Below are 267,476 nucleotides of genomic sequence, written 5' to 3'. Positions count from 1 at the left end.
CAGACTGAATTCCTGTTCACTTTCATCTGTTAGATACAGCTCGGATTTTTAAAATGTGGAAAAGGCAAAAACTGAAAATAATTTAGGTAATAACTTAATTACATACTGATTATGGTAAATAGTTTTAAATGGCTACATAGATGTGATGTCTATCTGGGTATGTTATATGGCAGCAAAACCTGTAATTAACTGCTGGCCTGATGTCTGAGAGGAGAAATAGTAAGTAGCTGCCTGCAGCAGGGCTTTCAGCATTTAATAAATTATTAACAGAATTTAGTATTATGGTCAAGAAAGATTTTATTCCACTGTAAAAGTAAAATACAACTGCTGTTTATTATACACATAGGCTATATCAAAGCCACTCGATCTAGCCGTAGAGTGAACAGATACCAACAAACCACATGAGGCAAAGTGTATGTTTGCATGGGACAAGGCAGGATGGGGTAGAATCAAATTTTGATATATAACTTAAGAGATTAAGACAAGGAAACTATGCAGGTCATAAGTTTGGGATTTGGAAAATACAGGGATATTCTGTTATATTTATTTAAATTAAATGGTTCAGACTTTTATTGATGGGCTTTCTGCCATCCTGTATTTGGCTTTTGTATTGCAACATCTGTTTAAACAGTTTACAGTTATTTCATCTGCTGTTCTCTCTGTTAATCATCTTTGGGTTTCACGGACCATCCATAGATTTGCAAATCTCTTTTTTAGACACATTTTTGTTTTTACTGAAATCATTTGTTCTGCAGTCCCACTAAAGAAGAATACCTTATGAACCTATAGAAAACACATGCCAGTAAGACAAATTTAAAAAACAAAAACAAAAAGCATGACTGCATAAGAAATATTCAGGAAGAAATAGGCAATATAGATTGTGGAGTCAAAGGCTATAGGAGTTGGATGCATACTATAGCTGAGATCCTAAAAAGGAGAGACTTTTTTTTACTGTGTGTGCAAGCCATAAAATCATCCCAAAGCTGTCTGATACTACAATGATATTTTTGGGACTGCTATAGAGAGGTTGGGGGGTATCTGCCCTCCTGCTGACATCAGGGCTGTCATAAACCCAGTGGAGAGCCTAGCTCTGTTTCAGTATTCCAATCACGCGAGGTCCAGTTTTATCTGTTGAATATGGAGAGCGTCTGTTTTGACACAAGTGATAGAAGCACTGACGGAAGCAACTTAGCAAGATGCCTCTCATCCTGACAAGGCTGAGATGCTCCGAGCAGGGGGGTGCAGAGACTCTGCCGACTCCCTGTCTCATCTGGAAGAGACCCATCTCTACCTTCCACCCCGCCTGGGTCAAACACATCCATCCATCACAGCAACTCCCTTGTTTTCTCCCAGGGCATGGAGCAGTATTTTGCTGCCATTTTTCTCCCCCCACTCGTGGCCGTCAGTCAGGGATGGCTTTGCCGTAATATAACTGACACTGGCTGGCGTTCCGGGAGTAATGAATAGCCTGACTGGGTCTATCAAGAGGAGCAACAGACGCTCCTTCATGCTTCTGCTTTTCTTTATTTCTATCTCTCTCTCCTGTAAGTTATGCTCCCACATTTCAAACTAAACTAACAAGTGAGACACATTCACCTTTTCTTGCTGCTCTCCCTCACCTCATCTCTTTGTATAAGAAGAGGGAGCCACAGGAAGTGTGCTCCTCTTATGCTTTATACGCATTCATGATTTGCATTTGTGACTTTATAAACATAGTAAATATGAAAATCAGATGTTTTTTGTCATTAAAAAGCATATACACATGCATCTCTACAATTTAACTTTAAATATTTATGTCATGTCAAATTTACCTTTAGAAATTTTGTGCTGCATTTACACTACTAAAAGTTGTGACTAATAGCTGGTAAGGACAACAGCCATTCATCATCACCTTAAGCTATGTTGATGTGTCTAACTTGTTACTGGGGAAGTAAATTTATTGTTCAGTATTAGTTCAGTACAAAACAAAATCACAACCACTAATCAGCAACAGCTGTCACATAATAAATGTTTCTGCTGATGAGTGTTTAATGAGCGAGTAACCTATGAATGAGAAGACTTTTGAAGCTATTTTCTGTCCTCACCAGCTAGTTGACAGTAGCAAATAAAAGGATTGTTAGAGCATAGCATCAGCTAAAGATAACTAACTAACTACAATAGGCCTAGGCTGCTGACACGGGGTGTTTCTTCTTCACTCACCTCTTTTTCATTCTCTGTGTGCACACTACTCGGCATATTCATCTCTGACTGTCTTGCACTCTTCTGTCCTGTTTCCATCCCCTCACCCCCGAACTGGCCACTGCAGATGGCTGCCCGTCCCCAAACCTTGTTCTGCTGGAGGTTTCTTCCTATTAAAAGGGAGTTTTTCCTTCCCACTGTCACCATGTGCTTGCTCATAGGTGGTCGTTTGATTGTTGGGGTTTTCTCACTATTATAATGAGTTATTTACCTTAAAATAGGGGAGGCAGGGAGCCACAGGAAGTGTGCTCCTCTTATGCATCACACGCATACATGATTTGCATTTGTGACTTTATAAATATAGTGAATATAAAAATCAGTTGTTTTTTGTCATTAAAAAGCATATACACATGCTGTCACAGGTATTTACCTTAAAATATAAGTGCCTTGAGGTGACAGTTGTTGTGATTTGGTTCTTCATAAATAAAAATGAATTGAACTTAATAAAATAAAATAGTAAAGTTGTAGGAAACCTGCAAGAAAACTATAATAATAAGGTTAAAGACACACAGCTCAGTCAAGCTTAGTGATCCAGCAGAGTTTGGCGATCATCCTCAGTGTGTTTGTCGCTACATTAAGCAAGTCTTTGACAGTGTAATGGATTTCTTAAATCAGTGATGTGTAAGGTACCAACTCTGATTTAAACAATATGGAAATCAGTGTAGCTGTAGTGAAGCTGTAGCAGAGCTGAAGGGGATATAAAATAATTGGCATCCGCGCCCCATTTCTGTCTTCGCTTGCTCCCCCAATCTATTCCACTCGACCTCCTACCCAATCATTGAAAGGTGACTTTGGGGGTGGCGAGGTGGAGTGCTTATGTCACTGACCCCTACAGTGTGATTGAAGCCTCCCAGTGGGTACCCTGCAGAAGCCAAGGCAGTTGTTGATTAGCTCCTGAGTAAGCAACAACTTCACTGAAGACAATGGCATTTTGATTTAGGCTTAAACAAGCACAACTCACTGCTAATAAAGACTGAATGAACAATTCAGAATACAAGATTTCTACTCATCACTAACTATGTACAAAATTCTTTACACACTCTTTAGATCATCATCTGTCATCTTTACTCACCACAGCAGTAGCGACTTCATTCAGTTATTTTTTGCTAATCTCTCTTGTAACAAAGTATTTGCATTTGTTTGAATGAGTCCTTGAGATAAGATTGTTACCTTTACTCAGTATTTATACTGGTCTCCCCCTTATTTTCTTCATTGTTTCCTGCATTTGTTTCCCTCTTGACATTTTACCTTTGCAGACTGGCAGCACCATTAATAGGGTTGGCATTTTAACATAGAGCTTTGACATTTTAATGTATTAATGTGGGAACTGAACCTCTCAGATTGTTCTTTTCACCACAGACCCCGAGAGCGCAGGTTCTCTAATAAATGACCAAAGCGTGAACACCTGAGAGATGACAGAATATGTCATTATATCCTGAGCTGCTGTTAATAACTCTGGCTCTTTATGTAACAGGTTAATAGTCAAATCAGTGTGTCAGAATTCCCAGATGAGGCAATTTGTCAGTGGCTGTATTTCATTATTCAAGTAGAGATGAGAGATAGGTAGTCTTTTTGTGTAGTCTTTTAGTTTCTAATTAAATTTAAACTGTTTATATATGGTGCCACGTTGCAACAACAGTTGCCTCAAGATGTTTCGTAGGTACACTGAGAATGTACAATAATGAAAAGACAACTCCAGCAGTTAGGCAAGCACTTGGCAGCAGTGGAGAGAAGAAACTTCCTTTTCACAGGAAGGAAACACCGGCATAATCAGGTTCAGGGAGCAGTAGTCATCTGCCGTGACTTAAAATGCCGATATTAAGGAAGGGTAATGATAACCATTTTTGCCATCTTAGTTTAGCATACTGAATGTTCATCATCATAAATGGCTCAGTAGAGCTCAAGGTGTTGTAAATCACATCAGTTCTGTGCACCTATAATGATAAATCAAGGCACCAGACAAAGACAGCATTATGAAACATCTGGAGCTTTGGAGACCTAAACCTCGATATCAAACCATGCATCAGTAGTTACAACGCAAATAATAATCCATGTCAATGCTACTGGGCTGCACAGTGGCACGGAGGTTAGGACTGTTGCTGCACAGCAAGAAGGTCCTGAGTTCAATTCCACCATAAGGCCGGGGTCTTTCTGTGTGAAGTTTGCATGTTCTCCCCGTGTTTGCGTGGGTTCTCTCCGGGTACTCCGGCTTCCTCCCACAGTCCAAAAACATGCAGTTAGTGGGGATAGGTTAATTGGTCAATCTAAATTGCCCATAGGTGTGAATCTGTGAATGAATGTGAGTGCGAATGGTTGTCTGTGTCTCTGCGTGTTAGCCCTGCGAAAGACTGGCCACCTGTCCAGGGTGTACCTGGACAGCTGGGATAGGCTCCAGCGCCCCCCGCAACCCTGGAAAGGATAAGTGGAAGTGAATGGATGGATGGATGTAGATCATATGTAAACCATAACACCAGTGCATAAATATATAGTTCACTAGTGATTTAAGTCTGGACTCATCAAGAGATTGTGAGTCATGTAGGAAGCATGAAAATAAGCATCATGAAAGGTATATTGTGACTGTTAAATGGCCCCCATCACCTAACCCCATGTAGCTTTGCAACAGGAGGTGTTCTAGGCAGGTTGCTAAAAAATGCCAAACAATTTTAAGTTAAAAGAATGACTGTTTAAATGTGATAAGATAACAAAAATTGGTGGTGGATCTTCTCATTGATTCTGTGTTTCCAGGTGTGGTGTAACAGAAGAGGTGGCGGCCCTCTATCCCGGTGATGCTAGTATATTATTGATGTTGCATACAGGCAGCAAGGCCTCTGATCTGATGAATCCAAATGCATGGGTGACCTTTGATCTCATCAGGATTTTGCTCTCTGGTTAACCCGACTTTTTGAGGCAGATGCCCCTGGGTCCAGAACACCAGTTACCACAGGACAGGGTCAACTGCTTCTGGAAACACTTTAAAATTTTGGGAGAAAACAAGTCTTGGACTTCGCTTTGTGTACAATAGCACACAGTGAGGTATCGAGCAATAAGGAAGAAAGAGTGGTAAGTGTAGCAATTTTCTCTTCCGTACCTAAAGGCTGTCAGTGTCTTGTATATAAATAGTTTGGTGGCTCAGCAGGAGAACAGCACTTCATCAAGGACCACGGGCACAACCTGCATCCGTCTGCACTTACGCTTGATGCACTTGATTACAACCGTCTTCCACTCTCCCCCTCTTCCTCCTCCTTTGTCCCCACTCCCTGCCTGCCTCTTCCACATGCTTACACCACATTTTGAACATCCTGCACAGATACTGCAGATTCACTGAATTGCTTCCTCCAAAGAAAACTGAAACCAAACAGTCATCTTAAAAATAAAGGTGAAATTAAGGATCAATGCACTTTTGTATTCATATTCATACTGGACCTGATGATTTTGGGGAAACTGCCACAAGAGCTGTAAGGGTCAGTTAACATATAATTTTTCCATAACACATATACTGGTTATGAGAAGATTAAGTCTGCACCCAGTAGCACATTTTCACATCGGACATTTTCTGAAGTCTGTGCACTCAAACAGCCAGCTGTAATGCAAATCATTTCAAGACCATCAGTGAAAATGCAATTTTTCACTGTCATTTTGTTATACATGACCCTGTTGCTTAGTCACCACAGAAGCTAATGTACACATTCATTCAGCCTAGTGAGGCAGCCCTGAAATGTCAGGTCTGTTTAATACATGAGCCAAACAACAACCCAAACTCATACATGCAGATACAAAAAACGCACACACGCGCACACAGCAGGCCAGTGTTGATTTCATTAGCGGCTGTGGAGATAAAGCGCTGTAGCTGAAGGCTCAGAGAGTGATGAGGCATCTGGATTCACCAGTGACAGCTGTTTGCTAAGTGTGACTGAAATACTGCCTCGCTCTGCGTCCCTCTTACGCTTCTTCTCTCGCCACCTTTTTCTCTCTCTTCTGCTTCTTGTCATTCATCATCAGTCTGGTGGAGCTGTGACCTGTAACCATTGGCCTGTAGCTGTACGCATGAACATATTTTCCAGTGTGTGTGTGTGTGTGTGTATATATATATATGTGTGTACTAAAGAGATCTCTTAGCCTTCACATATTTCATCTACATGGTTCAATTTCAATCAGAGCTAATGGAAGTGCTGGCCAACCCTCAGCTCAGCCCTGCTCCTTTGCACACACACAAGTACAGGAATGTGTGTGTCAAATTTAGTGAAGTTCAGCATTAAGCATTTCCAGTAAAAGATAAAAAAAACTCCTTACATAAATAAAAAGCTTCTCAGCAGTGATACAGTGTCTTATATATAAAAGCATTGTTTAGGCCTTTTTAAGCAAACTGATTTTTTTTAGACTAACTGGGGCAAATAAAAGTTAATGATACAGGACAATGGTAGTCGTTCAAAATCATTAAGCCTGACCAAGATTCATGTATGCTAATTTTTCACCATAAATCAAAGAAAATGTCAGTGCAGTAAAACATGGCAGAGTTCTGACTTTATTTTCCAAACTGATGAGCAAAGTGCCAAAAAGAGTTCCATGTATGAAACCATGTAAGGCCCTGCTGTTTTTGCATTGTCCATGCTTGAGTTGGATTTCCTCCAGGAGTGCTTGCTATTGAAAAACATGCTAGTTTAATGTGCCTATTTGAACCCAGGAAAATCTCTTAGTGTGGATTCTTAATCCCAAGAGGTTCACTTAATAATTAACCATAAAATCACATATATTTAAAATATGCCGAGGCTGCACTGCATGACCTTACCTCTTGTCCTATGACAGGTGGGGTTGGCTCTAGCCTCACAATAGGTTAAGATAGTGGCTGGGGCACTGATTTAACTCCCTGAGGCGAGCAGGTGTCCCAGGTGGTGTAAGCCTAACACAAAGACCCAAGGCCAATTACTGTATGTTATCCAACTGATCTTTCACCCAGGTTCACTGGGTCTTTTCTCCAATGTCCTATTGAATAAAGACTAAAAAGTCCCAAATACATATTTTAAAAATATAAAATGGATGTCACATATTTCTTTGTTGACAGTTGCCACAGGAGCCGAAGCTGAGGATGGTGTTTTGTGTGCATCACATCAGTAAATAGATAGTAACGTAACATAGTGCTGTTTCTGTTACTAACATGTCACTAACGTTTTTCTGCAAGCCACCAACACTGTGTTCATAGACCTTATCTGTTTTACTCTCATGCAAATGCACTAATAGGAGTCCAATATTCAGTCTCTTTTAAGTCTCGTCTAAAGGAAAAACCTGGCTTGTCTACCTGCTTAATGCTCCATACTGTTTATATTAACTGTCGCAAAATTAGCATTTAGCATTCAATTATTTTAGTGACTGTATTCACAATACATATGAATACATTCTCTTTTTCCTTTTTTGTTTTTGCTGTGCTGTTATAACTCAGCTGTAGAGCTCTGCAAAATGATGGCTTTTGATTTTGTTCATGAGAAACAGAAACGCCTGGTTCAGCATTAGTGAGTAGACTTATCATTTCATACTGTTCCCTTGTGAGACCGGCGGTGCTTGAGTGTAACATGTCTTGGCTTTCATGATGAGACTGCCTTCCCTCTCTGTAGCTACCGTTATGCTTAAGCAATAGCTGGGGAACTGCTCTCTTTCCCCCCCAGCAATTAAGCAGCATCAGTCACTGTCAGAAAACTGGCCCTGAATGGTAAGCACTCCATTAGTGGAATTACAGCAGCTTCAGAGTGCTGCAGATAGAGGTGACTAATGAAGTCCAATTAGTAATCCATCAGCTATGATAGAAAAAGACCATTGACAATAACTTAAACTTGTAAATTATGTATTGCTAACATGTTCAGGTGGATGTGGGTAGAAACAATTAGTATTTGATCCCATTTGATTTGTGCTGATTAGAAGATTTAGTCTGAGGTTTTTGTGAATGAAAAAGCCGTAGAAAAGCTCAACAAGTTCAGAGCTTTAAATAGGAATAGATAGAAAGTCATTATTACCTGGAAGGAAAATTAGCCTGTAGTTAGCTCAATGTTTTCACTGTCCTGGCTCAGTTAATAGTTAGAGCTGATTTTTTGATTGTTTAGACCTTTACAGGCTTTGCTTCATTAAATCACATTGATTTTCGGTTATAAAATGTAATGTTCCTACAAAACCATTTAAAATCTTGTTTCAAGTGACAAGTAGCATGGTGATGTACTCACAATAAGAAGAATTTTTGGTTTGAACCTCTTGGTCACCTGGGGCCTTTCTGTGCAGAGGTTTCATGTTCCTCTGTATATGGTCTCAAGGATGTGAGCATTTGAATGCTATTGACTGGCTTCATAAATCTCCAGAGTCTTTAAGTGACCACATATAACACTTACTGGTCATGCCAATTAGTGTCTGCTAGTGTCTGTGGAGTACAACCAATTACTGTGTAAATTCAAAAACGTTAACAGTAAAAAGGTAGTTCAAATCCAGGACACGTTCTGTGTGGAGTTTGTATGTTCTCCCCGTGTCATCACAGATTTTCCCCAGGTGCTCTGGCTTCCTTTCACAATCCAAAGACATGCATGGGGCTTGATTAAATTGGCTGAAGGTGTAAATGGTTTACTTTTGTCCTTGGAGAAGCAAAAGAAAATGGATGGAGGGAGAAAAAATAAGGTGGTAAACAAATACACTAGTGAGTGTTAACTTCTGCAATCCCTCCTTTTCTGTTCTCTTTTTCAGAATCATAATAGATTCTGATGAAGCAGCACAAACATGATCAGTTAAAGTGAACTGTGAGCTGACATGATTCACAACCACAGCAACAGATATATGACCAGGTGTCATCAGGTATATGCAGTTAAAGATAACACACACAAACAGGATGTCACACTCACATCATAAACTAACACAAGTGTAAGCTAGTTCCTTTATCTGATTCATGACATCACATATTGATGTCACTCCAGCTGATTTTATCTCCGTTTAGCACTGTGTAAATGGTACTCCAGTTTGAAATCAAGTGAAATTTGACTAAGAAAAATAAATAAGTCCCGCTCAGAAAACATGTTTGTATGTTTTAACAAGTAAACTGTTGTTGCATCTTTGAAACAGACTTTGCTGTGAATATTTTCCTGTGAAAAAACACGGGGAAGGTCTATTTAATCTCCAAAAGCACAAATTTACTGTTTACTGAGAAAATAATCATTTATTAACTGGGTGTATTTTTGCTGCCGTCTCCAGGGATGGTGTCAGTTGGAACGTCTGACTTCTTTCATTCAAGTAAATACTGCGGATGATAGATCGTATTTAATCACCTTTAGTGATGATGGTAATTAGCAAACAGATGCAAGTTTAATCAAAATTTGGCTGGTGTGGTCCAAGCAGACTCTGATTAATAAGAAAAGGGTTGCAGTATCTCCATAATACGAGCTCTCCTCTTTATGTTACCATCAGAACTCCACCTATGCCCGGTCCCTGGGACCCTGCTCTCGACTCGTACCAGGGTGGCCGGCCTCTAGAGGGGTCGACTGCCCGGCTTCTGGGGGCATCGCTGCAGCTTCCCATCCTCATTATCAAGTGCATTTGTGACAAAGAGACAGGCATTCTCACACTCACTCATACACTCTCTATCTCACACTCACTATAGAAAGATTGTTGATTTATGTATGTGTGTGTGTGTGTGTGTGTGTTTTAGGTGCTGTAGGTTTATTCAGTTTAGGTTTTTTTTGTCTCTTACAGGTGCAGCAGTAAGAGATTACTCCTTCCTCACACAAAGATCTCTCTTTTTTTGTCACTTGCCTGTCTTGCCTTGGACATCGTCATACTATTGTAATGTCTGAAGTAACACAAAAAGAAGTGAATAAACAAACAGATAAAAGAGTCACATGAACAGGGGGAGCCTATATAGATTGTATGTAGATTTGCAAAAGCAAAGTGTGTTCTGCACCACCACGCATTTGGATCACAATTCTGATTGTAAACCTGCCAGAGGGACAGGAAAAAAAAACCAGTGGTTTTGTAAGTTTTTTACCTAAGCTGCAATACATGTAAGTTATAAGTTAGCGCAGGTAACAAATGACAGTTAGAATAACTTTATGTTTATTGTATCCTACATTTAATATATGTTGGCGATATCAATAAAGTATCAATAAAGTGATTGTAAATCACTTCATTTAAACCAGCTCTGATGGTTTAAAGCTGACTTTGAATTTTAACCTTCCTGAGATTAAATGTACCCTCTGTAGTGCAATAATTATTACACTGCTATTATAAAATCAACTGTTAAGGAAGGAGCCTAAAAAACTCTACTTACAGGCTACACAACTCTAGAGCAGCTTTAAAGTAAGAAGCCTGGTACAGTGCTTTTCAGATGTTGACAATTTTTTAAAAATATATTGATCCATGCACCCATGTGTGACAGGGTGCTCTGTGATGGGGGCAGGTTGTGTGTATTTCTTCTTCACAGCCACTCACCCTTCTCCTGAGCTGCTAGAAGGATCTTGGTGAGCTTGGAGAGATTGTTAGCGAGAAGGAAGTGGAGAGGTTGATTACTGCATGGCACAATGGCAACAGCAATGTTTCCCATTTTCATTTCCTTTATTGTGCAATTTACTGATGTAAATGAAAGAGTAAATAAAGGAGAAATCGTTTGTGAAGCGTGAACAAAATGAAACATTCGAAAAAAGAACATAGCAGATACCTTTCTGTATGAACTAGGCTAACTCTTTCTGCATATGTTTCTCCTTCGGCTGTTTCTGTAGGAAAAACTCAAATCCTGTAATGCTGCCATTGTCCTGCGGATCCTCCTTTTCAGCCTAATGACATAAAAAAAACGTGAACATGCATTGAATAAACTAACTCTTACCAACATACACGAGAAAATTACACCTCAGCAAAGTCACTAAGTAAAATAAACAACCGGCTGCTCCCTCAAAGAGATGACATCAGGTGAAATGAAAAGCAATCAGGTGGTCTTACTGAAAACTGTAGTGCCCTTTTGATTATCACTATTCTCCCTCAAGCCTGTTCTCATTATTTATTCTTTCTGTGACAAGTCTTAGCTTTAAAAGACATGTTAGCCTCTTTCTGCCCACTTATTCATGGGTCAGTCACCCTGGAGTAAAAGATGTAAAATGAGTGGTTTGTGACTGGATTCAGATTTTTACACTCGGCAACCAGTTGCAAATAGTTGCAGTGACCAACAAATCAACAAAGAGACACCAACAACAATGTGAATATAATGCGAATTTATGTGTATGTAGATGGCAACAGATTTGTGTGTGTGGGTCAGTCACGTATGTTAAGCTTAATACCAGAGACCTTATTTGTATTGGTGAAATAGACTAATAAAACAACATCTTACCAGAATATGCAGTGTGGAAAAGGCAGGTATAATAAGCTTAAGTTTCCAGCTAAACTATATGGGAACATATTTTGTGTTATTTCCATTTTAATTCATGTCTTATTGCTATTCATTCAGTTTGATTTCCTTTTTTTTTTGTTTTTTTGTGAAAAACGGTAAAAAAAAAATGGTTTGAGCTACATGCCATCCTCTCTTTCTCTCTTCCCTTCTTCCTATTGGCTCTGTACTGCCTTTATAAATGCAAATATTAAATGCTAAAAAATACACATTATTATTTATGTGTGATATGTATGTACTTAGAAACCTGGTTAAGAAGGTCAAACGTAAAATGACTGAATCATCGGGACCGCAGCCTATGGCTTTTTATCAAGACCATCACTGGACAAATGGAGCCAAAGTTTGTGATGGCCTTTTTCCAGTCACATTGTGTAACCTTCTTCATTGCTCAGCCTGGCAGTTTCTTTAACACATATTATCTTTCTGTTATTTGGACCTGTATGAGCATCATACACACATTTCCAGGGGAATTCGTTGGAGCTTCTCCCCCTTGGCCTGCAGATCAAGATGAACTGTTGTGTGCAGCCCAAATTTAATCCAGCAAGACCCTGGCATCAATGATATATTAGTGTAGCAGTTAGCAGCCTAAAGATATCAGTATTGATCTCCTATTTAGATTCAGCTTGTTCGGACCAGGAGACAAATAGCCCTTCTGACTCTCTCGAAGAATCCATTTCATTTTACAGAAAGAGTTACTGTACAGTGGTGCATGCCATCTACTGCTGATGACATTCACAGCATCTACTCTGTAGCAACACCATTACCATTGTTTGAAAATGGGTTGAGTAAAAGGTATTATCCATCAGCCCTGAATGAAACAAGTATAACACTGGATGTGTGCATATTTAGACTTGTTTAAAGGTGGACAAATGTCACAAAGGGAACTTTGCATCTGACCGATGGAAAGTACTTTCTTCAGAGCTCAGGGCTTCCTCACTATTTTAAGAATGGGTCAATCAATACCACCTCTCTCCTGCCCTGTTTTCTCTTTTACTTTCTTTTTGTCAAGCAAATCAATGCAGAGGGAGTATTTTAATAGACTGAAAGGGACAAAAAACTTAAACCCTTCCTGATCAAAGCTGCATGCTAATGGTGGCATTCATTATGTATTCCTTGTTTTGTGCATTTTACCTTTTTGGATCAGCATGTTTTTGTCTATTTTCTTATTGTGAAAAAATATCAACCAATAAGACAGCAACTGTTGCAGTGCTGCATTTTTTTGGGGGGGGGTGGACCCCCCAAAAAAAGCTTCCCAGGGTGGACCCACCTGTATATGTATTTATTTATGCCAAATTAAAACTACCGGGTGCCTTAATCTGCCCCATTTATGCGCCAAATTATTCTGGGTAAGACACCAAAGAGTTTTCATCCCAGGACATCAAATACTGCTACTCGGTCCGATGCCCCTAGCAGGATATGCAAAAGTTTTCCTTTGCTGAATCAACACTGAGATATACAGTTCTGTTTTAACGTGTGATAAAGTCCACAGGTGGGGCTTCTGTTCCATTTCTTACTTTTATGTTTTACACTTTGTTTTGCTTAAGTTTGACACTCACTGTGCATGCTGGAAAATTATGCCAAACCAGTGCATACATAAGTGTGATGGCAAGAGGTAATTTAAAGCTTCCATATTTGATCAGCTGGGAGTGACCTTTGTCAGAACTGTCATAAACCCAGTGCCAAAAGGATACCTTCTGCCCAAAGGTGTTAGAACAGGCTGCCACACCCCAGTTAGCTCCTGATACATGGTAACTTTGACCACCAGTGTGTGTGTTATTGTGTGAACAAAGAACACATTTGTTCACACACTGGTGTAGCTCAGGAGGCAGAGCAGGGTCATTCAATAACTGGAAGGTTTGTGGTTTGATCTCTGGCTGCTTCAGTCTGTTTGTCTGTTTGCCAAACTATCCTTGGGCAAGATACTGAACCCCAAGTTGCTCTCCAATGGGTTCATCGGAGTATAAATGTGTGTGAATGTTGGATAGAAGCACTTAGGTGTAGAAAAAAGTGCTGTGTGAATGAGGCAAGTTGTATAAAACGCTTCAATTGGTGGATTAGAGGAGAAAAGTGCTAAATCTAAATACAGTGGAACCCCGACTTACGAATACCCCATTTAACGAAAAATTCAAGTTACGAATATTTCTGTCCGTGTTACGGCAAAATGCCCGGGTAACAAAATCCGCTGGCTCTGATTGGCTGATCCCAGAATGCTCACAATGCCTTCCGAATCATGTGACAACCCCCTTGGCTTTCATACTTGCGCTTCGCTGTTCCACTTGAACGACGTATTGTTGTTGCGGTTAGCAATTAGCCTATAGCCTATCGTTCACTCAAAAGGCGTGATGGGTGCTTCGACTTCGAATTTTCGACTTACGAAAGACCCTCGGGAACAAATTAATTTCGTAAGTTGGGGTTCCACTGTATTTGTCTACTGAAACCATTTGACATTAAAGTTTGATAGAAAAAAAAAATCTAATGAGAAAATGTGTATTTTATTCACTGGGCAGTAGATATCCATGAATATTTTCCCTTCAGGCTAAAATGCAGATGGAACTCTTTAGCTAGTCATAAAGGTGGTGTTTTGATCCTGACGTCTGTCCTTTCTAAGTGTCCTTTAGAAAGGCCGTGAACTCTAAATTGCTCCCAGTCTGTAGAGGAAATAAAGAAAATAATGTTTGCCAAAAGTATTTGCCAAATGATGGTAATATAATGCTTTCAGAGGAATAATCCAGTCTACATCTTTAGGCTAAGTACATTTCTATGCGTTCAGTTCATTTTTTGTCATAAAACATTAAAATCTGAAGCACATGAAAGGGTGTATACAGTCTTATACAACAATATATACTACTCAACTGTATCCTTCTCAGTTAGTGACGGACATAAAATGTGTGCGACGCGACATCAGCACTAATTCTGGGTCAGCTTTTGTATCTAGAGCAGACAGTCCTTTTGAAATTCTGAAACATTGGTTTTCCCAGCTTCATCACAGTCTTAAGGGCTTTATCCATTTAGCTTTGCACTCTCACAGCCTGAAACCAAAACCTACTTCTATTGTGACGCAGATGATGCACTTTACTTCCTCAAAAAAATTCCAAGATACAGAAACATGCAGACAGTGTTTATTTTTAGAAGAAAGCAGACATCTGCAACATTCACATATTTACCATGACCCTAATGCAATAAATAAAGATTCACACAAACCAAATATGTGCTAAAAATGTTTAATTTTATCCAAACAAAACGCATAGATGTAAACACAAAACCTATAACAAAAGCAAGGATGTGAACTGTGCTGTGTGGGAGCTACATTTTATTGATCTGAATTTAAGGGTCATTCCTCTGCATTCAGGGAGGGTGTCCCAATCCCTAACAGGGGCAATAAATTTGTAAATGGGTTAGCTCATGTTTGATTTAATTATCTTTCCTTATTCAGAACCGGTAATCTAATTATCCTCTGCTGCTTCCTGTACAGAGTAGAAAGAGACAGAAATACAGGGGAGTACTGAAAGTACTGGAGTTGTTTGTGAAATGCCTCCCTGCTTCCAAGAATTTGCCTTTTATTTATTTGTTTATTTATTTACTTACTTTTGCTCACTTGGTGTTCCAGAACAATATCAAATAATAACCCCACAGTAAACACTCAAGTTTCCACGTGACAATAATCTATAATTAGTGGAGCTGCACACTATTTTAAATGTGACACCTTAGTGTTAGATGTTTGGAGCAATTATATTAGGCAAGCCCTTTTTTAAGCAACACGTAAATATTTCCAGATTGGCTGCATGGTTTATGGCTGAGATAGCACTGAATCAATAGGCAATTTAATAAGCAGAGAGCCACAAAGAGAGTCTCCATGGTTGAGCCTAGGCCATTAATTTAAAAATGTTTCACCTTCCTTTATTGTCTTGTAGTTGAAAACAAAGTATACCTTAAAAGATGTTCAACTACTTCAAACTCCAAATGTAAAAAGGACCAGACCATAAAAGTTTACTTAAAATCCTAAAAGTATTACAGGTACTTTTAGGCTCCTGTTCCAGGGGAACCTTCTGAGATAGAAAAATGAAGATCTGTGTTACAAGCTAATGGTGAAGATGGAAAATACTGGTATCTGTATACTCAAGATATACACTGCTTGTCTTAAACCATATTGTAATATATAATCATGTCTCTCTAGTGAGTTGCATATTGTGAAGCTGCTGTAAATCATTAGTATTTTAAGCTCAGCCAGCTGATGCTTCTTCTATCAGTTGCTTCTAACAGGCAAGAATTAATAAATAAATACTGACAATCACGTTCATTTTCTTCTTCTCAGCCTCCTAGAAGATACAACTGTAGTATCAATTTCAAAATCCTTGCTGACTTCCCTCCTGAGTTATTCATAATAAGTTGTTCATAAGATTTTCAAAAAACATGACCTCCAACCCCTGACTTTGAGGTCGAGGTCACTGAGATTTAAACTAGTGTGAGATTAATTAGATACAACTACGGTTTCAATTTGAAAGTCCTACGTCGCTTTGTTCTCACGTTATCACATTCACAAACTTGGATGTCCATGTTACCCACGCGCCTGGCAGGGTGATTACAAAACCCCTTCACAGTTTATGGATCTGAAGATCATGCAAAAGTGCCTTAATTGGTCACCCTACACCTGGCTTCAAAATTAATTATGATTGTGTAGAAGAAACTTTACTTCTCACTTGATTTATGACCTCATTAAACACTTTTCTAAGCGTTTAGGGTCTCAACCTCTAGTTTCAGGTGTTCTTTATGAAAGCAGGATGCCGTTTTTGTAAGATATGTGTAGATATGTATAGAGTACACTAAACAATAACATGGGCCCCGGTTTAGCCCTTGGCTACTCGGAGATTACAGTATTGTAATATTTTGGCTGTTTATATTTTTTAGTAAGTAATTTTTGGTTTAAGCCTGATTTTCAATCATCAAAACAATCATGTCAATTAATTTGACACTGAGCAAAGAATGCACTGTGCTAACCTAGCTGGTTAGCAACATGCTAGACCTAGCCCCTTGTTAAACTAGGATACCATTCAGTTAAAAAAAAAAAAATGTTACTGCCAAAACAAGAAACTAAAGACTTCCAAAGTAACACATTACTTGAATCACATTGTATTTTTCAGTGCTGTATGCATGTTAATGAGTTACTGTACTTGTGTTACAAAGGTTCTTTATTTATCTGCACTTCAAAAGTGATTTTTTTCCCCTGCTCACTCACACTACAGTCAGATGATTTCAATTTCTGTCCAGGGAGGAGGACAATGGTGAAGCCTACACCTTTTGAAGATTGAAGATATTAATATGACGCTTTTTTATTGCATGAAAGGACAAAAACGTGATGTTAAAGTGTAAACTGTATCAAAGACGGCGATAACTGCAATTTGTTGCTAACACAACATCAATATTTTGCATACATCTGCACAGACAGCACGCTAACACAGAGCTAGCCAAGAATCCAGAGTGACGTTAAAGCGAGTGAGTGTTCGGGGACCCCATACCAGCAGAAAGAGCCCGAACTTCATCACTTACAGTGATGAACACGTAGGGCTTTAGCATTGCTGCCTCCATTTGTACATGAACATGTTTCTATAGTAGAGTCAATGTGACAATCACTTTGAAGTTGCTTTGGTAAGCTTTTCTTCACATTGTATTGCAGTCTTTGTGTTCAGACTTAAACATTAAAGGAAAGTCTTTAATGCACTGTGACAGTGATTGGTCAGATCTGTTTATTCACATGCAAAATTTTGAAATTGATTTAAGAAAAATAAATGCCACAAATTCATCCTGTGAAATCACTCGGTTGATGTGAATGGCTGCATTAAGTATAGGTGAATATAGTATATATTTTTAATGCACAAAACATTTGTACAAATGTGTTCACCGTATTAAGATCTTAATGCAAACGTAATGCAACAAAGTGTGACTTAATATTGTCTGAAGGGAAAAATTAAATAACATATGCATTACTTTTAAGAAAAGTAACAAGTAATACATTACTTTCTTTTGAGTAACAAACCCAAGACTGGCTAAAGTTGTCATTTATATACTTTCTATGGACCCATGATGTTAAGGCAACTGAGCACTGAGACACTTGCTTTAGTCAGTTAATAAATGGTTATTTATATGTAAGAGTCATTCCCTGCAGGCTGAGTTATGGTATAAGAATACATTAATGTAGCAGTACAGTAACCACAACCTCAAGCTACACTCAAAACAAGAGAAAAAATGCTTTTAAGTCAAAGCTTTTCAAGTCTATCTATCTATGACAGTGTGCTTTCCCTGTGCTGAGTACTATAAATAGGTTCCATTGTGCCACTGGACTCAGATTTTCTTGTTAATTAATCAATTATTAATTGATTAGTTAATAAGTAATGTGTCTCCTCAGTTAATGATTACCTATGGAGCCGTGATAATCGCCCTGGCTTGACACACTGTGTATTGTGTTTGAGTTTTAGCCATGTGCTAGTTTGTGTCTCAGGCACATCTAAAGCACAAACATGCAAGCACAAGCGTCAGCATAAACACACATAACAGAATAAACAGCCAATACCCAGAGTCACACACAACCATTGCTCCTGATTCATGGAAGACGTAAAACTGGAAATAAAAACCAAATAAATAACTGAGACTATACTGGCCAACAAACACACACATACACACACACCACAGAGCAGCCGCTTATTAATCTCTGCCTCTCTTTCCGTCCCGGGTTGCCTCCTCAGCAGCTGTGTGTGTGTGTTTGTGTGACGATGGGGGATGTTGGCGAGCTGAATCCCGCTTGTATCATATGTCATTTTTAAATGACAGTGTCGTAAAGCATTACGGAGAGCAGAGTGGAGGAGAGAAGCCCTGTCAGGGCTCTGTTAGCCAGATAAATGTATCTCCCTGTTAGCCTGTTAGCCAGCAGCTGGTATCACTTCTAATCAGGAACACATCCTGCCTGCTGCAACAGGTGCACATGAGCCAGGGGAGGATGAAAAAGCAATTTTGAAAATGACCCAGAATTTATCCACTAGCCCTGCTTGGTCTTTAACTATCTCTCTGGGTCTTCTTGCTGCAAGATCTCACCTTGTGCCATGTTGGGTGACTTGTCATGCTTTTTCATTACTGAACCTGTCCCATGATATCTCAGTACCTGAGAGTAGATTACACTTGCTGCATGGCTTTTTACAGAGTCCAAATCCTCCAAGTTGCCAGTATGGGATTGGTGGCTCATATTGTAGTAGCTTGAGACTAAGTTGGACTTATGCTCAGCTCATTTTTGGGCATTTTTACTCTAAAGCGACACTAAAGGTAAGCAGAGTCCCATACCCATGAAAGCTGACACTGCTCAGGCAGGAAGGGAGTTCATTCACTTTTTAATGTGTGAACTGATTGTTCTCTCCAGCTTCTCAACTGTACCAGCTTTACCATTGCTGAAGACATTTCATCAATGTAGATTCTCTGGTGTCAAAGATAAACTCTGGTAACAGTCAGTTAATGAATGGGATGATTGAGGTCAGGGTGGTCATCCATGTAGACATGAATAGGAGCCATGTACTGTCCAGCCTGTAGACGCTGTCCTTCTAAAACCCAGCTGGAAGCTCAGATGATCACTTTCATTGCCATGAAGTTGTGACGCAAAATTGCAAATTCTGGAAGTGGTTTCTGTCCATTGTTATTTTTGGGGACCCCAAAAAAGCTGAAAGCTGTCCGGATGAAATGGATCTAAAAAGCATTGGCTAGGTCTAGAAATGCAAGATGTAGCTCTGGTCTTTGCTTTTATACAGAACGGATTTGATGCCATGTGATGCTAGTGTGATCTAAACATCTAGAGAAGCCTGGTATAACAGCATTTTGTACTGATGGGTCAATGACGCTGTTCGGTTTCAGGTAGGTTGTGTGCTGTAGTCCCTTGAGTTTCAGGACTTTTTTTGATTCACCGTTCACTGATCAGTAAGAACTGGTTGATGTTTGATTCATCCTCTACCTTAAGGATCATCACTCACCCAAGATTTTGCTCAATCTCCATCGGTGTCTGTTGATTTTTCCTAGTTACTGGATTTTGGTGATTTCCCTTGATCTCTGTAGTCAGTCGTGCCTGATTAAGGTCCAAGTTATCACAATTGGGTTTCTTTCAGATTTCATTCAGTTTTATGTATAATGGATTTGTTATCACTGAATATTGATGATTTTTTTATAGCAGAGTTTGTTTCCATTCCTCCTGCAAAGAGTGACTAAAACTGGTTGATGTGGGGGAAATAGGGGCTTAATTATCTTTTCTTCAAAGATGGCACAACCAAATTTTTTTTAATATAAACCTTCTGAATTATAATTTCAAATGGGATAAATTATTTACTTCACTGTTCAGCTGTCCAAAACAGAATGACGCTTGAATAACTGATCTTTTCATTTTTTGCCAAGTGATCGTGTTATTAAAGGAAAACTGACAGCCTCGTTTTGGAAAAAAAACAACTTTGTTTTTTCCAAATTAATGTATGTGCATCTTTTCACCCGTCAGCTTTCATCATTGTTCTTATCCAACTGTTGGATGTTTTTGTTTTTCTTTGCTTTGTCTCAAACTGAGCACGAATCCTAACTTGTTTGGTACCTGCTTGAGGAAACCAGATGTGCAGCAGCAGTGAAGCAGAAACCACATTTACATGTGGACACATAAATACACGCTCACAGAGGAAGCCCTAACTCTAACACACATATGCACAGCCTTGTCTGCAGCTACTGCATGTGTCTAATATGCAAGTCAAGGCTGCAGTGCCTTCCCCCACTCAACATTCATGGAGAGTCCAGGCATTAACAAAATCACTGTAAAGCCCCACCCTCCAAAACGACACTGTAATATAATTTGTGCATCGAAGGTTGTGTGGGTTCAGCTGATTACGTTAGCATTGCTGTGACAAGAGTCAGCGCCTGTCAGCTCTTCAGGAAGGAGGAGGAGCGAGCTGGATGGTGTAAATTGAAAAAACAACAACAACAAAAACGAGGAAGTAGGCTTTCCTCTGTGACTAACATTACATATAAATTGTAGGACAAATACTCTATTGTCCCTTATGGGGTTACTGTGTATTGATGCTCAGTTATTGTGAGTGGAAAAATAGACTTTTCTTGAGCTTGTTTACAGAAATATAGGTAATTATTCTTTCTTACAGGTAACCCTTTGCTTCACATTTCGTGCACTTCATCTTCTCCTTTTCTCCCATGCCGATTAAGGCCTAATTGGAGCCAAGCGACTTACCACTGATGGGATCAATGGGAGGACCGGCAGCGGATACACACCATTTTCATTACTTACCGCAGTTCAATACACAGGCAGCCACCGCAGCAATCAGTTAGTGCTGCGGTAATAAGAAAGGCTACAGAATCTGTCAAAAGGCAGAGGCACTTGTGCGAAATGGCAATTTAGTGTAGCTAAATTATACCCTGTAACGTGGATGGGTCATATGAATTCCATGAGTGAACGAAAAACACTCGAACAAGGTAAAATCACATTCAACTTGATGTGTATTGAAGTGCATTAAAAGCATGATAAAGAAAGAGAGCAAGTGAGTATGAGGTTTTCATTTGTGAAATGTATACCATGTAGGACACACACACACACAAACACACGCACACACACAAATACACGCACACACACAAATACACGCACGCACACACAGAGAGGCTGCTGAAGAACATCATCTCCTCCTCCATCCCAGACACCACAGATCCGCTGCAGTTCGCCTACAGATCCAACAGATCCACAGAGGACGCCATCGCCCACGTCCTGCACACCACCCTCAGCCACGTGGACAAGAAACAAGGTAACTATGTGCGAATGCTGTTTGTTGATTACAGTTCAGCGTTTAACACCATAGTGCCCTGCAGACTGTTCACAAAGCTGAGGGATCTGGGACTTAACAGCCGTCTGTGTGCATGGGTGTTGGACTTCCTCACCGGCAGAACTCAGGTGGTGAGGGTGGGTAGATGCGTCTCTAACAGCATCACCATCAACACAGGAGCACCTCAGGGATGCGTCCTCTCGCCACTGCTCTACTCCCTCTACACTTCAGACTGTGTGGCCACCCATGGCTCCAACACCATTGTGAAGTTTGCTGACTACACAGTGGTGTTGGGTGCCATCTCCAACAATGAGGCGGCCTACATGGATGAAGTGAAGAATCTGGCATGATGGTGCCAGGACAACCACCTCCAGCTGAACGTCGGCAAGACCAAGGAGCTGGTGGTGGACTTCAGAAGGAATCAGCACAGAGACTACAAGCCCATTATCATCAATGGAGCTCCAGTGGAGAGGGTGCAGTCCTTCAAGTATCTTGGTGTCCACATCTCCTCAGACCTGACATGGGCTGCCCACATTCAGGTCCAGACCAAAAAGGCTAGGCAGCGCCTGTATCACCTACGACAACTGAGGAAGTTCAGGGTCTCTCCAAAGATCCTCAGGATTTTCTATACAGGCGCTGTGGAGAGCATCCTCACACAGAACATGACATCGTGGTTTGGGAACAGCTGTGTGAGGGACCAAAAAGCTCTCCAGAGAGTGATCCGTACAGCAGAACGCTGCTGCAGGATTGCTCTCCCCCCGCTTCAGGACACCTACACCAGGAGATGCCGGACTAGAGCAGCGCAGATACTGAAGGACCCGTCCCATCCTGGCAACAAACTGTTCCAACTTCTGCAATCTGGTAGAAGGTTCCGCATCATCCGGGCAAGGACAGAGAGACTCAAGAGGAGCTTCTATCCCCAAGCCATCCGGGCCCTAAACACACACACCCGCCCTCTCACATCATCTATAATTGACTGAGACAGGACTCTCTTCCAGACACTAAACCAAGGCACAATGTACATTCCAAATTCCTTTAATTTTAAATATGTCTATATCGACTATTCTGTAAAATAGTCAGATGTCTATTCATATTAATTTACAGAATTCACCTGCTTGCTGCTACTACTGCACATTCACCCAATGTATATACTATATATATATAATAATGCTCTTCCTCTGTAAAAAATCACGACTGTTTCACAAACTGCTATGAAACTAATGTCTGTGGAAAATAGTCCATAAAACCTGTCCTCCATGACCTCAGTACACACTTAACTAATGGGTTTATGGCCCCAGTTGCTAGTTTCCATGACCAGAATGATTTAGGATAAGATATAAGCAATGCCTCCCCACCCCACAACAAACAAACAAAAAACAAAAAAAACAAAAAACAAAACAAGAAACCATTAACTATACTTTTTTGTAATGTGCTACTATTTAAAGCTATCAAGAAAAACGTTTTGTCAGTGAGTTAAAGAAGAAGAGGGGGAAGAGAAAAGGGTGTGGCAACTAAAAGCTTAATCTTTACCAAAATGGGAAAAGATCAAAAGCATGTGTAGTGCCTCCCCCCCCCGCCCAAAATATGCCATGATGGTAGCAAGTATTAAATTATATTTTGCTGCAGCTGTTTGCTATTTGTGACCAAACTGATTCTGTATCTCAAACAAATCAAAGGGGACTATAATAGATTACACTGAACCTTAACACTGTTACTGTAGACATGATATTCACCATGGCTTATTATCCATCCTGATACTGTACCTATCCAAAGGTATTGTCCAGAGTATATCCAGACCACACATATAATTTCATTGCACTCATTAAAAGCCTGCTTTGGGCAGAGGTATATTAGACATTATCAGCTACGATATTGAATGACCGTGCTTACATGAGTGACTCAGATACAGTACTTTATTATTTAAAAACAACTGACAGTTTGTGAGGAAAAAGCTTTATTTTTATAAAGTAAATATATTTCCTTTTAATATCAACAGCTACATCAATGTCCAAAATCTGTTTAAGTGGAAAGTGTTTATATTTCTAAAGAAAAACCTCTGAGAAATTCAATTAATTTCAATGAAATGTCACTAAAGTATAGATTGTATGTTATTATTGCAGCTACAGGATCAAAAAGTAGCACAGAAGATATCCTACATATTGCACCTTTAATTTTAATTTGTTACTTTGTTCCCAGAAAGCTGATTCCGATTTTTCTTTTGGTTCAGGCTCATGCTGGTGGTGTAATGGTTTGGGAAACATGTTCTTGGGACTGACCATGTTGCGTTATGACCACAGTGGTTCCATCTTCTGATGGCTACTTCCAGCAGGATAACACATAAAGTCACAAAGCTCTGATTATCTCAAACTGGTTTCTTGGACATGGCCTCCATACTCACCAGATCTCAATCAAATAGAGCACCTTGGGAATGTGGTGAAACAGGAGATTTACTTCATTAATGAGCATCCAAAAACTCTGCAGCAGCTGTGTGATGCTATTATGTTAAAATGGACAGAAATCCCCGAGAAGAGTTCCCAGCACCTTATTGAAAGCAGTTCTGAAGGCAAAAAGGGGTCAAACTTCATAAGAGCAAGGTGTACCTAATAAATTATCCAGTTTAATTAGCAATGGTGTCAGTGCCACACAGGAATGAGAACATTACATAATCAGTGATATTCTAGGATTCACAGGATTGCTCTGAAAATATAAAGAACCAACAAATTTGAGTGTTTGTAAGGTTTTCGCAAACGTTCTGCATTTTCTCTTGTTAGTGTGAATAAAGACATTTCTCCTTTATTCCGAAATGTGGTTCATTTCATTTTAAACTAGTAAGGAGATATCAAAATAAATAAATAAATAAAACCCTCTGGTTTTATCCACTTTTTCCCCATAAGATCTGCTCTTAAGTGGTGAAGGACAGAAGCAAGGACATAACTGGTAGGCGGAGACTCTCAGTCCAGGCAATCTCTCATATGAGCTAAGGGTGCCACAGTAAATGTCTGGCCTTCCCATTTATTTCGCTCTCCTTCTTTTCCTCTCCCCTGTCCAGAGAAGTGGAGCACTTAGTCTAATGTGAATAATGACGATGACTGTTTTCCAGACTGGCCCTCATCCACTGCCCTTATTGAGAAAGCATTAAATGGGCCAAGATTTACTTCTATAAACGACATCATCTCTCTTGCTCTCTTTTTTCTTCATCCAGCTCACATCTTTCTTTAGCATTCTAGTTTTTTCTTTTATGCCTTCATGTCTGTTATTGCATTTTATCTGCTACTGTTTTCATTTTTCCGTTTGCTTCCTAACTTAGGCTGATTGCTTAACTGTTTGCTTAACTGATTTAACTGATTGCTCATGATCATTTTGCACAGTGTCTTTTATTCATTAAGGATAACTTAGCTTGTAGCCAGAATCAAAGTAAGTCCTTTTTCTTCCACACCTTTCACTCTGTTTCCAGTAGGGTACTTGGCTCTGAGCTGTTCATGCATTTTACCACTTATTCCTATTAACCTATTAGTTCAAAATGTATGCGGCTATCTAGTCTTGGCTCACACTGTCTCATAAAGAATTATGGATAGCTTTTTTTTGCCTGGGATGCAGATTAAAAGTAAAACCTCCTCCACCATTCAGAAACAGACCATTCAGCAGTCCGTTCAGAAACAGACAGCCTTTAGATCAGATGCCATGCAGAGCTTGTCTTGTTTGACAAGTCCAGCTCAATATTGTAAAAGTGCTACTTTTTGGCTACTCTCTTATTAATAAGGGGTCACCACAGCAGGTAGCTCCACATATTTTTGATTTGACAGATTTTTACACCCAACATCATTAATGATGCAAACCCCAAGGGATAAGTGTCTCCTATTGGGAGCTTTTGTTTGCTAGAGGCTGCAAAAGGATGACAGAAAAGAGCCAGACAGGCCTTCTCTGACTTCTAATTGAGGACTCCATGTTTCATGGTTGAGTTAAGAACCCGGAAACACTAAATTTGAGAAGTCCCAAGAGGGAGCTTGTATTAGAAATCTTATTTAGCCCCATTAAGAGGAGGAGGATTGGCTATGGGAGGCTTGTGATTCGCTGGCAACCTCTTTAAGTCATACCAGGGCCTTTCCTGGACACGTGGGTATAAAGTAATGGCATGGCAGGATTGTTATTCATTTAATTAAGCAGCAGATACTTTTTACAAAATATAATTTCTAAAGGAAGAGCTACTTCATAGGCCAAGTATGGCCCGCAGCCTAATTACATTTGGCCCGCGAAGCCATACCAAATTACTATTAGAGCTGGCCTACTGGTATTATACAGCTAATATATATATTGTTTAGTATTAAGCTTTGCTTGTTCCATATTCAGTTTTTTAGCAAAACATGTTTGAGTCCATAAGAAAAGATTCATTCTTATATCTGGAGGAATAAATATATTTCAATAAATATTAACGTTAGCCCGCGACTTTGTTCCAGTTTTGAATTTTGGCCCACTGTGCATTTGAGTTTGACACCCCTGAGCTACTTGAAGTTCTGTCAGTGTGTCTGGAAGCACAAAAACAGCTGCACTTAAGCACTGAGCCAATCACTTATTAAACTCTCAGTCTCAAAAGCATTTAAAATGTAAAATAATCAATAAATAAAAGATATGAGTCCAAGTCTATAATTTGTTGTTTCTTCATCAGCATTTTCAGCTGGCTTTCCTGACTTTTTGTCATTTTAGAGAGAATAAGTCATGAGTTGTGCTGCAGGGCTGAAATATGTGTGTGAAGTGCGTGCTAGTTCAGGGAATGTTCAGGGAATTCTTTGTTGTGTTAAACACAGAGAAAGCTTTAGTGAGGACAAAGTTTGCATTATGATGCCTGAGGCTAGCCTGCAGGGTTAAAAGGGAGTACATATATGGATGCATGGAGACACAAAGACATCAGCTGGGAGTTCAGTCAGAGGTTTATGATGATAAACACACGATGAACATCACAGGGTTGCACGTGGAAGACAAAGGGCTCTGCTAAGGAAGAAAACATCTACATTACTTGTTACACTTTCCAGCTTTTCATCTACCCTCTCCTTCTTCTATACATCCATGAATCCTCTCTGAGGTCTTCGTCATTTCCACCATTTTTTCACTATCTACAGTATTCCAGCATACTAAAGCCATGCCTAGTGGCCATAATCTACAGGGTGGGCCATTTATATGGATACACTGTAATAAAATGGGAATGGTTGGTGATATTAAAGTCCTGTTTGTGGCACATTAGTATACGTGAGGGGGCAAACTCCTCAAGATGGGTGGTGACCATGGTGACCATTTAGAAGTCGGCCATCTTGGATACAACTTTTGTTTTTTCAATAGGAAGAGGGCCATGTGACACATCAAACTTATTGGTAATGTCACAAGAAAAACAATGGTGTGCTTGGTTTCAACGTAACTTTATTCTTTCATGAGTTTCTCTTTGTTCACAGCCATTGACATGTCGAAGAGGTTTTTCTTGGTGGAAAAACTCAGGGAACGTGCCAGCTTCAGTGCATAAAGAGGGAAACACATCATCATGTAGCAATTTCAAATATCCAGTGGCCATGAGGTTTCCATTGATGAAGAATGGACCCACTATCGTTGTACCCCATATATCACACCAAACCATCACTTTTGTTGTTCCAACAGTCTTGGAGGGATCCATCCAATGTGGGTTAGCGTCAGACCAATAGCGGTGGTTTTGTTTGTTAACTTCACCATTCACATAAAAGTTTGCCTCATCACTGAACAAAATCTTCTGCGTGAACTGAGGGTCCTGCTCCAATTTTTGTTTTTGCCCATTTAGCAAATTCTGTGCGCCGATCTGGGTCATCCTCGTTGAGATGCTGCAGTAGCTGGAGTTTGTAAGGGTGCCATTTGTGAGTAGCTAATATCCGCCGAAGGGATGTTCGACTAATGCCACTCTCCAGTGACATGCGGCGAGTGCTACACTGTGGGTTCTTGCTGAATGAAGCTAGGACAGCCACTGATGTTTCTTCATTAGTGACAGTTGTCATGCATCCACATTTTGGCAAATCCAACACTGAACCAGTTTCACGAAACTTAGCAAGCAGTTTGCTAACTGTAGCATGGGAGACGGGTGGTCTCGTAGGGTGTCTTGCATTGAAATCTGCTGCAATGACCCGGTTACTGCGTTCACCAGATATCAACACAATTTCGATCCGCTCCTCACGTGTTAACCTCTTCGACATGTCAATGGCTGTGAACAAAGAGAAACTTGTAAATAACTCAGTTTGGTAAAGTAAATCCGTTGGGCATCTTTCTTTGCCTTTAGACAACAATTCTGATGGCAAAAGAGCCAAACGGGACAGGCCAAAAAAAAAAAAAAAAAAAAAAAAAAAGTAAATAGCTCATGAAACAATAAAGTTACGTTGAAACCAAGCACACCATTGTTTTTCTTGTGACATTACCAATAAGTTTGATGTTTCACATGGCCCTCTTCCTATTGAAAAAACAAAAGTTGTGTCCAAGATGGCCAACTTCTAAATGGCCACCATGGTCACCACCCATCTTGAGGAGTTTGCCCCCTCACATATACTAATGTGCCACAAACAGGACTTTAATATCACCACCCATTCCCATGTTATTTCGGTGTATCCATATAAATGGCCCACCCTGTATAACAAATCTGGTGCAATATTGGACATGACTCACCTTTTACTGAACGTAATACTGTGAGGAGGAAACAATGCAATTTGAAGATGTCTTCCACCAGCCAGGGGTCATGCTGGGGTCCAGACTGTTTATTTGTGTGTGTGTGTGTGTGTGTGTGTGTGTGTGTGTGTGTGTGTGTGTGTGTGTGTGTGTGTGTGCGCGCGCGTGTGCGTTAGACTGATTGACAGCCTTGACAGTTTTGGCAGTTATAAGATTCGGAGGTGAGCATTTTGATTGATGATTCCATGTGGGTGGCAGCCTGTAGATTAAAACCTCTAGTAGACAACACACACACACACACACACACACACACACACACACGCACACACAGTCGACTCACATTTATTATTTGGAGGCATACTGTAAGCCATAACTATCATTCACTGTCTTACCGTAATGCCGTTCTGCCGTTACTGTCTCATCTCTACATTTAATACACTATCGAACAAACGTGTGGGTACGTATAGATGAAAGAAGACCAACTCAGTACTTTGCTAAATGAATATAATTTATTCAAGTGACCTCACAATTACAACTATACTTTTATAGACACTGCATGAATAAATAAATAAATAGCTGTAATTTCACTGTCAACAAACATCATTTTCAGTGCTGCATTTAAAGGTAAACTAATTTGTTCCTATGCTTTTTTCTTTTTTTTCCTGGTATATACATTTATCACACAAAAATACAGCGTCATTGTTATTTACGACATAGAGCCAAAAACGTGTCAGTCCACCAGCTGACGTTGATTCTTTTCTGCGTGTGCGTTCCGGTTTGTGGATGAACCCTGGAAACTACACACTCATCTGTTGAGGAGAACATTTACATTCACATTTAAGTCCAATGAGATTGCCTGACACTTTGCATAGCATCAGACCAGACCGCCCTGTTTGAAGCTGAAGCTGATTTATCATCGATCCCAAAACTGGTTCAGGTCAGATCAGGATCTAGTAGGTCCTACTATACCTCAGCTGATATGGCTGCACAAGGGGATCAAGTCCCCTTTGCTCTCTGTAGACTAACTTCAAGGCCATTCTGACATCTTAAAGGATGAAGGCTGGTGTTATTCTAGATCTTTTACATTGCGACCTAATTGCCTAAAAAGGCAAAAATCATAAATAATATGATTGTAACAAGTTTTGCCACTGAAGACGAAACCTTAGCTTTCCTACCCCCAAAACAAAACACCATACTTCTGGGATCAATAAGGATTATGTAAAAGGTTGAAAAAATTTGGGAAACAGCCAGTTAAAATCCTTAAACTTTCCAGATTAAAACGCCTGTTCAAGATCACCTACTGGTGCAAGTCCAGACAGCTTCCAGCACATCTGCTATTTTTTGTCACTCAGTAGCAGTCACATTCACTTGTACCTCTGCCAGTTATGCTTGATCTCCTCCGGTTTGCCAACACAGTAAAGCTTCAACTCCATTTATATTTTTGGCAAGTGCTCACATCGTTTGAGGTCATGTTTTTTCAGATGCCAGTAGAGCAGTAGGACTCCACAATGGTAGTCTCACCCTTCTTGTCGTACTCATGAGCTGATGTTGCTCCTTCATGGTTTGAACCTACAAACCTCGATCAGTTTGAAGCAGATGTTGAGGTTTGTGCACAATTTTGAGGTCTGTGATAAAATCTCACAGAGCAAGTGGTCATAGCAGGACTATCAGAAAGCAATGCAAAAATAGCAGCAGCACAAGAAGCTATCTGAGAAGGTGATCTTGAGGGAAAAATGTAAACCAGGTATAGCTCGCTGAACTTTTTGAGGTCAGAGAGGACCAAAAGACCGACTAACACATTGTTGATTTCGGCCTCACTTGGTAATAATTGTTGACAAAAACATCTAGAATTTTACCAGCCTTATCCTTCAATGGAAAAATATTTCACACATGTCACCTTTTCAACATGTTCCTAAATCACTCATTTTTTACCACTGACGTTTGAATTAAGGCAAGTCCATAAGATTCAAAAAGACACCAACGAACCACAACGATGCTAAGAGGAGATAAACACAGTGAAGTCAACTGGACAACAGTAACACATAACAATGCCAAAAATCTTCTTAACTTGACAGATTTTTTTGTTTCTTTTGTTCTTTTTTCCACACAGGGCAGCAGTGTGTCTGGTAGTTTAAAACTGCCAGGCCCGTGACAATGTAAGGACTTAAACTGAACAATGTATGAGGGTGCTCAATCAAGTAACACTTCAACGTTCATCACTGCTAATATCGCACTGTAACACACTCCTTACAAACCATAATTTTTGAACCTCTGTGCAGCATTAATCAAATGTCCTGAGGGCTGATCGACTTGGGGCCGGATCGATGATGACTGGTGCTACTAACACCATCCTGGAGGAACAATCATTTCCTGTCCCCACTAACCTGCTGTGGCTGGCCAGTCAATACAGCTTTAGGATGAGAAAACAAACTATCATAGGCGCGCACACACACACACACACACACACACACACACACACACACACACACACACACACACACATATTTCAAAATGGCTTCTGTGAGTTCATGTTAAAAATAAAAATCACTGAAGTGTTCTTGATTACTTTCAAAGTTCACTGTCGCGTCTTGCATTGAGATTTATTTCCAGGCTGCTATTAGGTTCCAGTCATTTATAAAATCTGTTTGCAAAATGAACATCATGTGCTTTTACTGGTGTCAGTGTTACCATTCCAGCTGTAAATGAATGGTAGTTTAAAGATGTATTCCCATTGTATGTTTGACAAAAACAACAATAGCAAATTGATTTTCATAATGCATTGAAATGAAGGGAAGACAATGGCTGCCTGGAAAGTACAAAGGGAAAGAAAGGTCACGGGGTGGCGTGTAATAAAGTCAGAGCTCCTGTCTAATTACTCTGATTCATGATGATTCAGCAGCACACAATTTAGGTTCAGTGCAGAACTTTAGTGTCAGTAGCAGGAAGCTTATGATCATTCTTTATGTCTCCCTGTGACCATCAAACTTTATTTTAGAATAAATACTGGATCAAATGACTACATCACCGAGCTCAGAACCACTCTTTTGTGCTCCAGACTATTGTTGTCGTTTTACTCACTGTTTTAGTTTTCTGATTTCACTATCACCATCTCATCAGCTCACATTAAAGAGATTGGGTTAAATTACAATAAAGTTGTAACTTTAGGGACTCGTCAGTACTGACAAGAATAGCAAAGATCAAAACAGAGCTGAGCAGAAGCTTCATTAATCTCATGGATAGGTACTTTCGGTGGCTCCCTTAGTTCCACCACAGAGGATGTATCCGCATATTTTATTTGGCATGGATTTTTACAGTGGACACCCTTCCTGACGACACCCTGCCATTTATCCGGGTAGGGACTTGGGTCAAAATAGTGGGAGTACACTAGCTTGTGACCTCCTGAGGCTGGCTTTGTGTCTCCTCCCAGTTATGAACTGGTGATCTTTCGGGTGTAAGGCGAGCGTGTTAACCACAACACCACTGAGCCACCCATTGCATTCAAATGAATGATAATTTTGCCCTGTATCTATAAAACACCCCCACAATGAATTCTTCTTATGCTGTCACTCATTGATCTCTTTTGTTTAGTGTAATCTTGTCAATACAACAAAGATGGTAGTTAGCTTGCTAAGTGTTGGCAGTGAATGAAAAAAATGTTTTTATGGAACGCTGTTTGGGATTTTGCTGATTTAGTCAGTATCTTCTATTTGGTAAAGTCAGGGTTTGGTTATATAATTATGGACTTCAGCAAGAAGATTAAATCGAGCTGAAAACAGAACATAAAACTTGCAAACATCTACTGGTCTTCAGGTTTAAACAAGACATGGTAAAAATGAAATTTAGTAAAATGTATCTAGCTGTACAACGTGGGTCCTAAAAATATTATTGCTCTATCAATAACGTTGTTCTACATGAAACTCAAAGTATGATAAAAGCTTAGTTGTCAGGTGCATGTAAACGAACTTACGTATATTATGCTTTAAATAATGACTTGTAGATGTGGACACAGTTTCTTGGTTAGATATTGCACTATTTTCATGATCCACAACAAATCCTTGTAGACTTGCTTATATAGGCCTGCTGTACATCCATCCAAAGTTCCTCCGATCACTATAGCAGCACTTAAATGAAAATGGTTGAAGTTTCACAGAGTCGTGATAAGAAAACACAAGAATGAGTGTGGCATGATTCGCACAGATGATTGAGTCCGTTTGCTGTTTCTAGGCAAGGAATCTCAAAAAGAAGGAGGCACCATATTGCCGTCAGAAACTTTTGGAGTCACTTGAAAGCCACAGCAGATGCTTTGTTGATTTGGCTCCCAGTGTGGCAGTAGTAATTTTCCTGAAGAATATTGATGCCTCTTTTGACTGTTCCTTCTTCTTTACATTCCTTGGTTCTAGTTTACTTTGTGCCTTAAATGTCTAATCTTCATTGTGAAAAGCCTCTGGACTAGATGCCCCATCATCACTGAGGACCTCCGTGTTGGTAAAGGTCCCAGCAAGTGAGGCACCCAAGACCTGCCTGACAGGAGCCATCTCTGAAAGAATTATGTTATCATGGTTGCTTACCAGTGTTGCCTTGTCCATTATCTCCTTGCTGTGCTTGGAAACAACAGCATCCAGGAAGTCGTACTTATGTGACAGCATACCACTTTCAAATAGATACTTTGTCAGGTAAGAAAAAAACACATTGGCCAAGAAGGATGCCGCCATGGACACAGACTTGAAGGGGAACCTCTGCTGGACAAAGTGCTCTACATCTCCAGTGAGGTGATGGACCTTCTCCTGGGTCACCCAGCCGGGGTAATAGATGAATGGAGGTAGTTTGAGGTAGGGCTCCCCTCCACCAATGCGCAGCAGAAGACCAAAGATATAACCAGCCACAGAACCATAGGTGTTGGTGCCCTTAACGAACAGTACACTGAGAAGTTGGGGGAATATGATGACATAGACCAGATCAGAGCTCAGGTACCACAGGCCGTATACTGATCCTGTTAACAATGCCATGGCAGTGGCCAGAGCTCCGAACACAAAGATGGTGAGGCGCATCACCCAAACAATCTCCCGATCTGAGGCCTGTAAGGGAGATGAAAGGGATAAAAGAGTAAAGACAGAAACATAACAACTGGAGGGGAATAGGGTGTTAACTTAAATGAAAGTCAGTTCAGATAAAAGATTAGAGCCTACAGCTAAAGTAGTGTCTGTGTGAGGTTGCACTTAGATACGAAAGCGCTTGGAGATGTAGGTTCTGTTTGAAATTATTCACTCGTTTTCTTCTCCATACTCTTATTATTAAGGGAAACTGGATGTTGAGAAAAGGTGAGCTCAGTGGTACAACAGAACAACACTGTAGGGCACTATTTGGTCTTAAAAAAAAACAGGTCTTATCGAGTGATTAATCCAATTGTATTCATTTTTTTCCCTCCAATCATAATTAATATGTTCAAAGGAACATATTAATTATGGAAACCAGAAGAGAGGTATAAATATGTGTCTGCAGCCACTTTTACAACACAACCGAGGTTAGGGTTTGCATTTCAACCAGTGGTGTGGGGGATCTTGGAAAAAAAGCAAGCATATGATTTGCAATTGTTTCATTTTTCATTTTTTAGAATGACAATGCTCCCAAATACACAGTTAGTGCAATAAAAGGATGCCTAAATATATTTTTTCCTACCAGAATATAAAGAAAAGCAGGTTGACTTAAGACTTTTGCACAGTATTAGCATGCACAGTAATTTTCACAATTCTGAAAATTAATGTCTGTTACAAATGTGATGGGAATGAATAGCAGGAAATCTCAGTGGGACCAATTTAGCAGATTGTCTAACCATCTAACATTATCTAACAAATAATTATAACACAAACAACTTACAAAGATTTCCATCTCGAGGTTTCGGGTATTAAGCAAATTCGATAAAGTGCACATTTAATTTCTGCTGTAGGCTCTTGTTTGGTTGTATTTTTCGTATGAAAATAAAGTTGATTTATTGATAGGCTGACTGATGTTTGGAACCACTTGCTGAAATTGTGCAGACGTACGTGTATGCTAGGAATATTGCTCTTACCGACTGCCGAAACGCCAGCTGATAAATGTTCCTGGCAAACATGGAGCTGGCTGAGAGTATGGATGAGTCTGCTGATGACATGACCGCAGCTGACACAGCCCCCAGACCAAAGAAGGAGATGTACGGTGGGCAGAGGTGCTGAAGCACTATAGGAAGGATCATGTCAGACTCATCCTTATCCTTTGGAGGGAGGGAACCATATGAAGTTTGGTTCCAGTCTGAATCAGGACATGAGAAACAGATAAAAACTGATAATTGTAAACAATGCAAATTTCACAGCTTATTATTACGGCTCTTATGAAACATTTAGCCAACCAGTCAATCTTTGCACTCAACTGTCAAGATTATCTATGTGTTAAATTAGAAAAACAGTCATTAGCATTTGTCTTAATTATTGGTTAGAACAAAAAACAGAAAGAAAGTGCCTTGCATGAGGTAGTAACACAACGTAACTAAAGCTGAACAAACTGTACCTGGCCCACATTCGCATTTTAAGATTAGTAGCATTACTTTTCCAGCCACCCTGCAGAAAATTAAGTGTACGGATTTCTTTATTACAATTTTTGATCCCTTAGCTTTTCAGACAAAAAAAGTTAATGCTCTCAGTGGATACACATGCTTTAAAGCTGAGAAACAAAAGGCCTTAATGTGCCCAGGTGCCTTAATAGCAGCACAGATTCAATCTGCTGTTGGTCAAAACACAATAAACCAAGCCACAGTAATAATAGTACGAATTAAACTGGATACTGACTGAAAACTAGACCCCAGTTCAACATAGATGAGGGTAATATACTGGTTTGTTAATGATCCGTGGAAGCATATGAGTCAGTATTAAATAATTATGGACATTATGTAGATTAACTGCATTTAACTGTTGTCGATTAATCATTGATAATGGTTAACATCATAAGGGAGCCAATAGTTCTGACAGGCTATGTTGAACTTATTAGATACAAAAGTATGCATGGACGCTGGCTGTACTGATACCCTCATCTTTGTTAAGCCAACATTCAGACGACTATGGTTTATATATATATGTCTTTCTCTACCCATCCCCAGATATTCATAGGCAGTGGTTGATTAGTGCCAGTTCTACAAGTAACGGCTTCAGATGGACCAGATTAATTAGCTCCTCTTCAGATGTAATATTCACTAAATTGCCATGGTCTGATGGCTCTCTCTCCTCTGCACGTCGTGACAGCATCCGTCTGCTGTTTACCCTCCAGACACTGTATACATCTGCATTTACACATCTGAAAAAAGAAAAGGGCTGCTGGGGTGTAAACAACCCCATGAAGCCAGGGTGCTCTCTTTGATCACACTTTCCCGTTTGAATAAAGGATGTGGTTCTTGGATGTTTCGATTGTCTTGTGATGTTTCATTTACTGCTTAATCACTGTGCATGTCTGTGCGTGTGCACATCCGTCTTGGATTAGTCTCTGATTAGCGTGTGTTTGCCTAAAAAGTCTGATTTAACAGCTGCAATCCAGACATAACAGCGTGTGTGCATATAAAGCACCAGTGGCACTGTATAGTGATTCATACTTCTACCTGTCTTTGTTGTCCTTGTAAATCTGGATGCAAATGACAGCTAGCTCCATTACTGCTTAAAGAAAGGATTATATATACTACGCTTGGGTACACTGTTTAAAAAGAACTGTTTCTGCACACTCATATAATTCAGTTTATTAAAATATTATGGGACCCCATTTTAGCTTTAAGAATAATAATGTCTGATGCACCTGTGGGTGCATATTTGTGTTTGTGTCTCTGTGTGTATTATTACCAGTGGAAGCCCCTATAGCTCCTATGAGGACAGAGGGGACAGCCATGACCAAGCAACCGAAGGCAGCAAGGAATGAAAGGACCTGGGCGTAGGTAGCTGAAGAAGCAGAAAGAACCCGTTGAAAATAGACCTGCCAGGGAATCCCCCCCAACATCTAGAAACAGAAACACCAAACCAATGCATTACAATCAGCAGTCTGAAAAGAATACTGTGAATCTCTTTGTTTCTAGTAAAGATATCCATTTCAGTACTAAGAAACCGTTAAATGCTATGTGCCACAAATGGGTCTATTAAACATGATGCTTTCATTTTGACTTCAGTGAAAGTGTGTCTGCAATTGACTTTAGAGTTGTATACTGTCTCTCGGTGAAACTTCAGATAAAAGTTATGGCTTACAAGCAAAAAGAAGTTGTCCGCCCAGAGCCAATTGTCTTCAGGCTCAATCTTCCCGAGCCAAGGAGATTGATAGATTGTTTTCTTGGCTGTAACACCGATGTCTGACACGGCAGGATTGGACAGAGCAAAAGGCACACTGATCCACTGAAAGGAGAAGAAAATCATAATGCAACATTGATACAATAAAACGTAAATATGGAATTATTGTATTTTTATACCATTTCAAAATCTGGCTGTTGAAATCAAGTTCTACTCTACCCTGTGTTGTTGATACAAAAGATGTTTTTATCAATTTCATGTTTTGATATGATTCTGTGTGTATAAATTTAGATCTTTTTTTAAAGTTATGTTACTTAAAAAGTTACTTAAAAATCTTCTAGAACTGATAGAAGATTTGGTTTAAATATTGGCTAAAATCGTTAGAGCTGCTGGTTGAGTAGCTCCCAAACTCACCAAACCCAGAAAGATACAGAAGAGCTGGACCACATCTGTGTATGCAACAGAGTAAAGTCCTCCAACAAGTGTGTAGAAGATGGCTATCAGTGCTGAGATCACCACAGACATGTTGATATTTATATCCACTATCACACTGAGAGTCGCACCTGCATGGAAATATAACCAGTGTGAAGAAGAAAAAAAATATTCACTAAAATCTGGGTAACCTGATGTTTCACTCACAATGAGTTTGGGCATACAATGCAGTATACTGTAAAGCATAGATTAGATTTAAAGTGGTGAGATTCATGATCTCATCCATTGGGATGCCTACCCAAAGCGGACAAAATGGCTGCAGACCAGAAGATTTCTCCCATGAGTGCAGGGATGAACAGCAGACCACCCATCCTTTTTCCATATAGCTGCTGGAAGGGATCTAGCATGGTCACATATCCACGTGATCGCATGGGTTTGGCAAAGAAAAGCCCCCCTGAGTGATGTCAGATGTTGAGGTAATGCAGACAAAAAGCACGAGAGAAGCATTTTAGAAAGTTGTAGAGTACTACTAACTTAACGTAAAGTGTGCTGATGCTGTATAATAACCTTAATGAATAGACCAAATTCTATATGCTTCAGCAACACAGCTTAAATTTACATTTACTTTAATATCAATCTAATAGCACAAAGATCAGTCTTCCTACACCTAAATATCATATCAATATGAATTTAATGTAAAGGAATTTCTGTCTTAAAAGTAGGAAAGCATATTAATTTATAGGCAAAAAGTACATTACTACATTAAAACTACATTACATTACCTACATTAGGTGATGCAACTCTTTCCCTTTTTAATCTCGCTATAAGCAGATATATTTATCCAAGTTTTTCTAGGTTTCCTACCTAGTACAAGGCTGAGAGCATAACCAAAGGGTGCCTGTGCCCAGGCCAGGCCGAAGCCTGGGAGGTAGACATATTCTGCTGTTCCATTAATGTAGCCCCCTCCCACCCAAGTGGCTGAAAAAGAAGAAGAAAACTTATTTGTAAATTAACAAATCAAAAGAAAATATACATTTCAAGTTTTCCGAACTGCATGAGTATAATGGTGTAAACTGTGATGGGAATTTCTACTTCTGCCCGCTGCGCAATCTGTGCGTAAAAGACGGAGCGGAAGACCCTAGTCAATGGAAAGTTTATTTATTTTTTTGTCCTTTTGGACCTTACATGGTATGAAAATTGGACAAAATGCGCACGTGGCTGCCGTCGAACAGACACCAAGAAATACAGATTTAAAGACTCACCGGTCATCGTAAATCCACCAACGAACAAGCCGATGTCCCTTCCCCCAACCATGATATTCTCGCTCCGATCTAAGCCATCGCCAACTCCAGAGTTCTTATTCTTCCACGCAGCCCAGATCCCCACAAACAGAATCAGGACATAGAAGAGCACGATAGCCACGAGACCCTCGACGTGAATGGTCATCTTCCTTTTCTCCGCTTCCCCGCCGAGATCAAGTGCTGCTGCGCGCGGACTGGATACTCATGGAGAAAACTTGGAAGAAACAAAGGAAAAAACCCTTTAATGATACATTTGTGGTTTGTCAGAAATAATAAAAACACACAATCCCAACCCGCAGAAACACATTTTAAGGAGTGCAGACAAACTGTAACTGCAACTACATGGAACTTCATTTCAAAAGCTATCAATTTAATCAACCTGAAAACAATAATGTGTGACAAATACATTTCTTAAAAGAAACGAAACAGAAGCATTTTATCATCAGTGTGTCGGATGTAATACTGGCTAAGTCCAAGTGATGCCAGGCGCTTCCAACGCCGTTAGAAATTACAAAGTATTTCAAATTTCTTTTTCAGGTTTTCTGCGCACATGCACGCTTACTGCAAATATTCAGCTGTTACAGTTTTAATGCTCCTTGTTAACCGAAGTTATATTGGCCTGAACAACTAATTATTTTCCCCAATAATAATAATAATAATAATAATATATATATATATATATATATATATATATATATATATATATATATATATATATATATATATATATATATATATATATATATTAGGGAAGATAATTAGTTTTTTTTTTTTTTTTTTTTTTTTTTTTACCAAATGTCAAAGTTAAAATTAGTAAACGTGAAAGTGTAACAAGTAATACATTTATATATACTCGCCAATTATAGTTTAAACTCCTCGGGTTAAACTATATTTTAGATAAAATGACCGATTTGCAAATTCCTGCTCGGAAATACTGCGACCATGAATCTTACCGTATCCAGCAGGGACTTCAGCTTGTTTCACTAAATCAACAGATCGGAATTAGAAACGACGCAAACTCGATCCAGTGGTATCAGTCCAAGAGTGCGCACATTATTAGTGTTACTTTAGTTAGTTCTTTACAACAGCTGAACGTGTTTTAAACGCGTTATCCGCCCTCATTTACAGATATTCCTTTCGGTCACTTGACTTAAGTAAGTAGAAAAAACAACGTATTTACAACTTTACGCTTTCAAAGATTTGCACCCACATTTGCATGTTTCTGGTAACTCTATTGTGCGCAAAAGTCGGGCACTCCTTTGTAATGGCGATGCATTGGGAAAAAAATCCGGTCCGTTTTCCAACAGATTCATAAAAACAGCTGCATTGATGAGGTTCGTGCTCAAACTCAAACCTGAGGTTCCCCGTTGCGCTGACACCATGGCGCCAAGAGGCCGGTGTTGAATTATTGAGCTCTCTTTAAATCGATTGTCAATGCAGTAAAATGCAATTACATTCGGCAACCACATATCATTTTAGTAAAGTCATTACAAAATATAATTTTCTTACCTTTGCTTTGGAAAAACGGGTCTAAATAGATCACAACAGCTGGGACTCCAAAAGTAGATTCAAAAAGTGTAAGAGACAAATTATATTTGTGATATATTGCGCTGCCAGTCTGTAATCCTCCTGGACGACCAAACACCATTCAACTATGTTGTTTTTTAAATCACAAATGCTGGTCGGCAGCAGAGAGGGAGACGGACCGAGCGAGGGAGGGAGAGAGGCTGGAGGTGGGTGGAGGGGTGGAGATGAATGGGAGTGGTGGGTTTATTGGGTGCTGTCAGGGTGGGTAGATGGTGGATAAATGTCTTCCAGGGCAGGACGAAAATAGCACCTAATAGAGAATGGCATGACGCACAACCTCTGCGGAAAAGCTTTCCAATATCATAATATCATATTGGCAATAGATGAAACCTTTACTTTGCCAGGTTACATTTCAGGCCTGATTTATGATCTTGCGCAGGTCCTCGCTCGCTGATGATTAAGGCAAGGCGCCTTTACTGCAAAGGCTTGCTGTATGGCGGTGATGTTGAGAATGTGAGCCACGCACACAGGATTAATTTCCACTTTATAAGTCCGCATTACACATTCAACTCTGACGCCTTTTCGTCCAAAAACATCAATCTACTCGCAAGTTCGTGCGTTTGATCACTATGATGTTGAAGTAAACTTTTAGACATTTGGAAGCAGCACAGTTACAGTATTTTATTATATCGCCTTCCTGCACTACTATCTATTACTGTTAAAGATCTATGAAGGAACCCAGTTCCGCTGTCCATGGTGCTGAACTAACATTTCGTATTTCTAGGTGGTTTAAATCATATTTAAACCGCCCCCTTTAAAAAAAGTATTTGCTTTGGTGAGTACTTCTCTGAGATGTTTAATTTCAAAAAATGATGTTGTTGAAGCTGAGCTCAACATGTGCACGTGAAAGCAGCAGTACAGCAGGGAAAGCCTGTATTGCACATCCATCAAGAAAGGCTTTCACTGATGCAAGAAGTGCTTTAAATTTGTAATTTTTTAACGAGGGAGGAAATAAAGTTACCTGTTTAACAAAATAAAATAAGTTTGATCTGATATAAATTCAAAACAGAGTTTTTATATATCTTGCACATGCCCAGGATCCTAATATTACCATACAGTTTAGCTCATTGAAATCTTTGGCAACAAATCTTTGGCCCAACTCAATGTACAGTTCATGTTTTAACCTGTGATTTCAAAGCAAATAATTCCTATAGATATACGATTTATCCCTTCTTCTGGAGCAGTTCAACAAGGTTTAATGTAAATAATCTTATAGTTTTATGGCATTAAATAGATTTTTTCCGTTAACTCATAATGTAATTTATCTAATTGATGTAAATGATGACAACGACTTGCTGAAATAAGATAAGTCACTTCCTTGAATCGTGACATGTCCTCTCATTTAGTGCCTGTGTGGCTCTTTTATACAGTCATTGGTCTGACAGCCTGCCAGAAAGAGGGCAGCTCTAATTGGAGGGTTTTCCAACTAATAAGCCTCAGAAAGATGTCCACAGTGTTACATGTCAGTAGGCAGACAGCCAGAAAAGCTCCGCAAGGTGGTAATAATTCCACATATATGGCTAATGACTCACAATATGTCAGAGCCATTCAAACAAAAAAAAAAGGTGCTCAGATGTAGCGATGCAACTGGTGTCCTATGCAGTACACCAAACAAGGCAGACTAAATAAATACAAGCAGCTCTTCAAAAATGGTTTGGGATGCCTTTTCAAAAGACCTTTGTCGCCATCCAGTGGCTTCGTCAAGATTTACGCAAATCTGAGAATAAGTTGGCAAAAAAACATTGAAATTATATTTTAATGGAGCTTCACAGACATTAACACATACAAAAAAGTTTTTCTGGGTGTTAAACGTCTAACAATCTATTATTTTACAAACATGGTTTTAAGGTATAAATGTCACTTGTGATCATAAATTTGCAACGGCCTTTTCCAGCCCCTTTCATCAGAGGATGCTTACACTAGTAATAATACTTATAGTGTCAGGTTTTATTTTCAGTGTCATGAAAATCATTTAAAACACTGAGTACTGACATAAAATCTTTTTCTTTAAAGGGAACTGCCTTTCAGAAAGAGTTAAATCCCATCTAGGCAGAAGGCCAGATAAATGATCCAATAACATGAGAGTCACAGCAAAGAACATGGAATATCATTTATATCGTCTTTTCTGTGATGATTTCCTATAAAACACTGCCACCTTCTGGTCCTTCATAGGAAAAGCCTTACAGGGTTAAAGCTTCATACGACTAGCCAAGGCTCTTGGTTGTTTATGTTAGAGGAAAGACAGAGGCAAATATCTGTTCAAATCTGACTTTGGTGTTTTGCATTATGGGGGCCTTCTCTTTTCCAGCTGATATCCTCTTATGGGTATGCAGGACAAAAAAGGATCCATGTCGTCTCACAGTTATTGTTTCAGTATTCCTCTTAGTCTTAGACATAGTTATTGAGCCTATAGCCACTGCTGGAAGCAGAGCAAAGCGAGGGAGCATGGTTGCCTTTCAGGGCCTCGGGGGGCCTGTAGGGTGGAGCAGGCGGATGTAAGTTGTTGAAGACAGGGGGAAGATGTGATGACTGACCCCTCTGCATATGGGGGGGACTCTGCCGTGACCTGTCGCCACTGCTGCTCCAACAAAGCACCATTCCCCCGGCCAGACTGAGACAGGCCGAGGCGTATCCGAGATACACAGCCAGTCCGATCTCATACTTCATTCCACTGTGAATTAATGGGTTGTAGAAATTCTCGATGACCTCGTTGGTGGTCCAGGACACGGTGACCAGGCAAAGAAGCCCAGCACAAAGAAAACAAATCCCACCGCTCAGGACCAGGGGAGATTTAATCAACGAACCCCGGGCAAAGCGGGTACATTTCATCCCAGTTACAGAGACCAGAGATGCCAGGACTGAGGTGAGACAGGAGATTACCATGAGCGCCCGGGCAGCCTGATGTGGAGAGGGAAACAGTAGACGACTATTAAACTTTGGACTATAAACGAACTCTTACTTTAACAGGTCTGGGCAATGAACCTGTCAATTAATATACTGCTTTTTAATAAGTGCAAACACTCATATTCTAGCCTATATTAAGAGTTATTGTCCGTCCCTATTAATAAATATCCAACACGTTACACTAAATTGAGACTATGTATGTTTTTCTGAATAGTGAGTCTGTTGAGTTTAATAATAACAGCAGGATGACTAAAAACTCACATAAGAAAATATATTCATAGATATTAATATATAATAATATTAGATATCTATAGATAGATAGATAGATAGATAGATAGATAGATAGATAGATAGATAGATAGATAGATAGATAGATAGATAGATAGTATAATCTATTTATTATATTAATAAAATCCAGGAGTGTAAAGTGATTAAAGCAACATAAATTTAATATTCAAGAGTCCTTAAAAGAACAGGCTTCTTGACCTTCCACCTACCTGCCCATCTTAAAACTTTATTCTAAAAGTGAATATGTACCAATGAGTTGGGCTATAAGTATTATTTTCATTAGTATTTAATCTGATAATTAATGAAAACTGAAAACTTCATATTTAAATTGTTCATTGTGCACATAAACGCCTAACTGGGTGTAAAGGTGGAAAATAACCATATAGCTATAAAGTTTCTGTGCAGCATGCTAATTGAAACTGTGTATTGGAGTTACAGAGTTATGTTAACATGCACGGTTGCTATCAAATGAATTTAAGTTAATAATTTTATATTATTATATGACAGGTTAGTAACTGGTTTTGTTTATGAGATGTCAGAATTGCAAAAAGGATTTTTAAAAAGATGCTTACTTCATAATGATCGACTAAACTAATAAGGTTTTCAGCAGGTTTTCAGATAACTTATTATGAAAAAATAAATAAATAAATAAAATAACCACCCTATATGTGTTTTGAGATTTCTGCTCTTCTCATTTCTCTACATGTTGGTGTTCGTGTAGTACCTGCAGGTCGGGTGGCAACGCCAGCAGAGACCTGTACAGCTCGCACTGGTAAATACCAGTGCTGCGCCAGACACACTCCATCCACAGGCCCTTCATGTACCCGGTGGCTGTGATAATATTACCATCCACATGAGCTCTGCTGCGCCAGTGAGGGAGCAGGGTTGCAACTATAGTTCCTGTAAACCCCAGCAATCCTAAGAAGAAGCCAAGGAGCTGAAGCGCCATGCTGGCCATGATCGGCTCCTTTCAGAGAGATCCTGAAACGGCAAAGTATGAAATTACCGTCAGTAAAAATATATAAACTCTAGTAAAAGGCAGTTAGCAGCATTTCAATGTCCCTTAAAACACGATGACGACTACATTGGATTCAGATGTTTCATAAAAATCAGCAAACATAAACCAATTTAAATACATGCCACTTAAAAAGAAAACTTTCAGAACAAAACTACTGACTGTCCCGCAGGCTGAAATGTGGCTGGATTACTCCTCTTATCGCAACGGTTCCCAGCAGTACAGTAATTCCACTGAGCTCACATCCAGTCACAGAGTCTGAGTCATTCCTCAAGTGTCTCTCCCGAGTGTGGGCACAAATAGCTGTGGAAACTTTCAGTATTCTGGCATCCGTCTCTGGTGAGTGGCAGGTGACTGCATGTGTAACTAATGAGTGCGGTGTTCAGCTTCACCTGTTTAACGCTCTCCTCTGGAGGGCAAACCACAGAAGTCTATTTGTTAAGCTCTTCGCCGCCCCTCAAGAAGGCAGAGAGAGAGGAAATTAAACATTTACAGAAACCACCCAACCTGAGAAGCACCGCTATAAGCCACTAACTTTGAAATTTTTCACAGCTCTGCAGGGTATTTGAAAGCGAAGGACTGAACGACTTGCTGACAGAGCCTCCAGCCGCTGGGCCCCAAACTGTGACAAGAGAGGATAGCAGTGACTGCTGTTGTACTAATTGGCCAAATTATGTTATTTTTCAATGAAAATTTCTGACCTGACATCCTTTGGCATTTAGTTTTACATTTGCAAATGCATGCTGAGCCCTAAAAACACCATAACATTCAGCTGTAGGCTACAACTACAGATCCCCTACGTGAAAAGTGTGAAAAGGTAAAAAACATCCATGCTTAATCATTTACTTTTGTTCCCTAGACTTTATGTCTCTGAATAATACAATGTGGTAAATAAACGGACCAACAATACTATTAATTAAGGGTGCCTTTTTGCTCCCGCATGAATAAAACTGACTTTAAGTTTCACACCAAAGACCAAACTGTGCTTATACAGACCCATTGTTTTGAATTCCTCAGAGAACAGAAGCTGTTTATGAAGCCTGATTATTGTGCAGTGTTAGACCTGGCACTGCCAGAGCCTCTTAAAATATCACATACACACAAGCTTCCTTGTCCTTATTTAATGATTGACTATGCTGAAGGCATAACAATTAAGCAATATGAACAAAGGCAAAGCTGTGACAAGTGTCTTGTTTAAAATTTGCTTGCCCTGAAATTAGTCCAGTTTAGTCTTTGACTACTCTGCAAACCACACTGCAATACTTACAATATAAAACTCAATGACTGCTGCGTAGCCTTACCTGTACTTCTAACATTTACTTAACAGACTCCACATTTAAATACTCACCAATAAGAGGACTACAGGACCATCATCACAGGTGTCCAGATGGTATACTCGTCCTGAGATGCAGAGATGTACTTCCAGATAAACAGGGCCTTTGACTCCACATTGACCAGCTCCTTCTGTTTCTGCTCTTGTCTGGACAAACAATCTGTGGATGTGTGTTTGTGCGCTGCAGGACTGTCAGCTGCGTGACTGGCCTGTTTTAGATATCATCATCTTCATCATCATCATCATCGGCATTATCCCTGTCAGTGTCGGCAGCATCATGTCAGAGATGACATGAGAGACAGTCCCGCTGCTGGCTTCTTGCTCCTAACAGATAAACAGGGCCAATGTCAAATGTGGACCTGGAGGCAGGGCAGCGCTGCTAAGCTGAGGCAGACAAAACAGACATTGTCTTCGCTGGCTGTGCTGTTTTTGTCTCAGTAAATCAGTTCTGCACCTACAGATCTGTTGATAATAATAATAAAAACAAGAATAAATGAACACAGAATTAAATCCAACAACAAACTTGTGGAGGAATGGTTAATGTTTATTAACTGCTATTATAAGCAATTTAAAGAGACAAAACAAAGCTGCAGTCAATTAAGACTGTTTTTAACTACGTGACTTGCACATTAGGTAATTTTAGTTAACTAAAATTAAAACGATGTGTAGATGTAATTTAGCTACCTTAAATAAACAAAAAAATACAGCAAATGTATTTAGATTTAGTCAACACTACCAGCATGAGAAGGCTTTGACTTATATAAATCTGTGTATTGCAGCCTATATAAAACTAATAATAGAAAGTAATGAAGATTTAACTTTGTCTGAAACAAACAAAGAAAAAAAACTCACCTGAAAACAAAACATGAATAATAATGAAACTAGTGGACAATAACTCCACTTGTACATACTGTAGGGCAATCCAGGAAATGCTGGTGAATTCATTGAAGTTTGAGCTTCTCTCTCCGTGCTTTTCCTCATTCTGTGTCCCAAGTTTAACCTGGCGTGACATCCTCTTGGTATACAAGAGCATTTTCCCAGTCTGTCCCCTGGGCCCTTCATACAACTCTCTGTGACAGCTCTATAGTGAAGAGATGATCCTCTCCAAGGTCTGCCTGTGGGAGACGCCATTTGAATGTGGAACACTTAATAATCTTAGTTAAGCAGAATAATCCTGTGATTAGCAGCTGAGCACGGGTGGTTTGTTGGACAAAGTGCTAGAGGGTAATGTGTGTAGTACAGGGCATTCTTTTTAAACTGGTCTTGCCTGTGCCACACATATTTTGTCAACACACTTTATGTGGATTAACGACGAAACAGCCTACAAAGTCACATATCTAAAAGCCCCTGCTTACGCACAAAACACACACATAGACACAGGTGTTTTGGCCATTTGGCTGATTAGACCTCTGATATGGGGGTTGAGGTTGGTTGGACCAATAATGGGAGTTAAGTGAGGTCAATAAATTCTATCAGCAAACCATAATGGGAAAAAAGCACTGGTGTGGATGTCATACAGGGTCTTTCAGGTCACAAATCTGTATTTACTGCACACATTGTGGCTTCTCAAAGCATTACAATTAGTTATCACGAAAATGATAACTCCATTTAGCACTGGGCCACACCTAAACTAACATAAAACCACTTTGCTTTCCTGACATGTCAAAATGTCTGTTGTGAATATGGTCTATATCAGGGATATTAACCTATTTTACATTGTGGCCCACATACCTCCCACTTTGATCTTAAGTGTGATGGACCAGTGAAACTCACCCTTCTGTCAGTGCAAAGAGGTTTATCTACATATGTAATCCTTGAGATATCTTAATATGAGAAAAAAATTAATTTGTCACCATGACTTGTTGGGCTTAAATTTTTAGAAATGTGTAAAATTGCAGAAACAGTACTGGTATCCCAAACTGTTTCTGTTAATTAACAGAAAATGCAAATCAGCATTTTTTTATTTTCATTTTTACCTTGGACGCATTTTGAAAAACTCACTAGTATATAGTGAGATAATGTATTTATTATATATATGTATATATTTAGTCTTCGAAAGTCAATTTACTAATACAAGTAAACATACTACCCCCCCACCACCACCAAAAAAACAAAGACAAAAAGCAAAACAAAACAAAACACATAGAGACATCACAAATTACTTTTTGCCACAATACTTTGCCAATTCCAGTCCCCAGGCCTTATATTTGACACCCAGGGTCTATTGGCTTGATAATCGGGTAATGGAACAATGCCACACAACATACATAAAATCTGGAACTGAATGTAGGCTATTTAAAGGCTATATAAAAGAACTGACTGTATCATTTAACAACTATCTTACTATTATGTATTAAACATTAATAATACCTTATTTCATTATTTAATAATACCATAGAGGAAAAGTCTCTATGGCTTTCTGGGATAACAGCTAACAGCTAACCCAGCTATTAGCTACAACTAGCTATCTGCTACTGTTTTTCAATGAGCAATTTTATTATTTTTTTCTTTTTTCGTTTGATTTACTTACAGTCTGTGCTGACATTTGCTTTCTTTTTAGCCTTAATTTAGTAACATATATATAAAGGTGTTGTAACTTAAGGATATAAATATTTTCCCATCCCTACCGCACAGATGAAAGGAAAGAGAGAGAGGGGGAAGTTTCGCGCCGTTGTCTGCTAATGTGTCATTAAAGAAAGCAGCTAGGTTAGCTCCCAATACCTTTACTTCCAGGATTTGCTATTCACGGTTTTATTTGCACAGGTAAGATTTTGTAATGCCAGCTTGTAGCCCTGTTAACTCTGTGTCTGAATTTGTGACTCTTGTGAGGCTCAAAGTTGATGAAAATGTAGTTTTATGAGTTACTTTTACCTAACTATGTTAGCTGACTTTGTGTTAGCCGAGTGTTTCCCAGTCATATTTGCTTATCTTTTTGACAGTCACTTAGCCAGCGATGACAATGGTCAGAGGGAAGCCATTGAGAAATGGTGGTAAGTATTCACAGACACATAAGCCTTACAAGAAGAACCGTAATGGGCCCACACCTTCTAGGACCATTATGACCCGCAGCCAGTGCTCCACTAGCTGCACCAGCTTCTTCAGCAGGATCCCTGCAGAGGTGTTTGACATGATCCTAGACAAACTGTCTGGTGAGTTTCACCTATTATTTTGTACCTGTAACACTGTTCCCCAATTCATATATAATAGGAGCTCTGTTATTTTGTAAGGGGCTTTTGGGTACAGCTCAGACCTTTTGTTTGTATAACTTATATGAGGTGCAAAAGCTATTACCAACATACATGTGTAACTATGTGTAATTTTAAGCACTACTTTTACAACACTTTCTGCAATAATAGCTCCATTCTGGAATGTCCTGATGTAATTGCATTTTTGATGGATGAAAATGTGTTTGTGTTTTTTACAGTGCTGGAGATCAGTGTGTTCAGCATGGTATCAAAGGAAATTACTAGATATATTGCAGACTACATCTCCACAGTGGCCTGGAAGAATAAAATGATCCTCCAAAGCTTTCACCACTCCAGCTGCATTGAACAGAAATCCACCATTGGACACTACAGAGACCTCGGTATTTCAGTGTTTTGTTTAGTATAGCTCTTCTTGCTGCTTTTTAAGGTACCACATGTATTTCTGACAGCCTCAGCTACTATTTTAACATACCATCGAATGGTAATGTGACCTCGTGTTTGATGTCTTAGGTGTGTTGTTCAAGAGGTGTACCCTGTTGCTACCCACAAAGGACAGGTTAAAGTTTATCTTTAGCAAGATTTCACAGGTAAGAAAGGGGCAGGTGAGATGTCAGGCTAGAACAGAATACTGTAACTTTTTAAATGAGTTACATTTATTTTTAATTTTCATGAGTGAAGGCAACAATACATCTGGTTTTTGTAATGTGTTGCAAAAGTTTTAAAAAAATTAAACTTTGATTGCATTGCTGTTTTATGCAGCACAATATGGTGGCATTTTAACAGGTTTATTAATAATAATTATATGTATGATGTCAGGCAATTAAATATTACATATAATTTAGCATGATGGTCCTAATTTGTCTACATGTATTAAACATATATGAAATGTTGCTATTGCAAGAACTGAATATTTGCAATCCCACTTTATATCGTTGGAAAAAAGGCCTCTCTTATTGTTGTCTTGATATGTTTCAGATTCCCTGCTTCCTGTTGGAGAAATGTGTAGCACCAGACTGCTTTGCTTTCACCAGCTTTGGAGTCTTCCTCCAGGTGAAGACCCTCATGTAACGACTCTCATGTTTATGAAACCTGAATCTAATAAAAGGAAATAACCAACCAGAGCCCCAAAATGTGATAACATGCAAAAGATAAACTTTTTAGCAACAAAGACTATAGATATGTTACAGAGATCTCACCCTAAAGTTACTGTACAATAGACGGTCTTGCTCAGGTAGTAATAATAGCATAAACAGTAAGAGAAAAACACAGTACTTTACGTAAGGAAATCTTTAGCTTGGTGTGATTAATTTTTGTCTTTAGTTTTTCAGCTTGGTGTTAAAAAAAATATCTGTAAAAAAGAAATAGAAATATTGAGGGGTGTTTTATTAATTCTTTTACAGACTCTGATTGCAGGGTGGGATGAGCTGGAGTGCCATAGAGTATTCAACTTCCTCTGTGATCTAACAAACCTGCAGCAAAAAACTGAAGGAGTCATCACTGCAAAACCAGGTGTGTGTGTTCCAGAGTTATCCAGAGAACAAAGCAGAAATATGATGCTGAGAACAATCCATGGCTAAAGCTTCAGTTACAGCCTCTTGCTGAGCCTGTGTCTTTTGTGATGGTCTTCGGGAGTTATGGATAAATTTGTATGTCCATTACCAGGTGTGAAGTGGTATCAGGAGCTGCAGCTGCGGCTATTTTGCCGTCAGGTTCTTTTGGACCCGTGGCCGAACCAGCCGGAGTGTCATTTCTGGCTGATGCAACTCCTGAAGCCTTGGCCCTTGGTCAGCCAGGCCCACTTACTGTTCATCCTCTATGGTCCTCTGCTGCCTGAGGGTGAGATAACGTATTACTGAAATATTAATGCAGATGGATAGTATCGACATTATGGAAACATATTAAAGTCATAACTACATCCTGTTATTTTCAGTGCAGCTTTGTAAATTCTAGCATGTTTTAACCTGAAAAAGGGCTTATTGCTCCAGAGAAAGTGTCAGCAATGATTTTTTTAAACAAAGCATAAAAATTAGAGAACCAGAAAACCACTTTCAGTGTTGTGAGGTGGCACAGGAGACCTGAGTAGGTTATGCTGGTGTAGTACAATTTTTGACATTTAACATAATCATTTTTGTTTGTTAAAGTAGTAGTGGTGCAACGGATCAAAAATCTCACGGTTCAGATCGGATCACAGTTTTAAGTCACGGATTGGATCAATTTTCGGATCAGCAAAAAAAGAAAAAAGACAAAAAATTAACATTTACTCAAGGCGCTTTATATTGGAAGGTAGACCCTACAATAATACCGCTCATTATATCGCACTCCGCTGTGATATAATGAGCTGTCACGGTCACGTAGCTTTCCGTTGCCCTGGAGGTCCACCCATTTGTAGTAGTTAGGGCAACAGAAGATGCCTGGGACAGTTCAGCCATAACTTTAAACTTTTCCTGCTCATACATGCTTGGAACGATCTTGCCACTAAAGTGGACGTGCAACGGGATATCATAGCGTGGCTCAAGCACGTTCATCATAGTTTAAACCCCTTGTTTTGCACAACAGAATACCCATCTGCAGCTAAACACTGCAATAGCTTTTGTAATAGCTTTAGCCCGGTCGGACTGGGCAGCAAAGGGCTGCTTAAATACCGCAATTTCCTCTGCTCCTCCACTTGGACCGTTAGCGCTGGCCATAACTATCGCTTGACAGACCCACCACGTGCACCATACACATACTTTTTTTTCTTCTTTTTCGAATCTTCGGATCACGTGCGTGCCGAACCGTGGAGTGGGATCGGTTCGGATTACGGATCAACCGTTACCCGTTGCACCACTATAAAGTAGTGTGCAGCATTTAATGATAAATAACTGAGGTGTACTTCTTCATGCAGGTACACTCGGCTGGCAAGATCTGGTGGAGAGGGGGCTTCCTCACACCGCTCTGTGGCACTTAGCCAAGGCCATCCTCTTGCTCTTTGGCAACCTACAAGTCAAAGGCTGGAGCACTGACTCGATGATCACAATCATGGAGGAGCTCATTGGTACGTTTGATGAATAAGAGAGAGATGCACACCGTGAGTTACAGATTCCCAAGCAATAAGATGAATAAAGGATCTGTTTCAAATCTATGTAAAACATTTCAGTTTAATGATTGTAAGTAGAAAAATCTCATATAGACTCCCTCAAGTGATTGTAGATGCTGGCTATTTGTTTCCTTGCTGTCTCCAGTCATTCCTCATCCGTGGCATGTGGAGAATGTAGCTCGTCTTTTGGTGCTTTGTGGCAGCAATCTCTGCTACACTGTTCTGGCCAGCAAGGCTCTCAATGGACGACTCCTTGAGATCTCAAGAATCATCGTCTACATCATACTGGTGAGAGAAATAATTTCCTGCTTTTATCCTAAGGTATTTATACTTCGTTTATAGTTAAGTTTGGTATATTAGAAAACTATTGCCTTGTAACTGAGAATGAGCAGTTGCTTGAGCCAGAACCAGCATGTGTAAGACTAAAGGTATAGTGAGTTTTGGACGAGCTTGCCATTTTTGCAAAAGCCACATTAGAAGGAAATCTGTGTGTAAAAATAACAAGAGCCGAGGTTCAAATGTAAGACCTTTCTGCTTTGGGGTGGTGAGTTAGTGATCTCCACTCCCTGATCATTTTCCCTCCATGTAATTTAATTAAAAATTGTCTCCAAGTTCACCCAAAATGTAAAAACAGAAAATATATAAAGACAATATTCTTATGTATTATTTTCTTTTCTTTCTTGAAAAAAAAACAAAAAACAGCAAAAGGAATCACTTGCTCTGTCCATGGTCCTAATATTGATTGGCTATTTTGTATCTTCCCCGTAGGGGAATAGTAGCAACTTTAATATATATGTGTTTGAGCTCATTAGTGTTGTCCCTATTAACAGTGTCCCAATTGAATTTTATGTTTTATTCCCAGCACTGAAAATATCTTACCTTTGCTTATTTTGACTTATCATTACAGGAAGAGCAGAAACATTATATCATTCAAGACTGGCTCAATGTGTTCTTCTTGTGCCTTCACATTAGGTGTGTGAAAAGGACGGCTATCACATGAGTTGGGCGGTGAAGCTGGTGCAGGAGATCTGCAAGGTCTTCAATACGCCCCCGGAAAAGTTCTACTTCATCCAGCAACTGGAAAACACATTTTCAGAAGTCACCCGGGAATTCTTTGAGTTTTCTGTAGCAGGTGAGGTTGCGTAGCTTAGCTTTCTGACCACCACGGCGGACAGCATCGCTCCAGCTGTCGCCCTGATCCTTTTGTAATTTTGCATGCAAACTATTTTTTGTTTCTATAGCCCGTTGCAATACAGTTTCTTAATGTTGGAGGTGTTCTGGGTAAACTCCACTAGGAAGAGGCCCAAGGGTTGACTCTGAATTTGTTGGAGACATTATATATGCCTTTATATGTCTCTGGCTCTCCAGCAAGAATCACTAAACATTGCAGAGGAAAAGGATGTCCGCTTAGGATGACCACATTTCTGTTAAGCAGAAGAAATGGATGGATTGAAGGAAACCTTAATGGGTAGACAAAAACCATAGATCCCACAGTGAAGGCTTGTGGTCATGCGAGGTTCCATTTCTATTTATTTTATTTATTTAGTGGCAGTTCACAACTATAGTGAACTAAAGACTTTATATTCTCCAAGTTAAAAAAACCCCACGGGTTTGTTCCAAGGATAAAACTCCCAAACACGCTCCACAGACATAGGCTTCCCACCTCAACCGGACAAAGGACTCAGCAGTACACCTGCACTTAAAGGACAAAGGAGACTTTCGAAGATGCTAATGTTTACATTTTGAACATCAGAAGACAGATGGTTTTGGAAAGGAGTAAAGGAGACCATGCCCACTGTGAATGACTGTAATTGAACAGAGGTGGTGGTTTAGGACACCAGCTATAAGCCAGCAACAATGCAGCCTTAAGATCCATTTTCAGGCGTCTCAACCCCCATTCACACCTTGCCTCAGGTTACCTCAGTAGATCACATGATGGGGTCGGGCAAAGTCTGACAATGGCTTCCCAGTGATGGTAATAATTCACACATTTCTTCCACACCTCGGCTCATTTGACGACTCACACGATCAATAGTGGGTCAACAACCCTCAGGACCACCTGAAAAGGGGAAAATCCTCACTTTAAATACTTTGTGGGGCTCTTCACCATTTGATTTTAGTACAGAAGAAGCCTTTTGGATGAGAGGTGACCTAAAGTTCAGTTGCCTTATTATTTTAATCTCTCAAGAAAAAATTAAAAACATTTCCATGATGTTATGTGGTCATTTTAACCTTATCGAATGAAGGAACAGCAGAAAACTGCAGCACTGGGAAAACTACGGTAACAAGCATCCATGAACCCTGTACCACCCATGCTGTGTTCAAATAGACTGGGAAGTTAATGTGCTCATTTAAAAATGTTCAGATGTACAACAAGAAAGTTAATATATTCACATAAAAAGAGGAAACACATTTGCAGTAAGGGTGTGTGTAAGCATGGTTAAGGTGTAGATGAGAAAATGATTTTGTCTGCAGGTGGAGCAGCTTGTTTTGAAAGTGTGTGTGTGTGACTGTGTACTTGTGACAGCTCAGACAGATGGCATTTACAGGGAACTTATTATTTTCCTTATTTTAGTGAAAACATTGGGATGGATGTGTTTCCACCTTCTTTTTTCCCCTCCTACAGCAAATCCTTGTGTGAACCTTTAAATTCTGCTCCACCAGTGTTAATGGCTTCTAATACATCTGGAGGAACCCGCTTGTTACTCTACGAAAGTGTGGATTAATCCCTGCTATGAAATGAATGGACTGGACTGAAAAGATCGGGCAGTAGCTTTAAATAAAGGCCGTAGAGTGACATTTCTAGACTCAGCAGCATACTGAACGTGTATTTAATATAATTGTATCCCTTACACCAGTAGTTCCCTTCCCACATTATTTATTTTTAACGCAGCCACTTTACGACCCCACAGAGGAACCTCTGAAGCATATTTAGACTGATATAGAAAGTCAGTAATGCTTTTATCTCTTTCCAGGGAACCACTTTGATGACAGAGAGACTTTCCAGACCCTGTGTATCCTTCTGGACTCCTGTGCTCACTTCCACACTAAATTTCTTCACATGTTCCTCAGATAGGAATCATGCATATTAAAAGTGACAAGATGCAGAGGAGCGAGGGAAGAAATGGGAAGAGATAAATGTCAATAATGAAAGGGCTTAATGAATGAACTGAATGATAGAGAGTGACGGGATTTTGTAAAATCAGTTCAGATTTAGACAGACTTGAACAAAAGGATGTTGCCATGGCGCTCAGAAAGCTGGGGGTCGATTTGAACCTTCACCTGTAGATTGAACACACATCTGTTTGAATAGCTGTTCAAATCGTATCACTATTTATACAAATATTTGTATCAAAGTTTTATAATCTTGTTCTTAAGACAGCTTTGAAGTTGACTTTTATTATACTATTTAATATTTATTCATTACAGTAGGGTTATTTAACTTTAACTATTTAGACTATTTATTTGACAGTTTATTTATTCGCACAACATGTAAGTGTGGTACTCACTAAGTGGTTCGTTGTGCTTCTAATTTATTAAAGTGAAATTTTTACTTTGATTTTGTCTCAGTTTCTCCGGCATGTATCACGTCTGCTACAAACACAGCATACACTCAGCAAATAAGCTTTTATTAGACAGTGCAATATTCAGCATTGACAACGTTTTCAAAAAAGGATGTAATTAAGAAAGCATTGTGTCAATAAAAAAAGCAGCTTCAATAAATAAAAAATGTACTGTATACAGAAACAGTATAAATGATTATTTTTAGTTTACAGAGTGTACTCATAATGGTATATAACAAGGAAATCTATCAGGGAGTGCTTTAAATAATCAGAATATATTTGATATTTTTCTTTTTTTCCCCAAAGGTAAGTAGATCTTAGAGTTATTGCGTGCTCAGGAATTTGTAGGTTATTTAACATGTAAGTTTAAGGCCTACAACATCAAGTGTAATGAATACTCCAGATGATGAATGAGATCCAGTTACCATGTCCCCTTTGTCCGTAGTCACGGCCATTTCAGTCATTCATGTGTTCATTGTTTTCAAGTGATCTGACAAAAGGAAAACAGAATTGTGATTGGGCTTTTTTGTCTAGGGGTGTGGAAACAAAAAGTAACTTTTATTAAACAGAAAATCAGCTAATTGTGGTATTTACAGAGGACTATGGATGGAAACAGGACATAGAATACAACACATAGTCGAGGAAAGGTCTGATTTAGGCAGGATTTACTTCCCAGAGAGTGTTTTAAATACATTAGAAATACATTCTACAATCACAATCACAGTTTTATAACACCGTCACAACAATAAAGCATAATTATACTTACTGTGCAATTTGATCTAAGGGTATGAACAAAACAACAGCACTTAATACAAGATGCAGAAAGTATTGACATTTAAATTTTCCGACCCTCTTTCTCTTTCAGCCCAGTATGACATCATTAAGTTTACCTTGTAGCCAGTCCAGCCCTTCCTGAAGGCCCTCCCCTTTGATAGCATTGCTGGCACTGAAAAATAAGATGTCCAGGAGTTAATCTGCTTGTGACACACATTCACTTTCTCATGACTTTTCTTGGATCCTGGACATTTAAAGCTGTCAAGCTTTTAATCCATCACTCTACCATCTGTCTAATGAGTAACCAGGTGGAACACACACATACGCACTGATGGCATGTTGCCGTGCCCCATGAACCATAGACAAATCAAATAAACAGGAAGTGGCCGGGGAGCAAACGGTACACGTTATCTTTATTTAAGATTTCAAGCTGTAAACTTGGGGAGAATACAATGGAGTAGATAGGGGTGTGACGAGACTTGGCTCTGTTCAGTAAGGGCACTTCCTCGAAGACTACAAACACCTGAATGACTTTGGTAACAAATTACTCAACAGTGTCTCTGGAGGTGTTTTTATTGTGTGCTACTTCTCAGCATGGTGAACTCAGGGTGGCAGATAAATTACCAGATGTGCCAGGGCTTGTCTTTGATGTTCTCCAAACACAACATCTGTGAGACCTTGACAGAAGACATTGCATCCTGCAGATCTATCTTGTTAGCAAAAAATAATACTGGTATCCTTTTGCTGCGGATATCTGCATAGAAGAAAAAATGTCAAGACCAGTTTATCGTGATCTAAGAGCCAGAGGGAAAAAAAGCTTTTAGGAGGGATTTTTTGGTTTTTATTACACTACAGATAGTGTTAGATGTTGGACAGGATATCTTCAAATATGATCACTCTACTTGATGCTACCTAGATTAAAGCCACTAAAATGTATCAGTTCAAGCTTATAATGAATGGTGCAAATATTACTTAACTAGGGTTTAGATAACTGGCCTCATAATTCAGGCATTTTAAACAAGTTATACACACAATCTGCATCAGTTATATACTGTTTCTTTTGGTTTTTATACCCAGACAAACTAAATTGTGTAGAAAATGTGTCTAAAAACAAAGATTGTGTACCTTCATGGTTGAGAAGAGTGTCTAGCTCCTCTTTAGCAACAACCATTCTCAGCTTGTCACTGCTGTCAATGACAAATATGATGGCATGGCTCTCTCTACAGAAGTTAGGAGAAGGAGATGTACAGTGTCAGTTTTGAAAGTTTGAATATCTGACCAGCAAAAGGCTTGTTGTTCATGTTTGTTTGCCCTACTTGTAATAATGCTCCCACAGGTTCCTGTATCTGCTCTGCCCAGACATATCAAAGACTGTGAAGGACAGGCTGCGTGCAGAAAGGAGGAGAGAGGAAGGAGGAAAAAGACAGCTTAACATCATAAAAAACTGCTGGATTAGTCATTTTAAATATACTGTAAAATTGCGGAATTACATTCTACCTTGAACTCTTGAACTTTTCGATGTTGAAACCAATTGTTGGGACGATTTCTTGTGCCTGTGTCTGCATTCATCCCCGAGCACAAACACACAAAAACAGACAAGTAACGGCAAAAGTATGTCAACAACAAAATAGCATAATTAAAGTGTAATACGGGCTTTACCTGACTAACATGTTTCCACTCTTCTGACAATGGGCCTAAATGATTCGAATGCTGAAAACAAGCAACCAGTGAAGGACTGCAGCGAAATATAGATTGTGACAGGCCTTCGTACAGCGTGTTTACCAAATTAGCAGGTGTTTAGAAAAGATTTACACGTCTTAAAAGCCTCTCTACCTACAGGACCATAAACACAAATGCCTCTCAGTTCCACTTTAAAAAAAGATATCAAAATACCTCACTCTTGAAGCTCAGTTATGAACTTACATTAGGTGGTTTGAGCTGGTTGATGATGGTAGTTTTGCCGCTGTTGTCCAGTCCAAGACACAAAACGTTGACCTCTTTCTTCTTCAGGCCGAGCCAACCCGTCAGTTTATCCAACAACCCCATTACACTCAGCTGATGCTATGCCAATTAATTTTTCAACACATCATCCCATAGATGGTCTGATTACTGGGTATTAAATGTGTTCAGACTAGCAAAAAATAATGATAAACATAGCCGTGAATGTTCCTAGTACATGCCATGAATAGAGCCGCAAGCTGAGATGCTCCCTGGGCATCCCAGCTTGTGCAAGGTAATCCTATTAGGACGAATTAAGCTCGGTGAACCACCCGGCGACCTGATCATGAGGAGTATGGAGCTTCCCAGGCCCCCCGGCCTGATGCATTTGATTTATTACTCAAACACTCTGGAGGCCCCCACCCGCCTCAGATCTGGGCCCCCCTTGAAGGTGCAAAAACACATGCAAACAACAGCAGTTTATCATCAGCATCCTCTGCTCACTTAATGACGGCAGCCAAACTCTGTCATGCTTTACAATCTAATTAAATCCATCTGTTAGAGAATACTGTAGTTGAAAAAAATACAGAAAATAGGATATCTAAAATTTCACATTTGGCCACATTAATCTCATATAGAAGCATATTCTAAGACCTGAAATGTAAATTTTAATTAATTTAACATTCAATGGAACAATTCAGAAATGAGCACTCCTCTCAGCAGAAAGTATATAGCGTATCCAATCTGAAAATTATGCACGTAGTCTTTATTTTTTATTATTATCTAAGTAGTTAATATTTTAATCTTCTCATATAACAGTTTTGAAGCTGCTGAGTGGTCCAACAGCTCCATCTTTTGGTTATCAGTACCTTGTAAAATGTCAGGATAATTGCCTAGTTTAAAGAGAAAAGTCACATACATTTGACAATAACTTAAATGCAGATTAGAGAGATGGAGCTTAGTCCTTGAGCTTTGTTAAATCACGTTATCTTCACTGAGAGGACAGCCTGTCCTGTCTGACCGAAGAGACATTTTCCTTTCCTCGAGCCGCTCTGCGTCTCATTCAAGTGATAGTGAATGAAAACGAACCAAATGAAATGAGCAGTCAACCACCAGAACTGTTCATGTTTATTTGCAAATAAATATTCGCTGTAACTGCCTCTTACAGTGTGCAAGATCTACAACATCTCTTTGGAAATCATAGAAAAATAAAATACAAGAATTATAAGTATACTTGTACTTTGTACAAAAGAACGTTCTAACATTGCTCAGCAGTAGAACATGCTAAACAAACAGCATCTGATATTCCCCATATTCTGTAGAGCGGCGGTGACTGCAAGCGTGTGTGTGTGTGTGTGTGCGCGTTTGAATGTGTGCTGTGCGTGCACCTTTCCTGCTCCTGAAGGCCTGGATGCATGACTGCGCCGTGACCGAAAGGCACAGATCTTTGTATCCAGTTTGCCCTTGACATTAATCATTGAGCTCCAATTCTTATTAAAACCCACAGCTGTAGATGGGAGGTTATTCTCATACAATTCAGACTAATGGCTAGGTCCTGTGACTGCACTGAAACTTATAAACGGCTTGCATGGTCCGCAGACTGTAAGGCATTCTGTGTCTGTTTGTGTGTTTTTGAGCATTTGTGTTTGTTACTGTCGATGTTACAATGACACATGATGAGTTATGATGCTGCTGTTTATGTTGGTTCTCCCTCTCTGGCGAACACATCTGTCCTAACCTCACGTAACTAAGACTACAGACGTTTTTCACACCGATTTCCATTAACCAGCTTTTAGCTACTTCTGCTGCCTCCAGCTCTAAGTACTTTTATTCTTCACCACTGCATATTCTCAGCTGACTTAAGAGTATGAAGAAAATGTTCATCTCAATGGCAAACATCCAACAACATGACATCTACTGCCAGTTTGAAATTAGGCTATGTTTATGTACACAGTTTTCCCATATCACAATCTTTACACCATCACAATTACTCCATCTGGTGATCTTGCGCCCCAGATGAGCTATTCTCTGACATCATGGATCAGCTTTGTCTCTGAAGTGCAAACCTCTGTCAGTACTGTCTGTGTGAGTGTGTGCAAGAAAAAAAACCAATAACAGCATGGAAGAATTTCATCATATAAGTCCCTGTTAAGTTTCCAACCAAACGTCTCTCCTCTATAGCTAAGCTCTGTGAACATTCATATATTAAGACAGTGGAGATTCGTGTACTTTCAGGCAATGTATGACATTCACAATCCAAGTAAATAAATAAAGAATCCAAAACAAAACAGGCTGATCGCACTGGTTCATCTAAAAGCAACAGATCCAGTTTTGCAAGCTTTGGGTATGACACTAAAACTGACGGATGGTGTTATGTGAGCCTCATGTTTGTATGTCAACAAGAGTTCTCTCATTGCACAATTCTTCATCTTTCTCTGAGATACTGAGGTGACTGCATAATACTGTATTGCTGTTTTTGATTAAAAAACAAACAAACAAACCAATTTTCTGTAAAATCAAATATCTAAATAAGATCCAGATTTACTAGGGCTTTCACATACAGGACTGCACATATATTCATATTAGGTTATAATAATTATTATTACTTGTCTATACACTTTTAAACATTCATAAACTTCCCGCTTCTTTCTTCAAGTATTAGTGTACCAGATTCTCTGGAGAGAGGGTAACTAAAGCAATCCAAATAAACCTTTATGATAAAATATCAAACTCCAAAATAAAAAATATTGAGGATATATATATATTTTTTTTCAAAGGACAAAATGTTTCCATTGCACACCCGATAGCAGCTACATGAGCACATAACTCAGAGCAGAAAGAAAAAAAAAGAACATACAAAGAAAAAGAATCAGTAGATTACATTTGCAAATCTACACCTCTAGATATTGTTGCGCCACACACAAAGTACTGTTGTTGCAACAAGGCATTACATTCCCCTAAGTGAAGGCCTGGGAGAGCCTGAACAGTCTATCAGGCTGAAATAGTCTGGAAGAACCAGGCATACTGTGTAAGGGGTGTATAGTAAAAAAAGTTTGTTACTGTAGAACGTGAATGAGACCAGGGGAGAGTCTGCTGGAGTAGTCTGTCCAATGACCTCCTGTATGAGGGGTTAAGACCCAGGCACAGGCTGTAGACTGTCTGTCACATGGTCTAGACCTCACTTCCATCTGGTCCATCTATCTGTCCATCCCAGGTTATAATAAAGGGCGTCCTTATACATGGAAACCCTTCTCGTGTTCGTGCAGTAGCTGAAGGTGAAGGGTCTGTATGCTGCTGATGATTCGCCTCTGGTGGCCGATCAGCTCCACACCAATACGCCTCACATCTCTAGGCCGAGAGGGGAAAAACAAGCACACAAGGACACATGCAGAAAACACTTTAACTGTGTTAGGACTTCTCATTGAAGGTAATTATTTGATCACGTGTCACCAATTAGATGTGCTTTAATCTTAAATTATACAACTAGACAAAAGAACGACCAACATTTGCAGTCACTGAGATGAATATATTTCCTGATAATTAAAAAAATTAATTGATTATAAGTTTGAATATGTGACCCCACTCTAAGTCATACTAATGATTTAGGGGTCTCAAAAACTCACAAAACTTAGCAAAATGAACCTGAAGTATAAAAGTATTCATGATACAACAAAATGGGTGCTGTCAGTGTATGTTACTGTGCTAGATTAATATCAGATTGACTTGATATTAATAGCACATTAATATGCAAGCAGCATGTGTCTGCATATGTGTCTGTTCTTTTCTCCATGAGTGTTCATCCAATCTACTTTAAAACTTGGAGAGTGCATGGCTGAGCATCGAAGTAAGTGCAGTGTGGAGTTGTTTGGATGAGTGGTTCTTATGTCATGGCTAAAATCCATTTTCAGTTACGCAACCAGCTGCCTGCAAGACCTTCAAGGAAAATGAGTAAATTGTAGTCATGCTGAGTAAGACCACCACAGTCTGTAGAGAAACACTGCAGTGAAATTTGGATACAGCTTCAATTTTTGGGCAAAACTACCATGATACAGAGACATTAAACTACAGAAATTGCTCAGACATGGAAACTGATGCCATATAGCTTCCGGTGCACAGATTTTATTCTGATGTTAAGGAGGAGGAAGCCAGAGTACCCGGAGGGAACCCACGCAAACACAGGGAGAACATGCAAACTCCACACAGAAAGACCCTGGCCTGATGGTGGAATTGAACTCAGGACCTACTTGCTGTGCGGCAACCGTGCTAACCACCGCGCTGCCCTATATTTTATACAGACGAATAAAAAAAGGCAATATTTGTCTAGAATATAGTGAAATAAATGTGAAAAGTAGCGTAACATTAAAACATTACATTACTATAGAATTATCTTACTTTACATCATTGCCTATCCTTGTGATTTCTACCTATCTATACAAAGTTTTCTCTGGGAGCTATAGAACAGCTTCACAGACTGAACTGCACTTCTTGTAACATGCAAACTTGACATGCTTTCGTGACATTTAAAAAAACGGTTATATTTGAGCTGTTCTACTCACTCAATACTCATCCTCGCCACTGAATCCAATGTGTTGTAGCCTGCTGCCATGAAATTGCTCTTGTACTGACTCATCTTGATGGAGTCCAGCCAGTCGCCGACAGAGATGAACATTGGGTAGTCCATTTCCTCCCCCGGAGATTCTGGTAGACTAATGCAAAAAGAAAAAAGAAAAGAAATAAAGGTTAATGTCATAGTATGTCCATATTCAGTCATCTCAAAATTGAAAAACTAGTGAAAGCATCAAAAAGTTCTTAGTGTGTCACTTATTTTAGGTGTAGGAGTGAAAACGTTTGTCAGTGTTCAAGGAAAATAACTCATACTCTGTCCTGGAGTAAGAATACTCCCACAGAAAAACACATTCACTGGTTCACTGGTCATTTTTAGCCAGAGTGCATTTCCTTTAATTCATTTCATGGCACAAAAAGTTTTTCAGTACTGTACCTCTGAATGTCCTCTACCAGCGGCAGCAGGCTGCTTGGGTTACGGATTAGTTTATCCAAGAAAGAAACTATATCTGTAAACTTTGGTCGATGATTCCTCTCCTTCTGCCAACAGTGCAGCATTAGCTGGTGCAGGGCTACTGGGCAGCCCATTGGTGCAGGGAGCCGATAGCCCTCTTCGATGGACAGAATCACCTGGAGAAAGAGTTGGACGTGGTAAATGGTCTAAATCTGGCTGAAGACTGCCATTAAACCAGTCTGGTTAAAAGTTAGAGATTTCTTTGTGATTTATATCAGTTATACACATGACAACGTTCCAAGATAGCAGACCAGTTTTGGCCTCTTGGCTACTTACAGCAGCTCAATTAGAACACTGGCAAATGCTGTGTGCGCCAGATGTTGCACAAAAGTCATTAGCTTGGCTTGACATGGATTACGCCAAGTGTTTTGTGGCTAGAGGTGGCACAAATGCCAGAACACACCTGACATCTGGCTCATAAAAGGTGGCGCTGTGGCAGAATAGAGGCAGCCAGACTCATTCTCCTTCAACACCATCAGTCAAAGCCAAATGCGGCACATAAAACAAAAAAAAAAATGCAGATTTGGGCCACATTTAGGCTAAACCTTCAGTGTGATCTCTGTTTTGTTTCCTTTCACATACTGGTTTAGAGTTTTGTTATGTTATTATTGTATTTATGCCACATTATCAGTCACTTTTCACTTGTTCTTCAAATTATCATGAGTTCAGCTGACAGTGTGTCTTAACATCCATACGTTATCTCCTCAGATCCCCTCAAGGAAAGTGGCGTATCTACAAGTATCTTTGTAGCGAGCAGTGGTAAGTGGCTGACCAGGATGAGACAGTCTTTGGCAGATTTTTGTGGCTTGGCTGGCCTTTTGACTTAGAAAGCACTTCTAAGCAATTCCCAAACAGCACAAATCCTCCCCAAACCTGGGGACCTTAGTGAATGTGTGTGCCGGGTCGTCTGTGTATGTATGTGTGTGAGTCTGTCTGTAAAGGGTTGAGGGGATTACAGTCGAGCTTTCACACTCAGCGGAGAGAGGGATGGATATGCTTCCACCAAGGTCCTTCCAATCCCTGACCACAGCCCAGGGATCAGCGGGTTGCTCAGCTGCACTGAATCCACAGCTATAAACTCTCCCTTGATTGGCCCGCAGTCCTCTGAACCTCTCACCTTTACTGCTCTTTCCATTCCCTCTTACTCATCTTTTTTATCCTTTGGGTGGATATCACCAGTATCTTTGTTCCTAACCTCGATTCTCTCAGAGGTAGGTTTTTGATGTGAGCAAATAGTCATAGAGCAGGTGAAAGGGCATCGACTTTAAGAGATATAATGGAAAACAAACTTAAAATTTACACAGTGAAGCAGGAACGGAGGATCTGAAAAGTCAATATTATTGTGGATTGAGGTTAAAGGAGAGGTTTGTGAGAGAAAAACGTCTCATCAATATAACTCTGAGCAGAACACATGAAGGAAACAGTGATTCAAAAGCAAATAGTACAGAGCAATCACACTCTACAGGTGTTTTATATGCTTGACATACTGCATTGATGAGAACATTTAAAAATGAAAGCAATTACCTAGAAGTTTTTTCAATAAAACAGGTGGTATTGCATGTTAACACTGGTTGCCACCAGCCATAAAGACGAAAATAGCAGCAAAGTATCCTCTAGTTGCTACCACAGTGTGTTGCTACTATTGCTGTGCAAAATCATGTTGGAGACAAAACAAGACCAACTTTTGGCTTCTTGCCACTCACAACAAATGATGAAACCTGTTAGGTCAGGTTAGCCATTCAGTCAGTAGCTGTTGGTCCCACATGGACACATTTTAATGGTGCATCCAACTTATGAGCTATGTCAACAAATTACTACTGTATGTAGCAACAATTAAAATCAATAAATCAAGCAGTATTTCCAAATTTTATTTTTAATTTAACTGAAAAGTATAAAAAAGATTATTTTATATGAATCCTGATGGTGTACACAGTGACATCTGCTCCAAAAGCAAACAACAGCGATCTCGAAAACACTGATTAAATACAGAAACAAACATTACAAAACGAAACAACCCCCAAAATAACAGTTTTGGCCTGACCACTTACTTAAAAACTGTCTGGCCTCTCCACTCCTCACAAAATATAATTTTTAAGAGTAGAGATATCTTTATTCTGCAAGTAGCCTCCAGCTACAATTCCAGTTCAGGTAACCATGACCTGTAATACCACATGCTGGAATAGGTGTTACACGTTCTCTTGGTATACCTCGTGTAAAATATGCTTATCTTTTACACATGTAAAGTTAATTTTACAGGATAAAGAGTGAAATTAAAATAAAATAATGAAATGCCGAAGTAATAAACTGAATGTGCAATTTATTTGCTTCACAGCATCAAAATCCAATTTCAGAAAATCTTACATCATGTATCTTGAAGTACATTATATTAAAAAGACAAGCTCTATATTTTTATCATGAAGTCCTGCTAGTTTTAATAGTTTTTCTCCTCATATGACAGGAATACTCACATCCTGATTGGACATCTCCCAGTATGGTCGTTCTCCATAAGACATCACTTCCCACATGACAATGCCGTAGCTCCATGCATCACTGGCCGAGGAGAATTTTCTGTATGAGATGGCCTCAGGAGCTGTCCATCGAATTGGGATCTTACCACCCTGCTCATGAAAAATAAAAGGTAAAACAAAGCCACACATAAATAATGCAAGCACACATATGAGCAAAATGCCAGCATATAGTAAATGCATCCCTCAAGTTTATTAAAGTCCCCAAAGTTACATCCACTGTTGAAACCATTTAGTTCAGACTAAAAATACTTGGAAAGTCACTAAACTTCAGTTATAATGTGTAAAACAGGCTGTACCTTCCACTGAGGTTTTTCTACTGCGTTTGATGCAACTTGGACTCCTTGTACAAATATAAAGTAAGATGTACTTTATTGTAGCATCCAGTACATCTGTCCTCTCTGTTTCACACCCTTTTTGTGAGATATGCTGTGTTCCTTTCATCTCGAAAGTCTGATGTCAGAGTAAAAGAGCAACGTCACATTTGAGCAGTAGTAATCACAGAAACGGGCAGCGTGGAGACGTTCAGCCGATAATATAAAGGTTTAAGGTTGGTAACATCTGAGGTACAATGCCATACCTCTTTTATGTGCTTAAACGCCACAGCAGGACGTTCACAGATATAGCCTGGTCGGTGCTTTGTGTATGGCATATGTAGTAATTCACAAATGCACAGCGGTGACAGTACAGATTACAAATTCTACAGTTTTACTGCTGTTTACATGTGCTGCTGCCTTTTGGATTGCAGAATCAGGGTCGGTGTGGGTGCTCTGACTTTCCAAGGTGGAGTTTATTTAAATTTAATAAGTGAATAATTATCAATTGCACCGCCTAATTAATAAATTAGGGAGTGCAGGGCATATGGTACCTAAGTGCCAAGTCCTCTTGTATTATTTGCAGTAAAGGTTTCAGTGCTTCTAGCTTTTGTTTTGGGTGTTTTTTTTCTTAGTGTTCATTGTTATTCTTCCATTTATGACCTTTTGCAGTTTTGGGATCTTGTCTTTTGTCTGCTTGTTCTTTTTGCCCTCACTGACTGCCTCCAAGTGTACGACCATTTCCTGTTTTCAGATTAAAGATCTGGATTTTTTAGCTCTGCACATTTTTGCATTCGAGTCATAATTTCAAACTGAATGTGCTTAATGTGCAATTGTCCAAATAGGTAGGGTAAATATGCCTGGACTCTCTCATCCTGTATGATATAACAACAGAAAGTAGTCTTCAATAATGCTGCTGTCACTGTGCTAAATATTCTGGTTTTTTTGCCTCTTTTCTCCCCTTTCTCCTTTCAGCTCACCTCACCTTTCACTTCCCTTTTTTGGATTTCAACCACAGTGTTGTGAGGCAGAAAGTTCAACTTGGAGCCGTAAACACAGCATTTCCCTCACACAAAAACCTCAATACAAACCAGGAAATGGAGGTCACTGTGGGCTCAGACAGATTTAGCACATGAGCACTGAAAGTTTCACTTTTGCAATTTAAGGCTAGTCCATCTTTTGCTTGCCTCGGCCGGTAAAGCAGGAAAATCTAAATTAAATCAGCCTAATCTAGTTGGAGCAATGCATCGGGTTTCTTATACAGATAGCATCAGCATACACGGTAAATAGAACCGTTTAATTGAAAATTCAAAACTTTTAGTGTCATATTTCATTTTTGATTTTCATTTTACTTTTCCACACTGACATCTGGGGATTTGTTTGAGTGAAACAATGATAAGAAGCAACAGGTGCTGAAAGAAAAAAGATCCACAAGACTCTCGTCTCCTCGCTTCAGTATTGATGTGTTTTTGAATACTAGGTTTCTGGAGATGCAAAGTTTTCAGAGTACGTGTAGAAGCTACTTTGGAAATCCGTTTTTCTTTTTTGATACTGCCATACTAGTCCAACCTAACAGCTAGGGAACAGCTGCTAGGTTGGACTTCCGTGCCTTTTGCGGTTTAAAACTTTCAGTCTCTGCTTCTAATGAGATTCGCTACCAAAGCCAGATTTACACCAGCTGGCTGTGAATAAGACTGGAGTGAGGGTAAACTTTTATCATGGATATTACTGTGCTGCTGTAGCTATTGTCGAGGCTCAGATCTCCTCACTAACTTCTCATTACCTTTCCTCACTATCCCCTGTGTTTCCTTTGTCTCTCCTTGTGTTTTCAGTGTCTCTGTTTTATTTTGGTAATCACTTTCTATGTGCCTCTTTGGTTTTGTTTCCTTTGTTTTCCTGCCTCTATGATTGTCTGCTTTGCACTTATTGTCCACCCGTGCCTGATCCCTATTCGCTCCTCATGTGTATATATTGTTCAGCGTCTCCCTTGTTAGTCGTCAGTCTGTCTGTTCTGCAATCGATTACACTTCCTGCTTACTTTCTTTGCCTGCTCATCTCTTCATGTTTCAGTGATATCCCCTCTGAATTTGCTCCTTGTTTTTCATCTTTTGTTTAGATTTCTCTTGGCTTTACCTGTCAATATTTCACATCTAGCAATTTTTGAGGCGATAAAATGCAACGATGGAGAAACAACTTAAAAAAACAGAAGCTTTTTATGCATTACAGCCTTAGTTTCCTAAAATGGTTCAACATTAAAATCCCAGGAAAATAATGGATCGATGCAACCTCAGTGCAGGTCCTAACAGTAACATTTTTCCCAGTTGTGACATAGAACAAAATGATTTCAGCTTTGTGAAAAGCTGTAATAAATTAGCAGCAGCTGCTTGGTTTATGAGGGCTGAGTTATTGGAGGGTGTCAGGTGTACCGTTGTGGTGTAAGCTGCCTCCGGGTCGTCCTCCAAGACTCGGGACAAGCCGAAGTCTGACACTTTACACACCAGATTGCTGTTGACCAGAATGTTTCGAGCTGCCAGGTCTCGGTGAACGTAGCCCATATCTGACAGATACTTCATGCCCGAAGCGATGCCACGCAGCATGCCAACCAACTGGATGACGGTGAAGTGACCATCATGTTGCTAACAGGAAGAATAGGATATTGAGGAAAGTATGGGGTCAGAGAAAGAGAAGGCAGAAAAAGGAGGGTAAGGATGGATAAAGAGAGCAAGACAAAGAAAATTTACTGACAAAAAAGAAGAAGAAACTAGTTTGTTCAGAATTAAGCTGAGCAGCAAACTGAGAGGAGAGTCTGCTACAGTAAATACATTACATAATTCATATAAGTGATGAGTCACAAATGTTACTAGAAGTGATCTCGCAAAGCCTTAAGTGCAAAGGCATGCAGAGGCAGTAAAAATATGTACAGCAGAGATTTTGAGACTATCTGAGGAAATAATCATGCCTGAGTTCTGCGACACTCCAACACTTACTCTCAAAAATGAGTCCAGTGATCCATTTTCCATGTACTCCACCACGATCATAACAGGCCTGCCTGCAAAAACACACAAAGACAGCACATACACCGTGTTTATTTCAGAATATTTCTGTGGCATTGTGGCCCGTTTACAGTGTAGGGTGGAGGATAAGATCGAAGGAGCTTGGCAGAAATGGAGTGAGACTCACAATGTCTGTGGTCCAAAGCACATGCTGTTTATAAAGGCTGGATCTAGCCACCCAAATGTCACCAGTTGGCCTCTTAAGTCGAAGAAGTGAAGTGAAGGAGTCCTGCCTGAGAAACTGAGTATGCTGCTTGCTCCTACCATAGCTACTTGCTATTCATAAGGTAAACATGGCCTTCTTTGCAGTAAATACTAATTGTATATTCAGTCTGTAGTATTAGTTCAGTTTGCATGTTTTTGAAATAAAATTTGATTATGTTTGGTTCTGAAACAACCATCTAAACTCGGCCAGACTGTAAAGCAGACTTCAAAGTGAAGCGTGCATTAAACATACAATGAGAATGATCTTTTATTTATGGAGAAGACAGCTAGTAGTCTAAAGCAGTTAAAGAATTAGATTAAACAGATTAATTATGAATTTTCTGATAAAAGAAGAATATTGCATGCTATCTCTCATGCCATCCTACATGATCCACTGATCATCTAAAACATTATAATTGAATTAATGTAGAAAACGCATTATGCTTATAAAGAGCGGCTGACAAAATTACAAAGTATTTCAATTATTTTAAATTTAGTTACTATTTCAGGAAATCCAGGAGGGAAAACAACTTGAAAAAAACAACCTCACAGAACATGAGCAGTTTATTGATGCATCAAGTCAAGCTGCTCAATTGATAAAATCTGTCCGTTTCAAAATACCCAGCCGGTCAGTTGGGACCGTATTCAGTATTCAGTCCATGTATGACACGAAATATTAGTTAGAAAAAATGTAAGCCCAGTTTCTCTTTCCAAATGTTTTTGTTTCCCCACCGAGGATCCCTACAGAGTTACTGATTGACTGGTTTACAGCTAGAAACCAACTGTCTAAGGCCTGTTTTCTGGTGAGCTGTAAACCCTCCTGAACTGCTGGAAGAGAAAGACAAGTATTTGATTGGTGAAGAGACACCATGTTATTACACTTTCAGTTCATGTAATTTTTAAAACTCACACAGGAATATGAAAATGACATGACGGAAGATGGAATATTTTACAGACATTTATATAATGGGGTCTCTCAACACAGTTTCAGGTGAGTATTTGCCGTTTCATAATTCAACAGACGACTGCCGTCTTACTTTTAATGTCTATCCAATATTCCTAGTTTTCCACATTTTTTTTCTGTTTCAAGGATATTTATAGATCTTTTTTTACGAGAAGGGAGACAGCAATATATGAACAAACCACAAGGTTTGGACACTTCTGATATATGCATATAATACTTGAAATGCTTACAAAATGATGCACATTGTTATGTATTTTTTCATCTGAACTGATGAATAATAGTGCGTAACAAGCTGAAGGACAAACCTAAAACTTCAGTTTTGGGGTCAGTGTTTTAGCTCAGTAGAGACAGTAATAGTTTGATTAGGTTGACACAATAATGTGACTTAAACCTATTTAAATGTCAAATCTAATTTGAATTTAAATGACTTCTCATTTACAAGTTGGACTATAATTTGGACAATATAGCAGTGTGTTTACAGGCACTAACATAATTGAGTTTTTGTGCATCTGGATAGTGCAACTGTGCTGGATTTTGACAGAAAAAAGCTAAATTGTTAAAAAAAAAAGACAGGCAGCATAAGGAAGTCTGCCAGCTTTGGGCTATAATCTCAATGACAATATTTGTTATTGTTTGAGTGACTACAACATATTATTAGTAAGGCATACTGAGCCAAGACACGTTTCTTGTATTGTATCATGTGCAGCTGCTGAAAGTGAAAAGTTTAGAGGAGTAATTAGACCATCATTCCTTCAAATGAAAAAATCATTCAGTCAAAACAGAAAGTTTTCACAGGACTCTGCAGTCCTTTGAAAAAACTACTCCGCATGATTCAATAGCTTGTAATAATTCCTTTATTGCATTAACAATCCCTCACATCACTGCGGAGGAATTTTGGCCTGGCCCACTCTTTTTTTTTTTTTTTTTTTTTACAAAACTAATTCAGTTTACTGCGGTTGGCAAACATGAATTCATGGATAGCTCTTTTAAGGTTTCCCCTTAGCACCTCAGTTAAGTTGAGTCCTGGACTTTGACTTTGCAACAACTTGATTCTTTTCTTTTTCAGCCATTATGGTGTAGATTTTCTAATATACTTGGGATCATTGTCCTGTTGCATGACCCAGCTTCAGTCAATCTTTAGCAGTCGGGCCGATGGTACATATGAGTCTCAGTTGCTTTGGTTGAACAGTTCATGATGGACTCATTGACTGCAAGAGGCCAAGGTCATATGACTGCAGAACCAGTCCAAACCATCACTCCTCCACTACTGTGCTTGGTAGTTCATGCTGATGTGCTCTGTTTGACTTTGGCCAAACTTGATGTTGTGCATTATGGCCAAACATCTCCACTTTGGTCTAGTCGAGCTAAAAGACACTGTTCCAGCAGTGGTTTGCTCAGATGCAGCTTTGTAAATTTGAACTATGGATGTTTTTTTTGTGAGCTTCCCAACTTTTAATATTTTTCTTATTGCACAATCATGAGCAATCATGAACATTTAAAATGGTAACTGAGGCCCGCAGATTCTGAGATGTGGCTCTTGAGTTTTTTAAAGTTTGTCTGAGCATTGCATGATCCGACCTTGGGGTAATCTCTCAAGGACTGGGAAGATGCCGTTGTATTAATACTCACCTGAATGCTCCAGACCAGCAAACTGCCCAAACATCTGCTTTTATAGATCTAGTTGAATTTGATGGTGGTCAATATTTGATTAGCAGTATATGGCTACTACTTATCTACTTATCCTCCTAATTCCCACGGGAGCTGTAAGGGTGTACTTAGTTTTCCACAGGACGTGACTGTAAACGTAAATTGCTTTTGCACTTTTTACAAAAGAAAAGATTAAAGATGCTAAATGACAGGTTGATTTGGTGAATGAATGCTGGGTTAACTTTTATAACGGCTTTGAACAGCAACTTTTCCAAAAGAAGTATGCAAAACTGTCTGAAGTATGAGATAATTATAAAAATAACAGATGGTGCGAGTTATGGTCACTTGAGCACCAGCATTTCATTGTTCCTATGGATTGCTAATGAAGCATCTTCCACTTTGGTTTAAACAGAAATTGCAAACGCTGCAGGCTTAGAACATTTCTGTTAAACAGAATGTGCTTGGAGCATTTCCACTGGAAGACCGAGCACCTGTTGTCAATGGTGTTGTGTGATGAAATAATCTCTGAAAGTCTACTGTGGTATTCAAATCGGCAAGCCAAACAACTTAAAATAAACACACATTCAGGAATAATATGTGTTGAGCTTCATAATGTATAATCCAGTCACAAAAATGGAAGACATGGAGTATATATATATATATACACAGGCATATGGCTAGATAAGTAAAGCCTTGTTTTTGCTGAACTCTATCACCTGAGACCAAATGAGCACATGTTTTTGTTTAAATCTGCAAAAGCCTATCACTTTTAAATATCATCCCTCCTTACACAAATCCAGCAGGGATAGACAAGAAATTATTTGATCAAGCTTGGCTTTCCCGAGCTAATTAGCAAGGTCTGGAAACAATATATAGTTATGCAGTGCAGCGCCTGAACAAAAACAAACGCACCTGCTTGCCAGAATCTAATGTGTCACCTGTTATTTCAGAGCAGGTATAGCAGTCAGTCACAGCACAATACTCTCCATAATTAGTCTCCGAAGAACAACAACAGATGGAAGGAGTGAAAGATGGAGAGAGTGAGAGAAAAGACAAAGACAGACAGGTGAACACAGATAGGATACATACAGCCTCTACATACAGTCTGATGCCCCACTGCAAACACAAATGACTTTTAATGTATAGGGTGCTGTATGCATATGTTCACTTTTGAATTCGCAGTCATGGAAACAGGTTTATTCAGATATAAGATATATACTTATATATCAAATTTAAAAGTTGAGATTATTTAAAACCTTAAGAAAATATGAAACGTACAAATGGACCAGATGCAATATTATGACTAGAGAGTGATCTCAATGGCTTTGAAAGAGGTGCTATTGATAAAAGATGTCTATTCAGCGCAGGCAGACACAGTTGTTGACCTCTGATGTGATGAAAGGTTTCTCAGTCACAGTCACTGAAAATGTTTTTAGAGTCTTACCGCACAAGTCAGCTCTGTGCTGTTGGGAGGACTTTTTTCCACTCACTCTCTTCAGAGATGTTAGTGCATGAAAACGCTTAAATACGTGGCTGCAAAAACCAGCCATCATTGCCTTAAATGTAATAATGACAGTATTGGCTCAGAAACAAACAAACAAAAAACCCTTATCGCCTGGGTTTTTATCACTTGGGGGTCAGAGCTGAGGAGTGTCCTCTATTTGCATTCACAGAGGGATTGAAAGTCTTCAGGGGACACATTTATATTCACAGCGATGTCTCAGTTTATACAACCCCTGTAAAAACAACCATATGTTGCACAGGGTGAGCCCAGTAAAACAGAGCTCGTTAACAAGTCCACACTCAAACACTCACGCACACGAGTTTTGTAGGTAAAATGTGTTTCTTCACAAAAACAGGAGACTTACACAGCCATGCAGCCCCGGCCACTTGCAAACAAAATGCACACATATACACAAATTTACACAATAAGTAAGCAGAAATAGTGACATTGAGCCACGTATAAACAGAGCAAAGTCATTTCACATGGTGACTAATTACTCAGTATGAAAAAGTCTGTTCCAGCCCTAAAGATTGTTTTTAGAGCAACCATACAAAAAAACAAACAAAGAAAAAAACAACCAAAAACCCAAAGGTGGAACTTTATTGCTTTATAAGCAAAATGCTTAATGTTAATTCAGGATTTTGCGCAGACTACAACAGACAGCCAAACTGTTGGGGGGGAGGGGTCTTCTTTCTTTTTGATAAAAATATAGCAGCAGAGTTTCAAATGTTTATATGATGCAATGTTCTTTTCTTTAATTCTACATGGAAAAACGCCAAACTCATTAGGCTCGAATGTGCAGAAGAAGCAGTAGACTGGGTTTGAGTTTGTGTGTTGGCAGTGAATACAGCAAAGCAGCAGCAGTATGGGGGAGCGACGCGAGTTATGAAGAAAAGATTTATCTCATAGCTTAAAAATACAGTTTTTCATCAGCGGCATCAGTTGTGTACAGGCTCCTCCATAAATCACTGCCAACTATGTTTCAGACTATATTAGAAGAACGTACTGAAGAGGTGACACTGCATGTACATTGGAGCGATTTGAATTTGCCTCAAGTAAGCAACCTCTCTCACAATCCTCCTTACTTTTTGTGACCACGCCCTCCAGCCTGATGATGTTAGGGTGGTCAAACTGGCCCATGATAGATGCCTCACGCAGGAAGTCCCACCTCTGACGCTCAACATAGCCTCCCTTTAGTGTCTTTATCGCCACGGCAATCTCCTTCTTCCCTGGTGTTCTCAGACGGCCGCTGCACACTTCTCCAAATTCACCTGGAGAACACACACACACACACACACACACACACACACACACGGAGCTCAATAAACTCACTTGCATCTTCACTTCCTGACTACTTGCCTAAACCTAACTTTAAATGAAGTCTATCCAGATTTAATGATTTATGCAATGCAGACTTACTTTTTTAATGCCATATGAGTATATAAATACGCATAGACGCACACATAAACACGATACGATGTATATCAGAAAGTGTCGCGGCATCAGCAGGTAATGCAGCATACCACCTGGGGGCAGTGTTGGAGTTCCCATTTAAACTTCAGCCTTATTAGCTTTGCTCTGATTAGGTTAACTTCATAACATTCTCTCTTTCACCTTCTAAAAAAAGCCTCAAGTCTATTCTTACATTTCCTTTTGTTCTCTAAACCTGTTAAAGTTTTAATATTCCAACAGCGTGTGTCAAGAAAATGACAGGGAGAAGCTGGCAGATGAAAAAGGCATCCTCTTTAGTATATACAAAGGAGAAAGAGAGAGGCGTTTAGAGTGGTAAAAACTGATAATCTTATATACACATTTAAAACTATTGTTATCCAAAACAACATGAAATGATACTCTTGTGATCACAGGAGAACATTGTGTCAGTGAGCAAGTGTATAAGAGTGTGTGCACGTCTGCGTGAGCATACCGGCTCCGATCACCCTCTCAATGCGGATCCTGGAGGGGTCGATCTCCTTGGTGAATTCGTGGACAGCCTGCGTGGGATCTTCGTATGTATCAGGATCCACGTAAGTCTTTATTCCTGGGAAAGGGACTGTGGACAAACACAGCGAGTAATCAATACAGTGAAGTGGCGTACATGCAGTTTGTTTTTTGTGGAGTTTACTGATGGTACGGCTGCAACTTCATTATGCATGCTTCAAATACTACACAATCAGTGGTACTTGTACCCCACGAGGTAGTTTTACATTCACTGAGGGAATGTGGAAAGGATGAAAATAAACACACTCATGGGATTACTGATCTTTAGTTAAGTGTGGCAAAAACCAACCGCTATAATAAGCTGACTGCACAGGACCCAACATCCTTGTGTTATCGCTGAAAGCATGGAAAACAGTTTGCAAACACACAGATACGCTAAAGAGAAAATGAAAGAAATGATTGAAATATCCAGCTGCCGACAAAAACATAGTAAAAAAGCAGACAAACCCACATTCACACAGTCTACCTATCTTAGATAAATCGATAGGAGAAAGCTCTAAATTGTTTTTATTTTTTATATTTATTCCATCAGCACTGGATCATAGGATGTTATATAAACAAATTCAACTCTCTCGAGACAAATGGCTTCAAACACATCCTCCCACTTCCATTTATTACGAGCTATGAGACAACGAGCACAAATCTTTGGCTAAATCCCCGCAGGGCAGCACACTGAGCACCGAACCCTCCTTTAACCGTGGCAGGCTTTTAGCCATTATTTAAAGCGACCCTTCACCCTGCCGAAGTGTCCTTGAGCAAGTCAGCGAGTCTTTAACAAGCTGCTGCTGGTCTGGCGCTGACCCTCGCCTCCCAGCGGAGAGCTCCCAGACAGAAGCTGTGCTTCTCCTTCAGGGATCGATAGAGTATCACAAAACAAAAAAACAACAACGAGTTGTCTCAGAGGCACGAATCGACACAAGCAAAATGCCAAGGACCCGGTTCCCCTTTCACAGCTTCTGCTCAGCATCTCACACTGTGCTGCTGAAACAGGACACAGGAGATATGCACTGTATTTCACAGCCGATTGTAGCTCTGTGTCCTCGATCCAACCGTCCTCTTTGAACAGTCCTCATTTCTCTTTGTCTTCTCTTCTCTTTCTGTACCTTTCAACCCTCATCTTCATTTGAGTCTCCCTTTTTTGTTTATCCTCTAGCAAATTTCCCTCACCTTGTCACCATCGTCTTCATTTTACTGCTCAACTCCCTTTCAAATCTCTCTTTCTCTCTCTCTCTCCAGTTTTCACTTCACAGCTCTCAATTCAATTTGTGATTTTCATGTCAGGAATGAAAAGTTGGGCATAAAAGATATAAAGCAACAGAAAAGTACTGGAGTGCAAAAGCTGACAGCTCAGAGATGCAGTTGTCATGTGTAACCAGATTAAGAAAAAAATAATATGAAATAATAAAAAAGCTCATAAAGCTCATGCTCATATTAATTGAAACTTAAGTGGACATAAGAAGGAAGACAACAGATGAAGGAAAGAAGAAGAAACAGACAGATGAAAGAGCATGCTAGTGGCTCTATTAAATAAATACACGTGACAAAAGCGGGTAGGCATTTTTGTATTCTGTAAAAGCTCATGGTGAAGTCGGTGCAAAATTCAATATGCAAAGGAACAAGAACAAATGGGAAATGATCCATACAGAAGTACGTGGTGCATGTTGAATGCAAAGTGAAGAGAGGTGGCTCTTAGCTCCCTACTATGGCTCTCAGACTCACTTCAGATTTATTCCCTGTTTACTGGCACCACGTTAAATTAAACATGTCACTTTCTAGACAAATATTTGGTCATTCAGACACAAGTAGTGTTAAAACCAGCTTCAAAAAGAGTTTGTTCCTTACTTAGAACTTATTTAGCAGATATTGCAAAGTCAGGCAATAGGCATAGAAAACAAAGGAAAAGGAGAGAGGCAGCTTGATTGATTTACCGTGCCCATTCTGATAATTCGCCCTTCTTTTATCCTCCGAGGTCATCTTGGCCTTGAAGTACCACTGACACCTGGAAAACACAGAGAATGACTGATTGAGTAAAAACTTTATCAGATGAGCAATAATGTGACTTTTATTGGGATAGTGGGGGGTATTGGGACTAAATACAGAGACATTTGAGGCATGTCATTAAATAAATCCTGAATTGATCCCTATGGGTGAATTCCACAAAAATAAAGATGAAGGCAGATGTCTAGCCTTCAGGGTAAAAAGGTTTTATTTGTACATGCAGTCTTCATGTTCTGGTGATCATTGAAATGAAAGTAAAAAATAAAAAAAAGAAGCCTGGATAAATACCCAGAATGCATTTCAAGATGGCTGCAGAGTGCTTTGTAAATACACTAGTCAGTGGAACTACTGGCGGCCATCTCTCTCTCCCATGTTATCACATACCGATGGCATCTTTACACTGTAACGCTTGAGTACCTCTTTGCCTTAATTTTCCCTCAAAGCCTGACAAAGCGCTCTGCTGGTGTCATCACAATTGGTTGACCCTGATAACCAATGACCCGTAACCGTGGTAACCACGGAGAGAAATTTGCATTTTAAACGTGCCTTACGTACTGAAAGCTTGTATGTGAACCTAAACCGTGATTTTGGGCTTAACGCTTTAACCAATCGTTTGATTTAAAGAATATTAAGAAGTAAACAGCAACAGAAGAGATGGCATCAAAAAAAATAAAGTAAAAATAAACGAAAATAAAAGGAAACAACAAGATGAGTTGCTCCCTTTTGTTTGTAGGCCTTTTATATCTTCATGTTGGGAATCCAAGTTATAAGGCTATCATTGTGTGGGGAAAATAAAGCCAAAGAGGTATCCCTTGCATTACATTACATCTAATCAGATGGGGTTCCTGACAAATCATGACTGGACAACAAGTAGAAAACCAAAAAGTGTGGATTTGTTGTTTGCGTTACTTTTTTGATAAAACCATTAAAATGCTTCTCCGAGGATGATAAAGGATCATGCTACTCTAACACAATTACTTTTCATTTGTTTAAGTAAGGGATGCTTGCTTCTTTCAGCTGTTACATAATCTTGCTCTAACCAATTCTCATGTCTTTAGGCTACTCCCAAAATAGATTGTGGTATTGTTATCATTTTATAGTGCTCTCTGGATCATGCTGAATTACACATCCCTATCTACTTGTCACAATCACCATAAAGTTATGTGCTGCACAGTCTGACCCTTATACACAGTTAAGCGTCTGCAAAAACAGCTTGATATAAACAACACAAGTCACGGAGCTCCGTGCGTAATGTTGGTGTTTTGAGTTCTTATGTGCAACTTTTTCAAGCAGCGAAAAACAACAAAAAATTCCCAAACAATTACTGACAACTTAAAATGATCGTTCCTGTCTCTCTACATACTCAAACATATGCGGAGATTGAAAGATGATCAGTTTTAGACTCTCTCCTCAACATTTCTGTTTAAAAACACTGCAGTGAGCGGGGTCAAACACCAGCACAATGAGGCAAAATTCTAGCTTATACAGCTGCCAACTAAAATAACCCCACAGCACCAGATTGCTTCATCATTGCAGCTTATCATTTGAAATAAATGTTCAGCGACATACGTAGTCTGGCTCTGAGTTAGGTTAGATTGTCTGCTGATAAAATAAAGATGGAGGTGGTTTCATCTCATTCAGGGGACTGGCTCTGCAGCTAAAAAATATAATGCAAGAGACACACATGCAATTCACAATTTGTGAGAAAATGCAAAGAAAAGTGACATCTGTTCAGTGAGAACTACACGCAATGACCCTTAACCAAAAGGAACAAAGAAAATTTAAAGTTTTCTCTACATTCGACTGTTGGAAATAAAAAACTACGTAAAATCTCTCTCGTCCTCCTGTGTGTGTGAGTGTGTTTGTGGGAGAGTTTATCTGGGCACTGACAGACTGAGAGACAGCCAACAACAGATAAAGAGCTGCTGCCAAGAAAGTCTGAAAAGCTGAGAGATTAGATGACAGCATCTGCAAAAGACCACAGATGACTTTATCCAAATAGATACTTGGATGTTACTCTGAAATCAAAAATCCAAAAAAACCACAAAGGAACTTTTTCCGAGTTATATTTATGGCAAAGTGCTGCATATGGACAGGTTTGAAAAAACTGCATGGTATTGAGGCACTGAGAGTGAAATGATGAATTGGTAACAAAGAAGGTTTGCTATAAAGCTATGCTTGAGAGAAAATAGTTTTGTGGTGCACTGAAAGATGGCTGCTGAGGGAGTTATGTCTTTGGCTTGCCAGTAAAACAATGTAATGCATGAAAATGTCATTAAGGGGTTAGAGTTAGTTCTGTAAGACTTTGCACAATGACATGATTTTTAATATTTTTCGCCTCTTTAAACCACCAAAGCAGATTCGAAATCATACAATCAAGAGATGATTGCAGGGCAGAATTTCAATGTGGGGTAATAAAACAACTGCATTAACTTTTTAGGAAATAATTTTAATACACAGCCCTCAGTTAGTAGCTCAGTTTGATGGCCAGATGAGGCCCATTTACTTACATTTCATGGCAGATAAAAGATCTGAAGTTAGTGCTGAACCATCAGAAACGTTCTCAGAAAGAATGCACTGAAAACCAAAGGCCCTGAAAGACCACATAAGATGACTAGTCCGCAGTCAAGCGGTACCTTCATGAATGGAAATACAGAGGGTTTAGAACAAGATACAAAGAGCTGGTTACAGTCAAGATTAGATTAAAACATCAATGCTATGCCATGGGCATGTCCATGGCTACCAATGTAACCAGGTTCCTAGTGGTTACTGATAATTTGAGTGCTTATAGAAATAGCAGGATGAAATCTGAAGGGTACATGGCTATACTCTCTGCTCAGATTCAACTAACGGCAGATTCAACTGGTTGGACAGGATTTCACAGTGGAGGCATGGCATGGAGGAGAACACGTTCAACGGGCAAGTCAGTCACTTCATCCCAGTAAAACAGTGAATCCTTTTTAATCACTCGAGACAAAACTGAAGGGAGAGAGACCTACAAACAAGCAGCAACTGAAGTTGGCTGCAGTAAAGCATCAGAACAGCCATTAAAACAGCATCCAAACTGTCGAAGTACTGACTTTTTAACATTTAAATAGTTACATAAAACTATCTGTAAAGTTATAATTCAAAAATATCCAAGGGAGAATATAATAATTTGGGTAAAATCATCCCTTTTCTGAAGCATCTTATGCCGAAGCACCGTCGGCCATTAAAACGGCTCACTGTTATTTAAAAACGGAGTAATGGATTCATTTAAACATGGCACTGCTACCTGTGAAGCACGTGGTTGCGTGAGAGGTGGCACAGTGTGAGGGGAGCAGTGAGGTAAAAAATAGTTATATAAAAAATTAAAAGGTGCTTGGAGTTCTCTCAGAGGATGTATCACTGATGAATTTTAAAACACCTCTTGCAGTAGAGGGCTTAATTAATAGCCATGTGCATGAGGGGCTCTTGGTCCCGCTGGTGTATCCCCTAATAAATTTTCTCATATTTCATCATTTATTAGAATATAGAACTCTATTGCCTGTTTCTTACAGTCACGCAGCATGCAAGAAGAGTAAAAGTGACAAAACTAGAGTCTCATGCTTATTAAAAGGTTGGTGTTTATTCAGATGTTATATTTATTAGCAAAGAGCATGTTTGAAAAGCTGAATTTGTTTATTTTTTATATTTCCCCGTATATTTTTGAAATGAAGAAAATGATGAATGAGCTTCATCAGGCTTTTGTTACAAAGACATTTGCTAGTTAGATCAGTTCATTGTTGGGTTTGGTCTTTTCAAAGGATTTGCTAGCAATAAGAAAAATCTACAAATCTAAAAGGCTACTGTGAAAGCTCATCTTCCTTATTTTTCTGCCTTTTTCTTTGCTTCTTTTTAATACTAATTCAAATCACCATCAAAATGCAACTTTCATCCTTTTTTTCTTCCAGTAAATTTATCCTGGTAGCTTTTGCAAAAGCTCGCTGAAAAGCAAACAAAGCGACAAACAGTGCTGCAAAAATACCTCTGCGGAGCGAGGCAGAAAATTCACCATAGTTATCCTTTAAATGAGAAGCAGCAAAGTAGAAGAGCAGAGCCCAGAGACTTGACCCAAACCCCCAACAGAGACAGAACAGAAGCAGGAACAGAGAGCTCTCACAGTCACACTGTCACTTCGGAGGAGAGTCCTTGCTTCACTGTCACTGCTGTAGACTTGTCTGCCTCTCTCAGCCCTGCTCCTCCACACCACTGTGGTCCACGAGGGATGAAGTTGGTGGTGGTGAGTGACAGAGGTCTGCAGCTTGTCCTGATTCCAGCGGGACGTGATGGAACTGCATGTTTTTGGTTTTTTTCCACTGCTCTGGGACTTGTTCGAGCTTAAATATATACAACACAACTAAAATCACACGCTACTATTAACATAACAAGAATAAACAGATTCATAAGCTGGTTTTCCTTCAAGTTTGTGTACTATTCTTATTATTATGCAGTATAGTCATCACTTCCCCATTATGCCCAAGACAACAAAAGGCGGCAAAAGTCTTAATATACCAAAGAGTTTGATAAATAAGTCATAGAAAGACAGTAATTACAAACAGCTGCAGCCATTTAGTTCCACACAGACATCAAGGGAGAGATGGAAGGAGTACTGGGTAATTTTGCCTGAGTAAAAATGGACCAAAATAAAAGCAAAGAATTTAAAACATAGGCCTATGTTGAGTAAAGGCTACTATATTTAATGTATCTTTGTATATTTTAGCCTTCCAAGGTGAGCCACATTGGATATTCATGCCCCAATCCTCAACAGTATACTATATTTCTTGTCTAAATTGACTAGTGATAAATTACAAATATACAATACTTCTTGATTACTTAAATTCATCAGGAATGAGAACAAAGTAAATCCTGCTTTTAGGAATTTTAAGTGACACAGATCAATTAAACAAACGCTTATATAGAATAATGAATAATAAAAATAATTGCCAAAAATACCGAGGTAAAACTCAGGGGAAAAAAAAATTAGTTATCGCTAGAAATTTGCGAAAGTCTATTAAGGCTGTAAAAAACGACTAACATTTAAACCTGCAACATTAAATCAGATGAACTTCTTTAAAAGATCACCTCTAAGGAATTTCTTTATTGTCTCTACAGCTTTAATCCTCTTTTGGCTCATTTGTTTGACTTTATATATACTATCCTTGTTGTCCTGATAAATCTTTAAGAATAACATTCATACTGAATGCAAAAATCACGTGCTATAGAATCAAACTACCAATACATTTTTGCAGGGGCCAGTAAAAGCTACAAAATAAATTAATAACTAAATAAATAAAAATAATATCTGATATCTTTCAGTTGACCAGAAACATTTTGGTATATACAGTATATGGTAGCTGTCTTTGATGTTTTCACAAGATTTTATGCTACAAAAAAATAAAAAAAATAAGTACACTCCATGATTCAATGGTTTGTAGAACCAACCACCTTTAGCAGGAATAACGTATGTAAGGGTTTTGTGTATGATTTTATCAGTCTCACACATCATTGCGATGGAATTTTGACCCACTCTTATTTAGTTGCATCACTTCATTAAGGTTTGTGGGCCCATTTGTGGATGCACAGCTCCACCACAGCATTTCAACTTTGCAACACTGTAAATGATTTTTTCCTCAGCCACGCTGTTGTAGATTTGCTTTAACTGTTGAAGAGATTATGTCATATTTGGCTCTAGAATATTTGGTACAGAGTGAAAGTTCATGGTTGACTGCAAGGTGCTCATATACTGTGGCTGCAAAACAAGCCCAAACCATCACCTCTCCAACACCGTGCTTAATAACTGGTATGAAACGTTTGTCCTTACATGATGTGTTTCCACCAGTTGTGGCACTGGATGGCAGACATTTCCACTTTGGTCTCATCTGTACTCCCATACGGAAAAGAAATAGTAAAAACTTATATGTGATTACTCATGAAAGTGGCCACTTTCATGAGTAAATCATATAAGGCTTACATGATTTACTCATGAAAGTGGCCACTTTCGCATTACTTTCATACATTGTTTTAGTAAGTATCCAGAACATACAAGTTTCATTATATAATTTTTCAAGGGATCTTATATCTGTTTTCTCACTTATATGCTTTTCATACAAGTTTCACACAAGACAGATACAAACTTTATAAGATTTATATATATATCTTTTCCATATGGGCTTGTTCAGATGCAACTTTTTAAACCTAAGCTGCAGTGCCACCACGCTCAATTTAAAGAAAGCTTTCTCCTAGCGACGCTTCCAACCACGTCAAACTTATTCAGTCTTTTTCTAATTGTACTGTCAAATATTTCTGCAATCTGACAGATGTAGCTCTTAGCTTTTTTGCAGTTACTTTGAGCATTACACGGTCTGATCTGACCTTGGGTTGAATGTGCTGAGATGTCAACTCTTGGGAAGACTGGGGCATTGTGTTACTACACACCTGAATGCTCCAGACCTGCAAACTGTCAAATCGACTGCTTTAACAGAGGTGGTCACACTTATCCTATACTTGCTCCTATCCAGTATTACTGTATGTATATACAGCCATATGAAATACAAATCAAGTTCACACTGCTACGTATTGAACTGAGGAAACATCAAGAACAAAAAAAACTTTATTTGGCTAGCAGACAGGAGCTGCAGTCAGATATTCTGTAGGCCTATGTTGATTCCACGTGACACCAATTTGTAGCAGACAGACATGATAAATTGTTTGAATAACATTATTGATTATTGCAGTTTTAAGAAACAGGAGAAGTTGATGTCTTCCTCATGGCTGGCTTTTTTTTTTCTCCACAGCTTCAGCTGGATCAGCAGCCACATGAATTATGCAGGAGACTTCTTCTTCTTCTTCTTTTTTTAATAATACATTTTTTCTGTATGAAATGTGATGTGAGGTAGAGGTGCTGCCTCAGTAACTATTCTAATCAACAAAAACAACCTCCCCAGAATGACAGAGAGGCCAGGCTAACTGAAAGGATAATGCAGGCTGTGACTGAATAAGTTTGGGGTGAAAACGCAGACAGTGCAGTAGAGGAGAAAGTGTTGGCGCTTGCTTCCGCAAGTGTGTGTGGGTTCATGTGATCACATATGAGCCTTCTTCTCTTTGAAGACTTAACATAATCCGGGTTGCCAGATTAGAGCAGGTGTCAGAGGGCTGTGAGCCACCGGTTGCCAGACTGGGTTTCGGCTAAGTGAAGTCTGTGGGATCCTGGACACTGATAGACAGAGCAGATAACTGTAACAGTGGCAGAGAGGACAAGAAGGGGATTTGGAAAGCTACTGTTGACCTCTGCTGATGAGGTCAAGCTGTTCATTAAAGAAATCGTGGCATGTGCCTTTATCAGTCTTTTCCAGTCCTGTCCTCTGATCCCCTTTATCCGCCTATCCTTCTGTCTCACCGGCTTTCATGTTGTAAGGAGGCCACACACACACACACAATACCGGCTATCACACACAAAGACCTTGGCTTCTTCCACTGTTCTCTGCCCTGTCGAACATTGTTAGAGTACATATTCACACACGCATATTCAAAAGCACTTTACCCACCCACACACCTCAGTAAAACAACCTTGCTTAGAGCCCTAATCAAAGCATCAGTGTAATTCAAACCACTCCTCTCTTACCCTAACATCCCTCACAGTCACCTCACTGCAGTGCACCGCTCTGCTGAAGAGGCTACAAAGGGCACAAAAGGAAGGATGGATTAAAGAAAATATGAAGAAAATGATTAAAAAACATTGCAGCAGTGTAGTGCAAAACTCTTCAACTAGGCTACATCTGTGTAATCATGACACCTTCATTCTCATAGAAGCTCCCACTCTTCAAATCTAGCATAAGCAGAAAGCAAACATAGATGTAAATTTAGTAAGCTTTTAGGCCAGCCAGGTGTTAAACAGTCATCATACAGCAAGTCCTCTACAACCTTACATCTATGAGAGGCGTATGACTGAAAGCTCCCATCTTTTCCAGGCAGCTGAAGTACGTTTGGAGCTTTTTTGAAACTGAAAGAGAGTGAAAGTTCCTCCTACACAGGGCAGCGGGACTGCAGATATGATAGCTTGTGATGGAGTCAAAAAACACTCCAACTGCTGTTGTGACTGCTATTAGACAAATTCAGGTAAAAAAAGTCTTCTTGTACTACAATTCAAAAACTCTTGCACCTAGTTTGTGCGTGCCATCTTAAACAAAGTACCCTCCTACAAACATAGATCACATAGAACTACCAAAATCCAAAATATGCTTTAAATGTCAGCTGTTAAACTTGGACTTTGCGGACTTTTGCATTTAAATGAAACCAACAATTTTTTTATCTAACATAAAAAAAAGAAAATATAAAATAATATCTGTGAAGTTCATGGTTGCAGTCCTCTGGCAACCGGGATGAAGAGTTCAAGTACAAGTTGCAGTTTCTAAAAGTTCCAATAATTTTTCCCAGTCAAAATGAATTTGAAGCACAGCGGAAACACGTCCATGTCTTTGATCTGAATTAAAGCTTTCTGATGAAACTATGAGTGTAAGAGATTGAGAAATGCATTAGAAAATATCAGGTCAAAGGTCAGGTTTAGATAATAAAAACGTCCTGGGTCCACACATTCCATCCAGAGGCTTTAAAGGCATTTAAAGCATGTGCTTCTAAAGCTGGGTAGAAGCTAAGGACAATAATGTTAAGGAAACTAAAAACACCACCTGCATGTTAAATCCGCTCACATTGACTTCTGAGTCAGTGCTGAGTGAATTAAGCAATTATGGTGTGTGTTTTGTTTTGTCTTTGCACTTTGTTAAATCTTCATAAACTATTGGGTCACATACTATTGGGTCCTGAGGGGTTACTTAATCTCAAACATAAAGACCCTGCACACCACCGCTATACCCACACGTGTCATTTATTTTTCAAAAATAAATAAATCACTTGGATATCCGGAGACCAATAACGCCAGGTATCTAATTCATTGTCAGCCCCATTAAAAGGAATTGCAGGAAATCTTTGATGAAAATCATTAACTTGGAGTATTTTGATTGAGCTCGCGTCCAAAGACATCAAACACTTTATATGGAACAGACATTTTTGTCCACTGAACCCAAATCCTTCCTAATGTCAAATGCCTTCTTGGTGGGACACTAGTCAGTTGCAGTAATGTGAGAGGTATATTGTAGTATACATTTACACTACATATGCTCAGGGTGTTATGGCTCACACCCTCCGCACACCAGATCTCTGCTGATCTAGAAAGCTAAGTATAGGTGTGGCTCATGTTATATTACTTGAATGGAAAAGTGCCCATTAATACCAGTCCCTGTAGGCTTGGGGTGCTTTGGCTCAGGAGTGTCTGAGTTGTGAACCACAGCCCACCAAGCCGGTTGGTTGTCTACAAATGGAAATGTTGGTGGTTCGATCCTCGGGTTTTCTAGTTTATGTAATGAAGGATCATTGGCCAAGATATTGCATCCACTTTGTGCCTGTCATAGTAGGGAAGTGCTTAAGGCATTGAATACAGCACTTGTGAATGAGACTTTTAGTTAGAAGTACTTTGTTTATTTAGCTAGAGTAGAAAGGTGTTATATAAAAAGTATCAGTCTACTTAAGAGAAACAGTCAAATGCATCTTTACATATTAAAAACTGTGTAATTGTGTGAAAGATAATCAGTTTATCAGGCAATTGGTGACAAATGCATAAAAAAACAAGGTGCAAAAGATGAGATTTGCAGCCTTAGAAACATTGTACTTCTCTTTATACCTGTATTTTTGCATTTGTTATTTCTGTGATTTTTCACACAGATAACCCACTGGAACAGTATCAATGTCTCTCTGCAGAGATATTCTGACGATGTGTGTTGTTCGGCATATTTTAAATGATATCTCATCTTCCTCCCTCTATGACAGTCCGCCTTTTACTTCAATTCAGTCTGACTGTGAACACTTTTGATTTCCAATCTGATCGGACAGCGTGTCTTAATAATTCAATCTGGGAGCCTATATCACTGCTACCAGCAAATGTGACTGAGAAAATCTTCACCATCTTTAAAACTAAAATACAAAAATACATTTTTTAAACAGTTATTTTGCTGTCAAGGTGTCAGAATCTTAATAATGCACTCTTGCTTAGCTTGCTTCATTTCCACCTCCTATTTTGGACAAAACAGGTCATCAATGTTGTAGATGTTTTAAATCCAAATTCAAATTTTGGTATTTGTCTTTAGAACTCTGTGGGTGTTGTAAATTATCCAGACTCTGTGTGTTACCAAAGATTATTTCTTAGAAAAATAATAGCTGTCTTGATCTGTTCTTTATTTGATTTAATTAATTTGTATCAATGGAGATCAATCCATTGTTTTACTACCAGGAGCTATTATATTGTTGTCATTTGCATGTGAATGGAACCACAGGTTCGTATTGTTGGATTACTATAAATATTATCAAAAGACGCAAAACTCCTTTTTAAAAATGGTTTCCATAAATGTTTGCGAAATCAACATCAATATTAAATATATTGCAAACAGAAGATTAATTTGTGATGTTGAATATTTCACTTTTTGTGAGCAATTCTACTTATTTTTTTTGATCAGTATCTTCATAGTGAAACTGAAAATTATTTAGCTTCCAAATCTAGCTTCTGAAATAGAGTCTTGAAAGTGTTGTTGCTTTTCTTTTCTGTCTTGCAGAGTTACACACCTGTGCATCTGCCCACATAGTATACTTGAATGTGCATCTTTAACGTTAGGGCAGACTAATGATTTACCTTTTTTCCTTCTTCCTTTGCATGTGTGTCTGTCTGTGTTTCTTTTTCCTCAAATATATTTGGTGCTTTGATTGAATTATTAGGTTACCTAATGTAATGTGATAAATTGGCAAAACTGATTAGAAATTTAGTTTGTTCAAAAACTCCTCATTATCAATTTAATACATAATTGAAACTAAAAATTGCTTAATTATTTAAATCACTATAAAGGCAAAACCTTCTACACAAATTCACATTTTGTTCTTAAAATAAGTGCGCACAAACGATATATAACCCTATAATTCGTTGATATGTCCTTCCCTTCCCTGGGTTTTAGTGGTATTCTGTGTCCAAAGGTAATTGCTGAAGCAAATGTAGTGAAAGGCTGTGCCAATGCCCTGTGGAAATACTGAGCACATACATTACTGTAAGGAATTTTGAAGCTTACAGTTATACTTAAATGGATCATTACAGTCATACTTAAATGAATCATTACAGTCATACTTAAATGGATCAGAGCCGTCCCTAACAGTATTAGCTGCACTTGTACTTTTCCTGTCATGACAAGCCAAATTGTCTGCTGTTAAAGACGCCTGGTTACCTTTCGACATACTTCACTAACGATAACAAGTGAAATATTCCTCCTCCTTAACTATTTGTAGGCTGAATCCTGTAGCCTGAAGCCTGAGATGACATTTTGTAAATGTTCAGATCACTTAGGGCTCTGCGCATCAACATATAAAAATATCAAAGATGTGAAAATGTTTTTGCACCTAAATGTTTCAAATCATTAAACAAATTTGAATATTAGACAAACAGAATTGGTCCTAGCACAGAACCCTGTGGAACTCCATAATTAACCTTAGTGTGTAAAGAGGACTCTCTATTTACATGAACAAATTGTAGTCTATTAAATATATATGACGGATAAATAGGGCACAAACCATGACTTTGGTCAGCGCACTTATCAAAACTCCCCACTTGCCACCGTGGACATTGTTGCTGCAAAACTTTACACGAACGTCTTTTGGGGCTTCTACACTGCACTGATATCTGCACAATGAAACCAAATAATCTAACCAATAGGAAGAATGAATTATGTGATTACCATATCTACCTTTGAAGCACAGACAACACCACCCAACTAAAGTGATATTTCCACTTAATGCACAGACAAGAGTGGATGTCAGTTGAAACTAACCATGCAGTGAAATATTCACTCTGAGTAAAACCAGGATAAGTATATCCATCTTACCTTCCAGTGATGAGGAGGAAGAGAGTGAGGATGACAAGAAGAGTAAAACCACCAACCGCTGCTGTGACGATCACTAACACCTGGCCTTGATCAGAAGCCATGTTGGAGGCTGAAGGTAAAAGAAATAGTAGGAAAGAAAATGAGATGAGAAGGAAAATATGTAGCTGGGCAGAGACATTATGTGGGGAAGAGTAAAATAACATCATCATGTTAGAAACATGGAAAGCGGAGTAAGAGCACTTAAAAAAGATAAAAATAAACATGGACAAATCAGAGGGAAGTGAGAGGATTTCAGCAAAACAATCATTCAACATCATCTTCATTATGTCTTATCATCAGTGTAGTATGCATAGACCATGTAAGCTCTCTTGATAGGTAGATATTAGGAGACATGTTTGATCTGCTCTTCATAATGCAAGAAAACCCTCAGTTAACTTTCACACGGGAATGATTCATTTGCCTGCTGCTGTTTAATTAATATTATTCATTCATGAAATTGTGATTTAGTCCATGAACATTTGGTTAAATTGGACCCATTTGATATTCATGATTTTCCCTTTTCTGTGTCTTGTCACAAGGCTAACGAATCCCAGATAATTGAAAGATGATTGCTATTACCAAACTTATTTCTATAATATTTCATGCTTAATGAATATGAATTTGAGATCTGGGTGCGTGGTCGCTAGCCCAAAGAGCGAGCCTCATGTGGGTTAATACATTAAGTGCGTGTGTGTGAATAGAGCCAAGAGCACATATGTGAACGGAGGTTGTCGAGAATATGTGTGTTTTGGTTGATAAAAATAATTACAGTCTATTTAGGGGATGGTAGAGTGAAAGTGGTCACATGACACAAGGCAATTTTCCTAGTCCTAAGCTTCACATCACTAACTAAACAGATGTGTTGGACTGATGCTGCTGTAATGAGGTGTGCACAGGGAGAGAGGGGTGGCAGAGGAGGGGATGAAAAATGCAAGGTGAGGAAAGGGATGACAGAAGTGACAGACAGATACACAGACGGATGGAAAACCTATTGCGGTGACAGTAACTGACAGGCAGACAGACAGACTGACACAGAAGGAGAAAGCGACAGGGGCCAAAACTGCTTTTTTTTTTTCTTTCAGATAAAAGGCCAGGCAGTACAAAGGCTTGGCCAAGCACTCTCTGATCCACAGATAAAGCAAAGCTCTGCAGCTTTGGAAGGGAGAGGGCCACTATGAAGCCAAATCACCCCTCAACAATACCTGACCCAACATAAAAGGGCATCTGGACCTTTGTATTTTATGAGTAGACTTGCAATAAAGCACCTACTCACACATACACACTGGGAGAAAACATTGATTCAGAGTACACCAAACATCAAGGCTGTTTTGTCAGACTCCCCTGTTGATTGTATTCAGTTTTTCGATCGCCGTTGCAAGTGACATTCTGACCTTTTAGGCATTCAGGGGTTGTGGTTTCAACCTATATGAAATTCACACTGCAGAGATGCCAAATGTTCACATTGTAGTTAAATCCATGTCTACTCCATCGTGTGTTTTCTATCCAGGTGTAGTGGCCCTGTGTTTGGGATCACTGTCATTTTGAAAAATGAAGCCACTGCCAATCAGATGGTTTCCAGATGGTATTCCACGGTGGATCAAAATTTGATTCACTTTATTTTTCTGTGCTTATTATTTCATCAATTTGAACAATTTAACAAAATCACGACAGAGCCTTCTCTGTGTTTTATAGATGGCTGTAGACATTCACTGTTATCTCTCTGATGACCTCCTCTGTGCATAATGATGATGATTTTCAGTCCCCTTCTTGTGTAAGTTAGCATACCTTAGCTAGTCTCCTCAGTTTCTTTTTCTTAAGACTGGCTTCTTGAGAGCCAGCCTTTTACTGAGACCATTTTTGATGAGGCTTTAGTGATCAATAGATGGATCAAGGAGATGTTGCACAGCATGCTGAGATATGCCAAGTTTTTAGCTAGTAGCTCTTAGGGAAACACCTCTCAAGACTCAAGACTTTTGCACCGCACTGTATATACATAGGAAATAAGAAGGCATTTAAAGATCGAGTATTGTAAAGAGATTTTGCTGCTGTTATTCCACGTTTAAACACAAAAATCAAACTTGACCTGGAACTATAATAACTGTAACTACAGGCTGATTGGAGGGGAAAAGAATATAATATATTTATAAAGCAACAACAAAAAATGCTCATGTTGTTGTACTGAACTGACAAATAAAAACTGTACTTCTGACACCAACATTTCCGATAGATATAACTGTGCCTAATTGGGAACCAGGCGACTTCTAATTAGTAGCTGTGAGATATGAAAGTGGTGGTGTTATGTGTGGAAACTTGAAGGTGGTCTCACATCCAGGTTTATTATTTGCTGTGGCGCCTCTGATGTAGGCTGCCTTAGGTGCTGCTTGAGGCTACATGAACTACACTTGAACCTGAGCTGCTGGTTGCAACTAGCATCTTGAATCGCCGACTTACCGTCTTGAAGATGAGCAAAAACAACACATTATTTAGAGTTGAAAATATATTTTTCAATATTAAACCTGATTTTCTCAGACTGAATGACAAATTATTATTGTCATGAAAAAACCCTATTTTTTGGCCTTACTGCAGTACAACAAATAAGTACTGTAGATTGTCTGAGGTACTTACAGTCTCCTGTAGTTTCGTATTCATATTTAGGAGAGTAGGAGCTGTATCCGGCAGCTGTTCGGGTGCGCACGCTGAAGACGTACCAAGTTGCTGGTTTTAAACCCGAGACAATCACACTGGGGGCTTTGGTGCGTGTCGATGAGTAGCTCAGCAGCTCGTGTTCCTGTGGGGCAGAACAGAGGGATGATCAAAAGTCTCAGCATTGCGGAGAATATTTTGACCAAGTTTTAAAAGATACATTTGTCATTGATATTTTTTCAAGCAGTGACAAATACTACCTTCCAGCCACATTGTAGTGATGGAGAGCTTGTAAGCTCTTTTGATCACTTTTAGGAACAAATATTACAGGCAGTAAATCATTCGTATGACACATTTGTACTGCTGAGATGTTCTACAAAGTTGCCTTTTCTTGTTAAATTAATGTTGTGAGCTTAATAATTCACCGGAAACATGACATATTCCTCTTGAGAAGTGATATATCTGCCCTTTGAATCATATGCTGAGTATTTTAGTACCTTCTCATAATATTTGACCTCGTAATCAATGATCGGGAGTGCTGTCTGTTCAGGTTGCTGCCAGGAGAGTGCAATGCTGTTTGGAGAAGCCCAGTCCTTCTTTAAAGCCCCGACCAGAGACGGACCTGGTTTGCAAACACACAGACAGGTATCATTTTCAGTATGTTTACCCTCTTGGCATTGTTGAGAAACTGCTGCTGAAGACACTACATGCTATTGTACACAAAGTGCACAAAGAGTGTGTAACTATGAAGTGCAATGTGCCAAGACTCAGCAGCAGAAAATAATTTAATTAGTAAGCTTACTCTTTCACATGAATCACCATTCCCCTCCAATAAGTCTGTATTTCTAACAGTCCAATCTAGAATTTTGTTTTCTGTGCGGTCTCTTTGTGTGGTATATTTGAGAGCTATTTAGCCAGAATTACATACGATTTTATAGACTGTATTATCTATAGCCATAAAATCACATTAAAGAATTAAAGAATCAGCTAAACAAACAATAGAATTAAGCAGACCATTGAGGTATTCTTGATGTCTTTACTGTGTTTTTGTTCTCACCTGGATTGTTTATTCATACACCGAACTAATGACTGAAATCATAATGGACTACACCAGAAATAAGTAAGTAATGCACAGAGTAAGTACACAAAAGTTTTGTTTTTCGGGAGCCCATACTTTTAAAAGTACTGATTCACATCAGCAACAGCTGTAGTTTATTCCAGTAAACAAGAATCTCGCTGAAACATCAAAGAACTGTCACATTCCCTAGAAAATCTTGGGGAACTGGGGAAGTAACAGTGAACACATCCGGAGTGAAAAAGTAAACAAGGCAAAAACTGAAAAAGAGCTTAATTTCTTTAATTAATAATTAAGTGTATAAGGCACTTTAGCTGCCTTAAAGGAAGAAATACTACAAAAACCTAGAAGTTAGTCAAAAGAATAATAGGTCAAAAATGTTAAATGATCAAAACACTCTCTGCTCCACTGAGCAGTAAACAATCACAAGCACACAGCTCAGACAGTAAAGAGAGTAACACTCTGATACTCAGGTGCTCCCATCCTGACCTTAACTACTCCTAGGCCTAATTACTGAATGGAGTCAGCTGAACAGGGCAGTACCTAAGGCAAGGACGAGAACAAAACACAGGCTGTATCCCCTTTACGTCACAGCGGCGCTATATAAAACAACCTAATTTATAATTACATATACCCAGTGTTGGGGAGTAACGGAATACATGTACCGCCGTTACGTATTTAAAATACAAAATATGAGTAACTGTACAGGGAGTGCAGAATTATTAGGCAAGTTGTATTTTTGAGGAACAACAACCATGTTCTCAATGAACCCAAAAAACTCATTAATATCAAAGCTGAATGTTTGTGGAAGTAGTTTTTAGTTTGTTTTTAGTTTTAGCTATTTTAGGGGGATATCTGTGTGTGCAGGTGACTATTACTGTGCATAATTATTAGGCAACTTAACAAAAAACAAATATATACCCATTTCAATTATTTATTTTTACCAGTGAAACCAATATAACATCTCCACATTCACAAATATACATTTCTGACATTCAAAAACAAAACAAAAACAAATCAGCGACCAATATAGCCACCTTTCTTTGCAAGGACACTCAAAAGCCTGCCATCCATGGATTCTGTCAGTGTTTTGATCTGTTCACCATCAACATTGCGTGCAGCAGCAACCACAGCCTCCCAGACACTGTTCAGAGAGGTGTACTGTTTTCCCTCCTTGTAAATCTCACATTTGATGATGGACCACAGGTTCTCAATGGGGTTCAGATCAGGTGAACAAGGTGGCCATGTCATTAGTTTTTCTTCTTTTATACCCTTTCTTGCCAGCCGCGCTGTGGAGTACTTGGACGCGTGTGATGGAGCATTGTCCTGCATGAAAATCATGTTTTTCTTGAAGGATGCAGACTTCTTCCTGTACCACTGCTTGAAGAAGGTGTCTTCCAGAAACTGGCAGTAGGACTGGGAGTTGAGCTTGACTCTATCCTCAACCCGAAAAGGCCCCACAAGCTCATCTTTGATGATACCAGCCCAAACCAGTACTCCACCTCCACCTTGCTGGCGTCTGAGTCGGACTGGAGCTCTCTGCCCTTTACCAATCCAGCCACGGGCCCATCCATCTGGCCCATCAAGACTCACTCTCATTTCATCAGTCCATAGAACCTTAGAAAAACCAGTCTTGAGATATTTCTTGGCCCAGTCTTGACGTTTCAGCTTGTGTGTCTTGTTCAGTGGTGGTCGTCTTTCAGCCTTTCTTACCTTGGCCATGTCTCTGAGTATTGCACACCTTGTGCTTTTGGGCACTCCAGTGATGTTGCAGCTCTGAAATATGGCCAAACTGGTGGCAAGTGGCATCTTGGCAGCTGCACGCTTGACTTTTGTCAATTCATGGGCAGTTATTTTGCGCCTTGGTTTTTCCACACGCTTCTTGCAACACTGTTGACTATTTTGAATGAAACGCTTGATTGTTCGATGATCACGCTTCAGGAGCTTTGCAATTTTGAGACTGCTGCATCCCTCTGCAAGATATCTCACTATTTTTGACTTTTCTGAGCCTGTCAAGTCCTTCTTTTGACCCATTTTGCCAAAGGAAAGGAAGTTGCCTAATAATTATGCACACCTGATATAGGGTGTTGATGTCATTAGACCACACCCCTTCTCATTACAGAGATGCACATCACCTAATATGCTTAATTGGTAGTAGGCTTTCGAGCCTATACAGCTTGGAGTAAGACAACATGCATGAAGAGGATGATGTGGACAAAATACTCATTTGCCTAATAATTCTGCACTCCCTGTATTCCGTTACAGTTACCGTTTAAAAAGGTGGTATTTAGAATACAGTTACTTTGTTGAAATAAATGGATTACACGGCTGTACTTTCCTGTTTCATATTGTAGCGGGTCAGGACTGTTTGGGTTTTGTTTGACAGCTATGTTCTGTTGTTCCTGGTGGCAGCGTTACGGTTGCCATGGTTACAGGGTGACTCTCTCTCTCTGCGTGTTTCCTGGGTGAGAGAGCGCCTTTTTGTTGTTGTTGTGCTAAGCTAATAGGCAGAATGCTACAGGCATAGCTCTAAAGAATGTAGCCTGATGGGAAGTGTAGTCCGTGTTGCAGGGAGAATGGACTGCCATACCCATTATGTGTCTGTGAGCGCCAGGAGGGAGAAAAAGGCGAGTGGAAAAGTATGAGTTATCATCGAGCAGAAACGGGAGCTGGAAGTATGTAAATATAATAATAACCACTGCAGGCAAGAAGAGTGCCTGAGGAACCCAGTTGTAAGTAAGCTATTAAGACTGGACTGTACGCTGTGTTCGTGTTTTCCTCCGAAACAATAAGTTCCGTTGGAGCAGCCTTTCAACGCCTCTCTCTGTCTCTCGCAAGCAAAGTTGACCCACACAACAAAGTAAAGCTATTTTTCGGCTATGGGCCCACACGGAACCCGACATATTAGCCAAAGGTCCCTTTACTATGGTTCGGAGCCGCGGACCTTCAGTAATAGTAATAAATCATAGCAATAGTACATTCACGTAGTTGTAAAAAGCATGATAATATATTAAGTAATCCAAAGTATTCAGAATACCTTACTCTCATTGAGTAACGTAACGGAATACGTTACAGAATACATTTTGGGGCATGTATTCTGTAATCTGTAATGGAATACATTTTAAAAGTAACCTTCCCAACACTGCATATACCTAACTAATAGGGTTGACAACTCCCAGCAAAAAAAGAAAAGAAATTTCATGGCATGCATTTTTAATCTCTCTTTGATATTTGGGCATATTGGGACCTGATGAATGTAAACACAAAGAATTACCAGATTTTTTTTCCCCACCTCATTTTTGTTTCTAAGAAAAATGAGAGCCAGATATGAGGATATTCATATAAAATTTCAATACAAAAAAATAGCAGTATAATGTCCTCGTAAGTGGATATCAGGCCCTTATAGAGCAAAATTGAGTATTTTGGTCTAAATAACCCAAAATGCCATGTACACATATGTGGACCAGGTCCTAGGAGGTAAAATCCCTGTAGAACCGGTCACCGGAACCATGTAAGTTAGCATAATTTGTATTTTGGAGGAGGAGTTGAACTTACATTTTATGCCATCAGCTTGTCCTAGGTCACGGTTTCCTTCCACATATAGCTTTGCAAAAATTGCATAAAAAGCACTTGCAGCAACAAAAACATAATAATCCAGAAACAAGCTTTGCAGCTGTTCATAACACTTCCTACATTGACGTCAGCGCGAACTATCGCATGACTGCCATTACTTGCCCAAAACCGGAGGTGACGTCATTTCGCGGAAACTGTAGGTTTTTACTTTTGGGGCTTTATAAACCTATCCTGGTGTTTTTAAAAGTCATGTTTGACTTCATGCTTTTCTGAATAGTTTCTGGGATGCTTAGAACTCAAATTGCACTGCTTTAGAAAGTTTATTTTGATGCAAATGCTGTTTTCTTTGCAAATTTGTATTATAGGATTTATTTTGGTTTTTTCTGCAGTATATAAAAATTGGTGTATCTCAAAAATAAAACTAGACACTCAAGATAAACTTCCTGTTCTTGTAAAATACTTTTGCAACTTTTTTGTATTTAAAGTTTTGAGGGATAAACCTCTTAAATTTCTCTAAGTAGAAATATATGTAAAAAAACAAAAACGATTTTCAATTTTTTTGTAGTTTATTGCACTTTTTTGCAATTTATGTAGTTACTATGGACTTAATGCATACATTACATATTATTAAAATTTGGGCTATATCAGTTGTATTGATGTATAGCAACTTGAAATGCTCCCACAAATGGCATGTAAAAATATAAAGTAAAGTTTACAGTTTTTGGGGTGGCTGTAGCTCAGGTGGCAGAGCAGGTCAGCCACTAATCAGAAGGTCGGTGGTTTGATCCCAGGCTGCCTCCTGGCTGCATGCCAAATATCCTTGGGCAAGATACTAACCCCATATTTGCCTACTGGTGGTGGTCATAGGGCCCGGTGGCGCCAGTGTTCGGCAGCCTCGCCTCTGTCAGTGCGCCCCGGGGCAGCTGTGGCTACAATGTAGCTTGCCATTGCCAGTGTGTGAATGTGTGTGTGAATGGGTGAATGAAAGAATGTAGTGTAAAGTGCTTTGGGGTCCTTAGGGACTGAGTAAAGCGCTATACAAATGCAGGCCATTTACCAGGCCATTTAAAGTAAGCTCTGGCGGACTTGGTTCTATGGTAGGTCTTAAAGGGTTAATTGACAAAACCGATTTTAATTTAATGCATGTATAAAACAAATGCACAGAAATCTATGATTTTTCTCCAGTAATTAAATAGATTCAACATCTTTCTTCAACAGAATTGCAGACTGCACAGATGGTACCTTCCCAAAGGAAAGAATACTATAACTTACTAGGGTATACACTAGACTTAATATTTACTGAATACAATAATGGATTTCTATACATTTTACATCAGATGAAAACTTTGGTTGTAAGATTCAGATAATTATTTATTAAGTCAGAAATTTCAAATGAGAATAAAAAAGAAAAGTATTTCTTTGTGTCCCCCTTTCCCTGTTAATGCCCTACCTGCTCCCCTGGCAAAAGTTTGCTAGACCCAGCTGTCAGCTACGTAAAAAAAAGGATCAGCTGATCAAGCTTAAATGTGCTGTTGCTCCATCAGTTTCCTCTTTCTGGCGCAGAGAGAAAAGCCGATCAGCTGATCACTGATCAGTTTCATGATTGAATAAGCAACTTTCTAGCTGAAGTCGTACGGGACAAATCACGTTCCTTTTTTCACCTCAACTTTAGAGTTTCACCTCCTCGGCTGTAATTGGTCCAGTCCAGAGTCGATCATGACCAACTGGCCAATTCACCACTATTCATTTATAGCTTTAAAAAAAAAAGTAAAGAAATGAAACCCCATCGGCCCATAAAAATGAAGAATCATGAGCAGCCCACCGGGCAAATGCCCAGTATGCCCGATGGCCAGTCCAGCCCTGGTGACAACCCCTACTGGTGTAAAAGATTCTATAACTATCCCTTTATATTGTAGTAAGGCTTAATGTTATTCATGAAAGATGCATGGTTAAGTGATTCCTGGTTCCTGCAGTCCTCTCAGATAACATCAGCTAAATCAAATAAAATGAATTCAGACATTTGAGTTTGTTTTTGGTTTTGCAGCTTTCCTGAATTTTGAAATCACGTTATCTGACAATAATAATATATTACTGTGTGATTAATTATACAAAATGACCATCCGACAAGTCTGTACTGCGGGGCCGCGTTGCAGGGGCACTGAAGCCCAGGCCTCCCTCTCCCCACCTCCTCCAGCTTAACAGGCCAGTGCAGCTCCAGACCACCACCCTGTTCTGCCAGTCCAGAGGAATGCCCCTCTGATCTCCGTGCAACATTGTAGAGGCGTATCAATCAGGACAGCCCTACAACATCCAGAGCCTTCAGGAACCTCACCCACCCCAGGGGCTCTGCCACCAAGGACTGCCTCAGTGACCTCCCCCACATTTGTCTGTACTCAATTTTTTAAAATAAGTCAAATAAGTGAAATGTTATTCTAACATCTGTGTGTGTGCGCAATGTGCCCATAAAATCATAAAGCTGTCCAAATGTGACCGTGCTTGTTTGAAGAAAAACAAACCTCACAATCTTGAAGCTTTTAAATAGTCATTTTTAAAAGTAATCATCTTTTTTTATATATATACAATCTGTGGAGAGACTGCTAAGCTAAGAGGAGTCTTTGGGGATCTTAGCAACTACTACTCTATATATTACTACAGGCACTTCACTGGCTGACAGTGACCACACCTGCCCATCTTGTCGCTTGTACTGTAATTGCCACACTCACACATTCAGTGGTTACTTTTCAAAACACGTCCTAGTTCTTTCAAGTTGTTAAAAAAAAACAAATCCACATAGCTGTTTCTCCTTCCCACAAGTTTTAATTGGAAATAAGTGAATAAGCTACATCTTCCTTTCTCAGACTGAATTACATTAACTTTGGTCTATGAATTTCTGCTGTGTAAATAATTGTGCTGAGCTCCCAAGAGAGGTCAGCAGATGTAACTGCCCTGAGATTCATTATTATACATTATCATCTAATGTTACAGAGCTGACTCATTATATGATTATAAAATGTAGGCCTGCTTTTCTAATGTGGGTTCAAAGTGAAATGATGCCACCAATATGTTTTTTTGTTTTTAAATCAATTATTCTACAAAACTATGCCTGGGGAAGGTGTTTGCAGTTCTCACATTGACAGAAGCGCGGTATTAGCGGATGGAAGCACTGGGTTAAGGGAACAGACGAGAGATCCTGAAGGCGGATGTTGGGGTTAGGGGTTGGCTGTTAGATAAGATGAAAGTTTTGGGCTGTAGGGGTTTGAGCTTGTTAGCCAGGAGCTGGGAAACCATACTGTCATTGTTTTATTAGAAGAAAATGAAAGCGAACACCTCTGTTGTTGTCACCACTACTCTTTGCCCACCAATTCTACCTTTTATGATCTTTAAATTTCCTTCTTTATTCAACATGGGAAGGAACTGGTTACTAGTATATTAGAGAGCAGGAACCCACAGATGAGAATTTTCTAAAGTTATTTGAAAGGGAATAGGAAACAGATTGCTTTAGTGTTTTCAAACATGAAAGAAGTACTTTTATATTTACAAAGTCGTGTAATCCTACAGAAAAAAATAGAATAAGTAAAAGTCTGTTTTATATGTATTGTACTCCATCTTATGCTGCAATGCAAAATTATTAGTATTAAGGATCAATGAATAAAAGAAACAGTGTGGTATGAGAGAAATGCAACATTGTGACTTTCTTGAGTTATTATCGCCATATTGTGATGTGTGTTTATGTAGGTGTGTGCATATGTGTAACTTAAACAATGACTAATTTAGTGTAACTCTTTAGGTGCAGCTCACAGTCCTACCTCGACTGTTTTTGGATCTTATCCAAAGCTGTCTGACAGCACATGCCCTCTATTATTGCTTCTCTTTATTGCGGTTCAGATGGTATTGTATGGTAAATCATGAGGTTACATTTCTGCCTTCATAATTTTAATCAATTTTGACAAGCCACTGACTGAAATGCAACCTCAAACCATGACCGCGTTTTACAGATGGCTTTGGACACTCACTGCTTTCACTCTGCTGACCTCCTGTACATGAATTTGAACCAGAAATTTCAAATCTTGATTCGTAAGTACCCAAGTCCCAGTTTCTTTGAGGAATAACATGCTGAGTTATGCCTATTTTTCAGCCAAGTCAAGAGTCACCAATCTGTGTTTTTTCCAGATTTTTTATAGAGGCATATGAAGAATTAGGAATAAGTTATTTGTTTTTGTCAATGCTAGCAACAAAGTCCATCTCACCATCTGTCCATTCATCCGTCCATCACTTGCAGCGACCTGTTCAGGGTACACCTTGCCTTTCGCCCTGTAGCAGCTGGGATAAGCTCCATGTTCTTTCCTAAATTGTTATGTGTAGACGCAACACTTGTCGGGTCTTTTGTTAGTTATATGCCTTTTTCTATGGTTGACTCATCAAGTATTTTAAAAAACAACAAGACCATTCTTCTGAAAATGCTCAGATACAAGGACTGCACTAAAAATGAGTAAAGATGGTAGGCAATGTCTAAAGAAAAACTGAAAGAGTTTCAGAAAGCCTGGAGAACTATTGCTCAATGCTGCTTTACAAAAAAAATACCTGAATCCTTAATTAGAAAACAAAGAAATAAGAGGTGGTTCTAGACTTTTTGCACATCACCATATGAGTGCTTATAGAAGGACTTCTCATAAAGTGTTATGGCTCTTGTTGGAAATGATATCTAACTCATTACAGGTGGCATTGTGATTGTACTGCATATTGAAATACAAGCAATTCTTGCATTTGTTTGTAAATGGTAAATAAAATGCAAACAGCCTCACAAAACAAAAAAAGTAGCTGATGTTGACTTGACATGATGCCATACGAATGATTAAAACACAAAATAGCTAAACACTCCTATCAATAATTTTAACAGAATCAAAACTGATGAAATAAGGGGTGATGTATACTGAACAACATTTAATGCCGTGCAACAGCCACTTTTACATTAAATGCTTTTTAATGCTTGGCTTCTTCTTAATAACCGGAGATTTAATAGGCATGTAAAATTTGGTAGGTAGTTTGAAATGGTAGTCAAACCAGAACAACCTAATGTCATGCATGACTGAAAACAGCCAATAATATTAGCATAATCAAGAAAGCTCAAAGGGCAGGGGTGTATATGCATAAATATGTGTGTAAGTACGTCTATGCACATTTTGTCTTAAAAAGAAAGCATGAAGGAGCCGGAGTAGAAAATAAACCCTTGCTTTTCAATAAGCTGAAGCTGCTGACATCTTATTAGGTGTTATCATTATATTACCTCTCATATGACCATTTTACTCAGAGCGTGCTCATATCCTTTTCCGTGTCTGTCCTTGGTGGCAGAGAAAATTCATCTCAGGAGGACTTTATCTGATCTAACTCTGTGTAATGAACCACTCTGTTGAGGCTGTGATGTTGCAGGGTTTCTTCTGCTTCTCATGCCAGCCGGGTACAACAGTAGTGGCAGGCCAATGTGGTTTGCAGCCACAGCTATGTTGTAGACGCATTAAACTCAGACACGAGATTGTGGGAATCTGACGTTAACATTTTGGCCGCTGATAGGGAACAATAAACACAGGGTAAATACAATCCCCTCTGACTCATGGAAGCTCATGAACATGAAGTGCTCAGAAGAGCTGAACAATATGTTTAGCACAGAAGCAAGGGCATTGTCCATCTGGCTTAAAATAATTGCCAGTATAAATATGACATGTCTGCTTGCATCAGATTTTCCCTTTCGCTATGCTTGGATTTGTACAACAAGGGCCCTGAGCATTATTTCATCTATCTATCTATCTATCTATCTATCTATCTATCTATCTATCTATAGACAAACAAATATATATTCACACACAGATTTTTGGTAGTACTTTCTATTACAGCTTGGTAATAAAGGAGTAATAGTAAGGTAATAAGCCAAAAACAAGAATGTAATAATGTGGTCATTTTTAAGTTATTACCAGCAATTACCAAAGTAACAACCACTCAATATGCAAGTAAATCATGGAAGCAACAGTGGTTACAGTTGAGTAATATTATGCTGAAATTTATGTAATTGGAAAATACAGGAAATACAGCTCCGTAATAAAATGGTAATAGTAGGGTAACAAGAAAGAAACAGAACATAATAATATGGTAATTATTACCCCTCAATTACCTGTGGTAGTTTCTGTCTAATGAGCAGGAAACAGAGCTGCAAAATGCAAAACTGCCTGTTTCTATTTAATAATAGATTAATTACCTATTTAATCAAACTGAAAAAGTGTGTGATTAGTGAATAAAGAAAAGACACACACAGACGCACATGCACACACACAACCTGTCAGCTACCCTGAAGTGGAAAAAATGGCTAAGAGAATGAAAAGTTAAAGCTATGATGTGCTTTATCAGGAAAACAAAACTATGTTTTGTGGCAAGCTACTATTAGAATTTGGCAAAAAATGTTCTTGCAATCTGGAAAGTGAATAATACAAATAGCACCCATGTTCATTAAATACTAGAAAGCCACAGTGAGTGAAAAAGACAGGGACAGAGAGAGACCCCTTGTCACGGTCCGTGGAGATAGACCGTGTGGGAATGTGTGTGTTGGACCCAGACGCGAACACAAGCGAAGATGCAGGAGTGGATTAAACAAAAGCGAGCCTTTTATTATGGCTGATAACAGAACAAACCAGAGCGAGGGCAGTATAAGGGTAATAGTTCAAACAGAAAACCTAAACTGGACATAAACTAAGAAAAAGCTATGGCTGGAGATACGGAACACAGGGGGTGGTAACACAGACGACGCGACACAGACTGCATGAAACACAGAGACTAAATACACATGAGGGATGATCAGGGTAAGTGGATGCACACGGGGAACACAGGTGCCACTGATAATCATAACAAGACACGGCAGGAGTGAACGCAACACTGATGGGAGATGGGCAAAGTAAAACAGGAAGTACACAGAGGTTCAAACAGGAGGAGAGAGAGCACGGGGAGAACGCAGACATAACGGGCTGGGGAAAACATAGAATAAAACACAAAGAGAGACGAGGGCTCATAAATACACAGAGGGGCACACAGGGGGTAAGAGTCACGAAGGGAAAACACTTAGGGAACAACACAACAGGGCAACTCAGGAAACATGGTTGTGGAAACATATTGTTTAAACAAGTTCCACAACTTACAGATCTTTCAGAAAAAAAGTTGAATAAAAAAAGAGGAATTTCATGATAAAGTTTTGTGAGTTTTTGAGGTAGTTGTTGAGTTCTGATGAAATGCCATTATGTAGTCCTTTTATTAACCACAAAATTAGCAGATCAAAAGGGGAGCCTTAGGAAGGTAACTGACTGCCCTGAAAACATCAATCTAGTACTATGTTAACCTTTTTAGTGTTTTACATTGAGCATGCATGGAGCACCAGCTCTCAAAGGCAGTGGTAACTGATTAAACAAGCATTAGCTATCTAGCTTGTTAACAGTATAATATTGCATTTTTATGCTGAGGTTCAAACCACGAACTAAAATGGGGAAGAAAGGTGATTTAAGTGACTTTGGTCATAGGTGCAAGACAGGCTGGTCTTTAGAAACTGCTGATCTACTGGGATTGATCTGAAAAAGAGAAAATATTGAATGACCAGGAGTTTTCTGGGAGAAAATGCCTTGTTGATACCAGATTTCTGAGGACAATGGCCAAACTGCTTCAAGCTGAAAGGAAGGCAGAAATAAATTACTTTTGCTTAGCTGTAACAAATACAAGAAAGATTTACAGAAGAGCACAAAGTGTCAAACCTTGAATTAGATGAGCTACAGAGGCAGAAGATCACATCAGCTTCCACTCCTGTCAGCTAAGAGTAGGAAAATGAGGCTACAGTTCACACAGGCTAACCAAACAACAGACAGTAGGAAAAACATTGCCTGGTCTGATGAGCTTTGATTTCTGCTACAAGGTTTAAATAGTAGGGTCAATATCTGGCAGAAAGAACACTCGAAAGAACGAACCCATCCTGCCTTGCAACCAAATCGGGATTGTTGAAGTGCTGCAGCCTACTTGAGTGTTGTTGCTGACCATGTCCATACCTCTATGACAACAGTGTACCCATTGTTTATGTTGCAAGGTTCAAATAATCTGAAACTGGTTTTCTTCAATATTACACTGAGTTCGCTGTACTAAATTTGGCCTCCACAGCCACCAGATTTCACTTGCACATTATATTTGCTTTTCTGTAAACAGCAGATGCGTTACTCTAAAGGCCTGCTGCCTTTGAAACACAACAATGTCTCCCGGTGCTGACAAGATACTTTGAGGACACAGGGCACACATCAATTGTCTTTAATGATTTTGTATGTGGATTATTACACCGGCGGCATGAAATGTGCCAGAGGAACTCACTATCCTTTTTTGAGATGAAGAAGCACTGGAAAGCCATTAGAAACACCAGTCAATTACGACGCCCGATGGATGGATTTTGCAGTCAAGCGTGGTTAAGTTCAACATAAACTAATGGGGAGTCTTTAAATGAGCTTGACCTGCATATGATTTTAATTAGCTTTCCTGCCCTAAAGGCTTCCATTAACTGTTTAAAAAAAATCAATAGTGCCAGTATTGATGCTGAGCGAGAGCTTAAACGATGTCCTAACACTTCACTGATTCAATCCTGATAGAGAGATAGACTGCACGAGAGAAACACATATGGGTGCTGTTGTTTACAGCCGTTATTTTGATACATCGCTTTTCTAGGCGTCTGAATGTGTTTGTCTCATGCTGCATCCAAATTGGTTTTTCACTGCACATCTTCATGGGAAAATAGAGGGAAAAGATTTACACGACCACATTCATGTGTACACATACTTTAGAAAAACAAATATTCAATATGCCTGAATTCCACTTGAATTTAAATTTGCTCAATTCAATACCATCTAGCTTAATTCCCAACACTGGCTGCCAATGTCAAATGTTTTGAGTGCCTCCGAAGCACCCCACAGACGTTTTCCAGAACTCAGGGATTGAATGAATGAAAGAATTGAAGCTGTCTCCTGTTACTTTGAGTAATCAAAAGAGGGAGTGTCACATTTGGGGAATGTCTAAGTTCTGTGGTTTTATATGTGCTGCTTTTACAAACGACGAGAAAATACTAAAGTAGCGTTTTGTTTTGTGTCATTATTATGCTGCTTTAATGCTGAGGGTCCTTGTCAATGCACTGTAGGTCATCTGTACAGTGTTCTGAACTCCAAGCATAAACACAGAAATCACACAGATATGACAACACCCACATAAACTGGCTTAAACCTAATTATTGAGAGTTGCTATAAAATCCAACTCAAATAAGTGACAGCCTAGGCAAGCGTGATATGTCAAAATTGCTGCCTAATTGGCAATGAACTCCATCTGAGAGTCCAATCTCCCAGCAATTTGTCAGTATGTGGTATATGTTTAAGTTTACCTTTTCAACTTTCTTACTGAAACGAGATAAGAAGCTTATCTCCTATGTCTTATGTATGAGGATAAATACAGGAGGTAATTAGTGTTTTGAGGGTCTACCTTGGATGTATTTAGAAGAACTGTATACAAGAAACAACATTAACTTTACTCAAAGCTATCCAACATCACTTAAACCAGTGTTCGCACATGTGCAAAAGTGGAGGTATGTGCCAAAGTCTCAGGATGCTACATTCATGCTTGCTTGAAAACTTCGACATCATTGTCAACTCCAAAACTGAGTAAGAAGAAGCATGTACATAATTAATCCCTACTCCATGCTCAACACTCTATTGATTCACCATATTCATCATTACCTCCACTTTCCCTAAGCACTTGTATACATATGTACCTCCAAAAAAGGAGAGGAAAACGAAAGGAAAAATATATAACTAGAAAATCTTGTTCATCAAATATTCAAGTCAAACTAGAGTCGCTTTAAGGCACTGTTATTAGAAAAAACCCCAACTTTAGCAGATGGCACTATCCCTCAGCAAGATAAAGTTGTTGTAGTTTCCTGGATAACATAAGCAGTTGTTGCATTAAGTGTGAAAAACAACTTTTCTGAGTAATTTCCTTGGTTGGGTGTAGGGTTTCTATCCATTTCACCAAGCAACTTTTTTCTAGCTGCATTTCTTCAGATATTTGAGTACTTGTGTTTAAGATGATGTTGAACATTACATAGGCCCTGTCTATGAATACATAATGCCTCATTTGAATCCACTGAAACTTCACATTTCTTCTTCCATCTCCTGCATTTCAGTCTCAATAGAAAGTCCTGCAATTTCCTAGCCAATCGCCTAAAACAGTCTCTCTTCCTACTGTGACGATATCAGCTTCCTTTTCTAGAGGCATACTGTCACTTCCTGTAGTCTTGGGAAGGAAAAATGGAAGTGACCCTTACGACACTAAATAGCTGTCAACCGAATCTAAACTGGGCCAGTTTCTTGTTCTCCCTCGGCACACCTGCAATCCCCCCCTCCCGCTGTGGTGGCTGTCTTTAGTATGACAGCATAGAAAAGCTCCTTAGACTCCTTTGCCCCATCCAGATGGTGGCTATAACGGCCACCCGGACAATTTATCATGTGTATCTGCTGAGTACAGGGAGTTAACAGGTAATTAAAATCATCAGTCACGCAACAAAAGAATGGACTAAAAAGATGGCAATGAAAAAAGGAAAAAGGAAAGGGACGTTTCTGTAAGTTTTGTGCCATTTTTATGTTCTTGCAGTGATTTGGAGGTATAGTAAGAGAAAGGGAAGAAAGGAAAAGGAAAAAGGAAAACAAAGAAATAAATCAACAAAATCTCGAGTGATAAGCTTTGACATTGGATGGCGTCTAACTTGCAAACAACGAACAACATTTAAACCTTTGTTCTCTTATTGACAATCTGCGCTAAAGTAGTGAAAGGGGGATGAAAAGACAGACAGATACAAAGTGAAAAGGAGCGTTGCACACTGTCACATAGAGAAGGTTTGTGTGCTAGCTAGCCTGTCTAACACTCTGAGGTCCCGTCTTTAATAAGGTCCCAGCTCGCCACTGATCCCTCTTGTTCCCACTTAATGGGGATGTGGAGAAGCAATGACGTGTGGGAAAGGCCAGTGAAACCAGCCCTATACTGGCCCACCACAATCAATACTCATTTGGCCTCCACCTCTCTTTCCCCAAAAGTAATTAATGAGAAGAACGGAAGTATCTGGCCGCTGACAGTTGATTTCCCTGCCGGTCCCTGTCCTTAACACCCTGTCCATTCCTCATGCTTCTACTTAAAAGCTTCATTATGGTTGAAACCAAGCATTCAGCATTGGAAAGTGACACAGATATAGGCCGACACAAACGTCAATGTGCATCATGTTCAAACATGTGAGAAAGTAAAAAGGTAACTGGAGAGGTGCTATACACATATCTTTTGGGTAGTTAGATCAAATGGACATGTATTCACCTGCTCACATCTTGAATTTTAAATCATTGAGTTAATATAGTTAATATAATTTGTATAAATAAAGTAGTTAAAGTGGTGTGGTGGAGACCTTGGGTTTGAGTCCCACTGGCTGGCTTTTGGGCTTTTATGCTGTTGAGTCTTCCGAATAGTGGAGTTTGTTACTGCTCTTAAGACCCACCTAATCCTGCTTGGTTTATTCTGATTTTATTGTTTTACTCATATTTATTTATGTCTTGTATTTTTAGTCATGCTTTTACTCTGTGTTGTACATTGTGTGTTTACTACATTCTAGTCATTTTTATTCTGAACCAGAAGAAAATGGATGGATGGATATCTTGCTCTTATATTTCAACATTTTCTCATGTAATATGAACAGACTTATCTAATTGCTCAGAAAAAAACAAAATAAACAAACACAAAAAAACTATCTGCTTCATCTAGACTTCATTTCGTTAGCCTAACCCGTCGCCAGCGACAGGTTATTGTTTAAAGCAGGCGTGGGCAACTCCAGGCCTCAAGGGCTGGTGTCCTGCAGGTTTTAGATATCACCCTGGGTCAACACACCTGAATCAAATGATTAGTTCATTACCAGGCCTCCGGAGAACTTTAAGACATGTTGAGGATGTAATATAGCCAATGTAAATCAGCTGTGTTGGATCAAGGATACATCTAAACCCTGCAGGACCCCGGCCCTTGGGGCCTGGAGTTGCCCACCCCTGGTTTAAAGGGTAAATTAGGTTAGGGTTTAAAGGGCTAGATTGTTCAACCATACTGCTCGCCTAAGCCTCCATCTTACTTGCGTTTAACAGGACATTTCACTAAGATTTTATGATGATAATAATGGCAGTAACAGTGATAGTTTTGATGACTGTGATTATGGCTTTCTAAAGGGAAATCAATATGTAATTTCAGTGCTGTCTGTGGCTTCCAATTTAGAGAAGAATCAAAATCATGGTGGAAAAAGTATCGTGGCTCGTTACATAAATACAAACATCAGTGAAAATCAAACAGAATCTAAACTTTTTGTTGCTTCAAAATCCCCTCTCATCCTCTCGCTGAACAGAAGTACACAGGGAGAGCAGTGAAGTGCCACTGCAGAGGAGGTACAGTATAAATAGCAGTCGACCCTGCTGTAGCACCCACAGTAGACTCACTGCAGCAGCACAGTTTCCTATAGAGCAAATTTCCAGCAGAGCCATCTATACACAAGCCTGCTGTCAAAGTCAGCTATCCTGGAGTTAAAATAGAGCACACAGTTGATACAGTGTTGCATGAATGGGCCATGAAGAATTGTTTGAATCTAGAAGCATGCACTTTGATAGCACTCGTAATGTGCAAGGTGATGGTAAATGTGGTAAAGAATAATGCAATCCCTGTCTGGGCCGATCACACAGTGCTTCAAATAAATGTGCAAAAGGTCACAGTTTGATGTTTTCTGTGGAACAAAGAAAATGCCATTTTGGAGGGAATGTTTCCACTTTCTGTTAATCAACTTCTTCTGCAATTGTGCTGCTTTACTCTGACCGAACACACGCCAACTTTTACTGGTAAATACTTCCAAATATCTGGGACAAAGGTAGTTCAAACTGTTTCTATTAGTTAATCCACTGATTTTCTGTTTAGGTATTAAAGTAGGTGGCGGTTCAAAGGGATAATACAGTGCGTACGTCTTGTGTATGACAATAGAAGGCTTGTCATTGTATTTGATGTCTCACTGTGAATACAATTGAATACAGTGTGAAAGTGTAGTACAAACTTTAAGACCTCAAGCTGAATACGTCTCCAGTGGTTGTTAAAATGTATAAAGGTCTGTGGAGATTTAAGTTAGAACTGCTGTCATTATGAATGGTTTGATGGAGTGAGGTTACTATAATTTCATTTAAATGAACTGAACCGACAAAAGGCATTGACAACTGATTTATCCAACTTTCAGAAGACAATGGCGCTGCATTCTTTGGAGGAAATTCAGCCCGAAGATTGAAGAGGGGATTGAGGTGGGAGTTCAGAGAGAGAAAACTTCAGAGAACATCCATCAGGATTGCAGAACAATGAATCCAATCACTCTGTATTAATGAGCCAATGCTTAAAATAGTTCCCGTTGTGAGGTGAAGTCAGGGGAAATGATCTTTGCAGGAGGGGAAAAGCTTCCTGATAAAAGTCTGGGCATAAATCATTTTGTGCAAGAGAAATAGCAAATCTCTTTTCCTTCAAATTCTCCACCTGCTCTTAGCACCGCTGAATAGCGATCCTTGGGAATAGCTATTCTTAACAGTGGCTGCGAATAGGTGACTTACAGCTCTTCTGGACTGCCCACAGGAGCTGACTGGGGGTATTCTATATGGCCACACACAACACTGCAGAGCATGTGGTCAGCTCAGTGATGGTCTGAACAACTTAAAGCAAAACTGGCATTAAGGTATTTTCCAGGCAGATCCTGAAGATTATCTAGTAGATTTGTGTGTTCATGAGGAAACTTCAGAAAAGCATAAATTGCTTCAGTAATTTTTATAATGTTGTCAAAAAATTTTCAAGACACGTTGCTCGAATATTTTTCATGCTTCCAATCCTCTTCTGCTTATACAAATCTTCAAACAATACAATATTTTCTTGCACCAGTTGGCACATACACCAAGCCCCAACAGATGTTTTAGAAAAACAGCGCACTGCGACTGCACCACAAGCTTATATGTCAATATAGTCACTTTAACTAGCTATAGCACAAAAAAATATTTTTATGACACAAAAATGTTCCTAGTATATTAATTATATATATGTGATTTAAAAAAAACAACAACAACAACAATTAAGCATACATGTTCAGCCAGCTGCAATGGATGGACTCAGTTGACATTTAAAACAGAGCAGGTAATAAACTGTGACTCTGTGCATGACAGCTGCAGTAAGTAAAGGATAAGACTCATAATTACCAATAAGAGTAATAATTATAATTAATGAAGTGACTGATGTTGCTTCATATTTCTTTGGTTTACATGCGCTCATTGAAGCAGCAGCTGCTCAAAAAAGATGAAGGGAACACTTGATCATCACTGTATTACACAAAGTGAGTTAAACATCAGGGATATCAGTCTGTCCAGTTAGAAATTATAAATCAATTTTACCTGCTTTTGGTGTGAATTAAAGTGACAGCAGGTGCACTAGAGAGGCAAAAACTCACCAACTACCGAAAAAGTGTTTTACAGGTGGTGGCTGCAGGCCATTGTTCTCCCCTCATCCCACCAGTTTTGCTTTTTACTAGTGTTCTTGTTACTGCTAGTAGCATGGGAGAATATCTGTAGCCTAGTAAGGTTGCAAATAGTTCTGCTCCTCCAAGACAGCCTATACTATGTGTCACCACAGGACAGTTTGTCTGAAGCAGGTGGAGAAAATAACAGTAGGAAAGCTGGATAGGGCCTTAAAATCGAGTCAACACAGCAGCAGGACCAGTATCTGCTCCTTTTTGTGACAAGGAACAGGAAGCGCTGCAAAATGACCTCAACTTGTGCATGTTTCTTGGAAAACCACTCCACAAAGCATGAGGATGACTGATGTCCTTAAGTTGGACCTGAGCCCAGAACTATGGAGCAAGACTGGCATTTTGTAGAGAACACCAGAAAGATTGTGTATGCAGTTCCTGATGATGTAGGCCTCGATGCCAACCACTAACCCTCAGGTTTGCCAGACCTGAATCCAATTGAAAATGTCTGGAACATTATGTATTATGTATTGGTGTATCCAATGCTGCCAAATGGCACTACAGACTGCCTAAAAGGTCACTGATGCCCTGATCCAGATCTGGGAGGAGATCCCCCAGGACACCATCCAGGATGTTGCTGACACTTCAATCTGTTGCAATTCAACCTAGACACAAGTAGTGATTATGGAGTGTGTGCACCTCAGTCATCTAAATGTGTATGTACTATGAAGTTTGCAGTCCTTTATAAAAGAAATAAAAACTGTTAAAGTTTTTCATTAAACAGTTTTTAATGTTCAAGAAAAACAAACAGTTTTTGTAGCAAGTCCCTCAAACAAATCCTTTTTTCACTGGTTCATTTTTGTTTTCGCTGTGGAAGAACCACTATGTCAAAAGATGAGCAGTGGGGTTATTTTAAAATGCACAAAAGGAAATTAATTAATTTTAAATCATACTGGTCTCCCAAATATTCACGTTCATTTCCTTATATATGCATCTAAAGTTTGACTTCACTCTATGACTTTGTCTCTAGCCCAACTATCTGTTGTTACCCATATTAAGCAGGTGAGTATTTGTATGCTGTAACCTGAATATCAATAAACATATACAAGGCCATTCTATTGGTGCAGATCTCCCTACTGAGCCCAGGTGTGATAATTTGGCCTTTCTCACCTGCTCTTTGCATTTTCTAGCCTTTGTCTTCCTGCTCAAAAGTATAACAAAATCAAATGAAGATAGATGTATTAATTCTCGAATAAAATATCACTATCTCCTGCTCTCTTTTCCCCCAAACTGCACAATTAGGATAGGGCAAAGATCAGACATTTATTGTTTATGGTATGGGTAAAACATGACAATCACCTCTAGCATTCTCATTGTTTAGCTCAACATCTGTTGTTTTTCTCCACAGCTCCAACTAAACTAGTCAAGGTTTTTTTTTCCGTGTGTGTGCGCGTGCGTGTGGTAGCAGCAGGTCATGGGCATTGACATAAGAGGGTGCTGAAGGGCAGAAAATGGGCAGGGGGCAACAGATGCCCCAGGTCACATGAAGCCCTGTGGGAATCAGGCTAAATAAATATGCCGACAAACTCACTGGGTGAACACCTGCTAACACTGTATCACAGATGCACAAAGTTATTCATTACACACACACACACACACACACACACACACACACACACACACACACTGGAGCCTATTCCAGCTATCAGGGCAAGAGGCGGGGTACACCCTGGACAGGCTGCCAGTCTGTCGCAGGGCTAACACAGAGAGACAGACAACCATTCACCTATGGGCCTTTGGGCAACTTAGAATTATGAGTTAACCAAACCCCACTAACTACCATGGAAGGAAGCAGGAGAACCCAGGGAAAACCCACGCAAACATGGGGAGAACATGCAAACTTCACACAGTCCAACTCAGGACCTTCTTACTGCGAGGCAACACTGCACCACCGTGCTGCTCCATTTAGCCAATTTAATAAAACATTTTCTAGATTAGTCCAAGGTTACGGTTAAAAGCAAAGCACAGTGTTGTGGATATTATGGACGTGCTGGAGGTCTGATGTTTGTTGAACGCCAATAAATGCAAAAAGCAGAAAACCAAAGAAAAGCCCTCCATTTCTTTATATTTTGCTAGGAAAATGTAAAGAGCTACAGTGACTTATTAAAATGTACAACATACATTGAAATGCAATACATAAAGCAAAAGTTTGTACAACAACCTTTGGCCACCTTTATTCTTCAACACATCTCTCATAGACCATTGTCGTTTCTTTAAGCAGTCCTCAGGAATAGTTCTCCCAGCTTCTTCAAGGACATTCAAAACTCTTCTTTAGATGCAGGCTGGCTTTTGTTCTCCTCTCTATCAAAGTGATCCCACACTGCTTCAAAAGTGTTGAGGTCTGGCATCTGGGGAGGCTGATCCATGCTTTTTCTGCATTGGCAGTGTGTTTGAGATCATTGTCATGCTAAGAAATCAAGCTGCTTTCAATCAGATGCTTTTTGCATGGTGTGACTGCTAGCACAGTCAGTGGTGATGGACACGATCTCCATCACCACTGGCTGAAACACAGACCCGAACCATGACAGAGCCTCCACCGTGTTTTGCAGATTGTTAACACTCTTGAACCTCTCTCTTGACCCCGTGAGCTAAAAATCACCATCGCCACATAGGATAAAACATGCTTTAGTTCACTTCATATTGTAGGTTAGCCTCTTTCTCTCTGGAGGTTGAAATTACAATGCTATAGTGTCACAGCTTAATAATATAGCAAGTTTTTGATACATGAAGCCATCCGTGTCGGTACGTTATGCTCTCTTTCCTGGAACACTATGAGGTCATCCCTTCCTAATTTACTTCCACTGTGGGAGGGCACATCCCAGCATGAATCAGGAAAAGCAGGAAAATAAACCAAAACAGTCTACAGTCCATTTCAGGATTGACACAGATACAAATAAAGATGCACCTGCATGGCCAAATTTGCACTAGGGGGGCTTCTTTCACCTGATCTGTTAATTTTTGGGCTACTGCAAACTAGGCCCCCTGAAGAGAGCTACACAAACACAGAAAGAGCAGAAGGGGTGAGGGCTGAGATTAAATCCTAATACCTTGTTGCTGAGAGGCAGAATCCCAAAGCACTGAACTAATATATCATCTCTTCATTCAAATCAGCTTTAAACAGGAAAACAGATATGAATAAAAAGAATCACTTTGTCAGTTAAACCTTAATTTTCCTATAATGACCATGGCAATTTTATTCATGTAGCACATTTCATTACAAGCAAACTGTGCTTAACACAGAAGAACATAAAAACCTGTGTAGGTTTACGATGCCAAAAGCTAAATATAATGAAACAAAGAAAAACTAAAAAGTAAAATAATTCCAAAAGTAAGTCTTTTCATGAAATCACTAGATATCCCTGCCTCCTGAAGTTATGCCTCAGTACAACCAAATCATTTTCTCAGCCATGTTTAGGTGGCGACAAATGAATAACGTGCCACATTTATCATCTGCTCTTTCTTGATTATATTCAATAATAGGCTGTTGTGCTAACACCATGCCAAGTCATCTGGCGCCTTCTCTCTGTGGGCCCTCTCATTCTCACCAGTGAATGCATATGACAGAGGTATCATGAGTGAATAATAATGAGCATGTGCTTCCCAGACTTACTGATTAACATGGTTAAAGTAAACCAGCCATCTTTGCATTCCTTTACATTAAAACAGCTGCAGAATGGGGGCGGGACCAAGTGTTTGGAGAAGATGGTTGTATTAAATGCAGAACTGTCATCAACAAATAGTATATGAAATTATCTGTTTCCTTCCCTCTGTGAAACACAGCTATTTGGATTGCACTCAGAACACGTCTTTGTTGATCTGTTGGCTTGATAAGCAAACCACTAGCTGGTTAGTGTGATTGATACAATTCCCTGGATGTCCACTGCCAGTTTGTCAAAGCACTTCATCACAGAAGAATCAGTGTTTTAGGTCTTTAATCATTAAGACATGTTACCCAGTTCAGTTAAGGAACAGGAGCCATGATAGCTGTCATGCAGCAGCTGGTGATGTGGCTTGTTGCAAAAGATGGGATGAATGTGTCTCTAAAAGAGCTGCCATACTCCCTAAGGCTTTGTCTGTGGTTCTCTGCTGAGAAATTTGACTCAACTATAGACTCCGGCCAGTTTGACTGGCAGTGTGTCACTGCGTCTTCCCCCCCACTTCTTTTTTTCTCAGATGAGTTGCAGACATATCGCATGCATCTGTCTTTTGTATTGATGTAGTAGCTCTTCATTTTTTTTTAACCCATGCTGCTTGTGCCATTGAAATGTTTTTGGCTTGTTTTTATGTTTACAATTCAATTCAGTTTAAAATAAAATAACTTTATGCATCAGTGCAGTATTGACGTGATGGCTCATGCATGTGGCATGTGTTGTCACAGGTTTCAGTAATCTACAAAAAATGTTTAGTTGCTTAAACGATCCAATATTTAAGATACCAGACTGGTCAAGTAGCATCGAGCAAAGAAATCAAAACACCAACTACAGATTATTTTGTGTTTAAAAAATGAAGTTCTATGAATTCCCACTTGAGTTAGTCTAAATTGAAGTGCCAACAGTTGTGACTATGAATTTTCTTTTTTTTCTAGATCTCCCACTGAAGATTCGTTATGGCTTAAATGTTGTCGGTATGGATGCTTTGGTTGACACCTGGATGCTGACACAGACAGCTGTACCTGGTCACTGGCTGCAAGGCTTCACTTGTAGTAGTTTGAATTCCTGAACTGGAACTCTTGGCTGTGTTTTTAGCGATAGTGCCTTTGGGAGCATTTTTATATAATTATCTGACAAGTATAATGACATGCTGTTTTACATTTTATTTCCATGTTATTTAGTGCTTAAAGGGTGTCTATATCGCACGCTGCATGCATACAATCACGACTCATCGGATGGTGTTGCTGCGGCTACATCTTTTCTTTATGACCAGTGTATGCTTCCTATGTTTTTCGAAAAGATTATGTTGTCATTTAGGATAACTTCCTTGTTCTATTGACATTTAATAGTTGTGCCCATTTTGAAATGACTTCTGTAAATTTGTTGTATACAAATGTCTACATTCATAAAAGAGAATATGTTGTAGAAACTATGCACAGAGGTGGGTTAGGTGGGAGAGTAAACTACTAGAGTACACAATTTTTCTAGCTGAAAAGAGCAGGGGGGCTGGAAGTGGTCTGAATGGGTTAGATGATGGGTAACCAATTCAGGGAACACTTAGGACAAATTTTTGTGATAGTGGCCGTAAGTACGTGAAGAGCCTAAGCTGTTGGGAAACTCTGAAGATCTTGATCTTACGTTCTCTAGATCTCATCTTCTGTTTCTCTTCCACCCACTACCACCCTCTCTGTAACGGCTCTCTTTTCTCATCTCTTTCTTTCCCGGCGTCTCGTTCTTCTCTTCTCTCATTCTTTCTCTTTGCAGAGCTAATGGCGGCACCTCGGTTGCGATCCAATCACAGGCTGGCTGCAGCAATCACCGTCTGCTGATTGGTTTTATAATCCTCACTGAGGATCTCAGAAGGGAGAGAATCAGCTGGCTTAGAAGTGCTGCTCTAAGGGCCGTCATACTCTGTAACTGTTATCCTATTTTCCTGAATTCACATCATTGCTTTTATTCTGAGCACAAAAGTTTTCTAGGAATGTGAGAGCATTATTACATATGTGTGTTTGTGTGGTAAGATTGCAATGATTAAACAACAAAGAGGAAAGGAGGGCATTTGCTCCCTTCAAGCTGTCTATATAAAATAAAGTGTCATTCATCTTGCATGCACCTCTGAATTCTTTTGGCTATATATGTGCATACATATACGATAATAACACCTGCATCAATATATTTTAGGATATGATGCAAGGCTGCATCATAGCCCTGCAACACCTTACTAGAGATAATCTGAAAGTACAAGTGAATGCAAGCAGTAAAGCCATAAACACTCCAGCCCAAACTCCCAGATCAATAAGCTCAGCTTTAATTCTCATATTTATACATCCACAGAAGAAAAGCTAATCTTCAAGGCACAATATCATAGCTAAATCCCCATATACTCACAGGTAACAGTGGAGGTTGGATTTGCCTTCTAGCATGGATAACAATATGAGAATAGAAAATGTAATTACTCAACACACCCAGCCAGGTGCTGTTCATAAAAAATACAATAACTCATACATAAACACACGTACACGAGCTACACAAAAGACAGAACCCAAATCTGTGTGTACATTTTGTACGTTCTCTATTCTCACAACTGGCCATCTATATTTATAATGATTATTTAAGTACAGTCTGCATAGGCCACTCGCATTTTAAATCCCAATTTCAAAATCCTGCTTCTGATGCTTTGGGTTTGCTTTCTGCATTGTTCAGCATGTTGCATCAGACTCTAACCCACTGTATGTCCTATTTCCTGTGTCCTTGTCCTATATATGTGAAGTTGTATATGGATAAATATTACTTCTACTAGTTTGTGCTTTCCTTGGTGTCTATCAAAATGAACTGTACAAGTATTGCTTTGATGTATGCATAACAGAAGCAGTCTAAAAATGCATTAAAACCAGGGCAATGCAAACATGTACACCATGTGAGGTCTCAGTTTCCTTTTAAATATTTCCAGTGTTATCCAGCACCCATGAAACCATTTTGAATGAAGGTATAATTTCCCACTTTTGTTATTCAGCTACTATCGATGCATCTGTTTTACATAAGATATTTGCTGGTTAAAGTTCAGTGCTTCTCAACTTGTGAGCCATAAAGTCAATGAAGGGGTGGGGGGTGGGGGTGGTGGATAAGGGGAAGTTATGGAGTGAAACTAAATTGAATTGATGTAATATTTGCCGCAATACACAAAACAAGTCTCTTTTTTTCTGATTCTATCATACTGACCTTTATGACAACGAAATGAAGATGGAAGTTTTTTGTTGATAACTGATACAAATTGAGATTTGGGGCATTAGGTTTTTGATGGCAACTGAAAGACAGCATAATGTGCAAGCATAGTGCTGCACAGTGCTGTGATGTGATGTTTATGCGCTAAGCATGTATAGCAAGTGATGTAGAGTCTGCAGCCCGGATCAGATATATTATATCGAATGTAATTAATATTTTTGACTCATGGTTAATTAAAAAGAGTCAGGAATAGTGCAAATGAATCCCAAGGAAATAAAGATTATTAGCTGTTTGTAAAAGACATCTGGGAAAATTCTACATAGCAATCTGGCCTGGACAAAGATTTTGCATTGAAATAGTTCTTATTTTTAGGCCAAAATGACTTTAATGTTGTGCTTTTAATATTGATAAAGAGAAATCAGATTTACAAGGTCTTAGTTCAAGTGCAAGAGCTGTTCTAAAAACATGTCTGGGATCAGACCAGAGACCAAAGTTCTCTGATGTGATCATCTGAAGCCTCCTGCTGCAGTTACAGATGTCTTCAATGCATCTAAAAGGGAAATGGAGAGAATTTGAAAACTCTTCACAAAGACTGGGGATGTTCATGACAAACACAGGTCAGGTAGGCCACATAAGACAAATGCTTGAGAGGACAACTGGATGAGTCAACACGTTAAGGCCAGGTATTGGTCAAATGATGGCTAGCCTGAGGAAAACGGAATGCCAGCAAAATCTAATTTAAAGAAGAACTGTTTTCTGGTCCCTACTACAATATTGCTGTCAAGAAACCAGTACAAAAGAAAGATGGCTCTCACAGGAGAAAACTGGAGATTATTTTTCCAGGAAAATCATCAATTAAGCTCTGTCTATGCTCCCAAGTCTTGACTCTTGGCTTACTTAGAGAACCATCACATTTTTGGGTCATATATGTGGTTAAACCCAGTAAGGGGGTGCCAAGGGGATCTGTAAGGAGAATGGAAACATTGCAAGTGCAGAGTACATTCACGACTGTGAGCATGTTGAAATTCATGATGGAGATCCTAACCACACATTAGGTTCCACTATAAAGTTTCTAAAAGTGAAGAAGATTGAAGTCCTCCAGGCCTGGCAAGCATAGTCTCCCGATATAAATATTATCAAGCATATCTGGGGATAAATGAAGGAGGAAGAGGAAACCAAAGAGCCCCAGGCCTCCCAGCAGCTGCATGGGATACCTGCAAGGCAGCTATCTATTCCATACCAAATAACTTCATAAACAACCTATATTACTCTTTTCCAAACTGCATGGCGATTCTTCTGCAGGCTAAAGGAAGCCATGTAATTTTCATGTTTAGGCTATGATGACAAAACATTTGTCCACCAAGAAATTGACATGTTCATAATCAGCAAGTAATAACAATTCATGAAATTAGTCAATTTTATTTTGGCAGCTTTTTAAATAAACTGGAGACCCTCTTCATGAACATTAGATAATGCTGACTCCAGTAGAAACATTAGAAATATATTATCTCTAATAATATGATGTATGCATGTGAAAAGACCTTTGACTGGATTGCATACACACACCAACTACAACACAGATGTCGCAGTTTGAAGGAGACTAAGACGATGGACTGCTCATGCTGTTCATCTCCACTTTTGTCAGAACCACAGTGTCTTTAAAAAAAGGAACCTTTTATATATCATCTGGTTTCTCAGTAGATAACAAAGAGTGATGCTCTGAATGATGATTTTGCCCTGTGAGCCATGAGTAGCAAAATTCAAAAACCATGTAGAGATATAAAATAAGCACAGCTATGGTATTCTGGTAGATGCCTCATGCTACAGGTTTCGATGAATGATTAAAATGACAAAAACAGCAAATGCTCCACGATGCTTAAGAACCTCGTTCTTCACTTTGAAACAGAATAAAGAGGTAAAAAAAGTCTTCTGGGTTTTAGTAATATATTGCCTATGCCAAAAGACAGATTCAATGTTTTCTGGGAAAGTGACAAGAGAGCAAAAGCTAGTATTTAAAATCACACAGTGGTAAAAATATATGCACACAAAGAGCTTTAAGTGGGTGTGCTTTTCCTCTTTGATAGATAGCTTCTGCCCACTTCCTTGTATAATGGCACGGGGGACGAGCAAGAGCAACAAGGATTACTAAATGATGGTCAATTTAGCAGTCATTTTAAGTACTATGATTTTCTGGTCAAAATATGACTATTACTTGGCTATACTTTGAAATTTCGTGTTAAAAAGCAAAACTGCATTGCTGTTCCCCCCCCCAGTGAATCCATGAGCTGCATTACTGACTTTGATGGGTCTTTATTAACATAAACTCCCTTGTGCCCACTACTCAATGCATCTGTACCATATTCTGAACACCTACATTGCTCCACATCTATTCAATTCCAGCTCACAAGAATTGATTGTTGCTGGCAACCACATTACCACCTTTCTGCTGAGGTTTTTGTTTTTGGTCTGGCACAGCCCAAGTTTTTCACTCTGGTCCTTCTTCTGCCGTGTCCTGTTCTCACATTGGAAGGCATGCTTGTTAAGTAGAAGAACACTTTTATATATCCAACTCTTTACATGATTATTTCCCTTTGTAATGCTTAGATGAGTTGAAGAATTTCTTTTCACTCACGCTGGTGTTAATAATACCAATAATAATAGTTTTGTCATTTTATTAAACATTTTGCCCAGTTTTGTGACGGGTTTAATCTGGTAATATTCGTTTTTTTCTTTTTTTAATTTAAACTAATATGAGCACTCAAACAAAACCATTTCTTTTCTTTGCTCCCTTAAGAAATGAGAAGCTCGAGGAAAGCATCATGTACTGTATGTAGCTGTAAACTGAAACTATCCCAAAGCTTTGCCTGTAGTGTGTGTGCTCACTGGGGTGAAACCAAACTACTGGGAGAGCCAGTTCTTTCTGGCCAAGAGGGAGAAACACAGGGAGACTACAAAACCACAGTCTATCCAACTCTCTAACACATATGCATGGACACAGGCATACGCACACTGCCTGCGCTCCATGAGGTCAGAGAGATAAAGGGTGGCAGGAGGAAGGCATGTACCCTTCACTTCCTGTCAGTGACAACATGGGTTTGCACCCAGCTTTGCACGACTGGATCCAAATCACTATCTCTATCCTTTGCCCTCTCTCGTGCCCCCCAAACTATATTCCTAACATCCCCCAAAATCTTAATGTTGTAGCATAAAACTTTATTTAATTCCTTGTGAAAACTGAGTTGTTAAAAAGTCATGTCTGCAATCACAAATATAGCAAGCAAGCACTTTATTCTTGTTGTCACCCTAGCTCTGTGTCCATGTTGGTTTAATTTCCTGGACTAATGCTTTGATTTTGTTTAACAGCAGATGTCATCATTACTTTTCTTATTACTCTGTACGTTGTGTGATCTTCAAAATTATCATTAGTTTAAGATTTAAGCTTCATTATTTTAGCAATATAATATGAGAACTGTGGCTGATAGCAATAGAATAATAGAGAATACACTGGAATAAAGATTAAAGACAATTTCTTCTACAAGGTCTGTATGCACTTAAAACAACACCGAAGAAAGGACACGAGCACCTTAAAAAGTAGCTAGAAGGCCAGTTTTGTTCTCTGTAGTCAACGATTCTCCTTTGTCTCAAATCCATTTCTCTCTGGGCTCTAATTACACAAGAGGCAGTCATTCTCACTGTGTCCTTTACTCACTTCTGTCTCTCAAATGTCAGCTTTTTTTTTCCCATGCCACCCCCATCAACACATTTCTCTGTCTGGTTGGTTTTGGTAAAAAAAAGTGTCCTGAGTGTTTCTGAAAACTGTTGAGCCAAGATTTGGCACATCAAAGTCTCCATCCATGGATATTAAAAAATTATTATTTTGTGTGACGATGGTAAGTGATGACAAAAAAGATACACTATTAATACACTATCAATAAAAAGGCTGAGCATTGCAGGCAATAAACAACCATTAATATTTCTGTGAGTGATGTGATGACTAATTAGACTTGCAGTCTGTTTGGTTTAATGGAGAATAACCAGCTCAAACACGGAGAAAATTGCTGTCCGTCCCATTGAAACTTGATGAGGATCTTTCTGTCTGCTTCTTCGAGAGAAGAACATTCACACAATATTTTATTCATCTTGCAGAGGTTTTTATTTGACTTATGATGAGTGACCAGGCAGGGCTTGACTGTCTTACTCAAGGACACTTTGACAGGAAAACCTTCTGTTAACAGGACTGTGTGGTCTGTGGGGATTTACTGCCAGCGAAGAATGTGTGCGTGAGTTATGTGTGTTATCCATCTGTGGTACGAACACACCAACATACAAACAGACACACACACACACACAATGGTGAATAAGCAATAAGACGGGCATTTCATGTCCACACACACGTACAAGAACTAATAGATGTGACTTTTTTGTGACACTTAGAGAAATATATTCAGACAACCAGCCATCAGCAGACTCAATCAATAATGCATAAGGTGACACGGACACACAGGGGAAAAATCTGTGCAGCCCCACACATGTCTACAGGTCACTTAACAATAACAATTAACTAAGATGGACAACCAAAGATTGACTTTTATTTGTAGAATTTATCTTTTTCTATTTTTTTGTTAAAAGCATTACCAGAACCATATTGGGGTTTAACTAAATCTATATAACAATTATGTTGTTATACTTTAAACATTATATTTGAGAAACTGAGATATTCAAATTGTATTTGGCATTTTTTGTAGGACATGCAAGACCTTTCCCAAAGGCCTCTTTGAAGCAATTATGCTACATATATCGCAGAAAGGAGGGATGCTCTTAAATGACCAACTATATCAAGTAGCTTTATTGCTATTTACTGAAGTTTAAATGAAGACAAGAACAAAACAAAAAGCAACTTGTGTTTTTTTTTAATCAATTAAACTATTTTATGTCCCATAAACCATAAACTTCATATATAAATCTGAAAGTGATTATAGATCCAACATGCTGTAATGCTGCTCCAATAATTTTCTTTTACTTATTTTTTTCATTCTAACCTTTTCTACTTAAGTTTTCAAAGTCCTTCAGCACTGGCCTCCATTGCATCCGACTGCTGACTGAACAGTTTTACAATGTTACTATCAATGTTACAGCTAAAACCTATAATGGAATTTCTTATTAAAATAATACACTTTTATTCTGAAGGTCAGATTGTCTTACACTGGGAGTTGTGTTGTAGCTCATTTTTGTCTAGAACACATTTTTAACAGTTTTATTTACAGGATGCAGGGTATGAAGAGGCCATCAGGAGAAACAGACACACAAATTATTAACTTGTATAGGTCATACTTATAGATAATATGCTATGGAATTAAGCTAAAATCGAGTGTAGAACTCCTCCTTTGCATTATTCCTTGCATACTAGGCTGGATATTTTCTACAGGGTTTTGTAATAGCACTGTTTCCTTACAGTAATTGTAGAAAAAACCGAAATCCCTTGTAGAGTCATCCAAGGCTCATTATTATGCTCATGCCAATATTTTTTTAATATATAAGGCAGTATGGCACAATTAACTTTATTCCCAAATACCAAATCATCTGTCTGGACCAAGATGTGCAAAATTAAATGCCTTTAGAAAGCCTATAATCGAGATAGAGAGGGCGATAGAGAGGTCAACTCAACCGATACAGATCTGAGAGATATACTAATTTGTGTACACAGTATGCAGACGTGTCTAATAATGATAGATAATCAGAATTTGTCTCAGACAATGTGCTAGGGTGAATTTGTTTCCCTGTCGTGTGTTTATAGGCGCCATAGATCACAGGGCTTTCTGTGGTAATCACCAATGATGCTGCAATCCCAACGCATTTAGGTCATGACTCTACAGCAACACCAGTTAAATGGCGCTATAGTCATTATGTCTTTGTGTTTGCGTGTGTGTGTGTGAAAGTGTGTAACATATATATGTGTGTGCGCCTGCGTGTGTGTGTGTGTGTCTGTCTTACTCAGCATTATCTCTCCATTACAGGTGCAGGATTTTTTTCACACACCCTGCGTTCTGTTGCGCGGTTGTAATGCACATGTCTGCACGTGTGTGTTTGTGTGTACAACGCTATTTGCACAATTGCAAACACAGCACTCCCCTCTTCGACTACATACGAAGGTCTTTACTGACAAGTGCACTCAATCATGCAAATTTTTTACAAATACAGCATTATTCAACCATTGCAGACAAAACTGGGAGTTTACCTCAATAAGCTTTTGTGAAAGGACAAGATGTTACCAGAGCATTTCTAACTTTCAAGTTGATAACTTGAGAACAACAATATGCAACAATGTAACCAGTCTAGCCTTGTTTGTAGCGTGCCCAGATTTCTAATATGCTTTTTCCTTTCCCACTAAATTCTAATCACAGTTATGCCACAGTTGTACATCTTTTACATCTAATTTCTATATTACCTCAAATAATTTAATAAACTAACAGCACTCTGTAGCTAAAACATTATTAAGGAAATAAAAAGTACAAATACAGACTCCTACAGAGACAGCTGTAGAATGTGAGACTCACAAAAGGTGAGAGGTGCTGTTGTCACAAAGCAGACACTGTAATAATATATATTCACGGCAATGCATTAAAACTTTAAAGAAAAAGAGATCAGAAAAAAATTAAAGAGGCTATGAAAGATTTAAATGGCAAGTTGGATTAAAATGTGTGGTTATAAGGTCAAGCGCCGCTGTCGCCATTTACTGTTTCACCTTTTGGCTTGCTTGTCTGTCTTCAGCTTTTTAAAATCCTGATTTATTATTAAAACTTTGGGGGGAAACACAACAGCACATTGATGCCTCAGACCATATTTTTTAAAAACTTTAAATTCAAAATTAAATAAAAACTCAGTGCGGTTTTAAACTGAGTAGAATAGTTCATGGACAGACCCTTTTTTTTTTAAATGTAAAGATTAATAATGCCACTTGAAGAGAAGTGAAGAAAGCGAATCCATTTTGTATGTGTGTGTGTGTGTGTGTGTGTGTGTGTGTGTGTGTGTGTGTGTGTGTGTGTGTGTGTGTGGACTTGCTTTCCTTGAGGATTGCACTCTATTAAAAGTCAGGAGTGTCAGAAGAGAACAAACAGCATTATGCACACACTCAAAGAACTTTCTGTCACACACACATACACACACACAAGAACCCCCTGTTACCCCAAAGCACTCAAAGTGATAGGTGAACTTGAAAGTTGGTCTGCTTTATAAACTGTGTAAAAGAAAACATATATTTACCGCTGAGACCATCTCATCTGCTCAATAAAGATGAGAGGAGCTTCACAGCACAGAATGACTATAAAGAGATTGAAATTATACTAGAATTCAGTCTTCCTGTGGAGACCAAGCACTTGAATGCAACAGCAGACAGCAGCTTTGGCAATACATTTGGTGTATTATGTGCAGGGTGAAACGTTCTCCAAAGTTAACAGTGCTATTGTTGCTATGGCCACATACTGCAGCAGAAAATAATTAGCAAACAATGGGCAATGACGTCAAAAGCATGAAAAGAATGTAATATGGGATTTTATATATCAACTATCTAGCTGGGAATCGGGTGTGAACACATTCAAAGGATTCTTTTTTTCAAGAAAAGAAAAGCATGAAACTCCTTTGGGTTGCTGGCAGGTAGTAAGTGACAATGAGTCACGTCTGTGTTTCTGTTCCAGTTTATGGAGGTTTAGTCTATGGCTCGTAATTCAAGCAGCATTATTAGGTAAAGCTAAACATATGCTGTACATTCAGCTGGTCCATTTACACCCAAGTGCAGAAAATCTACAAAGAAATGAAAATGATTTTAGTCATGACACTGTCATGCAAGGATAAGCAACATGGAAACCTATTTTACCCTAGATTTGAATTTCTTGATATTTGACCTTTTGTCCTACAGCTGCTATATTTAATGCTTTATTAAATATATTCCTATTTTCTCTGTCTTTAAACATGACAAGTGGGTACAATATGTGGCTTGGCTGTCACATGTATGAGTCTGGTTTCTAATAACATATAAATCAAGAAGCACTGAAAGTTATCCAGGAAAAGTCAACTGTGCAACAGTATGATGGATACTGTATGTAAATTCATAGCGGCATCCCGTGTGCATGCACTATATGCAGTACATGTCATGAGAATGATGAATTTAAACATGAATAATAAATACATTTTGGAGATAGGGATGTTTTGAGGTGAATGGATGATGTGATTACCTACTGTGTGTGTAAAGACATCTAGGCTACTTGTGCAGATATTTGTGCAGAGATGAATCCGTTTAGTACTTAGTGCCATTTAGGTTAGTTTAAGTGTGGGAAGCCTTTGGTGAAGATGTGATTTTGGGCTGATATTCTGTAGGAAATGGAAGAGGGGGGTTAGCAAAGTCTTTCCTGCAGCCTGTTGGACAAAAGGAGATACTTAGGTTTACTTTTCAGGAAGAAGTAACTAAATTGAATGGGCAGGCAGAAGGAGCACTCAAGTAGTGCTACATGGCTCAGCGTGAATGAAGATACATAATGATCAATCTACATGTCCAAATGAATCATTTTACATGCAGTCATAAAACAGTTCGTGAAATAGTCACAACGTTAATTATTTATTTTTACTTGCTTTAATACTTCGTCTTTACCTTGTTTAGTTTGGCTGGCTTTTGGCAACACCAATTGAGTATCTGCACGTTAGCATATGCTACTTCCGGTGCGGAAACTCCTGTTGGGAGCTTTGTTTCCGGTATCCTATTCGCGATTTACATTTCTATAGATGTGTTGGGCATTTACCCAATATATCTGTAAATGATGTTCATCGACTTGTCGATATTTTTTCCCCACGCCTCAGGGCAACAGAGAAAATGGATTCAAATGTTATATTTCTCAGCGGTCCCTCATTTATCGCGGGTGTTATGTTCTAAAAACAACCAGCGATAGGTGAAATCAAGTAGCCAATTTTATTTTTTGACGGTACAAAACGTTTCGTGGACATCGTGGACATACAGTACTGCACTTCAGTCAGTAGCGATCGATGCAGCGATTCTGTACTGTACAGGAGAGACGGCACGGAGGAGATCGTCTGCAGCAATCAGGACGCAGGACACAGGGTGACGTAAAAAAAGCATGCAAACTTGCACTAAAAAATCTGCGAAACAGCGAGGTGAAAGGTGAATCAGAATCAGAATCAGAATCAGAATACTTTATTGATCCCTGGGGGAAATTATTTTTTGTTACAGTGCTCCATTTTAAACCAACATTAAGACAAGACAGACAATACGCTAACTAAGAATAGTACAATATATACATATATATATACATACATACATACATAAGTCACTTATAAATAAATATTTGGAAAAGAAACATGTGTAGTTGTAGCAGCAAACAGTGTGTTAAGTGGATGCGTTGTACAGGGAGATGGCCACAGGCAGGAATGATTTCCTGTGTCGTTCAGTGGTGCTTTTCGGTAATCTCAGTCTCTCACTGAACGAGCTCCTGTGACTGACCAACATGTCATGGAGTGGGTGGGAGGTGTTATCCAACATTGTCTTTATCTTGGACAGCATCCGCCTCTCCGACACCACCTTGAGGGAGTCCAGCTCCATCCCCACAACATTGCTGGCCTTACGGATCAGTTTATTAAGTCTGTTGGCATCTGCGACCCTCAGCCTGCTCCCTCAGCATGCAACAGCATAGAGGATCGCACTGGCCACCACAGACTCATAGAAAATCCTCAGCATTTTCTGGCAGATGTTGAAGGACCTCAGTCGCCTCAAAAAATAGAGACGACTCTGGCCCTTCCTGTAAAGTGCTGTGGTGTTTTTAGCCCAGTCCAGTTTATTGTCAATGTGCACTCCAAGGTATTTATAGTCCTCCACAATGTCAACACTGACCCCCTGGATTGAAACAGGGGTCAAGTGTTTCCTGGTCTTCCTGAAGTCCACGATCAGTTCCTTGGTCTTTGCCACGTTGAGCTGCAGATGATTCTGCTCACACCACGTGACAAAGGAGTCGACCACAGCCCGGTACTCTGTCTCATCATCCCTGCTGATGCATCCAACCACCGCAGAGTCATCAGAAAACTTCTGAAGATGGCAGGTCTCTGTGCAGTGGCTGAAGTCTGTGGTGTAGAGGGTGAAGAGGAAGGGGGAGAGGACAGTCCCCTGTGGTGCCCCTGTGTTGCTAATCACCTTGTCAGACACACACTGTGGGAGACGTACATATTGTGGTCTTCCTGTCAGGTAATCAACAATCCAGGACACCAGAGAAGCATCCACCTGCATCGCTGCTAACTTATCACCCAGGAGGGTCGGCCTGATGGTGTTGAAAGCACTGGAAAAGTCAAAAAACATGACCCTCACAGTGCTCGCCGGCTGGTCCAGATGGGTGTAGACACGATTGAGCAGGTAGATGATGGCGTCCTCTGTTCCGAGACGAGGCTGATAAGCGAACTGAAGGGGATCCAGATGTGGTCTTACTATGGGTCGCAGCTGGTCCAGGATGAGCCTTTCCAGGGTCTTCATGATGTGGGAGGTCAGTGCCACGGGCCTGTAATCCTGGGGGCCACTGGGACGAGGCGTCTTTGGTACAGGGACGAGGCATGATGTCTTCCACATCACCGGGACCCTCTGCAGACTCAGACTCAGCATAAACAGTTTATGAAAGACTCCACACAGCTGGGGGGCACAGGCCTTGAGGACAAGGGGACTCACTCCGTCTGGTCCAGCAGACTTGCCTGAGTGAAGTCTCCTCATTTGCATCTCAACCTGGTATTGAGTGAAGGTGATGGGTGGGGGAGGGGTGTCAGGAATCTCACAGGAGGCAACATGTGAAGAGAGAGGCTGGCACAGTGGTGTGGCTCTGGATTCCAGGCTGACTGCAGGTGAGGTTGTGGGGGTAGGAGCAGACACTGTGGTGTCGAATCTATTGAAAAACAGATTCAACTCGTCGGCTCTATTCTCACCTCCCTCAGCTCCCCTGCTGTTGGTTGGCCTGAATCCAGTGATGGTCTTCATGCCCCTCCACACCTCTCTCATGCTGTTCTGCTGGAGTTTCCACTCCAGCTTCCTCCTGTAATTGTCCTTAGCCTCTCTGATTTTGTCCTTTAGTAACACCGCGTTATAGCGAGGGACCGCTGTAATTTTTAAGGTAAGTCACAACATACCCTTCGTACATACTAACGTATGGAAACCGTTACTAGCAATCATTCATTTTTTGTGTGGCTTTTTTCACGGTTTGTTAACATGCTGTGTAGGTGTGTACTTGACTAGCTGATCTGACATAATGGGGAAAACATCTGGTTTGACTTTTCTTCACCTGTAGTTTGAATGCTGAACATTTGCCTGTTTAAATCATAAGACCAGTCACTATACAGAGATGTGCTTCTGAATGTGGACGATGTGTCTTCTGCATGGAGTAATGCAGTTCTGCTTGTGTTGAGTGATGTAAACAACTGATCGATCTAAACTCTTTAAATTTCAAAATTGATCATTAGATTTTTTATGACACAACAGCGGTGAGTGTTCCCACCTTCTGGTCTTTGTAACTTAACGCGATCTTTCCGTTTTCGAGTTTTGGACATGATTTTCGAGTATATCTTCGCAGTAGCGATTGACCGCAAAGTAAAGCTACCGGAAATGTACAACCCCACATCCGGTCTCAAACCAGGAAGTTAGCATTTTCTCGTGCACAGGGTCAATCGATTGGGTTTAAGAAAATAATATGACCTGAGTAAAAATACTAAGAAAATGTAACACATTTTCTTCAGTTGGCATGAAACCAGGCTCATACATTACTATGACAAGACAAATTCATACCCGGCAACAAGGTCAGACTTGTGTGCACAATATTGAAAATGCTAATGACCAGATTTTAATTATCGCTTTTTGTGAGCCTTACAATAGATGGGTGACCTGTCCAGGGTGTACCTTCCCTTTACCTTATGAAAAGGAAAAGAACCCCCCCCCCCTCTCAAAAACAAACAAACCCCAAAACAAAACAAAAACCCCCCCAAATCAGTTTAAGTGCAGCTCATGTCATTTACATAGGGACCAACTACAGCTTTTCTATATATTAATTTCAGTGTGTTTTATACCTATCTCCTTTACATTCAAGGTCAAGAATGAAATGTAGGGATTAAAATGCCAACATGCTCCAGAAGTTAAAAGAACAACTGAAATAGCAAAAACAAGTGAGCAGTCAGTCCACTGATTAACACCCTGTGATTTCACATAAAAGTCTCACAAAAGATACTTAGTGAACTGTGAGATGGGATTATTTTGTCAAACTTTAATTTCCAAGGTCAAGTTCAGTCTTGACCTTGGAAATGAAAGGAAATTAAAGCTTGACAAGCTCATCTCTTCTTGTTTGTATTAAAAGGGGTAACTTTAAAGCTTTCATGTCACATGTAAGCAGCTGTATAACTAACAACGTATATCTCTAGCATTGTTTGTGCTACAAGAAGCACACAGCATATGCACAAAGCTTAAATGCATAAACAATCACCAAGCTGCTCATGTATACCGTTATAACAAAAGAGTCACATCATTCCAACATCAAACACAGCTCATGCTTCTTGTGTTATTAGTCTTTTAATCATTGCTTCAAAAAGAAGACCAATCAACAGCACACAGATTATACACAAACAAGGTCAGCAACAGTGAAATAAATCCTCCCTGTTCCTCCTATTTGTCTCAAGATGAGAACAAAGCAAACAACAGAAAAATTCTCATAATTTGCAGTAATGAAACTACTGCCTGCTCTGTTTGGTGTTCAATACTGGGGCTAGACATAGACAGAGAGAGAAAAAGAAGTCTGGATAGAAAGCTGAAGACTGTGAGGATGCCAGTTGTAAGGAACTGCTGGTGGGTGTCTGATGGGATCAGTCACCCCTGGGTGTTGAGGTCATTCAAACGCAGCCGAAAAGGGCTAGAAAAGACCATAGAGATATCATAAAATATCATATCATATATTATAAATTGTAGACTATACTGAACGGTTATGTCTTGCACAGAACATATAAAGTTCTTTCAGCTTGTTGTGTTCATCTATGACCAAAATAATGCAAAGACTTATTAAGTTTGGACACTAAACTGGTTTCTGAATATTAGCTAATGGCCAGCTACTTTACTGTGGTCATACTTGTATAGTTCTATCAATTCACAATAACATTCAGCATATAGAAAGCAACGGAGTCTTAGAAACAGGCATGAACACCCTGATATTTCCTCCAAATATAGATTACTAGCACCTTTCTAAGATATATTAACAAAACGTGTTAATGCAATAAAAAATGCCAACATAAAATATAGTGAATAATTATATTAATATGAATATTTCATATCTCTTTGCTATGGGGCCCAGATTCCCACCCTCTATGGAAAGAGAGAGTGGATAAAGTTACAGACAAACAATTGAATCTGAGCTTGCACAAAGTCAAGGTTTTATACTGAAGAGTTGAAATGGTTGTTTCTCTGTCAGAATAATAATTGTCCTTACTGTAAAGTTTAACTAAGCTGTAGTGCCTCTTCACCTCACTGTACAATACCTTGTGCAATACTTTTTGTAAATAGTCAACAGTGCAATAGACTCAATACTTGAAATGTGCAATTCACTTGTATTTTTATTTTTTATTCCTATTTATTCTATTTATCCCCTTTGTATATTTTATTTATATTTGTCTCTGTATTTATATATATGTGTGTGTGTGTGTGTGTGTGTGTGTGTGTGTGTGTGTGTGTGTGTGTGTGTGTGTGTGTGTGTGTATATATATATATATATATATATATATATATATATATATATATAACAATTCTGTAACTGTAACTTCGGTCGTTGCTGTGCTTTTTTTGGAAGTCGAATTTCCCAGAGGAACCCACCCGAGGGATTAATAAAGTTCTATCTTATCTTAATTAAGCCAATTAAAATGAGCTGTATTGAAATGAATTCAAATAAATGTCAATGATTATTTTTTCATTTTCATACATTTTTAAATAAAGATGGTGTTGGCAGAATGAGCGTGAACAGAGCTTGACTGAGTGGGAGGTGAGGAGCTCCTGGTTGGAAGGGCAGGTTTCAGTATGATAATTATGTCTCCGAGGAGCAACACGAACACAGAGGTGTAATCTCACCAACTATACAGCCCCTTTCGAAAATACAATCCTCTGCATGAATTACAATTATCCCATTACAGACATGACTCTCCAACCTTAACATGCTGGCTGATACTTTTTAATCCTCTTTTTAAATAAGTTTGTCACTTTTGTATGTTATAGACAAAATAACAGCCTTTCACGTTTTAGTGTTAACCAGCCTCACAGAAGCTTGATGAATTTCATGAGAACAAAAGCTTCAAGTAACACCCATCTGGTGTTACATGGAAATAAACTGCCATGGTTCTTCACCATGTTAAGTGTTGATATACACATTTTCCCATGAGAAACACTTTCATGGCTAAAGTGAATTCTCTGATTCTCTGAGCACTATACCGCAGAGCAGAGTGTATGCTAATACATCAGTAAGTGTAACACGATGATGCACTGCAATCTGATCAACTGTAGTTCTTCTTGAAATACAGTCAGGTCCATAAATATTGGGACATCGACACAATTCTAACATTTTTGGCTCTATACACCACCACAATGGATTCCAAATGAAACGAACAAGATATGCTTTAACTGCAGACTGTCAGCTTTTATTTGAGGGTATTTACATCCAAACCAGGTGAACAGTGTAGGAATTACAATAGTTTGTATATGTGCCTCCCACTTCTTAAGGGACCAAAAGTAATGAGACAATTGGCTTCTCAGCTGTTCCATGGCCAGTTGTGTGTTATTCCCTCATTACCCCAATTACAATGAACAAATAAAAGGTCCAGAGTTCATTTCAAGTGTGCTTTTTGCATTTGGAACCTGTTGATGTCAACTGCCAGGAAGCAAACCATCATTAGGCTGAAAAAACAAAACAAACCCATCAGAGAGAAAGCAAAAACATCAGGTGTGGCCAAAACAACTGTTTGGAACATTCTCAAAAAGAAGGAACGCACCGGTGAGCTCAGCAACACCAAAAGATCCGGGAGACCACGGAAAACAAGTGTGGTGGATGACCGAAGAATCCTTTCCCTGGTGAAGAAAAAACCCTTCACAACAGTTGGCCAGATCAAGAACACTCTCCAGGAGGTAGGTGTATGTGTGTCAAAGTCAACAATCAAGAGAAGACTCCACCAGTGTGAATACAGAGGGTTCACCACAAGATGTTAACCTTTGGTGAGCCCCAAAAACAGGAAGGCCAGATTAGAGTTTGCCAAACGACATCTGAAAAAGCCGTCACAGTTCTGGAACAACATCCTATGGACAGACGAGACCAAGATCAACTTGTAGCAGAGTGATGGGAAGAGAAGAGTATGGAAAAGGAAAGGAACTGCTCATGATCCTAAGCATACCACCTCATCAATGAAGCATTGTGGTGGAAGTGTCATGGCGTGGGCACGTATGGCTGCCAGTGGAGCTGGTTCTCTTGTATTTATTGATGATGTGACTGCTGGCAAAAGCAGCACGATGAATTCTGAAGTGTTAGGGGCAATATTATCTGCTCATATTCAGACAAATGCTTCAAAACTTCAAAACCGATGGACAACGACACAAAGCATACTGCAAAAGCAACCAAAGAGGTTTTGAAGAGAAGAAGTGGACTGTTTTGCAATAAATCACCTGACCTGAATCCAGTTGAGCATGCATTTCACTTGCTGAAGACAAAACTGAAGGGAAAATGCCCCAAGAACAAGCAGGAACTGAAAACTGTTGCAGTAGAGGCCTGGCAGAGCATCACCAGGGATGAAACCGGCTTCTGGTGATGCCTTAGTGTTCCAGACTTCAGGCTGTGATTGACTGCAAAGGATTTGCAACCAAGTATTAAAAAATGAATGTTTGATTTATGGTTCTTATTCTGTCCCATTACTTTTGGTCCCTTGGGGAAGTGGGAGGCACATTTGCAAACTGTTGTAATTCCTATACCGTTCACCTGATTTGGATGTAAATACCCTCAAATAAAAGCTGACAGTCTGCAGTTAAAGCACGTCTTATTTGTTTCATTTGGGATCCATTGTGGTGGTGTATAGAGCCAAAAATGTTAGAATTGTGTCGATGTCCCAATATTTATGGACCTGACTGTACATGCATCTGATCCATTTATTATCCAAACGTTCTGCTGATGCTGAGCTGCACTATAAGGACTAAAGAGTAGTGAAAGAACCAGTTAGTTACATGAACAGCTATAGAAAAAAAATGCAGAAATGCATTTTTGCAAGGATCTTTTCTGCATTTTAACCAATATTTTTGTGATATTTAAAGTACACAGACTACACCCTAAAAGAACATGCAAAGTGCTTTCTACTACAAGACTCACACATTAAATCAGGCACCTTTTTCTATACCTAAGTGCCCCCTATAACATTTGCATGCACACTCATATGGAAGTATCGGGGGCAACTCAGGGTTCAACATCTTGCCCAAGGATACTTCATCAAGCAGAGCCGATGAGCTGGAGAGCAACACATTGCCCTTCTGATTAGCAGACAACCCGCTCTACCTCCTGAGCCACAGGAGCCCATCATGGAAACTGTATGGATACTGTAATGATGACTGGATGATGAACACTCCCCAAACTTATAGGAAAAAAAAGAGAAAACCAGACAAGGAAATAAAAATAAAATCGAATTCGATCAGCGCGACATTTGTCTGACAGGTTTGTAGAGGAAACATATCTCTGAGAGGAAACAAAAGAGACAAACTTTATGACTAAATGAAAAGGACAATAAACTTCAGCATTCATGCATTAAATCAGTGCCATACAGCTGCCTTATAGTAGCATGTGATGTCAGTATTTATTGTGATGAACACACAAGTTAAATATACACAAGTGATACTATGGGAGGGTGAGAAAGATGTGGGGGAGCGCAAAAGAAGAGCAAAAAGAGAATGATAACGGTACATCAGCAGAGTAAATACTCTGATAAATCACAGAGGAGACAGAGCTGTCGAATAAATTTATCCCAGCCCATTATTCCCTCTTGTATCTCCCACCACAGGAGGCATAAAGACTGTGTGTGAATGTGTGAGTGCCTCCACAAGAAAGAGTGATGATGAAGATGACCCTGGCACTGACGTATATAGCAACACAGGGGCACACGCACACGCACGACATCCGTGACACGACGCCACTAAACATTCCCTTGAAACACCATCACATACACACGACATCAGGTAATTGGGGCCCTTGGGCTCGGGTGCCAAGGGTGCGCATTTCTTGCAGAGAGGCAGATAAATCAACTGTTAATAAGCCGGCAAGTGCAGAGTTTCTATTTACGACTGCTCTTTCTCCACAAGGCCAGTGTCACTAGCCCAAATGTGGTCTCTCATGCTGACAAACACCCCTATTCACATATGCACACACACCTACACACATACTCAGACGGTCCTCAGGCAGAGGACCCCAGCATACCCCTGCCCCCTGGATGTCAAGGGAGAATATAAAGCTTCTCCTGTAATGCAATATATTCAGCATTTTTCATCAGGTCATGCTTTTTCCTATTAAATCATAATGGAGAAAGGATCTCAGCTAAATCTACCTCTCTGACACGCACACATACAGAGTCGATGTCAGCGATGTCAGGCTAGAGTGGTAGCTAGACCTCAGTATGGCAGCACAGTAGAGGACAGTATTGATTCATCCAGCGAAAAGTCACCTTCTTCCTCACCCCACCCCAGCAGCCGCCTCGAGGGCCCCGGTCATTCCACTCAGCCAATTTGTATGGCTGTTGTTATTATTAGTGTTTCTCTGGTATAGCGCTTTGGTCTAGGGGCACGGACACACCGCTTTATGATGCCGCGCCTAATAAACATCATTGTGATTTTCCCAGGCTAGTAATTAAGTGTGCGGCTAATTTGTCATAGTTAGTTAGTGTGGCGCGATGCCAGAAGAGGGCTGCCTGGGAGGGGTACGGTGGCTGAGAAGGCCAGGAGCTTAACACAGACTTTTGAGCCAAAGCTGCATAACGACATTGACGCTGGACTGGGCATGACAGAGGGCATGCAGGCCCTGACGTGGACATTTCTGTGTACATGATTACAATAGATTTTTATGATTATGGGGGTATTTGAGAGCAAAAGCTTAGAATTTCAATGTGATTCAGTGTTTTCTGTTTTGTTTGACTTTTTTCTTTTAAGCACATCTTAAAATGTGTCTGTGTGTAGACACGGTTGTGTATATATCTGTACAAAACTGTCTCAAGGCTAAAGGGAACAAGAAAAGTGGAAAACAATTGGCAAGGCAAATCAGAATGGAGAATGTATTTAGATTAGGCTATACATGCAGCTGAATCACTGTTTACAGACATTATAGTAAAAAACACATTAAGCCCAAAGAGAGAGGGTGAAAAAAGAAATGCTGCTCATATAACCGAGTTAATCATTTTGCCTCAGAGGTATTGTATATCTGCAAAAAGATCTCATTTGAATGTGTTTATAGTCCCACTGCTTATAAAAGAAATCATGACAAATTAATAGGGACGGTAATAAAGGTTCTGTAGTGCAGGGATTCAGGTACTGCCCCATGACTGCGAACTATTCATCCCCCCCCCCCCCCCAAAAAAAAAAAAAAGGATTAGCAGTGGACAGTTTTCAAAATAACAGAAATCACATTATTGGCATACAAGCTATGACTCTATCAAAAGTTAGTATGTGTAACAGTTTTTGTACTGCTCTCTAATGGAGTCCATGTAATTGCAGGAAACAAATGTAAGGGGAAACAAACCTGAAACTCATTAGAGCAAATGTTATCCATCATACTCTCACTCTCTACTGCATTCAGAATTTATCTTAAAATTATTTTGTACATTTAATGGCCCTCTGAGGTTTTGGCCCATTATAGAAAGATTTGGTTTAGGGCCAGCCTTTTACATTTTAAATGGAGTACATTAAGCTCCTTTCCAGTGTTTATATTTTTATTCCAGGGCTGTACTAGATTTGCATTATTCACATTTTTAACTAATCCTTACTTATTAATTATAAGGCCTTGGTTCAGCCCCTCTGTCTGAAACTAGCCATTTTAGCTCCTCTCACTTAAAAGCCGCCCGCCCTTTAAACCAACTTTCTTCAGACTGGCTGCCCCGTGCAAACCGAAGGGTCAAACAGCAGGGGAGTGAAACTGCTGTGCTCAAAGCTGGAATCGTGTACCTAAGACCATATTAAAGATATTGCCTCCATATGACATCATGAAAGCCCACGAGTTGAAAAAGTCTTTCTAAAAGGAGGGTTGAGCCTTTCTCCATCTCCAAGCATCCACCATCGGAGCAGTCCAATTAATTTAAGCTCTAACACAGTCAAAATCTGACAGACCAGCTTCTTTAGAGTTTAGTTTAGTTTAGTCCTGTGGAATTAAGTTGTACTTTTTAAAAAAAGTTGCATCTGTTTTCATAGTTCCTGTATTTAATGGTAATGTATTGCATGCCTAAAGCAAAGAGGCTTACTGTAATTCAGTTTTACCATCCACACACTCACCGACTCATTGAGAATCTGCAGCAGCTAGAATGCAAATTGTGTCTGATTCAAATAACTTATGAGAGATAGATCATGGAATCGTAATTCTATTAACATTTAACGGCCACAGTCAATTCTGCACACCATTCAATGAAGCCTATGTGTAAGTTAAATAAGGAAGATCTGTAATCAGTCATCTGTCTGCTTTCCTGGATGTTATTTTGCTTTTCTGTTCTCTACATTCCTACTGTTTTCCCAGGCTGTCAGTTTCAATACTGTCATCAGTATTTTAGTCTAATCATCTTCTTGCCTGCTTTCTTTGGGCCAATCAGCCTCACCGTGCGCAATTTAAATCTGTGCTCTCTGTCATTCTCTCTTACGGACTCTCATTGGTGCAAAACACCTCATCCCCATCTCCACCTCACAGACACCTCAGTCGTAACGACATCCAAGCCTCAGTCTCCATCTTCACCACCAGTGTCTAGACTTCGGGTCCTGCCTAAACCCCGTCACCAGTGGGATTCTGTTCTTCCATGTTGAGTCATCGGAGTCTAATCGCCAAATACATTAATTTCTCTATCTCAATAAATCATGTTCAGTTCTTTCAAATGATCTCTCAATCTTGAATTCATATATGTGTATGATGTAGTACAGTTGTATGTTAACCATATCGTAATATAAATTCAGGCCCATGTTGTACACAGTGTTGGCATAAGCATGTGATTAACTAGGCCTATAGAAATTGAGCTAGAGATCCAAGTGATGGACAACCCAGGATTCGTTCAGTTCTGAAATGATAATCACATCAAATAAAATAGAACATTAATCTTGACGTCATGGACAATTTAGGATCTCTACACCGTCAGACACACCATTGTGTCAACTTTGTTTTCACAGATGCACAGTATGTCGATGATGTGGACACACTCAGTCAGTACCAAGTCAATGAACAGCTCTCCTCTTCCAAGCTCTTCTGTTATCGCATATCACCATGCAGATCTGAAATTGTTAGCTGTGCCCACCAGCTTTTCATCTACAAAAGATTGCCTGATTAGACTCTATCAAGTTGCTGTAAGAAAGCTCTGATGCGTCACCGCAACTGAGAATCTGATCTGTCTCTGATTGCTTTCGGTGACATACACAATTACGCAGCTGCTTCCTGTGATTAAACAAACTCTCCTGTTTCTAGGCCATTTCCTTCTTGTCCTCTTCTTCATCCTTTGCTTTTGTTTGCATTCATCCACCTGTCCACTCCCTCTCACTTCCGTGGTTTAAATCACAAAAATCAGCTATGAATTCTGTAATCCCTCATCTATTTACCGTGCAGACAAAAGCACAATAGTTTACAAATACACCTATGATATTTGCAAAGCCACATTTCCACAGAAACAGGAATTAAACAATGTTGAACACCTCAACTGCTCATAATTAATGGAATCTTTATTCACATTTGTAATAAATATAACTAAACTTGCAAGGTAACTTGCTAAGTGATATTGAAGCTCACAGAACTGAGCTTCCAATTTTTAATAAAACTCTCTGAGCAGTGCTGCTTTTTAGCAGTCACGTTCAGACCAGGTTCAGTGCTCACCCTGAGTGGTTGAAGTGACCTTCACACTGTTTACATTGGTCTTTATTTTAATTTTTGTTGTTATGTATGGTAGTAACTTCCAGTATCACTAAAATACGTGTGTTAGATACGTATCCAGCATGGAATTGTCTCCCCTGCTTGGGGATGGGAGGAGTTACTGTTCCAGCTTGAGGACTTCAAGTATCAGCTAATGCTAATATATTGCTAATGAGTGGAGTGAGTGTAGTGGATGAACTAGCAAACAGATTGGTCCAGCATCTTTAGTGATAAAGCCACTGTACTGACCTGCTGTAATGAAGAGAGGCGTGGGTGTGAAGGCAAAGATTTATAATTACTGGTCAATCTTCATTCCTACCCTACTAGTGACTACAAGAATAAGATCAAGGATTGAGTGGTGGCAATTAGCTTCCTCTGAAGGGTGTCTGAGCTTAGCCTTAGAGCTGGGAAAAGAACTCAGTCACCAAGAAAGTGCTAAGAGTAACACACAGGTGTCTTGCATCAAAAGGAATGAGTTGAGGTGGCTCAAGGTACTCCACCTCGCTGAGGTATTTCATTCATTTTATACTGGGAGGAGAACCCGGAGCCTGACCCAGGACACACTGGATATATTATGTGTCTCGGGTAGCTTGGGAATAAGAGAGAGCTCTGTGCTTCTCTGCTTAGACTGCTGCCCCCTGACCCAGACCCAGATAAGTGGTAGAAAATGGATGAGTTGATGGTGCATCTGCAAAAGCAGAATCCACTCCATAATGGAATATATAAACCCCCATGAAATTAGCAGAATCTTGTAACTGTAACTGATTTTATGAGTGTTTAAGTTGAGAGAAATCATAGACAGAGGAAGAGCATAATACACTGTAATGCTACCAATAGGTCCAAGTTGGTATGCTTGTGAATGTAACTCATGAACCACATGACTGAATGTCAGAAATCAGCTACAGTTGGATTCCTTCAATAAAACCATCTTCAACATGTCCCATAACACCTATTTCTGCCACATTAGGTTTTATGGCAAATTCGATTTTATGTCCAAGTTAAAACAGAAATTCTCAGTATTCAGTAAATCTACACAAATGAGCTTCAGACCAAGCCGTATAGAAGTTACCACATTCCTTATTGAAAGCATTTGTCACAAAAATAACTTGTCAAATAAATTGCAATGGTTGCCACGGCCACTGAAGTGTTTTTTCTTTTCTTTTCTTTTTTATAGGTTTTAAAAAAACACATCTAGAAACACAAGTGCACTTAGAGTGTGTCTGTGTCTCAGTCTCTTCCTTGCACTTTCTTTATCCTCTGGCCACATTTCTCGTCAGCTAATTTACCCTCTTCTTCATTTTGCCACCCCCTTTTTTGCTCTTTCGATCCTCTCCTCACTCAATCATCTTCTCACACCCTGCTTTTCATTTTCATCTTCTTTCATCCTCTTCCTATTATGTGTCACTTCATTTGTCTTCAAACCACTCTTTTCCTGCTTTCCACATTCATAACACCTTTTCCCCTCTCTCAGACTTACCTCACAGACTTAGCGCCTGATTTCACTACTCTCACTTAACCTCTACATCCTCCCCCAGCTTTACATGTCCTCTACCTTCTTGCTCTTTTCACCTTTCCTTTTGACCCAGTCACCCACTTTGTGAGGTCTTTATGTGGGAGTTGACCAAGTTTACTGATGGATACTTTTGGATGTGATTTTTTTTCTGTAATTATGCTGACTATAAACCATTAAGGCACTGAGGTCACAGGAGTAATATTGTCCTCATGTGGACATAAAGAACCATAAATGTTCCTATAATTTCTTCAGACTTCAGATTGTTATTTTCCAGACAGGCCTTGTCCTTCTCCTGCTCTTAATCCTTATGTGCTTTACCTCTCCCTAAAAATGGAAGGAAAAGGAAAGTATTACAACATGTCAAATGTAGAGAGCATGTCAAATGTTTGTAGTCTGATTTGTAGTCTGTTTGTATTTTAATATACTTAATTTGAACTTTGCACTCACTTTAAGAGGCACATTTACCAATTTGCTGCACAGTGTTGGGAACTATGCAGTTTTAAGGCAGTTTTTTTCTTTTCAGCTGCTCAAACTCCTTTGTCTTATTTTTTTTGATAATTAGACAGACACAGACTTTAGCACCATGACTTTTTAAACGTTTTGTCACTGTAACACAGACAGAATGTTGTTTTGGTCTTGCTGACCAAAGACTTTCTCTCGATGGCAGAACACTTAAAGACTGATATATATTGTTCAATACTTATGATGCATGTATTTCTATTTTTAAAATGTGTTTGGCCTTCCCCTACTTTTTCTAGCCTAACAAATGCAGCATTCATGATTTCAATTTTTAATTTATCAGACCACTTGACAGTCTTTTTCATCTTGCCTCAGTTCATCTTTAACAAGCTCATGCTTTATCATGCTTTAAAGAAGCACAGAGAAGGCAGTGATTATTTGCTTCTGTGTGTGTCTGTGTTTGTGTGACTCAAAGACTTTTAACTTGTACTGAGCTGTGAGTACTGACAATGGCCCATACAGTAGTATGCACTGCAAAAACTATTTTGGGGACTGCTGGCTGAGATTATAGCAATTTAATATCAGTTTGTGTGTGAATCATTTAAATTCATTATGTACTATAATATATATAATATAATAAATGTACTATACATGATGAAATTTCCAAATTCTAATCCTTCTCATTTTATATTGAGAAACATTATCTGTGAATGGTTAGGCTCCTTGTTCAAGCAGTCTTTTACAGAATTCCTGCCTCATATTTACTAGTGAAAAACTTTTGGGACGGAAAACCTTCCTTCCAGTCTTTTTCAAAATTGTTGTTCCAAATTTAAAAGAAGTGTTCATTAAAAACAAATCCATATTTTTTTGTTATTTTTCATAACATTTTCAATGAAAAATAACCTTTAAATTATCTTTTTGTATTTAAACGAAAAGCTTTACATTATTTGTAAATCATTGTGTTCTTCTTTTATTTAAATTTGATACATTTCTCTGAGTTTTTTTTGAAAGGTAGTTGTAATTTTCCAAGATTCTCCAGTGCCTGTGTGTGAGTTACAAAGACTTATGGGAGTGCATATATCAGATTAGCTTCACTAAATCATTTACTAAATATTGAAAAGGCTAAGCCTGACAGGAAATTATCATAGGCCTATATAGTTTCTCCATTTCCCTCCCACATGTGTACAGTATTTAAATGTATTTATGCCATTGTGCATGTGTATGTGTGAGTCTGTGTGCGCGTTTTCGCAAAGCAGCTCCTCATAAGCACAACAAATCATACACTAACTTCACTGGCACAAGGCATTTACCAAAACGGCCATCAGCATTTTAATGACAAAGTCTAATCTATTTATGGCCAGAGTAAATTATTACAGCGGACTCTTGATATTCCCCACAACACACAGAAATTTACATGGCTCACTCAATTCTGCTGATGGCAACTCTATGCTAATGGTGTTGGAATTTTCTGTGCACCTTTCCAAACAAGCCCATCACACTGAGGTTTAGGTGGATGAGTCAGGGGAAGCATATGTGCAAAAGCATGTATGCATATCACTGCCGCTTGCAACTTTTCATATTCTTAAGAAGGTATGGTTATCTTTCAACTTGAATGCATACGCTGACCGTGTGCACTCTTTCAACTTTGTCAAAAGCCTCTGCAGTTTTTCCATTGCTGACTTTGAGATAATTGCCAGTCTTAATCAACGTGCCTTGCAGATTAACCCAATTTCTCTTCAGGTGTCCTATTGTAGGTCTTCTCTGTGTATGGCATACGGTAAACACTGGACACATGTTCTTTGGTTCAAAAAAAGCAGCATAACTTATGTGCAGAAGAAATCAAATACTAAGGGCCCTTCTATTTAAAGGCTCCACAAATGTAACACTTGGTTTCACAGTGCATCACCTTAGTTGAGGAATTTCTTGTAATTACTGAGTATTCTTGTACTACAAGTGCAGAGATATCAGTTTTACATGATTTAGATGATAGATTTTGAAAGGAATCTTCATGTAAACATGACAAAAAGACCAAGTATTACTGTCCTTTTCACTAAATTGAAGCAATAGTGTGGAAGTATAAGAATAGATACATTACCTAGTCCCTTCTCAATATTCTAACCACCAACTATTCCACCACCATCACATTATCTTTAAGGAAATTGTATTTTAAATGTAAGAAATCCCCTTACTTTGCTTCAGCGAGTATCTACAAATGCACATTTTTTTGGATTCAGTTTGAGAAACTAAATTGAGGATTAGGCCAAATCATTTTAGATAACTTTTCCAGGGCATTTATTTAGCAATTGGAACCAATGATATATCTAAATATTTGGTCAAACATATTGTTTGCATGAGTGGTTTCAATTTTCTAAGATATTTTTAAAAAACAAAACAAAAACAAACAAAAAATGTATTTAACATCCATAACCCTTTAAAACCGGTCGGGACGGGCACGCTCCGTTTTGCATAGCTATTTTTAAATCGCTGTAGAACCAGAACCAGGTAAGCTAGCACAATGATTTTTTTTTGGCACATGAAACTGGAGGAGTTGTACTTACATCTTATGCCATCAGCTTGTCCTGGGTCACGGTTTCCTTCCACATATGGCTTTGCAAAAACAGCATAAAAAGCACATGTTGGAATAGACATCAGTGCGAGCTATCGTGTGTCCACCATTACCTGGCCGAAACCGGACGTGACGTCATTTTCGCGGAAAATGTATTTTTTTTTTTTTTTTTTTACCTTTGGGGCCTTATAAGCCTGTACTGGTGTTTTTAAAAAGTCATGTTTGACTTCATGCCTTTCTGAATAGTTTCTGGGATGCTTAGAACTCAAATTGCACTGCTGGAAATAGTTTATTTTGATGCACATGCTGTCTTTTTTGCAAATTTGCATTATAATATTTATTTTCGTTTTTCCTTCAGGACATAAAAATTGGTGTATCTCAAAAATAAAACTATGAAGACACTCAAAATAAATTTCCTGTTGTTAGAAACTATTTTGTGCAACTTTTTTGTATTTACAGTTTTGACGGACAAACCCCTTAAATTTCTCTAACTAGACATATATGTAAAAAAACAAAAACGATTTTCAATTTTTTTTTAGTTTATTGCACTTTGTTGCAATTTATGTAATTAGACTTGATGCATACATATTATTAAAATTTGGGCTATAACAGTTATATTGATGTATAGCAACTTAAAATGCTCCCAAAAATGACACTACAGCATGTAAAAATATAAAGATAACTCTGGCGGACTTGGTTCTATGGTAGGTCTTAAAGGGTTAAACCTATTCAGCATTACAGTAAAATATAGATTTCAAACTTTCTTTTTAAAAATATTAAAAAACGATGCAAGAATAATCTAAGAATAATCTTAGGCAGTGTGTGGGCTATTGCTTTGTGCAATTGTGCTCATGAATCATCTTGCATCACTTCTATTCTTGCTGAGGTGTGAAAAGAAGATATTACACCTTCTGGTATGCAAGTATGAAAATGATGAAAATGTCTACTCTCCTTTTACTCACAGTTCTAGATACTTAAAAGTCATACAAACAGTATAAAGATCATAAAATTAAAACCTTTAAAGCAATCTTTAATAATTAGAAAAAAAAACAAACCCAAGCAAAACAAAACAGCAATCATTTTGGCTAAACTTAACCAGGAATCAGACAATCAAACACTGTATGTGACACTAATACAAGAACAAACCTGTTGAATCCCAGAGCAGTCTGTTGTATTCTTTGGCATCTGGGGAAACAGTTTATGTACATACGATGTTGAGTACACGTTTTTCCAGTGGGTCTAAACAGGCTTGTCCAACAGTGGCAAGCACAGAGGGAGAACCAACATTATGAAAACACTACTCCATTCCCCAGCATTGGTCATATGCCTCAAGTAAACCTGAGGTTTATTACTTTCATCCGGTAGTACTGATCTGCTTATATGAGCTTATGAGCTTATATCCGAAAAACAAAGTTGGAAAGATTTGTCCATTCATTACTTGGTGTTACTGATAACATGACACCTGCTGCATCCGTGGGTTGGATGGGACACTGTGGTATTAAAACTACAACTACCAATGTAATCAATAACCATGTTTACCATTAAAATAAATGACACAGACTATTGACTCTCTGACCAAACTCTAGTTTCTGTCAAGGAGATAGTGGTAAAATACATCATCACTCTGCTTATCAGTGGCCGAGGGCCATAAATCTACCTTTTCCCTTGAGCATTTTAAATAGCTGCAGCTGTGTACGTTAGTGTTGAAATAGGTCTTGTGCACAGCCCAGGGACCTGCCACAACTATGTGCTAAACTGGGCATCTTAATGAAATAAAAAGGCTGCGTGTAACATTGAGGTGCCGGTAAAGGATAGAGTTGTCCCCAGTGACACAGAATAATGCATTTAATGTGTTTTGGCTCTATGAGAAAATGTATTTCTCCCAGCCTCCCTTAGCAGCGGCAGAAAGGAGGGAAGGAGAGAAAGAAAGAGGAGAGAACAAAGAAGCAAAAAACAAGCATGCTTGAATATAGGAAACCGGAGGGAGAGAAGGAAACAACCATCAAGACAAAACAGGGTGAGGAAAATAGTCAAGGGAGGAGGCAGAAAACAGAAAACACAGTGTTTGCAAATCAAAAATTAAAAGCATAAGCATGCTATACACCAGAGGATGTCCCAAAGATATAATGGGCCTTTCAGCCCCTTTATTTGGGGAAAACAGGTAAATACAATAACAACTTGGACCTCTGCCATCATTTACAGCAGTGTTTGAGGGTGCAAACCTACAAATATTAGAAGGACAATTACCTTACTGTCATAACGCCAGGCCTGTCTCACCTTACTAACTGCATCAAAAAGCAACAAATGATCAAAGTATTGAATATTAACTTTCACAAGGCCATTCTCACAAATCTCTAACAAGGCCCCAGTAACACAATAAACTAATGACTGTTGTAAAGCTGTGTACTCAGAACAAACTTTCTTGATCACAGCTCCACAGTACATAATCATTCTGATTGGCATATTGGAATATATAATTTTTCAGATTTTGTTCTGTGGCAAAATCTCAAAGCTCAAAGATGGAGTGAGAAACTCTGTGAGGAACAGTCGTAACCAATGATTTTGCCCCATGTTAAATTATTTTACCTTCTATTAATGAAATGCCATCAAACTGTGAGCGGAGGTTTCTCTGAAATACGACTCACGTTCAATCACATACAGTATTCAGTATTGAAGATTTGCAAATTATAATAGGAATAACCTTAAACTAATGAAAATCCTTTCCTGGAAAAAACACTGTCGGTGACATTTGCATTAGGGTTGAAAAAAAAAGAGCCATGACGAGTAGACAAACAAAAAGCTGTTTATATTACAACGTAAACAGATTTCCAGAGCTAATTTTGTTCTTTCCTGCCTTTGCTGGCATATCGGTACATGTTTGGTACATTACTTCTACCGTTAAGTAGGATAAGATGGCAAGAAGCCATTGGCAGCCACTAGCACAGAGTCATGTGGATTTATCAACAGCAAACCAGTCATACAAGTATTGCGCTATAATGCTGGTAGAGGTCACGGAGTACCTTTAAAAACAGGGGATGATCTCCTCACAGTTCCATAAATACCTTTTAAATGAACAAATCCTCTGGGCGTCAAAAGTTATGAAAACAAACATGAAATATTCTTGTCTTACGGCGATTATACTTCTGCCAAAAACTAATGAGTTTTTCACTTACTCATAGTTTAACTACTGAAAATTTTCACAAAAATCAGGTTAATCTTTGAGTTATTGAGTTAACACATGTAGCATGATACTGGGGAGAACCAATACATTTCTAACCACATAAAGCCGCACAGAGGAGGTGATTAATTTGTTGCTAATTAGATTATCACTGCAGATTTCATTTATAATCTTACGCATACACAGAGTCGTGCACAATGTATTTGGGAACAACTTGAGGTGTAAGGTAGTGTGAAAATACCAAGAAGTTTTCATGTTATCATAAACTTTTTCTGCTGATATGATTAGGTATATTAGGAAAGATTAAATTTATCTTAGTTATCTTTATGTATTTTTTAACCAGCAAAGCAGAATCCTACATTTTATAGGACTTGTGCTTAAGTAACACACTCAATGAAAATAATAGTACTCACCACCCTGATCAGTGCTGACGGTGATGATGGCCACCTGTCGAGGGAACGAGCTCATGTCTGACACACCATTAAGCGACTCAATCTCAAAGGTGTAGTTGGCGTGTGCGGAAAAATCCACGACAGTGACAGTGGCGTTGGTCAGGCCTAACGGTCCTGGCAAGAAGCGAAGCTCGTCTTCACACAGCTGGCAGTGGTCGGGCTCTGGGCCGCAACGTTTACACTGGACGTTGTAGGTTAGGTCCCTGCGACCTCCTGTGTCGCTAGGGGGCGACCACTCCAGCAGCAGGCAGGTGTCGTTCAGGTTAAACATCAGATTTCGTGGACGGGATGGAGGGCCTACAAAAGAGCAAAAACTGATAAACTGATAAAAGAATTTAAAATTATATTTCAAATGAAACATGGGTAGCACTTTCTGTTACAGCTCAGTAATAGTGTTGTAAGAGTAGCATAATAATGTGGAAACAAGCAGGAATTTAACCACAGTTGTTTCCTGGTGATCCTCACATAACTTAAAGTTTGGAATTAGAGTTAGAGGGGATTTTGCACCTTGCAGGCCTGATTCCTGGTTATTACAAAGAAAGTTATCTGTGTAGGTTCCTACTCATCCAGGTCATGGAAAGAAACGTGACTGGACTTCTTAAAGAAGACAACTTAAAGAAGTCTAGTCAATTTCTTTCCAAACTTCTTAGACTACAATAAAGTTCTTCAGGTTTTTACAGTTAATAATCCACAGCATCAAAATAGGATTTAAATTGTTACCGTTTAACAGAGAGGAATGCTGAAGGCATAGGGTTGGATTAATTATAGCATTATATTATAGCATTAAAGCATCAGCTAAGATTACCTTATTGTCAAGTGGATACTACCATAAGTCAGTATATAAAAATGTAAATACATAAATATTACTATCATATTACTAGGTGTTTATAACAATATATATATACACACACACACACACACACACACACACACACACACACACACACACACACACACACACACATTATATAAACTTTATATAAAATATTACATATTTACATTGATTCTGTTGTAAAATACAACTTTGATCCAGTTTGTTTGACTTCTAATACTATATTATAATATTATGAATTGGTACTGCCTCATAGGCATATGTTTTTTGTTCCTCATTATTATACCTATATCATATATATGTAAGATAATACTTTGTTATTACTTTGATATTAAGCTGGTAATAACTTGCTATTTCCATATTAATGACATGTTTCCACCATTAGTACATGACTGTTACCACATTTTTCCATATTATTATTAGTAGAAAGCACAACCAAGATATGTTTAGCTGATGTTTGCTGTGTTTAATTATAAAATCTCACAGTTTACTATATCAAGATTAAATTAAATAACAAAATTCATTGTTAGTCTACAGCAGAATAATCAGGTTTATTAAATAAAGGGCTTACGTGCCCAGCAGTTAGTTTATGTCCCTAAATACACAATTCTAATATCACTGTTTCTGCCAAATAATTTTTGAGCGTGCTTTCTTTTAATTATATCTTTTAGACAAACTGTTGCTAATATATCTGCAATTCTTTCATTTTGTGTTTCAGACCCATAGTCACACAATTTCACACCACCCAACCAAGTTATACAGGCAAACAGAGTTTCCATCAGCTGCAGTCTAGACACTAGAGACTGCATTCTATCACCAGTCCTGATATGGTGCTATGTTTAACAATGATGCTGCAGGTGCAATCACCTAAATCTTATTATGTGTCTGAATTTGGAAATAGTTAATTCAATCATGCAGTCCTTCCAAGTAGCCAAGCTGTGCATTGTACTATTTCGATAGTAAGAACCAAATGTAAGTTGTGCACACCAGAGTTAGAATGTCTTCCTATACCTGTATAAGAAACATCACCCAAAACTGCCATCTGAGGTCAAAAGCAGGTGAAAGAATGCTCTGAATGTCATAGTCCTCTCATGCTTTTAGTACTGGCTTTCTATTGCCTTGTGTTTCCCTCACTCCCTTTCCTTTTTTTCTGTCCCTCTGTTTGTGTATGTCTTGTCTCCCTGTGAATCCCTGGAGGCGTGACTCTCCACCGAGACAGATGATACACGTGTGTCATTATTCAATCAACCACCTACAGTATATATATATTTGTCATCCACCCCTTGCCAGACTGTCAAATAAATTACTGCAGTAGATGGCATTCAGGCTCCTTGTTGAAACTCTAGTTAACTAATTACACGTTGTCTTTGTTCTCCCAACCTCCAGTTTGTGCCAACCAGCAACCAGTTAACCCCGATCTTTTACAATCTATCCTCGGCTTTGACTCTGCCCGCCACTCTCCATCTGAAACTCCAGCATCAGCTACCAACCACCTCCAGCTACACACCCTGCCTGCCACTATCCACCGTCTCCTCCAGCGTCAGCCTCCTGTAGTCAATCCACTCTACTGATCTAGGATCCACCTCTGCAGATAAAACAAACCTGAGTATTAAACTGAGTATTTTGCATTTGCGTCAACTAGTGTTTCGTCTAAAACCTTAACACTAAATGTTTTTCTATTTCATAAATGTTTCACACACATATCTTAAAGTCCTGCTGTACTGACTCTTATAATGCAATCCTCACCTGTGCAGTAAACAGCCTAACTACCTCCCTCACATTTCACTTTGCTAAGGTCTTGTGCTCCCTGGATGCGCGTGTTTGTGTGTCAGGGTAAGCATTGTGCAATAGCAGGCAGCCAGCTGTCAACAGGGTGGAGTTAAAAGGCCTGGGGGATTTGAACACTCCCGTCCTGCCAAGCTCACTGTCTGCCAGGACAATGGGATGTTTCCCTCTCTTCCACCATCCCTCTCTCCCCACCGTTGCTAAAATCTCAGCAGACAGGAAAGCTCCTCCTACTGCTCCTCCACTTCTGTCAGCGTGTGTCCATTCTCTCCCTTTATCTCTCTCTGCCTCTATCGGCCATTATCTCACCTTCTCTATTCTCTGCATCGAGGAGAATCCACCCACCTCCCCTCCTGCAGAGCAACCCCACTGCCATCAATCAACTCCTATTCTAAGGGGAGATTGGTATCACCACCTCCTTCCTTTCTCTCTTCACTGTCTACTCCATCCAGCCTTTACACTTTTCCCTCTCCTTTATCTTCCCCTCCTGTTCTATCTTCTCTTTCTTCCTCTCTAACGTTGTCTTCCTCTAAGGCCCTCGGTCTTTAATCTCTATTGTCTTCAACGTCAAGCAAACAGTTTATGTTTTGGCCTACACGCCCCTGATTAAAATGCATTATGTGAGTAAACACAGCTCACAGATTGTAAAAGTAGATGTGGTACACCAGCCTACTCCTCTTAGGTTGCAAGTTTGTCACTCCCACACAAGGCCCTTTTACGCTGTGTTTGTACTTGGAGTGGAAATACTGTTAAAAACAAATTAACAACAGTTGACAAACCATTGAACAAGGCACTAAATTACAACGTTGTATACTGAGGAAGGTGTCTAGTTGTCTTTAGTAAGTGTAGTAGTAAAGATTTAACAATATGCTTTTTTGTTTTCGAGCAAATCAAACTTACCTTGTCAATGTAGTCAATAAATGCTGTAAATACAAATATGCCACCGGAGTCATTTGTTCAGATCTTGGAGTTTAAGAAGCTAGAGCTCATCACTTGTTTGATTAGCTCATGCTTTTAGGACTTGGAAAGTGTCGGTAACTGCAGGTAAGATAAGTTTTCAAGTAGTTGTCAGACAAATAAAAGACCCCAGACTGAAATGCTTTCAGGTTTAAATGTATATATTGAATCATCTGGGCCTAAAATTTGACAAAAAAACATCAAAGGAAGAGCTGAAGCCTTTTTGAGGATTTCCCCTGCAAATATTGCATCCTGCAGGACAATCTAAACTAACAGCATCTCCACAATGACTTGGCTTTGTCTTTCTGTAAAAGACAAATACACTCTTCCACCCTGGAGAGCTCTCAGACATGGCCCCCGTCTATCTCAGTGACAGCTAAATGGCTTTTTAATTAAAGGAGAATTAGTCCGGTTAAACTGTAATTTAATGCAAATATGAAGTCGTAATGACAGTCAGTGAATCATCAATGAAGACGAGGCAGCTGAACAAAAGCCATGTAATTCATCCAGAGACTCTCTAATGTTCCGTTTCACACCAGATAAGTCCTAAAGACGAGACTGGATTTACGGCCACAGCAAATTCTCTGAGAACACTGGAGTAATCCACCAGCTCTATAGACAAAGTAATAACTTACCAGACTGTCTGGCATAGACAAGTATAGAAATATTTAATGTGAATGTACAATGAATTGATTCAAGTTTAACCAGACAAAATGATAACATGACTATTTCTCTCTCTCTATTTATGGTGATGGTGATTACAGCTGTCAGTTCTCCCATAAGTCTGATCACATCAAAAAGGTTGACTAACATCACTGCAGTTATACATGCGGCTATTATGTCTAATGACTCATGTCCAAGGTAGGAGGTAATGCCTTTAGCCAGCTTGCTTTTGCACATCTTCAGCATGTTTTCAGCAGCTCACAATTGTGAAAAGTTTAATTTTTTAGTCATCTTATTATACTATATGAAATGAATCCATGCTATAGTGTTAACACAATTCCAGCAACATGCAAAAGATCCTGGGTTTGATTCTGGACAAGCTACAAACCCAGTAGTGTTAGCCACAAGTCTGGGAGGGTTGTATCAGAAAGGGCATCAATGCCAAATCAAACACAATACCTTAAAATACCTCTTTCTTCTTCTTCTTTTTTTTTTTAAATTTACCATACAAAAGCTCTGTCTGTGTGTTTATTTCTTTATCCAAGAACTCCCACTACACCGTCAGAACTTGAGCAACTAAACATGGCACACAGGTACAGCCAAAGGTTCTTATCTGTAACAGAAATTATGATGTCAGCATGTTTCCTAGCACCCACCTGACAATGGACTAAAATGAACCTTTATGAACTTACAGCATAACATAAATCATTATGTTATTTTTATTTCACAAAATTAATATCTCATTTATATTCAGAAAGGATTAATTATATAAAACTTGGATTATGCATAATATATTATGATGCCATCATACTGCCTGGTAATCACCTAGCAACAAGCTCAAATTACCTGTACCTTTCTACCGAGAGTTTATGCCCCTACCACACAATATGAAAGCAACCAATCATTTTAATTTTATAACAATAACAACTAATTTATGCCCAAAAAAGCTGAACCACACGTGCCTGGCAACCTCCTAGCAATGGGAGGAAATTACTCTTTTTACCAGTTTTTCAAATTAAGTATACTGTATGAACGTCAAACACTGCTGTAGCATTATGTATATACTAGTCATTGTAACATTACCCTGCCATTATCAGATTGTCTATAAACCAGGCTGCCCTTCAGTCACATGATGTAGTTTGTGCACCTGCACACATCCAAATTTCTCTGGTCACATCTTTTAGATAGTGGATTGATTTTCATCACATCCACCTTTCTAGATGAATGACTAAAATGTGTTGTGCAGTAAAGTGAGCTCAAGTCTTTAACGTTATCATTGTTCTGTTAATAAATTCACTGGAATGCATTTTATATTTTCATTTCTAACTCATAAACATTTGTGCCATCTGCCTGTGAAGTTAAAGACGGAAGGTGTTAATCTGATTGTCAAAGCACACGGTGTGACGATCGTGCTTAAAACCCTTTTTTTTCTGGTGTACTCACGTGTACAAGCCATAGTTGGAGGATCTTTCTCAGCCCTGAAGAAGCCTTTCTCACAGCGGCAGATAGCAGATGCTTCTCCATAGCTGAAACTATGCGGAGGGCACTTTGAACATTTAATGTTTCCAGCATATGCCTTGTAGAAGCCTGGACGACATGCTGAGGATGACAGACACACAATGTGGCAGTCTGTAAGTGCACAGCCAGACCTTCATATAGACGTACAGGTAGAAATATTTCATGCAAACATCACATAGCTCGATAATATTATGCAAAGAAAGAGGCCCTGAAGGGAGACAGTTTATGCTGCAATCCATCAGAAATTCAGACTTTAAATAGATTCATGAAACTCATGTTTTCTATTTAAACAGTGAAACAGGGAGACCATCTGCTTTGGGTTTAGGATTATTTACTCAAAGTATTAAAAAGTATGATTTTTTATTTTCCACAAAAACAAAGATAGAAAGAAACATTGAAATCATCTCTAACTCTGACAACACTTGTAACACAAAAATTCCCACGTTTTTGTTTCCTTTTCGGAATAACAAAAATGGATTAAAACCAAGGGTATTGATTATCAAAACATAATACCAACGTTAGTTTTATTGCCCGCATTTAATTCCCAATAAATAGTTCAAGCTTAGGGAAAGGTGATGAAACAAAAGAAAGAAAGAAAATAGAAAGAAAAAAAGAAAAAAAAAAGAAAATAGTCAGTTGTATCACCTGTCACACAACTAGTTTTGAATTTCCAATGGCTTCAATCAAAACACAGAAATGTCTTCAAGTTAGAAAGGAACCACAGTTGTACTAAAACCAATAAATGTGTGATAGCTGCGCAAAAACTTTTCTGAATATTTAGCCGCCAAAAACACATGGAAACAACAGAATACAACAACTGTTAATATGTTTTGTTAAGCACTGGCTTAATTTGTGAAGACAGAACACAAGGGAGCAGTTTATCTCTGCAGTTTTAACATCTGGTGTCTTTGGTGAATTAGGGTCTTGCAAAATTGTCCTATTTTATTTCAAACCACAATCTCTTCTTAAACGTAAGTGCATCTGTTAAAACATGAATAAATGTACACACACACAAGTGAAAATGAACAAACTACATCTATTGACAGGTCAGCTCTGTCTTCTGGTTTCACGTGGCTCAAGAAGCTCAGTCCACTAGGTCAAAGTCCAGCGCCTGAGTCACATCCATCACAGCCTTCTCCCTATATGGGCTTTGTTGGTCTTTATTCTAACTCATCTGACTTTCTAAGGCTTTTCTGAAAGACATAAGGATTTTTTTTCCATTTCCAAATAAATACTGTTCCTTATATCACAGCAGACTAAGCAGTACAAACTACAAAGCAGCATATCTACTGATAAATCTTTTACTCCATTTAACGTTGCCTTGAACAATTTTCAAAAAATTATGACGATTATAAGAAATCATGTCCAATAGGTCTTTTTGACAGAAGGCATTTTGACATGCCACTGTTACAGGGTTTAAATAGTGTGATTACTGAATACCTGAATTCCATTTAGCTGTTTCCTTTTGACTTATTGTTAATGCTGACTCACTTTGACATTGTCAGGGCTTACTCAGAACTTTCAATAGAAAAGAGCCATAACTAAGTCGGCAGTGAAATTAGTGTTTTTTCCTACCATGACAGTTCAAAATGTCTGATGCAGTGAAAAAGAAATATTTAGAATATCATAAACAGCAACTGAGCAGATGAAATGTGTGTTAATATTTTATAAGCCATTTATTTACACCAACAAGTAAAAACTTTTTAAAATGCAACACAGAACTGCACACTAGAGATATGTAAAAAAACAAAAAAAACAAACAAACTTTCCTCCCAAAGCTAAGCTTTATTGTGAGCCAAGGAGTCATTCACAGGAGGTCAGTGAGTGTGCCAAACATTCCAGGTATGAGGGAGGTAAAAAATACAACAAACAGGCAAGAAGTGACACATGAGGAAACTAATGAAAAAACATCCAAACAAGAGGTACAGGAATGACTTGAAAGCTTAACTGCTGTGAGTAAAAAGCCAATCTGTTAAGGAACAAAGAGAAGCAGGGGGGGTGTACATACTCACAGTGATGATTGATTGGATGATTGAACTCAGGTGAGAATAATCGGAGCGGAGCACGTAATCACAGGGGTGGGAAATGAACCAAAGTCTGTCAGGAAAACTCAACGGAGTGAAACGAACAGAGGTCTTTTCAAAATAAAATTACATTGTTTTGCATTATATTAAGCTATTCTGGAAGCACTTAGAGTTAATTAAGCTACTTGCTGAAATTTTGTAGATATGCTTGTAAAATTCAGGGAAAGACTTGAAGGATATAAATAAAATACGGCTTGCATTTAGGGGCGGAGTAGTTTGGTATGTATGTATGGATTAATAAAAAAAGGAACATATCTGTTAGATCAGACATGTGCTGTGCAGACATGGCTTAAAGCAGCGATTTGCTAAACCAACTATACAGTTGTTGTTGTAAAACGAGTCTGCTCTAGTTATAATCCAGCACCAACTGCTGGACTTATTCCAGAAGCTCAAGAAAATTCTCATTTTCATGCTACAGGAGCGAGAAAACGGAATCTTTCATTTTCAAAAAACATTTTCTAAAATAAATTGAAGGATTTGAAACCACCAGCACAGGTTAGATTGATAGCAAAGACCTTAAGTCTAAATAAATGTAGTAGTAAAAATTAAACAATACAGTTACTTCCCTTCTTTAATATTTAAAATCACAGGCAACTAGCTGAAATAGAAAGGCTTATGAGAGTCTTAGCCCTAAGGGATTCACTAAAGCTTTCTTTTAATAGTAGTATTTCCAATCTTCAAAGCACTTCCATGTCAAAGAAACACACAAACTCTTGTCTGGAGAGACTTCCATTGCTGCTAGTTTTCACATTGATTTAACAAGGTAACATAACGTGAGCCATTTGAAAGGATTCACCTTGAAGCACTGAGAGCCTCTGTGTCTCTCCATTGCTGCTTGTGATAAATGGAGCTGTAGGGAGGGCAAGGAAATGCCTGAAACCACAACTGTGCTGATCAAATGGGGACAATTAGGACAGGGACAAAGAGGTTAACACGCACACAGGGAACACAGCGCACACTGCCAGGGCTAATAGTAATGTTTTTAGCGTAGTCTCATTTTTGTTCAATGAAGGAGTATTTTTTTAAATCGAATTTATCCTTCCTTACATTTGAAACATTTTCTTTTTTTATTCATCATCATTCCTCTTAGAGAATAAGAACAAAAGGTTTACATTTAGTTTGAAGCTGTTTTAGTCGAGCTATTCAAACTGTTATTCGTCTTCAAAACTCTATTTAATGTTGACACACACACACACACACACACACACACACACACACACACACACACACACACACACACACGTATGCAGCAAATAAACACACAGAAGCTATCTGTATGAATATGATAAGTGGCATCCCCTATGGCATACCAAGGCTGCCTTTATCATTAACCTCTGATACTGACATGTCCTTGAGTCAAAAACCGTCAGTCAACTCCCCCACCCTGCAAGACCCCGCTTTAGACTCTGTCAACCTAATGACGCCTCTCTATGACCTTCGCTGAACTGAGGGGATGTTCCTTTTCGAACCCCGCAGTTTCCTGCTGCAGTATGAGCAGCCAGGCTCTTTGCCAAGGCCACAGTGGCACTGTACAGGGGTTGACCATGTGTCGCTCGAGGATGGACATGCCCGGTGGCCAGGACGTAAGCATTCATGTGTTGGGATGAACACACATAAACACATGCAACAGCTGAAGTGGCAGGAGCAGCATGTCGAAGTCAACTGGACAGCTGGTCAAATGTGAAAAACATGTGAACATTTTGGCCGGAGAAAGAAAAGCTGCATTATGTCCAGTGCCACTGCTGATCCATCCGTCAAGGACGCCCATTTTCACTTTATATAAAAGCATGAAAGTGTATATGTGATAGCACCAGTGCAGTAAACAGTAAACCTCTCATACTGCCCTCATGACATGCAACACACAGATTTAAAAAAAAAAAAGGCTTTTGACATAGTCAGTACTTTAGACTGCTGAATTTCTGGTAACTAGGTAGGAGAACTAAGACAAAATAGCAGCAGGGGAAGTAGACAGCCGAGCAAGACTGAGTGTGCATGAGTGTAATGTTTCTGTGTGCGTTACTACAATGAATCCCTTTTACAAATGTTTCATAGGTTGTATAAATTCCACTATTTCACACTGAAAAAAAGAATAAAAGTCTGGGTATTACTTTCAGGGAAGCACAACTAACTGTACTAACAAATGCACGTGCACATCTGTGGATAACAGGCGCATATTACACAGTAAGAATGCAATTATATGTTTTGATAATGATACAGGTGATTTATAGCAATATAGTTGTCGCTATCATTTCAAATATTAAAAGTACAGTTAAAAATCAGTACAAAATAAATTAACATAGATTTTCAAAACTCATTTCTAAAGAATAAAGTTACGTTTAGACTATCAATGCGTCTCCTATAATCGTAATAACCCGACCTCCTGTCTAAAGTGTCTCAGGAGAGAACATAATGAAAATTTACATCTGCTCATTACATTGCGGTAAAATAGGGGTTTCATATAAGTTATTGATATTTGCTAAAACAGTGTCCAATACTTGTGTATGTATGGATCTGAATGTTGTGTATTGCAAATACTGTGATATAAGCCCATGTTAAATACATAAACTATATATTTGAAATCTCAGAGAAAGCACATTCAGATCTAGCAAACGAGAAACTTAGCAGACATTACACAAGTTTACTATTTTCCTACCTTAACACACATGCTTGTTGAGCTGACTTTGTTTTCTGTCATAAAAATGTAAGTCCATGTCCTACCCATCTCAATACATGTCCATCTTTCAGACCCAGTGGAGTGGATTTCCCAATCTTGTAAAATATGTAATTATACGTGTCATGCCTTATATCTATGAATTATGTTTTACTTTTAATGTCTTATTAAGCTGATGCTTAAGCAGGAAATCTTCACCCAAAATACTTCAGAAGAAAAAAAACAAACGTGTTAAGATTTTCTTCCATTTGACCAAACAGTACACTTCATAAGCAAGTAAATATAGCTTAGCGGGGGGGGGGGGGGGGGGGGGGGGGGGTTGCGAGAATAGGATGCTGCTGACCGACTGCCCTTTGGGTCTCCAAACTAATTCTAGACCTTCAGCCCAAGGTTAATCAGATCTGGAAGCCATCCACAACATCTTCATGCCCAAGGCTCAGAGCTCCAAATCTGGGCCCTGAGACACAGAGGCAGTAGATTGTTCGGTAAGTTCACTGGACCTCAGCAACACCAGAGCAACTGGCAGGCAGATCATATTTGAAGAGGAGGCCTGTCTGTCTGCATCTGCCTGGCTGTCTCTCTTTATTGCTGGGATGTCTGCTCAGCATGCTTCTTTCATTAGTTAGAAAACACATTTTCTAAGTAGTTTGTATTTTTTAAAGTAGTTGGAAATGTATTTATTGTTTATTGAGATACCTAAAATACTCCTGAACAAGACACGTTCTGATAGATGGCTTATTTAACATGAGAACAGCCCTGTACAGTACTCCTGAATTACATCAGTGAGCATGGGCATGTAAAACATATAGGGCCGTCCCAAGGCCAAGCTTTGGACCATTTACTCTTACCCAAGTGTTTTTATTGTGTGATCCTAAACATACCTTTCACATAATTCACCTGCTATAGGCACAAACGTTTCTTGTCCTTATAGCACATTTCATAGCTTAAGATGTTGTAGAAAGAGTTTCAGAAAAGAAATGATTTTTAGAAAAAAATGGCAGTGAATTACAAACAAATAAATGAAAAGTAAATAAAACCATGTATTTCATCAGACCTTGAAATTCAGAGTATAGATTTGTACACTGCTACTTGTTTAATACTTGTGTCCACAACCGTTCTCCTTTAATTAAACATCAATATGAACCCTATAGCTGTCTGGACAAATGGAACACTGCCTGCATAGTCACTTGTCTTCATTTCATTTAAAAAAGGAAACAATGCAGTAGTTGTTCAATGAGCAGTAAGATCTGAATTCTGTAAAAAAAGAAGACCTTACTTTTGGAGCTGTTACACATTCAGTCATTTGGACATTTCGATTATTTGGAAAGGAAACAACTCTTATGCCAAATCATTAAAGTCATTCATTAAATTAGGATTTCTGTAGTCGAACCTTGTAGTGAAACCTGTACTCAGCGGATCTAGTTCCTCATGTGTTTCTTAAATGAATAAAAGCAACAAATAAAAAGTAATCAAGTAAGTTTTTGGACATGGAGTGACTTTGTAATAACAAGGATCTCAAAATTTGCTGTACTTATTTAATTATTATCAATAATTGTAGTTAAAATTTATTGTATACGTGTAAAAGTGGGCTATAGTTAAATGGAAAGAGTCTGCCTTTGCCTAGCTCATATGAAGGCCGGCATCTAACTACACCCAACTGCCACACTAAAGAAAAATGCTATTTATGCAAGTTTTCATGTACATTTTATCTATTTGTTAATAGAAATAGGCTATGCAATATTGTTTTAGCAGGCTATATGTAGCGTTCACTCAGTTATGCTGAATTCATCAAATTTCATTTTATTTTAGGTGAAAATAATATTTATACTTAAAGTCTGCATGTGGTAATATTTAGTTGAAGATCTTAGGACAATTTGAGTGCTGCAACACTAAAGTCAGGTTTAGAGGAACTCAGTGAGTCTTTGCAGTGTACAGCCGATGGTGGTGGGTTCCTCTCCCGATGATCAGCGAAGAAGAACAATTCCAAGAGGAGCACAATTCTGCAGCATTTACTTGCAGAACCACATCAACAAATGTTGCAGAATAGTTCAGCTCTTGAAATCAAAGGCAGTGTGGTGAGGAGGCGATGCAAAGGATGAAAGATCATTGCAGAGATGATGGCGTTAAGTGAGATGCAGCTCATAACTTATTGCATATGAGGGCAAAAAAAATGGAAGGAGAGCTCTATTTTCAGTTTCATCCCATAAAAAAATATTACTCCCCTCAGTGTTTCTTCTGCCAAAACTATGGAACAATAATAATAATATAAAAAAAAAGCCGTATTGCTTATTCTCTGCGCTGACAGAGTATGCATTTTGTCCACACATATCTACACTAGTGGAACAGTAGTGCCTGCTTCCCATTTTCCTTCTTCATACCAAATCATATTCCACTCCATCGGGAGAAAATTACAGTCATGCAATATGATAGTCATGCTCACTTCCAAACAAAACAAAAATGCCTGCCAGTAATACTGAGTTATATAGAGATGATACAGTACCATGATACAAGACTTCATGTCTGTGGGTGAGCATACTCCAGCTTGTGTTCTCACAGTACTTCTAGTTTTAACACAATATGTATTGCCTACTAAACACTGCAGATGACGAAAAGTCACACCTCCTAAAAAAGCAGCAGCAGTGGCACTCTGAAACCCACGTCTAATTGTTTCACATGTAATCAAGAACAACACTCTCAAACACTATAATATGAAAAGCCCTCTTCTCAGTTTCAGTCTGTCTCTCTTATTCATCAGACTTACTCACTCTCTTCATTAGCTGAAGCAGAGAGTGTCATGATTTGTAGTTGAGGACTAGCAGGCCTCTCAAACACACCTTCGTTTAAATGCTGAGAAAACAGCACTTGATTATACTCTGTTTCGGACACAGACAGCTGGAGACACCATGGCGCAGTAATAATACGTTAAACTTCTCTGAAATCTGATGACTGGGGTGTTGATGTGTTTTAATGTAAAGTCTCCATGGCAGACATTAGGCGTCTGTGTGGACTGTCTGATGACTAAGGCCTTAATAAAGGAACAAAGAAAGCCTCTTAATCTAAAGGTATTTTGCATACATAAAATTTGAAAGTCCTTTCTTCGATAATCATGATCATTAGTTATTATTGTCATCAATAGGTTGGCAGCTGCAACACTCAGACCAGGTACTAAAAATATGTGTCAGGATATAGTATGCATTTGTCAAGTACACGTGATCTGAGTTTATATTTCTATCTATTTATGTGACATTTCAACATAGTGCTCAAATTATGATGACCTGTTTGCAAAATGCCATTTCAGCCAATTCTCGTTTTTAGGCCAGCTGCTGTCACTGCTTCTTCTTTTTTTTTTTGTTGCAATGAGGCAAAGGCCGGTTGTCAGTCATTCTCCACCCACCCACACAAAAAGCATCATTCAGTATTCTTTCATGTATTCTCTATAACGAGTGAATGTCACATTTTGCACATATATGGGCTTTAATTCATTACAAAATATAGAGATAGTTTCCTTTTTAAATATCAGGTAATAAAGGCAACAAGACAGAAAAATACAGTTAGCAGGAATAATTGCACCTAGTTATCCCTTTCTCTGACAGCACACAGGTAGATACAAATATACTGGCAGATATTAGAAACTATATCAACGATTTGAATCAGCAAGACTTATTTCATACAAGGTTCTCACTTTTATAAAACTCTTTACCCCACACTTCACTGCAAGTGCTTCTAATGCATCCAAGCTACCAAAAGGCAAGATGCAGGTACACTGAGAAACAGGCAGTCATTCAGATTCACAACTGTGGGCAATTTAGAATCACCAATTAATCGAAGCCCACTAATTGCATGTTTTTGGACTGTGGGAGGAAGCTTAAACCACCATGCCACCGTGCTGCTAAACTCTTATTAAGTCATAATGTACCCTTTATCAACATCCAGCTGAGTAAAATGCATTGCTGAAGTGCATTTCTAAGATAGATAAAGAAACACTTAGAGATGGAGAAAAGCTAATTATCAACCCCACAATGAGTTGAAGCAAACACAAAAAGGCAAGGGAGTAACAGCCAGACGGTGCTGGATGGACTCATTCTGGGCTTCCTATTCCTTATATATCTGTGATGTTATCAGTGACACTGATCTTTTTATGAACTTTACAGAGGTCAGCCTCACTGATCCCTTTATAGCAATGTTTATAGCAGCACAGACAGCACAGAGTGTTGCGCCAAATGAACTAACAGAGTAGTAAAGCTTTCAAAAGACATCCGTTAACGCTGAGTGAGAGCAGGGTTTCTCTCTAAATCGTATCTTAGAGGCAAAATGCTGACTGGAAGAGGCTTTGGGGTGAACCGTTAGGGCCTTGTTTTTACAACATTAATTGGACAACCGAGACACTGCTGTGACTTGTAGTGACACATCGGTGACTTGTATTAGAATATCTCTAATGCATGATCACAGCAGTAAGTCTTCTACTGGGCTTTTTGTCCTCCCAGTGGGTGTACACCACTGAGGGCACAACAAGTGCTCAACAAGTATGAGATGTTTAAGGTTTACAATGGGATTTTTTTTTGATGGGTCTGCGATATTCTTGCTCTCTGTAAAATGAAAAGTCCTATTTGCCAGGCCTGAAATTCTCTTTGACAAGAATAAAATGTGAGTTTGTTAGCAGATTTATGTGACATGTTATTATTATTCCCAGAAGAGCTGTAAACTTTTATTACTGGCCAACAGACTTACAGCATTATGATATTTAGAGGACACAAATAAAAAACAAAAAACCCCCAAAACCTGTATTTGTGTCCCTGCTTATTTTTCAGTAAAAGTATTCAATAACCTTATTATGATACGGTGCAAAACTCTGATTTCTTTATATTCTGCTCCCAGGTATCCAGTATTATTTAAACGCGATCTTAATCAATAGTTCTAAAGTTAACTTTAACTTAGTCTTTTGTCTACACATAACAGGGAATTTAACAAGTAACCAATTTCTTGTGCTATGTGTAATATGTCTGAAGGTCATTTCCTTAAGAAATAGGAATAACATCCAACACAAGACCTGAAAGACACTAGACTGGAAATCAGTTGTAAAAAACTTTTTTTTTCAAATGATCGTCAATAACTACAGAGGCAATCAGGAGAGAAGCACAAGAGTGACGATGTACACGCAAACCCATAAAACACTGTAGAGGTTCTGTCAGGGTTTTGGGGCTGCATTTCAGCCAGAAGTGGGGTTTTATCAAAACTGATGGAATCGTGAAAGCAGAAAAGTACCATCAGACTTAATACCATCTGGAAAGTATGTGATTGGCAGCAGCTTCATTTTTCAGCATGACAATGATCCTAAACACACTGCCAATGCAGTAAAAGCATACTTGGATAGAAAAACACACAATGGAACATCATCAGTCATCTACTGGCCTCTCCAAAGCCCAGACCTCAACATTATTGAAGCAGTGTGGGATCATCTTGACAAAGAACGGAACAAAAGGCAGCCAGTAAAAAATAAAAGTGGCCATAGCAAATAATGACTTTCAGGCTTTTTAAACTTGTACAATTGTTTTCACCTTATATAATAAACCCGTTTATATCTGCGTGTTTCAATAAACTGGTGCATCTATTTACCAACATATAAAAAAAAACGAGGGGCGCCTTAAGAATTATAAATGTACAATACTGTAGTTAACATTCACATATGATTGAGAAGGTTTTGCATTATAAAACTTTTGAGCCACATAATCAATTAAATCATCCACAGGAAGAATTAGAATAAGTACGACCATGCTGACCTAGAGGAAAAAAACAGCAGACAGCAGATCATAGTTGTTCAGTTAACTGATAGTCAACTGAACAACATTAATATTTGATTAACAAAAGTTGATTATTTTTGCCTACAAAACAAAGAAACGGTCTTGCATTTTGGAAATATTTACAGGTACTTCCTCTAACGCCCTCATTTTCATACCACTGTTTTCACTCTTAATTCCTGTAATTTCATTAAAAAAGAGAGAATGAGCGTCACGTGAGTACGCGTGGAGGTCTAATGAATTTATTATAAGGTGTTATGAAGATTAGCATGACTTAGCCCCAAACTTCCTCGCTCCCTTCCTTCCGCATGATTGATGCTGATTGTGGCTTTAACACGCTGTTAAATCGACAGCAAATCCTCTTTAGCAGAGGTCGCATTAGCATAAAGGCCTTCTTGTGGAAAATAAACAACAGCAATGTCTTCTCAAAAACAGCACAAACAAAAGAGGGAGATAATGACATGGCAGTCCTTTAGTAACATCAACAACAACATAATAGAGCTGGAGCGAAATTAAAATGGATCAGTCAATTTAAATGCCTTTGGGGTTACTCTCCCTCTCTCCTTCTATCGCTTTTAGCTTTCCTTTAAAAACCTCACTCACAGGATCCATTGTGTGTGCACAGGATATTTTACATGTACTGTGTAATATAAACATATGCACACTTGCACTTTTTCCCTCTCTGTGATGGAGCTTTTGAGCTGTTTTATGGACATGTGGCACTTAAAGAGAAGCTGCTGTTGACAGAATTTTTTTCTTAACAAACTAAGAAAAAAAATATAACAAGAAAAACATCCTTTTAAGTTTTTGTCCAGATACTTAAATGTTAGTGACATAACAGAAAGCAGGTGTTGGCAGAAGGTTTTATAATTCTAAAACAGCTGCACTGATGTTGCCACATGCAGCGTAGACAGTCTTGCTATGGGTTCATTTGTAATGATGAACAAAATTTACATTCTCCAAAATGACTCTCGCATTGCCGAAACAAAAAGAGAAGTGGGGAAAAAGCATTGCCTGTCTAACAATTATCTCTGGTAGAGGAATTTTTTTCTTTGGCATCCTGGCGTGGGAAGACTTGGATTTAGTCATGGAAATTAATGTTTGAGAACTCAGAGAATTATTTCAGGTTTTATGCAAAGCCGCAGTTACAGTTCATAACAATTATGGTAATGTGTCTATGAGACTGTGAGACATATTTTCAAAAGTTACTATTTTGGCTGAGTGTACAACTTTAGACTGACATGCATAAGCAGCAACGTGTAACACTATGTTAGGAGTTAGGGCCAATGAACAGCCCAGTGGTACGCTTATTCTCTAGCTATGCAGCAGGCTTTAAAGAGGGTAAACACAATGCTAATATGCACAAACCTGCACACAAAAAACAGTCATTGGACTATATTGAGAATGCAGAAAGACAGCAACTAATACTTTTGATAACGGATTATTGGAAACTCTTTAAAATACACTAAATAAAACTCATTAAGTCTCTGGGACAATAAAGCACTTGGCGTTATACTAGAACTGCTCCCTGAAAGTCACGTGGCGCATCAATCCAAGAGCCTCAGTTCAACAAGGTTTTGAGATTCAAGATTCACAGTGTTTATTGTCATGTGTCACAAGAAAAAAAAAGACATTTCTCTGTGCAATGAAATTCTTTCTTTGCTGTCCACCCACATATGCCGATTAATATATACAATAGAAACAGAACAGCTAAATACAAATAGTACAAATAAATAAATGAAGACAGAAAAGAAGACAAAATATTGAAGTCTGAAACAGAGATGAGTGCAAAAGGGCTATAGCTTAATATGCTGGCTTAATATGCAGGATGACCTGATGTGCAAAACAATTATTATTACTGTTCAAAAATAGGTCAGCTGTTCAAGAGTCTGATGGCAGTGGGGAAGAAGTAGTCTAGCATGTGTTAATCCAAAAAACAACATATGTCATTTAACTGATGAGAGCCGCTGAAATCTGAGGTGCAGTTAAAGGTTTTGATCTAAACTTCCCCCTTAAAAAGCCCTGGTTACTAACTAAACTGTGTTTTAACATACAGACATTTCATTTTAACAGCTGTCTTAATGTTGTGTCTAACGGCATTTAAAAAAAAGGAAAAAAAGGCACAGTTTATTCAGCGTTAGTCTCTCTCTCTTTCTTTCTTGCTCTCGCTTTTGTACTTCAGCTCATTGTAAAGATGGTTCAAATAATAAATATTACTAGCTAATGCACCAGGCTGGAATGAACATATAGCATGTTTTACTTTAAGAACCTCAAAGAAGTTTATATTCAGTCTCTACAAGAAGTGTGACTTAACAAGCAAGGTGAACTGCAAATTGGGGATTTCATTTCTTCAGTTGTATTGTACGTGCATTTACAAGCTGAAAATTGAACTAAAAGAAACTGATTTGAATACAAATACATGTGTGCTTAATTCAACAAATTTATGTGGTAAAATAAGGATACATATTTGCTTTGTAGTCAACTGTTGAATACAATTCTACAACATTCTCGTTTGTTGGAAGCTCTGCTTTCAACAGTTAAAACGACTGAAGCAGTTGGATTGGATTCAAGTACAAGGTAATCATGTCTTTTATGCTATGTGTATTAAATATAACACATGATAACTATTAGAATTGTCTTTCTTTAGAAGGAACTATTTAAGTGTGAGAGATCATAAAAAAGACCAACCACTACTGTACTTAACAGGTTTGTAATGATGGGGAAGCAGTAGCAAACACTACTTTAACCAAAATGTACGGTAGCTTTTGCAAGTAGTGTTGGTGCTACAAAGTAACATATTAGTGTAACCAAATTACGTTAGCTCAGTAATGTAGCACATTTACTAATCACTATGATATTCACTTTAAGATCCTAATTATGCTCTTGTAGGTCATCGGCAGATAGACATATTTTAGCATTTGTGCTAAAATCAGCTAATTTTAGTTTTTGAGAGGAGGGAAATGTTGGAACAGTCTACAGTTTTTTTTGGCGTTAGGATACAAACCTATTATTTTATTGCATGGATGGACATGGCCAAGTTGATAAAGTGCAACTGTGTCCAGTTTTGAAACAGCTGAATTTTCCTGCTAACATAAGACTAACTCTGCAGAAGCATCTGAAGCCTGAGGTTTGTATTGTTAACTCGTAATTATATGACAACACATTTCAAGCAATGTTGCAGAGTAACGCAAAAGTAATCTAATGTTTTGGTATAATGAACTGCTTTCTTCAGAAAGTAAATGTAATGAAGTAAACCAACAAAACAAACTATGGTCTTGCTTTGCTTCATGGTTGAAATGCTTCAGTACACTCTAAGCCTTTCTAGTCCAGTAGGAGTTTTTAACTTCAGAGGACTCGCTTGGCAAAGGACAAAAAGCACTCCAAGTGCAGTCATCTGGGATGACAGAGTGTGCCTTCATGGGACTAGCGGGAAGCATTTGCCAGTAATTAGGGAAGAATGAGCACAATTGGGGCACCAGCTTCTTTTGTTAATGATCTGAGGACAGCACACTCTCCCCACATACTGGCTGAAATTTACAAACACACACTTTAAAACTCACTTATGTCACCAAAATTGTTTAACTTTGTCACAGATTGGATAGTTTAGCTGGTAGTAAGAACCAGTTTCACTAAGTAACATTTTAAGGAAGTATGTGTGTGTGTGTGTGTGTGTGTGTGTGTGTGTGTGTGTGTGTGTGTGTGTGTGTGTGTGTGTGTGTGTGTGTGTGTGTGTGTTACTCCCCCTGCTGCACAGTATCACCTTCCTTGCACTCAAGATAAACAGCATGCAGTACATTGCGTGTTCTATGAAAGACAAAGATATGAACAGGTATAAATAGATTTTTTTAATATTAAAAAATATCAAAGTTAAAATGTGAATGTGTGCTTAGCTCAAAAGATGTTTAGGGCTTTCAGCCTTGGTCTCGACTTTTATGCTACATGGCAGATTTGGGGATCATTCCACTTTTCCTCTAACTGCCTCCCATCTGCAGTAAATGAGGGAATGCAAGCTCAGAAAATAGGGGGCCTGCATGCAAAACAGTCAGAAATAAATATGCGATTGAACAGCTTTGGGCACATGCTTGTAGTGAGGGTTTGTTTTCTGACAGATTAAAAAAAGCAAATGTATCCTGTCTTGTGAAGACCTTTAGCAAAATTGATCCACGATTTATCCAGAAAGTCCTGTTTCTTTGAAGTAGAGTTATATAAGGGAGACCAGAGTTCCTTCAAATTGTCCTATTCTTAACAGCGTCGGTGGATTCATATGTTTGCCCTGGAAGTAAAGACCTGCCTAAAAATCAATATCAATTTAAACCCATTTTCTCAATATTTCTACCATTTTCATTTGTACTCAAACAGTTCTTTTAGATGGGGAACACAAGTTATAGTGTACTATCCCCAGTAATATTATATGATTTATAACCTTACATGCTTCAGAGTGTGCTTGTCTTTGTCAATTTATGTTTGGTTTAGAAATGTTTCATGTTGACAGCCGAACATGTTTTAAGGCTCAGTTAACTTTCATACAATGAAACATGAAATGGCTGTTGAACTCTAACTCCCTTGTGCTGAGTTTAATTTTCAAATGATTAACACCATACCCTGGTGAGACTTCTGAGACTGAGAGTGCTGATGGCTGTGTTACATACTCTGGTTAGAGTATGTAACACGATGTACTACCTGGTGTCTTTCTGCTGAGCTTTCCGGGATCATGCACAGCTATTAGTCTGAGCAGGGTGAGCAGGGTTACATTAAAGATTAGATCGCATTAGATTAAACTAGGTTTTTGTATATTTCACCCCAGCTATTATAACATTATGGGAATATTTAAAAGATACCTCAAAATGTTCAATTTTTCTTAATAGTTGTTAATTCTGTCATGTTATCTGCCTTTTAAGAATATCACTACATTGTAATAAATGTATACAGTTTGTGTCAATGTAAAATGAAAATGATTTTTTATTGATGTTTCCAATATTTTTAAACCTTAAATTAAAAATTAAATTAAATCATTCACATTTACAGAAATCCCCATAAAAAAGCTGTTAAAAAACAGATAATGTACTTTTTTTAGTGTTCCACGTGGACGTCCCTTTTAAAAGTCATCCCTCGTGATGGACATCCTCTGACCTAACATTGGTATGAGTTGTGTCTTAATTACTGCAACAATACTAAGTCCAACATCTAAATGGTATTAGAGAATAATTCACTATAAATATTCCTCTAAATACTGCAAGTGGTAAAAAAAAAGAAGTTACCTGTGGGCAGCACAGTACTTGTGCCATTGTGTAATGATAACCCATCAGTCGTCTGCACTGTCTCACGGCTGTGTTATTTATTTGTTCTAGTGCTTCTTATCACTGTGTGCCATGTCTATATGTTAATGCAAACTACAGCAAAAGGCTTTGTGGTCAGACCTACATTTTGTGTTTATCTAATGCAATGCCAACATGGGAGAGAAAGATAATATAAAATATGTGAATTTAAGTTGTTATTTAATGTTTTTGTTCTGTTTATGTTTTTTCTTAAACTGTGCGTGCTTTCCTAATCAATCTCATGTAAATATATAGCTCTTGAAGGACTGCAACTCTAAACCAGTTTTACTGTAACTTTAATAAAACCCAAGCTTCCTTGTTTGGATGTGTCGTGTTTTGATAAACATCCAGTACTGTCTCTCTATCCAATACAAGTGGAATAGCAGCTGGTCTGTCATGCAAAGTCTCAAAAAAAGCAGCAGAAGCATGCCTTTAACTACTTTGATCTGGCGCAGTGTGATGGCATGTAGTGCTGGCAGGCAACAACTCATCATAACTAAAGCAACTTTTACACCAAAGCTTGTTTGTGCCTAGTAAAATCCCTGCCATACATAAATTAAAAAATCAAAGCAAAACTGATGTGCAGCCCAGGATGGTCAGCCTTATGGTACATTGAATAGTCTCTCTGTGTTTTGCTTGTTACCATGATAGACTCACCATGTATTCGCTGTGCTGGAAGGAGATCACAAAAAAATGTAGTTGTACTCGGTTTTCTGTATGTTGCAAATTACAGATCAAACCCTGTGCCTATCCTGTCTTGTCGGTAATGATAATAATGGCATTAATGCTGATAATAATAAACCATGTAACATGGTATCAGAGGTCACCCACAGTCACTGGATAATACTTCAGTTTAATTAAAAACTCTCATTTATGGACATACAATCCCAACTGCAAACACTCCTACACACACACACTTCAACACACAAATGAACTGGGAGTATATCCTTTTCAGATTCCTCAGGTTCCATATTCCTGATCTATAGAGTGTAATAGTGTTTAATAAGGCTGACATTATGCTGGGATAATCCCACTCTCTCATGCAGCGACACATACCCAATTCCATTTCCACCGCCTCAGCTGTTTTCTCTCCGCTCCAAAAGCTCATTTCTAGAAAAGAAGGCTGGGGCAGAAAACCAGGCCTCAAATATCAATTACCACTGATGGTGTAGACGGAAAAAACGCTGATGGATGCTACATTTCCTCAAATCCTGTGCTATTCTTTTCATTTGAGTTAATATGTTTTTTTTTTTATTAAAGACCAATAACAGCATATGATGAGGAAAAATTAATACCGACTGTCCCAATATGAGGCATAGCAGTGGGAAAAATGCAGCTGCTTCAAAAGTGCATAGACTTGAGTGTCTGTGTGAGTGTGTGTGTTTAAAAATATTATACTCAGACTAACACATACAGGTAAGAGTCGGGTCAGATTATTAGTAACAAAACAAAGTTTCACTTAACTTAGGTGAGCTGTTACTTTCCTGCATCTAATAAATATACCAGCACTTCAAAGTGGTGCAATAAGAAGTGCTGACATATTAAATTGTAGAAAGGCCACAGAATGTGTAATGAACTGGGTAAAAACATACATATTTATTATTTGTTATTAACAATACAAAACGTTCTATAAACATTTTACAAAATACTTACTGCAACGAAAAAAGAAAAAGAAAGATTTTATTTTCACATCCTGTGTATTTACACAAAACATGAAAAAATTTGATCCCTTTTTTAATTATAGACCATTGATATTGTTTATTTATTCAGTGGACTCAAACTAGGGTCATGAAAAAGCAAAAGATACCTGGACTTTTCCAGGTAATAATTATGACTATTTTCAGGAATTAACCCATACATTCTCTTCCACTTATCCTTATCAAGGTCGCCAGGGGGGTCCAAGAGGCAGGGTATACCCCGGACAGGTTGCCAGTCTGTAGCAGGAAAATCCAACCCTGCTAACTGTTTACAGTTAACATTGTGCTGTCTAGCATACTGCAATACTGAACAATACACTGACACATCACAGATTTCCACTTACTATGCAGATCTGCCTATCACTTATGATGTCTAACTCTCCAAAGACAAGTGAATGTAGAATGCCTATACAGTTGTATATATAGAAATTGGCTAACAGACAGTTGATTTGAAATAGCCTCAAATGTGTCTTATTCATTCTTACTTTTTTCTCATCGTTGACAGTCGCCTTTAAAATGTTATAATTGAATAACATTTTTAAATATAATTGTAAAAAATTATCAGGGCCAGGCCACCCAGGGACCAGAACCAACCAATTTCCAGTGTTCTTAGCTCGGACCAGTGACCTGTCAGTCAGCTGGTATTACATGCACAACAGGAGTAAAATGACACAGGCAAATTGTCATGTGCACACTCCCAGCCACATGCTTACATGTTGTCAGCATGGAGGCTCCTCACTGTAGGTAAAAACCGCAGAGGGAGCACTATGAAAATATTCATATCAACAAACTTATTAGACAGGTAAACCGTCCTCAATCAGCTGAATGTGGACAGTTTAATGAAGCTAACAAAAGCAAAAGAGCTAAAGGTAAAGCTATCTAGAGTTCAGAGCAAAGAATGGATCCAACCCCCTTAGATCAAAGCAAAGGAATCATGAGAGGAGTGAAAAAGAGAAAAGAGTTGATGTCATGTCCATCCATCCATCCATCTTCATCCGCTTTATCCGAGGCCGGGTCGCGGGGGCAGCAGCCTAAGTAAAGAGGCCCAGACCTCCCTCTCCCCAGCCACCTCCTCCAGCTTATCCGGGGGAATACCAAGGCATTCACAGGCCAGCCGAGAGATATAATCTCTCCAGCGTGTCCTGGGTCTGCCCCGGGGCCTCCTCCCGGTGGGACATGTCTGGAACACCTCACCCAGGAGGCGCCCAGGGGGCATCCTTGTCAGATGCCCGAACCACCTCAGCTGGCTCCTTTCGATGTGGAGCAGCAGCTGCTCTACTCTGAGCCCCTCCCGGATGGCCGAACTTCTCACCCTATCTCTAAGGGAGAGGCCAGCCACCCTTCGGAGGAAGCTCATTTCTGCCGCTTGTATCCGCAATCTCGTTCTTTCGGTCACTACCCACAGCTCGTGGCCATAGGTGAGGGTAGGGATGTAGATCGACCGGTAAATTGAGAGCTTCGCTTTTACACTCAGCTCCCTCTTCACCACGACGGACCGGTGCAGCGTCTGCATTACTGCAGCTGCAGCCCCAATCCGTCTGTCGATCTCCGGCTCCCTTCTCCCATCACTCGCGAACAAGACCCCGAGATACTTGATGTCATGTCATCTGGTGAAATTATAAACATACCAGATAATGACGTGAGTGTGCCTGACATTTGTTTTATTAGATGGATCTGTTGCATCTACTTTGTTTCTGTAACTTACTGCAGGAAATTTGGCAGATGTTCAATAATTTATTTTATTGTGAAAGTTTTTGCATTGAAAAGCTGTTTTTTTAAAAAAAAATGCTATCAGTTATAGTTCTTAGAAAGAAAACCAAAATTGGAAAAAAAAAATCAGAATTAGCCAAGAAAATTAAAATTGGCACGCTTCTTGCTATTATACAGGTTGCCCTGGCCTGTAGACACAGTCACTGTCTCTGTGGCTCTTTTTCCATATAAAACGAATGGAAAGAGATAAGGTGTGTATGAATTAATCACATCTTACTGTATTACTTCCAATACTCTCAGCATCTTGCTGAAGAGTCAGCGCACAGCGCGGGCTTTTACAAATCACACTGTTGTCCCCAGTTTGCGTAATTAGTTTAGTGTTATTGCATTCGCATGGAACAGAGGGTGTAAAATGTGTTATTGCTTTTTAACTGAACACAGTGGGTAAACTAATGTGCTCAACATGATCAATAAATCATATCTGAACACATCAACTCCCTGCCAACTGGAAAATGAAGCAGTGGCTGAACCTCTGCTTGCATATGAAACAAAAGAGGTTTGTGTGTGTGTGTGTGTACATTTGTACTTGACATACCGTACACCGTATTAAATGAATTCTGTATTATGTTTGTGCATGTATATCTGTACATGCACAAACATGCCTTAAATAATAACCACAAACCTTTCTCCACTAAGTTCACTTAAACCAGTGGTTCCCAAACTTTTTTTGCTGGGCGCCCCCTTAGTTTTACACACCCCGCACAAACACATCCTCCAACCACAAGCACCCATATTTTGTTTTCAAACTCCATTGCGGTTTATTTCACACCTCAAACATCTAGTAAACAATTAAGCAAATACAAGTAAACTGAAATAAATTACAGGTAGTAATATAATAAACTACTAACTCTTTTGCGCTACGTCCACACCTACACGGGTATTTTTGAAAATGCCGCAGTTTCTATGCGTTTCGAATTTTTAAAAACTGGGTTTACATGTGGAGTTCGTCACGCAACGTCAAAGGTATGTGCCTTTTTTCACGTCATGCTGTGCGCCACATTATTGTTTACATGAGATGAATTGCAGAATTGCAGATAGAGACAAAATACTGTTAATCTTACTATCTTCAGGTTTTACACGCTTACATACACACGCAGTTACTGTCCCTCCATTTACAAAGGCAGAGGCGTCACGGTGTAATAATTTTACAGGTAGTTGTTTTTTTTCCTGTGTAATAATATTCAACATTGCTATCAATACATTTTTCAAAAAATGCTTCTCTGTGCAAAATGGGTTAAAAACATAAACAGCTGTGGGATACTGTTTGTCCGTGGTTTGGACAGGGGGAACAAATTGTGATAGGATCAGCCTGATATTATTTGTATCCCGCTGTAACTTTACTGTATAAAGAACTAACATCTCCAAAATGTCAGGAGTAGTTAGTCATTACAAGTGTTTGTGAACTAAAAATCAAGAATGTGGGATACTGTTTGCCCATGATTTGGAGAGCCCAGCGCATGCTCCCGACGCAGGGGAAACTAATTCTGCAGGAGAGACCTACCTTGGCACTTGTGCAGGTGAAGCCAAAGGGCAGATATGCTTCACCATATTTTCTAGTCTTTGGCTTGGAATGAAGTTGGTTTGGAAACATATTTGGTGATGCTTCATCTCCTGCTTTGCGTTTGTATGGGAGCCCTGTCAAAAAACCTGTCCATTATGCTAGCAGTGTCCAAGCGTTCTTTTTTTTTTCTTTCTCTTTTCATACGCCCCCCCCCCCCCCTGCAATGGCTCTGCCGCACACTTTGGGAACCTCTGACTTAAACTAATACAGTGCGTGTTCTGAATGGACTGACTTGCAGCGTAAGTGAGTAATTGAAGTCATTTGTGGCAGGAGGAATGGGGTTTGTCAGTAAAATACACAGATTAATCCAGTTTCTGATGAATAACTGAATAACGTTGAGCTTGAACTGCAGGTATGTGACATTATCCTGATTGACAGCTAACATTTAACTTTGCAAAGCTTGTCCTGTGTGCATGGTGCTATAATAAATAGTAAACCTGAGGAGTAAACAACAAATTGGCACTGCGAAAAGAATATATGCACAGAATAGAGTGTGTGTTGCTCTTATAACAAAACAAAAATGCCAAACACGAGCCCCGGGAGCATAGCCGTTGATAAAATAACAAGTCATTTATAAATCATATTACCATCGCTGTAATGTCGTCAGCTGAATAGTTACAACAGATAGAATCCAAAACAACTTCTCCTTCAATAGTGATAAGTTTACATACAGTTTGAGTTTAGGATGAGCTACAGTCAGTGAATGAACTGCTGAACACTCAGACACACAGATGGGCTCAGCCTGCAGCTTACTGAACAGGCTGTAGCTAGTAGGGGGCCCCTTTAAGGAGGTTTCCTTCTGAGATGTCATTGCAAATACTGCACTGGTTGTTTAAGAAGGAGGGAGCTGTGGTCACTGTGGTTGCCACATTTTGAGAAACTGCTGTGGAGGAAAGTTTATCAGCTTTCAGGGGTCCCCTAATGGCCTGGGGCCCCATGCAGTTGCCTATCTTTCCTGTTCACAGGCTGCATGTCTGACTGTTGAGAAAGTCTAACAGAAGACAACTTACAGCCAAAATATGAGGACAGCTCTCTTGGGTTCCCAGCAATAGACCCACCAAGTGTGAGTTGTTGAGAGAACTGACAGAAAGAACAACACACACACAGTCATACAGAGACCTTCATTTATAAGAGGTCATAAAAATAATACTTGTTTAATGCAGCATTGCACCTGATCTTCAGAGCCTCAGGTTTATCTGCCTTAACAATCTTCTCATTGCTTGTCCCATGCTTCTTTCCTCTGACACTGTGGATAGCAAAGGCAGTTGGTCCACTTTGTAAAAGCCTCCTGCAGCTCGCTAATCATGTTGACCGCTGGCTACCAAATTAAAGCTGTCACTCCCGCTGCTGGACGCTGTTGGTCTAAGCAATGTGGCTTCCAGTGGATAAATAGATCCACCACAAGGGGCCTTTCCTATCATTTTTTTGTTACACAGATATTGCCGCCATGTGAAGACCTTGTGAATTTAATTTTAGGTGGATTGACTTGTTTTGTCTTCTAATCAAGCAGTGGTGTAAAATCTGGTTACAGATGTGTGATAAAATTTGTGTTAGTGTGATTTGACTGCTTGTTAGCGGGTTAACAGACTCTATTAATAGCTTCAAACTATGAGATTTTGTTTCATGAACAGAGAGTACACACAATTCTCTTGTTGGGCTTTGCAGTAATTTGCATAGTTAAGTACTGCAGCATGACTAGTAATATGCTCTAGAATATATTTATTGAATACATTTGGATAATATTACAAGTCAGTTTTGTGATATCGGAGAGCAAATAAGCTGTTCTGGGAGTAAGAATCAAGTATCATGTTAATTTCTAATGTATTAGAGGTTTCCACTTTGCTTCCATGCTTCTTCAATGAGCTCGACTCCAGAGAAGGCAAAGGTGTTTCTGTTTTATAACGCAGTTCAATATGAGGGCATGATGATATTTGGTTTATTGCTTTACAATTATTACTCCATCCTTTGAATCTTGAATCTTATTTAACACAGATGACAAAATCTTTTATATCTTTGACATTTTTATTGAGATGTTATTGTTAAATTGCTGAAGACATTTACCCATGCAGTCCTTCACACACAGTAAACCTCTCCACAGATTCACTACAGAGAACTACACCTCTCTAGAATGCTGCTTTTATATCTAATTGTGTTACTCATTAAACTAATTAGTTGAGAGATGATAATTCCCAAATCATTCTACACTCCCTACCTTTGGAAGGTGTTTTTTCACAAATAGGTTTTTTTTTTTTTCAATCACATTTTTGCAGCATAGCAGTTTTTGAAAAACAGGGTTGTAAAATCTGCACAAGTACAGCTTGTTATTGTGTTCTGTCATTGCCTACTTTTTGTCACAAAATTTCAGTTTTATATGCACAAGCACATTTGCAACATACTTGATCTGGTCCCTAAAAAATGTGCACACACTTTTGCTCAAGCGCAGTATACCACAAGCACACAACAGTTTCTTGGTGGCAGCAATGTCAGTAATATATTATCGTAAAACACATTACAGTACATTAGGGCAATGTGCACCACCATAATATTGTGGTTCATGTTTTAGTACAGGTACTATAAAACAGGGCTTCACACTATGACACTGGTATTAGTCACTTACCTTCAAGTGGCTATGAAAAGCCTCACCCCATACAATGTAAAACTAATGTTATGAAGTGGTGAAGCAACTTTTGAGTTCAGGGCCTACATATGTAAAAGAGAATACTCCCTTTTGATATGCTTTCCTTTTTCAAAGACTTTCAACATAGTGGACAGAGGACATAGGGTATCCCATAATAGATCTTACATGAACATTACCATATTTTTCATGACCATGTCCAAATATTGGTTATTTAGCCTAAATAACCCACGTTGGAAATGTCATGTAAAACATACTAAATAAAGGAGGAAAAAAGTGAAAGACAAATATGAGGTTAGATATCACAAAGGACCCTGACAAAAATAGATCATTGTGGCGTTAGACCATCTTAGCCATCACAAGCTTAACACTTTATTCATATCGTTTTGTCACTACAGCTCAAAGTACATAAATGAAGTGATCCAAGAATAAAATACGAGGTTTTCTCATTTTCAAATGATTTCTTAGTATATTTAGTATAACTTGAGCCTCACCCTGCAGTACACTGCTTTCTATGCACTTTGAGTTTAGTGCATTTGCCATAATGCAGCTGTGATGCAGCTTAAAGCTTGCATAATAAAGTTTAATACAACCAAAAGGCTCTAGGGCTAGGTACTCCCTGAAGCAGACGTACATTATATCAAAATAAGTATATTGAAATCATTTTAAAAATTGTTGAATGTGCAGCTCTCAAACAAGTTCAGTGAGCCAAAAAGCTCCCTTGAGTCATCTCCTGTCTTTGCTAAATAATAAAAAATAAACAGCAAGCGTGAGAGAGGAAAAACCTGAATCTTCCATGATAAAGAACTGAAACTCTTCTTTAAATCACAGAATAATTATCGGCATAGCTACACCTCTAAATAAAATGCAAATATACAACAACATGGTTCAGTAAAGAGATTTAATTAAGTACATTTCCCTTGCAATTAAACCCCAGTGGAGTCCTCCAGCAGTTCAAACATATTAGAAAAATGCAGTGTGTCAGAGGATGATGCTGCAACCCATTAGCTTATCCACAGGCACATAAGGGGAGAAGAGTGAATATTGGGTAGGAATTCATTTCTGTTTCAAGGGGCATTTTGGCTGTAACTGTGTCTCTGTGTGTGTGTGTGTTTCTGTTTACTGTATGTGTATGTGTGTGTGCATGTTTTTAGGAACTACCCCCTCAGTTTGGATGAAATCAGAAAAAAACCCAGCATGGAGGGAACAATAGGTAAATTTGCAAATACAGATGTACACAGTCACAGTTTAAAATCTGAACATACTTTCTACCCTATATACACCACCCACACATAGACACCTGGTACTACAGCAGAGTTAAAAGGAAAAAAAACCCTCCCAGGCTATCTTCTCTCCCGTCTTCCTGGTAAAACATTTCTTAATGGCAGAGCAGGGGAGAGGAAGGATTTTAATTAGTTAGCAGAGGAGGCTTCATTAAATCTCTCCGTTGGCCTCTTCTGTCCTGCCAGGCGATGTCCTGATGCAAAACTCTCACCGCTATTAGGTAAGATTATATAGTGACAAGGGAAAATCAGAAGAATCTTTTACTCAGCTTGAAACTGCTGATGGTTTGCCAATTTTATGGCAGCATGAATCGTTGGACAGTCAGCGCTCGCAATACAAAAGATACTTTCTTTCTTGATTCTTGGTTTTTCTTTTGTGCAATCATAACAACCCCCCCACCCCCCCACCCCCGATTTTTAAATTACCTGAATGTTGTTTCAGACCTCTACTGAACTTCATAGAACTTATAAATTAATCATAATTTGGGGTATCTGTGATGCATGTGTGAAAGTACAAACTATTGTTTTAATTGTTATGATGCTAACGACATAACCAGCATCAGTTGATTTCTTACAATGGGATTTGTGGTATTTGTCCTAGTAATGTATTTATCTATGATAGACAGTTAGTATATTTACTGTACTTCAGTAAACACTAGTCAGTTTAACCCTCAACTTACTGACCTTTAACATAACATGGACTACTGAATAGGGTCCAAGGAAGTCCCTAGGATCAGTTGCTGCAATAATAATAATAATAATAATAATAATAATGATAATAATCATCATCATCATAACAATAAGAATCATCAAATCATTATTTTTGTCATCTGCAGCTCACCACCATAGGTGAAGTCAGGAAAGACTGACCATTTTCAGTCCCAGCACTCTTTTCATCACAATAAACCACTACAACATCCATATTACAGCAGATGCTGCACTAGTCTGTCTCTCAGTCTTCTACTCCACTCTATCCTCACTTGTGAACAAGAGATAAATAAACTCTTCCACCTGGGGCAGCATCTTGTTCCTGACCTGGAGTGGGCACTCCACCCTTTTCTGGCTGAGAACCATGGCCTCAGTCTTAAAGGAGCTAATTCGCATTCCCAGCACTTCACATTCACATTCATTGCAAGCTGCGGGTCACCGCCAGATATATCCGCTAAAACAACATCATCTGCGAAAAGCAGAGACGAGACCCTGAGATCACCGAGCCCAACACCCTCCCCTTAAAAATTCTATCCATAAATTTCATGAGGAGTATCTTGGACAAAGGGTACCTCTGGTGGAGACCAGAATAGAATAGCCATACAAGCCAAGCTTACTACGGATAAGAAACTACTAAAAACAACTAAAGCTAAACTTACACAAAATGCAGTTATAACAAACAGTTCACCACATGCTACGCTCGGGGCATGCTGGCATGTGACAGGAGGAGCAAACAGTTGCTAAATTCCGGTCTGAGTTTCAGGAGCAAAGCTAGCATCTTTTTCAAGTAGTTTTTCCGGCCAAGTATTATATAGTCACATCAACAGATGGAGTTCTCCTAACTCCCAGGAGGGTGTTTGCTGCTTTGATTATAGCTTGAAGTGTAGCAGAATTTCTTCTTTTCACTTGTGGCATGACCAGGGCATGCCACACCTGCCTCAGGTCGATCCAGCAACATCTCCAATATTCCGATAACTTCCCTCCAGGGAAATTAACCATTCAGATGATGAATGCAGTGATGGAGTCTTTCTCCTTTAAAATGACTGACTGAATGAGCATTCCTACCCCCAAGATACTGTATGATACTTTCATTCAGGATCAATGGTAAATATAAACTAAATAAATTGTTCCATTCATTAAAACTGCATAGGTGGAATTAGGTCCTTTTGACTGGGTTCCTCTGGGACCCCCAAAACATTTGTATTTTCAAAAACTAATCAAAGTAGAAATAGAAAACAATGATTACAGACAACGTCATAAAAGTGTAATGATAGATATGACAAAAAATATACCTCTAGAGTCTGCACAGATACCAGTCAGTAGGATGAGACTTGCATCTCTATACAATAATCACCTATACCAGCGGTCCCCAACCTTTTTTGCGCCACGGACCGGTTTACGCCCGACAATATTTTCATGGACCGGCCTTTAAGGTGTCGCGGATAAATACAACAAAATAAAACTAGTACCGGTACCGAAAAAAAGAAGATTTATTCATAACACACGTGAAAAGATCCAGGAAAACCGAGTTAACGATAAAAACGATAACAAAATAATGCTGGAAACCGATAAAAACCCTGAAAACCATACATTTCACACCTGAGCCTCAACTCTCGCGGCCCGGTACCAAACGACTCACGGACCGGTACCGGTCCGAGGCCCGGGAGTTGGGGACCGCTGACCTATACAGTATACAGTATGGATTGTTAATATCAATATTTCAACTAAAAAACTTGTCAAAGAGCACCACAATCCTTGTAAAAAAGTTGTGCTAGTTTTTAATATTCTATCACTAATGAGGAAGCACAGCACTGTTGAGCTTGGTTGATTGACAACAACATGAATGTGCATTAAGAGTGGGTAATGTGAGAAGCCTTCATTTAGGTAGAAACACATGAAGTCATTTGCACACATCCTGTGATGTAAACTGGCAACAATGTAGGGCCCCTTTCCATGGATCTCTTTCACAACGTTCATTTGTTTTTCAGTGATGCAAAGTGAAAGCAAGAATGAGAGAATGCCACTGAAACTCTAAACTCGTGTTTCATCTTGGCCAATTAGAGGGCCCACTCAATGGTGCGAAATAGATGAAAATAAGATGAACATTCTGAAGGGAGATATGTATAGCCAAACCACAACGGAAATAAGTAATATGCGTGCATTTTTGCTCAAATGGATGCACTTTTCGGATAAGCGTGATACCGCTGGCCACTACTTTGTTCCTGTGCATAGGCTGCATGAACTCTCTCAAAGGACCACAACTACACAGACACTTTTCCTCCTCCCATAATCCTGCCTCTTCTTTATTCCTCTGCCAGCCATCACAGTATATCACTTTATCCCTCTTTCAAAGGTCCCAAGAGACGATTGTCACAGAGAGAAAAGTGAAATGAGAAATTCCCATTGCCACCTAATTGCATGGCCAAATCGATCCTGTAATAGATTCCTTCTCTCTGACATCCAGTCTCACTGACAACACTATCAGACAGACAAATCAGAACACTGCCTGTGTTTCGGTGCACGTGTGGCGTGTGTGTGTTGGACGTTCAGTCTTCAACATGGCAGGCTCCGGGCAGCCAGATATTTGTGTGATTGCTTTAAGAAAGAGAAGCTCAGAGGGAGGCTCTGCACTTCTTGATACTCTGTTTTGTTGTAGATGAGCTAAAAATATAGAGAATACATTATAAATAATGATTGGAAAGTGAGAAACCCTAATCAGCTATAAAAACAACAGGTGCTCTTACGAGGACTAGAATCCAAATATTACAAAAAGGTTATACACAAAAGCATCATCATTTCAAAAAGCCACTACTTTTGGCAACTCAAGATATAGTTGACTTGCCAAAAGGTCCTGCTGCTTACATATTACTCTGTCAGAGTTTGGCTATGGAGCTTAGTTTAACGCATGGGGACCTGATATTGCCATTAAGATACAACAGTTACTTTTGTTAAAAGCTGGGGCAGCTGTGACTTCTGATAAACACCTGTTTTCCTTGTAGGTGACCCTCCTGAAAAGTTTACACCTGAAAGCCATGTCAAATAGAGGACTAAAAGCCCTTCAACCAAATTCAGTAAAGCTTTTGTTTTCTCTCCCTTTCTTCTTTTCTCTCACCTGCAGAATTCCACAAACAGACTGAGGTTTGCCCCTAATGCACTTTGAAGCAGTATCCTTATGGGGAACTCACAAAAAGGCTACAGCCCCAAACATTCCCTCCTCTCCTTTTAGCCTGATGACAGAGAGCATTTTCTCTTCCCTGCAGAGCAACCTGCACATGTTAGGAAACTATCCACATAAAACAGACCAAAGTAAGGTGCCAGTAAATCTCTCTCTGTCTCCTTGAGACATACAGCAAATTCTTTTGTTTCTCCGGGAAAACCAGATGCTATGAAATGTACAACAGACTGAAAACCAATGCAATGAATGAAAAAAAAAGAAAAGAAAACAACGAGAGATAGAAGATATACTTAGGGATATATTGCAAGCTGGGAGATAATATTAAAATAAGTTGCTCTGATAAATTACACCATATTTAAATAGTGATTTCTGACAAATGCAGAAACCCCCATGGTTATGCTTAAATTGTAAAAATATGAAAACTGTAAGTCCATAAAGCACATAAAAGTTTAAGGGCTTTGTGTTTTTTTGGGCTGGGATACTTGAATTGGGCAGCTGCTTTCAGTCATACTGTCTCTATCCACTATGACCTATGATGGACTCTTTGGTCTCCTTGACTTTAAAACTATATAAATCTTAGAAAAACACAAGGTCTTAGTTTGTTCCATGCATTTCAGTCTATTTCTAAATGACTCATCACATCTTCAGGAAAATGAGATTATTATCATACCATCTGTTGGATGTTTAGGGTGGGAGCATATACTAATGTAATGAACTGATAATGATCTCAGCATAACACCTGAGACACATGAAACAGGTAAAACAAAAATAGGATAAGCAGAAGGAAGAAAGGTGTGGGGATTACAGCACATACCCTGGTGTGTCTTTCAGCGTTTAGTGGAGCACTTTTATGCCTTTTTCTTGTGTCTTTTAATTCTAAATGTATTTTGTACGAAACTACTTTTTAGTTCCACTATGCACTGTGAGAAAAGCTGGCTTTCTTTGTGTCACATGTCAGCACTAATTACAAATCTGTGACAATTAAAGTGTAACTATAAAGATTAACATTAAACCCTTAATGAATTGCAAAACAGCGAGAAGTCTGTTTTTCATACCCCTGAACTGTATCTCTACTGTTACTCCTGAACCCTTTACTGAGAGCCTGAGACCATGTTTGTGTGTTTGCGTGTGTTGTGCATTTGTGTCCTTTCTTGTGTCTGGGGCTTTGAAAACCACAGCTGCTGCAGGTATTTTTCACCAACAGTGCCATTTCTTTTTAACTTGGATTGATTGAAAGATGACAAAGAAAAAGAAACCGAGAGAGAGAACCAGGTGGCCAGTAAGTGGCCTCTTCATTGATTCTGAATGCAGGTGTGTGTGTGTGTGTGTGTGTGTGTGTGTGTGTGTGTGTGTGTGTGTGTGTGAGGGAGACAAAGAGAAAGAGTTATCAGTGTGCGTGCATGACAGCAGACAGACGGTAGTTGCCTGGAAAGGTTTGGGTCTTACACTGTGGGGTCTTTGCGTGCCCTGACACCCACATAATGTTAATTACTATCCATGATCTGGTTGAGCTGCTGTTAATGCTCAGGAGAAAATTATTCCAATCCATGTGCTCATCCACGCACGGCCCTTAGACCAGATGTAACAGTTGTGTATATGCACACAAAAAATGACTTTGGGAACTTTATTAGTTTAGCAGGTTTAGGGAGGGGAACAACCCTGTTCTGGGACAGCAACCACATAACTCACAATTTCCAGAGCTCTGGCTTTTTTTTTTTTAATGTTTCCAGCTTTTTACACTTCACCATTACAGTGGATGGACAACAAAACAACTAACAATTACTTTGGGGGATCACTCAAAGGTAATTGCAATTTATTTACAAAATGTCTCAAGAGTTGCTTATTAAATGCAACATCATTTAACAAATTCTTCAGGGAATATAAAATATATGTAATAATTCAATTCATCTTAGAGCGCCTTCACAATACTTTATTCTTAAAATTCACAGTAAAATCAATTTTTAGCCACAGAGAGGAACAAACTCAATGAACAAACTGAATGAGCACTGTGCAACTTAGTTAAAGTCCTGATAAGCAAGCACTTACCTGATTACAACTAGTTGATATGCTCACCAAAAGACAGCTAAAACTGTTTCCAGCATCTACTATGACCTTGTATCAGTAGAGGGTTTCATGTTTCTTGGTACTGGCTGTCGTTTATCTCTCTCTCTCATGATGTCTTTGGTATAACTTTAATTATTCTCTTGCTGTATGGCACTGGCAATGATACTCTGAGTCTATACGTGTCAAATATTTTGCGACATTTCAGGTTCACCTGTAGTAAACTGTCCAGTGTTTACCTCAGGTCGCAAAATGCTATCTGTGAAGTTATTATTTATTTGTGAGAAGGCTTTAAAGCTAAGTGAAAGAAGTCTGATACAGGTCAATAAGTCAATGAAACTCACTTCTGACAGATGTGTTTAAGAGTTTAGGAGATGGTAGTGGAGGAGGAGGCAGATGAAGAAAAGGAGGAGAAAGCGATGTTGAAAATATTCAGCAGATTTGCCCAACAGTTGCAGTACTCAGGAATCTGTAACTTTCTAATATTATTTTATTCATAAAAAATATCTTTGGAATTTATCTTGCACAAATCTCCACTATATACTGTGCTTGGAAGAATAAATATGCTGTAAGCATTGTTCTGTTATAATATTATACAACATAATAACAATATCATTCTGATCACCATGATCATTATTACAGAAAGATGATCAGCTGATTCTGGTTCTTTGCAGGATAATGCTATATTGTCTTTGCAGAATAATGTGATAATACAGTTTGACTGCTGTAGAAGAAAGTTTAGGCCCTTTGAAACACTTTCTCACACTTACTGTAGCTTCTAAAGCTCAGATTTTAGGATTTATATGGCATTTATATGGGGACTTCACATAGTATATATTGTGTAATAGTGTCACAATACCATAGTATAATGAATAATGTATTTTTGCTGATTCTTGATATAAATGTATTAATGTATTATAATTTTTTTTCTCCAAATTTCACTGAATGCTTTTGTTTTGAGAAGAAAACGTACTTTCAATAATCTTAAAATGCAGCTATATGGTTCGCTTGATTGTGTTTTTCTAGAACAATAAAGTTTCTAACTTTTCAACACGTCTACAATACACTTTAATATATGAATGTCAGTAAAGGTGATGCCACTAAGAAGTGTAATTGTAAACACTTTCATTGTTCTCTTTGACTACCATACCTTTATTACCTGCTGTCACTCTGAATAAAGACAAGGAGAATGCTTCACTGATGGAGACACAGGCAGATCAATCCCCCATAAAACAAGCTGTATTGGTTTATAAATCAGGCCTCCAGTCTCTGCCTGTGGCTGCTCAATAAGCATACATCACCTTTAATGTAAGGAGTGGGATGAGCTGCCTACTAGCTGCAGCTGGTAATAGATAATAAAGACGCACAACCGCACAAACACACACAGACGAAAAAGCACATATGAAAACAAATATGCACAAAGTAAACAAGACAACAAATGCTGATAGCATTCAAAAAGGCATTGAATTCCATGCACACATAAATGCATAAAGTATTCACACAAAGGACACTTATTGACAACCCAAACACAAGTAATTAAAAGGAGAAAAAACAAAAAGCGAACAAAGTAATATTACAGCTGCTCGTCCTCATCCTTCAGTTCACACACACACACACACACACACACACACACACACACACACACACACACACACACACACACACACAAATCTAAATGTAAGACTGTAGTTCTCCTTTATCTCTGTAACTATTGGCCTTTACTTTTATTTTACTGCATTTTTGGGGGCTATCTGAATTTCAGATGAACCATCTGTTTGACTGGTTGCTGAAGTCTAATGGCACAAAATGTTATCATTGTAAAGAGTAATGACAGTTTAAATGACTGTATAAGGCAATATTCTAACATTGTGCTGATTTGTGGGCCAGCACTACCACTTAAATTGCAACCTTAAATAGCACATTGGTGAAAATGCGGAAACAAAAATAACAGAAGAAATACAGTAAGGGTTTTGCATGTTTGTCTCTTAATTTTCTTCCATTACTCCATTACTTTCTTCCATTATTCTTGCTCTTTTGCAGACCACAGTTAGACCAGGTCTCTCCCAGGTTGTTTGATATAGCTGATGGCTTATTATGGACATCTTACTGTCCCTCTATTGATATTATAGATTCAGGTCTTTATTCTTTTGTGGGTTCTTGCATCACTAATAGCATCAGAGTAGTATTTCTAAAGCACAAACTATACCCTTTAGACTTCATAATAACAAATGACAAAAATGTGCTATATAATTTCAGACTATTCAAAGCAGTGAGCTGAAAAATATGAACGGAGAAGTGGCTGATTGTCCCATGATAACATCCAAACTTTAACAATGTGCTTATTATTGTAACCATCATGATGAAGGTCCCAAATTAGGATCTACACTTCTTTTAAAGTTGTTTTTGGCAAGAGTCTAAAGTCATGTAACTCTTCCCCCCAGAAATAAAAATACACAAATAGAAGAGCAGTTATTTTAATGTGAAAGTGAAGTATAAACCACAAGAGAAGTGACTTACCTTCATTCCCAGCTCCTCAGCTTTTAACTTCCTTTCCTCTCGTTAATCTTAGCATGAAGAAAACCCAATTACAGCTACACTACTTTATCCATGTCCAAAATACTCTTCCTGGGGCTTAAGCCTCCATTCTAGCCTGATCAGTGAAGTTGTTAGCATTAATTCAAACAGATTCAGATTCTGAGGTTTCATTGTGTGGCTGTACTTGTTCAGGGGGTCAGCCAAAGTTCAGACCTCAATCCACCCCAAGGGAAATGGTTTCACACCACAGTCTTCTCTCGAACTGACCCAATTCTGCTATCACTGCTTGCCTCGTTCAGTGGCTGGATTATGTCTGTCCATGGTACTCTTGTGCATGTGTATGTGTGTGTGCAGTTCCACCAGTGTGACTAACAAGCTTGGCTGTAGCAGTCTGGCAGATTGAGAGACACCTAGTGCTAGTTAAAGCCTTTCGTACCCTGAGGTCATTGGCTCACTTTCCGCACTGGTCATACATGAGAAGATAGAGGGATAGAGTGAGGAAGAGTATAAAAAAAGAGGTGAAACTACTGTCACTGAGCTGACATTTTTGTCAAGTTGGATACACATGCTCACATTTTGCCAAATGGCAATATTCAGTTCAAACAGCAATAAATGTACATTTATTGCATTTATTTGCACATATTCAACTCTGTATATTTTATATATTTTATTTTGCACATATTCAACTCTGTATATTTTATATATTTTATTTTGCACATATTCAACTCTGTATATTTTATATATTTTATTTTGCACATATTCAACTCTGTATATTTTATATATTTTATTATTATTATTATTATTATTTATTTTTTTTTTTTACTATTTAATTTGTAAAAATGTGTACACACACACACACACACACACACACACACACACACACACACACACACACACACACACACACAGGAAAATATTTAGTATACACATCCAGAAATGCATACACTATTATATATTGTACATATATTTATTAGTTTCAGGTTGGCCATTCTTGTATTTTGCTCGTTTGTGTTGTTGTGTTTGCACATCTCTGTTGCTTGTGGGGCTCGCACACAAGAATTTCACTCGCATGTGCTGTGCCAGTGTGCCTGCACATGTGATGTGACAATAAAAGTGATTTGATTTGATTTGATTTGATTTGAAATGTACTCTCAATGACCCCCTTTTGCTGAAGAAATATTACATTTTGATTGACTTCATGTATGGGGATACATGCTTATAAATTCATAACTGCAAAATATTTAGGACAAAATTGTATGCAAGTAGCAAAACCACCAACTTGTCTTAATAAATGCTTTAACATGGTGATGTTTTTTAACCTAGAGGCAATTTTAGGATTTTTTAAAATTTTGTCCTGTCAAATATCCTGCACAGAAATATTTAAAATCCCAGTTAGTTGGCCCTTGTTAAGGTCCTTGTTCTAAGGCAGACTTAGAATTTCTTTGCAAAGATCTTCACTGTTATCCAAAACCAATAAGTCTACTAGTCTGAATTATCCTTTGTGCATGAAAATATGGACAGCTCCAGCACTGGTGTTTGAGTTTATTGTTCACTAGAGGCAGAGCTGACTGTATTCTGAAGTGTCTTAGTTTAAATTTGTCCAACAAAAAAGAAAAACAAACTTCTGTTCCCATGACGTACAGCATATATTGCTCTCCTGAGCAACATTTATATAATCATCATGTATGTTTTGATACTGAAACCAGCCAAACAGGATTGCAGTTTACACTTTTTCAACACTATCTGACACGTCTGAGCAGTCCATAAAAGGACCGTGCTGTATTGTCACTTGTGCCACATAATACCTGCTGGCTTAAGTAGGTTAAAAGAGAGCTTGAAAGAGAAATCAGGTGTAAAGAAATAAAGAATAAATAATAAAATCCTCACCTGACCCACGATGTACAAATGTGACATTATTTCAACACCAAATGGGTATATTTTTCTTCTAAATTGGTGATGCAGGCTTTAAATTTTATTATGTACTGAATTTTAATTCTATGGTGCCTTCCAGCTGTTATTTTATTCATACTGTGATTTGTTATTTTAATAGCCATGAATTAAAATAATCAGGAACAAAAAACGCAAATGCACGGATGGGCTATGCAATATTGTAGTGATCCATGTGCAGTTATGGAGCCAGGTTGCACATTACATAAGCATTTGTATCGTTGACACTGTGAGTCAAGGAGTTCATGCATACAGTCCTTCAGCCTATAAGAGAAGCTGGATCAGAGATTTGTTTAGTTTCAAAACCCTATTTTAAACAAAATGGTTATTTATGGCATTACAGATGAAACGTGTATACGTTTTAGTTATTGGACACCAGAGTTATTATGTTTTTTTTACTTTATATCTGTTGTGTAAACAAACTGGTACCGAAATAAAATGCAGTAATCACTGAAGCTGAACCCTCAATAACCCCTGTTTTTTTCCCCTCTTCATATTTTTTTCCTTTTTTACTTGGGAGAAGCTGTCTCCAGCTCCTAAAACGTACTTTTATTTATGACAAGTCTGCTCTTCATTGGAGGCCTGTGATGTGTTATCTGGGCCATGTCATACTATACATACCCTTTAATGACTAATTCAGTCTCTTGGCTTATGTACTAAAATAGAACAGGCACAAGGGAAAAGAGAAATCAATTGAAATGTTGCAATGTTTGACAGGACTGTGCTTGAGGAGACAAAATAAGGAAAAAAAGAAGAAGAAGACATTAGACGGTGTCGCTTCCTTTTGTTTTCTGGCTGAGAGAGTGTGTGGTGTTGAGACATGCAGAAGCTGTATGTATGTATGCAGGGTGCCGGTACGTTGGGGAATTTATTTTTTCAACTGTCTTTGATCACTTTCAGGCTTTGAAGTAACTCTCGGCAAGGAAGGGGGGGAAAAAAGCGAGGCAGAAGTCACCGCAAGTTCACATCGCAACTAGGACTTGCAAAAACTGCAATCTGCATAATTTATTCTTTAAACAGTTAAAATGGAAAGAGATGAGGAGATCTCTAGGTGCCCAACAAACCCGCCTCCTGCTTGACAACCCCAATTAAACACTCTCCCTCTCCACATTTGTTCTCAATTACAGATTGAAGAGCGACAACACGAGAGCCTCTAATGCTCATCAAGTGACTGATTTAAAGAGAGACAGAGGAAGGTAAAGCACCAGCAGTCTAGGGAAATGTAATTGATATGTGTTGTAAATGAGCAAATAGAGGCAGCTGCGGAGGAACCATAAAGAAAGAACAGTCATGGTCATATATATATATATATATAAACACACACTTATCTATCAACATGTTTTTCTTCTCCAAAACTCTTAGCACAGTGGATTTAAATATTAAATAAGATGCATCGTTCTATAAAATGTAATAACAATAATTATGATCACAAACAAACTTCAAACTTTTTCTAGTCTCTTAATTTTTCTTAATACTTAATATTAAACAGCTCCATATTATTATATAACATTATTTATCTTCAACACCTACAACATCCTTACAAGAACAATGGGCTATCAAAAATTGGTCCTCACAGGGATATATAGACCTTACCACCTCAAAGAGATAAACCTCAAAGGTAATTGCATCACACAGAATATGAAGTACTGTATGATAGCTCCAGTCAGATTACTCAGACTTGTGGAATATTTTCTATGAAGCGGTTATTCACTACAGGTTTTTTTAATCTTCTAGCGAGAATTTTTAGATGGCAATCTTGCCCCAAATTTCCATTTTCTTACCAAAAAAGTATGTCTGCCTTGACAGTAACTTATTAACCTCAACCACATCATTCTGCACAGTGAAGGTCTAAAGTAAGACACAGTTTTAAGAATTAGTAAGTGCAATTTTCTTTCGGCCTCCAAGGTGAAAACATTCATTCAAAAACACCATTGTATTTTCCAGTGCAATTGAATGGTGAAAATGAGCAACTCAGTCAAATCACCTCTATTTATACATTTATTTAGGTTAGGTTAACAGATTAATTGATTTTATTATAACACACATGCACACGCATATATATCTATATCTATCTATCGATCGATCGATAGATAGATAGATATAACATAATGTATCACACTGATTTTTTTCTTAATCTGGAATAATGTCTGATGATTTATTTTTAATATTCTCAGTGATTATTCTCTGCTTATGTGACAGCAGGTAGTGATGCACAATGAGGCCGTGGCCTGACAGAAAGAATTTACACTGGACATAATTCAAACCACCCCAAGCCTTTAGTAGCGAAACTCAGTGCCTTTTAGTGGTGCATTGAGCTTAATGACAGCTCAGGGGGAAATGTACATTAGCATACCAAATGCATCAAGGAGATTTCAATTATATCCTTTGTGGGAACAGCATAAATAAAGTCTAATACAATGACTGTGTAGACGACAAACAAAACCCCAGGCATTTAAGTTCACCCATACTGTGTGATGTCTATTCAAACAAATGTAGATTTAACAGAACTGTGAATTGAAAAAACAAACAGAAATAATCAGAGTGATCAAAGATGCTCTTGTTTGTAATTTTTGGAGACAGTGGATTAGTATGTCAAAATTATTAACGAAGGACAATTCATTGTGACAAATGAGAAACAGGAAATCTGGCCTTTGATATATCCACATGTGCCTTCATCATGACTCTGTTGCTCTTATATCTGCTGCAAGCAATTTTCTTTCAATGCAACTGTCAAACGGTGCTCAGTTAAAAAAAAAAAAGAAGCAAGGCATGACATCCTATGGTCATGACATGTCAGCGCTGATGCTGAGTGAGGTGGGATTAAATTCATCAGACAGACTTTGACCCGCTACCGGGGTACGTACACACTCTGTTTCTCTCTCTCCCATTCCAGACACTCCCAATTAAGCCTGAAGTGCAATGCTTGTTAAACTAAAACCATCCTTTTCTGAAATGTCACAGTGTCTCCCTGCCGTGTGGCCCGTCTGTAAACAGCTCTGTTGCTGATGCCAGCTCGAACCCCCTGGTGTGTCTCCTCGTGTGTGTTTTGTGAGAGCAAAATTGTCGCTTGCATTATCACATTGTTGTGAATGCTTGAGTGCATATTGAACTTGTTGTTGTTTTGTTGTTTGGTGTGCTCTATGGGTTATATTTTTATATGTGTGTTTTATGCTATTCATTATGGGAGTCTTTGCCTTCCACCCACGCCCTCATTTGTGTGCATGTGTCTTTTGTGTGAGTATGTGTGTACGTGTGTGTGTGTGTTTGACATCTCATTTGGGGGAGCTGACAGAGTGAAGGATATGTGCTGTAATTGTTGTCTGACTATCTTCATGCTGTAATTGAAAATGTCTTATTGGTGAAACTTTTGTCAAGATGTTTATACGAGCATGCCATTTAACATTAACACAGCTGCTCCTTTTACCTGTGCAATTACTTAAGTGTAGCCCACCTCTGACACTTGACGTAGAGCCAGTGCCATCCTGGAACTGGGTAAATTACCATACCAATTGCTTGGTATGAACAGCTTGTTCTTAAAACAATAGGGCGATGGATTTTTGAACTCAAACTCCATCCATCTATTCATCCATGGTATCCATGGTATCCAGCATCCATCCATGTTCCCAAGCTGCCTTCCCTTTGTGTTCTGTGTGAACTCCTATTTTGTTGGACTTTGTATCAGCCAACACAAAGGCTTGCTTTCCTTTCTTAGGCAAACAAAGCTTGACAGTCAGATATCCAAACCATCTCCACTGACTGCTTTCACTGCTGCAGAGCAGCACCCCTACTTTGAACCACCGCCCAGTGACTGAGCTGATTACCTTTTCTCTAAGGGCAGATCTTCTTTGGAGGGAACTCATTTCCTGTTCATGATCCTATTCATTTGGTAACTACCTGCAGCTTGTGGTCATCTGTGAGGGTAGTAATGATAACTTTGAAGATAATCATCAGCTTTACCTAGGTACTTGAAGTCCACTTGAGGCAGAAATTCATCCTCTATCTTAAGCAGGAAATCTTTTTTTCAACAGTGTAAGCTAGACATCACTGCTTGATGTAGCCAACAATAGCAAAGATGTGATCCTGAGACCAAAGACAGAAGTTTGACGTTGTATAGGGAGTAAATGACATTACAGGCCCAATAACCAATTCTCCAGAAGCACCAGTTACACACACACAGGGACATGCCTTTTCCAAGTCCATAAAACATATGTAGACTGGATGTGTGTACCCTCCAATATTTAACCTCCTAAGACCCAAACTCTTCCACGGCATGCATTTTTAATCTCTCTTTGATATTTGGACATTTTGGGACCTGATGAATGTGAAAACAAAGAATTACCAGATTTGTTTAACCTGATTTCTGTTTCTAAGAAAAATGAGAGCCACATATGAGGATATTCATTTAAACTTTCGATAGAACAGTGGCAGTATAATGTTATCGTAAGTGGACATCAGGCCCTTGTAGAGCAAGATTAAGTATTTTGGTCTAAATAACCCAAAAATGCGATGTCCACATATGTGGACACCAGGTCCTAGGAGGTTAAAGAGCTTGTCTGCTGTCTCAAGATGATTAACCTTAAAAAAAGACAGGAAGAGTGGCTGGTTTATATTTAACAGATTATAAAGCAGTACAGGTTGGGTCACAAACTGTCACAGTATGTTGTGGTATTTTTATTTCAAAGGGTGTCCATTATTATTTGACTGATGTGCTGTTCAGTAATTCTAAATGTATGCTGCACAACATTAGTTGTATCCTAGCTTGCTTTTGCCCAATCATCAGAGGGAAGATTCACTGTACAACAACCTAAAACACAGGCAAACATATAAATAAAAGCACACAGACACCCTGTGATTACATTATTCATAGCACTGCTGAGTGCTCTTACACAGAGTCCGAAAACACATGATGACCTGCTGTACAACACTGAGTGATAACAGCATCAGCTAGATTGTCTTACACTGAGAGGGAAAGATGATGAAAGCTAAAGTGAGTGAGAGAGAGATGGAGGAGAGAGAGATAAAGAGAGACACTGAGAGACTGAGCTCTTCATCCAAGAAGATGTATGTGTGCTGTTCTTGCATTCAGTCTAGTTGCCTAGACTACTGCTAATGAGCAGGTGGGTACATACAGTATGTTATACAGCATTAAATAACAGCCTCTTGTAATGAACAACAAGGACATGCCGAATGCACTCAAACATACACATATTAAATATTTGCATCAAGAGAAAAAATAAGGTATAAATAAGACCATAAATAGATCAGCTAAGATGCAAATAGTAAATGGACTGGTTTTTACAGCATATAGTGCTTTTATATTCTAACTTATCACATGCCTCATTCACCCAATAACACCATTCATACAAGCACTTTTTGGGTAAATTACCATACCAATTGCTTGGTATGAACAGCTTGTTCTTAAAACAGTAGGGCGATGGATTTTTGAACTCAAACTCCATCCATCTATTCATCCATGGTATCCATGGTATCCAGCATCCATCCATGTTCCCAAGCTGCCTTCCCTTTGTGTTCTGTGTGAACTCCTATTTTGTTGGACTTTGTATCAGCCAACATAAAGGCTTGCTTTCCTTTCTTAGGCAAACAAAGCTTGCACTATGATTAAGTTTCTGTTTAACATTCACGCACACTCGCCCTCCTATTCAGCATTTTACCGAAGGATACTCAAAGACTGGAGGAGAAAGAGATCGCATCACCAACCTTCTGGAGAGTACCTTACCTGCTCTACCTCCCAAACTACAGCCAACAACATGTAAAAGCCACAACAACCAAAATAGTACAGCGAGTGACTATATGAATTCAAGTTTACTCTATAAAGACCTTTTGCTTACTTCTACATATATGTATGGATATGGATATATATCATAATTACATCAATTTTGACAAGATCCCCATCCCCCAGCAAATTTCACTTAAATTTAAAAAAAAAAAAGCAACTTATGCGTATGCATTTTTCATATACTTCATTTAAAGACTCGTCTCATTTGGCCCATATAATATTCCGATTTAAAAATCTCAATTTTAAAGAACATTTTAAACCCATTTATATCAGTGTATATGTGGAAGAACATGCAAGCAGTAATATGGGTTATAGGCATTTATTAGCCTCAGTCTTACTGCAGCACACTGGCACTTCATCCAGGTAATGGACAGGAGATTAAAATACTGCTGTGACCAAATCCACTGAGTCTGAATGAAAGAAAAAGATTATTTGACTTAAGCTGGGTGGAGAGCATGTCCTTCATTCTCACCTAAGTGGAGTAAAAACATTTATTCAGGCTTTGAGCAGTTTATCTCTTCTTTGAGATGACTGAAGGTTTACATGGTTGTCAGATACTCCAGCTTCCTCCCATAGTACAAAGATATTCATAGCAAGGCTACATCTAAACTGAATGTAGGTGTGAATGTGAGCATGAATGGTTTTCTGTGTCCGTGAGTTAGTCGTGCGACAGACTGGTGACCTGTTGGAGGTGTACCCTGCCTCCCACCCTGAGGCAGATGGGATGTGCTCTAAGCCCAAGCAGAAAGAAATGGATGGATGGATGTTTGCCTGATATCTGTGTATGCTATTGCTGTAGGGGTTATCAAAGGAAAACAATAATACAAAGTAATCTGCCGTGTACAAAACTTGAAGAAGATTTTACTGATCAACTGATCTCAGTCTGAGATCTGATAGATTTAAAAGATTCCATTTTTTTAATATATATATATAACTTCCAATTTTCAGGAAAGAGACAGCTACACTTTCTTCCACTAAATAGTTTTGTTCCATCTTCCAGTTCTATGCATAACATTTAGACTTCACTGAAAGCGACTTCCTTTTAGCATGTGAAATGTTAGTTCTGTATTATAGCAACAACTAGCAAGTAAATAGATATGACAAAGACATTAATCCTATGCTTTTCACATATTTATGAATGGGATGCTACTGGAATCACAGGTTGTTCAACCTGGTCATATCTGCTACATAGGAAGGCAGCTGTTGCATTTAAACTACCAATTTGTAGTAAACTAACACTTGAAAGATTACTTTAGCCAGCTACCTCAGTCTTCTCCTTCAATGCCTAAGGTGCTCTAGTGGCACTTTGTGTGGGGGCTTTTCAATAACTAAGCCTGTTTGAATGCTGGAACAATGAACAGGAGCTCCATTACAGGGCTGACATTGCAGTAAAATGCCATCACATTGCCCAAAGGGCTAGACTTAACCCAACTGTGAAATATGCTCCTTTGAGAGCAAGGGGTTTAGGATAAGGAGAGGAAGAAGGAAATTACTTTAATTTATTGTGCTTTAAGGGGCCAGCGTCGATACTGATAGGTGGCAGTGTTGAGTCTGCTTATGTTTGTAAATGGCACTGAGCCAAAATGTCTGTTCTGGTTGATTTAACCCGCCACCTCAGGAGTCTTCTTCAATGACCAAGGTGCTTAACTACTTCTTGTGATTTTTATGTGACATGTAGTTCTTCCAAAGATTATATTCAAATCAGACTAAATGGCATGTAATGTAATTACATGTATTTTCCCCTATGTTATATATATGTCAAAGATGAAAGGCACAGGGCCAACAGCAGGGATGCACCACATTACTCCTTTACCTCTTAAAGAAGAGATAAAGAAGAAGCCCACGAATCCATCACAAATTGTTCTTTTGCAATGTTTTTCCCAAAAGTTTTCAACAGCAAGTTTATCTGCCTCTGCTAGCTTTTTTATCACTCAATTAACGCATAAGAAATATTAAAGGAGCAGAATGGAGAAATGATTTTAGGATAGACGCACTCTAATCACAGCTGCAGTTTCACCCCTGGCCTGTTGATTATGATGCAGCTGCAGGTGCAGCTGGAAAGCCTCCCTGACCTGTGTCACAAGATGAATTGTAATCAACTGTGCAAGGACATCTGGTTCTGAATGGTGTGAGAAAACCAGCGAAATGTCTCAAAAGTGTTTTTTAAAAGGCTGTAGTCTATGGTGATTATTTTTTGGAGGGAAACAAACATGTACAATGGCATCTAATTTGTGCCAATATTTCTATAGATTATGCATCTTGATCATTCTGGTAAATCTTACATATTTTCTTGATCTTTACAAAACTAATTGCACAAGCTTGGATTACTTGTTAAGAGCCAGTGTCTTTTGTTGTGCTAAACTGTGAATTCAGATCAGTTACTAATTTAAAATGTGTTCTATATCCATGATATTGTAGTATATTGTTAGTTCTTGGGAAAAATATTAGTAGATGCTTTCATTCTTTCATTTGTTAAATGTATAAAGTTAAATTCCATATTATGGTTTTGATAAGTTGCAACTTGCAAGTACATTAGGACACCTTTTAGATTGTGGATCTGTCTCCTTTGGATTATAGACATGTGTATCTGTTGACCTGACATCAGGACTTTACTTGGTTTGAAAAGAAGTCGCATTGGAACTTCTTGAAGGTAGCATTCCCAGTGAGCCGTGCTGTCAGTGATAACCCAAAGCTCATATCAGAGAGCTGAGGATCAAGCTGCTACCAAGCCAGCTGAGGTAATCTGTCACACCAAGGTAGCCACTGAGACAACGGGTGGTAGAATACAGATATACACAACAACATTCCTACACATATGATTCATCACAACACACATAGACACATGTTCATTTCTCTGTATGTATAAAGCACCACGACACACACATGCAAAACACAATCCTAAAATCCTGTGGTGAAGCTTTGGTGCCTGGACCAGCTTTAACACTGGACCCAGTATGATGTTTCACTTTATGACTGCTTTCTAAAGCTTCACTCATTATACTAAATTTTACAACCACACCATTTACCACAACAAGATTATCATGTTTGGATTTTAGCAGCTAGTAAGGAAAATACGTGCTTTTCACCAGAGCACACAGAAAAACACCTCTGGTTTCATAACCCTCTCAATTGCTTAAACTTTGTGTAAAAATAAACAGCCTACTCACTAATCTTTCATAAAGCAAAACCAAAGTTACTGCAGAGTTTAGTTTTGTAAAAATGTTTTCATATGAATTTAAACAGTAGCCAAAGGGCAAAAAACACTGAAAATTTTCAAAAATTGCTTTAAAAAAGCCCTAAAATTAGAAATTTGATAGAAAAACAACAGACTAACTAAAATATGCAGTTTTAAGCTGTTGAAACAGACACTCTCTTTCTCTCGCTCACACACACACAAACACATACAAATACAGCCTTAGATGGCATCAGGTCCTCCTACTGCTACCATAATAACATTCATAATCATTCAAAACCTTTCACGTGACTACACCTCTGTTATCTGAGAAAATTAGCAGCTAGTAAAAATGGTAAGACAAACAACAAAAAAATATGGGTAATGAGTCAAAATGAATAGGGAAGGTCAATAACGGTTAATAGGTTAATAGGAAGGTTAATAAATAAAAATAATAATAACAACAATAATATTATGCAATTGTTCGACGTTTGAACCAGCAAGAGTGAGTATGTACATAGACTGTGGGGACTATAAAGCGTTCTCTAGTTGTTGCATGTGATGGTACAATGGGAAGTAAATTGTACTGAAGCACTGCAGGTTTCATATCATCACCTGTCCACATTGCTTATCTTTCTGACTGGTGGATGCATCAATACTTATGTCAAATATATATATATATATATATATATATATATATATATATATATATATATATATATATATATATATATATATATATATATATATATATATATATATATATATGTCCTTTTTTACTATATATATGTTGTAAATAAACATTGATGGTCAAAATGAATTGAAATTACCGCTGCTATTTGCATTTAGGTGAAGTCTGAGATTTATTATCATTCTGACCACTTGAGAAAGAGAAATGTGGGAAATAATTTAATAAAGGTGGGTTTAATTAAAGTCAAGGTTTGGTAAGGACATCTAAGTAAAAGCTAATTAAGAACCAAGAACAAAACATTAGTATTAAGACAGTTTAAAAACAAAACAAGCCTTTTTTCCAATTAGAGGCTGCTAACAATAACCCATGGGCAAAGCATTCAGCTGCAGGGTTCTCATAACCCTACAGCAGCGTCACCTTCACCATCAATTCTTTTTCTTTCAGAGCTTTGGAAAGACTGACTAAAAACGTCTTTGAGTTCAAAAAATGCTTCACTGAGCAGAATGAAAAGCAAGTTAAAATATACAAAACTTGGAAAACTTACCAACACATGAACCATCAATCTCCTCATACCCAACACTACAGACACATCTTCCCAGGGGAACCAACCAGTCTCCATCAGCTCCACAGAACAGTTTGGGTGTGTCTCTTTCTTCAGCATGGTCAACACAGGCCCCCCTCACTTCCACCAGTGAAGAAGAGTCCACGCGGGGCACTGTGTCTGGAAATGAGGCCAGGTTCCTCAGTGTAAATGGACATTTCTTATAGTAAACCCTCACAGACACTAATGCAATGCAAGCGCCAATGTCCTGGAAAGCCAGATAAAAGCCTTTCCTGTTTATGGGTCCCACCTCCCGCACCTCCGTATTGAGCTTGAGGATCCGATCTCCAAGATCCATCTGAGTAAAGCTCTCATCAGCAGCAATGGTGTCAATCTTGGTGTACTGCGCAGGCCTGAACTTGACACCGTGTGCCTCATCTGTCTCATGATAGAATAGATTGAAGGTCTCCTTGCAGGTGCCAGACACCCAAGGGATTGAGTTACAGTCGCGCAAGGTGAAGCGGAGCTCCACGTAGACCTTCTGGGCTGCCTGTCGTGAAATCCAGTTGGAGCGAAGCCAGTTGTTTTGGTTGGGCTCCATCACATTGCAAACCTGGAAAGTATGGATGGGTCGGTTGTGCTCGTCCATCTCTGTGATTGCATCCCACTAAAGGAAAAATAATAAGAGTGTAGAGGGTCGGGGAGAGAGGAGGAAAGAATGGGGTAAAAATGAGGGAAGAAAAAGAAAGAGTTAGTATTAATTCAAGATCTGCTAGCAGGCCTCACAGGTCATAGCATTCCATACAAAACATGGACAAAATTAACAACATAGTTGCGCAATATTAATTTAGTCCCAAGTGTGGCACTGAAGGAAAACTGTGTGGTCATTTCAAATCCCAAGATTGATGCTATACAGAGCACAGACGCAATCTGGAAGTTATAATAGCTTCCTGCTTCTTTCTGCTTCTTTATGAGACACTTTGTTTATATTAGACTGTATTCAAACCAAATTTGGACAGTAACACATTTAGTTCCTTCAGTGGGCTGGTTTCAGTCATTATGCAAATGTACTGTTTATAAGATTGGGGAAACCTGCAGTCAGCTGAGACTGAAGAAGTCACTTGAATGAGTGACGAAACGTTTCTCCCACAAAACGCTACGTCCAGATGAACAGAATCAACTTTTGGAGAACACATGTAGTTGTTCAGATATTCTTCTCTGGATTAAGGTTAAAGAGAGTGCCAGCAAGACCATCTCAGTCCATACCACATTCAAGTAAAAAAAAAAAAAAATCATTAACAAACTAACAATCTGTTTTCCTCATATTCCTAGAGGTAGGTTTTTTCCTGGTATGATGTCGAGCTCCAGCTGCCTAGTCATCAGCTCTGCAACTCCCAGGTCACATGATTAGGGAGCATTGCAGCTTTGCAGGGTCATTAGGTTACCTGTCCCCATGTTGATGGGAAAGAAGTTAATGGGGGGTTTTAGCCTCCTGGTTCTGCAGCGCTCTCAGGTTTTATTAGAGTGGGGACTGGCTACATGGGCGACCCCAAAACCACACAACATCGACCTCAAAGAATCAAATTACCTGCCTGGGAAAAAAGGGCTCTCAAATCAGTTCGCTTACAATGCAGCGTCAGACTCTCCACGAGCTGCAGAGTTTGCCCTTGTGTGTGTGTTTGTGTATGTTTGTGTGTATGAGGTTTATATTTAGACTCATATTTACGCCACTTACCTCATAGGTTTTACTGTATATGACGATATATGGGATCTATTTTTACCCATCACTGCTGCTGCTACTGTTCCCATTACTTTGCATACATTTTCCTAGATGAAACACTTATGCATGCATACATAATTTTCAGGCATCGAAAGCTCAATTCGGTCACTGTGACTTCTCCAATGAACCTTGCTTGTGCATTGCAGTATGCACAGCTGTCTACTTCTTTGAGTCAAACACTAAAATCAACACTGTTTTCAGAGATGTGAGAAATATGCTCGAAGGTATGGAAGACCATGTATAAAGCTTTTAATTACCAACACATTAACATAAGTAATTTGACTACATCAAACATACACACATTTCATGTTCCCTTTCTTGGGTCTGGGGGGAGAGATGCCTGTTCTAAACGAGGGCTGGAAAATAGCTCGTTTATAGGCAAACAAAATCCGGAGGGTTGAGATAGCGCTGGTGGTTAATTTACCAATACTATTTGCCTGATAAGCTTGCACATTTAATAAGCTGTTTTTTCACTTAGATAAATATTACCTCTTGATGAGAGTAGTAATCAAAGCCTAATGTTTGCTCTCACATACTCATTATCCTTTTTAATAACATGTTCTAATTCAATCATCCAAAGACAGCAGGTTTTAATCTGCTCTTCGCTCAAGGTGTAAACGTAGCATTACAGTCAAACAAATTGAGTTTGATTAAATGTGATGTTGCCATCAAAAGTACACACTAAATCCAGCTGGACAACGCGTTTCTGTTGGGGCAAGGCATAAAGGTAAAAAAAAAAAAACCAAAACAAAAAAACAGAACATGAAATACTTAAAATATTGGCATGAAAATATTTCCATGAAGAAGCTGAAATGAGAAAAAAAAATCAAAATATAAACAGAAAGAAATAACTTTGAAAGAAAAATATGGAAAAATGCAGAAATAATAACAACTGACTAGGAAAACAGACTAACAGATAAAAAAACAAGAAAACATGGATCATTAGCTTCCATATATACAAAATGTAAGTAGACATATGGAGTTTACTCTTTGTTAAGTCCATATGGATTCACTGGGATTCCAAAGCTTTCAGATATGATTTCAGAACCGTCCTTTGTGATAAAATCTATGCCATGGCTCCAGACAGAGAAAAGCCTCTTAATGACTCCTTTGGGATAATCAACAAACGGAGCACCAAAGGACTATGGAAATGGACATGGAAACTGTTTTCTTTCCTAATACCCACATTTTTTCCCCAATGCTAGGTGACTGCATCACATTATTCTCCCCTTGAAGAGAGGAAATATTTAATCAGTTACTTTTTGTTGTCTGTCTAACATTACTGTCAAATTTTGTGTGATAGTAGAAACTAATAACAACTCGAGCTGATTAAATTTTGGTGAAAATTGGGTCAAGGTCAGAGTCACAACAAATTTCAAAATCAGTGAAAAAGCTTACCCACATTTTTTATGAATCATTTTTAAATTTCACAACAATATACTACTCATTTGAACTTCATCATCATTGTTAGGTCTCAGGGACAACCTTCACCTTAAAAAACCTCGACAAAAAACGCATCGAGTGATATCATATGAAAGGGCATGGGGAGAGCTGTACAACACACTTTTGGTTTCTTCAATACAATACCCAAACGACATAACAATGACCAATGATGCCATAACAGGCTGATGTCATTGTATTGCAATAAAACATCATTAAAACACTAAAGTTTTTGTATAGTCCTTGTCTTTCTGGGGAATTACACTCCCTGAGTGCTCTTGTAAGAATGCACACTTGATACTGACGGCAAGCATCTTTCTGATTCAAGGTCTAGTGATTTAAGATATTATCCAAACCATTCTTACAGTTTTCTTTCTTTCTTTCTTTCTTTCTTTCTTTCTTTTGCCACTGAATCAAGTACAGATCATGATGAGTTTGCTCATTTACCACTGGTTGTTGGAATTTCTGAAATCTTCTGTTGGGATGTCAGCTAATGGTGTACTTGCACTGGTCACAGCTGGCCCTGTACGTGCTAGCATGCACTAACATTGTGTCTAAGAATCAGACTGCTGAGATAAACTGTGAGTATGCTCCAGTTTGTCTCAACATTTAAACTGTTTTTCATGCTGCCCTCTCTTTCATGCACACTTTTAAAAATCACCTTTTTTTTTGTAGAACATAATAAGGCTAATATATGATGGTTTTAAAGTGGTAAAACACTGGCCTGTATTATGTCTCACAAATCCTGACAATTATTTAACAGTGATTTTCATGGAGCCATCTGTTACTAAGGAAGTGCTGAAGTTCCATTTCTGAGTAGATGTATACTAGGGTTGTGCCACATTATATACATTTTAACATAATAAAAATCACGTTATATTGTGATATCATTGCTACAGCAATCCATGCGTTTTCGTTTCTTAAAGACAAAGGACACAGACGAGACAACAAGACAAACCCTGGCAAACCCTGACATCAAGAGCCATGTGTCAGCCTATGATAATTTCTTCATTCATGAGCTCCTCAAAGTAGTCCTCCCATCTCCTCAACGCACTCTCTTAATTAGTGCATTGCCATCTCTACCCTTACCCTAATGCACTGTGCATCCTTTCCAGCTCAATCTCTCTGCCTAGCCATGCCATAAAAGTCCTTTTCCTGCAATGTACAAGTCTCAATAAATGTTCAGTATTCTTTCTCTATATCAAACAAACTATACTTTGACAGTGTTTGAGGATGGTACAGATCATCCAGTGTGATTAAAACCCTATGCATAGTTTGAAAACGATAAAGAATCATCAACAAACATTTATGACTCTTTTTTTTTAAACTTGCTGTCACTCATATTCAAGACTGATGCCCAGCTTACTCTGGTTCTTGCTCCAGCATTTAAAGTTGCTGATTCAATCATCCCTTCGGGTTCTTTCAATCTTATTTGACCACTTAGTCAGCTGTTGACCTGCAGTGGTGTCTGTAGGAAGAAATGTGCATCAGCACAGTTGAACAGTGGTAGGTGCTTTACCTTAGAGGAGCAACTGGAGAAACCCAAATTATACACGATAACGCTGTGTCCTAGTTTAAAGGGTTTACACGTTTGGGATTTTATGTGACTATACCAATGGCTTCTAGCTCAAACCTAAGAAAAACATGTAATTGTTATTTGGTAATTTGACACAATAATGTATTTGTCAGAATTACTAAAACTAATAAACACCTTCAGGCTTTGTAAAGTCTCATTTATGTTAAGGATAAGGATGACATTTGAAGTGGTGTTAAGTGAAGACCCATGTTAAGTGTTGAACAAGTCAGCGACCCATTAAATCTTAATGTATTATGTGTAAATACATGGCTTTAGTGACTGCTAAAAATGACAATTGAACAAGTTCTTTGTGTATGCTTGCACACACAGAGAGAGCAAGGTCAAACATAGCCCTCAGTCTCTCTGAGCAGGATATTTTTATAGCACACCAAGGCACTTCTTTCCTGATTGGACTCATGGTAACAGCTAATATTTCATAAAATATAAAATCCTTTCTATCAGACAGGATTTTTAATGGGGAATTATTGAACAAGAGACATGGGACCGAGGAAGAAAATAGAAAGCAGCAAAGAGAGGACAGACAAAGAGTTAAGAGTTACAAATGTGTGGTGTTCAGGAGATTTAAGAAAACTACTAGAGTTAGCGGCCATTGGAATGAGCCTGAATGGCAATGTAGATAAATCAAAGTGTCCAGTGACTGAAAGATTGAGGCAACGATATCAGAGCGATTCATCTCAGAGGGGCAAAACAATCCATTGTGATAGAAACGCACAGCTGTTGAAATCCCCAACTAAACACCATTCACAGCTGATCCACAAGACCTCCAAGACTTTGACATTTTGTCAGTTAACTGATAATGTCAAGCAGCTTTGTGGTGGCAGCACTTTAAAATAAGTCGCTAGAGATTTGCATTGTGAAGCTGGGAAGCAAAGCAATAACGTGTATTTCCTCTTAATTATTTCAAATTCCAGTGACAGCGTTGCCCCTTTGGGCCAAAGCCTGCAGTCCACTCACCACCTGCAATCCCCATCCACACTCCACTTTATTACTGCGTGTGCTGCTGGTTTGTAATCTCACTGTTGGATGACTTCTTTTTCAAAGTGCCAAACTTTAAGTCTTGGTTGGACACCTCACTACCTTGCCATCCAGCCCTAACATGCATAATTGAAAAATGGCCAGAAAATGTGGTTGATTGATTGCAGCCTGGGACCAAGGCCTTTACAGCCCATCTCTCTCACCCATGCAATCGAGCCAGTCATTTTACTGGCCACTCGCCTGGGGGTGAGCTCCTTTTATTAACACTGTGAAATCCAGAGCCCTATTGAGAGTTACACTTTTAACTACAGTGTCATAACCAGCTTGGCTCATCTTCACTTGAAATGAAATATTTAGTGATCCTAAACATTCCCACTACTCGGTTGGATTTGAGCCTGTAAAGAAAAAAAAATTAAAGACTATTTTAAAATCCAAAGTCCCACTGTGTGAATGATGTGTTATGACCAACTATAAAAGACTTAATAATTATAATACTGACATTGGGCAGGTTAAAGAGCAATGCTTTAATGAGAAGATTAACTTCCTTTTTAGATTTGGTTAAAAACATAGTGGAGTTTTCCAAAATACACTTAATATATGTAGAATCTAAGAAATACTTCCAATTTATTTTCCATATATTCTTTATCTCTCGTAAGCATAACACATATGGTGGAAAAACAGCAAGGCACTAAGGAGATTTTATTCAGAGCACTTAGGTGCTGCACATTTTGTAAGTGTGAACAAACCAAGTAGTGGGAGTTAAGTGGCCACTGGAGATAAAACTAGCAGCTCTTACACGAATACCATGAGATGGTGTCTGTGCATGTGTAGAATTGTAGAAATTTCCTAACAACATCAGATTCAGTCACACAAAAATGTACAGCCTCAACTCCAATGACATGGAACTTACCAAATGTAAGAATTCTTAAATATATTCTTGAAACATAAGAAGCATTTCAGTGACTAAATAATTAACGAATTAATAAATTCAGTCCAATCTATCATGCTAGGACGTTGCAGGGGGATCTAAAAGATTTCAGGGACAAATAACAAAAGTCATATGGGATCCAAACAAGACCCTGACATTAGAGAGAATACGCAGGTGTTCGCCTGGGCCACAGGAGACTGTATCTGAATAAATATTCAAAATGTATAACTAAATGTCCTGTTGCCTTGCTCTTTCTACACAGAGAAAGCATTGAGTTTGCTGGTTGAATGCTGCCCACACACACAAACACGTACAAAAAAACGCACACTGTGTCAAAGGAGTTGGGAGCCGATGTTTCCAGTCTCCAAAGACTCCTCTGAATTACAGCAGAGATTGGCAAAAAATGGAAGTGAAAGAGAAAACTGGCCAACATATACACCTACAAGAAGTTATATTTAGTTCCATCATTTCTTCGACACATTTTCATTTTCATTTCTTTTCTTGTCCAAACATCTCAATGCAAAGCTTTATAAGACACATGCATTACAGTAAGTAATTGTCTCGCTCCCTCGTGTTTCTCTCTGTCTTGTGAAAGAAACTTTTAAATCTGGCTTTTAATAAAAAAGTTTTTTAGTTTACTTCCTTAAGAAATAAACAGTCACTTTACAGTGTATCCACTGATTATTTTTTCTTTAGGGACAAGAAGTGATCAGCTGTTTTGGCAGAAAAAAATCTAATTAAATTCCTATAACAGATTGTTTGGTGCTTTGTAAGAACCAGACTGTTTCTTGAGGTTTGCCGGTGTTTATTTGCAAATGCTGTGAAATTTAATAACATATAATGTTTCTCTTCCCTCTCCTTCCCTCTCTTAATGCCTTACATCTTAACAAATTACTTTGTGTTTCTCTTTCTGTTGTTTTGTTTCTTCTGTCGTCCGTGTCCTCTTTTATTCTCATGCACTCACCTCCTATGAATGTGTGTGTTCGTGTTTTGCCACTGTCACTTGGATTGAGAGATTTATATTTAATTGTAGAGCGTCCCTCTGCAATGGATGAAAAGACACCACCACCACCACCACCTCCCACACACACACAGCAGTAATAGTTATTAGAGAGATGGATGAAAAGTCTTAGCTCACTAGGGAACATGATGGCAGATATTTGATGTTAAGAAAAAAGGCACAATAAGAAGAAAGTAAAACAACTAAAAAGGGAAAAAGTAAAAAACAACAGTACAAATTGTTATTTTCAGGCTATTTTTAACACGTGAAAATTAATAATTACTGGCTGAAGCTGCAAGATAAGTGAATAAACTTTTCTCCCCCTTCCTAGTTTAGTCATCATTTAGTCTCAGAAGCTACAGTTAGCATTTTTCTATATTGAAATCACCTCATTAGATCCAACAGCAGGTGAATTACTCACAAAATTATGCTTGCATAATATCTAAACATCTTTCCAAATTTATCTTGCACAAACAGAAAAACAAAATTGGTGTATAGCGTACCTGGGGGCTGCACTGCCCCACATTCAGACCACATCTTTGCACTTTTGTCTGTGTGTATGCATAAGGAGAGAAGTGTTTTTGTGTATGTGTTCACATAGTGTATCTCTATGTGTGTGCATTAGGAGTTGGTCTATAGAGGGCTCATTATGGACAAGTGCCCAAGCTTAATTTGAGAGATTCCGTCAATATCTGGCAACCTCAGTGGGCCATTGTACTCAACTGTGTGTCAACAAGAAAATCAATACTTTGATTGGAGAATTATGGAAACTGATTTTCACTGTGTGCTTTAAAACTTCCAATTAAATTACTGATTGTGTGCCAACAAGGAATACTGGCAATACGTGCCACTGAACAAAAAACTGCTTAACAACACTGGACATGTCATAAAATCTTTTATATTGACACTGTAGAGGAAATGAAGGAGCTGTGCTATTTTCCATGTGACTTCCTAGTGGTGCAACTATTTATCATACCTACATAGTCAATAGTAATAATGTTAAGTGTGCATCATGACTGTTCTCATTTCCCTGTTAACTTCTTGTCAATGATTTTCAGATATGCAGTGGGAGCTCAAACCTTATAAGACATTACTTGGCAAATGTGCGTGTAGGAATGGAACTCACTCAAGAAAATTAAATGGTCTTTAACCTTCCAGCTCATCAACAGGATGTTCATGAGGTGTCCAATTGTACCCATGTAAGAACACCATATGTAATTGATTGATAAATTCACTATAAGCAAGTGGACATACTGTGGTTTCCTTCTGCGTCCTTTACCCAGGTAATACCCTTGTCTCACTTAAACAGACTGTTTCCAGTAATGAAAATCAATCTGAAGGGGACTAACTCCTTTTGCGTGTTGTGTGAGAACAACTTAGGACAGTGTTTAATGTTGATTCTTCTGACATTCATGTGAGAAAACAGATTTTCTGTGTAAAGTATAAATCGTATGATTGTACAATGTACATAAAAAATCAAAAACAAAACACAGAATTGTACTAATACTATTATTTACTAACAGATATTTTCAGGGATCTCGTGTCATTTTGTTGTTGTCACATCTAAAGTGACAACAGCCTGTTTTCATTTTACAATAAGGCACCATTCATTTGGACTGGTTCACTGTGTGAGTGGCAATAAACTGAACAACCACTGTTCAGATTGCGGATAAGAATTTGTATAAAGTAAGGTGTTTTCCCCAAAACCCACTTGTAGTAATGGATAAATGACTATAAGAAAGAAATCCAACATCCACCCTATCAAACACCTTGGCAATAAAATATCTTCTATAGAGATGCGCAGTCTGATGAGGGCATCAGATATTAGTTGGATGCAGGCTTAAACAGCTGGACCGGTTATCTGGGACATTTTTGTGACTCGACAGGATCGGTCTATTTAATCCCACGTTATTCTTTGTTCTATTTGCAGCATTTTGTGACTTTACTGACAGCTATCTCTGTGCTCTGCTTGTCAGCTTTTCTCTCTTTATTTCATTCGTTATATTAGACTCAGCAGTTGTTGATAAACTTTTATGTTAGCTTTTACGGGAGGTTAACAAGTTGCTGAAAACTTAATTAGTATTATCTTCGCCTAATCTGCACCGCCAGGAAAAAGAGGACTCTCAGAAAAACAAATGACAGCAAAGCACGGCAGAGATTTTCACGCTGAACTGAGATGACACAAATTCGAATAAACTAATTTGCTTTTTCTTTGTCACAGTATTACTGAATATTTTTGTATTACATAGCACTTGTATTCATTTCAATATGTATTTATTTGTTATATTTTCTCCCCCTCCTGATGATGTAAGACTCCTCTAACAAGACTGAGCTGTCATGTTTTCAAATTTCAACAGAGGAAAGAGGCTTTTATTTTTTTTCTCTTCCTCGAAGGGTGCTTTCACCCCGAAGCATCATGGCTGTCTCATACAAAGACCAAATGGGATTGCCATTTTCATGAGATCATTTCAGCGGGTTGTAGAGGCCAGTGCTCAGAAAGGCAGAAAACCAGCCATCATCCTTGATTACAACACCAACAAAGCAGGTGTGGATGAGAGGAGAGAAGACCAGCCTGCTGGTCTCTTGTCATATAGCACAACATAATAGATATCACTACCTAGAATGTCAATTTGATATGTAGGGAGCTAAACTCTGAACCTAAAACTAGAGGACATGCCAGAGCTACTGGAGACTGCTCGCATGGAAGGAGCAAAAGAAGGACGGAGATTCTACTTCTTTCATATGAGTAAATATAAATATCTCTTAAATCAATATAAATATAAATAAATACATATAAGGAAATATAATATGTCATATAGAAGCATATAGTGTAATAATTTCAAATGTGGTTTAGCTCAATTATTTTTAGTAACTCAGTTTACAAACAGATCCTAACATTGTTACCAATAGTTCTGTTCCCCCACAAAATATAATGAAATCTGCCCCCAAAATATGAGTCACCTGCTGCAGTGACCCCATCTGCTGATACGTACCCTGCCTTCTGTATGATTGAAACCACTGATTCATAAGTTAGACGTATTTTTGATCAAGTTCTTCTTAGATATCTGTTTGACAGTGTTTTTTTAGTGAGTGATTAATCAGTTAAACCGAGAAAGGCCAACATTACTCTTCCACACAATCTCTCTCAAACACAGTATCCCGTTGCCTGTCAACCACATGCACCTAAATCAATAGGAGCAATAGAACAGCGGTGAGCAAATGAAATCCAAAGACCCCATGCTCCTTTCATTCTTGCATCCATCACAGTGGAAGGGTAGTGAGAAGGGTGGAACCAGTGCTCCGCAATCTGTCATCCCTGTTGTGCTCTCACAAAAAGGCATGGTGTTGGTCATGTCCTGAGTGATCCAAGTCGAAGACAGAAAGTAAAGACAGAGTTCAAACTGTGTAACATCTGGAAGACTGCTGATGTTGGGTTAATGCATGAAAGTCATGTCTAGTTACTCTGTCTTGTGATATTTTTTTAAAGACAATGGATTACACCTAAGTGTACGGTAGTTCAATGCAGTCTTGCACACATAGGTTGTATAATAGTCACGACCTCTAACCTATTGATTCATGTTTCTGAACATGTACAGTTATACAGGGTTTTTTTCCGAGCTCATTTTTTTAGCAGACAGGTGTCATATGTAGCGAATTGTACCCATGTATACAAAATGAAAGGCCAAAACAAAAACACATTTGGAGGTTGAAGGGATTTGGTAGTGAAGCGAATCATCTCATAGCTAACACAAATCCAAAAACAGTTAATGCAACACATTTGTTAAATTCCTGGATTTGTTTAATTAACCAGTGTGTTGGTGTAAAGATGCAAAATTACAAAGAAAAAAACAAACAAAAAATCTGTCATTTTTCAATTTGGTTTTGGTGAATATAGGCTAACTCTTAGACTATTTACACTTTTTAAAATGGGCACAGCTCCACTTTAACAACCTTCTCTGGACAAGTAATAAAAAGTAAAGAGAAAAAAGAAGACGCTTCAGCAAACTGAGTAAACCATCTCAACACAGTCAGACCAAGGCAAACAAAACCGCCCGCTTCTTAAACTGCACCACCAGGATTATTACACTTTTTGCCCTTTGTGTCACTGTGAACGATCTTTTCACAGTATGCTTATACACACTTTGGGCTTTGAGGTAAACAACACAATGCTATGTTAGGGCACTGCAGGCACTAGAGAAAGAAGAGATAGCAGTTTCAAATTTCTACGTGTATTAAAACTGCCAGTGTCTGAAATATTACACACAAGGTAAGACAAGAGGGGAGAGAGAAACTGAAAGACCGAAGAGAAAGAGCAGTTACACTGTATATGGTAACTACACCACAAACCAGATCAATAAGTAAACTCACTATAAGGTTTAATTGATTTCCACATAATACAACTCTAAAAATGAGTGTGGCTTGTTAATTCATATGTGTATGCCATTAGAAAGAAATTACAGTGGCTGGTTGTGGTTGTCATTTTTATAATGGAAATTGTGTCATTTAATGTGAAATTGAAAAGATGAGACGGCTGCCAAAGCTGCATGCTTATATGTTCAATATATATGACTCTCCCACTACCTTATGTCTTTATTTCTAACTGTTATTATAGCACCTATTACAGCTCCTATTATGGCTCTTGAAGGTCGTAATCTAACATGTGGCCATGCCAGCTATAAGTTACTCTTTCAGCTGTTTTATTACAAATATTAAGGATGAAAAGCTCTATCTGTACTCTTTTATTTGATGAGAAAAAAACACATTTGTATTTTACCACGCTGGATTTCTTCAAGTCCAGAGTCAAAGCGAGTCACCGCAGTCCTTTAAGAAAGAAGAGCTCTGAATCAAACACTGTGCTGAAGTGTCCTCGAGAAAGGTAACATTTTGGAGGTCTTGGTGTGCTGCTAAATGGGGCCTCTGAACTCCCATTTGAGGCATGTAGTGCTTCACTTCAGAGCTACAGTGGAGATGCTGGCTTTTAAATTTTGTCACGTCTTCAGCAGGATCTGCAATATTTTCTTAAAAACTCACATTTACTTTTAAATAGCTTTAAAATGCAAATAATCAAAAGGACTTCCTCCTTTGATGCAACAGGAAAAAAAATCTTGTTTTAAACATGGCTTTTAAATTAAGTATATCCAGCACATGCAATTTCATGTTTAAGTAGATACTAGTGCTATGAAATTATTTATGTTTTCATAATATACTGAAGCCTAATGGCTACATGTTGTAGTGGTTAACACATTGCACATTAAAGATCCCTGGTTTGAGACTGGGAGGAGATGCAAACCCAGCCCCAGACGGTTACAAGTTAGTGTACTCTTTGTACCAGTCCACAGGCAGGATAAATGGAAGGCTGCACCTGGAAAAACATCTATAAACTGCACTGCATCTAAATATGTTGATCCATTTGCTGTGTGGGAAATAAGGGAAGAGCCAAAAGTATCTTCTAATGTACTGGAGCCTATTCATAATTAAATGATGTCTTTCACTCAGCTTTCATCTTCAGATGCTTCCACATCTAACAAACTATGAGAGTTCATAGTTATTATAACACATTTCACTGTGTGTTTAGTCATCAAAACCCACATCCTGGTAAAACCCTACCTAACTGCAGGATCAACACTGGTTAAGGGTATGAACCATTCCTCCTTTCAGCCCCTTATTCTCTATCTCATTTGCCTAAGCGGTGATATGTCACTCCCCTCCACACATGCTGATTGTGTCTCATCTCAGCTGACACAGACCAGAGACCTTTATTTTTTCTTCCTCAACAGCCCAGACAAACTATGCGTGGGAAAACGGGGGAGAAAGAGCTTGTCGTTTTACATATCTATTTTTGCCAGAGAGGCAGACAAGCAGCCTGGAATGTCAATGTGCGGCTCAGCAGCCTCTGACTGATGTGAGATCACAGTGATGGCTGCACACAGTGGTACAACGAACACACACATACAGACTTTGTCAGTGGGTGAGGTAGCAGGGTGCAACCATAGACAGCTTAGATAAGAGCGGGTCACCCAGATAGAGGAGAGCATGCTGTACAGATACACAAATATTGTCGACATAGAACGTACATTCAAGCTCATGCTTCTGTTATAGTTTACACAAAAGTATAGCCCTCACAAAAAGGTACTGACTTTAAGGGTCTCAAATAAATAAAAAAATAAGATGCAATTCCTAGATCGCATGCCTTAATGAAATGTATATACCTTTAAAAAAAGTTTTTTAAGGACTATTTATAGACCACCACTCCACCGATGAGTGAGAAGCAAGGACCTAACTGGTGTCAATAACAGCCAAACACTGAAGTAGCTGATAAAGACAAGTTTGGCATTTCAATCTGTAGAAAAGGTCACCGCTATCTCATTTCTTTCTTATCTCTTTCTCCCAGTCTCAGTTCAATTAAATTCAAATCTGCTTTATTGGTTTGACACAAGAACAGTGTGATGCAGAAACAGAATTGTATTGATTGAGGTATAGTAATATTATGCTGACATGATGTACTGATGATGGATGTAAGATGAAATGAAAAAACAAAGTCAATAAAATGTGATGGTTATAGCACAAAGGATGGACATCGTACATAGCAACAGTTTACAGTGAAGGTTAAGGCCTCAGCTTTTTATAGGCCATTGTAATAATACTAATACTGCTATTAGTAACTCTTAAAAATCAATACCTCAGAGTGTACCTAAAGGCAGCATTCTTACAAGATGTCCAGAAATAATTAAACAGACGCAATAACTCGACTGCTAGACTAAAACAATAAATATTTATTGAAATACAGTGTTTCATTTAGTTAATTGTAATATCCTCTCTCTGCAGACAAACTGGATGAAACACAGACAAACACCCCCACAACACATTGCCTCTTTCCTGTTTACACAGTCTGCTGGTCATTGTTAAGAGGAGGCTGTCAGAGAGACACAGAGAGCGGGGAGAGTATAGAGAGGTAGAGAGAGAATAAAGAAAGGAGAGAAAGATATCAAGAGAATGGGTAGGGGGAAGATGAACAATAGCAGGTTCACAGGACAGTAAGATAGAGCAGACGGGTAGGGAAAAAGAGGAAGTGAATGCTGGGCTACATGCACCAGTGTGTGAGGATGCTCTACTAATTTAAATAAGTGTTGTAATAGTTGAAAGCCAAGTTGTCCCTAATAAGAAAAGGAAAATGCTGACAGTATTAGGAGAGGGATGTTTTGATTAAATTTAATGGTGCATTTACACCAAACAAAAAAGAGTTTTACATGCAAACATACAATTACAAAAATTTGCACAAGATGCAGATTTGCATCTGCATGAACTGAACCGAACACTAACTGAGGCATTTTGGGGGCAGCTGGAGTAAAACAGGTAATTACATAAGTATTTGGACACTTACAGAATTTTTCTGGTAAATACCATAAGCTCTGTGTTTTTTTGCCATCTCTTATCTTGCCTTACTGTTTTTGCATGTAACCAGGGGTTTGCACTTTGCTGTAAACCCTCTCTATTAAATTGCGTGAAGACCTCTTTGATGAAGACTATGAAAGCGTTCTTTACTTGTCTAAGACAAATAAAATTATAATCCACTTTAGTTATACTCTGTGGTGTTTCAGGCCTTTTGGTGTTGCTTCGCCCAGCAGTGCATTTAATCTTTCTGTGAATGTACCAGATTGTTGATTTGGCCATTCCAGAATTTTTTTTACTGTTGCTCTGATTGATTTTTCAGTCCAATAGCTTCCTTCACTTACACCAACATCGCACCTAGAGTGAACTTGCTATGCACGTTCAACACTTGGAGTTAACGCCACATATTTTATCTAATTAATTAGTTATCTAATTATAAGTGAACAGGCCTTGCCTGGGCATAAAACTGCAGAACTCCTCTGTATATCTGGTGTGAATGCACCAAAGAGAAAGCAGCTAGGATTACTTAAGAATTAGGTATGTAAGAACGAAAAACCCATACTTATCAACTATGTCCAACACATAAAATTAATTCTTTAGAGACTGTAGATTATGATAATTATGTTCATATTTTTTGTGTTTTTAGATGAAAATATTAAAAAAGATAAATGAATAAAAACATTATCTTAAGCAGTATTTCCCCACCAGGTAAAAGTTTTCTGTTTAGGAAATAATTCTTCAAACTATTTAAAAGCATAAAATGTGACACTAATATGCCACAGAGTTAGTTTTAGGGTTACACTAAACAGAAGGACCAGTAGAAGAACTTGAGTGGGAAATAGTAGAGATACAGTACCTATGCAAAAGGCTGCGTCAAATTACAACAGTTTAAAAAACACTTGATTTTAATCAATCAGCACCCAACTTTGGGAATTGCCAAGAAAAAAAAACCACTCATGCAGTCATGACTGCTATTTCAAGTTCTAGTTTAATGGCCAAAAATTAATTGTTGGTCAATGTGATGTGCTACTTGAATACAGAATAATAAATCAGTCAAATTAACTTGAAGGGCAGGGTGTGGGTTGTTGAGAGCTGTATCTAAGCAGCACTGAGAAATAGACCAGTGCATCACAGAGCTGACAGATATGGAATTACTGCAGACTGGGCCTTTGTTGCCTCCTTATAACTAATGTTTGGCTCTCTGTAGCATCTCTTGAATTGGTCTGCATGCATTGATCCAAAGAAACCATAGCTCTAAAGCTGGGTACTATATATGAGATATATGAGACAATTAGAGACTATATATGGTCGTCAAAGTTTTTGTAAGATAAAATTAAAAGTAAAAAAATAGCTTATTAGAACATAATTTGGGCATAAAATGGACAACATGTTAAAGGATTACCCAAATGCCCACTATGATATTTCCAGAAGACTATTACGTTTGCCTTGGGTTTCAGTTTGGCATGATGCAATCTCTCTCCCACGTCTACCTGTCTTTCTGGTAACAGTAAGAGACATCTTTCTCTGGCAAAGCCATCTGACTCCAGTCTGTAAGGCTTAAACAAGCTTGACTGGAAATAAGTGCAGGCTATACGGGATTGTCTGGGCAGCTCGATCAATTAGGACAGAGAGAGCAGCAGAGAGACACAGAGAAAGCAAGTGGTGGGGTATGGCTTTCAGCAACCTTTAGAATTTGTATAAAATGTTAAGTGCATTTTAGAGCGCTTGCCAGCCTAAACATCCATCTACAATGAAACCATATCCCTCTAACAGGAACCATCCTCTGACCCCAAACGACCCCCATCAACCTCCTCATGCACAATCGAACATCTAGATTGAAGTTAGACCAGAGAGATGAGAAGAACACAAGATGTTTCTCGCTCTCACTTATCTTTCTGTGTTTCTAAAAGAGAAGAATGGACAAACTCTGGAGCTCCAGGGGTTGAATCTTTACCAAGTGACCTCATCTTTCTTCCATTACAGCTCTAACTCAGTTAATGAAAGAGAAAACTGAACAATCTGCAAACTTTTGAATTATTGCATAACGTTTTCTGCTTCAAAACTGCCTGGAGAGCTAACTTATTAAGTTAGAAATTCATGCAATTTTTAGGAGTAACAGCCATATCAGTTTGGTTATCTGTATACACTCTACATCATAGGATCATTCAGGCCGTTTTATTGATTCTAATAGCTTTGGTAACATCAGTTCAATAATGCTAAAGAACAATTACATGCAGTTTTTGACAGTGATTCACTTTTTATTTAGATGCTTTGCTTAGTTTATGTTTGCGTGTGATGTTTTGGAGACAAAAATATTGGATTTAGGGATTGTGCCACTATCGAAAATTTACTTTAAAATGATACAGATGGAGAAAGAGAAGTGGTTTTGTTCTGCACTTGTGTGCCCCAGGACTTCTACCAACAAAAGAAGCAAAAGAACTCGTGTACATCCATACCAAAATAATGTTAAGAGAAAAAGAAATTTAAAAAAGCTCATTTTATGAAGGTATTACCTTTCTCTGTATGTTGTAAATACAAAACAATCCAGAGCTTTTCCTTTGACCTTAGAAGGTCACCAAGCACAACCAGTCTGTTGCAAATTACCAATAAACAAACTTTACTACAAAAGTGAACAAAGCTTTTTGTGTGTGAAACAGTGTCACAGCTCATCTTTCAAATAGAACTCTTTAGTAAATTCATTTGTAGACTTTATTTCCAGACCCATGTATTTGCAGTAGTATCACCATAAACACCCAATACTTCTCCATTTATGTCACTAGGGGTCTCTGTATATATGTGATTCTGGAAAATATGCAAAACAAATCTGTTATCTATATGAAATCAAACATATCTTATTATTAGGGGTGCAACGATACACAAAATTCACGGTTCGGTTCGGTTCGATACTTTGGTGTCACGGTTCGATATTTTTTCGATACAAAAAAAATGTTCATGCCTTTTTAATTTGTCATTTATTAAAATTATAAATATATATTTTAACACAAAAGTACAGTTTTTAAATTTAACCCTAACCCTTGTGCGTGTTGTTTTTTAGCTCGTCATATTGCAGCCACAGAAATTCTTTTGTCCATGAAACCATAAAGCTGCACTTTCTTTTTGCCTTATAGTCTGATTTGTCATAACTTCTCCGTTTTGTGGTAAGCTTTTCTTTGGCTGTCACTTCTTCACCCTGACCTGTCTTATTTGGCTCAGCAGAACTAAAATATATATCTGTCTGTGAAGGTTCTCAGTCATCCAGGTCATCGTAGTGAAATATATATCCTGCCGCACTCACATAAGCTCAGCGATTCTCTGCACGATCAACCTCTCACATGTTTAAGCTTGCTGTGGGAGATTTCACTTGTCATGTTTGCATAGTAAGCTAACAATTAATAAGACGATGTCAGAGGAATTGGTGCACAAATTATCATCACTCACAGATCAGTGCTGTCGCTCTCTATACACAGTTCGCACGATTGCAAAGTGAAAGCAAAAAAACAAGCGCAAATTCAAACACGATTTCAATATGTCACATATTGACAGTGGCTCACCCAATGACATAATTACCCAGCTACATTTCTGAAAGAATGCAAAAGCATTGACATATATTTTTCCTTCCTACAATAGCCCGACAGGCAGGGCAGAGATAGCCCCGGGATGTCGGGCTAGCGATATTGCGAGCCCTGTATCTGATTGAGGAATCACTCATCTTTGGAAAAGAGAGTTTATTACAGAGAAATGTCTCTTTCCAAAATAAAAGCTATACTATCCGCTTCTTCTGGGCTATATTCTCAGCAGCATATTAAACATATCAGGTCTCCATAAGGAGAATCCTGTGCTAACAGCTGTCTAAATGACTCGGCTAAAGTTTGTAGCATGCATGCTTGTTGTTTTTGTCTTTGCACTAGGATGATGTCGGTGTAAATGTGCAGTCATATTCGTTGTGTTCCCACTAGTGCTTTCAGGTTAATCTCGTTGAAATAACCTTAACGCCACAACACGGCAAATCTCCGTTAACGAGCTACCCTATACAGAGGGGCTAGACGGCCAACACGTTAACGAGCTAACTGCGCTAACACACTAGCTCCCACCCATGTAATTGAGCATTGCATGGCACATCCAACATACTGTTTTACTTTAGTCCATGACTCGCTTACCTTCAGGGTCATATGTCACATGAAAACCAAAATAATTCCAAACGCCAGATCTGAATGAGGGTGGGGAGGTCCACTTCTGTCTCGCTAGCTTGCCCTGCGCTCTTCCTTCTGACCATGCTGTCTGTGTTGAGTGCTCAGTGAATCTGCGTTCGACTACTCCGCCTAGGCTGCACTCTCGAGCCTAGGCGGAGTAGTCAAATGCAGATTCACTGAGCGCTCAACACAGACAGCATCGTCAGAAGGAAAGTTGATAAAATAAATTACAAATTTTGTATTGTTCTTTTTTTTCTGTTCTGTTGTTTTTCTAACAAACAACAGAACCATTTCTTTGGTTGGTTAATAAAACATTGACAGACCTTCAAAAAGCCTGGAGAATTATTGCTCCAGACCACTTTGAAAAAATACACGAAAGTCTGGCACCTTGGAAACAGTGCAAGACATTGATTCCTCTTCTTTCTCTTTTTCTTCTTTTTCCTGTTTTTCATCATCTTCTTCTTTTATTCTTTTTGTTATACTTTTCTGATGTCTTTTTGACCTTGAACGCTTTGAGGTCTAATACCACACAGACTACTATATGTTCTCATAGCAAGCGATGACTCCGTGCCCACTGTTAACTCAAAGGTTGGGTTACCCCAGGCCAATTGATGGAGGTCCTTGCAGACACTGACTGAGTGTTAAATCACTGTGAAATTGCAAATGTGCCACACGAAAGTAGCATAAATCTTAATCTTGATTTTTCAAGGTCAAACAGTACTTGTACCTGTTGCACAACCACAAACATGCTACATGCCATTTGTGTGCAACGGTCTATGAACAGTTTCGGAACTTTTTGATCGCAAATTATAAAAGAATCACTATGCAGTAATAGTAGGAGTGTGATTTAAAGAGGAAGAAGCATTTTCATTGAGTGTTATGTGTAAATGTGTGACAACTACAAATGACCCAATCAGCAAAGCAATATTGTTGTTCTACCACAGATAATGCATCTGCTGGTTTAGCTTGTCACTTGAGTTGCTACTTTGGTCAGGGTGTAAAATGTCAACATTGTGTTGGTCAGTCTCGGTTTGTAACATTTTCGTTTCCATTTGAACGTGTCAGGTTGGATTTTCTTCAGTGACTCATTCAGTGGTTCATGGCATGCCTGTGTCCAAACAACACAGGGTGAGATGCATTTTCTTCAGTAGCGTCATAATATGATAATGCTATATGTACTTTACACTAGGACACAATGCTTGGCATTATATCTCATTTTGCGTGTGTGCTTATCAATGTGTATGTGTGCTTCTTCCCTTGGTTTTCTATCTGACCACAGAGAGTGTGACAAATGGATGTGTCAGAGCTTGATGGAGCACTGCGATTGCTCTGCTAGGCACAAAGCTATTACAAGACTATATAGACAACCCCAAAGAAAAATCCTGTTTCAATCAACCACACATAATCTGGGAGACAAAGAAAGATGTTCAACAGTTGATAGAGAGAGCCAGGCACTCTTCCTAAAGTAAGAACGCTTTCCGAAAGACATTTTAACATTTTCTGTTAGTATCTTAAAAAGTGGAATTTTCATCAGGCTAGCAGAAAATCATTTGCAGTACACTTAAGTATATACTGTTTGTCCAATTTGTGTTTGTATTTGTGCAATATATCAGGGATAGTTATATATTAGAGGAAGAGCTATTTTGTATGATATTGTATTATCTAATATTGGTACTTTAGCTTGCGTGCGCTAGTAACTGTGCAACTGTGACCATGTAATTTCCTCTGGGATAAAAAAAAACATCTGATCAGAATCACATTTAATGAATAACTACATTAAATGTGAAAAATGTTTAAAAATGAGACAAATGTTTTCAATAGATGACTCTTTTGGACTGCAAGTATGCAACATTTATTACCCATAGCATTTTGCCATGAGCCATGCCATTGTTATACATGTAAATAGTGGTTTGATACTGGCTTGGCAAAACAATTCTTTCCCTTAAAGGATGTTGTCTATCTAACTATATATGACTTGCTTGTTGCTCCTAAACCTGTCTATATCTTCATTCATTTGACCTGTCTATATCATTAAATCATACAATGAAAAATATGGCAAAGCAACCCAGAACTGCTGATGAGCTGTTCAAACTTTTTTTGAATTGAAGTTGTAATAACTTAAGCACAACATAAATGATACAATGAAAACATCTGCAAATCCATGACACCTTAATCTCAATCGCAAAACTGTAACAAGCACTATTATCTGACCAACATTAACCACTCTAATAAAAATCCTGGATTATTACCTCTTCTTGCTGATGTTAACAGACTTTTTGGATAGTGTGACCAAACTGTAATGTCTTTTTAAGGCTCTGATCAGCCAGCTGGGAGTGCAGCATACTCGGTGCCAGAGAACAGCAGAGCTGAGGTTTTAGGTTTGGAATTCTGCAGAAATGCGTCATTGTCACTGTAATATATTTTCTGATGCAAGTGAAGTGAAACAGACAGGGATAAACAGCCTACTAGAGATAAAGCACCGTGACCTTGGGCAGGTTTTGTCTAACTGGGCCACCACACTGTTCTTTTGGTGTACACATAAAGAATCTATCCATTTGTGTATGCAAATATGTGTGTGTGTGTGCAGGTGTGTAACCTGTTAGTAACTTGGATAGGTAGTCTTTTCTATTTTTATGTGCATGCAAGTTTGCAGTGTGCAATAATGAAAAAGAAAACTGTCAATATGCAACTCTTGGTATACATGTTCCTGAGTATGTGTGTGTCAGCAGGTCCCCCCATTATAGGCATCTTACCAAGAAGTCAATATACAATTGGCTGCTTGAATACTGCTATAACAGCCAGTCTTACAGTGCTGTTGCTTGTCTATCTAGCTATGAAACATTAATGGATTCCCAGCTTAACCTCTTGTTGCCTGTCTCACCAGCTTCTTCTAGTTCTCTGTCTCTGTGTCTGCATTTGGCTTTGCATTTAGAGCTGGAGTTTTCTGCCAGCTCACCTTACACTAAAATTTAGCTGGCACACTTGGCCTTTCAATAGACTGCCATCAAGATACAGCAAAGATAATGGTATAGGATTAGTGCAGTTATGAAAGGCAGGAAAAAACGATGAGTGGAAGACAACCACAGAGGAAGACAATAAGAATAATATGAGAAAAACACTCTGAGAAACAAATAAGTAAAAGTTGTTTTGATTACTTTTAGGTTTAGGCTCAATTAAAAAGTACTGCTGCCAAAGTACAGTACTGAGTAAAAAAACACACACACACACATTTCTTGATATTTTGCTTCCACAAAACTAGACTTTTTTGAACAATTGTTCTTCAGGATTTCTAAAGGTACTTTTCATTCTTTTGCAGTCCTTACACCTGAACATCATCAGATCTTTGCATGGTGTGTAGTATGTCTTAAAAAAAGTAAGATAACTAGAGAAGTGAAGGACAAAAGACATGAATGGTAAATGGACTGGTTCTTATATAGCACTCTTCTACTCTCACTGAGCCCTCAAAGCGCTTTATACAACTTGTGCATTCACCCAATCATACCCCACTGGAATGGAGGAGCCTGGGATTGAACCACCAACCTTCTGGTGAGTAGGTGAAAAAATCTACAAATCTAAAAAAATCTGTCTACAGCAGGTGAACAGTATCAGAAAATCATGTCCTTTAGACCTGAAAGATGCATCTAGTGTTTCAGCTGAGCTAGAAATGGTCTCAGTGGAAGGCTGGCTGCCACGGAGCCATTCTTAGGGAAGGGAAATGGAAAAAAGACTGAAGCATGCCTAATTATGCAAGAGGTGGACTGAAACTCAAATCCAACAGGTCTTATGGAGTGATAAATCCAGATTTGAAGTTTCTGGTTCAAATTCTGGTCAGTATGTACAGCGGAGATCAGGTGAGAGGTACAGCAGTGAGTATGTGTTTATCCATCATGCATTACCATTTGGAAAGCATCTGATTGGTAACATCAGCAGAGAATGATCACATGCCAGTGCAGTAAAAGCATACCTAGTTAGAAAAAAGAGAATAATTCCTGAAGACAATACACGAAAGCTTACCTAAGAAAGTTCAGGCAGTGCTGAAGAATAAAGGTGTTCAACCAAATATACACTTTGAAGCTTTATTTTTGCCTTTAATAGTGAAGTTCCAAGTATGTTTGCACATGTTCCAATAAATTGCTGCAACTATTTCCCATTTTTCTGGCAAGATCAAAACTAGTTTCTGTGCTCAAATCATATCAGAACTATTATTAAAAAAAATCAATATCAGAATTCAGATTTACTTGTTTTTTTCTGAAAACTGTCTATTGGAGGTAAAAAATTACTTTGTTTTGGGCACTGACGTTTACTTAACCAACACACAGGTACACTTCTTACATATTACAGGAATACAACACTGAGCGTAGACTTATGAATGAAGAATGAAGGTCTAGTTAACTCAGGTTGTGATGCCTCACCTTACCTTCTGAACACACATTTTTATGGAATATGGACTTTAACCTCAAAGACATGGTTGTGCCAATGTCAAATAGCGACCCAGTTGCCTTCATGGTACGACTGCTGTTTTTATAGAAACTTCACTGTAGGCTTAACTTAGACTGAACTATTGACCTATTGCATGTGAGAAAATTTCCAGAGCTTTTCACAGATAGATAAGTCTATCTGTCTAAACTCCGGCTGTCTTACAGAAACCAGATATTCTATTTTCTCTCCTTGGTTGCTAGTATTTCCTGTATTTATGTATTCAGCTCCTGCATTCAGCCAGGCACTAATAATCTCCTCACTCTTCCCTCCCTCAATTTTCCCCTCTCTCTATTTGCATCTATCCTGTACCTCCTACTCTTTCTCTTTCTCTAACTCAGCTTCGCTGTATTCCTCACACGGTGAGGGTTAGCCCAAAAACCTGTCAGGATATGTTCCGTTGTCAGCGAGATGCCGAGTGGGAGCGCATTAGATATTGGCCTCAGTGTGTCCCTGACAAGAAACAAGCCAATTAAGGAATCCCCCAGCACTGCTTAAGCCCGGTTATGGCAGAGGTCCCTGAGATGAATACTGGTGTGCTAAATCATCATACCTTTTTTATATTAGAGCCTCCGTGGGGAGAAGTGGAGTGGTTCAGGATTATTTCCTTTTTTTCCTTGCAGAGCTGCCGGCCATCACTCAGCAGCACGCCTTAGAGAAGTTTATCTGAGCTATGAAGGACACTGACATACAGATTTTCTTCTGTCTTCTTCTCTCTGTTATTCAGTCTCACTCTCAAGGCTAATAGTATTAGGGATGGAAAAAGTGCTTTGAGATAAGCCTCAGGTCACGTAGTTGCAATCAATTACTGTGGTTAAATATTGCGATAAAGAGATTAAGGATTAGGACTGGGGGAAAGTAAAGCGGCTTGATATGATGTACAAATGCTTTCATGAGTCCGTAAGCATTTTAATGCGTTTAATGTGTTAGTCATTTTATTCATTCTATCCAACATGGCCAACTAACCCTCTGTGCCTCTGTGATTTCACTCTCTTTTCAGCTCTGTTTCTTCCTGATACCCTGTCGTGCAAGCCCCATATTTAGTTTTTTCAAAACTTTCACCAAAGCTGGAAGACCAAATGAAGCTAATTGAGACCAACAACGAGCACATTTCATTTGAGCCTTGATGGAGATGTCTGCTGTTATTCCTAATTTCGCATGCTGACTTGCTAGGGCCAAAAAGCTTTCTATTTCTACTTCTACTTCTATTTCTATTTTCTAATCATTTGCAGCACCCACAAAACTGATTGCAACAGTCACGACACATATATGGCAGTGGATGTGTTGTGCAATTAAAAGTTTTTAAACGTGCAGTAGCAAGAACAGTTTTAAAAGAAAAATACAACAAATATGAAAGTACGCCCTTATAGTCCTTGTGGGTTTGTTAAGGTGACGTCAGAGTGATGAGAAAGCTTAAACAGTAAAAAGTAACAGTCGGTATCCTACAGAAAGTGAATGATGAATGTTTTCTAAATGTATTAAGAATCAATATGTATTGAAAAAAGCAATGCTATCTCAGAACAGTAATGTGGGCTTCTGTCCAGTATACTACCACGAGGGTTAGCAAATAGATGTAAAGAAATGAAAATCTAAAATTATGCTTTTGCTACAATACCGACAGACTTTCCATCACTCTGGAGGACTCTGCACTGATACAAATGAATTTCATGGAAACTAATCTAGCCAACACTGTAACCACTACTTGACTAAGGCTAAACGTATCCTAAGCTTAGGCTAATCTGTCAGCCTACTGTAAAAGCCAATGATTGATCATATTGGGAACTGTTTGTTCCTATTACAAAAAGAGACTTTGAAAACTGATTTATGTGCCCGAAACATTACAAATACACACACAGTGTGCACACAGACACGCGAGACAAATGTGCTGTTCTGAGCCTTACGCCTGTGAGGTATTGAGGTTGCACAGTCTAATATTTGACTGAGCAGTGTTCCAGCAGCAGTAAACCAATGTGCCGCCATTGTACTCCCCACTTACATAACACTGTTTATACGCCCCCAGTAGATATGAGTTATTGGCTGCTTGGGATCTCTGACAATAGATAAAAATAGGATTACGCTCTCCCAGCATAATGGACAACTATCAGTCTCTGTATTGAAACCTGCCTTTTCTCAGTTAGCATTACAATGTCAATGTGTGAAAACAAAAGATAACATTAGGCATTCTTAATCCCTTAAAGCTCTTTTATGTAATTTAATAAATTAGCTGCTGCAATAACTGCTACAACGATCCCCCGACACGGTCACCCCCCCGCCCACCCCCCAACGCTGGGAAATGACTCGTGCATTTTTCAGCACTGTGTCTGCATACAGCTACAATATTCAGAATGGACAGATGCCAAATCAATCCTCTTTCCTTCTTCTGTCTCTTCCATTTTCCCCTTCTGATGCCCTGTTTTTCATCAATATAGAGCATTTCAAAACATACCCCCCCACCCCCCCAAAAAAGAAAAAAAAACCCCAAACAAACACTAGTTTATGTATGAACTTTAACTGGAGAAAAAAACATTTCAGAGTCAAAGTCCTTGAAAGACATGGCGTAGATCAATTTCCGCTCACTATGCACAACTCTGAGTGAAATCTTTAAGGGTGAATGTGTTTTTAATTCTGAGGATATTTCCACGTTCAAGCCATTAAAAAACATAACAACAGTCCTCCTTAGATGGTTTCCCATTATGGGCCAGCTGAAACAGGTCTATTAACTTTCGAAGCAGAGTAAGGATAAAATGATTAAAGGACACCTTGGCACTGAAAACTGAACCTGACCAACACGTATGATCATGTATGCGGTTGGTAAACATCTGTTCATAGATTTCCAGAGTGTTGTAGACACCTTGAATGTGACCCTGTAGGGAAATGACAGCTAGGGACTGAAAGAACCAACCACAATTAATTAACTGAAGTGTTGCACACTTTCCCTGTAATCTTCATTTTAATTAAAAGTATTCCCAGACAACTGTGATAATCAGACACAAATCTGTCCATAGTAAGGATTTGGTAGCCCAGTACTGCTGAGAAACCTACTGCACCTAATGACAACAAGAAGTGTTAAAAAGTATATGTGTGCTGTAAAGATTTCTATATATAGGTCACATTTTGCATTTGATTCCAAGGCAATAATTTTCATTTGAAGCTTGATTGTTTTAGGAAAACACATATCTTACATATATAAGATGTAAGATATGGAATTAAAATTAGGTTTCATTTTTTAAGGTATGTTTGAAATAAAAGCATACCTCCCAGCAAAAAAGATTTAACAGGACAGCTCGAGGCAGGAGATGTGAAGCAAAGACACGGAGTGAGGTCAGTTACATGCTGAGATGCACCTGGGTAGATAGGGAGGTAGTTATCCTCATTTGGAGCTGAAGTGGCTGTGAGTCAATTAAAGGTACATTAAATCTCTTCTCATTCAGGTACAGTATATATAACTGGGGTTACATATAGCAAGGATGTCATCCAAATGTTGCGACTGGATGCTCATATATCCATTAAGAAATAAGAAAAAAAACCCCAAAAAAAACAAAAAACAAAACTTGCTTGAGAATCATCACATTTTAAAGTTTTTCTTTTTCCAGTAATATTTTAATCCAGTAACAGTTATCTTTACACTTTTGGATATAATGCAAAGTGTCGACAAGTAATTCAGCATGAATTTTTGACGTTATGCAAAATGTAAAAAATGATATTGCCACAGCATTAAAATGCTTGCAAGCCCCTGGAGTGTACTCTACACAGCGACTCATCTTCCTCTTGTTACAGGAGTTGTTTAGAGGCTATTGATAAAAAAAAAAACAGATTCATACATATATATATATATATATATATATATATATATATATATATATATATATATATATATATATATATATATATTTCCACTTCCTGTTCAATTTCATATCATATACACAGCTATATTCTTTGCAAGTTCATCATTGGGGAATTATTTTAGGACAGAAACTACATATGAATTTATTTTAAGGTGTACTGGGCAGGACTGACTGACAGCAGTTTATGCCCAAAACTAGAACTAGTGTGCAACTCTGATAGGCAGCTACATGATGCGCTGCTGTATTGGCCTGATACCAAGCTGTGTCTAATATGGTGGAGATTGACTTGCTCTTGCTTGCTTCCAGGTAGTGTGGGGGATTTAAACTATTTTACCTCCCCAGATCTTCACACCTTCCCTCAGGCCTCTCACCTCATGCCTTAAATATTAATGGTAAATCGGAGGACAGAGGATGAGTGAGGAGGGGAGAGGACTGACAGCTCAATCATGAAGACAGTAGCCTCGCTCCCTCCTCCCTAACCCTCTGGGCGGCTGTCACCATAACCTACATGATGTAATCACCTCCATAACCCTGATATGGGCCACCAAGGGCCATGTGGGGAGAGACAGAAAGAGACGGGTGGGGGTGAAGTCGTGACACCATTTGATCACAATTACTTTCAAAGAATACATGTAATTATTTATTTCTATGGAGAAACTACATATTTTCAGGCAAGGACTTTTTTGGGTTTATTTTCTGCATTTATAATGTATCTCCTACAATCACAATGCCAATTAGTTACATTAGTAATAAAATCACATGGTTTTAGCCACAATGAAGCAAAGTGAACATCCATCCATCCATCCATCCAGTTCAGCGTAAGGATGCTAATGAGTGCTCTTATGGCATCAGTACCTATTCCTCTGAACGATACAGCAGATGTTTCCACACTCACATTATACCTTCACATCAGAGCTGACGTTTCTCTTTTTCAAAGTGTTTTCCACAAAGTGAATCTGATGCGATCCTACAAATGGATGGATTTTACACAAAGTCAAACTACTGCAACATCTCCCTTTGTGTAATCTTTAAATCTTTGTGTCAGGTTTTTTTTTTCTATACATTTTAATGACCTATCAGTACAGAAACTCAATCTTGCACTTGTGTCTTCAACCCAGCTGCAGTTGTAGTTGTAAAATGAGGCAGATTACAAAAATCAAGAGGTGCACAACCTAGGCAAACAGAGGCTCGTAAGAGTGGATGTATTTGATGTCAATGTTGTCATAAAACGGTTATTATTGGGGCCCAACAATCAAAGGCCATGGCCAACTCTGTGTATTTCACTATAATGGCCACAGATGGCTGTTAGTTTTCCACATCTATTATCTCTATATAAAACATCTCTGTACACGCTACATTTTAATGTATTTGAATAACAATAAATCAGGAAGAACATTTTAAATAATAATAATATCATTGGGATGTTTTGTGATATTTAACCATTTCTAACCTAAGTTTCCTCTAACATCCCAGCTGGCTTTCATTTGTAGGAAGTACAGACTGTCAGTCCACTGTTTGCCTCAGCTTCCAAATGTGTCCACACCTATTTATTCTGGAGGAGGCTGTAAAACTGCCTGTGTAAGGAGTCCGATATGGGTCGGTGAGTCAATAAAACTCACTTCTGACCACTGACGGTGATATTGAGGTGAGTTGTTGAGGATATCCTGAACTTTTGCTGTTGGTAAGTGCTGCTGCTTTTGCTACTGTTGGCTGGTGTTACTGAAACTTTCTTATAAGTGGATCCAAGGTCGTCAGACTCAGGCAATTAGAGAATAAACTCTCATGTGACATGAGAATATAATCAAAATGTTTACCAGAGGGAAAGTAAACAGCAAACTTTAGGATATATTGAAGTCTAAAGTTTGGTAGCATAACATTAATTTATAATTAGCTCCCTGGAAGTACAAATCTTAGATGGTCATACAGAGTTTAGAAGAACTAATTATTATTTTTAAAACTAGCTTATAATTGACTCTTTTCAATATTATTTTGTTTTACAGAAGTGATGAGCTTGCTTATAAACTGTAAAAACAGAAGTTCCGTTAACTCACACTTGAGTGTGTAGAAATAATGACAGTTTTTGCTATTTTGCCTCTGTACACCATGAATTTACAAACAGTCAAGATGTGCAGACAGTCAAGATATGATGGAAGTGTAGACTTGTAAATTCAATTCTGGGGTATTTAACAAAAGTTCAGTACTTAATTCTGAAATATATACTTTTTTTATACACCCATTTATAAAGACCCCCATAAAATGTTGTGGTCAAGGAGTGGTCAAATTAACAATCTGGTATAGTCGTAGAACTAAAGTGCAAGATGACGGATTTCCATGGTAAAGAAAAAATCCTTCACTACATCCAGTCAAGTCAAAAACACTCTCAAGGAGGTGGGGACCTCACTCTCAAAGTCTACAATCAAGAGACAATTTCTTGAATGTAAAAACACAGGGTTTGCAACAAGGTGCAAACCACTGGTTACACTCAAGAACCAATGAAATTAGACTAAATAAGACTAAATGAAAAACAAAATTAACTTAATCTATCATCTGTCAAATATAGTGGAGGGAATGGTACAGTATATACATGTGTGGCTGCCAGTGGAACGTGGTCAATAGTGTTTACTGATTGTGTGACTGCAGATAAAAGTAGCAGGATGAATTCTGAAGTGTACACAGGGCTACTCTCTTTGTTCAGATTCAGAAAAATGCTACACAGCTAATCAAACAGCGCTTTGCAGAGCAAATGGATAATGACCCAAAACATGCTGTAAAAAAAAGCCCAGGAGTTTCTCAAAGCAAAGAAGTGGCATCTTATACATTGGCTTAGTCTCTCACCTTATTTCAGCCCAATAGAGCATGTTTTTCAGCTACTCCAAAAAAAAAAACTGAGGGAACCACAAACAAGCAGCAACTGAAGGTGCAGGAAAGACCTGGCGCCATTTGGTGATGTCCACAGGTTCTATACTTCAGACACTGAATGCATGTATGAACAACAATTGCGGTTTAAAATGATGTTCTTTTTATTTGGTACATATAAAAATGGTAGTAATTACTTAGCAGTTTTATCTAATCTTATTTAAACTCCTTGAATTAAAGCTGAAAGTCTGCACTTCAATCACATATTGATTATCTTATTTTAAATACACTGTGACATTGTAAAGAGATCAATGTCCAAATACTTATGGACCTCACAGTTTTAGTGTAGCTTCTCCCTCTTTCCTGTATTTAGGTTCCACCACGAACTGGGTCGTGTCATAGTTAATTGGCATGAAGGAAAGACCGGGATATGAGCAAAGTGGTGGAAGTCAGGCAATTCCACTGCTATTCCTTATTGCTTGAAGACATTTTCAATCAGACTTTTAGGTATTGTGTCAGCACGGTGAGAGAAAGCTTTTGATGCAGTGTGAAGGTTTTGATCTGAAGATGTTCCAGTTTGTTGTCAGTGCATCTATATTTTATCAAGGCAATATACAGGAATTGTTTGACACTTGCTGCTTTTTCCAAAGTTCTGATTTTCAGGTGGACACGAAATTGCTGTTGGGCTTCAAGCATTTACTGTCTGAACAAAATTGGAAAATCCCTTTGGTGTAGCTGACAGACAAAAACACAAAATAGGGTACAGAGCAGTTATTGTTTCTATGCTGAGAGGCAACCTAAGTTTAAAAGAAAAGTTGAAAACTACATTCTTGGACTTTGAATAAGATGGCAAAATGAATCGTGAAAGAATGGAAAGAATTCTTAACATTTTAAGAATGTATATTTAATATGGAAAAAAAAGCATGTGTGAATTAAAGAATAATGTGGCCCAAACGTGACAGAAATGGTGTTTTGACAAACCATCCTACTTTGGCAAAATGTCCTACCCTAGGTAGTTTATGCACATTTCTGCTGTCACAGAGTAATTCCAGCATAAATTTAAGTAGGTATGACAGTTTGCCACTTAACGTTGCCCATCAGAGTATGCTTGTAGCTTATATTCTTAAAGGCAGAATGGTTTGCCACTTCAATTTACCCGTTAAATTATGGCTATAGGTAACATTCACAAAGGTAGCATGGTTTGACACTTAATTTCACCCGTCAGAGTATGTTTCTAGCTGTTATTAACAAAGGTAGGACAATTTGCCACTTAATTGTAGCCTCGAAAGTATGCTTCTAGCTCATATTCACAAAGGTAGGATGGTTCACCACTGAATTTTAGCTGTGAAAATATGCTTCTAGCTCAGATTAACAAAGGTAGAACAATTTGCCACTAAACTTTAGCTGTTAAAGTATGCTTGTAGGTCACATTCACAAAGGTAGGATGGTTTGGCACTTAATTTTACCCGTAAGAGTATTTTTCTAGCTAATATTCACAAAGGTAGGACGGTTTGCCACTTAATTTCGTATTGTGCGCAGAAACAATGAGTAGGATGGTTTGTCAGGTAGGATGGATTCCCAGAACACCGAGACAGGAATTAATCAGGAGTACGAAACTGAACACCATAGTAGGAGGTTTTAAACCTCACCTCTATTTTGTATTTTCTGTGAGGACAGAGTAATCTGAATACAAAACGAATCCACAAAAGGATCATTCTACCAATTTTGTCCTCTTTAAATCAATATAGTTGATCTCCTTGATGCAACAGTAGCTATTCCTTTTTTAACAAGACATTCTGGACAGTAATAATAAATGAAATAACATGGGACAGAGGTTCCCCTCTTACCCCATTTATTGGATATGTCTTCCATCCAAGCTCCCCAAGCACAGACGTTGTATCCAGCAACACAACTGAAATGAGAATAAGAGGAGGAAATACATACATTAGCCATCTGGGAACACATAAAAAGTTCTCTTTCACACTGTAAATTGAAAAATCTGTCAAAAACGTGTTCATCTAGACATTTTTCATATTAACGAAAATGAGTTTCTTGGATGAATATTTATGAGCACAGTTGCGTGTACAGTAGGAGCAACATTTTTGCCACTTGCAACACAATTTAAAGTTTGATGGATTGCAGTCAAATTGCAGTCAACAGGCCATTCCCTCCTCTGCTATCCATAGCTTTACTTCAATCTCACCCACAATATGCTCTCCTACTGGCGATGATCAAGACTTTTCATGAAATACTATAAGTGATGTATCAATCCTTCCTATGCTAGTAAAGTGTATGTTCCATTGTGCCAAACATCAGTCAAGACCCTGCTATGTTTTATTGCATATAAATTAAAGCAATGATATAAATCATGGCACAGCATAATAATATCATTGTCAGGTGACTTTAAACTTCCAAGTAGTGTTAAAAAATACTATTTTAGAGGGGAAAATATTGTCATCCTTGTCAATACTTTGTCATGCTCTCAAGGACAACAGATTTAATAATTCAGGAGGAAAGCACTTCTCCCGGTGACAAGTGATTTACACTGAAAAGAAAAAACTGTGTCTTCCAGAATTTGCCTTCAGTGAGATAGCAGCATAATAACACAAATTAAAAAAAAAAAAGTTTTCCCACACATGTGACAACAGTAGGGAACAGATTTTATACAAAGACCCTGATGCATTTTCAGAATCCATAAATATTACATGGAGCCCATCCAGTCACCTTGTCAAAAGTGCCAAATACACAGTATGTGTGACAGTCTCTTACAGTATGTCCCTATTAGGTGAGTATGCACTGCATGATTAAGTGGGTACAGGAAAAGAATTAGTACTCAAGGAGAGAATCAATGCTAACAGACAAAAACATCAACAATAACAACACTAGTCTCAACAGACTTATTCAAAACTGTTCCCTTGTCTCTTTTAACACTGGAAGTCCCAGGCTTCTACCTTTCTACCTTTAATAATGATCACAAGAAGCAAAAATTCAGCTTTAAATATTTCCTTCAAAAATCATTGACTTAGATCTTAAATGTTGCTTTTTCAAATAGCGCCATATCAGTACCGACACGATTTCTGACAAACCAAAGTGTAATTTCGACTTAAAGTTAAAGACTGAATTTTAAGTGTCAGTCAGTCATGACTGTCCATTTAGAGCTCTGTAAGTGGTCCTCGGGGGACTCATTATAGCAACACAGATCTTTATCAGTGACAATATTCCCTGAATAAATCTCCATTAACATCATTACTCTAGAATAGCTAGTTATTACAACCAAATGTACATCAAAGAAAGCCATTTCAGTGCTGTGATATTGTGATTACGACCATTTGCGAATTACAATGTGAAGGCAAAAGAAATGTGATATGTCCTCTGTTAACATCAGGGCAAACAGACAAGAAGAAGAGACATTTGCATCTGTTTCCCAGTCTTCACACAGTGCACTTCTGATGGAGCCTGGCTGACAGAGATTGTCCAAATATCTGCTGACTGGGATTCTCAGAGGGGTGGAATGGTACATACACTTTTGACATAATGTAAAACCACTTTTGGATCAAGAAATGCACATTTCACAGCATCCAAGACCCAAATCATTCAGGACAATATTTTTTTTTTAGCACTGACAGAGTTGACAAATACAAAAAAGGCAACAAATACAGTGAATTTGTGTAAGTAGTAGAATAGATTTAAAACAAAAGGAAAAAATCAAAATGAATAAAAAATAAATAACTAAAACAATCTTTGTGATGACCAGAATATCTGCAGAGCCCTCTGCAAATTGGCTCACATGTTTCCTCATCCATAAAGAGAGAACTTTAAGAGTAGAATCTCTGATTAGTCACCAGAAAATCCACATACATAGCTGGATTCAAAATGCAAAAGTCCAAGAGTTGTCAGCAAAAAGATTCAAATAAGACAACATGAAACAACAAAAATACTGGCAGTGGACACTGGTACCCCTCAGCCTCCTAGTAGTTGCATCTTTTGTATGCATTTCAAAATTGTATGTCACTGATTTGAAAGATTTTCAAAAAACTTCACCTCTGCCTACTGACCTTGAGGCTGAGGTCACTGAGAGTTTTAGTGGATACATCTATGGTGTAAATTTCAAAATCCTAGGTGACTTCCTTCTCAAGGTATTACATTCACAAACTTGGGTGTCCCTGTCGACTGCCCTCCCGACAGGGTGATGACAATACCCAATCAGAATTTTACAGTGAGGGGTAAGAAACATTCATTTAAGTGCTTCGTTCACTTCCTCAGTGTCAGGCTAAAGGTAGCAAAACCCTAAAACAGCCCATCTCGACTGTTATCAGACCACTGAATAACTCTTATTAGTTCTAATCAGTCCTACACGTGTTGCTATAGGCAACACATGTAGGCAACACATATCTTGTATGACCTTCCTGTTCCTGAGTGTAACCAGTGGTTTGCACCTTGCTGTAAACCCTTGGTAAGGTGTGGCTTGATTCCATATTTTGCCTCACTCCTGAAGAACCTGTCAACTTGGTTTGATGCTGTGGAGGGTTTTCTTAACCAAAGAAGAGTCCTGCAATCATCCACTAAAGGTGTCTTCTGTGGTCTTGTGGGCCTTTTGGTTTTGCAGATCGGATCAGTGCATTCATTCTTTTTAAGAATGTACTAGATTGCACGACTAAAGCTTTTGCTAGCTCTCTCATAGGATTATTTAACTATTTATTTTTCAGCTTAATGATGGCCTTCCTTGCTTGCACTAACATCTCTTTGGGCCTTATATTGAGAGTTCCACTGAAAAGCTACCAACTGTTTAACACTTGGATTCAACTCCAGGTCTTTTATCTGGGAAAAAGCCTCACCTGGCCATGAAATTGCTTCAAACTGGAGTTTAATATACCACAAGTTACACCACAAACCCCCCCTTAGTTTCTAATTAGATTTATGGAAACTCAACTCATTATATTGTCTGCTGTGAGATTTATATGCAATGTAATAAAAACATTACAATAAAATAATGAAACATTTTATCTTATCTTTTCTTGAGAGTTTAAATAAGTAGCGCCCTCTTTTTCTGTGGCCATCACTCTTCTTGTAAACTTCATTAGGAAAAATGAAAACAAAGTGAGTACCACATGATGTTTATACCGCTATAGTTCAAGAGTAAATGCAGAAAATGTACATTGATATATATAACTCTATTGATCCCCCCCCGGAAAAAAAGAAAGGACACCATACTGAGCCTTTCATCTTCAAATCCCATCTTCACTACACTACTGGCTGAGTTTAATATTTCTGCTAACGGGTGGTATTGGATTAGTTCCAGCATCTCTGTGTGTTTATTTCTGCCCACCAATGCCAGGTCTGTGCCATGTCAGTGTCAATGCCAGATTGGAGACTAGGTGTCTCTGCCAATGCTGTTAATGGACACCATTAGGCTACTGTGGGCAGGTAAGCAGCACAATCCCTCGAGAATAGCCTAATTACTGAGAGTTGGCTGCGTCGTTCACCGCAGTAAGGAGATTCACACCTCCCCTCACCATATATAAAGAATAGTTGATGTACATTACAGTAGGAGGCAGTGTGAATGTATTCGGCTGACAACATTGCACTGTTCGGTTCAAGCCTTGTGTTCCCACCTTTATAAGAAAAGTGTGGCACCATGAAATTTCTTCTTTATTTGTGAGCCAGACAAAGGATACTTAGAAATGAAACACCTCTGGAGTTCAGCTGACAGTAGAGGAGTTAAAGGTGTGACCTGCCAATAGCACCTAAGCTCAAAAACCATAATAAAAAAAAGTGCCTTCATTTCTCTGATGCTTTTTCGAACATATTCACTCATTTAAAGATTTACAGTAAAAAATGTATTGTGAAATTTAGCTAGAAAGTAGTTTGAGTAGTGTGTGTGCGCTTGTAATTGATGGTGTGCATATATTTTAGTATATGCTGTATATACTGAGCAATGTATCTTGGGTGCTAATCCAGCCCATCTTCTCTCCCTTTCTATAGCTCTCTTCATAGAGTTGTCTTTCTGAGAAGGACCCACAAATGCTGCCTGGAGCTGCAGGCCCTCTGGGACTTCCTCTGGTTAGATATAAATAGATCATGAGCTGGCCAACTCATAAATATATGGAGCTTCACTAGAATGATGACATCTCTTGTCTGGCCTACAGCCTTTGCAGGCAACACAAATACCCCAAAATAGCAGGAGCCCAAACAACAGACCCAAAGGTGGTCTATTTAAGTGCTACTTTATGCCAATTAGATATGGAAGCAGTATGAGTGTTCTGGCAAAAGTGATGAAAAGCGGTCTGCAGTTGTGTGCAATACTGTCTCTTTAAAGTATAGAATGTAAAGACACAAAAGGAGGCGTCTTTAACCTCCTAGGACTTGGCGTCCACATATGTGGACATCACACTTTGGGTTATTTAGACCAAAATACTCAATTTTGCTCTACATGGGCCTGATATCCACTTACGAGGACATTATACTGCTACTGTTCTATCCAATTTTTAAACAAACATGTGGCTCTTATTTTTCTTAAAAGCAAAAATAAGGTAAAAAAAAAAAATCTGTTAATTCTTTGTTTTTACATTCATCGGGCCCCAATATGCCCAAATATCAAAGAGAAATTAAAAATGCATGCTGTGGAAGAGTTTGGGTCTTAGGAGGTTAAGTGCACTTTTGGTAGAATAGAGGGCCTACATTAGACTCTTCTGGATTACAGAGGTGTCTGTCCTGTGAAAATCTAAAAGAGTTGTATGAATTCAAAACACAGTGCAGGTCTTCAAACATACATCCTTTGGTTGATTTGGCACACTAGGGTATTGAATAAAGTGTGATATTTAAGTAAAGTGTGATAGGAGACATATGTTTTGTAGTAACACTGTTTCCTATTATAATGAAAGCATCATCGTTTCTTATTATTAAAGTAGTGACGTAGTCTACAGACTAAATTAGCTCAAAAAGGAAAATAGGCCTTGATTCCAAATATTAATAGAACCTTTCGCTTTGCAAGCTTCATAGAAACACATTCTCGTAAACCCAAAGCCTCATAAACAATAACAACTGATGAACAAACACTAGAAAATTGATTTGGATGATGATTTCAGTCAGGATTGCATATTGTCCTCTAGTAGTGTAAACAAAGTGCTGCACTTGAAAGACATGACGAGATGATATGCTTTGAAATAGAAAACTATCCATAACAAAGGCAACCTGACAGGCATGACAGACTTTTCGGTGCATTTTCACAAACAAGACCAAACATTCAACAACATAATAAATGTCAGCAAAGCAAATCTTTGAAATGTGTTTCATTGGATCTGATAATAGCTCTAAGTGTATTTAAATGAGAGATTAGCGAAGGGAATACGTGCCAGTATTCAACACAGGTTGGATGCTGAAGGATCCCTCTTGAGCATAATGTGGTTATAGACACGTGTAAAGCAATAATGTCATAACAAGTGATTCCCATCAGTTATTTAATGCAAAACACCTGCACTGCCATCTCTGATCAGAGTGTAGGTAGTACTGACCAAAGATTTAAAAAGAGCAGACCTTTATTAATAAATTAATCATTAATTACCCTTTATGCCATGAAAAGAAGATCAATCCAAGTTTTATCTGAAAAAACTCACACCCTGGCCCACTCCCCATCATTCCCAGGATCTGTTAAAAGCAGAATATCAGTTCAAAACCTAAAGATTTGTAGCATAATAATCCCAAGTTATATGATAATAAAGGTCAGTGCATCATGCTGCAGTTAAATGGGCAAGTCAGTTTAACACTAAAACTAAGAATTCAGCATGATAAATTGTATCCTCTTCAATCAAGTTTAAAAACATACAAAAATAAGTAAATACACAATAACAAAAAAAAGATGTTAGAAATGGAAGACCTAAAGTTAAGAACTGGAAATTCAAAAAGTCTGTGTTTTTAACACTGTTAAAAAAACACTGTTTTTAACAGTGTTCAACACTGTGTAGATGACATAAAACAAGCTTTCATCTACATTTCTTAACAACCTTCCACAATATGGGCTTCAGGTTTCAGCATCACGTTCTGGAAATACAAAATGACTGATTCTGGAAATAAGCCATTTTCATACATGGAATATTTAATCTTGCTGACTTCATCAATTTGCTATAAAGTGATAAAATTCCCTTCACTGAGACATAGGTAATTTAGCATGGCATTCACGGCTACATTCAGATACACCCACAAAAGTGCCAAAGAGAGCAGAGCTATTTTGCAATTGTCATTTGAAAGAATAAAAAAAGAAAAACAAAGGGACAAAAACATACTTTTCAATGTATTCCATTTACACGTTTGAGTCTGTCTTGTATGTCTTTGCTGTTTCGCGCTGCAGTGTCTAAGAGAGCTGTAACCTGCTGCACTTGACAGAGATCTCTCGTCTGATTGGGAATTGAAGTGTCTAAATCTAACTGTGAAATTACAAATGATATAGGCTGGATAAAATCTTATGTACATCTTACTGCTGTTTGCATTCTCTGGTGAGCTGAGCCTCTGACAAAGATGCATGAGAAGCGCTCACGGTCATCATCTTGTGCACACCTATTCATCAATGTGGCTGCACACAATCTTATGCTGTGTTAAAATGATATTATATGATATGCATATTAGGTCCAACCTAGCATGATTGCTTTTGCAGCTTTTAAAGAAAAGCGCCTACTTTGTTCCTGCAGCAGAACCCAGAAAACAGTTGTTCATTCATTCTGTACAGGGAAGGCCTAATGGCCACAACAGTCTGAGAAGCAACACTGCTTAAAATATTTTGGACTGAGGTGTTTTTTTCTTGCTCATTCGTGACTTTGAAGAGTCATTTTCATCAGGGGTATGAAATGAATCTTGTTCACCAGGTGGACAAAAATGTGTCATTCCGTGCATGTCAATGATAATTATGTGAATACAGGAATGCTTTTGAAGAGGTCAAGCCCTGGGAAAATTAACAGTCTCCAGCCTGGAGCCATTTCAGTCTAGGGAGGAGAAATTTGTGGAAAGACCTTTTATTATACATAGTAGCAATTGTGTTCCACTTAACAATGATGGTACCTGTATATTCACGATAAATTAAGAAAAATCCTGGGAAATCTCTCTAACGGTCATTATATTTTGACTGATTGATGAAGACTGCATATACTGAAACTAATATCAAAATACACAATATTGCCCTTGCTTATCATATGTGCAAAAACACACACACCAGCCTGTTAGTTAAAGGTGCAGAGTTATGTTTTGTTGGGTGCTGGCTGATTGATTTTCTTGACAAAACACTGCTGATAAATATCTCCTTATTCTGATAATGGTGATAAAGGTGCTCCGCAGGAAGCAGCATTGAGAGCAAAAGCTTTAATCAGACATCACCACAAATCAATGCAAAGACTTGAATCATAATTTTCAAGTTTGTTTTTGTTTTTTTTGCTAGATCTTTTTGAGTATTGCAATGAATAACCATTAGAGTCTAAGCCAAGAGTTTTACACCATGCTTTGCTGAGCACTTTGTGTTTGTGTGAGATGCATTTAACCAGCTTAAAAAGACATTTGCATGTGGTCCTTTCATATTACAAGAAAGGATTGCTTTCCTGATTTTCATGCCTGTGATTTTTTGGAAAGAACCAAAAACAATCTGAACAATTTCACAAATGTGGAACAAAGACATCGTCATCTAATTTAGCTAGTATAAACTGATTTTCGGCTAAAGCAAAATGTTACAAGAGCTCAAGAAAGTGGTTAGTAAATAAGATTCGTAAAAGTTCAGTATAATAAATATTTCTTCTGATGAACTGACAAGGCAGGGAACGGTGGGAGAAAAACCAAAAATAGTATTATGGGCAGAGATTTATTGATGGGGAAAAAGTGCTACTTGGCAGTGAGTGAGTAGGGATTTGTTAATAACTCTCTGCAGTCCTAGTTGGATTCATGTAAGGAATACGATAGGTTGCTGTGAACAGAGGCAGAGCAAAAAGTGGCTGTTTTTATCGTTTTTCTAACAGATGAAGTCTGACCATTTTTTTCTATGAAATTCCAAATCTTTGTAGTTCTGTTTGTTGGTGTTCAAAAGCACGATCTACACTAACCCCCCCATGTAATTCGGTTGGATTTTGTCTCCTGCCAACAGAAAGGAAAAAACAAATAACAAAAAATTTGTTCATTTTTTTCCTTCGTTGTTATGCAGTGACTAGATTTTAGAACTGAATGTGAAAGTTGCTTATCCAGTAGTGGTTACCACATTGATTCATACTCTGTTCAGAAAGAACGCATAGCCCACACTCTATCATCCAAAAGCAGGTGAAATCACAGAGACACCATAGGTAGTCTTAATTTGACAAATACAGAAGCAATTATTTGAGAAACCCTTTGGCGTCTTACGAGACACTTTTCTTTGTCATCAGAGTTTCAGTTTTCCCATGCTGAGCTGCAACGCTCTGTGGCAGACAACGACTGCAATTGTGCCACCGAGGTCCCAGACCAGTCAATATGAGAGACTAAAGTACAGTGGAAGGCAGACATCAGTTCAATCATTCAATCTGTGGCAGAGAAAAACACACAGCGAGGCTGTTATGTAGCAGCTGTCTAGGAGAACAGGGAGTAGCATCGCTCTTATTGAACAGAGAGAACAATAAAATATAACCTGGGGGGCAGATCCCGCTGTATTTCGTGCCCAATCAATAAGACTATTTTAAACCTCACGGATGCAGTAGTTGTGTGTGCAGGTGCACGTGGAGCCATCGAGGAACGCACGCACACAGACACACAAGCATTTGACCACACTCTAACACAAGCATCTGTGTGAGTGTGGTCACTTATCACAAAGAAAGACAGGTGGGCAGAAAACTTATGCAAGAGCAAAAGAAGCATGCATGCAGGTGTGTTTGCCTGACGCAATTTCTCTTACATACACACGCGCTTACATTCAGCACTACATCTATATCCAAGTGCATTTACATATGCACTCTTTGACAGCTCAGACTCGAAACGTTTCTAAAATCTACTGCAACACTCGCCGCGCAAAAACTGACATGCACATACTCTACCAGACGCACACACGTTCTCCCACCTAATGATTAAATCCTTCTGCCGCTGTGTCTGTGCCGCTGTGTTTGCACGTGTACGTGTAATGTATAATGTGTAATTACAGCAGACCGACATGTCATTTCAGCAGCGGAATTTTATCATTTTTAAAATTTTGTCAGGTTCAGAAAAAAGCTCAACCCAGGAAATCCTTCGAACTCTAACAGCAACATAATAAACTTAAAGTCACAATCTGGATTATGCCACAGCTCTTGTCTGTGTAGAAGAACTGAAAAATAATAAAGATAGAAATGCGTAATCCGTGAAAACAAACGTAGAATGTGCATTTTATATTAGATATCTAAGTTTCTTTTTTTCTCCCCCCCCCCCTTTATTCCTTTCTTTTCGCCGTTTCCGGTGTCTTTTTTAAAGTAATATCGCTATGAAACTTCTCATTCTTAACTCACACGAATAGCTTTTTGCGGGACTTATGAGTTATGATTTGCTCGAACTAAGGATACCTGTCTAGTGGCTGAACTCGATTGTCCCATCGGGCTAATTTGCTGCCCTACAGTAGTGTAACGGCAATATGCGTCCGAAGACAGTAAGTGTGGTGGAAATTTTTAAAACCATTGGGAAAGAACTGAAAGATGATACAACTGTTGGAATTACGCGACACAAAGTCGGGAATGTTAGGAGCGAAGCGCATCGCCCTGTGGATGTGTCTTACCTTGGTTGCAGTTACAGAAACGAGTGAGGGCAGTTCCAAGAAAGAGTGAAACGAAGAAAAATCTGTTTCCAAAACTCATGTCTGCAACATCTATCACCGGCTATGTCTGGATATTTTTAGCCGAGAGGTAGCTGTAGCCAGATAAAAACACGTCACTGGAAGGTCCAGAAACACCGATCCGCTGCTCCTGGTCTTTACATTTGATCCCGATGGTAGAGAGCTGCCGGGTGACACAGCCGGAGATGGTCCATTCTTTACCTTGTGGCAGTAGCAGCTATGGCGCGGAACCGAGAGGTTTTGAATAAACTCAGCAAAATATCTAAAGTGAAATCAAATTTTCACACAAGGTGAGAAACACTTCCCACCTAACTACTTTGGAGATTTCCCATGCGCTTCATTCGCGGTTGATGCATTTATATTAACAAAAAAATCTCAAGTACAGATCAAAACGCAATGTGGTGCCTTTCTGTAGCGCACGGAGTCGTGACAGACTTTCACTCCTGCTTTTGGTACGGCAGTGTGCCGAGGGTTGCCAGCTCCAACTCGATCCGCTGCAGCAGCAAGATGGGAACGTTGAATAGAGAAATGATTTGGATGCAGCGGTAGAGCAGCTGAAGCGGGGGCTACAAGGAGACTGAGCGCATCTGTGCAGGATGCTCGGCACTAGAGGGGGTTAGCTGACAAGGCAATGGCGTGTGTGTGCGCGCGCTTGTGTGTCGACTCGTTTCAGTGCGGGCTTCCCAAAATTATTAGAATTATAGAACTTGAAATTACTAAACTATACTTTTGAACCTGCATGATGTGATTTTTGACCTAACAGCTGACACCTGGGTCAATTATATGAGTATCAGTTATTATGTAATATAAGGTTACCACGGCTCTAAAAGTCCTTGAACATGTACAACTTGTGGGAAACACTTTGAATGGACAATAAAACAACGAGTTAAATCCCATAAAAGTGAATAAATTAATTCAGCTTTGCTTTGATTTTTATAATTAAATGTCAGTGTATCTGTTCTCTGATATTCATATTCAGCTGACTGGTGTATTTTGCTCTTACATCCTTTGTCTTTGTTTTATATAATGAATTTGACACTATTTTATAAAGAAACACATTTATCCATAAAAATAATAGTAACAACAACAATAAAAATCTCTATAGTCTACTGCAAACTTTTAAGACTTTTAGTATAAGTGAAATATAGTTTTTTCAGTAGGTCTTCTGTTCAAATTCCATTAAATCAAGGAATGTGCAAGAAAAAATATATAGATGGTAGCTTTCATCCTAGCAGCATGCAGTGTCAGCCTGTGTTCAGTATGTCACTACAGCACTCTTTATCCCACAGGAAGTTAAGTTTTATCCATTTCAAGTGAAACAGTGAGCTGCTGTGCTTGCCAAGCCGCCAATGTCAGCCAAGATTAGGGAAGGTCTTCCTCTCATCTTCATGGACGTCTCATCGAGTGAGTAAGCAAACCCTCCCCAACCTGACCCGGTTAAACAAAGGAATGCTGGCTGCTGTGATGAGACCCAGTCAATCAGGACACGAGAACAGCTTCCTGTCAGCACAGAGGAGGTAAATACATCAACATCACAATCCGTCACCACCACTTAGCTCCCAGCCAATCATTAAACAACATAGAGAAGCTGCCAACTGACTACTGACTTTGTGCAATGCAACATGCAAACAGATTTAAGGACGGAGGGCTGTAGAGTAGAATATATTGACCACTGTAGCCTTTTTGTGTACTGTAGCCTTTCCAGGAATGGATCAAGCAATTAATGCCATATTGCAGATGTATTGCAACTATAAAATGATGGACTCATGTTGTGGGGGGAAAAAAATCATAGCCATAGAAATTGTAGATTGGAGGTATCAGTATATGTAATGTATGACTGTTAATAATTGGAACACAGAAACAAATATTCCACCACACTAAAACCAGCCATTTAACCTCCTAGGACCTGGTGTCCACATATTCGGACATCACATTTTGGGTTGTCTAGACCAAAATACTAAATTTTGCTTTACAAGGGCCTGATATCCACTTATGAGGACATTATATTGCCACTGTTCTATCAAAATTTAAAATGAATGTCCTCTTATGTGGATCTCATTTTTTCTCAGAATCAAAAATCAGGTAAAAAAAAAAAAAAAAAAATCAGGTAATTCTTTGTTTTCACATTCACCAGGTCCCAATCAGCCCAAATAGCAAAGACAATTTAAAAATGCATGCCACGAAGGAGTTAGGGTCTTAGAAGGTTAAATCAAATATTCAACAACATTTAATCCCAAGAGCATTTTATAAATTGCTTAACATTTTCCTGAAATATTTTGTTTGTTTGTTTGGTTTTGCTTTTCCTTTCTTTTTTTTCTGTTTTTTTTTTTTTTTTTTTTTGGGGGGGGGGGGGGTATTTTTAGCTTGTGATGTGGAAATATCATGTACATCAAATTCTTTTTTAAAAGTAACCTGAGCTACTAAACTATTTACAACTGCTGCTCTCCTTATGTTGTTACTACTAACACTGCTTGAATAGAAAATGAGAAAAAATATTGCTAATGACTTCACTTACCTCTTATTCCCAAACAGAGCTAAACTAGGGATAACACAGAATGATGAAAGGGGGAAACTGTTCAGAAAAGATCCTCTACTGCCACCCCTTGCCTCCACCCCTCACAATGATTTGGTTTCCTTTGCTGTAATAATGGTCAATGAGGTGTGACTGTAGTGTATTGGGGGCCTAACTGTGAGCTATGATTCCCCCTGTCTGGAGAGAACAAGCTATGTCCATCTGTACTCATCACGAGCATGGACTTGGAACGAGACCACATCAGCACAACTGACAGAGACAATGAGACTTTATAACATTAATGTCCACTCTATTGTGTTCACAATGAAGTGCCAGGCTATACCAAACTACTCTGTGGACTTATTCCAAACTATTTAAAACCTATCCTACAAGGAAAGTTCCATTTCAAATCCATTGTGTACAGTTAAGAGCAACAATCTACCTCACTTTGTTTAAGAACATTTTATTTTAAAAAACAAGCAAACAACAAACAACCGAAAAAAAATTTACAAAACGAATGCACCCCCCCACCCCCCAAAAAGAAAGAAAAAACCAAACAAACTCTGAACTTCTGTTAGAGCCACCACTTCTCTATGGCTCACAAAAGGTCCCCAATCTATGGCAGCCCTGAGAGGCCAAATGGACTGCAACTTAAGAAAACACCAGCAATAAGAAAAAGGCTGCAAAAGCAAACAAAACACAGCGGCAATAGGAGAAAGAAAACAGAAATAGGACAAACAACAGAAATAGGAAAAAACAGATTTCCAAAAGCACAAGATAAGTGTTTGTGGGCAGACAATAACCCAACAGACCAGTTGCATGAACCAAAACATGCTAGGTAAGTGTGTTTTCATCTCATGATTCATATAATACTGATGATGGATTTTTAGGCTAATAGTTAGGCCTCCACTTCTTTTAAGTGTCTCCAAGCGCAATTATTAGCATATTTTGGTTCTGGATTTAACTCAAACCTTAGGCTTTCAATGCCTTGTGCTTTTTATTTTTCATACTAAAATTATATTTATACTTATTAAGGTCATTCTTGGTTAAAAAAAAAATCATGCTGTTGGGGGAGGGGAATAATCTTATATAAATCGGAATTTAAAAAATTAAAGCTGGAAGTTTACAAAAATGTCCTCCTACAGATTTACTAGAAAAAATGAGTAATTTCTTTTTTAAAATAATTTGCAGTAATATTTAATAATAAGAAAATACTTGCTATTTTATTCCAGACTTACCATATTATATATCTAACATATCTTAAGCATCCTTGTGATCTAAAAAGACTTCAGAAGTCTATTGGTTCTAGCAAATTGAATTTACAAAGACATTTTTTTAAAGTTTGACCCAATTCAGTGCTGTAGTTCAATAAATAAACAATAAATAAATGCTAGACAAGATGTTTATCATCCATTTCAAACTAAATAAAGACAGTAATCTAGTCAAGGTCATCCTACTGAAAGCTTTGACTCTGTGGAGTCCAAGGACCAGTTAAAAACTGTTGTTCTGGGTTGGGACAATAAGGCTTAACCCCCCAAATCTCTGTCTTAATTACCCACTGTTCTGATGTAACAGTTAGAGACACAATACACCATCTAGTCAGTTTGTTGATTAGATATGTGATTTATACCGAGTTCACTCAGCAATGTTGTAATGACTTTTGGGTGCATTTTTTCCCATGGTATGAGCAAATTTGCTTCTCATCCTCAATAAATTTATGAGGCTCAAAGGATTTACCCTGCAACGGTAAGCCCATTTTCCTATTCTTTATTATTGCATTGGCACTGAGGGAACACTCGATAATATGTGAAGCTTCATTTTGTTGCCCAGGGCAAGGCTGACATTGAATATTTTCAAATAGCGTTGCACAAAATAGTGACAGAAGAAAAACAATTGCTCAAAACCAAACTGTGATTACACCCAGATTCTAAATTGCCTCCAACAATTTACAGTCTGTGTTGTCTTCCAATTTATTTTTCACAATCAAGTTCAGCTTTTGATTTACATGATGTGTGTGTACAGAGTTTGCCTGACCTGTAAACAAAGGCTGCTGGAGGGCCTTGAACCTATACATATGCAGATATTGATCTACATAGGGATGTGCACTGCTGCAACATGTCAGTGAACCTCTTGCCTGCTGGGCAAAGCAAGGAGTTCAAATTTTGTTTCTGCAAGGACATTTTGAAGAAGGAAAAGATTCATCACTAGTATTAACTATCTGGTTATGGAAACAAACCGTAAAAGCAAAAACCGACATAGCAACACCTTTGATATGGCAAACATTTTAGCATGAAATAGCTTATTACCACTCACTCAGCAATCTCATGATTGGTTTGCAGCCACCTGATAAATATCCGGTATTTACTCTCTCTGTTCTTGTTTTCCATCTTCAGCGTTTTCTGGGGAAAATTTCTGACACTTTAGCAGATAAGTGCTAGTTACTAGCTTTGTTCTGCTGTTGTACTGCACTTTTAGTGCAAAATGTTTGTTAATGCATTTTCTTGAAAACAATTGCCCATTTTGGAAAAAAAACATATCAGAGAGTGATCTGAAAAGAGGCAAGGGATGGGTATCTATCTATCTATCTATCTATCTATCTATCTATCTATCTATCTATCTATCTATCTATCTATCTATCTATCTATCTATCTATCTATCTATCTATCTATCTATCTATCTATCTATCTATCTATCTATCTATCTATCTATCTATCTATCTATCTATCTATCTATCTATCTATCTATCTATCTATCTATCTATCTATCTATCACAGGGCCAATGGAACAGTGTGTTATTGCATAACCAGAATTTCATTTAAATTAAACTAAATATGTGGACAGGTTATTTGGCTATATGTATTTTTGTGTATATTTTAAGCATATTTTTAAAGGTTTTGTGTTTTCATTGGCTGTTGGGTATGTGGTCATCAAAAAAGAATGAAGCAGAAGAGCCAAAAAGACAATCGTTTTAACAGTTACTTGAAGTGCCTATCTTACTACACACAGGCATGCACACACTTACACACACTTGTGCTACACCATCGAGGTTGCCCACCTCCCTGGCTGCCTAATGGGCCATAGGCTCTAATCTGGATGGCCACGGTGCTCAGGAGAATGAGCAGAGCAAATACAGAGCAGCTCATCAGCCCAGAGAGCCCGTGTGTCGGTAACCCCAGCTGTTAAAGACACATCCGCCCATCGTTCAGAGATGAGAGGAGGAAATGGGGAGACTTCACAAGCTGGGGTAATTTCCAGGGACTGACAGCAGATCCTCATAAACCCCTTTCCCCTCTTTATACCACGTCGTATTTCCCCTTTACTGAAATATTGGCATAGAGTAGAATTACCCCATATGTATCCTATGAAACCATTAAGAAAAATGCTGTTGTTCATTAATGTGTACCTGATCATTTCATATAATGATAATTTGATAGAAAGGAAGACACTTTTAATGTGATCCTCTAGTCGTATGTCTTCAGGTGAAAGGCATTGAAGAATGTCTGAATAGTTCATTGCACACTGAATATCTGCATATTTTCACATAATTCCTGCACATTCTTTTTCTCACTGAAGGTGAGAAAAGGATTTAAGTTTAAATCTTTAAGTTTAAAACGGTGTCAGGGATAAAAATCGTCTCTGTCTTCCACCGTTCACTAGAGACTGAATATAATTTCTTAACTCAGCTATTCAACAGCAAGTCACTTGTCTAGCTTATTAGCCAAGAAAGCAAGGTGCTGCATTCAACCAGTCATGTTCAGAGCACAAATACAAAATGAAGTCCAAATTGAAATGACAGTGTTGATAATAATCATAATCACAGTAAACATCATAACAAGTATCACCCACTACACCTCTGTGTGGATAAGTGTTTTCATTACATTTCAGACAGGTTCTGTAATTACAGGCAGCAGTGATGCAAGGTGGCATTCAGTGACTTGCCAGCTCCTGAAACCTGAACACCACCCCATCCTCAACCTCAGAATTTCCATTAGTAATTGACAAACAAATGGATTAATGGTGTATAAAATGACCCATCCATCATAGGGACTAAATGGGGGTGAGGGTGCACCCTTCTGTCAGACATGCCTTTTTAGAGTCTGGCACTTATGACCTCTGTGTAGCTGACTATAGCAGCCACTGCTATTATTTCACCTGTGAGCTGAAATACTTCTTTTAAAGTATTTCAGCTCACATTTCTCTACTGTTATAATATGTGAGCTAACTTCATCTTTATTAAAAATGATACTTTTGTGAAATGAAGATAGAGATCATCGTTGTCCTCCATCACACTAGCAAAAACATACTGGAACTGATTTTAGATAAGGGACAAGTTTACAAGTTATTGCCATTTTTAAACCACTGATCTTTTCTTTCTTAAAAACGGGCTTCTAAAATAATTTGGTGCTATATGTACGTTGTGTGATGTTGAATCCATAATGAGTTTCCAGTTATTGTAATAGAGAGGGTTTTCTATTGTGTGTGTTTTATTTGTCACATGAAACAAGAAAAACACAGCTCACAATATGTTTTTTTTTTTTAATTAGTTATTTACAGTCTTGAATTGACTGTCAGTTTCCCTGGGAGCTTATTTCCTTTTGAACCTCTTTTTTTTCTATCCATTTTTATGTTAAAACAACAAACATAATGGTTAATTATTGTTATTATTGTCATAATATTAACGCATTTTAAGTTCTGTAGAAATAACCGCCACATGAAACAATCAATCATACGCTCCCTGCAGTAAACGAGACACAATCTAGTTTCTTTCGACTACAAAGCCATCACTTTCTATTTGTCAATTTGGGTCTCTAACCTACAAGTTATATAGATATAGTTAAATGTTTAAATAATTACTTTAATGGAGAGAAAAATAAAAAAAGACAGAGAAGCCCTTTAACCACAGGTCCTCACAGAGCTGTCTGGATGAGGTCATCATACCAAATAAGCACAATTATTTATACAACTGAACAATTATTCCCAATGGACCAGCATCTAGATAGATCATGCACACACATATTATAGTATGAGTGAATATTTTCAACAAATATATGGTAATAATTGTTCAGTCCATTCACCCATGAGACCCAGATTACGGGCCTTGCATTCAGCTGAATCACTGACAACACTACTCATGTCCTGGATGTATATTCATCCTGCTTTCTTCTCCTGTTTCTCTTTAGAGCAGCACTTTTTTTGCTTTGGCTTGCTAAACATAATTTGTAATGCTACTGTCCCAATAAACTATTCTATAAGAGACTTGCTGACATCAACAGGTTCATGTACATTTTCCACAAGGCCAGAAAGTACCAGTGATGTATTTCCAAGCACATCCCCTGTAAACAAAACCTTTAGGAAAAGGCACTGTTTTTAAATAATGGAGTGTAAAATTATAGTTCAGGAGAAAAAAGAAAAACATATCCTGGATATAAAGACTGGGTTTAGGTCAATCTTATAATCTCACCAACTTTAATAAAGTTAAGTTATATACATTCTGTGCAATGTGGAAGGTGAGGCCATAAAACTCTGCCCAGTCTGGGCATGGGGGGAACCACACCAGCTGCCGATACCTGTACATCAGCACTGCTACAGTGAGCTGATGGATTCTCTGAGAATTTCATGTCCCTTTAAGATACCTGTCCATCTTCCTGCTTCTTTTTTTTAAAAGCAAAATTCGAATAACCCGAGGGATTAGAGAGACCTCTCCTATTCAGTTAAATCAATGTTTTGAGTGAGATAAACAATGACAAGGCAAAGTCTGCAGTCAATCCTGGACAGGTGCAAGCTTGTGTGTAGTCCAAGCACTTCTAACACTTGCACAATCATTGTGAAAAGCGTATTCACTAACATTTAAGTGCTGCAGCCTTCTGCCTGACTATACATTCATTATTTGACAGTTACAGGGATAGGCCGTAGCATAATCATAGTAGCACAGTATAATAATAATAGGAAGTGAATTTCTAAATTGAAATAACAAAAACACATTTGAGGAAAAGACCGTTATAGCTGTAGCAGTTGTTTGTGACTGTCTAGCTTCCGTTTTAACTAAATCTAACTTTAAATGATTGCCTTCTTTTATAAACCCATTATTGAGATACAGAAAAAAGAAATGGTTTAAGAGTGATGTCACAATGATGTAGGTTTTTTGAAGTACTGTCTCATTAGGCAAATGTTTTATACATGAGAAAAACAAAAGCGCTTGCAAGTATCAGCATCAGACCACAAAAAGTTTTAAATGCGCCTCACAGCAGGGGACCACAAATTGCAAGCGGTGGAAGGATACCTGACTGACCTTTGATTCCGCAGTGATTTTGATGAGATAATGTTACGCCATAAAATCTTTAGGAGGTATAACTCAAAGGAATGAAAGGAAACTTTCAATAAACTGTTCACTTCATCTTTTCAATGGAAAGTATAAAAAAACAAATCTATGCAGCAGCGTGAGGAATATCACCTATATGTTTTTTTTCTCTTTTTCATGAGCATAGAAGTAAACAGAAGTAGCATCCACAAAAGCAAAGGGAAAAAAAGTGACAGGCCCACTCTGCCAAGCTACTTTTTAAACTTATAAATAGAGCATTTACACTTCAAATGCGTAGTGCCATTCCACTAAAAACAGCATTTCCATCAAGAGATCACAACAAAGAAAGCTTTCGATTAGATATAAGTTGCACTGAGGCAAAAATAAAAGATCATTTATCAAATATTATGTACATTTACGGGAAAAAATATAATAATAAGAATTGAAAATGATTGAAAATCCTAATATTAAAGCTCATCAACTGAAAATGATTGAAAATCCCAATATTAAAACTCATCAACTGCAGCTGACTTCTTCAAAGTTCAGTACTGAGAGTCATGAATATGATTTAATGGTAATGGCAATATATAATGTCCTAAAAAAAAAAGGCAAATATATGCAGAAGTTATAATCATTTTCAAGCAGATTTTTTTTTTTTTTTTTACTGTCACTCTTTGAGTGACGAAAGTAATACTTTTCTTCCTACATTGTTTGATTAGCTGACAGAAGAGAGCACAGCCGTACATGTATGAAAAGCCTTTTTTTTTGTGGTCTAAATAAACAGAAAAATAAATATCAAAAAACTTAAAACAAGGCTAAATAGTCTCCATGAGGTCTGCAAAAAATTTGTGGGCTTCACCGAGTCCCCCACGTGGTGAGATATGATGCAGCCAGTCTTTCCCCAATCAGTGTCTCTCTTTAATATAATAATATTTTGACAGATCTGGCAGAACGATAACATACGGGGACCAACATTGCATATTTAATCTGTCGTTAGTTTTAGTCATTACCACAGATTTGTCCATTTCACAGTTTCTTTTTCCCAGTCCTCCTCCTTCTTACTGACTGAGCTAGAAAGAGAATAATTAGCTTGAGCTATTTTCTTCATGTTAGCAGTATTGCAGCTGACACGGTAATTGCAGCCTTTCAGAGAAGGGGAAAGTGTACAGAGAGGAGTGCAGCTACTCAGAAAACTACTGCTTTATTTAAGACCTCTTCACTTGCCTCAAGTTAGGCTCTCTGCCAGCAGCTGCCATGCTATCATCATGCTCACACATCTGTGCACATACAGTCATGCATGGCGAAACACACAGATTCATGCACATGCAACAAAATAATAGTTCCAATCAAACATTTTCTTTCATTTCAAAGTTAATTTGGTTGTTTTGTTGTTTTTGTTTGAAGATAATTCCACTAGATAATACAGCATCAGCTATATTTAATATGCTGTATATTCCATCCCCGTTTTAACCTAGTAAAGCACTCAAGTTCTGGAATAGATTACAGATAGTGTAGGGACAGTTGCTGAGCCTAAGGCATATAACTATAATTAGTGTCATAATAGATAACCACATTCATACTCTTCATTTCTCCACACCCTACGGCTGTGTTGATGAAGCTGTTATCACTTCAATTAGATCAGTGATAACACACAGCAGTCTTTTTGAACTACTATTCTGCATTCTGGGCAACAGTTTTATGAGGAAATTGTTGGTAGTTTTTGCACAGATTTCTTACTGGTGAAGTGCCAGTTAGCTATCAATCTGGAAATAAAATAGCCTTTTTGTATCTAATCCAGGATATGCAAATCTAGGTAGAAGAAGGATATTGTCAAAGTCGCTGTACCATTTGTGCAGCAGTCTGCCTTGGTCTGACATTTCTGTCAAACAGTCAGACACAGTCGCTCAGTCCAATCTTTGTAGTCATCAGTAAGAGGAGTGCTCCAAAGTAATGGGTTTGATTTGTTCCAGAGCAGCAGGCTTTCTCTACCAATACACAGTTTGCGGGAGGGGAACAGTATGCATGGCTTCTTAAGAATGACAAATATGCAAACTTGACCTTTTCTTCTGACAAAATTGATTAATTGGAGTTCTGGAGTACGCAAAAAGAATCATGGATTTGTAAAAGCCGGCATTTTGTTTAAAAGAAATGCAACAACTTCCAAATAATAATAAGCACAGTGTAGAAAATGTCCCACATTTCAGTTGGGTATGTTATTTACTTAAATATGCTGCACAGAAACGACCCAAGAAGACAATTAATAACTGTTCAAAAATAAATCATTCTCATAGAATAATTCACTGACAGGCATTAATCACTTAGGACTATTGTGTACTTTTAGACTTTGAACCAGAACATTTTATTTCAAGACATGGGCTTGTTTTAGGCCCTTGAGAAGTTTTTTTCCATGATTGATGGTATTATAAGGATTTTTACCATTATTTTTTTTTATTTTTTTTTATCGAGTCACAAAGAGTTTGCTTTTAAAGATCAGAGGCTGGTAAATATATGGTAAGAGAAATAATTTTTAATATGAAAGTCTTTCTTATTTTGACCCATGGAGTTGAGCACTCCATGTGTATTGTTTTTATCAATGGTAGTTGCAGCTCTGTGGTCCTGAAAATTTAAGCATAAAAGTAATATAATAACGAATGTAAAAAAAAAAAAAAAAAAATAGTAAAAGAACTTTCCACAAGCAGATTAAAAACTGTTGAACTGGCTCATCAGTTTACAGGGAGTGCAGAATTATTAGGCAAGTTGTATTTTTGAGGAATAATTTTATTATTGAACAACAACCATGTTCTCAATGAACCCAAAAAACTCATTAATATCAAAGCTGAATGTTTTTGGAAGTAGTTTTTAGTTTGTTTTTAGTTTTAGCTATTTTAGGGGGATATCTGTGTGTGGAGGTGACTATTACTGTGCATAATTATTAGGCAACTTAACAAAAAACAAATATATACCCATTTCAATTATTTATTTTCACCAGTGAAACCAATATAACATCTCCACATTCACAAATATACATTTCTGACATTCAAAAACAAAACAAAAACAAATCAGCGACCAATATAGCCACCTTTCTTTGCAAGGACACTCAAAAGCCTGCCATCCATGGATTCTGTCAGTGTTTTGATCTGTTCACCATCAACATTGCGTGCAGCAGCAACCACAGCCTCCCAGACACTGTTCAGAGAGGTGTACTGTTTTCCCTCCTTGTAAATCTCACATTTGATGATGGACCACAGGTTCTCAATGGGGTTCAGATCAGGTGAACAAAGTGGCCATGTCATTAGTTTTTCTTCTTTTATACCCTTTCTTGCCAGCCACGCTGTGGAGTACTTGGACGCGTGTGATGGAGCATTGTCCTGCATGAAAATCATGTTTTTCTTGAAGGATGCAGACTTCTTCCTGTACCACTGCTTGAAGAAGGTGTCTTCCAGAAACTGGCAGTAGGACTGGGAGTTGAGCTTGACTCCATCCTCAACCCGAAAAGGCCCCACAAGCTCATCTTTGATGATACCAGCCCAAACCAGTACTCCACCTCCACCTTGCTGGCGTCTGAGTCGGACTGGAGCTCTCTGCCCTTTACCAATCCAGCCACGGGCCCATCCATCTGGCCCATCAAGACTCACTCTCATTTCATCAGTCCATAAAACCTTAGAAAAAATCAGTCTTGAGATATTTCTTGGCCCAGTCTTGACGTTTCAGCTTGTGTGTCTTGTTCAGTGGTGGTCGTCTTTCAGCCTTTCTTACCTTGGCCATGTCTCTGAGTATTGCACACCTTGTGCTGTTGGGCACTCCAGTGATGTTGCAGCTCTGAAATATGGCCAAACTGGTGGCAAGTGGCATCTTGGCAGCTGCACGCTTGACTTTTCTCAGTTCATGGGCAGTTATTTTGCGCCTTGGTTTTTCCACACGCTTCTTGCAACACTGTTGACTATTTTGAATGAAACGCTTGATTGTTCAATGATCACGCTTCAGAAGCTTTGCAATTTTGAGACTGCTGCATCCGTCTGCAAGATAGCTCACTATTTTTGACTTTTCTGAGCCTGTCAAGTCCTTCTTTTGACCCATTTTGCCAAAGGAAAGGAAGTTGCCTAATAATTATGCACACCTGATATAGGGTGTTGATGTCATTAGACCACACCCCTTCTCATTACAGAGATGCACATCACCTAATATGCTTAATTGGTAGTAGGCTTTCGAGCCTACACAGCTTGGAGTAAGACAACATGCATGAAGACCCAGGAACCCTGACAGAAGAGGATGATGTGGACAAAATACTCATTTGCCTAATAATTCTGCACTCCCTGTAGTTGTTGCTGCTGTCATTGAGTGATACTACGATTCACACATATTGTTTTTAATTTGTGGGAATTAAGAAAAACAAAGCAATATTGACTACAAAAAGTATGTAAAAATTATAAAAAGTTCAAGTTGTAACCCATCAAATATCTTAGCATAAGCTAGATATTAACATGTTTAAAAAAGTGAAATTACATTTTGTAAGTTTGCATTTATATAAAAACAAATTTATGATACAAAAAATATACTATGGAAATTACTATTATAATTTTACAGCTATCTTACCATAAAGTTAAACCCAACACTGGAAAAATAGATATTAGGATAGGGGTAGTATATCATTAAAGAAATGCTAGTAAACATAAACATACCCAGTCTTTAAGTGATGTCTTATGAACAAACTACTCTTCATTTATTAAGGCTGTTGTGTTTTTAACATGTTTTAATGCTTTGTATCTTATTCTCTTTAATTTGAACAAGCCTAAAAAAAGTTGGTAATCACTGTTTGACTCTCTCAGTTTTTATCACCACTATTCATTTTAAACCTCAGTTTTTAAAACCTTACTGTGTAACTACAGCCCAGACCAAGCAGCAATATATTGACTAACCTCATACTGTGGATGGATTATCTCAGTTGTTCTGCTGACTTTAGTTTGGTCCATTGACAGATTCCTGCCATGCGATTTACATTTGTCCCTAACCATCGGGAACCCTCATGTTAACTTTCATCAAGTGGTAAAAGGTTACCATTCATCCTTCAGCTTCAGTGTGACAATGTGTTTATATTATGCTAACCATAGGTATGTAGCTAGCCGCCATGTAGCACATCAGTTATATACCAGCTAGCCCAACTTTAGTAACCCTACAAACATCACTGTTGTTTAGTTTTCTGTCTTCATTTGTGCCGGAAGTGATAGCAGAGCTGTATGTTTTAATTTTTTCAGAAATCTCTCAGTCATATTTAGGTGGAACCACCAAGCTAACTCCCTGCTAACTCCATTAAATTTCATAAATTCTGTTTTCATGGATGCCTGGATTTTAAACTTAATTGTTAGACCTGGTAGAGCAGCCACAGTGATCATTTTATTAAAGATGAAAAAATGTAGACCTTTTGTAACTCTCAGTGATGTGTTCATTTGACTTTGGGACCTAAAGCGGAGTTTGAACCCGGAAACGGCTAATGATGTCAGACTTAAAGACCAGAAAGCTAACTATGGCTGGTAAACATGGTAAACATACAGGTTTTTTTTGGTGTTTTTTGTTTGTTTGTTTTTACAGTATATTAAGCTTTGTTTATAAAACAATAACAGCACTAAAGACGCATTAAGAGACCTTTCATCAGATGGACATAAGCTATCATTTGATGCACACTAGCTTGCATGCTAAAGCATTAAATCCTCAAAATGGATGAAATCTGTTTTAGAATGACAGGAGATTAAATGGAATGAATTTAAATCTTTTAAATCTGCTTAGTAATTGCAGCATATGACAATCCAAAAGGGGGAAAAAAAGATAAATACAATAAGTCATTGAGTTCGTAAAGCTGAAACTTAAACTCAGAAAGTTTAAACTAACTGGCACAAATGACCTTAATTAGAAGACACGCTTATAATATAAACGACAATGAGAAGCAATGACATTCATCCAAAGTTAACTTCTTTTTTCATAAGGCAAAAAGGAGAATCAAACTCTCAAATCCTGCACAAATATGTGTGATTATTACAGAATCATTGTATGCTGTATAACATAAAGAAAATATTAAACTTGAATCTTTCATCAGTATTCAACTCAGACTGACATTGTGTGTGTGTGTGTGTGTGTGTGTGTGTGTGTGTGTGTGTGTGTGTGTGTGTGTGTGTGTACTTTTCGGTCAAGTGGTGACAGTTGGACAAGCCCCTAAACACGTTTAGTTATCTTGTCAACACACACACACACTCACACACACCCACAAACATACACACACACACCTCCTCTCTCACTCTCTCTCTCTTATTGCTGTCATTCTGTCCACCTTCGTGGCTTCTGACCAATCATGTCTTAAAGCTGGGTCACTTATAAACGAGTGTGTGTTTGGGAAGCCAGGATTCAGCCTGTTAGAGCCAGGAACCAATAATCTCTCACTCTGTGTACATGCATGTGTAGTATTGTATGTGTGTGAGTGTGTATTTGTGTATGTGAGAATCAAAAGGCCAAATCGACAATGCTGGATTCAGCTGACAATCATCTGGTTCAGTGGACCAAAGGCAGGTGTTAAGAATGACCTTGACTGTCCTAGTAACAAAGCAGTCAGGTACTGAGAGTCTTGGTGCCTCTTCATCATTGAGCAAAAGAGTAAATAACTTCCTAAGAAATAATTAATCCAAGTTGATTTTGTTCAGATTTTTGAAAACTAAAAGATAAAGAGAATTATGTGCTACACTGATAGAAAGTAGATTACTACCAACCAGCATGGATTTCCCAAAAATTTAAGCTGATTAAAAAAACATATCAATGGCAGAATGGGGAGTATTTAGTGAGAAATGACTCAGGCGTGTTTTTGTCAGCTGACACATGCTTATGCCTTTAACTCAAATGAGAAATTGTAGTAGTTGAGTACAGCCAAAGCTTTGCTGATCAAGAATCTGCATTTATGATATAACTGCTGGAGCATAGCAGCCCAGTGACGGGGACTTAGTGAGAGATTCCACCGTATTGCATCCGACCAGCAAGTTAGTTTTCCACTTTTCCTACTCTTCATTTGTTCAAGAACAGTGGAAGAAGAGGCGATATCATTTACATAAGCATAACCAAAAAAGAGCATAATAAGTAAAATTGATCAGTTTGACTACAACATATTTTTCTTTTCTTCATTTTGTACTTTTTTGTTTTTTCTTTTTCATTGTTTTTATACCTGTTATATAAGTCGAATGGTTTTAATTAGGCAGTTACACAGTTTTCTCTCATTTTCTGATGTATGCAAAGCCATCTAAAGATGTCATATAAATAAGATTTGTCTTAAAATATATAGTTATTTGTGTATTATTTGAATGAGTATACCGTATGCAGTCATTACTATTGCCTTTAATGAATAAATTATAGGTACAAAATCAGACTCATTTGTTGTTTTTATCAATATGCTGTAAGTCATTGAACAACTGCAAACTTATTTCCAAAAAAGTTGGAACGCTGTGAAAATGTAGGTAAAGCAAGTATGAAATCATTCAAACAATAACTTAACTTTGTTTTGTTTTTTTATAACAAAAAATGCTTTTCATTTGTAGTCTGCAAGCAAGCCAGTTTACCAACCATACTTTAGTGCAGAGTAATACAGCTGTAATGCATGCATAATGTAATCTGTCAATAAGTGCATTGTAATGTATATACGTTGAATAGATTTCCCCAGACAGTATATTTAACTGAAAAGTAAACCACCTTCGAAGTACAGAAACCACAGGGTTAACCTGGAGTCATAACTCAAAATTCTGCCTCGTTGTACATGCCTCAAATTGAGTTGTCCATGAATATCTCAATATACCAACATATTCTAACGGGAAATGTAAAAGGCATGTGTCTGACAGCTAAAGCGTGGCCAAAATTGGGTCATGCAGCAAGACAAATATTGTGTTTGTGTATGTTGCTAAGCATTCATCGGAATTTAGCCATAAAATCAACAAAAGGCACAACACAGTATTATTAAATTCCCTTTATGCAGGTTTCATTTATATGTGGTAGTAGATCTAATTTTTTAATCTGAAATCATTAATGAATATTTTACACTCTTAATGCATGATTCCTTTTATTTCTCTTGCTGTCTCTTTTATCTAAAATATCATGCTCTTGTGTACCTATAGCTTTAAAGCCAATTATTTAAATAAACAATTGACATCATGCACAGCTTAAATTTCTTCTTTCGTAAAAGGAGCAAATTACTGCCTACCTATTTCAGAGAAGTTACCAGGACAGATGTCTGCCTTGTGGAACATGAGACTTTCATTGCCATGCACTTCTGAAATGATGGATGTGATGCATTTAGTTTTGTAGCATAACTGCTGTAACAAGAATTTACTGGAATGCCCAATATCCCATTACTATTGTGCAAGAAGTAAATACCGGTACTTTAATCAATTTTTTAATTTGTATTTTTTGGTACTATTGAAGCAAAACAAAATGTAACATATTGGAAAAAAATGAAAACAAAATGTATTTCAGGGCCACAGATAGCATTCAATCTATCAACCCTGATACCAGCAACATCTTTATGATAGGTAGGTGGAGATATGAAAACAAATGATCCATTAACCATAACATGATATTACAGCACACATGATGCATATCTTGTGCTTTACAAGGGATTCTTTAATTCAGGTAAATTTTATTCTCCCTGTTAGACAGACAGAGTGAGTTAAAGACAGAGTCAGGGAAGAGGACACCCTGCTCCTCCTCTTTGGCTTCCGTGACTATCACAAAGATTCAGAGCTGACTCTAATTCAACAGGACTGTCATAGCTCATGAAAAAATCATGTCGTATAATCAAATCGGAGTAAAAACCCTGCGCTTGGCCTCATGGGAGTCTCCGTTCGCCCTGAATATTTCATGTAATGGAGGCTCTCACCACCATGGAAACTCTCAACAGTTCAGGATTGCGTGCAAATATTGACTGTAGTGTGCAGGGACGGAGGCCGGGAGAGGCCGACTTCGCAACCGAGCCTGAGTGAGTTTTATAAATAATGGTAATCACATGTGACACCACTAGCAGTAGGGGGCTCGCGGCCACTCATATCCTCTTGCTCGATTGATGTTACTGAGTGCAGCAGAGCTAGAACGAAAGGAAGACACAACAGAGAAAGAAAGCTGAGGAAAATGAGAGGGAGGGGGGAAAAAGTGCCCTGATGCATATGAATTGACAAATGTCTGTTTTGGCTGCTGAGAATGGAGCTCAATTGTGGGTCTGAAGAAACATCAAAACACAATTCAGGGCTGACATCCAGTGGGCGGGGGCGGCGGGGGGGGGGGGGGGGGGGGGGGAGCTGACACTGTACCCAGGCTGCTGGCTTAAGAGGACCTTCTCACACTGGGGCATCAATAATCAGTGATTCTATTCTGATGCCATATCTGAACACAGTGGCACATTAGACATTAGAAAACCAAATCATTTTCTCCTTGTTTTTTTTCCTTTTTGTGCTGCTTTTTTATGACATATATCAATACATATTTAACAACACACACCAGGTGATTCTAATAATATTATGTGCGTTTGAGAGAGAGAGAGCAGGAAAGAGAGAGACAGTAAGAATTGAGAGATGTGGTGAGAAAACATTTGCAACTCTTCAATCTCCATCACCACACACTCATTATCTCTTCGTTCCATTTTTGTTTTGCTCACGTGCTTCCTTTGTTATTACTCTTTGGTTTTTGTTTCTCCTTCTTTCTCTTTTATACAATATTTTCTTCTTTTTGCACATTGTTGGTCTGCAGCCACTAAATGCATCCCATTCAAGCTTTGAATTAAAAAAAACAAAAAAACAAAGAGAAAATCAAGTCAAGCTCCAAGTCTCATAAAGCACATTCAAGCAAAGTCCAAGCCAAGTCTCAGTGCATTCGATACATGTCTAAATTTAGTTTTCACAGCTTTAAGGTCACACTCTTACATAACGGAAACCAGAATGCTTCAGTACATAAGCATAATGATCTCATTTTCCTGGCGCAGTTTGGCTGCTATTGTCTGTTGAACAGCTACCTTGTCAATTACACATTATAAAAACAAGACTAGAACAAAAGTAGCATTTGCATGTGATATAAAGTTGTTTCACACAACAATCTCTAACATAATATAAAAATTGCTTTTTCTGACTTTTCTATCTGCTTCCTTTCAGATGAAACATTGGCCTGCAGCTTATTAGCTCTCATAAATGCCCAACACACCACAAGTAAAAGGGAAAAGTGACATGAAAAATATAGCTCAATGGTACTTTATATCACAGGGACTCTCACCTGGCGCCAGGTATTTTAAATTATGCAGACTCTTTGAGCATAAGAGAATAAACCACATAATCCCTTTAATTTATACTATTGCTTGGCACACATTTGTGCACATGCTCAAACATGTGCAGCAGCAGCAAACAAGTACACACATATCGTCCGTTCATCTTTTAGCGGATAATCACTTGACTATAAATGCTACAACATTGTTCAATGAAGTGCAGTTCAGACAGTGTGAAAAGCAAACTCTATATATGTGCTGGTAATGGTTGGGAGTGGTGCCGTTTGCATGTATTATCTGCACTTCTCAGACGTGGTAATTGAGGCTCAGTGCTGTTATGAGTCTGGGTGAGAAGCAAATAAATGCATCTCCTCACTGCTAATGCTGAAATCCGATCCTGTCTGCACATATTTACTGTGGGCTGCGTGCTGTCTGTGCCCGTAAGCCTGTGCATTACGCCTGATTCATCAGGCTGTTTATCTCGCCAAGTGAGCAAGAAAAAAAGACCTGCAGTAAATTTCCATTATTAGATGAAGTGTGAGGATGCCATGGGGGGAAAGGAGACAGACAGCAAGACTTTGATACCTCAGCAACCCTTCAGACAGTGGGTCTCGTCAGCTGGGGCAGATCATTAGTGGTATCACTCTGAGATGATGTTTTATAGTTTGGTGAGTTGATTTACTCTGATCAATGAGGGATCTGACTCCAGCGAGTAGAAACACAGTAAATTTTAACAACAGTGATGTTATTAGCCTCAGGGTTCCTGGACTGCGAGGCCAACAAAGAGTTTACGACAAGCTGCCTCACATTAGACCTTGGCACAGAAGGCCAAGTTTTAAAACTGCAACTAACTACTTGAGTGTTAAACAGCCGTACACAATCCCACAGAAATTGACACATATTACACAGCATTTGACATCAATATTTCCTTGTGCTTTTGATGATGGCATAGATTAATTAAGTATATATTTCGTTGCTGTGATTTTGTTTCATACATTATAAATCCACCTGACAGTTAGTCAATTTGGGGTGTAACACTGAAGAAATCAAAATCCAGAACTAAGTACTTTGTTTAACTTAGTCAGAGATATTTTAATGGAGAGATGTGGCAGTCAAAGAATCCTCAAAGAATTCATCAACAACAAATAACTATGAGTTATGGAGACAGTAAACATTATATGGGGGCAGGTTTTAGTCATTTTATGTCCCAGTGACCAACCGATTCAGATAATTCTTCAAAATAACTTCCCAAATAAGTTATTTGGAGGTTTGAAGATGGCATCCAAGACTCATGATAGTTAGGAAAGTATATATATATATATATATATATATATATATGTGTGTGTTTTTGGCTGGGGCATCATTAGAGTAGTTGTCCAAACTGTTAGTTTTATTTGAGCTAGTTTTTTTAAAAGTTAAGTGGCTTTACTGGTCCATCTCAAATGGATAAAATCAAGCCATATGTGGCTCATCAGTCATCCTTGCCATAGTATGAAATGAGAGAAGAAAGATGTAGCAGAAGAAACAAATGAAACTGTTAATATTAATTAATGCAGTTGGTATATATTATTCCTTTTAATTTCATCTTGTCACCATAGCAATAAAACCTTGCAATCTCAGTTTCAAAGAATTCATGACCTTACAAAATGCTAAAAGCATATAAGTGAATTCACATAAATACAGCTTGCAAATTAATAACCTAATTTTCTGAAGTCAGTCAGATGAAACAAACAATGTCATACAGCCCCCAGGATGTCATTAGGGTCACGTCCATTTTAAATGAGAAGTCTACATGAATAACATAGGTGGATGAAAAAGATATAGCTAGATAGTGTTCCCTAGGGAATTTTTGTATGACCTCCCCAGACAAATCTAATGTCTAAGTGAGACAGTAATCTTTGTATTAACATTATCTCCATCTTGAGTTGTTCCCCTGATAGCGTGATCAGCCGTGTTTAATTTCAGCATGCAGGTTTGAGAACTTAGTAGAGTTGAATGAGGTTTTTGTGTAACTTTATCTTATCTTGATTGTTGTCTGCTGCCAGAGTTCCAGGTCATTGCACCTAGTGTTCCAGCTCAAAGCTTGCAGATTTCTATTTCCTTGTCCTCCAGTTTCCCAGTCTCTCATTTTTTCACTGTCAAGTTATGATTTTAGAAGCCGTGTTCAGCTTCCCCACTTGAGTGATGCATCGACCCAAAGGATTGTAACTAGATTGCACTCAATGATCAACAGCTTCTCCTTCTTCCCCTCCTTTTATTTTGACAGGTCCAGCAGTTTAGTTCCATTAGTTTTAGTAGTCATTAATCATTAAGTGAAAACCTTTGCACAGAAATGAATATACACATATATGTTAATTGCAAATAAATGTAAATTGCCAACAGAAAATATGCATTATAAATCATGCAAACCATAAAGCAAAAGTGCCGTATTTCACTTTCAATTTATGCATTATTTTACATTAAATATCCAGTGCTGGTATAGCTTTTGGCTTGACATATATAATCATACTTAAATGAAAAACAAGCAAAAAAATACCCCCAAAACATATTGATGAAATTTGCTATTTACCCTAAAGAATTTTATAATCATAGCTACTTTATGACATAATGATTTTTTTTATTCTTTGTAAACAACCCTTTATTATTAGCCCATAACCAATTACAACCTAATATGTCAAAAATAATTCAGAACTTTTATCATTGATTTGTTTTGTTGTTATTTTTTCTGACTAAAATGAACAAATCGATCATAGACCACAACATAGATGAGCCATCTTGACATTATTAGGGTGACCAGATTACAGAGCTGCATATGAATGTACTACTAATCCCCAAGATAACATAAACTGTCCTCAAACTGATGGCAGCAGTCCGGAGCCAGAAAATTGTCTCGCAGATTATTTTGGCACACAGCATCCTACAGACTTTCTATGTGAATGTGTTTTGCCCTAACGCAGATGATAATATTGTCTAGAAGCAGCTTTTTGTCCTAATGTATTGTTTATAAGCACAGTGCTTGTTAGCCCCATACTGCTTTAAATGTGACCTTACATGGCACTTTTTAAATGGTGTTGCTCCTGGCAGCACTCGGATTGCAGATTAGTTCCACCCAGTTTCGTCTGTGAATATTTCTGTCAGGTTTCACTATTAATATTTTAATTTAATTTGTGCTTTTTAAAATATTTTTTAATTGTTTGTTTGTTTGTTTTTAAATTCTCTCCTTTTAATTTCCCTCGAGGTCTTGTCATTTTATTTTTTCTTATTTGAAAACTCTTTTTTTTAAAAAATGTAACTGACAAACCAAATATATTCACAGAACCTTTGTTACCTTTAAAGACGGACCAGACACATAATTGCTAGTGACATACCACAGCTTTGTACTCAGAAAAACAACCAAATACAATTCTAGAAAGAAAAACCACCCCTAAGTTGAAACATACAGTATAAAATGAATGTAGAGTTAGATCACATAGATAAAAAACTGCCCTTTAAAATCAGTCCCAAGAGAAAGTCCTCTCTCCTTTCCTTCAAAGTGCAGAGTGGTGCTTCACTTGCCTTCCCCTGATGTCACGTTTGACCTCTTTTGGTTGCCTCTCCTAAAAGGAGGCAAGCACGCAATGCTGTGCTGCTCAGAAGACACTGCATATTATTCCATTTATAATGCATGCATCACCTAGGAGTTTATAAGGTCTAATTCTCTTTAGCACTGAGATATGTGTTATAAACATCTTTATGCATTCGTCCTTCCTGTAGGGCCCAAAAAGGGACAATATCTCATATTTAGTAATATGGCACAGAGCGGATTTTGGGGAAATCAAATTTAAGCAAAGCAATTCTCTTTTTCAAACTCATTATCTGAAGATTCACAGTGGAAACAAGATAACTGTAATAGGTACTTTGTTGTTTTACAATGTACAATTAATACCCTTAAATGAATCAGTGCAAGCCATCTGATTTTGTGTTTACCTCTGTTTACTGGACCTGTTTACCATTGCATGGTCCACAGGTGTATATGAAATGAGCTCCGGGAGATATGCTGTTTAGACAACGAAAGCACACAAACAGCTTTGCCGACACCATTCTGTATGTAATTACTTTTAGAGGTTGCACAAATAACAGATGGAAGGTGACCTTTTCACAATATTTATTTATGCTTGAAATTTAATCTGTCCCGGTCTGGCCTTTGTGGAAGAGAATGAGGAAAATGCTCAAATATAAAAAGGAGGCGGTGTTTGACAAAAAGCAGAGTGACAAAGTGCTTTGATTTTTTTTCTTTTAATGTATGGGTTAAAAAATGTAACTGACAGACTTCAGGAAACCAAAAGTCAGGCACTTACTTTGCATTTAATTATTAAAGCTAGGTTGTGTGGTTAACTGACTGGTTGATCTAATTTCCCTTATGTTTACCTCATTGTTCATTATTTTTTTAATCAAATGACCTTGCAAGGCTAGTTTGAAGCTTTGTAGAATGCTAATTTCCCCCTGACTGGAACCTGCTCTGTAACACCCAAACAACACTGGAATGAAACCAACACTGCATGCAGCTGTGATGCAAGTCGTCACTCACGATATTAAAACTCCCCAATTTGTCACTGAAATTCTTTCAAATTTTCTAGCATTGTTTCTCTCCCACTGCGAGTGAAGGCTAATTCAAACTTACTCATTAGCTTATCTCTTCTCCTCCTCCCACTCCTGTCTCCTCCCATGTCCTCAAGAGCTAACTCAAAGCTAATTTGCAATTCTCAGCGGCAGAGGAATTGATGTCTCATCTTGGTGCTAGGTAACAGAATTATGTGAGTAATGAGAGAGTGATGAAAGAAAAGAATAAGAGAGAGGGAGGCAGAAAAATGAAAAACTGAAGAATGTGAATAATTGGGTGTTTTGTCTTGATTTTGTTTCCACGTGGTGAGCAGAAAAGACATATTTGCAGCAGGGTTTAATTTCCTGACGTAAAAAGTGGGATGAGTTATTTCCGTGTTTATTGCTGTCAATGCTAGAGGGCACCATTTGATTCTGATCAACTCTACTCTTCAACCATTACTTTTGATCAGAGATATTAATGTGTTAGGTCTTAGAAAAGAGCTGGACAATTGCTTTTATATATGTGAGAAGCATTACAATTCAACATTAAATCTAAGTTTTATATGGAAAAAGCACAGTTTCCTGCTGGATAATATATAACTGCAAATATGAGTCTTTTTTTAAATTATGAACACATTTTGTTATTTTTTTTATGTTTAATAAAACATTAAACATGGAAAAAAACAACTACTATACTTAACCATGCCATGACAACAACATACTGGACTATGTTAATATGAGATCATTTTGAATATACCAAATTAAATTGCCCATGGTGCTTGTGTTGCATATCTGTTTCAGTTATATGAGAGAAAAAAGCTTTTTCTTTCTGCATCTATACATCTTTAAAATAAGATTTAGGGAAATAATTCAATCTTTATCTCAAACAGTTCTTTATCTATTTTTTTTATAGCAGCACATGTTTTCTGTTTTTTTCATAATTCATGGCGTGCATTGTACAATAAATAGTATCATGCTTTTTATCTTAAAGTACATAAAAGAAAGACAGTTTAATTTGTAAAACAAGCAGTACACGATAGAATCTTTATGGTTATCCATCTTATAATATACAATTTAGTGTTGTGTTGTATTTCCTCTATACACATTTGGCTACCTTGTTTTGCACAACAAAAATTCCCAAACCTGCTGTGAAAAGCTTCCATTGAATCCCACAACACAATAGTAGCATCTCTCTGCATAGAAAAATACCAAAACAAAGACAAGGTCAATGACACTGCAGCACAGGTTGACGGGTGTACCAGTTAATAATGTGCTAAGCCACAAACCCCTGTCGTTTTTTTCCCCTACTACCAATAATGTTTCTCAAAAGCATGAAGGCATAGAGAAACTGTCAAGTGAAATAGTGATACAGTTGTGACAGGTATGATCACTTGAACAACCTGACAAGTAACGTATACACAATTATTATCACCCATCTCAGGTTTGTTATATTTTACTGTCTTCCCAAGATAAATGAGTCACTAGTGGCTGTAGGGCACGGTGCTTATCAGATTTATATTTTGATGCTGGCAAACACTTAAGCTAGTTTTCCAGCAGTACATAGTAAAGTGTAAATTGGACATTTATTGCCATATCTCTGCTGTGTTACTTAATAGGTAATAACCATGAATACAAGACTCAAACTTCAAGAATCAGTGGAACAGTTGACCATTTATGCAAATACATACAGCTATAGAACTAATTTGTGGCAGCTCTTCTAATTTACAGCACATTTAAATTGAATAATCTTACAGCGTAAAGCTTTAAAACTCACTGTGTATTACTGCCATATTAAAAGCATCACCAAGCTATGCTAGCTAGGATGATTAGCATATCCTTGAAGAAACAGAATGTAAGGATCATGCTAGTATGATCTTTACATGACCCTGAATGACCCTCACAATGGATGGATGGATCCACAGGTCCTTAATATTTACTGGTAGACTTGCTCTTTATTGAGTAAAGACTCTAACATCTAACTTGTTCTCATCGACATTTCGTGTCTCAATGAATCTAAAGAGTTTGTAAAGACACGTGTTAAGAAATAATCAGTGTATAACATTGTATCACATCACAGGAAGTCCCACAGCACTCTCAGCCCATAGTAATATAACTAAGGGATGGCTCAAGGTCACCTGATCTAGCCCTAACTGTAAATTTTATCAAAAAGGAAGGTTTTGAGTCAAATCTTAAACTTAGAGAAGGAGTCTATCTTCTGATAGCTGAACGTTCAGCCTCCCATTCTACTTTGTAAAATTCTAGGAACCACAAGTAAGCCTGCATTGTGAGAGCAAATTGCTCTATTGGGAAAATAGGATACTATGAAATCTTTAAGCTATGACAGGGACTGATTATTGAAGACTTGATATGTGTGGAGAAAGATTTTAACAGAGAACCAATGCCAAAAAGCCAGTATGGGAGAAATGTGGCCTCTCTTTCTGTCAGAACTCTTAAAAGTCTAGTATCACAAAACATTAGTAATGAATGTGTTTGTAAGTAGACTAACAAAACATGCATCTAAATATGTATGCAAGTGTGCACTCTTGCATGTGTAAGAGCGTGCTGTTCACTTGAGCGCCTCCAACTGAGATGGCATCTGTCTGCATAACGGCCCTCAGGTAATAACAGTAAAAATCTCCCCCTGCTGTGTAAAATGAAATCGGTGCTACTCACACACACTCCTCATGTGGACAGGTTGTGTTTATATTGCAGGTTACCATGAGCAGCCACCCAGGAGGTCTCACAAGGCTCTAATTAGGTGAAGGGCGGGGTATTCAAAACCCAAATCAGCACACCTGATGACTTGACAGAGTTTTGTTTTGACCCACCAATGAGCTTGTTCACCTGGAAGTTGAACCTGTGCAGGGGGTCAATTATTCTCATGTGGCTTGAATAAAAATAGAAGTGCTGAAGAGTCAGGTGCCACAGGAATGCCAATCATTTCTTTTAAAATTTATATTTTTCATTAATTGGGCAGTGCCATGCATGTATTTTGACAATTTCTACCTGGTAATATGATTTCCCATTCAAGATGTTCTCCTCCCATTTTAAGTCATTA

At 38.5% G+C, this 267,476-nt stretch overlaps 5 protein-coding genes across 14 annotated transcripts; 1 reads left to right on the top strand and 4 right to left on the bottom strand.

Moving 5' to 3' along the window:
* Nucleotides 1–28,615: 28,615 nt before the first annotated feature.
* LOC113008457 (high-affinity choline transporter 1-like) lies at nt 28,616–41,349 on the bottom strand. Its single transcript, XM_026145888.2, has 9 exons — nt 39,659–41,349; nt 38,111–38,363; nt 37,713–37,826; nt 37,147–37,302; nt 36,831–36,979; nt 36,378–36,521; nt 35,982–36,135; nt 34,196–34,413; nt 28,616–33,203 (listed from the first exon to the last, which is right to left on the bottom strand). The coding sequence occupies exons 2-9, from the start codon at nt 38,292–38,294 to the stop codon at nt 32,550–32,552; spliced, it is 1,773 nt and encodes a 590-aa protein (XP_026001673.1). The 5' UTR covers nt 38,295–38,363; nt 39,659–41,349; the 3' UTR covers nt 28,616–32,549.
* Nucleotides 41,350–41,474: 125 nt separating this feature from the next.
* LOC113008150 (claudin-14) lies at nt 41,475–47,536 on the bottom strand. 5 transcript variants are annotated; one of them, XM_026145351.2, is made up of 5 exons: nt 46,188–47,536; nt 45,292–45,738; nt 44,336–44,399; nt 43,653–43,909; nt 41,475–42,634 (listed from the first exon to the last, which is right to left on the bottom strand). In XM_026145351.2, exons 4-5 carry the CDS (start codon nt 43,884–43,886, stop codon nt 42,125–42,127), a joined length of 744 nt encoding a protein of 247 aa, XP_026001136.1. In that variant the 5' UTR covers nt 43,887–43,909; nt 44,336–44,399; nt 45,292–45,738; nt 46,188–47,536; the 3' UTR covers nt 41,475–42,124. The 5 variants fall into 5 exon arrangements, with proteins under 5 accessions (XP_026001136.1, XP_080146468.1, XP_080146469.1 ...); XM_080290342.1 differs by lacking the exon at nt 44,336–44,399 and having other exon boundaries at nt 46,129–47,536; XM_080290343.1 differs by lacking the exon at nt 44,336–44,399 and having other exon boundaries at nt 45,292–45,600; nt 46,129–47,536.
* Nucleotides 47,537–47,552: 16 nt separating this feature from the next.
* On the top strand, nt 47,553–54,669 carry LOC113008149 (F-box only protein 47). Of its 2 annotated transcripts, XM_026145347.2 has the most exons (11): nt 47,554–48,039; nt 48,216–48,425; nt 48,701–48,862; nt 48,993–49,069; nt 49,458–49,532; nt 49,883–49,991; nt 50,145–50,318; nt 51,367–51,516; nt 51,704–51,846; nt 52,531–52,690; nt 54,534–54,669. In XM_026145347.2, exons 2-11 carry the CDS (start codon nt 48,230–48,232, stop codon nt 54,632–54,634), a joined length of 1,347 nt encoding a protein of 448 aa, XP_026001132.1. In that variant the 5' UTR covers nt 47,554–48,039; nt 48,216–48,229; the 3' UTR covers nt 54,635–54,669. The 2 variants fall into 2 exon arrangements, with proteins under 2 accessions (XP_080146467.1, XP_026001132.1); XM_080290341.1 differs by having other exon boundaries at nt 47,553–48,425.
* A 501-nt stretch (nt 54,670–55,170) lies between these two features.
* Nucleotides 55,171–58,138, bottom strand: LOC113008151 (ADP-ribosylation factor-like protein 6). Of its 5 annotated transcripts, none has more exons than XM_080290345.1 (8): nt 57,819–58,138; nt 57,555–57,605; nt 57,393–57,454; nt 57,212–57,280; nt 57,021–57,115; nt 56,520–56,649; nt 56,012–56,067; nt 55,171–55,900 (listed from the first exon to the last, which is right to left on the bottom strand). In XM_080290345.1, the coding sequence occupies exons 1-8, from the start codon at nt 57,939–57,941 to the stop codon at nt 55,884–55,886; spliced, it is 603 nt and encodes a 200-aa protein (XP_080146471.1). In that variant the 5' UTR covers nt 57,942–58,138; the 3' UTR covers nt 55,171–55,883. The 5 variants fall into 5 exon arrangements, with proteins under 5 accessions (XP_080146471.1, XP_026001140.1, XP_080146470.1 ...); XM_026145355.2 differs by having other exon boundaries at nt 55,171–55,611; nt 57,819–58,137; XM_080290344.1 differs by having other exon boundaries at nt 55,171–56,067; nt 57,819–58,137.
* Nucleotides 58,139–58,943: 805 nt separating this feature from the next.
* LOC113008222 (ephrin type-A receptor 6-like) lies at nt 58,944–241,353 on the bottom strand. The gene is made up of 17 exons (XM_080290340.1): nt 240,704–241,353; nt 230,814–230,878; nt 198,494–199,157; nt 152,978–153,133; nt 147,259–147,594; nt 92,287–92,411; nt 91,772–91,934; nt 89,108–89,216; nt 77,048–77,118; nt 75,046–75,171; nt 74,207–74,392; nt 68,737–68,798; nt 68,176–68,385; nt 65,379–65,528; nt 62,833–63,026; nt 62,390–62,539; nt 58,944–61,181 (listed from the first exon to the last, which is right to left on the bottom strand). The coding sequence occupies exons 1-17, from the start codon at nt 240,780–240,782 to the stop codon at nt 61,067–61,069; spliced, it is 2,961 nt and encodes a 986-aa protein (XP_080146466.1). The 5' UTR covers nt 240,783–241,353; the 3' UTR covers nt 58,944–61,066.
* Between the last annotated feature and the right edge of the window lie 26,123 nt (nt 241,354–267,476).

This window comes from Astatotilapia calliptera, chromosome 16, assembly GCF_964374335.1.
Source record: "Astatotilapia calliptera chromosome 16, fAstCal68.1, whole genome shotgun sequence".
NCBI classification, from domain to species: domain Eukaryota; kingdom Metazoa; phylum Chordata; class Actinopteri; order Cichliformes; family Cichlidae; genus Astatotilapia; species Astatotilapia calliptera.
This window is presented reverse-complemented; position numbering and strand designations above follow the sequence as displayed.

What these genes read in the sequence shown, in the direction of transcription:
- LOC113008457 (XM_026145888.2), bottom strand. Translation starts at nt 38,294, where the DNA reads ATGACCATTCACGTCGAGGGTCTCGTGGCTATCGTGCTCTTCTATGTC. An exon ending in TGGTGGATTTACGATGACCG is followed by an intron (nt 37,827 to 38,110) that starts GTGAGTCTTTAA and finishes CTTCTTTTTCAG; the next exon opens with CCACTTGGGTGGGAGGGGGC. An exon ending in CGGACAACTTCTTTTTGCTT is followed by an intron (nt 36,136 to 36,377) that starts GTAAGCCATAAC and finishes TTCTGTTTCTAG; the next exon opens with ATGTTGGGGGGGATTCCCTG.
- LOC113008150 (XM_080290342.1), bottom strand. Translation starts at nt 43,886, where the DNA reads ATGGCCAGCATGGCGCTTCAGCTCCTTGGCTTCTTCTTAGGATTGCTG. An exon ending in CGTTGCCACCCGACCTGCAG is followed by an intron (nt 42,635 to 43,652) that starts GTACTACACGAA and finishes TCTCCACATCAG; the next exon opens with GCTGCCCGGGCGCTCATGGT.
- LOC113008149 (XM_080290341.1), top strand. Translation starts at nt 48,230, where the DNA reads ATGACAATGGTCAGAGGGAAGCCATTGAGAAATGGTGGTAAGTATTCA. An exon ending in GCTTTGGAGTCTTCCTCCAG is followed by an intron (nt 49,533 to 49,882) that starts GTGAAGACCCTC and finishes ATTCTTTTACAG; the next exon opens with ACTCTGATTGCAGGGTGGGA. An exon ending in TGGTCCTCTGCTGCCTGAGG is followed by an intron (nt 50,319 to 51,366) that starts GTGAGATAACGT and finishes TTCTTCATGCAG; the next exon opens with GTACACTCGGCTGGCAAGAT.
- LOC113008151 (XM_080290344.1), bottom strand. Translation starts at nt 57,941, where the DNA reads ATGGGGTTGTTGGATAAACTGACGGGTTGGCTCGGCCTGAAGAAGAAA. An exon ending in CACTCTTCTCAACCATGAAG is followed by an intron (nt 56,650 to 57,020) that starts GTACACAATCTT and finishes TCTTCTATGCAG; the next exon opens with ATATCCGCAGCAAAAGGATA. An exon ending in GACAAGCCCTGGCACATCTG is followed by an intron (nt 56,068 to 56,519) that starts GTAATTTATCTG and finishes CTTATTTTTCAG; the next exon opens with TGCCAGCAATGCTATCAAAG.
- LOC113008222 (XM_080290340.1), bottom strand. Translation starts at nt 240,782, where the DNA reads ATGAGTTTTGGAAACAGATTTTTCTTCGTTTCACTCTTTCTTGGAACT. An exon ending in TTTCTGTAACTGCAACCAAG is followed by an intron (nt 230,879 to 240,703) that starts GTAAGACACATC and finishes TTCTCATTTCAG; the next exon opens with TTGTGTTGCTGGATACAACG. An exon ending in TCCAACTATGGCTTGTACAC is followed by an intron (nt 147,595 to 152,977) that starts GTGAGTACACCA and finishes GCTCTTTTGTAG; the next exon opens with GCCCTCCATCCCGTCCACGA.